Source organism: Melanotaenia boesemani, chromosome 1, assembly GCF_017639745.1.
Source record: "Melanotaenia boesemani isolate fMelBoe1 chromosome 1, fMelBoe1.pri, whole genome shotgun sequence".
NCBI classification, from domain to species: Eukaryota; Metazoa; Chordata; class Actinopteri; order Atheriniformes; family Melanotaeniidae; genus Melanotaenia; species Melanotaenia boesemani.
In genome coordinates, this window is record NC_055682.1 from 29,897,722 (window position 1) to 30,137,631 (window position 239,910).

Sequence of the window (239,910 nt, forward strand, 5' to 3'; positions counted from 1 at the left end):
GCTTATGGCAGCACCAAACAGAAATAGGTGCTCTGGCATGCAGCAAAAACACAACTCCATTAAGGGGAAACAAGTTAGTAGTTTACTTTAACTTTAATATTAAGTATTTTCTTTGATTTGTGATCCTTTTATTTACTTAGTCTTGTGTTTGATTACTTTAACTTTTCAGTAACTGTTGCACTAAAAATCTATTTTTGTATGACGGGTCTGATCAGCCAGTATTTAAGGGTTCATTTACAACAAGACAGTCAGGAAGACTCAAATCAAATTCACATTTTGATTTGGTTTGGTTTACTGTCACACTGCACTTACTCAGGTAGGCCAAACTGCCTTGGCTAAGTCATGCAGTTAAAACAACCACTTGTCATGGGCAGTATTGCCAGAAATGGCCAGTGACCAACAAGAAAGAAGAAGAAAATCTGGCTCATTGATCGGCCAAGATTGAAAACAGCTTGTTTACTACTGATAAATAGTGGAGCAACACCAAGTTTCTGCAGTCTTGTGATTTCTGTTTTCACTTTGGTGGTCAAACCTAATACAGCGTTCACAAGAATCAGTCCAGTATGAGCAGCAGCAGAGGCAGCGAGCTATCTGACATGTTGCATTACTACTGGTCCACACCAGAATGCAAATGCACATTCAGAATGCTGCACGTGAAATGTACTATCTGTGGAAGAAGACCAGGATGCATTTAAAGCAGGCCAAACAGTGCCAGTGTGAATGCACCCTGAATGCATCATTAAGGACCCTGTTAATTTTTGTTTAGTGTCTATTTGAGCATTTTTGGAGGGTGAATAACCACCATTTTGTCATGTCTTATCAACAAGTAACCCCCTCCCTCCCCCACCTTTTTTTTTTTTTTTTTGCAGATTATAATAATTTTGTATATAAGTTTGTTTAGTGTCCTTTTAAACTCCTACAGCTGGGTAAGGGTATTTTTTTCTCTATGTGTTGATAGAGTTTACTTGACATTGTGCTTTACCATATCATCATTTATTTTGCATCTTATCTGCAGAATATGTAGAATTGAACACAAATACTTGAGTTAAGTCAATCTAAATTGCAGTAAAAATATTTTTTAAGCTGTTTGTGACTTTGGTCTCCGGTTATTCTTTAGTGTCTCAAATTTTTAGTTTTGACTCAAAGTGTTTGTTTAACCTTGCAAGATTATAAAATACACACCCGCAACTGAAACAGTCTTACTGTAGCTATACACAATTATGGCCTCCTCATCCAGATGAAGTCACACACAGACAAGTCAAAAACTCTCAGCTGCATTCACAGACTATCATAACTTATATATCCCTCATTAACCAGTGAGATGGGCTGATCATCCTGCAGGCAATGGGACAGTACAGTAGGTGATCAATATCTACACATGAGCTTTAGACCCTGGTGCAGGCGCCAAGCACTTCAGGTAATGAACTGCCTGCTTGATATATATCCCTCACAGGGTGGGATTGCAGTGGTGCAACATGGTACTGCAACAGCAGCAATTCTTTGATTAGCCATTTCTCTTCCATCACGCTTTCTTGGCACACAGATCTCTCACACACATTTACAAACTGGCTGATGGTGCCACCATACCCAATGTTCAACTTGTGGCTCCTGCAGATGCTCACAGAGCTCATAGCTCATTTTATGTCTAATCTGTGCAGACAACTTTGCAAGTTATGCTGCTTTTATATAGACAAAGCCTTACATGTTTCCCATCTGTCTTAAAGCTTTGTCCCATTATCATCCAACTGGTCACTTAAATATTGTTATGTTAGGCTAGCTAGGCTTGCATACAGTGTTTTAGATACTTAGACATGTGAGCAAAGAACTGTTAAGGCTGGCGTTTTAGAACACAACAGCTTCTCTGCATAAGTGAGCATAAAACATCTGCCATACTGACATGCAGTAACTGTGAACTTCTATTTGGCTGCTAATCATACTGTTAGTTAATATAAGCAGATCTGTATTGAAATATTAAATATAATACTGTAACCGGTTTCTTATTTTCAGAGCTGTTATTGTAATAATACTACTCATAAGTGGTTCTTTTGACGTATTTACAGTTTGCACTCCACAATCCCACAGGTTTTAATTCACTGTCTTTAGTGTCACAATCTTACAATAACTTATCTTTTTGTATATTCTTGGTTTGGCATGCAGTTATTAAGTACAATGAAACAGCAGAAACTTAAGCTGATGATAGGTGAAATTTCATGTCATAAAGTAGATTTTTGGTCACAATGTTTGATGTAATCCTGGTGCAAGATTAAATATCTGCAGCAAGTTTCCTGGCAAGCTATCACATCATAAGGAAGCTGAGTTAAAAATGCAAGTGACAGAAAAAGATGACTACTCCTGAACAACCTCAGCATTTCAAGTCATTAAATTGCTTTTTGTGACAACAAAGCTGTTGTGTATGTTTATGTATGTTGCTGTACCTACATAACTCAAAAAGACCAGAGAGAAATTTTCCCCAGGGCCTCATCGCTGAAGTTAATGAAACAAGAGAGCTGCCAGCGTCCCTCCAGATATATACAAATAGATTGTTTGCCCGCTGTATAAAGTGAAATATGAATATATTTGATCATTTAGATTATGTTACCAGGGCGTAAAGCAGGATTATATTGCATTATATCTTTTTTTGTCTGGCATTTGTTCACATAAGTAACTACAACATACTGGCCAGTTATTCTGGGTCTTAAATTCAGTTCACTCCTTCTTTGTAAACCAGATTATGTTCTTCATGAGTTAGGATGTTAAATTGAAGAGGTTGCGATGGTGTTAAAGTCCCCCTTTTTGAAAGGAAGAGCAAATTAATTAATCTGTCTATCAGTTAAAACATACTGGATAGGATCCTTTACTGATCCTGGGCTGGAATCCAGGGTGGAGACAAACGTCCTGCTTTCCAATCAGTAACTGTACTGGAGATGTTGAGCATTTCACAGCATGTCTCTGTAAACTGTCACCACTAATATAATGAAGCGAACAGCCATTTAGAAAATGAACTGGCCCATGGCTCATTGAGCAGACATGTTTTACCACTTATGACAGAACTGTAGTTCAACATCTGCAATCAAGTCTGTTGAATCAGTTCAAATTTTATGTGCATGCAAATTCCTAAGTAATGAAAGGAGGATGTAACAAAACAAACACACAGATGAGGTGACGTTACTTAAATTAATCTGCTGCTTAACCTCATTACTATTCATGGAAAAGATAATAATGCAGTTTTAAGCATCATGCTGTGCAGATGTTTATTGTGTGAACATTATGGTAAAAAAAATCACATCCAGTTTTAGTTTTTACTCTGATTTGCTTTTGCTTTTGTTAATTCCATATGAAGGACAAAACAAAACAAAACAAAAAAACAGAACAGAACAAACTGACAAAACTTGAGAGGTTTGCGATTAATAAACTGTGTATTTTCTTCACTGGTCTTGTTAACTCTAGCCTGATAAAAAACAATAATGGGTGAAAACCTGATCAGAGTATATTGATCCGCTTCCAATGATCCGGAGCAGAGGTCTTTGGGATTCAAATTTACAACCCCAGGAGAGTCCTTGTGCCTGGTCTCCATGCCTGATACAGGCCCTTAACTGGTCAGTATAATGATGTTTTAAACAGCTTGGTGACTGTAAATCTGCTTTGCTAAGATTACTCTCGCTCTCCTGACTGGACCCCACCTCAGTAAATCTCCCATGCTGGAGCAGAGAATTATTTATTGTCCTCTAAGAAATGAGAAGTCAGAAAATGATCTCAAGTCACCAAGACCATCAAGTGCTGGCTGGAGGAGATCTGAGTCCATATGAAATGACAAACATCAGTACTTGGATAATGTTACAGAAGATGCTGATTAACTAAATTTATGAGGCTACTAGTCTCATGCTATGTCAAGAAGCCCTGGAAGTACAGGAAAATTTGTCTTTATGCAAATTCTGATGTGAGAGTGTAAAAATATTTCTTGGTGTGCATTTGTTTTTCTGTTAGCAGCCTATGACATGATCACTCTTTGTCACTGGAATGTGGGGCAACATAGGTCAGATAAATAAATGTGGATTATGAAGCTACTAGAATAGGATTACTTCTTCATTTTCTTGTCTCAAAATGGAAAGTACAACCTCTTATAGAAAGAGGCACCCATCATGTAAGACAGCAGCTGCGCTGGTGTAAACTTGCTGTAACTGATCACAGACCGGCTACAGGTCCTGCAGGACTCGCAGGGAGCAGAGAGAGCAGCGCGCCACGGGCAGGGTGCTGCGCGTTAGCAGAATCCCGTGAGGCTAGTGGAGGCTCGGTAGATTTTTATAAGGTGGATGGTTGTGAAGTAAGCTCGTGATGGGGCAACAGGAATCAGCACAGTGTTGCTGAACTTACCAAAGCAGCATGTCCGATAGGAAGAGCGCTGTACACCGCACCCTTGGAGCTTCACCACAGTCAACTCCCGCAGACCAGATGGTGCTGTCAAAATGACTCGGGCTCTCTTCATCCTCGCATGCTACTTTTTCGCTTTGATTCATTGTAAGTGTGTCTTTTTTCATTTTGTGTTAACCAATTAATGGAGACAGTATAGCACGCACCTCAGGTTGTACGCGCGCGCGTCAGACTCACTTTTTTTGAGTCAGTGTTTCTGCAGAGAAATAATTTTCTCTCAGTGTTTTGAAGCTGAATTGCAGATTGTTAATATGACATACGTTTTCAGTACACTGGCTTTAGTGCTTGGAGAGAATTATAAAAGTTGCAGCTATTTCGGAAGTTTTAGCAAAATATTTTAATAAAAATAACATAATATGATGGGAAGCGATTTTGACACTGCCTCATTTAGAGGCAATTTTCTAAGTCTGTCATTCAAATGTAGCAGGCATTGACCAAAATCAAGGTATCACTTCCCATCTGAGGTTTTTGAAAAAGTGTGATTATTGGAACAAATACAAATAAACGTACTAACATAGTTTCTTTAGTGTATTCTTTAGGATCTTACATGTCCAAAAAGGGGTGTAGGCCTACTTGATAAAATGCATGTGGTTCACACTTTGCCTCAAAGGATATTCATGAAATTAAAATGCTCCTAATGCAAAAATAAATTGTCAGTTAAGTAGCCTTTAACATATGCGCAATGAGTCCTCATTAGCAAAGAAAAACGGTCTTTGTACTTCTGCTTTGTTCTACATATAAAGTCTACAGAGGAACAGATAAATTCCATGGTTCATTAATGTAGGTTATTATAAGAAATGGATTATAAAAGAGTAAAAAAAAAAAAAAAAACCTTCATTCTCTAACATTTTTTGTGGAGTAATGGTTTTTCAGAGTGTTGTAGGGAATGACCTTATCAACTTCAAAACAACTTACTATTGTTGGATTGTATTAACACGCTTGACTTCACTCTCAATCAGCGAATGTCAATCTAACACTTGCAAGAGGCTGCTCATTTTGCACATTAAACCTGCACACTCATACAGTTTATGTATTGGGGTCCACAAACAGCAATCCTCCACAGCAAGACTGACTGATTTGCAAGTGGACTTCACCTCTGGGGAAGGAAGTGCTTGTTTGACCCTGTTTTCCAAGAGCTTTGACAACATGCCATCTGTCAAATAATGCTGTTGAAGTCCCCATGGGTGGGACCTAAGCCAAGTGACTGACAAAGGCACAGTCATGGCAGCATACGCTGACCTGTGGGGGGCTAGACTGTCGCTACACCACACCCTGCAAAGCTGCAGGAGTCCACAGGCTGGTAATGACACACACAGTTTGATTCTTAGTAAGACTGGTAATAAAACCACAACAGTACAAAGCTTTATGGAAGGCCCATTTTAAGAACCTTTGTTCCCAAAATGCATTGCTATACATTGATAACATGGGTTGTTTGTCTTCAGTGGGGCCATTAGTGAGAGTCTCGCCTCATTTGAGTGTTCCCATGAGTTTGTCTACTCAGCTCCTTCCCTCTGTTTGGATACATCTGCATGTCTAGAAGATGGAAAAGATAGTTTTACATACATCAGTTCTGCTCTAGGTGAGAAGAACCAGTCAACTGTTTTAATCAGGCTTGTCTTGGGTTTCATTTATCAGCAATGGGGCTTTAGGTGTGTTTTTCTGTTTTCTCATTTAAAAGACATTGTGGTTTTGCAATTATACAGTACAAAAGCAGTTTTATTAAAATATCTACCCTTGTCCAAAATTTGATTACATTATATTACGTTTGGGGTCTTAATAAGATTTCAGTATAATTTCCATTAAAAAATGAATCCATAACTTTTTTAAAGGAACAGCTGCTGCTTATCTGAAGCAAGCAATACATGTGACTTATTTGTGATTTTATGTACACATATTTGTTTGTACTGATGGAGTATTTTTTTAAAACAAAACTCTGATGCAAAACCCCAAAAGACTCATGAGTGTAGGAGGCCATTTTGTGAGGACCTAGTCACTTGTTCAAAGGTAATTTATGAAGGTTGTGGTTATTTTATGTATTTCAGTGGATCCAGGTTGGTCTTTTTTATATCTGATTTGTGAAATTAAACTCAATAAACTCTGAATTGTATAAAAAAATGTAGCTATTTAAAAACATAAAGTGTTTTATGTAAGTACATCTGGAGCCCATTACAGTGCACCCAGTCATTTATCCACTGTTTTATAACAGATTAAAGGTTTGATGTAGCAAACGTTTGTCTGGAAACATTTGCTTTAGATGTGCATGCACAGGTTCCTCATGAAAATAATCTTTAAACTAAATTGTGTCACCAGGTAGCACTAGTGCTGAGTCAGAGGAACGTTTAATGAACTGGCTGCTGGGAAAAAACCGCTACAACCCGCTTATTCGTCCAGCCGTCAACAGGACCGAAAGAGTCACAGTGAAGCTGCAAGTGTCTCTAGCCCAGCTCATCAGTGTGGTAAGGCAGCATATATTTAACCCATGAAGATGTGAGCAAATTTATTTATGCACGTGCATGAGAAATGATTGGGGGCGGGGCGGTGGGGGTGGGGGTGGGGGTGGGGGGTCTGTGGAGACGATGAAGGAAAACAGAAAAAGAAAGACAAGATGAAAGAAAGAGGATGATGGAAAAGACCAAGCGAGAACCTTTGAGAATGCTGTTAATTACAACGCAGCCTCTCCTTCAGGGCCATAGCTCTAAATGGATGGATGAAGTGGAAAATAGATCTGGTCAGCTGTGATCTCTGCCTCTGTCATACCCAGATTGAAACTTCAGCACATTGGATTAAAAGAGGCCATAAAGCTGTTTTAGCCACAGCGTTCCAGGCTTCTTGCTGATTTACAGGGGAGGTTCCTTCCAGTTGCAGACCACGACAGGGGACTCATTTACAGCCTCAGTTTATGAGTTTGCATTGTGCCCCTTGGGGTAATTGCCATTTGGTATTACTCTATTGGAAGTGTATGTTATAGCGTTGACAAGGCAATCAACAAATATGTTAACATGTATGCTGAATGGAAAATATGAACCCATTGTCTTCCCATTGTAAAGTCTCAGGTTTTGTATTTTTGCTGTTGCCATCTTCCTCACTTGAGTGGTGAAATCATAATAAACAAAATAAACAGCTTCAAGAAAAAGTGAAACAAGTTCTAGAGACTATAAGATCACGGGGAATATGTTGTCAGAGGCAACAAATCAAATGAACAGGGATTTCTTTTTTAATTCAGAAGAGTCACAAGTGACTTCTGTGCAGCTGGACATTTTATAATAAAACCCATAATGACTTTGCCAAGTCAGGTGAAGGTTTTGTTTGTATCTACCTCATACTTTTTTTTTTAATCTTTATCAGCTCTCATCAACTGACAAGGAAGACAAAAGAGAAATTAAACATGTGGTAAATGTTGTGTCTTTTTTAAGGCAACCCTAAATAAAGCAATTTCTAATGGCTAAATCTTAGTTTGGGTAACAAATCATACCAAACATAACAAAACAGAATTATGTGTAAAAGAAGCACTAGGACAGGTGGTAAACTTGGATGTCATAAATACTAATAAAGTCATCACTACCTTTAACTCTCAAATTATAGAATTTTTTGGATGACAAAACTAGCAAATTGTGGCAGTCTACGTTTAATAATGACATACTATTAAAAGGAAACTAATGGCACAACTTTGTTATTCTGTCAGGGTAGATGATTGTATTCATGCTTGAAACCTTTCCTTATCTACCAATTCGTGCTTTTTCAGAATGAAAGAGAACAGATCATGACCACTAATGTTTGGCTCACTCAGGTAAGTGTTACAAAGCTCAGCATCACATTCTCTAAGAAGCCCTGTATCTTTGTAAATGTCCTTACCCCCGAACTTGAATTACACCATGCCCATTCTTCTCTCAATGTGGAACAAACTGCTTTGATAATTGTGCTTCAAACATATTTCACTGATAATGAGGCATGTAATTAGAAATTAGCTGGGATTGAGGAAGTGCAGTGAAATCAGAGCGAAGACTTGATGACCATGCCCCTTTGTCTCTCCAGCACTGGGTTGATTACAGGTTATCATGGGACCCTGCAAAATATGACGGTATCGACAAGCTGCGTATTCCTTGCAGACACATTTGGCTCCCAGACATCGTCCTTTACAACAAGTAAGCATCTTTGCAGTGATTTATTTATGAATTGAAAGAAAGTGAAAAGAATACTGAAGCAATTTCTATACTCTATCATTGCAAGACATCTGACATTTAAAGTGAAGTGCCATCTGAAAAAGTCATTATGCTAAAACTGGTAGTTAGCAATCTCTCTTCATAATCATTCCTCTGGCATCTGCCGATTCAATATGGTTCCCAAAAAATTTACGCAAGCTTCTGCAGTTTAATAAAGATGGAGCTTTCAGTTACTGCCATATGCATTTTGGTTTCAATGAATGAAGTGTTGCTAGCTGCAGAACCTAACCAGTGATAGTAATGTAGACAGTCCGTTAAGGCAACCTGACAACTCTTAAGTTTTTGTTGTGTTTTCTCTTCATGCAGTGCTGATGGAACCTATGAGGTAACAGTCTTCACCAATGCCATTGTCCTTTTCAATGGCAGCATCAGCTGGCTTCCTCCAGCCATCTATAAAAGCGCCTGCAAGATTGAGGTCAAGCATTTCCCCTTTGACCAGCAGAACTGCACCCTCAAGTTTCGCTCTTGGACATATGACCACACAGAGATTGACTTGATTTTGAAGTCTGAGGTGGCTAGTATGGATGACTTTACTCCCAGTGGGGAGTGGGATATCTTGGCACTTCCAGGCAGACGGACCATCAACCCTCTAGATCCCACTTATGTAGACCTCACATATGACTTTATAATCAAGAGGAAGCCCCTTTTTTACACCATAAACCTCATCATTCCTTGTGTTTTGATCACCTCTTTGGCCATTCTGGTCTTTTATCTTCCTTCAGACTGTGGCGAGAAGATGACCCTCTGCATTTCTGTCCTCCTGGCTCTCACTGTGTTTCTGCTTTTAATCTCAAAGATTGTTCCTCCAACCTCACTGGATGTACCTCTAATCGGCAAGTACCTGATGTTCACCATGGTGCTGGTGACCTTCTCCATTATTACCAGTGTGTGTGTGCTCAACGTGCATCACCGATCTCCAAGCACCCATACTATGCCTTCCTGGGTCAAGTTGGTATTCCTTGTGAAACTGCCAGCCTTACTCTTCATGAAACGCCCTCACAACTACTCTGCACGTCAAAGACTACGTCAACAGCGGTGCCTACGGGCCAGGAGAGCAATTTTGGGTCTGGGTTACCCAGTTGTTCCCAAAACAAGTTTTATTTTGTCATCCTCTGCATTACTGTCCTCTGACTCTGCCTTCTCCACTCCAGGACATAAAAATGTAACTCCTCCGATGGGATACAGCCACAGCAGCAGGAAAGGGGACTTACGCTCCACTGATTATCTTCACAGTGGTTTCATTTCTACCCAAGACCTCCATCAAAGAAGCAACTCAGACTGGGCTGCTGATGTCCAGGAGGCAGTGAACGGCGTGCGCTTTGTGGCTGAGCACATGATGGGAGATGATGATGATCAGAGTGTACGTATACACACATTCAAACTAAACACTTGACTTAATCTATGGGCTGCTGTGTAAAAGGTCATTTTATCTTATCACAAAATCGTTTATACATTTTACATGCTCAAAAGTTTTGCTGATAACAGAAAAAAGGAAGGTAGCAATTAGTCTTTTAAAAACGCAAAACAGAAAAAAAGAAACCATAATATTCTCATTATAGCTACAGCTTGAACATATACTGATTTTTAAAATGTATTACTGTAACAATTCAGTTGTTTTCCTTTGGTTAAAAAGACAATTAGACAGTGGTTATTGATCTCAATCGACTTGTAATTTTCTATCAGACGCTCTTTCTGAGCATTAAAGCAGAAGTAAGAGCAAGATGAGAGGCACTTAACTATAACTGTCATCTCTACTGCTGTCTTCATTTCACTTTCTAAAACTGTAACGCACACACAAAAAACAAGAACAAACACACAAACAAGCAAAAGATAACATGCAAGTACTACCATTGGGAATGGAGCCTTGAAAATTGGCTGAAAATAAAATAAATAAGATTTGTGTAGAAGGCAATGTCAAAAATTAGAGCCATTGCCTTCTTTCAGCTAGGTGATAACCCTAGCTTAGCACAAAACTTGGCATCAGAGGTAAACAGCTTGTTTGACCATTTCAAAAGTTCAAACATCGAACTAACAACAACGAAACTGATTTTTTTTTAATTAAAATTTTCTCCTTACTCTAAGAAACAGTAATTGTATATTATTGTTTCTTCTACCTCCAGTCTTCATGTTAAGCTACGCTAATAGGTTCATAGTTTTAAAACTGTAAACCAAACATTTTGGCATCAACGCTAACATGACACTCACAAATGTTTGACATCCAGGCTTAACTGTCAGTGGCATCCTCTTTCTCATGTGGGTCATTTACTCATGCAGTAACATTTATTGTACACTTTGTGACCCTCAAGGTGCAGGAGGGAATACCACTAATCTCAAATAGTGGTTACGACCAACGAGGGCAGACTTTAGTCTGTCGATTGCTTTGATAAGTAATCAATCAAATAGGGAGGGAGCCAGGAATGAGAAATTAGTTGTCTCACAATCTTAGGAAATAAATGACAGTGGGGTGAAAGGGTCAACAGCTTTTTCAATGTAGATCTCAGCAGTATGAAAATCTCTAGATGTTTACATCATGCCTATTCTGGTCTACGCTAATGTTTAATGATATATATATATATATATATATATAATTTTTGTGTCTTTGCAGGTGATAGAAGATTGGAAGTATGTGGCCATGGTGGTGGATCGTATGTTCCTGTGGATATTTGTGACAGTGTGTGTGGTGGGTACCCTGGGCCTTTTTCTACAGCCTGTCTTCCAGAGGCAGATTGTTCCCAACCAGCAGCCCAGCTCAGAGACCCCTCGCATGTGATGAGCATCAAGGGAGACAGAATGCCTTCAGGGCTTTCATTACATGCTGTTAGGATAAACAGTTATAAGGGCATCTAATTCAGCAAAAGTTTCCTTAATGTTTGCTTACTGCTGTGTGTGAACCAGATGCAGTGACATAATGTTCTCTGTATCAAACCCTTTCAAACTAGAGTTGGTAAACAGCTAATATGCACATCAGTTGACTAAAGATATGTTTTAAAATGGATAAAGATGCTCTTATTATTTAAACGATTCAGGATTTAGGAGAAAATGGTACATTGGGAGTGGATTTACTGCACCACACAGAGATCCTGATAATGTTACAAAAGACAACAGCAAAACTGGACTGAATGTAGCTCTCACTGCACTTCAGTATGCTAACCTCTTGCAGATATATACCTCACATGACAAAGATGTGTCTGCTGTTGTTGATGTTGTTTAACTTCTGATTTGTGTTACCATGTCACTGAAATATAATAAAGATAAATTTGTGTCCTCTTGTAGTCTGATTAAAAATGTAAAATGGCTACAAAAGTCTTAAAATTGTCCCAGTCTTGCCAAAGTGCTTGGTTAATCTGTTTTGCTGGTGATAAAATCTGAACTCTTTGCCATTATGCTTATTGAAGATGTGCCAGGTAGAACATTTTATCATATAGTGGAGACAACCATGCACTTTAAATATGAGAATGTGCGACTAGGCAAAAAGAAAGTTATTGATACTACAAGATTGCTGAAGCTAGCCTTGATTATAATTTCTTAAGGTCCAAGTACTTTTAGGGACTCCATAAGCCTGATGCAGTAATACTGTCTAAAGAAAAATACAAAGGTTTTACTTTTTGAAAATGTGTTAATAGCCACTATTTTGGCTTTTTACATCTGGGCTGATTTTTAATGACCAGTTTTAAAGACGATTACAAGCACACATGGAGCTGGACAAAGTGGACAAACCTACATACAGCCACGACTCAATAAGCCGTGCTGTGCTGGCTCATTAGGGATTCTATAGAATGTTCTTTTGTGAGATTTTCCTTTAAATCAACAGATGGCAGTCAGCACTCGTGTCAGTGAACAGCCTTGCTGCACTTTAGCCCTGCAGTTTACAGTTTTTTTGGTTTTAATCGTTTTCTGTTTTTCTCTTTTTTTTAATTAAAGCAGGACATTATGGTGTTACTGGATGCATCTTCAGCAAAAACATCACAATACCGACAAAGAGCTCCAACGAGGAATGATTTAAATTAATGTGTTATACCGGATTATCTTTGCATCTTTGTTCTTTGAAAGTTGCTTGTCAATAAACACTGTTTTGTAGAATGACATGACCCTCAGCCAGGTGTAGATGTACAAACAAGCCAGGTCTCACAGAAAAAAATAATTTGACTAACAGAAAAATTTTCTGTAGGTTAAATTAGCTACATGTCGTTCTCTTTTTTTAAATTAATGTACAATGTAGATCTTTACGAATCCCCATGTAGCAGCTCTCTTTTTAACGGCTCTGTTTAAAAGAGTTCCAGTACAGCTTCCTTGGAAAAGATGTATTTATCATCTGAGGACTTTTCAGTGGGCTTTTTATCAGAACAGCACTTGGACTCCCCCTTTATTCAGCCGAGGGACAAAATACTGGATCACATTACTGTCCAAAAATGCCCAAAATACAATTCTAGACTAAGAAAGATAGAAAAGAGGAAAGCATCAAAAACATAACTAGATCCTTACTGATGCATCTTTTTTTAAAGCAAAACACACATAGACAAAAATGAATAAATAAAGAAAAATCTGTTATGCTGAGGGCCTTTCAAGCCCCAAGCCAGTGGCACAGAAGCACATGATCTTGTCTATGCCTTAATTTTATATGAACGTTTGCAAGTGGAAAACACAAACGAATACCACCTGGGTCCACTGTCAACCCAGTGAAAACTGAACATTTAATGTCATGGCTTCTATCCGTCAAACAGCTCACTCCATCTCATTTTTTCTCTAATCCTGTTAGTGCCAAAGAAAGCAAATTTCATTTGAATCTACTGCATTTTTTCCTCTCTCTTTCTAATTTTCCCTCTTTTGTGACACTATTTTAATATATCTCATTGGATTTTCAGATTGGAAGTATTGGGAAAATCAAAGTTAAAAGGCTTGTTATAGAGCAAATCCTCACCTGTGAACTGTTTCTCTTTCTTTGATTTGATGAGGTGAACATAGTTTTTTTTTTTTTTTTTTTTTTTGCATTGTGTGACTCTCAGCCAGTGAGTGGTTGCACGCCTCAGTGTAGCTCTGCCTCCCTCCCCCTACTCTCTGGTTCTGTCTGCAGCTGCAGACGCTCTTTCCCTCTTTCTACTTTCTCCCGTGTGTGCTTCACGGAGCTCTGCTGCTGCTGTTGCTGACCCCAGATTCATTTGGCATCTGTATGCTGAAACAGGATGAATGCCAGATTTTGCTTCATAGTTTCCTGCTGCTGGTTTCTTTTGCATCTTCTATCAGGTAAGTAATGTCTTTTTTTGTTTTTTAACATGGAATCTTACTTACTTGTTGCTTTACATATCATACTTATATTGTTATTTATTATAGAAACCTAATAGTGGTGTTTGTGGTAGTTTACCTCTGTAGAATTCAGCACATCTAATTTAATGCATTAACGAAATTAGCATAAATTTTAACCTTTTCATTTGAATCAACAGAAGAATGCTTTCCTATAGCTTTGGGTTGCAATTCATCAGCGAGACTTCTTGTATCCACAATAGTGCCAGATGTTAATTTTAGCACAAAACTTAAGAAAACAGCACCAATTCCAGAAAAAAAGGTCAAATCTGGAGTTCTGCCATCTGAACAATAGAGCAGTGAATGATGCATGTCTGACATTTTGCTTTGGTGCAGGGGGCACATGTTCAGAAGCAGAGCATAAGCTCTTCTCTGTGATATTCTCCAACTACAATCAGTACATACGACCAGTGGAAAATGTATCTGATCCAGTCATTGTGCAGTTTGAGGTGTCCATGTCACAGCTGGTCAAAGTGGTAAGTGGCCAAAAGGTTTTTCTCTGTATCCTGTGCTGACATTTATAATGTCTGTTATTCACGGTGCACCACAGTCAAACATAAATGGTTGTTCAAATGAGCAGTACCTGGAAAAATTAAGTTTAATTTAAGTTTAATGAAAGATTCAGGATGTTTTGATTTAGCACCTTAGAAGAATAGTTTGTGTGTCAATTTGTTAACTTTTGTGGACGATGAAGTTTTATAAAGGGACAGAATTGGGATGCAATCCAAGACACCTGCAACACTCCTTGCCAATGCCCAGCAGCCCCTGTTTTATAATCCTGAGGAGGGAACTAGACATAAAACAGGGGCAGAGAGGCTGTCTGTCTGGCTAAGACAAGATGGGAAATGTCAGCTGTCTGTGTAGCTCTCAGGTTAGGCAGCCTCTATGACTTGATCACTGACACGTCTGATAAACAGCCTGATTTTAATACTGGGTTTTGCTAGAGTTTGTTGATTGCAGATTGGTGGACCAGACAGAAACCACTCGGTGCTCTCTTGCTTGACTCAGACAGATCCAGGGAGAGCGATAATCTCCTTCATTCACAAATGCACAGCCTCAGATGTATTATACTGCTATTCAGCCTTTTCCCCAAATCAGTTTTTATAAGTTTATAAGATAAATGCTTATTATCACACTCGAAGTGTTTTACGCTGAAAGAACACCAACATATTTTGTGTAATTAACTTATGTGATTTAATGCCTGGCTGAAGAAATCAAAATACTGAATTATTTCCTAAACAATCAGCTAACATGTCATGTAATATTGTTCTCTTCTAAGGAAAAATGTCAAGCAATCCTTTGCTATTACAATAGCAGTAATATTTCACCACCTTTAATTGGATCCATGTGTGTTTTTTTCCCACACAATTTCAGATGTTGATGTGTAATTATACACTATAGAGCTCCTCCCTCATCAGCCTTTCTGTACCTCTATAGAATAAATATGAATTGTCTTTTCAAGCAACTTAGAGATCTATTAAGAACCTGTCTGGTTCAAGACAAGAAAAAATAAAAAATAAAAAAGATATTCTATTATAGCTTCCCAGACTCTGGAAAGACCACTGATTATGTGTCCCAGTACATTAAGATGATATACACATATATATATATATATATATATATATATATATATATATATATATATATATATATATATAAAAAGCTTAGTGTAGCAGGCCACTGAGCTCCCACAGCTGATGGATGACTATTTCCTTTCAGCAACACCTGGTGCTCCTAACTCAGATGCAATTGGTATTGGTTTGCCTACACCAATTACAACGTGACTATATGAGGTCATTAAGACCATCAATAGCTCGTTGGCTGGGCTGCTTCAGTCATCATTCCAATATCAGGGATCAGACTCCCGGAGCATTGGCAGTATGTGGTTTGTTACTAAAGGAGGAGATTTTGCAGAAAACAAGAAAAAATTGGCATTTTGGAAATAAGTTTATTGATTTTCTTTTCTTTAGGTAGATGAAAACATTTATACTGTTCATATGTTTCTTTAATAGATATGAAACCAAAGTCTTGTTAGGTTAGTTTACAATTTGGACCATTGGTAACTTCAAACTGCTTTTTTGTCACATTATAAAATGTTTTGTAGTAAAACTTTATATAAGTAGAAAAAAACAAACAAACAAAACAGACCCTTTAATTGGACTTCCTGTTAAATACTAAAATATGCCAGAGAATCAGTTGATGTGATTCTATATATTGTGATAGATTTGGAAGCCATATGAGATGTTTGTTAGTATAAAAAGCTCGATTAAACTTCTGGTCTCCCAAATAGAACCAATATACGTTATACTGGGGCTGTCAGTCCACCTGTGTTTCCGATAGAGCCTATGCTCTCCTGGATAGCAAATGATCACATGAATGGTTAATGTTATGCACTGGGTCATGAGATTGGTTCATTCACGGTCTAACTCACGCATAAACCTGTTTGTTTGTTTAAATGTCTTCATAATCAAACATGTCATGTTTTCAGGACGAAGTCAATCAGATCATGGAGACCAATCTGTGGCTCAGACATGTAAGTTTATTGTGCATGACTGTGAAAACAGACCTTGAGCAAGGGCATCAAATATGGATCCAGACTGCTGTCATATATAATTTTTGGAGCTAGACTGACAGGATGAATTATGCATAAGTAAGCTGTTTAAATACACTGATCACTGTGATCATATTTTAAAAGGGGGAAAATGCATTTAGATTTCATAGTCATTTTAATGTTTTGAAATCATAGTTTACAGACTATGGACAGGAAAAAATAACGTTTTAATTCTGTGCCAAAAATGTGCTTTTGCATCAGAATGAACTTCAAAGTTTAAACTTAGCTTAAAGTTATTTTTTTGTACAGAACAAGGGTACTATACAGTTACAGCAAGTGTACACAAAAACTGAACAGCCTAATGCTTTTTTACCACATGGTGTCTCTGCACCAGTGCTTAGTTCGCTGAATTGAACCCGATCTGAACCTGGTCTGAGGGAAATGGGGCAGGGTAGGTCTGCACATCTGATTTTTATTTATTTATTTATTTATTTTTTTTGTAAGTCTTCAGCAAATTCTCTTCTGATGTATTTCTGCTGAAGATCTGAGCTGTAATTGCTAGTTGGTGTTAAGGGTAGAAGCATTGTTCCTCATACTTTAAAATGATCTCATTAGTTGTATTTGTATTTTTTTCCATGTGTGTGTTTGAAGAATGCAAAAAGTACCACGATAGTGAATACTGCATTTCCCTTGCTGCCCACCCCAATTTGACATAACACTCTAGATATATACAGTTCTGTAACTGAGTAAATTATTTACAGTACCCTCAGGTTGCCTTAATTTTGCAGCTTGATGAGTCTCACAAGGATCACTGGCTTTCCTGAGGAGAGGATCAAATCCAGTGACCCAAAGATCTTTAAAACAGTCATGGTGTGAGATGAGATCTCATCCATCTCACCACACATGTTACAGAATAAGCTATGTTGATATTTCACATTAGGAAATGGTGGATTGTAATTACTTTTATGAAGAGCACTATACAGAAAACACATTTAAATTCAATCAAGAGTAGATACAAGTGACTTTATTTTTCTTTTACACAGTTACATGACATTTGCACTGACTACTTATGGTCTTTTGAGGATGCTTCCTAGGAACTGTTTCCTGTGCTGCCAGTTATTTGTCAAATTTAACACAAGTTGATGAAAATCAATTCTTTCTTTAACCACATTGCGAGATAGCTAGTTGGTGTGCATGAGTGAAATATTTCTGAAACAGCTATACCAAAATTTGATGCACATATTCAAGTTCTCTTTGAATGAATTGAAGAACTTGGTGAACCTTTAACCTTTTATCTAGCATCACATTAAAGTCAAACTTTTCATTAGACTGAAACTCATAAATTGGTATCACAGGCATGCTAACATGCTAACTGTGAGTTAACATATTCTCAAAGCACAAATAGCAATTTCATATGGCTGTAGCCTGTATTATTTGTTATGTTATGGACTACAGCTTCTAAATTTAAGTTTAGTTTAGATTGATTTACTCACATATTTATGGCAAAGTGATAAAAATAAAGTGTGATCATTTAATTGACTGATCTTTCTTATTTCTCAAATCAATTTGAAAAATGTTAACTTACAATTAGCATGCTACTGTACAAATAATACTGCATATATGAGTTATTGTAATTTCTTTCTTAGATTTGGAATGACTATAAACTCAAATGGAACCCCAAAGATTTTGGAGGCGTTGAGTTTATCCGAGTACCATCCAACAGGATATGGAAACCAGACATCGTCTTGTACAACAAGTGAGTAAAGACATAATATAAATTTCTGGTGGGGTATCTTTAATTATTCTTGATGTATTTATATGAAAAGAAGCTTGCACAGTGATATGGTACATTAGTCTACATGGGTCTTTTTGGTTGCTTTTGGTTTTGTAGATTCCTCAAAAAGGACATACACACTTATTTTTTTCTGATTTTCATCTCAATAATACAATTGTCATTTGTTTTATGTCTTTTACACACTCTTTCTCATCGTCTCACTGTGCAGTGCAGTGGGAGATTTCCAGGTTGATGATAAAACAAAGGCTCTGCTCCGCTACAATGGTGATGTTACTTGGATTCCTCCTGCAATATTCAAGAGTTCCTGCAAGATTGATGTCACATACTTTCCCTTTGACTACCAGAACTGTACAATGAAGTTTGGATCCTGGACCTATGATAAGGCCAAGATTGATCTCGTTCTTATTGGCTCAACTATCAACCTCAAGGACTTCTGGGAGAGCGGCGAGTGGATGATAATCGATGCTCCTGGCTACAAACACGACATTAAGTACAACTGCTGCGAGGAGATCTACACAGATATCACATACTCATTGTACATCCGCCGTCTGCCTCTTTTCTACACTATCAACATGATCATCCCCTGCCTCCTCATCTCCTTCCTCACAGTGCTGGTCTTCTATCTGCCCTCTGACTGTGGTGAAAAAGTCACTTTGTGCATCTCTGTGCTGCTGTCCTTGACTGTCTTCCTCCTCGTCATAACAGAGACCATCCCTTCTACCTCTCTAGTCATTCCATTGATAGGTGAATACCTGCTCTTCACCATGATTTTTGTCACGCTCTCTATTGTCATTACTGTCTTTGTGTTGAATGTCCACTACCGCACACCAAAGACACACACCATGCCCTGCTGGGTGCGGAGTGTGTTCCTGGGACTGCTGCCCAGAGTGATGTTCATGACCAGACCAGAAAAGGACCCAGAAAACGCAAATGTGGCTGGCAGTATTCAAACGATGCATTCAAGACCCTGCGCTGTTCATTCGTCAGGTACTTTGCAAAAGCATCACAAGCCGCAGGCTCTGCCCTCCAGCGTTGTCTCAAGCCTCACAAACCGGCAGCACCTTTTTAACAACACAGAGCTCTCCAATCTTAATAATTTGAGTGGAGAGTCAAACAAAGGTGCTGGCTCTGGGTTCCTGTGCTGCGAAGGCCGTTGCAACTGCTGCTGGCAAAAGAGATCCGGCAAACTGCCTTCAGACTCCGGAGGAGGGAGTGGTGGACTGGGCAGCCTGGGGACCCTGACGGGAGGCAGTGCTGTTGGGGTAGGAGGGGACAGTCAGTGCTCCAGCTCAGAGTCTCTGGATGGAGGAATTCTATCCCTTTTACCACTATCCCCGGAGGTCAGGGAGGCCATTGAGAGTGTTAAATACATAGCAGAAAACATGAGACTCCAGAATGAAGCAAAGGAGGTGAGGATACGTTCAAGTAACTACTGTATTTATTGCAATTTATTGGATATTTCTGGGTATTTTTAGGTCAAGGAAACAATTACAATGACAATCTAACACTGAAAATGTTTTACTGTGGTCCTCTTGCAGGTTCAGGATGACTGGAAGTACGTTGCTATGGTTATTGACAGGATCTTCCTGTGGGTTTTTGTCCTCGTGTGTATCCTGGGAACAGCTGGCCTCTTCCTGCAGCCGCTGTTACTCGGGGAGGATATTTGAACCGTTTCATAAAATCATACTGCAGAGTGCTAAAATGCACTTTACCAGTTAAATAAAGCTTCTGGGTATGGTTCAGAGAAAATGGATTCTGAGAATATAAAGTCAAGAAGAAAAAAGTGACCATTGTTTAATGTTTTCTTTTTTAAAATACTTTGTTTGTTTGTTGTAATTGTTTTAAAGACTCCAGAGAAAAGAGAATAAAGCTGACAAAAACTGAAAATTGTTTGCTTCCTTTCCACCTGCTCTCCAACCTACCAGAGAATCAGGTGATTGGATCATTCAGATGGGAAGCCTCTACCACCAGGAAGCATTAGTAAGTCAAACTGGACATGTAGCATCAGAGGTGTTTGACAGGATATGACAGGCGCGATGTAAGATAAACTGTGTTTTAGTCTCTTAAAACAACTCTTTGACCTTTTGTATGTATCCACTTAAGCTCTACCAGTGTTGTTCAAGTTTATACATGTCAGCTGTTAGAAAACACAGCCGTGTTGATTGTTTACATTTGGTGCTGTGAGTTGGGAAAAGCTACAGTCTCCAAATTTTCATCTTGAAAGTTTGATGTTTTGCTTGAAGGCAGTATTACTCATGCCTGTGTATACAGTTCATCTCTAAATTGTAATGAAATAAACATCAATGATCTGTAAACTTTATTTGGATGAATGACTGAATGGATAAAGTGATTCAGTTATTGAATTTGAAGATCGTGTTTTCATTCGAAGTAAGGTTGAATATAAATTTATAACCACACGTTATAAAGTACAGCTTTTGATTTACCATTAAAATTTACAGTCTACATAGTGTCATGCTACTGTACATAGTTGTTTCTTATTGCTTATTTGAATTGAATATAGATTTATTATTCCACAACAGGAAAATTTTACTATTGTAGTGTATATTGCAAACAATAATCACTATTTGCAGCTACTGTGGTGGTGTGGTGTTTTACAGAAAAGGTGAAGAAGCCTCTGACTGAAGATACTCCTTTGTTTGGTCACTGCTTAGTGAAGGATTTTCAGTTTGTGTGTGTGTGTTTTTTTATTTTATTTTATTTTTTAATATATATATATGTATTGTCCTCTTGGTCTTTGAGGTTAAAATTTTCTCTTTTCATTACTCTGGATTTCAGTCTCATCTGAGGTCGGATTTTTTTGTGTTTGCTCCAGCTAATCACTACAAAAGGTTAATATTATTCTCTTAAAATCTTGACAGCTTTGGCCCAGATTCTCCTGATGTTTTCTTCTTGATGACTATCCTGACAAGGTTGTAGGTCACTGCTTAACTGTGAAGATGGTCTTTTTGAGGGCAGAATACTTTTCCTTTCTTCTATGTTCTGTTACCCAAACAGCTCATTATTTGTCTGACCTTACCAGACTTGAAGACCTGAAGCTTTCTTCCTTTGACAGGTGATTTTTCTACTAGTTTTTCCTGCATTGAGATGCTGTTACCAGAATTGCTGACTACATATACCTTGCTGTTAATCCTTTAATATTTCTCAGCTTTTAGCATGGAAACTCCTGCTACTGAAGGAACTATTTTACCTCCTCAATCCACTGAGATTTTTTTTTTTTCCTGTTAATTGGCACCTGAAAATATGGGTAAAGATTAATTGCCCTTCTCCTTCTTGTTAGCTGCCACAATGTGAAATTGGACGCCCTCACCTCTTTGTGACCTTACCTCTTTATGAAGACATCCTTCTCTTCCTTGGTTTTATTCACGATAAACTAATATTAATCTACTGCATCAGTCCAAATCTTTTAAAAGTCCTGAAAATTGAAAGAAAAAATATCAAGATCATTTTGAAAAATACAGAACTTTGTCAAATATTTAAATATTAGCTATTTAATTAGCTATAATATATATATATATATATATATATATATATATATATATATATATATATATATATATAATAGCTATTTAAAGTGATGTGACTAACTTTTAAAAATTTAATTTACAGTTGAATTTTAAAAAGGGAGAAAGAAAATAAAAGGAAGCTAAAATATTTACAAACATCAATTATGTCATTGCCAGCCATACAAAATCCATCTTTAAAATAAAAACCATTTAAAACTCTATATCTGCAACAGGTGTGAATGATTTCAGATTTAACATAATGCTTCAAAAATTTACAATCACATACAGTATCAGTCAAACATTTGGACATACCTACTCATTTAAAGTTAATGAATACGAGTATTTAAAAGTTGACTACTACTACTACTACATTGACTGGTACTGTATAACCCATAAAATGACATAGAGAAGACATCTTAGATCTTAAATCTTCTTAACCAAGCCAAATATTAAGCAAGAATGGATGAAAAACAGATTTTTCTTATATTCACATATACTACAACAATCCTTTTTTTTTTTTACAAAGGATGGCCTTTCCAATTTTTTACTGCAAAACAAATCTACCTTCGGGTATTAATAAAGTAACTTTGACCTTGAACACTGCAAACCTTTACTGTTATTTGCCACATAGAAGAAAACCCAACAACTATAGACTGTTGACACAGTGACGCTTTGTGGCAATCTTTGGTACTACAGGTGACTTAAAAGGACGACCCAGTTGGTCCTAACAGGTATTGTTACATAGTCTTATTAGTAAAATAATAAAAAATTGTGAAAAGATAAAGACTTCTGACTGCTGACCGACTTCAGAAAACATCATTAGAACCAAACACAAAAGGTGGTGCAAAAGCCTAATTGAAACACCAGTGTTGATTATTCTTTTTTTTTAAAGATATATTTATAGATTAACCCATTCAGACCCAATACTTCAGTGAAAACGGCCTAAAACATGATGTGGTTGTTTTTTGTTGTTGTTTTGTTTTAGTCAACTTAAAACATTCATTGAGTCATTCATTCATTTTTAATACCACTTATTCCAAATAATGGGTCACAGAAACTTAAGACATTTTTTTTTAACAATTAATTTCTTAGCCTCTGAAGAAATTAGAAACAGGAAATTAAGATAATTTAAAAAGTCAGATTTAATGTGAATCGCTGACCTTACCCTCATATTTATCTTTTTGTTACTTATTTTAATTTATTTATTTAACATAGTTTGCATCTTGAAAATGTTCATTTAAGATCTGCGACTCATCAGGCTTGATATGTAAAAAAGATCATTTTGTTACTTCTGGTCAGTGAGTAAAGCACTGGTTTTGTAAAGAAAGAAAAGACACATAATAATGGATTAGATTATGTAGCACTCTGCAAGGCACTTCATATTGAATCTATTATTTATTCACTCCGCAGTTACACACTGGTAGTGATAAGCTACATGTGTAGCTACAGCTGCCCTGTGGCAGGCTGACCAAAATGTGGCCAGTGGCCTCTTCAACCACCACCTAATATAAGAAACAGAAAGCACTGAAAATTAGGCTTTTGCACATCCCATGCATCCACCACATGCCTGTTCAACTTATTGCATCACGACTATGTAAAGACAGGTTTAAGGACCAATATCACTTTTTTTTCTATTTTTTTCTATCTTACTTCTAAAACAATAGAAAAAAAACAGGAAAAAAATATACAGAAAAAAAATAGTGAAAAAGGACCAACACTACTTATATGAATAAATAAATTATGCTCCCACTGGTTGGTTTGCTCCTGTGAAAATCTTTCAGTGATAATGCAATCAGAAACCGTAGTTCATCAGTTAAAGACAATGAATAACTTTCCTCCACAACAGCCGTATTATGTGAAAGAAAAAAATAGTAGCCATTGTGATCTCAGCAATTGCTAATACACAAGGCTGAGTGTGTGAGTGAGATACATTTTGAAAGAGTGAAAATGTCCTCTGTGGGGTCTGAGCATGAGCATGCAGTCATTGAACTTAATGTACAAACAAGAAATTGGAGCAGATGGTGAGCTCTGCAGTTACAGCCCATACTAATGGAATCCTTGCAGGGAGGCGCAGATAGACACTGTTTTAACTTGAAGTCTCAGCTGATGAGGATCCCCCGGCTAATAAATGTAATTATAGCTCCCTTAGAACGCATGTGGCTACTCTGAAAGAGACCTCCCACACAGATACTCTCAAATATATTAAATAAATGGAGTTCAAAAGGAATCAGACTATTCTTTGAAAGGTTTGCTACGAGTTCGAAGAGGAAAATGCATTAAAAGAAGCCAATGTGCTAGCTATAGCTTTAAAAGGTCAAAGATCATCTATTTTCAAATTTACTTTCTTTTTTAACACATTATGTTTAATAATCGAGCAGAAGTATTGAAAGAATAAGATACTTTCGCTGCAAACTCACTGGCCCAGCAGAAAACAGAGAATAGCCACCTTCAACCTGCAGCACATTTGGGATAAAGAAACACTCAATTGACTTTGTTCATTTATGCATAAAAAGAGTTGGATTCAAGAAGATAATGCAAAATCAAGACTAATGTCACCTTCCAAATACCCTATTGACAGTGTGTTTATTCCTTTCAAAATGACACACTTTCTGCAGTCATCAAGAAGGGAAACATCATTCAGATTCTGGTTATAGGTAAGTATTTTCATTTATATGACATTTTTACTGTGGGTGTTATTTCTCTACTGCTCATTTTCTCCCTCTGCCATGCAGCCAGTTTTCTTCTAGCGGATGTTTCAGTAGTTGGGCAGCCAGCTGCACATGTGGGAGACCATGTTGAATTCAAATGTATGCTTTCTTATGCCCTGCACACACTCAATGAATTTTAGCTTGTACAATCTTATATGTGGAAAAATAAGACCGCCATCCAAATGCATGCATTTAACATCACTCAAGTGGAGGTCTTTTTCACTATTGAAAATGTAGTGATGAGGGATTCAGGTCATTACAGCTATGTTTTTCCTCTGGTGAGTTCTGGTTCAGTCTCACTCGTGTTTCTTATGTTTATTGATGCAACAATTTACAAGTAAGAAAATGCAGTAGAATGATTAAGAGCTTGCTTATTTCTTGAATTGTATTTCTTACAATGCAAAGAGACATGTTAGAGCAGACAGTGGAAGTGGATGGGGAAGCATGAAATGATGTGTGTTTACAGTGGAATCAGAGTAAATCATCTACAGATGATTCTTTTGTTTGCATATAAAAGATACTTACCACTCTGAAAATGGCCATCTTGTTATATTAATGTAACTATACAAACTCTTCAAATTTTCATTTTAATTCCATTTTGTAAAGCAACAAACAAGAAGAGTGGGCGGTTAGGCAGGGACTGAGAGCCCTGAGGAAATGAAATATGAGTTAACCCTGTGTACAACTAAATTGTTAGATACTCTGGTGGCATTGTGGTGGAAAGTACAAAATATCTGAATAGTTTGAAATGTCCATTCAATTAGTTCAAATAGGAAAATAAAGACAAATATAAAGTACATCAAAATCTACTGCAGTAAATCTACTAGAGATGAGTAAAATGCAGAGACAATTTCCCAATTGTTATCCCCCTAAATGTCTCCTTATGAAATCAACAAAAAAACTTAGAAACTCTAAAATTGTAACATTGCATTTTAAATTTAACATTTTACATAATGTAAATACCTTGAATAATTAGTCTCGTTTTACCTTCTTTTTACAGACTGCTCTGCACAAACACCTTATAAAGATGACAGCAGTTAGAAGCATGAGCAGCACAGCTCCAGTCAGGAACAGAAATACATCTACAGAGTGGTAGGAATACCAGGACATTTTGTAGGACTGAGCTTTCAGGTGAGCGGCACCTTTGTGTCTCATGACAAACTCTATCCAGAAGAGGGCGTTATCCATGGGTGTCATTGGCTGATCTTTGTGCAGCCTGGAGAGTCTCTGCATGTTCATGCTGTAGGACGGCTCGTTCAGGACTTCTTTGATGGCCTTCAGGAAGTTGTCATCTTTGTCCACTGTGGCTATTGAGAGGATCTTAGCTCCTCCTCTTGCTTGCAGACGGAGCAGGTTATCATATTGGTCAAAAAACAAGGGCAGACCCACAACTGGGACTCCGTGATACATGGCCTCTTGGACTCCATTTGTTCCTCCATGAGCCACAAACAGTTTTATCTTAGGATGTCCTAACAGGTCATTCTGTGGCATCCAGTCAACAAGTAAAGTGTTGTTACCCAGAGTGGTTGGTCTGCTACCTTTATACCTCCAGATGACTTTGTGTGGCAATTTTGCAAAGGCTGCAGCAATTTTATTTGCCAGGTCATCAGGAAGTTCATTCACAAAAGTTCCCAGAGACATGATGATGAATCCATGATCTCCAGAACTCTGCACAAACTCCTCCAAATGTTTGGGAAGCGGTTTAGAGGGTTTACACTGAAAACCTCCAATATAGATGACATTCGGCATAGTGGGACGAGGAAACTCAAACACATAGTCCACTCTCATGAGCCACAAGTCTGCTCCCTGTAATAAATCACTGTATCTGACACCTGGGCCCAAAAATTTATCACAGACAGCTTGATACTGGGGCTGGATCAGAAATGTGTTCTGGGCTTCCCATATGGCAAAGAAAAGAAGATTTTTAACTCTCTGTATGAAAGTCATTTTGTCTGTAAATCCTGAACCAGTCATTGGGATGTAGGATAAAGGAGAAGGTGCAATGGCTAAATGCCCCTCACCACTGGTAATCCATCGCACATTATAGACAAGAGGCAGTTTAAGAGCATGTGCCAACAATATCCCTGCCCCCCATGCTGGATCAGTTAGGACAAGGTCATAGTTCTTTGCCTTTAAACTATTCATTAACTTTTCATCCTCAAACATGGTGGTAGCCATTTTGCACATCATTCCATGGACGTCAAACATTACATTGAACATTTCAATCTGCAAACTCACAAAGCTCATCAAAGGGCTTTTGCCCCTCTCTATTGCAATTAATTTTTTAAGGATGGGGTTGATGAAATCATGATTAAAACCTGTAGCAACAGGAATGGTGATAGCCTTGTAATGCAGAGAATCGTCCTTGATGTACCAGCTTTTATCAGTTCGTATCACATCAACAGCATGTCCCTGCGAGTGAAGAGCCTTAATCATGATGTCCATGTTCACCCAATGGCTTCCCTCTAAAGGAATGACTAAAATCCGGCCTCCGTGGCACACTCCCCATGACAAGAACACTGCAGTCAATAAGAGGAGAAATGCTGATGCACTTCCACCGAAGGTCATTTTTATCCTTGAAGGAAAAAAGTAAAATAAACACTCAGAATAAGAAAAAACTTCTCATTAAAAATAACTTTACTGTAGTCTTTTTCTTTTTTTTGTTTTACACTTTTCTGTGAGAAAGATAAATTATTAAAAAACTAAAAAAACTGATCTTTAACATACCTGCTTCACATCAAATAGCTCCAGGCGTGCACACTCTTGGTCCTCAGATGGCCATGTGAAATATTTGAGGTACAGCACCAGTAAATCTGTAACTACAGAGTCTGAAAAAGCTTGCGCAAGCAGATTATGGATTTGCTTTTCTATGTGTGTGTGTTTTTTTTTTTTTTTTTTTTTCAGGAATGGTGAAATAAAGCGACCTCTTTGTTTAAACTGTTGTACAGGTCGGTGCTAATTCCATTTGAGATTAGCACACATCCCTAGTGGTTTACACTCATAGTGTGGTACCACGTTACAAGCTGAAATTGTACACTTAACAAACATCTACAAAGTTTGGTTTATTTTTTTTCCTTTCATTTACTGATTTTTACAGTCTTCCAATGTAAATATTTGACAGCCTATATGGCCTGAGAGAGTCATCCTGCAAGGCCTTTTAGTTTCACTAATAACCTCCGTCAATAATTGCCATGAAAATGTTTAAAGTCTATATTTTAGCACATTAACCCTTTAAGCCTGATTAGCCCTTACAAGGGCTGAAAATATTAAGACTTAATCGCCTACTATAAAAAACATGAAATAAAACAGGACTGTATGATCAATGACATTTGTGTGCATGGAATTATTTTTTTTTTTAGCATTAGCATGGTGTCATCTTTTTTGTCAAACAGGGGAAATAAACAGGCAAGGATATAAATGTCCCATTTTTCTTTTATTGCAATTTACTCAGGCTTAGTAATAGACACAAATATTTTGACATTGGAAATATAATCTTGCAGGTCCCTGGATGTCCCTAAATACCAAGAACATGCATATTAACTTAAAACTGTGTAGCAATTCTTCATTTTTAGACGGCAGTGGCTCAGGCGGTCAACAGCTCAAACCTCTCTTCATCCAAGTCATTCTGTCTTTTTTTTTCCCAGCTTGCCTCCAGTGCTGGCCTCCAGTACAATGGCATGGTACTGTAAATGAATGTTGTAGATTGGCTGCCACGTCTCTGTCTATCTGCCCCAGGGCAGCTGTTTCTACACGTTACTTACCACCAGTTTGTGAATTCAGTTCAGTTCAGCTTTATCAGTGTGGCACCAACTCATAACAGAGACATCTCAAAGCACTTTTAAAAACACAGTCCTATTTAATACAATGCATCATAGTCCTATAATCCTCTTAAAATAAATCCATTATATAATTTACATTTGCCCAATTTATGATAACTGTGCTCCTGAAAGCCAATTCATTAAAATAATTGTCTAGATTGGGAAACCAACTAATTGTACTGAATCTTCTTTTTGGTTCAATCCCCTATCCCCCTAAGCATGAAAGGAGTGGGGGGGGTGATGGTGGAAGAGAAAACTCCCTTTTAACAGAAGAGAAAACCTCCATCAGAACCAGGTTCAGAATGAGTGTCCATCTGCCTCGACTGGGGGTGGAGCGGCCAAGACAGAAAAGCATCATTCTTAGCCAGGGATATCTGCTATGAAGGAATAAGCGAGGCAATAAATGTCATATATTTTATACATGGAGAATAAAAAGGAAGAGAGAGAAATATAGGGAGGTGCTCAGTGCATCATGGGATGTCCCCCAGTAGTCGAACCCTATAGCTGCATGACTAAAGGGAAGGTTAAGGGTCAACAAAGACAGCTCTAACAATTAAGTATAATCAAAAAGGAAAGTTCTTAACCTAATTAAAGGTGGAGAGAATGTCCCAGACTGGGAGCTGGTTGCACAGAAAACACTCTGACGCATTTAAAACTAAACGTTTTATCTCCCATTCTGTCAGAAACTCTAGGAACCACTAGTAAATCTGCAGTCTGAGAGCAAAGGGTTGTGCTGGGAAAGTATGGAACTAAGATCCAATGGAGAGTGTTCATGAAAAGCTGTATATGTGAGTGGAAGAATTTTCAATTCTTATATATACATATATATGACTAGATTTAAGTGGCCTTTAATTGCATTTAAAAAGGGAGCATAAATGAACCTTTAAACTTCTCTGATGTATACTGTTTACCTTCAGTGATCTGATGTCTTGAGGCTATTGTCTTTAAATGTTTTCTCCTTCTCAGAAGGGTTTCAGATAGCAATCTCTCTTCTGGAGTCATGGTTTTCCTTGGATTTGCCTTCCCAGTTCCATTCGATTTCAGGTTTTTGGACCCTTCCCACATTTCATAGGCAACCTCAGTCATGATAATTCACACTAACACAGGTGGTTATAAAGACCTACTCTTGAAGGAAACCAGTACATATAGATTGGTGACATACATCAAAGAAAATTTTTAGAAAGACTTTAAGAGATTTTGAGGCATTTGAGGTGCAAGATTCATATTCACTGGACCACAAATAAAGCTTTAAATTCCATCTTTTTCCATGATTGTGTTGATCAGGTTTGCTTGTAGCATCAGCACTTGGCATTGTAGGTGCTGGAATACCTGATTTAAACAGTAAATATAAGCTGATAAAGCTTACAAAGTCTTGATTTTTTTATGTGTAATTTGAAAATGTGGCCACACAGAGGCAGTGCATGTTCCCTCACAGACTGAAGGGCTGATATAATCTTCATTGGGTGGGGTGAACAGAAGATCTTTTCCCCAAATGAGATCATTTTGTGCTATGCCAGGGTGAACTGAAAACACCCTGGAGCATGTCTGTACTCGGCTATTACCATAGATCATCTTACAGTCCGTCCGGAAAATGCAGCATGTGTCCTCAGGCTGAAGATGAGTGCTGAGAATTTCAAGTCCTGACAAGAAAGTCTGTCAGGAGTCTGAATAGGAACTCCTGCCAGGCTTTGTGCCAATAAAATTTCATTAATATTTCACACATTACCACAGCTTTTTATTTTTTTTTTTTAAGAAAGTCCATCAACATTTTCAAACCTTTCTTGAAAAAACAGGGTTGGAATTAAAATTTTGTTCTACATTGATCATCCTACCAGAGATGATTCTGTACATAATGTATATGCACACAAAACATGAAAGAAATGAGATTAACATAATTAGGCAAATCTTAGCACATTAACTGGCTGTTTTTCTTCTTCTTAAAATATTGTTGCAGAAATAATAATACTGTAAATTTCTACTATATAATGCCAGTAAGAACACAAGGCCAAATGAATGTGTTTTGTTATACTGAAGTTTATTTCAGTGGAATAGGGACAGAGTGAAAAGGATATTCTTTAAAATCATCTGTACTCTCATAAAAAGAATATTTGGCACCCCATGCTCTGGTACAATTTGTATTTTCTAAACATACTGTACAAACGGTCATGACGTTGTTCTCTATGAGATTTCCACAATAATTTTGTGTTTTATCACAATTAAAATGTATTTCTTCAAGCTTTGAGCAGCTCCTCTTTTTGCACATTTTTGGAAGAATGCTGTGCATCGAGAGCACTGTTACAAATACATTGTGTTTTGCATGCACGTGTCCTCTTTAAAAATCCTTTAATTTATGGCATTTCCAGCTTAATTCGAGACACGATGTGTGTATCTCCATGATCTCTGACACAGCTGCAGCTTACAGATTAGCTGCAGAGTAAGACTGTTATCTGAATGTTTTCTCAGTGTCTTTCAAACAAGAGCTGTTAATGTGATGTCCTTCCTTTTGTGGTAAAATGAACTGTTGGTTTTTCAGAGAGTACTTCCAACATGGATAGGGACAATGATGCTGGCCCATTTGTAAATAACTGGAATAAAGAGGAGAGCAGAGCCAAAGACTGACACCAGGAGGAAGGCCCACAAAAACATTCGATCCAGAACCTGGGCTACAAACTTCCAGTCCTGAACCACCTGAAGCAAAGAAGAAACACCATTCAAATATTGAATGTAATAATTCATTTTTTTCTATTTAATCATCATTTCATTAAGCCTATTTTGTTTTTCATAATTGGTTGTTTTGTTTAAAATCATGAAAAAAGAGGTCAAACTCACCTCTCTGGCCTGATTTTCTTTTACAACATGCATGGTTATATAGCGAATAGACTCCAAAGCTGCTTTGAAGTTGTGACGTGAATAACGGAGAGGAGTGAGTTCAGACGCAGAGTCCTTTAATGATCCTGGTCCTGCAGCTCCTCCCACTCCAGCAGGGGCATAACGGTCCACATGGCTGCGCATGCACAGCAGTTTAGGCAGACGATGAAGGAAAATCCTCCTCACCCAAGGTGCCATGCCATGATGTGTAGAGGAAGAGCGATGGTGGATGTTGATAGCAAACACAGTGATGATGATAGAAAGTGTGACAAAGATCATGGTGAAAACCAGGTATTCTCCAATGAGAGGGATTGCCTTCGAAGAAGACGGGATGATCTCCTCAATGACCAATAAGAAGACGGTGAGTGACACTAGTACAGAGGTGCAGAGACAAATCTTCTCGCCACCATTTGAGGGAAGATAAAAGACAAGAATGGTGAGGAAGGACAGGCCAATGCAGGGGATGATGAGGAAGAGGGTGTAGAAAAGAGGCAACCTGCGAATAATAAAGAAGTAGGTGATGGTGGGATAGGTGCTGCTGTCATCAGTCCTCAGACCGCGGCTGCCTGTGGCTTTTACTATCTCCCACTCTCCATTGTCAAAATAGTCTTGCTTGTCAACATGGAAATCCTCCAGAATGATGTCCACCTGTTTTGATATGGGCATGAAATCTCATGTCAGCCACTGGTCATGACTTGTGAAAATTATGTGCAGATACCATGAAGAAGAAACTCACCTGGGAGCCATCATAGGTCCAAGATCCAAACTTCATTGAACAGTTCTGGAGATCAAAAGGGAAGAAGGTGACGTCAATGGTGCAGGCGGACTTGTAATTTGCTGGTGGAGTCCAAGATATGGTTCCATCATACTTAACAACAGCCTTAGTGACAGTTCCTTCAAACCGTCCATCTGAACTGTTGGGAGAAATTTACCAAAGTTTCAGCAGAAAGGAACAACTATCTTCAAATATTAAGACAACTGCTTCTTTAATGTCTCCTCTGATAAAGAAACTCCCACACAAGATGTTTTAGACCCTAACAAGATCTAAGATATGATCCTGCATCCTTTAAGAATAAGAACAAGGTTAAAAAGGTTAAATGGACATCAACACATGTATGAGGACGACAGTGAGCCACATGCCACAAATAAGACCTGGATGTGTTTTTTGACACACACAAAGAATTTAATAATGCGTTCAGCTATTAGTCTTTCAAATGATTTTAATATGCTTACCCAAGGAAAAATTTGTTAGTTTTTCTCACCTTCCTTTAGAAGAGGCCACAGATGATAATAATTATTGCTGTATAAATGGTCATAAGGACAATTTGGGGGGTAATTTCTTTCTAACAGATAGATGATTCAGTAAAGGCAAAGTTGGTCAAGTAAACTGTTGGTGAATGGGAATAATAAATAGTTCTATACAGCTGTCAGTTCTTGAAAAAAAAAAGAAAAACTGTTTTTTTAAATAGAAAACTGAAGATCAAAAGGAATTTTATGTTTCACCCTGAAAACAGCCTAAAATACCAAAGATAATCAAAGTTTTCAGCCAGATCCCAAAACCTAAATCCAGTCAGAAATCTAAGGAATGTCCCAGAGTGGAAAATATTGCCATTTCAATCAAACAGTGTTAAAGTCAAATACTAGTTCAGAGGTGTGTATATTTATACACACAACTGTTTTAGGTTTTTCATTTTCCTCAAATGTTTCAGATTTGTTTTCACTTTCTTACAATCAACCAGTTCTGAAATTATATCTTTTGCCTGCCAAGTATTTTTATTCTATATAGAATAACACATACTTATCATACAGTACAACATCAGGGATCCAGATTCTGTCAGATGGGATGCGAATGGTTGTGATGCCCTGATAGTCCTCAGGGTTCCATCGAAGTTTCATATCAATCCATTCCTACATGAAATAAGAAAAGCTGAATTCAGTACAAAAATATTCTATTTCTTTCTGCAAATAAAAAAAGATTTCTATTAAATGTTTTAAATTGTGAAAAGTAAAACTCATTTGCTGTCTTGACATTTTATGAAGGCCATTATCCTTCTGTCCACTTATACTCAATTTAATTCAGGGTTGTGAGGTGAAGGCACTTTTACATTATTTAACAATATATAACACTATTACATCTGTATGTGGCAGCCAGCAGCTAACTGACTTGGCTTCAGACATTGAAATAAGTAGGAAACAGCTAGCCTGGGTTTAAGTAAAGGATAGAAAAACAAAATGACCCATTAGCACTAATTAAGCTAATTGCTAACAGCAGCACTTTATAATAAGGTACTGACCCTTTTGCAAAGTGACTGAGGAACAAATGAGGCGCCAGTGAAGAACTGCTTGATAGTTACATAATGCTTTGTTCAGAAGTATTTCCCTGACTACTCTCAACCCAGGAGCAAATAGTAGATCATTATTTACAACTAAACTAGCAGGAAAATACTGTATTTGTAAATAATACAAGCATTGTTCATGATTATCTGCAAATAAATCATACTCAGTTTTCATCATGAGCAGTCACTGATTCATTTACATCTAAACACAGAGCAGCTCATAATAATTACTTTATTAAACAAATCATTCTTTTCTCCTTGAAGTAAAATCAAGCATCATTCTGATTAATTACTCCATAATTTCTTATTACTTTACTGTTGTTTTATTGTGTATTATTAGACCATATATGCATCGATGTGCACACTTGGATCACTGTCTCATTAAAGATGAAGGCAGATGGAATGACATGAACAGTGTCTTTCCCCACTGAAATAAGCTTAACAAGACAACAAACCAAATTCCCAACGTTGGAGAGATTAGTAAAGATTGAGGAGTTATTGTTCTGAGCTGTTGGAAATTATAAGCTAGAAATGACTCGTGAAAGAAGTTCAGGTATAGTCAGTTGCAGATAAATATGAACTAATGATTCACTCGTTATGAAACAAGTCACTAATGATAGTGCCTCCCAGCTAGTTCTAAAGTATGTAACAATTATCTAGAATTGAATGTTATTTGGAAAGGACTTATAAAGTTTTAACAATTGGCCAGTATCTCATTCAGTAATTGGTATCTACCTTATTGTGTTGCTGTTATTAAATAAACAAGTCTATTTAAATTTGCAGCTAAATTGTGGCAAAGCAGATGATAAACCTAACTCTTTCTAAAAAATAAAGACAATTTAAGAAAAGGACGGTAATAAGATAAGATTACTAAATATAACACCTTCCTCTCTTTGCACATAACATCTATGATTGGTATACATCCCTTCCATTTCCTGCTTTGTACAATGTAATTTATCAACGGGAATGTTGGTAACTGACCAGAATGACAGAGCCTGATCTGGGGTAATAATTCATAAGATGCATGACAGACAAGACACTCGAGACCATGAACAAGGTTGACAGGAGCAGGAAGGGAGAGGAGGGGGCACGTGGAAGCAGGTGTGTGGGCTGCAAACCGACTCAGCTCATATGGATGAGAACTGTCAGCGAAATGCCACCAAAGTAGATTAACAAGCCCTGCACCAGGGCAGACTGCTTGTCTCTTCATGTCATGTGCATCAGAGGCTCCTTTAAATTACCTCTCCAACCATAAAGTAGCACAGGCACCCATACAAGTTTACCTGAAATGTAATTAGAAGCTTAGCTGTACTTACCTGTTTCATCCAAACATTTGTTGTCATTAGTTGTTTTTTCTCATCCTAAAATGATAAATCAACATGTTAATGATATGAAAGTAATTTCAAATTGTGAATCAGCTAAGCCATTTTTACATATTTGATGCCAACTACCGTATATTCTTTACATTGTACATTATTTACTGAAGAATTTTTTATCAATGATTAAATCCTCTTTATTCTCACCACATCAACTAGCTGGGAGATAGCCAGCCCAAACTTCACACAGATCGTCTGGTTTAGATATTCCACAGGACGGACCCATTTCTGGTAGTTTCCAAAGAGATATTTAAACAGCTTGTCCTCTGCTTTTGCATAGGATGACAGTTTTGGTACACCTGAAAGGTGTGAAAAAAATGTAAATTAAAAAATATGATAAGTTCATTCAATAAATACCACAGTACTTTAGACTTGTTGAGAGACCACTTAATGGTCAAAAGTGGTTTTGTTCTGGTACTGGTTTAAACAGTAGTAAATTCTCCGATCTGATTTTTAACAATGATTTTAGGAGGCAAAGAAAGAACGGCAAAAGACACAAACACAGGCTGAAAATAATAATGCATCTTCTGTTTGGGAGAAACTATCCTGGCTCCTAGAAGAAAAAACAAAATAGAAAAAGTCTTGATCATTTGGAGTTGCAACAGGTTTGTGTAAGATGGCAAACTCCCTGGAATAAGATCAGCGACATCTTTGAACATGACTTGATGAAAGAAAAAAAACTCAGATATTCTGATTTTCATGAGATTTAGCAGGTGAATAACATGTTGTCAAGTGTCTGTACTGGATTTATCAATCAGACGGATAATAATAAGAAACAATAAAACAGTTGTAAGTTGAGCATATCTGCTGCTTATCTTGTACTGCCCCTCATATAATTTGGCAACATGGCTGTCATTCAAACCAAACACAGTATTTCAACAAAAAGTATTTTTAACAAAAATACTTTTAATTTGTCAGCATGTTGTCATTCAGAAGATGAAGTGAGTCTAGTGCTACACTGTGAACTTAGACCTTTATATCCGGTTCAAGCCTTGCAGTGAGTTTGCTCCCTTCCTGTCTGTGAATCAAATGCATTACTGTTTAAAAGTCATGAAGGGCCAATTAATTCAAGTTGCTTGAAACAATGTATGATGTATATAGATTATTTTGACATGATCTTTGCAATTGTAACTACAGGAAGCATTCAGAAAAAACTGTCCTCTGTCAAGGTCAATGCCCTATCTTACGGTTTTATGGCACTCTTCTACATTTCTTAAATTCAGCCTGGTACTTTTTGTGTTATGTTGCTGAAAGTCAAGTCTAAAGCACTAAAAACATGCATTTAGAATTAAGGTTGGTCAATGGATACTGTAAATGGGATAGTGGAAAGAGTCTTTGTTTACAAGGTCAAGAGCTACACATGAAAATGTGACTTGGTCATGGACAGAGAAAGTATTGTATCTTTGCCCTCAAATTGTGTGAATGTGATTATTAGACTGACATGTAGAATACAGCGTACAGTACCAACACACATTCAGTGCCAAACATCCAAAAGTGTGACATGTAGTCTGGCATGTATGCATATTCACTGGCATGTATACATGTCAATGAATGTGCATCACAAAATGGGTGCAGTTGCTTTGAAATAGTCCCATTTCTTGAGTTAGATAAACTGCTAAAGCAGGCCTTTACTGCAGTGCAGAAGATACTGATCACATTAAAAGAAATTTTAATCAAATTTTAAAGAACTGGACATAATTTTGCAGTTCACAAAACAGTGTTTATAGATAATGAATGTTGGTGGAAATGTTTCCTCGGGAACAGCCTCTAATTTATGTGGCATTCTCCCTCACGCTCTCTTTCAGTGGATCAATAAAGACAGAGCAGCAACACATTCAAACAATGGCTGTGTGATCAGCACATTCATCACTGCTTTATCTCCTCCGACACTGTCATCAGCATCCTGCTTGACTGGAAAGACAGCACCCCAGTCTGCTAGAGTCCACCTTAATCCCTACTGGAACATGTGTTGATCAATCAAATGGAAAGGTGAAATCTGTAGAGATGATGCTGATGTTATCAACATGATTTTGAGTAAAATAAATATTTGATGTCAACTTTTTCACTCAAGGGTGCTGTTTGGCAGGTGCAGGAGGAAGCTTTGTAAAAAGAAAAGCACTAATATCAAATGGATATGGAATACAAAATTAATATGACTATCATGCAGATGCTGAGGATTACAGTGAGAATAGATTAAATGTGATACTTTGCTACAAGCAGTGTAATGTAAATCACCAGTAATTAACAAGCAGGGTGTTTCAGATCAGGCTATGAGTCCAGCATCAGTTACCATGGTGATTAAAAGGTTCAAATACAGCTGACTTCATGGAAACTGGCGATTAGCCTCTGATCTTGCATACAGTCCTTGTGGTAGTGTGATAAATTGGATTGAAAGATCATATATCATATAGCCTACTGGAGTAAAATAGTAGACTCTGCAGCAGACACCCAAAGGTGGTGTAAATTAATGGCCAACCATAAAGTTGTCTAGACAACAGGTGGAAAGAAATTTTCTTAAACGCATAAAACTGTTTTTTTTAATGCAACAAATGTATAAAATATTACATTTTTGTGTATTTATCAAGAGAATTCAATAGATTCAACACAAACTAAATAGGAAAAACAAGTCAGGTTTTCTACATTTTTTTTTTTTCACTTTGTTTTCAAATGGGGGAAAAAATGCCTGAAAGTACAGAGACCATCCATCTCGTGCATCTTTGTACATTTACATTTTTACCTACTCGATTTAAGAGATATTGCATTTATTTAGCCCAATAAACATTTTACATATTTCTATTGTCTGGCTTTAATGAGAATTTGCTTAATGGCGGTTTTAAGTAACTTCTCACTTACGACCTTTCATGAAATGTTAACTCATCTGTTAACAACTTTGCTGATAACTAGCTAGTAGCTAATAGCTAATTTGCGTAATTTTGCTTATAAATGGAAGTAAAATTATCAGCCCTCTTTAGCCCTCTCATTCACAATCTTAATTCCCATAACCAGTTTCTGTTGTTTATCAGCTATCATTTAGCTTATATTTGACTAATACATTTTCAACATTAAACCTACTACATATCAATAAAGTAACTTCATGAGGCAGTTCTTGTCCGCAAAACACTCACGTAGTGAGTGGCACAGGTGGCTCCAGCTCAGCAACGGCAGCAGCAGCAGTATGAGAGAGGTAGACGCCCCTCGTGCTCTCAGCGTCATATCAGAGCTGGCACCACATACACACAGCTGGTCCTTTGGGCATCTCAGGGCTGTAAAATATCAAAAACTGTAATTGTTTTAAAAGGTAGCTTTTGTGTACACCGATAAAACACCTGAGCTGTCAGAGTAGCCTTAACAATGCCGTGGGTTTTAAGATTTAGTTTCCAAGGTCCCTCTGCATCATCTTCACTCAGAAACATCCTACTCTGATAATAAGGCTTTGATACACAGAACAACACCCTGCACACGCTAAGAATGCCCTCTACCTTCACCTTGCTAACAAGACACTCTCAAAGGTAATATATAGCCTATATTCCACAAATGCTGTACACCTACCTGTTATGACTCTCTACCATTAACACGGAATCCAGCGTGATAATGGCTGTGGTGGGAGTCTTGACAATACCGACAGAGTAGCTCTATCGCTCTTCCATTCCGTACAGGTTCTTTTTTTCCCTCTCACAGACGCTGCTGCACTCCCTGCTGCTTCCACTGTGCACAAGCAATGCATCCTTATTCCCACCTCCTCCTTCCCCTACAGTCCACCTAAAGCAGCAAGCTGTCCTTCTCATTGCACCCCTCCCACCACCAAACGCCAGTTTATAGATGATTACCTGCAGCCATATGTCAAGCTTCGCGCTGCAGAATACAATAAGTATATGAGCATGCAGCGCAAAGCTGCATGGAATTGGAAAAATTGAATATCAACTTCTTTAGAACCAAACTGATTCAACATTCACAGTTATGCTTGCGCTCTACCTTGATTTGTAAAGATTACATTTTTATGTTGAGAGGTATTTTCCAGCACACTCACACACATCAAGTTATATACAACAGCTTTTTATCTCAAGGTTGCTGCTCACTGATATCTAACACTTCAATATTTTTCCAATATGCTTTTGCAAAAGCACTTTAATGCATTACTAACCTGTATGAGGCAAATATAAAAATTTCTGTCAAGTTCAGTTAGGCCAAATCATACTCCATGGAGATTTTTTAAAAAGAGTCAGTCATTAAAGCAAGATTCAGCTTGTATGAAATTCACACAATTTGATTTAAAGTAGACATACAAGCACAGTCTAAAATTATACAGTATTGTGCATAAGTCTTGTACTAGCTGTGGCCTGTTTCTTAAAACAATATACTACCAGTAAAAAGATGTCTGGCAACTTATTGGAAAATGTTCAAATAAATGACAGTTAAGTCAAAACTGAGTTTCTAGATATCTAATACCAACATTGGCTATGACCATCTTAATTCTTACAATTCTTACATAGACTCAAACCGGGACAAGGGAGGATGAAACCATGACTGAACACCAACTGGGGGAATTTCACCTCCAGTAAATATGTGGAACCATGGGTTCATGCATGTCCCTGGACAACAGATTTTTTTGGTCTAAAAAAAAAACATTCAAGTTTTTTAAAGTTTAAATTCACAATAAAACCCAGATGTATAAAAAGCCACTGGTGGTCCCTTCCAGCTACCAGAGGCAGGGGTCCCTGAACACCAACAAAAACAACCTGTTAACAAAAGGAAATTAATACGTGCTAAAAAAAAAAATAAATAAATAAAAACAATAATAATGTCAAAAACACAACAATTTAAAAACATGCAAGTCCATTAAAACAAAGTTTGTAGTCTGGAAGACTCAGCAGGAACCTAGCCGTGCACTGGTCCAGATGATGGGGTAGTCCAGTAGGGAGGACGTCTCGGTGATGGGTCACACCTGATGAGTGCAAAGAGGAAATAGCTTTCCAGACTTCCTTAGGACATGCAAAAGCTCTTATTTGATGGGGGCTGAAAGTAAATCTACTATATGTGGCATGGAATTTCATTCTTTAAAACAACGCATTTTGTTTTGCAATGACACAAAAATTTGTAACATTTGGTTTCTGTCAGTTTACTGTCAGTTTGATACATTTGATTTTTTTTCCTCTACATTTTCAGATTTCAATTAACTGAATGGTGATAACATGACTGACCTCATTGTAATCATTTATTATTTTCCTGGTTATTGAATCCATGCACCTTCTGTGTTTAGTTTGTGTTTTGTGTTATGAAATATTTTAAAGTGCTCCTGCCTTTGTGTATTACAGTAATGCATTTTCAAAGACAACACTTGAAACAGATAATGGGAAGTTAAAGACAAAACTATATACAATTATTTAAGCAATTTATTCATTTGAACTTATCATTTTTAATATGCTAAAGTTGCCAAAACCCAGGCAAATGAAATATATTTCATATATAAACAGTTATATATTCTTATAAATGTTTTTCAACATCTTTTTATGTGAGCACATTTGAGGCAACAGGTTTTCCATTCTGCTGCTCTAAAGCTGACCGCCTTTCAACCCCTACACTTTCATCCTGCTGGAACATCAGGCGGGTATTGAAAGCTGTAAACGCCAACAACTCTGCAGGAGAAGGTGGGGTGCTAGGGAAAGTACAAAGATCAGCGATCTTTAACACCTCCCTGAAACAATTTTGCCTGAAAGCAGCCACTATCATCCGTGTTCCAAAGACATCCGCCATATGCTCCCTCAGTGATTACAGACCGGATACACTGATCTCTGTAGTCATGAAGACCTTTGAAAGACTTGTCCTTCACCACCTTAAGTCTTCCGCCAAACTTCAACCAGCATCTGTTTGATTTTAATGCAAAATGGAAAATGTCATTACCACTGCTTTGAGTCACCTGGATAAACCTGAGAACTATGTCAGGATGCTTTTGATTAACTACACTTCAGCATTCAATATCATTCTTCTGGATACACCATTCAGAAAGATGAAGGACTTGAACTTTCCACCCTGAGCCTGAGCCTGAATAAAGAATTTTCTGATGGACTGATGATGCACAAACCACGAGGTTCAGGTCTCATAGACCCTGATGCTCCGTACAGGCTCTCTGTAGGTTTGTGTACTAACCCCCTTCCCATATGCACTGTATATTTAGGCTATTGTTAGACTGTGTCCCCTTTCACTCCTCTAATATTGTCGCCAAATTTGTAGAAAACACAGTGATGGTGAGTCTGAGACTGTTACAAGAACTCATGCAAAGAGGAAGTCCAGACTCTTACTGCTTTGTGCTCAACAAACTCTTTTCAGGAGAGAGCAGAAAATCTGGTCCACTACAGATAAATAGGGCCTGTGTGGAGAGTCTTCTTTTTCAGCTTGCTTGCAGTGCACTTTGCCTGATGTTGACCTCCAACAAGTCAGCAGTCCTCAGAAAGGCTTAACAGAAGCTCCATTTCATTATACAGCTGAGGAAAAACCATTTTGAGGTTAGATTGCTGATGATTTTCTATCACACCACATCAACTTGTCATTAATATGACTATGTTAATCTGCCTTTATTGGTTGCTTTCTGAGGGTATAACATTTGGACTGTGCACACATGTCTTCTTGACACGTGGAGCATCAGGTGGGCACATGAGTACATTTTTTATCTGTCTTTTGTACATTTAGTACTTTCTTTAATACTTTCTCTGTTTCAGTGTGTTTTGTATTTATTTGATTTTATGATGTAAAGCAGTTTGGTCAACCTGAGCGTTGTTATTAGTTATTAGTTATTAGTTATCGTTGCTATAGAAATAAACTTTGGCTCATTGACTGATTGATCATACTTGAAACAAACTTTTAACAACAAGTTTAAATGAACCATCAGAGAGCCACTTACAAGGTGTCAGTGCAAAGATCACACATTCAGCAGCTACAAGCACTTTCCTTTGTAACGTGCATAAAACAGCATTCTTATCATTGTTTAATATTTAGTTTTCAAAGAAGAACATAGAACTATTCTGTCACTTTTCTAGTAAGTGATATTTTTTCATCACAATCATCTAAACACATCAACATAATATGTGCATTTCTGACTTGCTAATTTTGATCTCTGACCATAATTCTACAAAACTGCAAAAAATTCATGTTCTGCAGCAATGCAAATGCATAATTACTAATGTAGCATCATGGTCACTAACTGAGCATGCTGTTTGAAGTACTTTTCCTGGAATATCTAAGCTAAAAGGACATTTTAAATTAAATGTTAATAAATAGTGTGCTGGTCGCTGTCGCTGCTCTTTGTACAGATATTACTTTGTTACCCTGACTCATTTTACTATCATCACAAGGTTCACTGGGCTATAGGGCATACTAAAGCATGGTTCACTTGTTTACTTCTAGTTCTTATATATCTGGACTTTGGACGCTGGCATTACATTCAGCAGTCAGTGTAACTAGATTTTTCCTGTGTGGGGACACAAGGCAGAACACAGTAAGTAGAATCTTGTGTTAAAAGAAGCTGTTTTTATGTCCTGATATAAAACATGTTTGTATATTTTAAGGTAATTTGTCTGTTCAGTCAACAGAATGGTGATGAAGGCATAGGGCAATTATTATTTTTTATATATATTTTTTTAGATTGTAAAGATATCAGAAAGTATATGTGCTTGTTATATGTGCAGATCTATCATAAAAATATGGGCTTATGACCAATCAATCATGATCAGGGCATAATTAGTATTGCATGAGTATTGAGGATTTCTACAAGAATACATAAACGGCTGTGGGCCAACCCAGCTGTAATATCAGCTATGTATGGACTCACACCCGCCCCCTGCCCCTTTCCACACACACAGACACAAATGAATGCCAAGAAAGTAACTTCTTCTTTTCTTCTGAGCTGATCTGTTTTAGTAAAAACAGTAAAAAATCTGAACATGACAGTTACATTTACCATGTTATTAAATGCTGAGAGATGTAAACAAAATTAAAATAACATTTATTATGATTAAACCAAGCCAACTTTATTTATAAAGCACTTTATGTAGGTACTGACCAAAGTGCTGAACAGTAAGAATACACAAATACATTTAATAGTCATAAAATATTTCCAAGAATATATACATAATAAAACAATGTATAATAATACCCAAACTAAAATGATAAAAACAACATCTAAAAAACAAAATTAACTTTAAAGTAAATTTAAAAAAAAATTCAACTCTCAAGCAAAGGCCAATGAGAGGATGTGGGTTTTAAGCAGAGATTTAAAAATGGACAGTGAAGAGGTCTAACATGCAGTTCCACAACCGTGTAGTTGCCACAGCAAAAGCTCTGCCCCTTCTGAGCTTTTATCACATCCTCGGCATATCCAAGAGCAGCTGATCAGCTGACCTGCACGACCAGGAAGGGTAGGCGATTAATATTAATGATTACATCTTGTGCCAACCTCAACCAAAATCATCAAGTGGCCTGGTTTACTCCATTATTCCTTAAACTCAATATGAGACACTTATTTGCTCTTTGAGAAGGCACATTATCATTTTTTTAAAAAGTTGTCATTAAACCTTCCCTCATTTAATGGAATAAGAGAAATGTCCAAAATGTTCACATACATGTCCTGTAGAGGTAATGACTGCCATCTCCCCTGACTCTTTTTCTGACATCAACCCCATACTTTTACTGATTGTGGAAATGTGTTTTCCTCTGGTAGTCACCTTGATATATTATTTTAAGTCTGCAACAAATAAAAGTTTGGGCCGATTCTCTTTAGCCCACTGTAAACTGGCTTAATTCTGGGCATGTCCTAGTCGGAAACCTCAGGAAGAAAACCTCCCCAGGGAGGGAAGGAAACATCCAGAAAACATCCAAACTTGATGGCCACGGCATCTCATCTAGCTTCTCTTTATGTGGAGGAGCAGCGATTACACCACAAACCCCTCCCAGAGGATTGAACTTCTTACCCTAAGTCTGAGGGAGACCCCAACCATTCTGCAAAGAACACTACCAACAGTTCATGTCCATACGTGAGGGTAGAAAGAATGACCAGTACATTAGCATCCCCATGACAGAATGATATGGGGCGGCATGGCTCAGCGGTTAGAGTGGTTGTCCTGTAGCCCAAGGTTGCCGGTTCGATTCCGGCCCGGAGAGCTCATGTCGAGGTGTACCTGAGCAAGACACTGAACCCCTACTTGCTCCTGATGGGTCATGGTTGAGCGCCTTGCATTGTAGTTTCCGCCATCAGTGTGTAAATGTATGGGTGAATGTGATGTAAAGCGCTTTGGATAAAAGTGCTATATAAGTACAGACCATTTACCATTTATGAAGCAATCAGCATCACTGATGATGATAGATATATTAGATATTAAGATCAATACATGATGTAATGAGAAAAATTTTAAACTTAATGAAGTCTCAGATCACATGTAACCCAGTTTAGGTGAAAATGTATCCTTACTAAGTTTACTTGTTTTATTGCATTTAATTTGATATGATCATTACATATATACTGATCTATATTTACAGAAACATTTTTATTTCTGTCAACTGATACTGTTTATTTAATCAATTTCAGATGAAACTTGTCATTTGCTGCAGCACCTTGCTGCTGTTCCTCATCCTTCCCAGAGCCAGCCAAGGTGGCAACATCTTGGTTTTTCCAACTGAAGGCAGCCACTGGATAAACATGGACATTCTGCTTAAAGAGTTGCACTCCAGAGGACACAATATAACAATTGTGCGCTCCAGCAAAAGCTGGTACATCAAGGCTAACTCTTCTTATTATCATAGCTACACTGTTCCTGTTGAGAGAACCTTAGATCAACAGTTTCTTAAAAAGATAATATCTGAAGCAATACAGTTTGAACGAGGGGCTATTCCTTTGACAAGTTTTCTTCAGTGGACTATAGGCGCACTTGACATATTTGTTGATGTTCATGCAGCTATTGGTGAATTTGTCTCAGCTATGCTAGATGATACACAATTGATGAGAACCTTGAATGAGAGTAAGTTTGACCTGGTGCTCACTGACCCCTGCTGGGGTGGTGGAGTTATTTTGGCCAAATATTTGAACCTTCCTTTGGTCTATAATGTTCGCTGGCTCATACCTGAAGAGGCTCATTTTGCTATTGCTCCTTCACCCATATCCTATATTCCTATAACAGGATCTGGCAGCACAGATAAGATGACATTTTTTCAGAGAGTGAAAAACATGATTTTATATTTGATAACCCAAATGCAAAGCAGCCTTGCAGTTAAACAAGTATATCAGCAAGTTTGTGACAAATATCTTGGTCCTGGTCATGACTTTGATCAGATGAAGATTGATGCAGATATTTGGTTGATGAGAGTGGACTTTGTGTTTGACTTTCCACGCCCCACCATGCCTAATGTTGTTTACATGGGAGGCTTCCAGTGTAAACCTGCAAACCCACTTCCTGAACATCTGGAGGAGTTTGTGCAGAGTTCTGGAGATCATGGATTCATCATCATGTCTCTGGGAACTTTTGTGGATGAACTTCCTGATGACCTGGCAAATTACATTGCTGCAGCTTTTGCTGAATTACCCCAGAAAGTCATCTGGAAGTATAAAGGCAGCAGACCAACCACTCTGGGGAACAACACTTTACTTGTTGACTGGATGCCACAGAATGACCTGTTAGGACATCCTAAGATAAAACTGTTTGTGGCTCATGGAGGAACAAATGGAGTCCAAGAGGCCATGTATCACGGAGTCCCAGTTGTGGGTCTGCCCTTGTTTTTTGACCAATATGATAACCTGCTCCGTCTGCAAGCAAGAGGTGGAGCTAAGATCCTCTCAATAGCCACAGTGGACAAAGATGACAACTTCCTGAAGGCCATCAAAGAAGTCCTGAACGAGCCGTCCTACAGCATGAACATGCAGAGACTTTCCAGGCTGCACAGAGATCAGCCAATGACACCCATGGATAACGCCCTCTTCTGGATAGAGTTTGTCATGAGACACAAAGGTGCAGCTCACCTGAAAGCCCAGTCCTACAAAATGTCCTGGTATTCCTACCACTCTGTAGATGTATTTCTGTTCCTGACCGGAGCTGTGCTGCTCATGCTTCTAACTGCTGTCATCTTTATAAGGTGTTTATGCAGAGCAGTCTGTAAAAAGAAGGTAAAACGAGACTAATCATTCAAGGTATTTACATTATGTAAAATATTAAATTTATAATGTAATGTTACAATTTTAGAGTTTCTAAGTTTTTTTGTTGATTTCATAAGGGGACATTTAGGGGGATAACAATTGGGAAATTGTCTGCATTTTACTCATCTCTAGTAGATTTACTACAGTAGATTTTGATGTACTTTATATTTGTCTTTATTTGAACTAATTTAATGGCTATTTCAATCAATTCAGATATTTTGTACTCTTCTTGTTTGTTGCCTTACAAAATGGAATTAAAATGAAAATTTGAAGAGTTTGTATCATTACATTAATATAACAATAATATGCCATTTTCAGAGTGGTAGGTATTTTTTATATGTAAACAAAAGAATCATCTGTAGATGGTGAATTTGTTTTTCAATGCCTGAGAAATCTTTGTGCTGAGTCAATGTGAAAACCTTTACTTGTGTGATTCTGACATTCACTGTATGAGAATTAAAGACTTGTGTGATATCCTCTGATGTGTTTGATATTTACATGTGTTTTTTTCTCTAACACCCTCCATCTGCAACTCTATGGCTACTCAAGTTAATTTAACAATTTTTTTAATTTGCTAACATGTTATCATGATCATACCCTTGCCACATCTAACACACCTTCCTAAGAAGTCAGATCAGTCTATATATCAATTTTCACGGGTAACTAGTTTTAATGGTCTGGTATGTTTCCTACGAGTGTAAATAATATTCTTTGTTTATCCCCCATTTTATCCCTTTTAGATTTGTTTTGTTTTCCATTATTTAACCTCAGCTGCTGTCCTCAAAAATCACACTCATATTCAACTTGCTCACTGTCCACAAATATTTTTAAACCGACCCTCTCTCGTTTCTTTAGCGTACAGAGCTTTTCCTCGTCCTCAAGCTTTGGCAATTTCGATGTGAAGTTTTTTTCAGTTATGAGCACACGCGACCCATTAAATTAGTATTACTTTAAATTCTCAGTTTTCAGCCCGCACCTCGCCACTTTCTTCGTTCAGAAGAACCAATACTACAATGTCCGATTTTCATGCCCTCCATCTGGGTCTGAAAACAAATAGAAAAAAAAACGTTCCTCTTTTGCTTCCTGAATAGCTCTACTGCTCCTCCCCTCCTCGGTAGTTACCTAATCAAGTGTTGATAGACTTGGCGCAGACAGCGTAGAAGAAGAAGAAGTAGAAGAAAGAAGAAGAAGAAGAAAAAAAAAGCAGAAGAAGAAAACAAAGGGGGAAGAAGGTAATTTTCTAATATGAAAGAAACTGTTGTGTTGTGTGTGTGACTGAGTGTGCATAATGCACCGAATATTGAAGAAATATATTGAAGAAATCAACTGGTCGCTTTGATAAGGCGGAAGTGAAAGTAAACTATGTAAATCTCATTTAAACTTGCAACAGAGTACAATGTAGTTTGCAATGCCAAAGTAAAGAATAGAAAACATCATTATTGGCTTTTTTTTTTTTTTTTTTTTTTGTTTTTTTTTTGTTTTTTTTTACAACCCTGCATGTCAGAATCGTCTTTCTTCTCATTAATCTTGTGATGCCACCCTATCAGTTACCGTAAACCTCTGCAGGTACGTGATCCGCAGTGGCGGCGCAAAAACATTTTTATCGGGTGTCCATGACCTAAACAGTAACATTCACCAGTTTGGCACATAAACAGATGTTTGTTTGTCTACTTACATTTTTATTTTTATAAGTGGCACAGCTTTAGGGTATGGAAATGTATTGCTGCAACCCAGAAGGAAACTTGTGATTTTTTTTAACATGATAGTTGTCTCCATATTGGTTTAGCAGCTGTAATTTGCATTATAATTAAATCACAAATACATACATACACACACACACACACATATGTATGTGTATATATATATATATATATATATATATATACGTGTTTTGACAGTTAGCAAAAACAAATTGCCACCAAGTGGTCTGGAGTGTGGAAGAGAAGGATTCCAAGAGCCCGGTTGTACTCCACAATCACTTTTTTCTTGTTCTTGATGCCACAGATGTGAATAGGGACAGTTCCCAACACATCGGCAGAGCAGATCTTTCTTCTCGTCGGGCTCAGGAAAGGATTTTGTGATTGGTCAGACATTTGAGGGGAGCATTGTTAAAGTGGAAATGAATGAAGCAGAAAGTTTTGGCTTCCGCATTTCCCCTGATGAGCAGTTGAATGGATAGTTTTGATGAACAGCTGATCGAGGTTGTGAGAGAGTACATAAATGTTAACAACACATGTGGGATTTAAAGACAAGGACACTGCCGCATTCACAACCCCATCCTGCCATGGACTAAGTTTCTCGTTAATAAATAACCCAGCTGTTTATTGCACATAAAAACACAGACATCCTCCTGCAATATTTGCGGAAAGAAGGGAGAGTGCAGCACAACCAAGGCTTTTAGCCGGGTAACAGCGTGCCGTAGCTTTACCTCACCTACCTCCGTTAGCTAGTTAGCTACCTTTGCTCGGGGTTAGCTCTTAGCTACAGGCAGCTCGGAGTTTGATGGGAGTCAATCATCCACCCTTACCTTCACAGTCCCCCTCTCAGCTCGACCTCTTTGCCCATTTTTGTTTTTTTTCCGGGACTAATGACACACGGGAGAATATGGCGACGGTGGGAACGTCCAGCGAGTTCCACTTTTGCTCTTCAGAAACCTATGGGTGACGTCACGGAGGCGCCGTCCATCTTTTATATACTGTCTATGGGTTTGGCAGGAAAAAAAGAATTATGATTCAGTTTCTATTGTATCGGACGGTGTTTAGACAAAAATACTCGCTGATTGCAATCCGCTGACTTTTGGATGGGGTTAGGGAGTATTTTCAGCATTAAATTCAGTATTGGCCCAACTTTAACTGCTCCACAAACAGACTGAAAAGGTCTTTTGTCTCCTCGGCAATAAGACTGTAAAACTATCTGGAGGGGCAGGGAGGGGTCAGGATTATTATTAATTAGTGGGAAAATGGCAAAGTAAGGTGCATCTCTAGACTGAAATAGATTTAGGCAGACTGAAAATGTGTTTTTTTTCTACATGTTTTTATCTTTAGTGACATTTTTAATCCCTTTATTTAGCAGTTTTATTTAATCTATTTATTATTTTATTATATTATTATTATTATTTGTGTGAAGGTTTAATGGTGTATCTGAGCACCCAGTGTGACAAATTTCCCTCTGGATTTAGAAAGTTCTTCTTATCTATGGTATCTATCTTATCTTAAATGAACATGTTTTTATATATAAAGGTAGTTCTGTCAACTGACTGTCTCCTGCTTCCATTTCAGATGAAACTTGACATTTGCTGCAGCACCTTGCTGCTGTTCCTCATCCTTCCCAGAGCCAGTCAAGTTTGAAACATCTTGGTTTTTCCAACTGAAGGCAGCCACTGGATAAACATGGACATTCTGCTTAAAGCGTTGCACTCCAGAGGACACAATATAACAATTGTGCGCTCCAGCAAAAGCTGGTACATCAAGGCTAACTCTTCTTATTATCATAGCTACACTGTTCCTGTTGAGAGAGCCACAGATGAGAAGTACATGAAAAAAATTATAGTTGAGGGCATACAGTTTGAACGAGGGGCTATTCCTTTGACAAGTTTTTTTCAGTGGACTATAGGAATACTTGGCATATTTGTTGATGTTCATGCAGCTATTGGTGAATTTGTCTCAGCTATGCTAGATGATACAGAATTGATGAGAACCTTGAATGAGAGTAAGTTTGACCTGGTGCTCACTGACCCCTGCTGGGGTGGTGGAGTTATTTTGGCCAAATATTTGAACCTTCCTTTGGTCTATAATGTTCGCTGGCTCATACCTGAAGAGGCTCATTTTGCTATTGCTCCTTCACCCATATCCTATATTCCTATAACAGGATCTGGCAGCACAGATAAGATGACATTTTTTCAGAGAGTGAAAAACATGATTTTATATTTGATAACCCAAATGCAAAGCAGCCTTGCAGTTAAACAAGTATATCAGCAAATTTGTGACAAATATCTTGGTCCTGGTCATGACTTTGATCAGATAAAGATTGATGCAGATATTTGGTTGATGAGAGTGGACTTTGTGTTTGACTTTCCACGCCCCACCATGCCTAATGTTGTGTATGTGGGAGGCTTCCAGTGTAAACCTGCAAACCCACTTCCTGAACATCTGGAGGAGTTTGTGCAGAGTTCTGGAGATCATGGATTCATCATCATGTCTCTGGGAACTTTTGTGAATGAAATTCCTGATGACCTGGCAAATTACATTGCTGCAGCTTTTGCTGAATTACCCCAGAAAGTCATCTGGAAGTATAAAGGCAGCAGACCAACCACTCTGGGGAACAACACTTTAGTAGTTGACTGGATGCCACAGAATGACCTGTTAGGACATCCTAAGATAAAACTGTTTGTGGCTCATGGAGGAACAAATGGAGTCCAAGAGGCCATGTATTACGGAGTCCCTGTTGTAGGTCTGCCCTTGTTTTTTGACCAATATGACAACCTGCTCCGTCTGCAGATAAGAGGAGGAGCTAAGATCCTCTCAATAGCCACAGTGGACAAAGATGACAACTTCCTGAAGGCCATCAAAGAAGTCCTGAACGAGCCGTCCTACAGCATGAACATGCAGAGACTTTCCAGGCTGCACAGAGATCAGCCAATGACACCCATGGATAACGCCCTCTTCTGGATAGAGTTTGTCATGAGACACAAAGGTGCAGCTCACCTGAAAGCTCAGTCCTACAAAATGTCCTGGTATTCCTACCACTCTGTAGATGTATTTCTGTTCCTGACTGGAGCTGTGCTGCTCATGCTTCTAACTGCTGTCATCTTTATAAGGTGTTTATGCAGAGCAGTCTGTAAAAAGAAGGTAAAACGAGACTAATCATTCAAGGTATTTGTTTTTTTTTTTTGTTGATTTAATAAGGGGACGTTTAGGGAGATAACAATTGGGAAATTGTCTGCATTTTACTCATCTCTAGAAGATTTACTACAGTAGATTTTGATGTACTATATATGTCTCATATATATATATATATATATATATATATATTCCCATTTGAATGAACTGAATGGATTTCAAACTATTCAGATATTTTGTACTTTCCACCACAATCCCACCAGAGTATCTAACAATTCAGTTGTACACAGGGTTAATTCATATCTCATTTCCTCAGCGCTCTCAGTCCCTGCCCAATCGCCCACTCTTCCCGTTTGTTGCCTTACAAAATGGAATTAAAATGAACATTCGAAGAGTTTCTGTCATTATATTACAAGGTGGCCATTTTCAGAGTGGTAGGTATTTTTTATAGGCAAACAAAAGAATCATCTGTAGATGGTGAATTTGTTTTTCAATGCCTGAGAAATCTTTGTGCTGAGTCAATGTGAAAACCATTACTTGTGTGATTCTGACATTCACTATATGAGAATTAAAGACTTGTGATGTGTTTGATATTTACGTGTGTTTCTTTTCTTTTCTAACACCCTCTATCTGCAACTCTATGGCAACTCCAAGTTAATTTAACATTCTTTTTTAATTTGCTATCATGATCATACCTTTGCCACATCTAACACAACTTCTCTAAGAAGTCAGATCAGTTTATACATCCATTTTAACAGGTGGTCTGGTATGTTTCCTCGGGGTGTAAATAATGTTCTTTGTGCATCCTCTAGTTTAAATTCACTGTTCCCTACCCGCACCTCGACAATTCTTTTTATTAAAAACCAATGCTGAAATGTCCGACTTTCATGCCCTCCAGAAAAAAAAAAAAGTTCCTCTTTTGCATCTGAATAGCTCTACTGCTCCTCCCCTCCTCGGTAGTTACCTAATCAAGTGTTAGTAGACTTGACGCAGACAGCCGCTTTCTGTAAAAGGAAGGAAAGGGAAAAAATAATAAGTAAAAAAGGAGAAGAAGAAGAAAACGAAGGGGAAAAGGTCATTTTCCAGTGTGGAGAGACGCTTCATACCACAGTAAGGGAAAGCAATATTCGTGTGTCTGTGTGTGTGATTGTATGTTCATAATGCACCGAATGCTTAAGAAATGTCATCTGGTCTCATTGATAAGGCGGAAGTGAAAGCAAACGATGTAAAACTCACTTAAACTTGCTGCAACCGTATACAGTGTAGTTTGCAATGCCAATGTAAGGACAGATGAACACCATAGTTTGCCTTTTCTTTTACAACCCTGCATATCGCGATCGTCGACTCACAAATCTTGTGATGCCGATTGCGTAAACCTCTGCAGGGACGTGGTGCTCACGTTTTTATGGGTGGCCCAGACCGATACAGTAACTTTCACTGGTTTGGCACAGAAACAGATGTTTGTTTACTATTTATATTCATGAATTGCACAGCTGTAGATTCTGGAAGCAAATTGCTGCAACCCAAAAGGAAATTAAAGGGACCGTATTGCTTTAGAACGTTATAGTTTTATAGTAAAAACATAAACACGAACATTTTCTTATTTAAATGAGGAAACTGTGCAGGTAGCAGATCTGAGAAATGTATAATTTACTAAACATGATTAAGTTGTTCTTCATGTTGGGTTTTGACATGGCAAAATTCTACATGAAACTAATACAGAACCCCCATCGCCATTATCATCATTCTCCACACTTACTGCCTGTCTGAAGGAGATAAAAGATGTCGATGAGTCAAACATTTCCTACAGCTCAATATCTTGAAAACTGAAACAGTATTCTTTGGCACCCCAGCCGCCCACCACCAAATTCGAACATGTACTATAACCAACATTACTTCCTCTGGCCAGGAAATCCCTTTCATCAGCGATCTCTTAAAAAAATTTAAAAACGGCTAAAATGCATCTTTTTTCCCTCAATGCAACTTTTTTTTTTTTTTTTTTACATCTCCTGTGGTTATTGTTAGATACTTTGGGATTTTTATCTTAAAAGGCGCTATATATAAAAAAAAGATTTATCAGTAGTCACCAACCTGGGTGTTAAGTATCACCCTCATCTCACCTTAGAGGCTCACTTCAAAAACCTTTGTAAGACAGACTTTTTCTACCTCAGAAATATTTCCAAACTCTGTCCTACTCTCACCCTCCCTGATGCCGAGAGGCTTGTCCACGCCTTCGTCTCCTCCAGTCTGGACTGCTGCAATGCACTTTATGTTGGGGTCCCCAGCACAGCTATGCAAAAGCTGCATCACATTCAGAAAAGTGCTGCTTGGACCCTGATGAGAGTGCAGAAATATGGGCATATCACCCCCATCCTCCACTCACTACACTGGCTCCCCGTTTCCGCTCAGATCGAATTTAAGTTCTGCCTCCTCACCTTCCAAAGCATCCATGGCAATGTCCCCCCTCGATACCAATACTAAAGATGTTGCTAGATATTATATGGATACTTTAAAGGGGGGAAAATGTATTTATTTTTTTATCAGTCAGAACACCACAAAAATAACAACACAATCCAAACAATAGAACAACAATGTATTAATAAATATAAGACAAGGCATTAATGTAAAATAAATGCATTATTTTAAAATATTAGTTTGTACAGAGATACCATCTCAAACAATGTTCTCAGACTGTTTGCTCACTGTGGTGAAAAAGAAAAAAAAAATTCAACCACTAATTAAGTGTACTTATTTACACAAGTGCTTTAAGGCCGTTTCTCAATATGCGTACTTGTCTGTACTTCTGTTCTTGTGTAAGTCATTAGTTAAGAGCCTAGTACTGCTGCAATTTAAAGAACATATTCAGGCAAGTACGCTACAAATTCCTGTATGTGTACTTGCCACACTCATTTATCGAGGATGCATCAGAGGTGACTTGTGTGGACTTCAAGCAGCCTACTTTCCCAGAATGCACAGCGGCACAAACAGAAAGGTGGCGGAGGAAAAAGCTCATAACTGTAAGTTCTTTTGAAAATATTACTCTCTATTTCAGGTAACGTGGGCTTTAATAAGTTTTACACAACAAAATACATTATTAACTTTAACTTTGTGGTTGTGATTGCTCTGTGAAGTTTAAACTGTTTTTAAAAGTGGCTTCAGCGTTAGCTGAACAGCTAACAGTCGGCCAGCTGGTGTTCAGATAAACTGCCTCGTTCACAACCTCATCTCAGCAGATCCTTTTGCAGCTGTAGTCATAGTAACTAACTGTAATTGTCAAGATGGCCTTTATTGGGCTAATGTTAGATTTATGTTAGATTTACATACTACACTTTAACAATATTTTTCTTGTGAACTTTAAATTGGACACATTATTTTACTTAAGGGTAAAATGAAGAAACCCAGGCCCTCATGAGTGGCATGCAGCCAGTGAGTCTTTTCACCGACCACCATAAATTATGTAAAAGCAGCTTGGAGTGAGTATTAACTTGTTATCTTTCAGTGGGTTTGGAAGGACTGAAATTGTTGTTAGATTATATTTTTGTCTTCCAGGGATTTTGTTGTTAGCACTAGCCTGGCAATAACACTCTGTTTTTGTTTTTTTTTAAATCAATCTTGAAGACAAATACAAGGTAATCTGGTTGATTATATTAGCTTTTTCTGTTTTACAGATTCTTCATATTATTTTTTCCAGCCAGTATATGAAAGCTGTGTTCGTAAGCTCAGTCATTTACAAGTTGAAATAATTTTTCAGGAAATTAAGGGGTAGAGGCTGGTGGTGTGACCGCTGCCACTAGCTGGCAGTGGTATTCTTATGGATGCTGCACTCCAGGGGCAGCACTCAGTCAGTTGCCCCTCTGTGGCTGAGATACCAGGCAGGACACCGGGCAGAAAGAGATCCAGGGAGAGTTGCATCCTGGATTTCTGGAAGGAGAAGAGAGAGGATAAGAGAAGCCCTGGCAAGGCGAGAGCAGCTGCAGAGAGATACTTGTTATTGTTTCAAACACTTATAAAAAATGTTAATAACAATTTGTAAATGCACATCTTCGTGTGGAGGTTGTGTATACGTATAGAAATTTAATAAATTGTCTTATCAAGTTAAATATATTTTTCTGTTATATTGTTATATATATGTATATATCTGTTATATTGATTGACAGTATTTTACAAATTCAGTCCACAGGATATATGTATATATATATATATATATATATATATATACACACATTTTAGTAAACAAAGAGGTCAGACTACTCTTATTTACTATGTGAAACCATAAACTACTAAAACAATATAACAATATGATAGAAGCAATATGTTATTGATTCTTAAGGTAAATGCTTATTATTTGGCAGGACGACTGCATGGCTAAATCAACATGAAATATGCAGGCAGCTCTGCAGGAGCAGAGATTTAGGCTGCTAGCCTGGCTCGGAAGCAATTGCCTGAAAACTGGGGCAGCCAGCATCTTCATCGAGATCCTCCCCTCCAACATCATCACCTGCCTCCTCCTCTTCCTCCGCTAGTGCATCAAAGATGTCACCTGCTGCCACACAGACATGCAACAGGCTCCTACAACTACACCTCCAGTGGTGGAAGGAAAATGGATTGTCAGTGTGTCTTAAGCCAAAGGTACACTCGATGATGCTTCTGGCCTTTTCATGGTACCTGTTAAATCTCTCCTCCACTTGGCCTGAATGTAAAAAATGAAGCTGAATATATGAGTCACAGTAATTATTAAAACAGGATCTAGTATGTGATTGTAGGTAAGATGACCACTTACTGGCAACAGGGTGATGGTATGGGGTGATTACACAGACAGGATAATGCAAGCAGGGGTATTCACTGTCTCCCAGCAGAAAAAAAACCCAGGTAGAGGATAAAGGGCCTGCTTGTACAAGTGCGATCGTCGTAGGACAAGTACATCATGCACCAAGCCTGGGTTGCCAATGTAAACATCCAGGAAGGCTCCCTCGGCATCACACACACCCTGCATTATGATTTAGGGAAAATGTTTTCTGTTTATGTAAAAAAAATTTTTGTGGCTCTGCAGGAGGAAGAATTCAGGTGTGACATCAAGAGCAGGGGGAACCCCTCATGTCCAGCGAGGCCTGCAAATCCTGCTCCCACCTCTTCCAGCTCTTCCGCCTCAAAAAAATGAATGACTCTGTGGAGGATGGTCATCATTTCCTCCACAACACTGTGGACCTGCAGACAGTGGCAGTCGTCATAGCAAAAATATCTGCAGTTGCCCTGTTGGTGGCCCCACAGGCAAGCCAGTAAATGGTGACCAGGGGCCTCATTTATCAAGCTTGCGTAGGAACAAAAACCAGCATATGGCAAATATAGTCAGCTTTTGGGATTTATGAAAACAAAATTTGACGGGGAATGTTCCTATCTCCCCGCAAACTCTGACCCAGGTGTATGCACAAAATCTAGCAAAACGGGAAACAGGTGTAGGACGTTCGTGCGCAAGCTTTGATAAATCTGAAAGTAGAAGCGCCCAGCATTTCCTTTTTGCGCTGCAAACACCACCTGTACTTTGCTTTGCTACGCACAGTTTGATAAATGAGGACCCTGGACCTCAGTCTCATGGCTCCATCCATGTAGTTTTTTTTCTGGGGCAACATTTGGACCAACATATTAAAGCTGATCCTAGTAGTATCAAAACCGGTTTTAGATTAGCTCCAGAAAAAAAAACAGGTCCAGCACTGGCACATTGGTGTTCAGTTGGCAGTACCTCTGTGCAGGATCTTGCTCCTATAGGAAGGAAAAAAATGGGATTGGAGAAACTTAGAATTAAACTTAAAGATAAATGTATTTAATCTCATTTTTACACACTGCAATGTAACCTAAAAGTTGTAACTAACCCTGAATATTTTCTTCTTAAGATGTGTATTCATGCTTGTGTATTAAATTATTTAATTAAAATGTCCATTACTACATCAAGTTGATTTTTTGTTAAATCAAACAGCTCTAATTCTGAGATGTAGTTTTCAGTCATGTACAGTGAGTCATGTGCTTAACTGTGCAGAGCAGGAAAGGGTGGTGTAAACTTATGAATATAGTCCTGTTTGACCACAAGGTTATACCCACAGACAGGAATATGAAATGTCTTTTAAACTGACAATTTTTCAGTTTATTTTTAAATATACTTGCAGTAATTATCAGAAGATATTTAAAATATATATTTAACATATACTTTATATATTGACAGTATACAAACACTAATAACTTTTCAATGTTTAACCAAATGTTGTACCAAAGTTAAGAGGTATGCCACCAGGAGAAGCTGTCTGCTCCACATCCTGTCTCGCTGCTCCTGTATCTCCCTCGTCAGCCTCGCCGTTTCCTCTTCTGCTTGCCAACGGCAACTGCGAGCATTACTCGGTCCATTTTTAACGTTATCAGCATTCTAAGCATACCTACTTGATATTGAGAAACAGACTAAGTGTTTTCACGGCAGTTTCAAAGTCTCCAGTTAACACCAGAAAAAGTCGCTAAATTTGTCGCTTGTTGCTTTAAAAAAAAAGGGTAGCTAGAGAGGACCTAAAATGTGCTAATTATGTTGACAAGTTGGTACGTCTGCAACACTGTAAACAACTGGTCCTCCAGGGAGATGCTTGAGGGTGGGCTGCCCGTTGCAGTGCCTGTTTCTAATGGGTAGAGACGGTTTTTTCTAAGTAAATACAAAATTTTAGAATTGATTTTTATCTGAGAATCGATTTTTTTACAACCCTAGTAAGAAGATGAAAATCAAAAGTAGTGTTTTACATTTTCATTTTAAGTGAGGAAACTGCAGGAAGCAGATCAGAGAAACGTATAATTTACAAAACCTGATTAAGTTGTTCTTCATGCTGGGTTTTGACATTTTCTGCTACTTATTCTTACTAATTTACTGATTCTGCTGTTGCATTTTAAATGACACTTATAATCCTGCATTCTTGAGGCAGACAGGATTTCAGCAACTTTATTCTCCCCACTGTGTATATTGCTAAAAATTTTATTTGAGTTTTCTGAAGGCAGCAAGGACATATAATGTAAACACTAATAGGTTGTTACACCTTGGATAACATTGTGATAATGTTGACTTTAGACCTTAGGTCTGACAGGACTTCTTGTCCTGGCAAATCTATTCTCCCCACAATGTATGTAGATAAATTTTATTTCAGTTTTCTGAAGGCAGCTAGGACATATAGCGTTAAACACCAGTACATGTAAACCAAGAACAACACACATACATGTACCGTTTAACTGTGTGCAGGCAGATGGCGTAGACCGCCATGCCGCTAGTGACTTTCACACTTTCCTACTGCAGAATAGAATAATTGTCAAATTACTTTAAGAAATGGCTTAAATTACAAAAATAATTAAATTTAAAAGTGTAAATGATGAGCTGTAGTATTTTAGTTAATTAGCACAAACAAAATAAAGTTGGATCATTCAATCAATTCCACCACTCTGGGACAAAGCATCTGTTTTCCTGCTCCCATTAATTCTCATGTAAACTTGCCGTCACCAATCACAGTTCCCCGAAAACAAACGTCAGCTCCACTAATGATGCTTTATAAATAAGATGAACACAACTACGTAAAACCTTGACAAAAATAGCTGAAATAATTCTCCTTGAAGTGAATATCATTCTCATTTCCATAAAACTTATTGTGTCTCAATATATCCAACAACACGCTGATTACATTATGATGAATCATAAAAATAAAACATCAGGTTATAATATGATACAGTCCCATTTTTTTCCCTTGACTGGCAGCATCATATGCTTCTGCTGTAGCGTAAATAGGCTACTCCCATTTTTATTAATTCTTGCTACAAACACAGGCAAGACTGCCATGTCTGCCAAAGAACAACTTTGAGCTGAACAAGTTTATAAAGATGAAGAAGAAAAGGGAGCAGGGGAGTCAAGCCTAGGCTTCCGGAAACAGTCCTCTTCTCCACAGCCTGTCTGTATTGGGGAGTGGCTGTTGAGACAGTCATGTCCTACAAGTATCTAATCTCAACTTGGACAATAAACTGGACCAGACTTTGAACACTGCTGGGGGAGCAGTACAAACAAGAGGAACACAAACCGACTGAATAAAATGGTAAAAACGGAAGACTCGATTGTGGGGCTGAAACTGGACCCTGTAGAGGTAATAAGCAAGAAGAAAGCTCTGTCCAAGTTTTGGTCCATGATGGACACCACCACCTTCCTACTGTACTCTATCTTCTCAGAGAGGAGGGTTACATTAGTAACAGACTTCTGTCTCTGAACTGCTCCACAGACAGACTGAGAAGGTCTTTTGTTGCCTCAGTAATAAGTCTGCACAACTCTTTGGAGGTAGGAGAGGGAAGAGGGCAGAGGAGGTGTAGATGGGGGGTTAGTGTGAAAGTGTGAAAGTAGCTAAGTAAGATGCATCTCTAGACTGAATTAGACTAAGGCAGACTGATAATCAAATGTACTTTTTTCTACATTTTTAGTGACATTTTTAATCCCTTCTTTTAACAGTTTTATTTAATCCATTATTTTATTATATTATTATTATTTATTGTGTGAAGGTTTTATGATGTATCTGAGCACCCAGTGTCATCCACGGCGCCACACCGGGGCTAGGGGGTGCTACAGCCCCGTGATAAATCTGTGTAGCCCCATTAAGCCCCCCCAAGAAATTAGATTATAAAAAATATAATTATGAATTTATATATAATATTATAATAAAGGAATGTATTAGTTTAAAAACAGTTTGCGCAGATTCTCCGCTTGCATGTTTCTTCTGTGCACTGATTAAGAGGGGACAGAGGGCGGGCGGAAACTTTTTGTTGAAACTCACGCTAGGCTGAGTTGTGTGTGCCTAATTAACAGGTACGGAGTGTTGCACTTCTCGCTGTGGCTTTGGTATTATTATCTCCATTTTTTACCATGTTGTGGTCCGAATCATTAGATACAAATTGTTTGCACTTCTCGTTGCGCCTGCACTGTGTAGTATGTTAAATTTATCTCGCAATCAGTTTAATTTCTTAAGTTATGTTGTGATCCGAGGCAATAAAAGCAATGCATAGTTGATTTCATTAATTATGCATGTAGAATAAATGCGTTTGTTGCATTCTATATGTGTTGCTTGTTTATCACATGGTCACTGTCTGGTGCTGAATCTTGCACCTTTCCACGTGAAAACATTTTTGCCGTTGCTTTGTGGCTCGTTGTAGGCCTGGTTATTTTGCTGAATGTTCTTTGGCTAATTCAGTTAAATTGCTGTGTATCTTAGCCACTTTTATTGAAAAAATCGATAACCTATGTATAAAGTTACCTAAGTCATGGAAATCTGTTATTTTCTTAGCACCCCCACGTATTGGTCAAGTCCCTCATTAGCACCAGGAGAAAAAAAATCCTGGCGCCGTGCCTGCCCAGTGTCACAAATTTCCCTCTGGGCTGATAAAATTCATTAATCTATCTTATCTATCTTATCCTTCTTATCTATGTTTCTTAAAATAAAGGTAGTTCATTCTCAACTGACTGTCTCCTGCTTCCATTTCAGATGAAACTGATCATTTGCTGCAGCACCTTGCTGCTGCTCCTCATCCTTCCCAGAGCCAGTCAAGGTGGAAACATCTTGGTTTTTCCAACCGAAGGCAGCCACTGGATAAACATGGACATTCTGCTTAAAGCATTGCACTCCAGAGGACACAATATAACAATTGTGCGCTCCAGCAAAAGCTGGTACATCAAGGCTAACTCTTCTTATTATCATAGCTACACTGTTCCTGTTGAGAGAGCCACAGATGAGAAGTTCATGCAAAGAATAATATCTGAGGGCATGCAGTTTGTACGAGGGACTATTTCCTTGACAAGTTTTCTTCAGTCAGGTCTTGACATATTAGGTATTATTGCTGATGTTAACAGTATTGTGAGTGAACTTGTCTCAGCCATCCTGGATGACAAAGAATTGATAAGAACTTTGAATGAGAGTAAGTTTGACCTGGTGCTCACTGACCCCTGCTGGGGTGGTGGAGTTATTTTGGCCAAATATTTGAACCTTCCTTTGGTCTATAATGCTCGCTGGCTAATTGTAGAAGAGGCTCATTTTGCTATTGCTCCTTCACCCATATCCTATATTCCTATAACAGGATCTGGCAGCACAGATAAGATGACATTTTCCCAGAGAGTGAAAAACATGATTTTCTATCTAATTTCCCAACTACAAAACAATGTGGTGGCTAAACATGCATACCAGCAAGTTTGTGACAAATATCTTGGTCCTGGTCATGACTTTGATCAGATAAAGATTGATGCAGATATTTGGTTGATGAGAGTGGACTTTGTGTTTGACTTTCCACGCCCCACCATGCCTAATGTTGTGTACGTGGGAGGCTTCCAGTGTAAACCTGCAAACCCACTTCCTGAACATCTGGAGGAGTTTGTGCAGAGTTCTGGAGATCATGGATTCATCATCATGTCTCTGGGAACTTTTGTGAATGAAATTCCTGATGACCTGGCAAATTACATTGCTGCAGCTTTTGCTGAATTACCCCAGAAAGTCATCTGGAAGTATAAAGGCAGCAGACCAACCACTCTGGGGAACAACACTTTACTTGTTGACTGGATGCCACAGAATGACCTGTTAGGACATCCTAAGATAAAACTGTTTGTGGCTCATGGAGGAACAAATGGAGTCCAAGAGGCCATGTATCACGGAGTCCCAGTTGTGGGTCTGCCCTTGTTTTTTGACCAATATGATAATCTGCTCCGTCTGCAGATAAGAGGAGGAGCTAAGATCCTCTCGGTAGCTGCAATGGACAAAGATGACAATTTCTTGAAGGCCATCAAAGAAGTCCTGAACGAGCCGTCCTACAGCATGAACATGCAGAGACTCTCCAGGCTGCACAGAGATCAGCCAATGACGCCCATGGATAACGCCCTCTTCTGGATAGAGTTTGTCATGAGACACAAAGGTGCAGCTCACCTGAAAGCTCAGTCCTACAAAATGCCCTGGTATTCCTACCACTCTGTAGATGTATTTCTGTTCCTGACTGGAGCTGTGCTGCTCATGCTTCTAACATCTGTCATCTTTATAAGGTGTTTGTGCAGAGCAGTCTGTAAAAAGAAGGTAAAACGAGACTAATGATATAGTCTTTGTTCATGTACATAATTACACTTTGCCATTTCATGCAACATTTTTTTTTATTTTATTGTGGAATAATTCATCTGTATTTTTTCTTTTTTTCTCTCATGATTGCTTGATTTGATAAGTGAAGATATAATTATATTAGTTTATTTGTTAAGATTATGCTGAATCTACCAGACTGAATGTCATGGCAAAAATATCTTTTCTAAAAACTTTTATCTTTTGTCAAAGTTGCTTAATACTTCATTGACCTTAGTCAAGGATGTGCAACCTCAGCATTTTTGTATTAACATTTTTAGAGTTGTAAGAATTGAGAGGATGTCAACACACTAGAGTATAAATAAAACACAAGAATCTAATTAATTGTAAATATTTATACTTTAACCTGCCATTTATACTAACCTTCCTTGGGGGCTAGAGCCCAGGAACTACCAGGCAAGAGGCAGAGAGGTCAAGCGAGGTCGCCAGTCCATCAGGTCAACAAAAAAGAGAGACAGACAACCACTTACAATCTCTTCTGGGTGGAAATTACAGTGACAGTGACATGCATGTCTTTTGACTGTGGGAGAAACCCTGCTCAAACCAGGAACCTTCTTGCAGTGAGGCATTAGTGCTAACCAGTACAACACCATGCAGCCATACATGGGCATTTTGCTGTTAAATACACTTTGAAGTCTTTTTGTTTGAGATTCGGTATATTTAGTTTTGTAAAGTGTGGCAAATGTAATGAAACATTGACACAGTTAATATGTTCTGACACTGATATGGCTGTGACTGAATGTATGTAGATACATAGAGGTGGGATAAAGGTGAGTGACAGTTGGTGCAAGATAAGCAGGTAAAATGTTAGACAGAAACTGCTTATGTACTGAGATGTTGACAGCCACCTCAAGGGTTTGCGGAAATAATAAAAATGAAGTGAGCAGAAGCCTCTGGGTAAAAATAACTTGTCAAGTTTTGCAGAAGTTAGAAAAAAAATGCCATACAGGCTCAAGCTGATAGAAAGGCTACAACAACAAGTGTTAATTTCTGCAATAAATCCGGAAGAGCATCAACACACTGAGCTTTGAAGCAGATGGGCCACAGCAGCAGCAGACTGCTCAGGGTGCAAATGTTCACAGCTAATAACAGATCACTGACACTTAGATGGAACACAGTTTCATCAAAACTGGATACTGGAAACAAGATGTTGGCTGGTGTTATGAGTGCCAATTTGTGCCACAGACAACCGGTCAGAATATATAATAGAGGAGCCATCCTGTCTTTAGGCTGCTAAGCTGATGGTGATGTATTATAATTTCAGACTTCTTCAGTGTACTCTGATGGCCTTCATGGTCAACAGATTGTAATTCAACATGCCACGTTCGGAATGTGGTGAGCTACAGGTTGGTATTAAAAAGGTGCTACTCTTGGAATTAGATAATCCTAGTTTTAATCCTTCCTTGTGTTTACACCTCCAACCACTAGCAGGACCATTCTGTGGACCATCCTGTTGAGGCTTCAGGTGCTGCCTCTTTTGTGCATGAGAAATTGTTGTGTCACGTTATTTATTTAGTATGTTTGACATTTAAAAGGATGCTGGAACTGGAAGATGTGAAGGATTGTACAATAAATCTGGAGGCATAATACAAAGTAAATAAGTAAAGACCCTGTAAAAGAACAAGCACATACCTGCTGGAATAGATCAGTGATTCTTAACCAAGGGGCCGCAGCCCATGCTTGGACCTTACGCACTGTCTAGAGGGCCTCAAAAAAACTCAGCTTTGCACCTGTGGGCTGTGAGGACTGTGTAACTTATCAATTGAAGACACAAGATATATTAGTTATCCATGAGATGCTCAATTGCAATGCAGCTTTGCACCACATTGTACTGGTAATGTGTTGTTTAGTTGTTCAACCAACTCCAATACTCTAAAGATCAAGCATTGAACACTCGCATCATTTTATTTACCAAATTTCCATCAGTTTTTTTCAAGTCCTGCTTATTTATTTATTTATTGCTGTAGTAAAATCTAATATTAGTAGATTTTGTGTTTAGACATGACATGAGCTTTTAAATTTGTTCTTGCAGGAGCCTGATTTTATTTCATGAATTATGAGCCTAGTGAGTGTATTGTTGTATGCACAGTTTCACACAGACCTGAAATAAACTTTTTGTGATGATTTCATTGTATGATTTTTTTTTTAAAGATTTTTTTACGATGTCATATTTTACAAGGTTTTAGCTTGTTAAACTGCAAATGAATTTGGTTTAGTTATTGAATACAAATTAAAGCAAGAGTTAGATCAATTAAACCAATACAGTTTTAATATCTGAATGGGCCCCAGACCACTATGTACTGGAAAAGTTGGGCCCCAGTGTAAAAAAAAGGTTAAGAACCCCTGCGATAGATGATAGTAGATTTCGTAAAACAAATGTTTAAGATTACTTCACAGGTACCTAATAAAGTATGCTCAAATTGTCTCAATATCTTATTAGACAATGCACTAAGTGTAGGTGCAGTTCAAGCAGCTTGTATCAGTCGAAATGTCAAATATGACTCATTTAAACAGAATCAACACCAGGGGTGGAGTTTCCACTCCAGGGGTGTGCTCTGGTCGATGCATGCACTATCACTGTAGAAGCTCGATGAATGCCAGTCCTTTAATACCACACCAAAATCCTAAAACAGTCATTTTAGATCTGCGAGTGGAGCATGTCATTATTTGATTCCCTCACTCTTTGAGCACATTTGTATTTAATATTTGTATTTTATTTTTGTTAATCTGCTTTTCATAGTTGAGCTGTAATAACACAAATTTCCCTGTTGTGGGATTAATCAAGTTTTATCTTAACTTCTTATCTTATTTGTTAGTGTTGCTTTGTAGTTAGAGATAACTTCAGATGCTGTATGTGTGACCATGCAAAAGAAACGGCTCCTGGAGATGTTTTCATTTTGCAATGTGAGGGAAGTCAATGGAAATCTAATGTTATTCCAGAAACACTCCCATCTCGCAGTATAAATAAGGGTGTCTTTTTATTTTAAGATATTTTATCATTAGGCTTAATACACATGTAGTTGACAGACAGTATGCAGGGTAAATGCATGATGTAGATGTATAATCTGTGTAATGATTATTGTACATTTTTCTTATTAACTCTTATTAGTTTTTTTGCTTACTGTAACACCGGGACTAAACCTCTCATAGTAAATGTCAGGATGCAGCACACTAAATAATAAGGAAGTGTTTTATAATCATGCTGGTTTGGCCTGGTTTTACTTTGTTTCTGTACTGCCCAGATAGTCTGTAAGTTTCTAGCAAGGCCATGTTTTGACCAGCAAAAAAATTTTTACAGTATTGGCATTTAAAGCTAATGTTTGCTGTTAAGTGCTGATAAAGAATAATCTCCCTTGCTGTTTTCAGTTATGTTGAAAAGGGAATATATTCTGTGATGAATCAACTCTGCCACTGACCTATGAGACACATTTGGTTAATAAGAAATTAGGTGGATTGATTATGTGTTTCAGTACAGATGAACTCTCAATTAGCTTCTTCTTGGAGCAAATTTAACTCTTGTCGAGATAAAATCGTTTCTGCTCAAGAAAACCAGTTTAACACACAAAACATACGGGTCTCTTGGCAACAGTCAATGTTTTAATTTCCAGAGAAAAGGGCTCCATGAGTCATATAAATACATGACACATAGATACATGGAACCCTGTCAGAGGAAACATTACTACACAAATAAAGAGACACTTCACTGAAATACTACTGCATCTCTTTCTTGGAAAAGGCAAAGACTGCTATTTGATTCTTCTGTTTTGTTTTTTGTTCTTCTTTTTTCAGACTGGACCATGTGGAAAGATCTGAAGATGGTTTTGTCAACAGCTTCCATTATCTTTCTTTTGTCTGCCATCATTCCAGCCACCCTTTGTGCGAAAGTTCTGATTTTTCCACATGATGGCAGCCACTGGGTGAACATGAGGGTCCTTGCTAAGGAGCTGCATTTCAGAGGACACTCTGTGACAGTCATTCGTGCTGCAGACAGCTGGTACATCGATGAAGTATCTCTGTATTACAGTGCAATCACAGTTGATGTTGCTGTTGGTGGAAATGAGGACTTTTTCCATCTCTTTGTCTCCGAGGTTATTAAAATCAAACGAAGCAAGGGGTCTGCATGGGCTCGCTTTGCTTTAGACATGGAGTTAAAAAATAAGTTCTTTGAATTACACAAAAATATTTGTGAAATGGTCGTGTACATGTTTGAAAATAAAGAGATGATGAAGTCCCTTCAAGAAGCCAAATATGATGCCGTTTTGACAGACCCTGCTAATGGAGGCGGTGTTTTCTTGGCTCACTACCTTGGCTTGCCATTAGTGTTAAATACTCGCTGGACTATTCATGGGGAGGGACATTTTGCAATTGCACCCTCCCCTCTTTCCTACGTCCCACTTCCACCTTCAGAACTAACAGATCAAATGACATTCTTTGAGCGAGTGAGAAACTTAATTTTTTACGCCATGAGGATGCATCTGTACAAGCAGATAGTTGGGCCACATTACTCTGCACTGTCCAGCCGCTACTTTGGCTCAGATGTGGACTACTTCTCTCTGTTTCAAGCTGCAGACCTGTGGCTCATGAGGGTGGATTTTGTGTTTGAGTTTCCTCGACCCACAATGCCTAATGTTGTGTATATGGGAGGGTTCCAGTGCAAACCTGCAAAACCTCTGCCCCAGCATTTGGAAGACTTTGTGAATAGTTCTGGAGAGCATGGATTTATAATCATGTCTCTGGGGACTTTGATTGGAGAGCTGCCTTATGAATTAGCAGATGAATTTGCTGCTGCTTTTGCAAAATTACCCCAAAAGGTAATTTGGAAGTATAAAGGAGACAAGCCTGCCTCCCTTGGCAACAACACTTTAGTGGTTGATTGGATACCACAGAACGACCTTCTAGGCCATCCAAACATTAAGTTATTTATAAGTCATGGAGGAACAAATGGGATTTATGAAGCTATTTATCATGGAGTTCCAATTGTGGGTATTCCCTTTGTATTCGATCAAGTCGACAACCTCTACAGACTGAGAGCTAAAGGTGTTGCACAAGTTTTGGATGTTTCAGATATAGACAGAAAAATGTTTCAGAGGGCCATAGAGGAAGTCCTGAAACAGCCTTCTTATAGGATGAACATGCAAAGACTCTCAAAGCTGCACAAAGATCAGCCAATGAAGCCACTGGATCGAGCCCTCTTCTGGATAGAGTTTGTCATGAGACATAAAGGTGCGGCTCACCTTAGAACTGAGTCTTTCAGAATGCCCTGGTATTCCTACCACTCTGTAGATGTCATAATGTTTTTAGTAACAGTTGCTGTACTTCTGGTTATGTTTTTCACTGGGTTGGCATGGTTCTGTTTTAGCTTGTGTTTGAAAAGAAAAAAAAAATCTGACTAGCAAGACAAATATTTTTCATATTTGTAGATACTGATACACCAAAGCAAACATTTTAAAGGTATTTATTGTTGTGGTTCCTTGCTGGTTTTATATATGTATTGTATTTTCTTTTTTTTACTGTATGCTAAATTATGAGTTGTTAAACCTCAGATAATAAGACTTGTTCCATCTAGCCTACACTCTGGTACAATACAATTAAACTTTCCCATGAACTCTGTCCTTTAAAATGTCATTTCAAATGTCTAATAAAACAGTAGTTACCATTATAAAGGTTGGGTTTACTGTAGGATTGTGTTGTTAGAAATCATTGTTCCAAATAAGGTGTCAAGTGAGTGGAACAGTGGAGCCCAAATAGGTGGCTGATATCTTCACCAGACAGAAGGTGAAGCTGTTTGTACATGTTAGTCCTCTGAGTCATCAAATATAAAAAATAAAAAATAATAAAAAAAATATGTTCTTCAAATAATACACACTTGAGCACTATAGGCCACAGTATACTAGTTTTGAGATAAGCCATGTCTGTCGTATCATATCATACTATAAGAAGTGTTTAACTTTGCAGGACACTGAATTAAATAATTGCAAAATATTAACAACAATTACTGACATCGTATTACTTTTAACTTATGTGATGACGCATGTGTAGCATAGGTGAACAACCCTGCTGATTTCTGTATGCTTGTTTTCCAGTTATTTAAGTCTGTTACTTATTTGCATGAGAGCTATGTCTCTCTGTCAACTTTGTACTGCCTTATCACCAGTGCATTTAAGAACCTGCAATTGCAAAAGCAAAGTCCTGTGCAAGGTGAAACCTGAAAAGACCAAGACATTTTCCTCTCTCAGGTATTGGAGAATAACTGGGAAAAGCAAAACATACTGACTGGTAGGAAAATAGAGGTATCTTTAAATATATATTTAAATATTGTCAAGAGAAAGTTTTGATAGCAACATAGGGCTCTGGAGTTTTCCCATGCTAAGATAATCTCAAGTGAACTGCATGACCTTGTTGTTCCAGTTATATATATATATATATATATATATATATATATATATATATATATATATATATATATATATGCAGAGAGATTGAGAGAGGGCTGTTATGTTTTTAATATCTTTTTATTGGATTAACTGCAATTATTATTAAAAGCTAAATATTATTACTTGTTAAAAATCTTTACAGATAAAGAAAGAAAGGGATTTTCATGGATAAATCAGTATTTTAAAATTTATTTAGCTAGAAATATGCACTCTTTAATGTAAAGGATATTTTTAACTTTCTTCCCAGCTTCAGAGTAAAAATGCACCTGACCTGGATCTGGATATGCCTCTGCTGGCTCTGTTCGGCAGTGGTGTATGGTGGGAAAGTGCTCGTTTTCCCAGTTGATGGAAGCCACTGGGTGAACATGAAAGTCATTATTGAAGAGCTGCATTCAAGGGGCCACCAGGTGTCTGTGGTGCGACAGACAGACAGCTGGTACATCAAAGAAACCTCCCCATTCTATTCTTCAATTACAATCGATGGCAAGTCTGGTTTTGATGAGGACTTCATCAGTTCATTTGTAGCCCAGCTGCTGGAAATCCAGCGTGAAGGAAAGTCTGCTTGGATGCGTTTTAAACTGGAAATGGAACAAGCACAGAAGGCCTCTGAATTCCACGTTAAATCATGCAAAATTCTTGAAAAAATTTTTGAAACTAAAGAGCTTATACAGCCAATGCAGGAAGCCAAATATGACCTTGTGTTGACAGACCCTGTGATTCCAGTGGGTATTATAATTGCTCACTACCTTAAGTTGCCTCTTGTTTTTAATGTCAGATGGACCAGTCATGGTGAGGGCCATTTCTCAATCGCACCTTCACCTCTCTCTTATGTGCCAGTAACAGGAACGGAGCTAACTGATAAAATGACGTTTTTTGAGAGAGTCTTTAATGTAGTTGTTTTTGCCTTCAACAAATACCAAATTGCAGTGAATATATTACCCCATTATACTAGCTTAACTAAGAAATATCTTGGTGAAAATACTGACTACATATCCATGTTTCAAGCTGCAGACCTTTGGCTCATGAGAGTGGACTTTGTGTTTGAGTTCCCTCGTCCCACCATGCCTAATGTTGTTTACATGGGAGGCTTCCAGTGTAAACCTGCAAAACCACTTCCTCAACACCTGGAGGAGTTTGTGCAGAGTTCTGGAGATCATGGATTCATCATCATGTCTCTGGGGACTTTGATTGGAGAGCTTCCATGTGACTTAGCTGATGGGATTGCAGCAGCTTTTGCTAAATTGCCCCAAAAAGTAATTTGGAGGTATAAAGGCAGCAGACCAACCACGCTTGGTAACAACACTTTACTTGTTGACTGGATGCCACAGAATGACCTGTTAGGACATCCTAAGATAAAACTATTTGTGGCTCATGGAGGAACAAATGGAGTCCAAGAGGCCATGTATCACGGAGTTCCTATACTAGGTCTTCCACTGATATTTGACCAGCGTGATAATCTGCTTAGAATTGAAGCAAGAGGAGCTGGAAAGAATCTAGACATTTTTTCTATGAATGAGGACATTTTCTTCCAAGGTATTCATGAAATCCTCTCTGAACCTTCCTACAGAATGAACATGCAGAGACTCTCCAGGCTGCACAGAGATCAGCCTTTGAAGCCATTAGATAACGCCCTCTTCTGGATAGAGTTTGTCATGAGACACAAAGGTGCAGCTCACTTAAGAACTGAGTCCTACAGGCTTCCCTGGTATTCCTACCACTCTGTAGATGTGATGCTCTTCTTAGCTGGTATTATTCTGGTTATTTTGGGAACCTCAACTTTTATGATAAAATGTCTGTGTTCACTGTGTCTAAGAAAAAAAACTAAACGTGACTGAAAAGAGACAACTCATTTTTTATGAACTAGAAAGAATGAACTTGTAGAGGGATGGTTGTATTTGATGGAGTGTATTGTACATCATTTTAATTTACGGAAATTGGAGGTGTATTATTGAGTACAATTTGGATGTGGGGCTATTTGTCATCTGTATCCTTCGATCAAATCTTTAACATACTGCAGAGTGATTTTGCTGCTATGAAACTCCATTCTGACCCCAACCATAAAAAAGCATTTATTAAAACTGGTGGTACAATTTATGAACTTGTTATCCCTTGCATGATTTTGCTCTTTGTTGCCTTTGTTTCACTGATTTTTATGACTTCTTAAATTCACTTATGCACTTTGGCAGAAGGCACTTGTATATTTCTGAATGGTTACATCTTTTTCCAGATGTGGTACAAAATTGAGAATTCGGCCTTCTTATCTTGTCCAAACCAAGCACCTTGTGAGGATTTGAACATATCCATTCACACACAAAGATTAGAGCAACAGGCCAGGTGTTATGCTAGACCATAAAGCTTAAATCCTTGCTTTCTCTAAGCCCTTATTTGTCTTTTTACAAGTTATATATTTAACAGCTGATCCTTAGTTTTTTGCAAGACACAAAACTACATAATTTAGTGCAGTCATCTGCATTAGAGCTTTGATCTTAATGGAAATTTTCCACATTTTTCAAATAAACTGTTAATAAATGTTAAGATGCTGATAATGTAATTTCCTCCATATGTGTTCAGGAATGGCACAGACACAATGTTTGTTACTAAAAGATTTATGACCAGCAGTAAGAGTCAGGGGTGTAAATGACATGCACATATTTACTTGACCACTACAAGGTCTAGGCTGGATGATTATAATGCATGATGCTATTGGGACATACATACAGCTCTAAGTTCTTACAAAAAAAGTAAAAGTACCATAAAACTTTGCAAAATGAAACAGCAAAAAAGTATTTCAACATGTTGGTGAGCCACATTTGTTGGTCAACATTTACTCAACAATGGCTGACACACCCTGCTGTGTCTAAAGGTGACGGGACCTGAATGGATAAAGAAAACGTCCTCGGGGCAATACAGGAAGTCTCTATTAAGCACTCCTAAAGGATGAACATGCAAAGTCAGCTCTAGTTCCAGCACTATGTGGATTTATGCAGCATGTGGTCAGTGTTTCAAATAACAAGTAACACAAGTCAGAGCAAAACAAATTCTTTGAAAGCTTTTTTTTTTTTTTTTTTTTTTTTTTGGCCAGTCGACACAGAGGTATCCCCCCTTTATGATAGTAGCTCTCCTAGAAGAGACTACAGCTTTGGTATTCCATGGTAGACATCATGTCATTTGTAGCATGTTCTCCACTGATTATTCTGTTGTATTTTCCCACCTTTCAAAGAGTGATTGATGTAACAGCTGTATTAAAATACTGAGTGACATCTAATTTCAGCTCACCAAAAGCACTGGTGATAATCCTAATATTACTTTTCTTTCTGCCATTGTCATTACAGCATTTATAATTCAGCTTACTTTGTTTTATTTCTACTAATGTATAAATATGTGGAAAGTTTCCATGTCAGCTAGAGGATCAAATTAGCTTTAAATCCAAGCAGATCACACTTATAGAGAAATTTAAATAACTCAGATGGGAGGTTTTTGAGAACTGTGATAACTAATGTGTTTTTGTGTCATGACTATACATAAATTCCAAGGATTTAACTCAAATAAATAAATTCTTTTATTATAAAACAATAGAAAAAAACATACTGCAAGTAGTGTTTCAGAATTTGTGTCAATATGTTACCACTAGCAGTTTAAAGTTACAAAAGAAATTGTCATGGTTTTACATCTCAAATTACCAAACATGGACAACAACAGAAATTACAAGCCAGTCTGAATTAAAATTATTTTCTGGGATGATGGGACTGTAATACCACAAGTCCTCAGACATTCACAACTCAAAAGGAAGGCAGAAATTTTACTTTGTTTGAACATTTTCTTTCTTTCTTTTTTGGCACAACATACACATCAAACAATATCACAAGTCAACTAATATTAGTTAGACAATATTAGCTGCCTGGTGGATTCCACTTGAGTAAATATAGTGAACACAAAACACACACACACAAAAAAAATCCAGGTTAAAAAAACAAACAATCAAAGAAAGAAAAAAAAATCCTTGGCATTTCACAACACAGGGCAAAGTGAATAATCATTTTAAGGAAGCAGTCTGACATTTTGGGAAATGGGCTTAATTGTTTTCTTACTGTAATCTAAATAAAAAAAACTTCCAGTTTCATGCTGAGGTCAGCAAGTAGTTGTCTTTGCTTATGACAAAACAGGTAAAAAAAAAGTCATTCACAGTGAGCTGAATGCTTAATAATGCCGTGCAGTAACTCTCAGGAGTCTCCACATGTGATATCATCTGACAAAACAGATGTACCGGTAATTCATAGATGTACTGGTAGGTAAATGTTATTCATTTTGGACAGACTCGACTATATCCCACTGTTCCCAATCTTTATGACATGATATTACAGAAAACTACTATATATGGGTTTTACTAGACAAACATAAGGATGGCTTGACTTTCTCATCTATTTTAGGTTATAATAGCCAAAAAAATAAAAGAAAACAAATATAACAGGATAATCATGAATCCTAAAAGTTCAACCCATACTTTTAATAACTTAAATTAGATGAATGCTGGCACAATACTGTATGTATAATCAACAAAAATACAATGAAAAGAATGGCTTATTTCAATAATATCTATATTCATCGCAGGCTCCACATGGCAGCATGGGTGACATTTAAAAGGCAGAGTGCATCCAAATTTCTCAAGGGGGGAACAGTAGTTACAAAAACTGATATTCAAGTTGGTTTATGGTATTTACAAAGTGTCTGTGCCAGCAGGGCAGGTGTGATGGGCGGTGTAGGTCCTCTCATGATGTCCTGGTCCGTAGAGAGCTCATCCTTACCACGGTGAGCTCAGCTACATCTGCATCATGCATTTCCACTTCTTGGTGGCAGCTTTCTCTGATCACATACACTACGAGACCCACACAGATGAAAATAAGGAGGACTATGCCTATAACCTGGGTACAAGAGAATAAAACCAGCTTAATACCAAATTATAAGACATTTTTGAGACAACAAAATCTATTAGCAGAGTAATATACATAGCTTCTAACAAATATTGGCAATGGGTACATGCTGTAGATACCATAATCTGCGGGGGAGGTGTTTTCACAACACTCATCCTACACAATCATCTGCAAGCTAGAAAATATTCAACTTACCTGAGAAAACACAAACAGCTGCTGTGAGCGGAGCATTAGCTCTTGAGGGCTGACAGCTCCTTCACTTATTGGCTCACACCACTTCTGCGGAGCCGCCTTGTCAACTAGTACAAATCTACCCTCCCAGTCTGTCATTGCACAAGCAAAGTATTGGCCATCGAGGAACAACAAAATGAGCCACACGATAGCAGGAACGAAACTGGAGAGGGAAACAGTTTTCCTGCACCATGTATGACATCTGCATCCTTGAATGATCAGCATCAAGGTGAAGGCCATAACGGCAGGAATGATGAAGAATGCTGATGAAAACACTCCGTTCCATGTAGGGTTGCAAGGACACTCAAATTCCAGCTCCACAAGCTTCTCTAGTCCCATGAGAATAAAGCCAAAAGCCACATTTGATACCAGAGGACTGTTGCTAAGTTCATTTTTTAGCCTGGTAAGCCATTGTTGTCTACTTTCCATACTAGATTGACTGAGGAATGAAGACAATCGTTGTAAAAAGCCCAAAAGAGGGTCTACCGTTGTGAACACATTGGCAACAGCTAAGTGATGCGTAATTAACTCATCCAGGGGTAAGTTTTCCCCTCAGGCAAATAGCCACACTTCCACTCTGATTGGTTTTGAACCAATGGGGGTGTGCTGTGCACTCTGACATTTCTCGAGCTGATTGGTCTGGTTGAGGTTTCAGGTGGGGTTACATTTTAAATGTGGACTTCCGTGGACAAACTGGAGGGAGGGCTGTGAAGTGGAGGGAAGTTTGTTCGGCTACTGCGGAACAAACTGGCTTTTTACAACAGTTCTGCAAAAAACAAAAAAAGAAAAGAAAAACATGCATGGAGGTGTATCCATTTAACAAAGGGCAAGCTTTCACTCTGAAGGATCAAGTTACAATCCCACATTTAGAGAGGAACTGAAAAGAACTGAAAGGAGAGGGGAAAGGTTACAACTCAGTCTATATTTACCCACAGAGACTATTTTTAGGTCAAACTAAAAGAAAGCTAAAGAAAACATGTAGGCTTTTATATATATATATATATATATATATATATATATATATATATATATATGCTTATTTATTACAGAGGAATCTTGCATTTACTTTAAAAGAAAAAAAGCTCTGTATAATATATATATATATATAAGCCTCCACCATTATATATTGGGAGTATGTGCAGTACCAGAAACTGCTGCTTCACTGCACAGGCTATGAGGACCTTAATTTTTCACAACAGCTAATAGGAGGAAAAGTAATAAAAAGTTAACTTTGTACAGCAAGAGAATAGGCTACCAACCCTGTCCTGTACTTTTACCCTAACCTTTACTAATCTGCTATGTTAACAGCTTGAAATTACACACAAAAAAATGACAATGTGCATGAATGGTAGTGAAAAAAGGCTGGATGTGACGTTAAAAATGAAGATCCTGAGAGTCTGCTGCAGTCTTTAAACTGTAGCCTCCAGTAGAAACTTGGGTAGTGGTCTAACTGAGTTTTAGGTGTATGGTAAAAGGATAAAGATAATCCAATGTAGCTGATGGATGTCCTGTAAGATATTAAATGACATTCTTTTAGTTTATTATTCTTTCTTTAGTTCTTGCAGTTGAGAGCAGAGCTAATGCTTCTCGGGAACTTGGGAGTACCTCCTAAAAAAAAAACAAAAAAAAAAAAAACAAGAATAAATCTGATTAATTATGAGAAACTGAATAGATATTTTGTATAGTGATTAATTTAGTGATTTAGAAATATAGTGGTCTAATTAATTCAGATATTATTATTATTATTATTATTATTATTATTATTACAGAAAATCTGCTTTTTCCACTAAGTGAATGCAAAACGCTTTTGTAATTTCATAAAATTTTCTGCAATAAAAAGAAATTTAAACACATTAATTTAGCCCAACTGGCCACATGAGGTCGCCCACGCAGCAGCACAGATTAAGGATAGAAGAGGATTACAGGAGGCCATATTGAACTTTCAAGGGATGTGACATATACAGCTTGAGAGCACACAGGCCACTGATGTGATGACAGAATTTATAAATGACCTCAGTGAGCTCAAGAGCATCACCAAAATCTCCTCACATAAAAACCAATGAGTGAAACAGTTGGAAAGTGAAACAGACCTGTGACTGAACCGGGGCTGAATTGCTTCAATCAATAACCTTTGATATATTTTTTAAAAATATATAAGTGACTATTCAAATGCCTCTATCTAACAGATTCTATGTACCCTAGCTTGTGTGCAATCTGATCGGAATACTGGGGAAAACTGAGCTGTTATAATGCTAGAGTTAGTAAATTACATTATAGCTGGGATGCAGTTAAAGCAGGACCCACATATTAAAATGGCAGCAGATTAAAACGCGCACCTGTCATCTACGAGTAGCAATGAGAAATAATATTAATCGTACGATTTCACGAACATTATCTGCATTTATTGTATGCGTGCGTGTGTGTGTTTAGGCAATATTCATCCACTGTCGTGAGCACACTGGGCACGCGCGGCTTGTCGTTGCTGCCGTTGGTGTCCTACCAGCATCTGTTCCTCCTTTGGTATTAAAAATAGCCCGGTGCTGATAACAGACTTATGTTTCGGCTTCATCACTTGCCGTCAGGAATTATTTGTGCGCTACTTTGATTTTAATCAACGAGCCGTGACCGTGGAAGCGCAAATGCGCATCGGTCTGCGCATCTCTGAATCTTTGGAACCTCACTGTGGACAATCTCCCTGACATCCGAAGACCTCTCCTCCGCAATCCGAAGAGGCTTCTTCGCTGCCTATGGCCGCAGATCGGCTTCCCTGAGCCGCTGGCCTCGACCCGGACTTTTTAGCCGCTGCTGCCCTCAAAGAGTCTTTGAATCGGGGAGACATTTGTTCGGACTTTTTTTTCCTTTTTTTTTTTTTTCTTTTCTTTTTTTTTCAATCATTGTCGGTTAATGGTTTTTAAACAACCCGGTGCTATGCTGGGCCCGTCTTTCTAGACCTTGTGATCAATAGCTTACACGATCTCTCCTCCCACATTCGTCCGACCGAGACCCTGGTCCTCTTATCGAGCCCCGACGATGCATCCTAACGCAGTGATGCTGGCGGTGGTCCTTTTGGGGAACTTGATGCTGCCATTCATATCGGCTCAGAACGGTAAGCAGACATATGTGACCACGGTGTATTTGTTAACGTTGCACTGAGGGAAAGTGACTTGACTTGTGTGAGGACGCCCGAATGGAACGTTTCTGAATAGGATTTAGAGAACGACTGCATTAAACTACAACTCCAATATCACGCATCTCGACAACAAGGCCAGAGTGACCAAATTCGAGTTTAGACCTGACAACAAAGTGTGAAAACGACACGACTCTGTAGAGATTTTCCCTCCTCTGGTTAGTTATTTATTGCTTGAGTTGTGTAGGCTGTCAGAGAAATTAACTGTCACTTTTAGGCAAGTTGAAAATGTTAGAGATATAGAAGGTGTTGCTTGGAACAGTTCTGTAAGTTGTGCACCTTTATGGATTTAACTGAAATATTTACACTGTTACCCTTTATGGCCACACAAGGCAGTAGGCTATGAGGAGAATATAAGGGCTGCTAGTGTGTCATTGTTCAGGGGGCTGGGTAGCTAGAGTGAGTCAAACAGGACTAACCGTGCAGCTAGGGATAAAATAACCAAAGGTTAAAGACCACCCAACAACCACCTCTGCTTTTTTATTTTTTTTATTTTTCTGTCAGTTTTAAGTGGATTTTTTCCCCCAACATCTTTCTGTCTGTAGTTTTAGTAATACTGAAATCCATACTCAAATATTATGTTTGAAGTCAGGACAAGCTGGAGATGTTTCATCTTCCAGTATTATTGGAAAAAGGAAATGAAATGTTTGGTTGAGAGAATTCAAGATGTAAACAGTGTGCATCTGTGAATATCAAAAGTCCACAATCCCTAATAAGGTCTGGCAGGATTTGGTTCAAGGAAATGTCAGCAACATGCTGTTGGGTTGCTCCCACTGTCCTCCAGCTTGTCCTGACTTCAAATTCTGTTGAATCACACCAGCCGCTGGGCCATGCAAATCAACAGCCATTCATGAAATGAGAGTGGAAATCCTTGGAATTTTATGTCTTTAGTCTGAGTATTGGTTCTCTAAACAGGCTAATAATTGACTGACTGTGAAGGGGCTGCTGTGCCCACATGTCAAGGCCCACATGTTGACAAAACAGGGTTACTGATGAATTCTAATCCCCTTTCAGAAAAAAAGAAGGAAGAGAATTACTCTAGATAGTTAATCATTTTAATGCTTCATGCACACATTTTGCACTGTGAGATAAATGGACACCCACAATTTAAGCCCCTGTAAGATATGTATTTTGATGGTGGGTTGAAAATCTCACTCCAGCACCTTGTGAGGATGTCATATTTTTTCCTTATCAACATAACCACTGACACATTGCACTGTGTTGACTTACCTCTTGTAAAATGAAGTGACATACACACCATTTTTGCAAGTAAACAGCCGCCATCTCTGTCTAGTGGGGACTAAACTAGAATTTCTTAGCTGTTATATAACACAATGTAACCGCTTGAAGTCTTTTCTGTCTTCATTGTTAATTTCTTTGAAGTGCTTGAAGTGTGCATGTGCAAAGTGAGGTGTTCTCTCATCTTGCTATCTGGAAAATTAAAAACCTAATAAACCCTCTATTGTTTGTCGTAACTCAAGCAAAGGCATTCCAAGCACTTCCTGTGTTCCTTGCCCAGTATGAGTGCCCACTCACTGAGGCCCAGTTCACACCACTTGAACATGGACATACAAATAATACACTGATGGTCAGTAGGAGGCCATCTAGTGTCACCTAGTTAAAAAAAGTATATATATACATATATATATATATATGTATATATATATATATATATATATATATATAGTGTATGCAGAGGTGCTATACGTTCAGTAAATACACTCTTCATGCACGACAGCTTTTATAAGAGTAGTAATACAGTTAGCATTTAGAGTTAAAGGTAATTTTCTGATATTTGTTCACATTGCATGCAAAAACCATTTCTTCTCTCTCTCGGTTCAGATTAAGGGTAATCGGAGCATTGGCTTCTTATGCAATGCTAGATTTTCCTGTGATATGACAGCATTCAGGCAGTGATGTGGGGACAATAATAATTATAAGTGCATGAGATTTAATCACTGTGTCTGGGAAGCAGAGGGAATTCGTGTCATTGCTTCCTCGTGTTCAGGGAAAGTAGGCCTACTAGGGGAGGCCAAGTTGTGTGACAGATATTTGGAGGGCTGTGAATTGCATCCGTCCGTTCTGCAGCATTTCTATTTTTACCACCGAGACAGAGTACAGAGAACTGTGGCTTTAAGGTCTTTTTGTGAAAGTCAATCCATTAATTCTAAATGGATGGCCTCCTTGTGCACAGCTGTACAGCCCTCTGAAGACTCATTTGGTGGCTGTTAACTGTTTAAGATAAGAAATGATGCAATGTTTATGCAAAGCAAATAAAGGCTCTCAAGGAAGTGGTTGGGGCTATCCTGAAGAAATACCTTTGGGTCTTACATAATTTTATCCCAATGAAGCATGTGACCAACTCCTACATATTTTTGTGTTGTAATTGACTGTGAAATTGAAATATTAAGGTCATGTTAAATAAATACTTTGTAATTTTTCATCCCAGGTCTTAGTTCCCTTTGTATTTGGGTTTAAAATATTTATAGGCAGGAAAGATATCTGCAGTCTCGCTCATATTAATCAAGAAAGGCATGACTGACAACTGCAGTACAATATTACAGAGCAGAGAAAACATGGCAAAAAGTGCTTGCATTTTCAAATGACTGCTCACATTATTATCTTTTCTGTCTGACATTACAGAAAGGATGCCTACATGGACAGAGCTTTTTGTTTACATTCTGCTTCTCAGTTCATCTCAGTTGGGTCATCCCTCTCTGTGCCTGTTTGTGTAGTGAGTGTGTTATGTGATGATTAAAGGGATATTTCTTTTTGTAATGAAGTGGGTTTTTGTGAAGTACTTTTGAGCAGTCAACGTCTTGCCTGCAGCAGACAGTGTGAAAGCACTCTCAGTTTGAGGAAGTCTCACAAGAACTACGCAGAGTGAAGCTGATAAAGAGTTTTGACTGTGTAATGCAGGGGTGTCCAAAGTCAGTCCATGAGGGCCAATGTCTCCTGCTGCAGCACACCTGAATCAGATTAATGGGTCAACATGCTTGGGCAGCATTTGACAACAAGCTGTTGAGGACAGCCATTTAATTTGAATCAGGTGCGTTGGAGCAGGGAGACATCTAAAACCTGTGGCCCTTGAGGACCGGAGTTGGACATCCCTGGTCTAATGCAATCCAAACTCATCAGAGGTTCCAACAAACTTGGAACTTTACATAATGTTTGCATTAGACAAGCATTTTCTTTTTTTCTCAGTCTGATCATGGTTGCTGGATAGCTTACTGCTGGGTACTTCAGGTTTTCCATTAATCTTTACTGTCTCATAGTTGGTTTTGAGATCAGTCTCATGTGACAGCTGATCAGTGGCAAGATATATTGGACAGCTTGCATGCACATGGTGACATGGATGCTCCTCGATTGTTTGGAGAGTAACAAAACAAGCAAGTAGCTCATGCAAAAGTGATATGCTCCAACTGCAATGACATTTTTTCTTTTTTATTTTGACTTGGTTCAGATGGTGAAAATTTGCTCCTCAGGACCCCCTTTTCCTAGTAGTCCCCCTGTCCTGACAGTAATGACTCATAAATACTTCATACAACCCCACTTAAAGAAACCAAACAAAAAAATTGGGTTTTAGCTCATTTTAGTTCAGTTTCACTTGTACAGTGCAAAATTCCATCTCAAGGCATCCCCATTTTAATCAGCCACAACCATTTATTTACACCAACATAACCTCGGACATAAAAGAACTATTGGCAACTCAACAGACACACAATCAGCTGTAAATTCAAACTTTTTAAACTTTTCTATAGTTAAATATCCTCTTTTATAATCTTTCAAATCTTTTGTGCCTGTCAATACTTTACCCCCATATAGAAAGGAAATTGATCCAAGGTTAAAGAAAATGCCAGAGATTTTCTTCAGGATGTTTTTTTTTTTTTTAATTAGTTATAATCACTCATATATCCTAAATTGAGTTGTTTATTTTATAAATTAAATGGCTATAGCATCGGACATGTACATGTTGTAAATGCCTGGTCTTAAGTGGCATATATAACGGCACATACTATATGAGCTGTTCCTGAGGTTTCACAAAGGAAATGTAAAGGCACCATCTGATAAAAAAGCTACAGCCAGTTGTATTGCAATGTGCACTATGCTACAACTTACAGCATCTATAAGCACCCACAGAGGCCAACATCACAATGTAAGACAAGCATTTCACAGCCATATACCATCCAACCATTAGATCTGTATACTGCAGCAGAATGTCTATTATCATATTTCATGCAGGCTTTGGACAAAGGTTCATCTGTGAGGAAAATAAACTATAGAACCCGAGCCAAATTCTTACACTGAGTCACGCTTGCCCACTGTGAAATCTGATATGGCCTGCACTGATTAGGAGCAGCATCTCACTGCATAAAACTCACTGCAGGGATATTGTATACCGATGCAAAACTGTAATCTGAGTGATAATCATTTCTTTAGTAGTGATTTATTTTCGAGAGGTTTCATTGTCCTTTTTTTTGCAGCACCAACCTTCTTCACATTCATAGAACTAAATATGTTCGTAGCCACAACCTTGTGCTACTGGCTGCTCCACAGGAACAGCTCAGATTTAGTGAACTGAATAAGCAAGAATTCTTACAAAGCCAAAATCTCATTTTTACACTGCCTGTTTTCCCCATGGTCTTAGATATTTGCGCTATTTCAGAAGTAATGGGACCCCTCTAAGACAAGACACTATATCTCAGTATTCCCTAATTTCCTCTAGGTTGCATGGCAGAGAGAGGGGGGTGCCTTTTTATTTTCAACCCACAAGCTTATCTGAATATAACGGCTTCCACTAATTTAACTTGACAAATAATAAGTGCAGATACTAGGAGATAAGGGAGTAACATTCATTCCAACCCTGCAGTAACTGCAGAATACTGTCTTAGAGGTATGAATACTCAAATTTTTTAAAATACATTTGTGGGAATCTTATATAATGGATGGGAATGAATGCTCCATGATGCACTCATCCCAGTGCCTCTCAGGTTTTTTAGTAAATTGCTTGAATTCCATTACTTTGACCTATAAAAGAGTAATAGGAAGTATTTGCTAGTTGTGATTAAGAGGATGGGATTAGAAGCTTTCTAACCTGCACAGGGGTTACTGGGATTTAAATCTCATTAAACTGTTGCTACTCCTCTCTGATCTCAATGATGAGTAAAAATATTAGCAGAAAACAAATCTAGTAAGTGTCACTGTTCACTTTTTCAGGGAAATTTACCTTTGCAAGCAGGAATATTTTTTTCTGAAGCTGCAAGCAATTTGAAGAATCAGGCTGTTCACATCCCAGAGCCATGAAATAAATACAACTTCATATTATATAGAATCTATATGACAAGTGGATTAATATGTCATTTGTTTATTTATTATTTATTTATTTGGCAGATAAGACATTTTTAAAAACCAATTATATTTTGTTCAGAATAGCATTTAATATGAACAGGTTTTTAGAGACTGTATTACAGCACATTGCTGCAAAGTACAATTACTTTTATTTTTTTGGAAGATCAGTGCATGTAATACTGCTTTGGTAATATTCTGCAAAATTATGCATTGCTGTAACATAGGCTGTTTTAACACAAGTAGTTACGTAGTAATGTCTTTAATGTATTTAATAATTTACTTTTACATGATATAGCTCAAATATTTTAGAGAAAATGTAGATATTTGCTGAACAGCTACATGCATAAATCAAGTACTGGAGTAAACAGAACGTCGACACAGCAGTAAGACAAGGCAAATTTATTTGTATAGCACATTTCATGTACAAGACAATTCAAAGTGCTTTACCATCCATCCATCCATCCATTTTCTGCCACTTATCTGGAGTCGGGTCGCGGGGGTAGTTGCCTAAGACTTCCCTCTCCCCGGCCACATTCACCAGCTCATCTGGAGGGATCCCGAGGTGTTCCCAGGCCAGCCGAGAGATGTAGTCCATCCAGTGTGTCCTGGGTCTTCCTCGGGGCCTCTTTGCGGTGGGACGTGCCCAGAACACTTCACCAGGGAGACGTCAAGGAGGTATCCTAACCAGATGCCCGTGCCACCTCGTCTGGCTCCTCTCGATGTGGAGGAGTAGCGGCTCTACTCTGAGCCCCTCCCAGATCACCGAGCTTCTCACCCTATCTCTGTAAGGGAGAGCCCGGCCACCCTGCGGAGAAAATTCATTTCGGTCGCTTGTATTCGCGATCTTGTTCTTTTGGTCACTACCCACAGCTCGTGACCATAGGAACATAGATCGACCGGTAAATCGAGAGCTTTGCCTTTTGGCTCAGCTCCTTCTTCACCACGACAGACCGATGCAGAGTCCGCATCACTGCAGATGCCGCACCGATCCACCTGTCAATCTCCCGCTCTATCCTTCCCTCACTCGTGAACAAGACCCAGAGATATGTGAACTCCTCCACTTGGGAAAGGACCCTATTGCAGACCCGGAGAGAGCACTCCACCCTTTTCCGGCTGAGGACCATGGTCTCGGACTTGGAGGTGCTGATTCTTATCCCAGCCTCTTCACACTCGGCTGCGAATCGCTCCAGTGAGAGCTGAAGATCACGGCCCAATGAAGCCAACAGAACCACATCATCCGCAAAGAGCAGAGACCCAATCCTTAGGCCACCGAACCAGATCCCCTCAACACCTCGGCTGCACCTAGAACTTCTGTCCATAAAAGTTATGAACAGAATCGGTGACAAAGGGCAGCCTTGGCGGAGTCCAACCCGCACTGGAAACGATTCTGATTTACTGCCGGCAATGTGGACCAAGCTCTGACACCGGTCGTACAGGGACCAGACAGCTCGTACAAGCGGGTCCGGCACTCCATACTCCCAGAGTACTCCCCACAAGAGTCCCCCAGGGACACAGTCGAATGCCTTCTCCAAGTCCACAAAGCACATGTAGATTGTTTGGGCAAACTCCCATGCCCCCTCAAAGACCCTGAAGAGGGTGTAGATAGATAGATAGATAGATAGATAGATAGATAGATAGATAGATAGAAGTACTTTATTCATCCCAAGTTGGGAAATTTAGGTGTTGCAGCGGTACAGTCATTTAGCAGTTGTGCTTCTAAAGGTAGCAAAATAAAAAACAGTATAAAAAATTTCAATATCTACAAATACTTATACAAGGAGGTATTTAGCTATACACAGTAAGAAGTGAGAATAGCCAGCAAATAATATAGTCCAGTGCAATGATTAGTAGTGTGGTGTGCGAAATTGAGCTTGTCTGTGCAACATTAACCAGTTACACACAAAATTACCCAATTACATACTTGACAGTTGTTTTCAATGACACAAGATGAGGAGTTTAACTGTGCAAGATTGATCCAGTCAGTGCAAAAATTCACCAGTTACAACAGTCACTCATATTGTTATCTCTGACACAATGATGATGAGTTAAACAGTCTTATTGCGTTTGGCAGGAAAGATTTCCTGAAGCGGTCCTTGAGACAGCGAAGCTGTCTGAGCCTTTTGGAAAAGGAGCTCCGCTGTCTGTCCAGCACAGGGTGGAGAGGGTGGTCCGGGTTATCCAAGATAGATTAACAGTTTGTTCAGTGTCCTCCTCTCCACCACTGCTTCTAAAGTGTCCTGTCTGCAGCCTTCCTGATCAGTTTGTTCAGTCTGTTGGTGTCACTGGCTGCAGTGCTGCCCCCCCAGCAGACCACAGATGAAAACAGGGCACCTGCCACAACAGAATGGTAAAAGCTTTCCAGCATCTTGCTGCACACGTTGAACGACCCCAGCTTCCTCAGGAAGTAGAGTCTGCTGCAGGCCTTCTTGTACACAGCTGTGCTGTACAGAGCTGGTCCACTGTTCCACGATCGGGACGAAAACCACACTGCTTCTCCTCAATCTGAGGTTTGACTATCCGACGGACCCTCCTCTCCAGCACCCCTGAATAGACCTTACCGGGGAGGCTGAGGAGTGTGATCCTCCTGTAGTTGGAGCACACCCTCCGGTCCCCCTTTTTGAAGAGGGGGACCACCACCCCAGTCTGCCAGTCCAGGGGAACTGTCCCCGATGTCCACGCAATGCTGCAGAGGCATGCCAGCCAAGACAGCCCTAGAGCATCTAGAGCCCTAAGGAACTCTGGGCGGACCTCATCCACCCCCGGGGCCTTGCCACCGAGGAGCTTTTTAACCACCTCAGCAACCTCAGCCCCAGAGATGGGAGAGCCAGCACCAGCTACCCCAGACTCTGTTTCCTCATTGGAAGACGTGTTGGTGGGATATAGAGAAGGTCTTCAAAGTTTTCCCTCCACCACCTCACAACATTCCAAGTCGAGGTCAGCAGCCCCCCATCCCCACTGTACACAGTGTTAATGGAGCATTGCTTTCCCCTCCTGAGCCGCCGGATGATGGACCAGAATCTCCTTGAAGCCGTCCGGAAGTCATTCTCCATGGCCTCTCCAAACTCCTCCCATGCCTGAGTTTTTGCCTTAGCGATTGACGAAGCTGCACTCCGCTTTTTCCGCCGATACCCATCAGCTGCCTCTGGAGTCCCACAGGCCAAAAAGGTCCGATAGGACTCCTTCTTCAGCTTGACGTCATCCCTTACTGTCGGTGTCCACAAACGAGTTCAAGGGTTACCGCCACGACAGGCACCGATGACCTTACGGCCATGGCTGCGGCTGGCTGCCTCGACAATAGAGGCACGGAATACAGCCCATTCGGACTCAATGTCCCCCGCCTCACCCGGGACATGGCTGAAGCTCTGCTGGAGATGGGAGTTGAAACTTTGACAGGGGACTCTGCCAGACGTTCCCAGCAGACCCTCACAACACGCTTGGGTCTGCCAGGCCTGACCAGCATCCTTCCCCACCATCTGAGCCAACTCACCACCAGGTGGTGATCAGTTGACAGCTCCGCCCCTCTCTTCACCCGAGTATCCAGAACACGCGGCCGCAAGTCCGACGACATGACTACAAAGTCGATCATCGAACTGCGGCCTAGAGTGCCCTGGTGCCAAGTGCACATGTGGGCACTCTTATGTCTGAACAAGGGGTTTGTTATGGACAGTCCATGACGAGCACAGAAATCCAACAACAAAACACCACTCGGATTTAGATTAGGGGGACCGTTCCTCCCAGTCATGCCCCTCCAGGTCTCGCTGTCATTGCCCACGTGAGCATTGAAGTCCCCCAGCAGATGCAAAACTGTAGTTAGTCACTTATATATCCTTCATATATATATATATATATATATATATATATATATATATATATATATATATATATATATATATATATATATATATATATATATAAGGTTGCTTCATTTTTTGATGGCTGCTGGCATTTGTTTATGCAGCTCTCTTGAGGTCTCACCACAACATTCAGTCAGGTTGAGATCTGAACTAACTGGGTCTTTGCAACAGTGATTTTTTTTTTTTCCATCAAATTTTTGTGTGATTTGCTGGTGTGGGTCATTTTGCTGTCACATGACCCAGATTTGGCCAGGCTTTAGCTGTTGACTCTAGAATACTTAGAAGAGTTCATGGCTGATTAAATTATTGCAAGGTGCCCAGGGTCTATGGCTGTAAATCAAATCATTACCTCTCCACCACTGTACTTGATAACAGGTATGAAATGTTTGGTTTTTGCCAAATGTAGTGATTTGCAGTATGGCCAGACATCTCCACTTTGGTCTTGTGTATACAAAGGACATTGTTGCAAAAGTCACAGGGCTTGCTTTAAGTTAGAAGTAACTTTGCAAACATAAGCCTTGCTGCTATTTTCAGCAAAGCTTATGTACTTTGGCTTTCTTCTAATAACCCTTTCAAACAGACTATATTTGTGGAGTCTTTTCCTAATCCTACTGTCATGAATTATTATTTTAACACACCAGCTGTAGAGTCTGAGGTGTTGCAGGCCTCAGTTAGCTTGTTAAATAAGGTCTATAGACTTTGAGGCCTTACTTAACATGCATAATAAAGCCTGTAGAGTAATTTATTTTAAATTTTGAGAACATTGCACAGCAAGACCTTGCAATGAACTTGCAGAACTGCCCACTCCCAGGGAAATTGACATTTTAAAATGTTTAAATAAATAATCTTTCTCACCGCAGAATGATGGGCCTCAAGTTGTTTAGAAATGACCGTATCGCCCTTCCCAGATTGATAGGCAGCAACAGTTGTTTCTCTAAGAGCTATGCTGATGTCTTTCCTCACACACTTAAATCCAAACCAACAAACTGCCAAAACACCTGCTTTTACAAATGTGGCACTGCTTTCTAATGATCGGTTTACAATGTGTATTTGATATGCAACACCTAACTGCTACTTAAGTGACTGAGAGTTTTGTGGGAATAACTGCTGCAATGGACAAACCCATAATTTCTGTGCTTTTGTGACTTTCATCCACATGAAACCACAATTATTGAGCACTGAAGCAGACTTAAGAAAACTCCCCCCAAAGGGAATAGTTTCACATTCTTTGAATCTGATGTTTATGTATGGATAGGATAATCAGTTATTGGCTTGTGACATGATATGGATGACACTTACCAGCTATCTAAACAATTCTGCAGACCAGTTACACCTTCCCTAGTACGGTAACAGTCTTACAGAAGCAGTCTCCCACAGCAGGACAGCTCTGTATTTTACAAAAACTGTTTAGGAAGGAATCAACAATTATAGCAAAAAGTCTGAGGTGTTTATTTAGCCTCCAAATTCTTCATATACCAGTCGGATGGAATCTATAGGCAGCAAGACTAATCCATGTAGGCCCAGTGCCAAACTTAAATGATCTATAGCTAACATACTGGTAAAAGACAACCTGGGACACAGTAACATGTTCTTTATCTACACCCTGACTGGTCAGAACTGTGCAGCAATAGGAAGAACAACTCAATAGTGTTTTAGTTGTGTTTTGTGTTTCCATATGGATGGAGGTTTTTGTAAATTGTGTGCAGATGTGATTTTTTTTTCCTTCTAAATAAGAGAGAAGTAAAAAATTTGTCAAACTACCCTTTTACATGGAGCACTTTTAACAGTGAGAGGATTGTTAAGGTGAAACATGACGTCTGACTTTAACAAGATCTGCCATAGCTATATTTTACTACTAGAAGTGGCTTCATGTGTCTTGTCTTCAAATGCTATTTGATATGCTTAACATTTTCTTTCAATGTTCTATTACAACTTATAACACATATTAGTTATAGTTTACACATTTATGAACTGTATCAGTGGCTCTGGTAATGTACAAAATAAGTGTCACTGTCATAGAAACAAGTCAAAAATGCTAATTTTTAAGGGCACAAAGTTGCATAATGCTACTTTAAAGGAAGATTAAATACTAGATTAAGGTCACCTCCAACATAGCGTTGTCAGGTTGCCCACCTAAGCCACACATTTTGTGTTTTAGGTATTTAAGTACCAGTGATCTTAACACATTCCCAGGACTGTAGCATTGTTCTGCTGGACTTCAACACATATATGATCTTAGCCATCCAGAACAAGATGGAATGCCTATGGCCTTTAAATTCAAACAAAACGTAGAAATATTACAAAAACATGAACACATCATTGCTTAGAAAAAACAACAACCAAAAGAAAGCTTTTCTCAGGTCTACAAACATCAGTTTTCCTTGATATTTTGCTTTCAGGTTGTGACAGATAGCAACATTAAGTTGAAGTGGGTCGAGTACATATGATGACTACGACTACAATTTACCGAAAATAACCCACAAGGGAACATATATTTGCCACAGCACCATGCAGGTAAAACAGAGATACCCCCACATCCACACAGATAGGACCAAAGACATGCACACACACATCTTAGCACATTACTAGTTCATTGACCCTTGGGGGTTTCCTACCCTCTGCTTTCTCTGTCTGTGTTGTGGGACTGTGGATGGGGATCCAGGTTGTAAGCAGGCAGCTGACTCACTCTGAGCTTCATGGTGATGGTGTGTGGCTTGTTGTCAGTCCTCAGGGGAGTTCTCCTATCTACCTACATGAGTGGAATATGTAGTCTTTAATGTCTATGACTTTCATATAGCTTTTGACCGACCTTATTAAAGAAACCACATGTTATTTTAAAACTTAAACCACTCATTTATACATTTCTTGGTTAAATTAAATCATACCATCACTGTATATCAACTAGACAGTGCACATAAAATAGTCAAAGTTCGACCTATTGTGAATTATAATTGTTAAATTGTCTTTTAATTCAGCAAGACTCTTGGTTCATTGGGAAGGATTTAATAAAATGAAATACATGAAGGCTAGCTCTGCTACCATTAGCAAGCCACTTATGACAGCTAAACAAATTACAATGAGCTGCTTGTCATATAATGATGCAATTATATGCACAATTGGAAAAACTGATTTCAGAGCTATATTTAAAACTAACAGACAGCAAGTAGGAGTAAACAGTGGACAGAGTGCTGATATACATTTCTGCAGATCCTGCAAAATTTCTAAGTCACTGAAACATAAGCAGAGGCCTTTTTTCAAATAGCTGGCAGTTGCTAATGAAGTACTTACAGTATGAGTACTGTCACTGGTAGCACCCGGAGCTCCCCCATACAGGTACAAGTCTACCTCTACTTAGACTTACTTTGATGTTCTATTTATCATTTCTTTCATCAACCTGTAATAAAAAGGCTTTTTATCTCCCCTGTTTTGACTGATCATTTTCATGAACTATACTCCAGTTAACAAAAAGAGAATCTCTCTGATAAGTTTCAAGTCTCAAGTAGTCACCATTGTTGCTGTCAGCAATTAGATCAATAAGTCACCTCATGTGTACCTACTGAAAAGGTAGAAGAGAGCAACACCTCTTTTAAAGTTGTTTGGAAAAAAAACAAAAAACAAAAAAAACAATCATAACTTAAGTCAACAAATCTGTTTTCAGCTGACTGCATCCCTCTCCAAAACAGACTGGAATCATTTCTCATCTGTCACTAATTTCCTGAGATTTGCCCAAATTCTCCATCATACAGCTCTCTGTCACTTCTTGTCTCCCAAAACGACTTTGAAATGAGTACGCACCGGATGGCTGCTTTGCGTTTTGTTTTCACTGTCTGTGTAAAGTTCTTTGTTCAAACAACACAGAAACTGGTCTGCTCATAGGCCTGGTGAATATTTGTAGTTTGCTCAGTGCACATTTCTCCAGAGTCTCCCTGAGCCTGAATTTGAATTAAGTCATCTGTTCATCTAATTTGCTGTCATCTTGGAGGAAATTCCTGACCTTTTTCAAGTGGCTTCTATACTGTGATTATGAGCTCTTTAGCATGGATGGCATTAGCTATATGTGCTAAGTGCCACGTCAACTTTTGTTACAATCATAAAAGAGAGTAAATGCTCTGCCATACTGAAATATTGCTCTAACTATGTAGGCGGGTAGGCTTGGATTTGCCCTCAGGGATAGTGTGGTGGGCTTGATAGGCCCAGATGTTTCCAGAGAAAAGAAACATGCTAATTACTCTGCATAACTCCAGGCATCGCACATAGAAACACAAATATAAGCACCCAATATCCTTCTATGCATCTCCTAGCAGGAGGACAACATTTCCTCACAGTTTGTATTTCCTATCATCTAATTTATTTTTACGTGACTGTAGGTCACAAACTGGGGCTAGGCTGGAAAACCTGTAACTTCTTCCTCAAAGTGAAAAATTTGTGTACCTACAAAGACAAAATAACTTACTTGTAATTCTTAAATTTGAATTTTACAATATTAGTCTGAAGCTCTGGAGATCCTGTGCATTGTAGAGTTGTGGGAAAGCACTATTTAATTTTTTAACATGGCAATTACTAACAATAATTTGAATGAAATTAAAATTTTACCACCACTGGGTGTATTATGGTATGAGCTGAACACACACACACTCCTTGCTCATGAGTCTACAGGCTTATATTTTTGTGTGCTTAATGCTTATGATACATTACTTTGAGTAAGACTGACAGATCTAGGAGGGCCTGTAAGCTGTTGTATTTAGACACAGCACACAGTCCAGCACTCAAGAGACCACAGGCTCTTTGTTCCCATTTCCATTTCCGTTGATTTTGGGTCAGTTAAGGCAGTGGATTTTTCTGATTTACTTAAGCACATGCAGTTACAGCTGAGAGCCGGCAGAGAACAGTGTCTGTAGGCCAGGTGATTTTTCATTCGATGAGGTTCATTAAGGCTGGTGGTGTATTGTTGGGCGAACTATCGATGTGGAACAGGGGCATTAATCAGGCACAGATGCAGAATGGTTGTGGTAATAATGGTAATAATGCTTATGGATTCCATGGATGGGATGTGGATTTTATTATTAAATTCCGAGCATTTCACAATTAATCATGTTTCTCATTTCAAACAAGGTGAGTCAGGTAGTACCAGAGTGAAGAGAGCAAGGTAGATTAAACCCAAGTAATTTGGGTTGTATCGGGCGTTTTCAAATTTCACAATATGGTCATGAATGAAATTTTATGAATTTTTTTTTTTAAATAAATAAATATTTATTTATTATGTGCGAAACCTGATTGAACTTAAACTATCCTACACCACAAAGGCCATATGTGAGTTTTGAAAGCCCACTCTTAAAGTCCAGCTTATCCAAAATGTAAGCTGGTTGACCTAATTTCTGGTGTTACCAGCACAAGCTGATATGGATAAAAAGAGATTACAGAGCACACATACAGTTAGATTTAGTTGAAGCAATATCTGTGAACAGCTTTTAATAAACATTTCAAGCTTTGAAAAAGAAAAAAAAATATTTGTTTAAATATTCATGTGCACTTACAACATAAAGTATGAACTTTTAGAAGTCTGTTTCTTTAAAATGAAAAAAAAAAAAAAAGATTAGATTCACATTAGACATTAGAAAAAGAAGACCATGGGTATGAATTTAAGTCTGCAGGCACTTTTTTCAGCAAGTCCAGTTTCTTCCCACAGTTCAATGACATGCATGTTATGTGAATCGGTGACTATAAATTGCCTGTAGGCGTGAAAGTGGGTGTGAATGTGTTTGTCCGTCTGTATGTATTAGCCCTGTGACAGACTGGCAACATGTCCACGCTTCTCCTCACCTCTCACCCAGCATTCTGTGGGATAGACTCCACCAATGCGTGATCCTATAAAGGATAAATAAGTAGAGATTAGAGGTAGATTGTAGGAGACCAGCGTTGCAAATGAAAAATACATACAAGCTAATATGTATTATTGTACATACCACATTAGGAGCAGAGAAAGTTAGCTGTGAGAAACAACCTGTTCAACAGTGAATGTCTTTGCTAAAGGTTGAAGCAATAAACACCACACAGTTCTTCTAGCTAACCCTGAAGCTAGCTGCAGCTTCACCCAGGTGGAATCGCTTCACCTCACCCACAGAGTTTTTACCAATAGTGGAGGCAATAGACCAGAGCAGCACGGTTACTAAACCGTCACAGAAATGTTGCACTTCAGGAGCAAAAACACCAGACGTAAAGATGAGGAATATTAGTAGGTTTGTTGTTGCTGAAATCGCCTGTGGGCGTGATGTTTAGTCCCCTTTAAACACAGCCAGCCCAGGTTCAATCCCGATGTCTCCTTATACCACTTTCTCATTTGCCTGCTGAATAATAAAGGATACCAGAGTAAAGTAAGAAACACTCCTGTATTGAACACACGCATTATACAAATAACATCTCACATATGTTTTACAATTTCCTTTTGGAGATAAAGTATTTTTTCATGTTATTATTGGTGATGTCATAATGATGTCACAACTAATGGACTAATTGATTTTGAAAGGCCTGAATAGTCGACTTCAAACATGAGCTAAAATTCCCATCCCTGTTAAAAAGTAAGGCTTAACTTTTACTGATGAGATATTCTTGTAACCAACACACTTATCAATACCTGCTTAAGGTAATAACTTTTTACAGCTGTTTAAGTTTTTTTTTTTTTTAATTATTATTATTATTGTTATTTTTTAATGAAGAGAGGTTGTGCAAAAGGGGTTGTGGATGAGTAATCATGTCTTCACTAGAAAGCACTCAGCACTTCGAATTTCTATACCAGATTGCTTTTGCATTAGACTTACATGAGACTGGGTCAGAATACCACACTTGATGTTAGCACATGGTGCTGCGACCTGACTAGTGTTTTAACAGACTGCAAACCATGTTGGTACACAGACAATCTGTGGTTAAGAAAATGTAGTGACAAGGGACACAACTGTCTGATACAGAAGTGGTGCAGTGTGAAAATCCACAGTACAGCTTTTGCTCAATGCACAATCTCAGTAACTAACTTTTACTTCCCATAACCACATAGCACATACATATATATGTATATATATATATATATATATATATGTATATAAGGACAAATAAATGTACATAAGAGTAAAAGTGTTTCAAGTGGTACCAGAGGCTGATACGACACAAGTAAACACAGAAAATTGTTGGTTGATTGTTCATCTACTTGATTAAACAAATCATTAAGAATCCATCTGAGATAAAATTCTGTGTGAATGCTCAAAAAGTAATTCCTCTCACTATATAATCTATTTACCTATTGAAACTTATGTTTATATGTTTGTTTAATCTTAAAAATTAGGAGGAGGAAAAGGAAAGAAACACATACGGTAAGAACTACTTGCTGCTATGGATTTGGGGCTGATTGACTACGAGTTTGTCTGACAGTTTGCCTTAAGTGGGCCAGGGTACCCTGACGTTCAATGGACTGGACTTAAACACTTACTAACCCTTTCTTTATCTTTATTTCTATCAAAAACATTTCAGGCTTGCTTCTTTTTATTTTGCCTTTAATCATCCTCTGTTCCGTTTATCTGTTCTCTGACCCTATTAAAATTTTTCTCTGTCTCTTGGCCTTTCCATGCCTTCCTGCTGCTCTCACCCTCTTCAACCCTTTCCTTCCCTGCCATCCCCGATACAATTCTCCTCTCCAGCTGGGTTTGTGAAATCGCCACTCTCTGAGACTAAGCTTACGGGGGACACCTTTGAGCTGTACTGCGAAGTGGTCGGTAACCCAACTCCAGAGATCCAGTGGTGGTATGCTGAGGTCAACCGAGCCGACTCCTTCAAGCAGCTGTGGGACGGAGCCCGCAAGCGTCGGGTGTCCATCAACACGGCCTACGGCACCAATGGGGTCAGTGTGCTCGGGATCACACGCCTCACACTGGAGGACTCTGGGACCTATGAGTGCCGGGCAAGCAACGACCCTAGGCGCAATGACCTCCGACAAAACCCTGCCATCACCTGGATCCGCGCCCAGGCCACCATTTCAGTGCTACAGAGTGAGTGGTCTATGTGCTGTAGTACCTAGATGGTGAACAAACTACAAATCCCCTCTCTATTACCTGTCCCTCAAGAGTCAACCTACATCACAGTGGTTACTGGCCAGACAAAAAAAAAAATTTATACATATTAAACTTTTTAAGTTTTCTTTATTAAGAAAGGAGATATTTAAATTGTCCAAATCATTAATGCCAGTGGTTGCCTTTTGTGTTGTTTTTCAATGTTTTATGTTCACTACTAGTTACCTGAGTCAATTCCCTGTCTCCAAAAGTTCCCAAGCAACAGGTTATAAATGACCACAAACCCAGGATCTTTACCCAGTTTCTCTACATTTCTGTCTTCTTCCCTACACTACACATTTGTTCTTACTCTGTTGTGTGTCCTTTTAAAAGTTCTTAACCATGTTCTCTTTCTCTGTATCCTTATTTCATCATATTTCCTATTCTAAGCTTTATTTGTGATCTTTATTACTTTATCATCATGTTGTGTCTCTTGCTTTGCACTGATTGTCTTTTTTTTTTTACTTCAAAGCTCTGCCTGCCAGCTAAATGTAGTGGAAACATAGTGGTGCTTTGAAGTAATGGCCCTTTTGATTTAACTTTCTCACTGAGGGCACAGTGTAAACGGGACTGCAAGAAGACACAAGGAGGAATCCGTTCAGGTGTAAAACAATGATTCCTGCTTTCAAGTCCTTCCTGATAAAAGGAAACATTTGCTGCTTTCAAATTTATGTGTGGTAATCCAATGAAGGATAAGACCACACGGTGGGCCGGAATGTCTCATGTCTTGAAACCTCGAATGAGGTTTCATTTCTACACAAGGGTCTCTCTGGACCTGCCTGTGCAATTTGTTACCTTGTGCCTTCTCCGCCATTAAGTGTGTGACTGTGAATCAGTAATGACATTATATCCTTTAACCTTCAGCTCTGTGTGCACAAACATTCAGATAAACTGAACTTCAGCTGGACCCTCCTAATCTGTACATGCTTCAGTGCTCTGCCCACTGGAGCACAGGGAATGTGGAATGTTGTTAGTCATAGTGAAGCTTTGACAAGTTTTGGGGAATCTGGTCTTTGCTGACTCGTCTGATTGGACTGACAAATCTAGATTTATGTGAGGATACTGTTTTGTTTGATGTAGGGCAAATGCAAATTTCACTTTTAGAAAAATTCGTAGGGACAGCAGTTCATATGTTATCTATTCCCCTACTTCACCTAGTTAAACCTTGACAAAATATACTGTCATTACTGATATATAAATGTTTCTTCAATATACATGCAATACATGCAAATTATTCCATGTATATTACAGGCTATACATAACAGCCCTTTGATATGGATGTATAGTTTGTAGCTTTGTAGATATGTTGAAGTCTGTCTTGTTTTTAGAAAGTTTTAATAATTTTAATTTTTGTGAATGTGCAAAAATAAGTATATGAATATATATATATTTGCATTACAAAACCTATATCTGTTTGACCTTTTGATTTTCAAGTAAAATGCAAACAAAAAAAAAATCATGCATGGATCAAATTCACAGGAAATGTACCTAAAATCCATGAAAACTATCAAGAAATGGTCATTGACAAATAAAGACATAGTGTGACATTTTGGGAAACACTCATACTACTCTCATGTGACTAAGTGAATGCCACAGCTAGCAGCCAGTTAACCAAGCATTACACAAGGCAGCAGAGAGGCAGAAACTACCACTATGTTTCTGTCTTGATTTTCTGCTTTGTTAAAAAGAAATAAAACAGTCTTCTCTAAAACTAATCAAATAGCATGGTTGTTAAATCTCTAGAAAAACTTGGCTTCATGTGACAGACATTTGTTTCTTTGCATTTAGCTGTGAGTGTAGCGGGCTGTAGTGTCATTTATTGCTTACAAACATGATGGTGGTGTTGGTGTTTGCATTTGCTTCTCCAAAATAGAGCAAATGGAAGTGTTTCCAAAAATGTTCCTCTATTACTTTAACACAGAACCGCAGCTGTTGACAGCTTTAAATCGTGTCATTTACAAGTTACTCTAATGTAGGTAAGTTTCATATTTGACAAATAGTCTGTAGAGGCCACTTCTGCATGAATTGACTGTTACATTGGAGTATAAATACACTGCTTCTGCATACATGTCATCCTTAAACCTTTGCACAAATGGTTAACAAAAACATAATTATTTGTAGTGCAGGGATGGCTTTTGAGATTTTTTGTTTATATTCCTCAAATTTACACATTATTCTGGCAAATCACTGCTGATTTCTCTGTTTGAAAATGAAATTTCCAGTCACTTTTCAAGTGACGAGTGTTACATATTTTATGTGAATATGCAAACATTTTTCATTGAGTGTCACTTATGGAAATGACCTACAACAGTTATTTAGGAATTCAGATATGTACCGCTGAAAGCAGTGACTTAAGCTAAAGTGATAATACTACTAAATATCAGAAATGTACCACTTCTTATTTTATTAAAAAATATCTTATTTATTAATAAAAAAATTGAAGAAATTCCATGAAGAAAAGGAAGAAACCAGTCAATTCTTTGTAAGTTTATGGGAAATAGTACTGATCTCCGTGCTTAACAGCAGGAGCACAAAGAATGAGGATGCACACGATCAGGTTTATGACATCTTGACTCATGTAGATCAACATTTTACCTTTAGTTTCACTTTGAAATGGTAATACATCCACATCAAGCACACACTCATTTTAAGTGCAACAAGACGTCCTACAAACAACCTTCTAGTTACATTGCCAGTGGACCACTGTGCCGTGTTTGCTAAATGTTAATTTATGTACCCCATGTTGAGTGTGTACGCATATCTCGAAGATACTATTAATAGTACATGTTTTCTCTCTGCTTTGTCAGAGAGAAAAAAAAAGAGTTGTGAGGGGGTGGGGGAATTTATCCCCTTAGCTATTCAGTATCCAGATTTACAGGAAGAGGGTGAAGTAAATGCTAAAAGAAGTTAACTGTCAGTCTCCATCGCCCCTCTCACCTCCTTTGCTTTACTAATGGCTCTGCAGCAGCAGACAGTAGTAGGATTATGATGCTTCTCCTCTCCGCTCCTCCCCTCGGGGGCTCCGTTGTTGCCATGGTTGGCCCGCCCTGAAGGAGGGGGAGGGGCATTGTGGAGAAAGCTTCCTGCTTGCTTCTCAAGGCAGAGAAAAGGGCACCTTGGTTTCAAATGACACCCTCCGCTTCTGTGATTGTCCTTGAGAAATTGACCCTGGTATTCTTTCATAACCAGTGTGCTTAATCATGTAGATGTTTAGGCATTGATATGGTGATACTTCAAAATGTCCGTGGGTCTATTCAGTGATATATCAGCCCTCTTCAGCCAAGAAACCTAATTTATACAACTGTGTGTAAATCACATTTAGCTAAAACACGTGAGGCTGAAAGTCCACCCACAGCACTCCCACATTAAGTATAAACAGTTAATTCTAACAAAGATTATGCAGAAATTGTTAAATGGGGGCAGCATTACAAGCACAAGGGAAGTAATACAATTTACTAATTTATTTCACAAGTTAATGCAGTTGAGCTGAAGAGAAATCAGGACATTCAGCGATACTGTCGGGCAAAGGCAAGCAGTAATTTCATAAAATCCACCACAAAATGGGATGTAACGACACAGTCCTAAATCTCTTTGTGGGTGTATGTAAGTAATTATTTGCTGCAATGAAGTTATGTATTTATTTATTTATTTCATTTTTACATTGTGAGTGGTATACTCGAAACTCATTTTACATTTACACAATGATTATAAATTATTACCCTCTCTCCATAGTCTGATGGTTTTATGGGTAAATTTATAGATCATCTTGAAGAACCTAACCAGCTTCCTAATAACAATATTAATATTACTGCAAATATGACCAACAGGAAATTTATTTTTTAGGTCCTAGGAGAAAGATAACAGGCATAAATTAATATTTAATTATGGTAGAACAATGTGGAAATAAAGGGCTCATGACATGTTTTTCAATGTTTTCTGACTCATCTGCAGTGATAAAACTATGTGTCATCACATTAAACACCCCTTTAAAGGAAAGTAAAAGCAGAAAAAAGAGCCATAAGTTTTAGTATTTTTATGTAGAAGGCACTCAATTATTATTATTTATTTATAAAGTTTTTTTTCTGCAACCTGGCCACTATGACATAACATAGTAGTCCCAAACCTGGGGTCCGGGACCCCCCAAAGGAAACTAAGACCACTTTGACCATTCAGAGCTATTGTGATTAAAAATTGAGAACATATCCACTAAAGTGTCCACTTATTTAATTATTCTTTTTAATCTGGGCATTTCGTTCACATGAAACTGCCTGAACTTTTTAAACCTGATCCCAAAGTGGATAAACGGAGGTCATCAAAATCTGCTATTTAATATTTTAACACATATATCCTTAGTCCAAATAAATAAATAAAAATAAGAAAACGCCACTCGTAGGGCTACAACTTGTGCATCCAATCAATCATCGTCTATTTATTGGGGTTTAGTGAGGTCAGTGAGTAGGTGGCGCTACAGCAGTGGAGCACTTCATCTCTATCCTGGAAACCTTGATTTTTCCTTCAACATTTAATCAATGACACATGTCTGAGAAACACCACAAAGCAGACGATTTGTCCCTATTTAAAAAAAAGTAAGGCTATATGTTATAAAGATACTCTACTTAACTTTTGCAATTTTCTTTGGCAAAATTCAGCATCCATCGTGCATCCTACTGTACTCCAGACAGTAAAAAACAGTCTTGTGTGTTTTTTGTTTCGTCTCTCCCTCCAATGTCTTCTAACTTTTGCTAAATCAACCACGGTGCGCATTCAAACTGACCATTTTATTTACACCTTCTTGCTAGCGTGAGACGTGTGCAAAGCGAAACTCAGCTGCAACATCACGCAGCGTCCTGGATGAAAATGTTGCATAGTGTAATTTTTCAGCCACGGGACACTGCTGGGCACTGACGGCTTCAGAAATGCACATAATAGATGTCACTGTGCCATCAAACGAGTCCAGAATGTGGAGTTTTAAGGTCTAAAAGTTATGGAATGGGTCTTTAAATATGACTCCATCGAAGGACAGGAATCAGCCAGGATAGAGCGTTTATAGTTGCATTTAGCAAGCATAAAATCAAACATATTATTAGCATGCGGTGGGGCAGAGGGTCCACAGTTTTTTAGTATTTGCATGAAGTGGGCCCTCACGAAAAATATTTCCTTGTTTGGTCTAATTCTCCATGAAGTGCATCCCAGCTAGCACATGCACACTATATTTTGGTGCAGAAGTTTGAAAAGCAGAAGCTTTTGCTCTGCAAATAATGAACACCTTATTATTGTAATATATAACTGCAGCTTTTCATCATGCCTTGTGAGGAATGGCTGAAATGTAAAGCTTGTAGAAGTCACAACAAGACATCAGCTGGTGGACAGCAAGTAAACATGTTAGCCACCAGGACTGTATCTTCTTAGCAGACTGATGGGCAAGACACACGTGAGGCGACGTCGCTCCTTCTCCATTGTTATCTTATATAACTTGCACAATGAGGTGAAAATCGATGCCCTCCTCAAGCCAAGTGACAGGCGACATTCGTACATGTGAAATATTGCGCTCGTTCACATAGACGTGCAAACGGGGGCTCACAACGCAACACAAGAAAATAGAAAAAGGTTCAGTTTTTATCGTTGGAACTGCAACCAACCAGCTAGGGCTTCATTGACTGACCAATGAGATGAGAGCAGGCCATACAGCGCAGTCTGCAAATACTTTCAACATGGAGAAGCAGATCATTTTAGCTGTATCTGATCCGCCATTAAATGGTGATATTCACCATGCTGTTTCCTTGTTTGTAAAATAGGATGATCCCAGGGTTGTTTTTTTTTTTTTCTTTTGTACAGTAGAGTCAACAGAAAGGTTTCTGTCAGTTTGAGCAAAATCTTCTGACTCTTCAATCTTCATGTCTTTTCTATTACAGACTGCTTTGAAAATGTCAAAATTCCCTCCAAGAACATAACCAATCAAATTTCTTGGAGAAAAGCAATCCGAGAGCGATTCTGCCGCTGTCCCTGCTGTTTGTCGCGTCCCCTGTGTTCGGTCTCACCTGGGTTGGCGATGAGTTTCGCCTGTCGCCGTCGGTGGTCCCCCTCTGTGTGTTGAGCCCATAACTGCCATTCATCTAGACAGGTCCAAACAAGCAATCCGGCATTCAGGCTAATTCCTGGCTACCATCAGACACTCACTCACTAGGCGCTGTCTAGCTGAATGCTAAACCGTCGGGAGACCGGCTCTCAGAACCTCGGTGCAAAACAGTCTGTGTTTACACCAGTTAAACTAGAAGTAGGCAGACTTTACTCGGCGGAAATCAACATCAACATTAATTTGGAGATTTGGTCTTGAAAGTTGATGGTTAAGTTGTCAGACTCCATTGTAACCTTTTCCAAAATAAACAATAGGCTATATTCCCATGACTGAGTGAACTTCAGAAGATGTTAAGGATGCAAAGCAAATGTAGAGGTTTCCAGTATTTAAAATTAAATAACTGGAAATGATTGTGTCAGGCGCAACTTAATGTGCACCACTGCAGTTCATCCAACAATGAAAAATAACAGGTATTATCTTAAGATGAATACCAGTAGATACATACAGTTATGTTTTTTTTTGTTTGTTTATTTGTTGTGTTAACTTCACAGACTTCCTCCCACACAGATCATTTAAAAACAGCACACAGCCTGCAGCTACCACATTACAGCTAGAGAGGAAGCATTAAAACAGCTTTCAGCCTTAGTTCAGGGATAAGATTTGACTGTCTCTGTCTTTCAGAACCAAAGATCAATGCATCTGATCATACCATCCTGTCACCGGACACCTCTAGCAAACCAGTTACCCTGAAGTGTAACCTCACAACTGCCCACACACCACACAAGGAAAGCTTTTGGATGAAGAATGGACGTGAGATCCCTAATACACGAATAGAGCGGAAGACCACTGACTACAGGTGACAAAAAGCTTTAAGAGGACAACTCATTTTCTATTGTTTACAGCAGTGGGATGATAAACAGAATCCATCAACAGTTAATGTGATACTTTTACACAAGCAAAAATAGTGAAGTTGTAATCTTGCATAGTCACATCGGTCTCAGTGGGGTCTGGAAAAATTCTTAGAGCACCTCACATAGACAAAAGCATTACTGATTAGCTGCAGCAGGAAGTGGGCGAGCTGAACACAACTGTGTACATGGAAACTGAGGTTTGTATTTCTGCTTGGTTGACTGATGGTAGGTACTTTCTTGTAAGTGGGACAGAGGCGATAAACCAGTGTACAGACATTTCCTCTTCTACCATATTTGGTATACCCAATTTGGGTATGCCCATTTTTTTTTTTTATTTATTTTTTTTTATATCCTATCCTATTAAAGCTATGTTCTTGTGGCCCAAAGGACAATGAAAAAAGTTCTTGCTTCTCGTGGAGTATGTAACAGCCTTAAACATGACATTGTTTGTCCTTGGGATGAACTTGATGCAACATATACTCCTGGAAACTGCTTTTAATGTTTTCCATTTGTTAATAATCTTTCTAAATGTAGAATGATGAACTCCCAGTGATTTGGAAATGGCATTATAATCCTTCCCAAACTGATTGGCAACAATTATTTTGTTGAGACAACTGCTGGTTTCTTTCCTCCTTGGCATTGTGGTAACACACATGATGACATAATGGTTTAATATGTTTATTTCTGTTCTTCTGAGGTTAAATTTCACTTCACAGTGATGTCAATTTCCAGTCCTCGAGAGTCACTGTCCTGCAAGTTTTAGATGTTTCTCTGCTTCAACACATCTGACACAAATTAATGGTTCATTGTGCAGAACCTGACAACAAGCTTTTAAATCAATTTGATTTGGAGGGAGAAAAAAAAATACAACATTATAATTTCCCTTTTAGATTGATAAAGAAATATTTTAATTTTAATTTAATTTAATTTGAATCAGGTGTGTTGGAGCAGCAAAGCATGAAAAACCTGCAGGACAGTGGCCCTCCACGACATCCCTGCTGTATGTTATGACTCTTTTCTAAATGTTCGTGGAAAATTCTTATATATGACATGTAACATGTTCTTATGGCTGGCAGAGTGCAATTAGTTAACCAAATTAGTTTGTATAATGAACATTTCTCCTGGCATAACTGCTCGTTCACAAGTGAACCACTCTAAATAACAATACACAACCATTTAAAAATCAAACAGCACACCCTGTTCAGCACAGTTCTGTTTAAATTTCAACTTTATTTCTTTACTTTTTTTTAAATATACAGGTTTACCTGTTTTTTGAACTACTTTTGTTATAATATAATTTTTGTATTGTATTTATTATTGCAGTTAAGGTAAATTGTCAAGCTTATGGCAGAGCTGCTAAACCCATTTTGTTGCCCTGTACTGTTGTATTTTGCAATGACAATAAACGATATGCTATACTATTCTAAGTACTAAATAAATATATGTAATCCAGAGTTTGTCACGACCACTGTATTTGATCCCCTCATTTAATAATCAAATTTTAAGTTTTAGGTACAGATTAAGTTTGGTGGTGAAGTAACTAGACTTTATCACAAATTAAATTTCAATGCAGTGATTTAAACTATCACAGCCAAAAATCAGAGCTTGATTTAGTCTTATTTATCTGTCGTGAAAGAAAAAAATAAGTCTATTACAGCCTAAAGTACCCACTAGTTGTTAATTCTTGCTGTCACACAGTATAATCATTGGAGCACAACGCTTGTGTCACCCCCATAGACACATCACATACTCTGTCTAGCCACAAGATAAGACCAACTGGTCACTTTCTTGTCACACTACATCAGTGATAGTTTGAACATTACAGCTAAAATGACTGTGGTGCTATTCCCTGAAGAAATGATTGCTGCAGTTTTGTAATATAAGAACTTAATACCACATTTAGTCTCCCTTGGCTTTGTAAGTCCTTCAGGCTGACACTGGAAAGTAATTACTTAGATTAAACTGATATTAGATGCCTCAGCCAGCTTGACTCTTTGCAGTGCAATTTACTGGTATGTGAAAGTTCTGGAATAAGTCAATGTTTTGTATTTTGTTGCAGAATCAATAAACCACGGGCAGATGACTCTGGGGAATACATGTGTGTTTATACATTTGACATGGCACCGAATGCAAATGCCACAATTGAAGTAAAAGGTAAGTTTACCATTGTATGATAACTTTAACTTACTCCGGCTGAATGAGAAATCTGGATCTGACATTCTGGATTTAAATTCCTCTATTGTGGATTTAAAGAAAGCTCTGCTTAAATTTAAGTTAATTTGTGATGATATGATAACGTCATTTGTGATTTACCACCGAGAAATAGAGAAAATGTTTGAGGAAACTTGACCTCCTAAAGCTGTGCTAAGAGAGTCCTTGTTGACAAAGATGTTTAAAGCCATGCAGTGCAGTGGTGATGACAGGGAGCATTCCTGAGGCTGTTGTCACTCTTGGCTTCCACTGAGTCTAGCAAAATGGACAGGCACTCCACATGCTCTACAAAACATGCAAAGCACAAGTCTCACCCGGAGGCATGCTTAAGCAGTCATTAAAAACAGGAGTTAGAGTTTTGTAAGTAAAATATAGCTTTTTATTTAATAGAATAACAGCAAAAGCAGTAAAAATTTAAGAAGCGAAGTTAATAAAATAGCAGGAAAGCTAACCAGAGAACTACTGTGCTGGTTTCATTCAAGCTGACAGTGAAGCAATCATCTTGAATAAGGAGTCTTCTTTGAGAAAGGGCAAGTCAAACTCTCTTCAAGAGAAACTTCCCTGTGTGTAGTGCTTAAGCCAATTTGCTGTGGCATGGCGATGGTGCATACTGAGCATGCCTCTGCCTCTTACTCCGCGGCTGTCTTGCAGCACTGCCTGATTGCATAACATGGGTAACGACCGTGTGTGTTCTGCTTTCACTGGATTGTGAGATGACGGCATTTGTCGCCATTCAAACTGAAGAACTCAAGCCATCACTAGGCTAGGCTGCAAGACGGCAGGTGTGTTGAGGCTTACTATCTGCCCTCTGAAGGAAAAGTCCGTAACTGAACTGATGATGCATGATTTTCACAATGACATCCACGATCAAAAAATATTAAAACAACAGCATCTCAGTTTCATGAGCCAGTACAGTTACTGGATATAAAAAAAGAATTACCTTCAGTCCTTTAATGCTTTTGTGATTCTGTAGAGGTGTTTGAGATCTTTTGTGACCTAGGTAGCAAGCCCACTGTTAAGCAAGCCAGCTTTTTACTGCGCTTCTGGCAGCAGTTCACTGAGATCCCTCGCCTACAGTGTCCTTGGCACACTCATCCTTGCAGGACTCAGCTCAGAGGCAACAGATGGAGGGTTCTGTGATGTTGTAGGATTAAGGCTCTGAATCCAGTCCCAGCCATCTCTGTGGCAGGAGAGGAGTTTATTGTCTGTGATACAAAGCTTACTACAGATACATATTTTTTAACATACATCCCAGAATTTACCTTTTTAAATAACAAATGTCATATAACAAGCTGATCATATTAAATTATAACTGTGGAGAGCTGATTTCATTTAGCAACTTCTTCAGATTATGTCCTAATCCCCTTTGAATTAAACTATGACCTTGCCCTATCTCACTCATCAATGTCCCATTCACATGCCACTTTACCTCTGTCTAGCGCACAGATTAATCAGTCAGGAGTGTGAAATGGAGGTTTCTGCCAGTTTTAGCACCACTCCTAGGGCTCTCTGTGTGCTGTCAGTCACTGACATAATACAGTCAGGATAAGGCACGAATGAGCTTGGCCACTCCCCTGCTCAGGGAGCACGTGTGCACCATAATTTCAGTGGAGTGATGTCACCAAAGAGCTCAGACCCCTCCTACTCTGTTATCCATGCTCCAGGCCTTCCCCTTGTTCTGCTCAGTTGCATGAAAGAAATAATTGTAATGTTGAGAATTAGTGGAAAAGCAAGACTAGTTCTTTTTTTTCTATATAGGTAGTTGTCAGCATTAAATAGGAACTGTAAGTTTCATATTGGACAAAGCCTGTTCTATTAATGGATCATTATGGCTTGGCAGTGATCCCAGATATATGCCTGAATTCAATTCTATAACCTTAGAGCTGGATTTTCAATATGACTTTATTCATTAATCAGAGCCATTTTATACCATTATGCTTTGGCTCCACATCTCTTTTGAGGAATTCACTGTAGAATTACTCTGAATGGGAACATCTGGAGTTTCTCATATCTTACCCCCCCCACCCCCCCTCCATGACCTCATTATGAATTGTAGTGAAATGCTTATAAATCTCATCCAGTGATATTCCTGCCTGCATGTGTTAGATGGGGTATGTAAACTATACATGTCCATATAATAACTGCAGCAAAAAAATCATGCTTTTTAGTTCAAGCTAATTCTGTTCAAAACAGATTTTTGCATGTAGTGATTATTCATTTCCTGTACAATGAGCTAAAAAGTCATATGTGTCTTAAGTTGATGTGGCATTTACTACCATAGAACTAGTATCTGAAACAAATCATTGTCTTTTTAGGCATTCACTTAAAAATCAGAGCCATGACAGACATATGTTCTGGTTTGTTCAGGTTTGAAAAGGAATATTCTTTTATTGCACCTACCACATGAGGTCACATCAGAAGACCATATTTACACAAAAGTGGTGAAGCTTTCTAAAATGTAACAGAAACATTCATCTTTACTCATCTTCACAGCCGCTCTTCCATGGAGACCATTTCAGGTGATGCTTTAGGGCCAGATGCATCTCATAAGTCTTGTGTAAAGTCATGGCTGAATTTTTTTCTATCTACTGCTAGGTGCATCTGCTGTAGATAATTTATTTGGACTTATTTAATCCTTGACCAGTTTCCCCAAAATTTAAAGGTCACACTGCATATCAGCAAACAGCACGTAAGAATCACCTTGTTGGTAAAACTGTGTTATCCTTAGCATTTTTCCCAAGTATGCATGTACCTGAAGACTCACAAGGCTGTAGCTGTTAAATGAACCTAAAATAGTCAATGTGATGAATTTGTTATTGTTTTGCTTCTCTTTTTTAATAAAATAAATGGCAACAAATTATGTGACTTTACAATGGGGTGCTAATAATTAGAGTTATGGAAGTCCATGCTTCTCATGAACTAGTTCAAAGTTCACCTCCCACAGGTTAGAATTAATTGTTCACCATTACACTTTTGAAATAGTTTAAAGTTTAGTTCATTTCTGTTTTTTAGGTTAGAAGTGAGAATGAAACTCTGAACCTGAAACACTAAACATGTCTCTAGTTAATCTTTCAGTACACTTATATGTATATTCTATAAACTTGTGATTTTATTTACTTTCTGAGTGTACTGCAAACAGTAAATCAAGACTCTGAAAAGTATTTCCTTTTTGCTTGTGTCTGTAATAAATTACAGAGTTCTAGTTTCACTTAAAATTTTTTCCTGAAAATGGGATTTGTAGTAGTTTGTAAGTGAGATCTATGTGAGATCCCCCCAAAACAAAAAAAAACAAAAACAAAAAACAAAGAAAAAACCAAACAAATGAACCACTTAAGTGAATCAATCCGATTTAGAGCCTCCTGATTACACTCTTCTGTCTTAGACATCCTAATAACAGATGCTTATATGACCTGACTTATTGTCATAGTCTAATAGGTAATCATTCATTTTTCATTAATTTCATCTGGCCATAGTTTAAAATGTTTCTTTGCCTCTGCAAGCTGAGCTATTGACAACTTTATTTACCTATTTTATTTTTGCAGCAAAACCTGACATCATTGGCCACAAACGAAGTGAAAATAAAAACGAGGGGGAAAATGCAACGCTTTACTGCAGGTCTGTCGGCTACCCACATCCCACTTGGACATGGCGAAAAGTGGATGGAACATCTTACAAGGTATATTTACATGTACCGAATATAGATAGAACCAAGAGATAAAACGAGAAACAAACAAACATATATGTGTTTATAGGGACAAGAAATGCATTTGCACTAAGAATTTTCTTATGTTTTCAATACCACTGACTGAGAAATGTCTATTGTGTTTCAGGATATTGATAATTCCACTGGACGTTTCTTCATTACAAACAGAGACAACTACACAGAGCTCAACATACTAAACCTGGATATAAACGCAGATCCTGGAATATACGAATGCAATGCCACTAATGTCATTGGAAACACTACTGAGACCACTATACTACGAGTGCGCAGCCATCTTGCACCACTTTGGCCTTTCCTGGGAGTACTGGCAGAAATTATTATCCTAGTAGTCATCATCGTTGTGTATGAGAAACGAAAGAGGCCAGATGACATCATTGACGGTAAGCACATTTGTTTCCGTTGAAAGCAGAAGAGACTCGCAAACAATCAACTTTTTTTTTTATCTATCAGATAAAAAAATATTGTATGCACAGAAATTACTTGATTTTTTTAAATTAACAATCTGAGAAGATTACATGTGAATGCATAAGATTCTCAGTTACAGGGATGGATAAAGATGTAAGTAAACTTTGAATCACAAGGATGCATCAGCTATCAGAGAAGACGGGGAGCGGAGGATTTGCTTCCTGCTATTGACAGGTTTAACAAAAGGAGAAGAAAGGGACATGGTCACCTATAAGTCGCATATTAGATGCATGCAAATATGACCTTTACAGATGCACATTAGGGGACGGGGGGGCCAGAGCTCACCCTTCAAAGAGTTGGCTATTTGTGTACTGAACTGGCAACTGATAACAGGACATTTGCTTGTGATATCAGAATGAGAGTGTTTCTAAATAAGAAGGGTTATCAGTCTCTACAGAAGCTTTCAGAAGATTTTTAATCCCACTATATAACTTAATTGGTTACCATTCTTTTCCCTCCCTTCTTTCCAAATGGAAACATAATCTAAATGGGTGGTAAGTGCGAGATCCTGCATGGTTATGGAGATTTCTTTTTTTTAAATTTTATTTTATTTCTGTCATTTTGTATGTTTTTACAAACCTACAGCCCATCCAGACCACTATGATCTTTAATGAGAAATGAGTTCAGTCAGCTACATGAAAACCTGGATAATTGTTTTAATTTCCATAAGCTTAAACTGTAAAATCTGGCATGCTTTCAGAAGCAGAGCAAAAGAATTTGTAATCAGTTTTGTTTTTCCCTTACGTTAAAATCCCAGCCTGAACCTAAAACTGTGCGATTTACAGCTTTTTATAGATATATAATTGAGTTAGAGTTGTATGTGAAAAAAAAAAAGTGTGTTGTCTTAACTAAAAAATCAAAATGAAAAACATAGGCCATTACAATCTCCAAATTGATCAAGTGAGCAGAACATGTGAACAAAGCTGTTCTAAAGCTTTTCAGACTTCCTCTTTGGGATATTTGTTTCTTATCTGCTTCTTATTTAAACTCAAACCACCATGCACTGATTAATGTTAGGTTGTGGTATGCCCTGCTTTGGCTAAAACACTGTTATGATTTAGATTGGTGTTCTCATTTATTCATTTTGATAACTAACTTAACATATGCAAGTACCAAAGTAACATCTCATCCATTCCGTATTTCTGCATCAACAAATTGTGCTTATGGGTCAGCAAATAATCCCATCGAGCAATATTAAGGTCATTAATCATGACTGCATTTTTTATCACAGTTGTATTCATACTGATATATCTTTTAAAATAACGTATGCAATGAAAACGCTGTTAGTACTGACAGAGTTTGATGTCAAGGAGATAATGTCCTTCCTGTGTTAAGCTTGACCTGTGATTGTACCGCTCATCTGACCAACACAGCACAGCCCTGCCCCCCCTTTCTCTCTAAAGCTCAGCAGACTCACTCACGACTTCTCATTGTTGCAGACTTAGCATTTTTTTTTGTCCTTTCACAAAGCATATTGCAAGAAATCTTGACACTTTTTTTTTTTAGGGAAACTTAAGTTGCTTCCTGCTGGAGAAAGTCCCCAAAACAGCTTTAGCAGCATGATGATTTCATTTTTAGCAACACCTCTCTGTCTTTCCTGCTCAGTCAGTGGCAACAGCATATTCAGATGGATGTTAACAGCTTAGGCTGGCTTACAGTAAAAAAAAAAGAAGCATTGAATAATCAATATTATAACTCTAAAATATAGTAGAAAGTGCATACAGAAATAGTGGGTATTACAATTTCCTCTAAAAGTACTAAGAAACCAATGTTAATCTGTGATCACCCAACTCTACTTTGAATCGCCAATAACTCTTTCTTAATCTAACAGTCATGTCATGTAAGACATTTTATCTTCTCCTACTGATAGCATTTAATATTATGGCATAAATGCTTAAATATCTATGCCAGGAAACCCTGATAATGTTTCATAGTATGTACAGATTCTCCCTCATTCAGGCCAGTAAAGTAGAGGTATTATTGAGCACTTGACTGAAAAGTACTGCTTAAACTGCTGTATATGTGACAAGTGGCCATGTCCAGAAAGACTAAAGGCATCTCTAGTTATAAAAGAGTCTCTTGGACCTCCACGCCCCTCATCTAATGTGAATCACTGCAGCTGGACAACAGCTGTGAGGCACACTCTAACACAGACTACACAAGTACATCCTCTTATCTATGCAGTCCAAGCAAAAGAGGATCCACTCATTTTCTCTGCCTTCATAATCCTGCTCAGGTGGGGCTGGAGCCTAACCTAGCTGCAGTCGGATCAGAGTATGGGTACACCTTGGACAGGTTGCCAGCCCATCACAGGACCAAGAGAGACACACACAACCATGCATGCTCACATTTGATCCTGTGGTTGCAAAATAATATTTAAATGAGAAATATTAAGCTAAATCAGCCTGCTATAAACTCAATAATCCTTCTGATGAGATGTTTCTTCTGTTTGTTCCTGTACATGGACACAAAGCACAAAATCACTCAGCATGAGCTAGAGTGACAGAAAAGAAATATATTATATATATATCTTATATTAGTTCATAATCCATGATAGTAGTTTAAGATGCTTCACAGTCAATATGATAATCCCTTACTTAGGATAAATGTCAACTTTAGTGTTAAGTGATGTTTTATATTATGTGATAATATATTTTATAAAAACTACCAGAAAAGCATTGTACTGTAATATTATTTCAATATTATTATTATTATTATTGTACTCCTTCTGCCTAACAAATTAGTCAGCTTGGATATTTCCATCCAAGAAACATCCATCTATACAATTAATAAAAGGAGTTAGATTGATAATTCTTCAAAAAGCAAGTAAAATGTTTTACTACATGTGCTTAAAATGCACACATTTAAACACACAGACTTACACAACAGTAAGGCTTGAGGTAAGCTTTTTGCATGGCCTCGAGTTTGGTTTCATCTACCAAAAAATAAAGCGATTATGGTAGATTACATTTGCTATGTTTATGCCATTCAAATCAGGATTGAGGACTCCTAGCTCATGATGCACAGCCTTTCTGAAATCTCCTTTCAGCATCCTCCTGTTCCCAGAGGTTTTGGCCCCTGTCTGTGTGTGTTATAAATTCTGGTCTCTTGATGGCTTAGCTGTGTTGGAACACTTTTTAACTCCACAGCCAAAGGCTCTGATGCAGAGGCTGTCATTTCTACCCTGTGTCTCAAAACTAAAATGACAGACTTTGCTGTGTGGTGACTAGTTAAATAAAAGCTAAATGTTATGTAATTTGACCAAAATATATGATTCTTTTTGTCATAGTGTACATTTCTTTAGCTGTAAATCACATTTAATGTGCTACATCGTTATAAAAAATCTCACACAGTAGAAATCTGTTTTATGTTATTGTGCGTCAGTCACGATACTAAACTTGTGATCATATGTGAGGTGTGAAAACAGTTTTATATGCTGACAGATGTACCTCTCTTCCTCAATGAACCACATTTTTTTGTCTAACATTATACCTGCCATGAGTTGCTCCATTTTAATGCCATGGAATGCTGATGATGATGCTTATCCCAGACTAATGATTGCATGGAAAATATCTCACTGTGAATGGTTTCTTACCTGTTGACACATTTCATCTGTTTGCAAAACACCAATCACCTTTTTGACTCCAAGGCTGCTTGGTTTAAAACTAACTTTTGACTAATGCAACAATACCAACCAGTTACTCACCCTATATTTTAATTATTGCATTGTGTCTGTGATGTTTATTGCACTGCCCTGTAGTGACAATTTTATATATTTGGCCCGCTGAGATAATTATGTACAACTGTAGGACACGTTAAGCTGAGAAAGCAATGAGGAGAAACATATTTTAATGCCAAGTCAGTCACTTCATCACATTCATGTAATAGCCCCTTTCAGAATCACCGTGAAACTGCAGATTGTAATTAAAAGATGGCTGTAAGTGAGCCATCTGTAACCCTCCTACACATATGCTTATTTGAAATAAATAGGAACCCCATGAGATACAGGTGAAATATTAGATTAAATTTACAATGTTCGGCTTTAAATCTGCTCTTTAAGGGACAATTGTTGTCATGTTTCAGCACCGTCAATGTCCACAAACTTTTAAAGATTATAGTTGTAAGAAGCCTCCAGTTCCACACCCCTGTAATTGCCAGGGTTCTGAAAGTAGGATGTCACATCCTAGACAAATCATATCTGACAGAAAATGACAAGACAGTGGTGAAAACAGCAAAACACAAGTTATTTGCAGTAGATGTGCTGAAACATGCAACACAAGCATTTTCCTGATATTTGACTTGTGTGCTATTTTTATCTTGTTTCTCCCCATGTCAAAGATGATGAGCCAGTTGGACCCATGTAAGTAACTAAGTATTACTATATAACTTACATGAAAACAGAGGGTGCTGTGATTTAAATTGTACCTGTTAATTGTACCTTGTAGTTACTATCACAACTGCTTTTTTTCGTAGGAAGACAAATTCAACAAACAACCACAAGGACAAAAACATTCGCCAGAGGAATACAAAATAAGCAATTTACTCAAGTAAGACACTGTTGCAGGGGATGGGGGACTAAATATAGAACTCACTGTGAGAATAATCCATAGTCACGCCTTTTCTTGATTTTCTCTCCACAGATGAGAAGGCTAAACTGCGTTTTTTGACTACATGAAAGTATCAGAGGTTGATAGAGCTCCAGGCAGTTTTGAGAGAAAAAAAAGCATATCCTGTCTCATTTTATGAGAAACAATAACAGCATAACACTGGCAACAAAAAGAACATAATGGCTGTCTTAAGCATGCCTTATTCAGTCTTACGTGGAGATTTCAGGATGACGAATAATGACTAAACCACCATGAATCGAAAGTGTACACATTTTCAATGTGCTGTTGATGTCTTCTTTAATAATTTTATCATGTCCTCAAATGAGGTGATCCCTTTTGTATTACATATCATGTACAATGCATGCAAGATAATTACGCAATAGGATACTCAGAATAGACATTTTCTGTTGTTATCCCTGGTGTGGCTTTTTTTGCATCCAAAATTACCTATGTTTTTTATGGAGTCATCCTTGTGTATATATACATATATATATATACATATATATATATATATATGTATATATATATATAGTTTTTATCGTTAAAACTTTGTACAGCATATCATTGTCATTTAACTATTTGATTTGTGACAAGAAGTCTACTTTTAAGAGAAATTTTATTGTGAAGCAAGGGCTTCAATGACTGGCAGTATTTAAATTTAATTGAGTGCTTACAGAAAATGACTACTGTGTGTTTAACTATCTGAAAAAGGATATGTGTATTATTTATATTTTCTTTCCAGAGTAACTTAGGTGTCTTGTATATGTTGAAGTATGAGTGTTTAAATGATAGGAAATCTGTAAAAAATATTTTTTTTATATCTCCCGATTTCTTTAATTGATTTTTATTTTCTATTTTTCTCTCTTTAACTGTATAGCATGGCTATAATCCTATGCAATATGTATTCTTAAATAGATATATGGAGGGCAGTTTGTTTTACTCAGTGAAGCTTTAATATTGTGGGATCACTTGGAAGCTGGCATAGCAAAATTCACTGCTGTAGCTGCATGACTCCTCTTTCAATAAAATGTATCCATGTGTGTTGCGGTGGAAATGGACCTGAATTAAGTTTAGGAACAGAGGGACCAGAGTATATAGCCACGATCAAACATATGAGTGAGACCAATATTTTTTTTCTGAATAAAAAATCTGAAAACTCCAGATGTCAGTGTGTGTATTTATTTATGAATTTATACAAAGGGAAATTTATTCAATTTTAGCCATATATCAGATCAACTCATAGGAGATAGCACTACAAAAAGCACTGCAAGAACAGTCAGAAAAACTGCAAACACTCCTACACCAACAGGCATTGGCTACACAAACTGTACAACAACAAAGAACAATATCTTATTTTACTGACTGGACCTTGCTGCCTTCAACTGGTCATTCTTCAAGCAGTTTCCTCAGCTCCACCTCTACCCTCTCTACAAATGCATGGAAGCTGGGATCCAGCAGACAAGCACGCAGGATGGGCTCCAAGTCACCTTGTGCCAATGAGCTGTCATGATATATTTGAGGAAGAGTCACAGCAGTCTCCCCCAGGAAGTGCTGTAGGCACATCAAGAGAACATTTAAGAAAATTAAAAAAAAAGAAAAACTATTTAGGTGACCTGGCACTTCTAGTTTCACTAAATGCAAATGAAAGCCATAAAAATAAAGCGAAACAAAACTGCTTTCTTGATAAAATTGACACAAAGATGTATGCTACATATATAGTAATATTAATTGTATTACAAGTTGGCTTTAGATGACATGGTGACCAATGTATCACAGTTTAAACAACCATACTTGGGTAAGATGCTTAATGGATATGAATCCTTGGACAGGCTCATGCTCAGTTCCCACAGTCTTTTCCTGACATGTCAGCTGCAACAGGATGACAAAAAAAAGGAGGGGAGATATTTGAAAGACATGGCATGAAACTGAGAGACCAATCAATGGCCTCATTACTAATTGAAAATTTTCTACCCCTCAAAGTCCTTTTATCTTCACCGTGAACTTCTTCAGTGTATGTTCCCTAAAGGTCAAATTCAGTCCACTCCTTTCTCAGTCCTTCATGGTTTACGCTCCGAAGGCCCACAACAGATGGGTGTGCACTTTGCTCAGATTTCAATTTGTAATTAATCACTAGCTCTGAGCATTTTTTCTTTTAAATAGTAACTACTGTCATGCAGCAGAAGCCTCTTTTTCCTAGAGTTCATTATGTTACACATGTTGTGGTATATTTAGCTTGGTTTTAAATTATAGGAAATGATTTTTTAATGTAATCAACAATTTGATAAAATATTAATTATATAAAGCATGTATAAAGACTGTGGCTGTTTAATTACTACATATTCATACAGATATTATATAATTGCTATGTGTTCCCTTCCACGAATAAGTGTTTTTGATGTCGGACATACCTTGTTGTGGGATTGGCTATTGATTCATGTCCATTATATATTCTATCTCAGTCTTCCTACAGTAGTTGTAATGTCACCTCTAAGAATACGACAGTGTTGTAAATAGCACCATCTAGTGAGGAAATACAGCCACTGCTGATAAGGTTAACCACTGCATGGAGACAATAAGTATTAAGATTGAAGATAGTTAAACTTATCTTCTTCTTTAGACATTTACATAACGGTTTTTAAATTTATCTGAAAAAAATCAGCTCCATAAATGGCTAGAAAGATTGTTCTTATCAAATTTCAACAGATTAAAATTGAAGAAAGAACAAAAAGTGAGTCTGATATTGTGAATTTACACACGAGTGTTAATCTGTTCTCACCTTTAAGTTGCCACCTTTGTCATATGACAGTGTAACTTACTGAATACACAAAAAAACCTGATGGATTTGTCAGGGCCATTTCTGATACAGATATATTTAATGAGATGTACGCTTAGCAACCTGTGTTGCTGGTGCAGGAACATCAGTGGGGGGCTGATTCAGATGTAGTGAAGCATCATCCAGAGTGGTGACAGGAATGTACTCCCTGAGTTTTTCCACAGCATTTGAACACTCATTTATGGCTTCTGCCCTGCTCCTTCCATCAAACTGCATTCTTATCATGCGGTTCTCTCCCTGCAGAAATCCATAAAACCACAAACAATCTGTATCTGTCAATCAACCGTACCGGTGAAAACACAACTGGTGGTTTGTATGTCTACTTTGTCCAATTAACATCTCTGCAAAAAAAAAAAAAAAAAAATATGTATATATATATATATATATATATATATATATATAAAAGAAAAAAAAAAGCAATAACAAATATGATAACAAAAAAAAGGATTTGTATACAACCACTGACATGTAATATTCTAAGCAGTGTATAAGGCAGGTTAATTTGTTATGGCATAGTAAAAAAAAGGTACCATTGATTTTTCAAGGAATTTAACATATTTGGTTGGACTCTGAAATAGAAACAAGCCATCAAAGGATAAAATGTACAAATCATGACTCACCTTGACAGTAAATCGAAGCATCAGGTTATCAGATTTCTGTTGCACTTTAAGAGAATGTGATAGCAAAGTGATCGCATCCTGAAAAAGATAAACTGTTAGACATCTTTGGCAAACCAGGACTCTGAACACTGGATTTGTTAAGACGCTTTAAGATATTGTGGAAGAAAATCAAAAACACTTCTCAGAATTTTTGTTCATGTGGACACTCCACTTTTTGAATGTGCTCAATCAAAGATGCTTGATATGCATTCATTCACTTGTGAAAATGAAAAATTAAGTTAGGAAAAACCCTTGTGAAATTATAAGGGTAAAAAAAAGTTACCCAAAACTGTCTGCAGGGGTCTCCATTTACTCAGTAACTCAGTAAGTTTAGCTTAAGAGTTACATGATAAGCTTTTCTACAAAAGCAGATAAACACAATGGGCAAAAAAGAAGAAAAAAAACTGTGCGTGTGTTTTAATTAACTTTGCTGAAATTGGATAAAATGTTTAGGCTTTCTAAATAATGTGTCTCTCACATCAAAACAAATTTTCTGCACCATCTACCATACTTTAGCATCCTCTTTCCATGCTAAGTGTTTATAATACACATTTTCAAAACAGATTGAAGCAATATTACGAGTACAGCATCTTCCTCAAATAGTGCACAAAATGTTTGCTAAAAAGTGTACTGTAAAAGACTGTTTTCTCTGAAAAATACGATTTCTTCAGACACATTCTGAAAGTATTCTTAGATATAATATTTAACTAAAACCTAAAATGACTAAAATGACCTAAAACTGCAGGGCATGTAAGTACATTTGCACAAAAGAAATTTAACAAATGCAGCTCTCATTGTGCAGGATGTAAAGAAACAGTTTGATGAACATGAAAAATGTGTGAATCATTTTATCTGAGTTGTTTCCTTCCAACTTGACCCTTAATAAGGTAAATACAACCTAAAATAAACCATAACACATTACATACCACACTATGCCATTATTTATTTAACAGAATCTAGACCTAAACGCCTGAAGAGTGTAAAAAAATGAAGCACATAAACACTGCTTGCATAGCAATTGAGAAGGAAGTAGCTCCCAGGCAATAAGTCACCTGCTATTGTTCATTTGAAGATGTGCAAATGTCCCAGCCTGTAATATGTTTTATATCTACTTTATGGGACAATGAGGGAAGTATGGTGGGTGGGGGTTAAATAGAGTAGACCAAAGCTTACTTTTATAACCTCTATTAGTAATGTTTATTTATGTTTTTTGTTTTTATTTTATTTTCTCTACCATTTCGCTGTATTTTACTATTATCTATGTATTCTTTTTACTATTATCTGTACATGTGATTTGTATTTTGTATGTGTAATTATTTCTGTGTGTTTTAGGGACTGCTGATGGAAATGAGCTCAGAGAACCATAATCTGGTATAAAGAGCATCGCTGCTATACATGGTCCCTGTTCAATAAACTAAATAAACTAAACTAACATCTGTTTGCCTAATTTTAAGACATGGTAAGGACTAGATGATTTTTAATACTATGTCTTGATATATAATAAACTTAAGGATTAAAAGCTTTCTTTGTAGACCAACATAAAGATTTCTCTCAATATTGTGGAAAAAAAATCTTTGTGTTTTGCTATAATGCTGTTTGTTAATTTAAACTGTATTTGTTGCATGTTCTGGATGACTATCCCAATTAGTCAGGCATATTAACATTCTGACAAGACCTTTCCTCAGTAACCTTTTAATTCTTTCTAATTTATCACATATGCTATTGCCAGACAATTTGTAAAGTTTGTTTTAGACCTTCTCAAAGCTGATAGGTTTAATATCTCTGTATTAAAAATTACTAGGCATTCACTGCACCAGACTATAATAAACCAGTCCATCACCCTCAGTGAAAGCTGTCATCAGTTTGAACTGAATATATGTCTGACTTGTTAGCTTGGCACAGCGCGATAGCTGTGTCTCCTGCCAGAACACTATTAATCAGACATAGAGTGGCCTCTCAAATTTCTGTTGTCTGCAGGTCTGAGGAAACTTTTTTTTTTTTTTTTGAGTGCCACAACAACTACTACAAATCAGGAAGATATGGCTGTGGTCAAGGAAGACGGGCTACTTGACAAAGCTTAAAACACTAGTAGTCTAAAATATTTGGGGTTGACTTTAGTATTTTTTTACCCTGTCAATGGTATTGGGATCATGGAGCTAGAAAGCTCAAGTCATTTTAATGTTACACAGCTGTCAAGAAACCCATGTGATTAATAGGAAATCAGTTATCAAGTCCATATTCTATGAGTCACATAAAGTAGAAATGCAATCAATTTATTAATTTTGTTTGATTTATGTTGTCTGAGCCTAACAAATTTCTTTGTAACATTCTTAAACTCAAGCAGATCTAAGGAATATTTAGCTTGACCCATCCATAAACAATGCAGTCAAATTCTACTGGATTTAAACGGAAATGTCAAGCTCTTCAGCAGAATACCTTATACAGCCTCCTTCTAAGTCTTTGATCAGAGGCAGAGACTTCAGTTTTTTATACGCTATCAGAAAGATCTGTCGATAATTTTGCACATTTCTTGATACTTTATGTAATGGGCAAAATAAAGAAAAAAAAATCATTAAAATACTAATACATTGAAATTTAAGTGAAACTCTTTACCTTCACATAATATTGCAGCTAGCATAAAACGTCTAATGTTACAATGGTCCTATAAAGAATATATATTTCTACTGACAGTGTTAATCAACCAAACTCAGGTTGAATACTTCTGTAGGGAAAGGGAAAACAATAACTTTTATTTAATGTAAACTGCCAGTGTCAGAGCAGGACGATCACAGCAGCAGCTTAAAATGAGCTCCAACATCATTCCCCCTGTAGCCTTAATCTGATCTTTGTGCACCAGAAATTTATTTATTTACTTACAAAAAAGGTAGACTACAATGCCTTTGAAATAAAGTCTTTGAATGCACTTAAAATTGTTTCAGTCTAAAGTTGAAATGTCAAGTGCTTGTGAAATTTAAAATAAGCTTCTGTCTCCTGCTGAGCAGGTACAACAGATTTAAACTGGTAGTTTCTCTGTATTTATGCTACCTATAAAAATAGATCACATCTCCAACATCAGAACAACAGAAAGGACAATCCTTTGGAAACACAGATAACATGACAAAAAAGTCAATCTAACCAAATAGTCTTCTTACCAGGCTGTCTTCCCCTTGACATACCAGTAAGTATCCAGACTCCAGTATTGTAAGGACAATTTCTGGCTTATTGCCCTTTGCCTCGAAAACCTGATGAGAAAATAAATAAATATTTCCTGAAAATTGAATATTTCAGTGTGAGGCATTCTGATATAAAATAATATGGGCAATCTTTACATATAAAGATTAACATGATAATAATGACTATCTTAATAGTGTAGAATTATAAATTTTAGCATTCTGTGAGCTAAAGAGCTGTTTTAAAGCCTAGAAAAAGAGGTGTTGTGATTTGGATTAATTTTCAGATTCAAGATGTCCTTTAAAACGTGTATTTACCAACACAAATCATGAGCACCTGGAATGATTATTATTTTTATTAAAATGCAGTCTGGTATAATCTTGTAATTTCACACACACAAACTGCCATTAATTCTATATTATAGCGTGAAATGTAAGTTTTTATAGTTAGATTGTGATTAGACTTTACCTTATTTTACATAAATTGCATAACTGATGATTATTATTGTCAGAGTGGTAATGCTAATATCATGCAATGTAGCTATGCTGATTTTAGTTATGCATACCTGCTACTAAGACCAGGTTTTTGGGTCCTGAAAAATTAAATCATGAAAATATACATATTTGAACACAGGACAGAAGATATATTTCCTAGAACACTTTTAAATACTGGTTGCTTTGATCAGTTTCAATTTACAATTCAATACTATGGACATCAAAAAGCAATAAAAGAACATAAAATAATTATAATTAAGAACACACAAAATAAATATACATATATAGAAGTCTTTACTCAAACAACATGACCAGTAAGACAATACGTAAAAGAAATATCAGTTTGGGTAATGAGCTTCAGTCTTCCTGTTTGATGAATGAACAATAACTAATAAGAATGAGCGATAAGGAGAAATTAACACAAGCTAAAAGTTAAAGGTTACACCAGGAGTGGGCAACTTTTATCCCTAAGAACTGCAATCCTTCAAGTTTTAGCTGTTCCTTGTTTCAACACACCTCATATTATTGAGTCCCTTAACAAAACTTGATAAGCCGTTGGATCCATTTAATTTGAATCAGGTTACAACAGGGAAACATCTAAAACCACAGGACCGCAGCTCAAAAAACCACAGGTGCCTACCCCTGGTTAAGTAGATACACAACTGCCTTCTTTGGTTTTGTCAGGCTTCATAAGGTGAAAAAAATGACCTGGACACAAAAACCGGTAAGTCGTGGTTAAAGGGTGGCTGTTAGCTAGCGGCTAAACGATGATAATAATAATAATTAAAAAAGAAGAAGACGAAAAAAAAGCAAGCTGAAGTTTAGCTAGTTAGCATTAGCATGCTGCTTTTCTTACAACTGAGTAATATTCTAATTACCTTCCACGGCTTTCCTCCTTTCTGCCCAGAACAAGGGGTGAAACGCCCATAACGTATTAACGTCCAAGTTTGACTGGTAGCCATTTCCAGGAGAAAGTTCGCCAATAGTCGTTTGCCAACACCTGATTTACTAACGTCCCTCAAAAGCTTGTTTCCCCTGTTCGTGCGCTTAAAGGTGATTAGCCTCAGTTATGTACCAGGAACTAATAAACAGCAAGCCCGGTCAAGAGTAGAACCTGATTTGTTTATTGTCTTATTTATTTTTTACCTCTGTCGATTTGTATTTCTGAGGTCATGTTGCATATTATTGTGATATTACAACTGCATTGTAATATTTCAGTAAGTTTATGTATTGTATTATATAGCCTGTCTCTTTATAGTATTTTTATATATATTTTTTAAGTATAACATATATACATATAAATACCAATCAACTGTCTTCTGTCCCATAATAAAAAATAATGCTCATATTTAATCTAGAGACCAAATACACTTTTGAATATCCCCAGTAAATTTCTTATTTTGCTGATAATACGTTACTATGAAGAATGTGAAATGGGTCCCTAAGGACTCTGTCTCTGACAATGGTTATTTTTAAATCGTTTTGTGTTTATATTATTAACATTTGCCGTTTTGTGGTTGTTTATGAAAATAGTACATTATTATTCACTTGGCATCAGCAGAAATTAAAGTTCTTAATGAAAGACAAATGTGAATAAAAGACAGAACCACATACAACTGTAGACAACCAGACAAAAACTTATACAAGACAAAAGAAAGACTCATAAAAGCAAATTAAACATAAATGAGTCTTAAGAAATGGGTCATGAGCTGCTTTTATTTTAGAAAAAATCTCCATAGGGTGCATATATCTTTAGTAAAATTAGAGCGCATTTAAAAGCTATGACCTTTAAAGCAATGTCTTTTTCATGTTTAGCCTGGAGTTAAGAACAACAAACCCTGGTCAGATGACTTCAGATCCAGCTGCATAAGTTATTTAGGCAGGTGCATGACCAAGTAAGGCTCTAACAAGAATATTCAACATTCGTCAGAATTCATGCGAGGTCATTACAAAATCAATCAGTAGAGCTCAGAAATCGAACTGGAATTGTGCAGACAGCATAACTCTAATGTTTAACTGGGATACACTCTGAACATAAATTAGAATACTTTTTTTTAGGGCTTATATGAGGGGATATGCAAAGATGTTTCTGTTTTTGAACCTTCATAATCTCAGGAGTCAACTAATAGTCTCACTTCATGTGCAGAAAAATCTATTGTGTTTCTAAAATATGTAAGATATGAGGAACACACAGCTAATTTTTTCATTATTTTCCCTTTTTGACTATTTTTCTTCCATTGTTTTGTTAAGCAGATTTGTTTCAGTCCGACTAAAATGTACAGATATAGATAATTATATGATGTAGGTTAACTGGCACTGTAATAATTAATTTTATTACTTTTTGATTATTTTTCTGATGAACATTTATATGACTGGACTATGCTGAAAAGTCTTCTGTAGACTGTAGATGTTTTCTCTTGTTCAACGCTGATAATTTTTCTAAATAGTCAAAAGTTTAATAGTGCCAGTCTGGCAGACAAACAAATTTTAAGAATTTAAAGGCTGAAAGGTATTCAGGTGATGGCCCAATGCCTTGATGTGATTGGCTCATTGTGGCATGCCAGACTGATTTGACTGGCAGACCATAAGATGTGAAGATTTCAGAAAGGAACTGATCAAAAACAGTGCTCAAATTCTGAATGTTTCTTTTTTTGTTGTCAGTTTGTTTTGTTTATGAATTATACCTGCCTATTGAGACAGCTCTTTGTGAAATGTACTATCTATAGTATCAGTATGGCCACATTGCTGACCTGCATTGTCCAGAGATTTGCCAGGCATTCCTGAACAGCAAAAAGACTCAAAGCAACATAATGAATGATATATTTCACAAATATGCTTTTCATTTAAAAGAACACTTTCTGATGTAACAAATATCTGTATTTTTCACTAGTTGCTGTAACTCAATCTAAACAGAATCACAGTTTTTATATTGACAATGATCTCTGGCATTTTAAGCTACGCAAGCAAACTACATTGCGGGGATCTCTGCAGATTAGAACTGAGTTGTGTTTTGCAATTCATAGTGCATATCTCACCTAAACCTGCAACATCTCTGTATAGTGCGTTTGTTACTAATAGGCTAGTCTACTCTGTACAGAGGCTATCCTGAAAAAATGTGTATTAATAGTTAATTATGTTTTCTGTGCCAACAGTTTTAATTTTTTTAAATAATTCTTTAGTAGTTACAGCATATACAGCACAGAAAAAATGCATTTACAAGATTTTTGAGCCTTCTCTATTCACTGTAAAAGAAAGAAGAAAATTATTTAAAAAAAAAATGAAAATTAATTTATAATGTGTAAAAGAAATCGACCTGCAGGACTACTATAATGTGAACCTGTTGGCAACAACCTTTTATTTGGGTTTTATTCTTTTATCAGTGCATTCTTCATTTCTTCACATACAATGCATTAGTTGGGTTAAACTTTCATGGACAGTTGTTTTCCTTATGTCCTTTTTTTCTTTATAAAACTGTTTTTATGCCCATAAAATCATATAATCAATAGCTGCAACTATAACTTTATTTAACGGTTAAAAAAAAACAAACGTTATAGGTTTATCTTTGGAAATCTAGGCTATGCGTAATCCTGAAACTAAGAGGAAGCGAGAGAAGACAATTCCGCGTGCAGTTTATTTCACGCTCTTGCAAGATTGAATGACGTAAATTCTCAGAATTCCGGACACCTTGAATACGCTTGTGTTGACAATGCAAAATAGTGTCCATTTAAGCCATAAACTAGAAAGAAATTAGACTACCAAATACATTTTCAGGATATTTGCAGAAAATGCACAGTTGTTTCATTTAGTACACAACCTACTTTTTTTTTTATTTATTTGAAAATGGCTCACATTTGTTCAGGTATGGAACTATTGGGTTTGACATCAGACGGAAAAAATGGCATTAGCATGTTAGAGGACAAACATGCTAATCAATAAATGGGACGTATTAATATCTATAATCACCATTTGTCAAGTCCCTACCATGACATCAGATAATGAGCCAGTGATCCTCGTGGCTTCAACGGGCATCGTGTGCGCAAATTACGCAGTAAATTAGAGCTATAAAAATGATATGAAGCGAGATGCTTGGTTCTCAAAGTGAAGCCCACAGCAGGATTTAACAATGGGCTTGCGTATAGCTACCTGTAGCCTTAACTTGAAGAAACCGGGTAGCGTTTTAAGAATGGGAAGAGCATTCCCCTTTAAACAAGGTGGGCTGAGCTTATTTGCAGTTCTCGCTCCTATGGCAACCCAATAGATCAGCATCATGAATATTCACTATTCGCCAAAACGCACCCTGACTATGGATCAGTGATGTCAGCGGTCCCTGGAATGCTCAACTGTATTTTTGCGTGATTTTGTCGCGTTGTTTGAAGGCAGTTGGCAAGAGATCTAGTGAAAAGAACATTCCTCGTCGTGCGTGACCTTTCCCTGGTCTCCGTATTACCATCTGTCGGCACGTCTCTCACATGTCACGCTAAGGTGACTTTCAAGCAGTTTTTTCCACTTTTGCGCACAATGTCGGAGCGGCACAAAGATGCACATCGAGGATGCAGTGGCCAAGCGGACCGCCCAGGCTGTGCGTGAAGACATATGCAAACTGTCAAGGAGACTAATTATGAGAACGAGTGTCTCTCATCTGTTCCAGCGGAGCCACGGCCGTTCATGTCATGTTTAGCAGGGTTTCAGGGATTCAGATTAGCTCCAGACTGATCGCTCTCACAAACAGATACGGAGCGCAGGGCTGGTTGCAATAATCATTACCACACAGCTTACCGCTCTGGATTTATTTAATTTTCTCTCCTGTGTCTCAATGTCATAATGGACAGGTTGCACTCCTCCATGCGTAAAAGGCTCTACAGTTTGCCACAGCATATTGGACAGAAAACATCTATAATGGGTGAAGGAGAAGACGCAGACAAGGACACCCGGAGGAAGAGTATAAGGATGAAGCCTCTGCCGTCACCGACCTCTGGAGGAAGCTGCAAAGGCATCGGTGAAACTAAAAGTGGGGAGTCTGTGATCATGGAGACGGACATCGGGAGACCTATGAAGACTAGCTCAAATGGAGATTGCCGGAGATTTCGAGGCAGCCTCTCGTCTATTACCAGTCGGCATGTACACGACTCTGACTCGGCCGAGGAGAGACGCCTCATCACCGAGGGGGATGTCACCCCGAGCGAAGAGAGCCCCCCTGGAGCCATCAGTGATGAGCAGCCGGATCAAGGTGCGCAGGGTGCCAGCGGTGGCGCCCAAAACGATTCTCCAGAGAGGCAGTCAGGGTTTATAAAGTTAGATGGCATTGATCAAATTCTGCCGGACGACGAAAGATTATATCAGGCTGGTTTCATACACAGACAGTTGGGAGCAATGCTTCAACCGGGGGTCAACAAGTTCTCCCTGAGGATGTTTGGGAGTGAGAAGGCGGTTGAACGGGAACAAGAGCGAGTAAAATCCGCCGGGTTTTGGATAATTCACCCCTACAGTGATTTCAGGTAAATTTTAACAAGCGGTTTGCTCCTCTTTAGACTCATTTTAACGCTGATGCTATGCTCAGGCCCAGATGTTTGTTTCTCTTTCAGTCTAATGAGGCATTTGTCAGTGCAGTAGTTTGATTCATTCTTCTAATTCTTTTTTTTTTTTTTGTTTGTTTTACCACATTCACCATCTTATTCAGTACAGAAATGTGATTTTTTACAAAAGCTTAATAGCAAACAGTTAATTGGCTTTTGTGTTTTAGAATAGCAAATAGGTAAGAAATAATTTAATGCTCTAAGACGTTAATTACACTAACATATTTCTGTGTGTCAGTATATGCACATATTAACAGGGAGGCCTATGTTGAAGAACAACCCACACATATCACATTGTGGTCATTAGAAATAAGCATAATTATCTTTGGCAGATAGAGCCCAAATCAATGAATTATTGAATCTTTTTGATGGGTTCTTTACTTAATATTGAAAAATCTGAGCTCAGTGGACACCATTTACCAGTGATAAGGATAAAGATGAGGCCTTTGCTTCACATACACTTTACAGGTTCACATGTTTTTCTCATTAGCCTATTTTCATATTAATTGCTTTAAAAAGCAATCGGATTACAAAATTTCAATTAACATTGAAAGATAAAACAATCAGCATCTTTATTTGCATTACACATTGTTGTCTTCTGTAACAACGAAATATGAAGCACACCTGAAGAGAGAAGTCATAGAAAAGCTCTGCCGATTTGTCTTTGTTGTTAGTGTCCTTGAGTTTGTTATTGGCCTAATGCTTCTTATTTATGGTCATATGGAGGCTTGTAACTGACAAGCAAGACAAGCTTTAAAGTCCTTCACCCTCTCCTTTTGGGTTTTACATAGACTTTTATTAAACTACATAGGTTTACATTATATGTTCTTTACTTAAGTATATGCTGATGTATAGCTACATGTTCTCATTATCACTGCATAGGCCTCTTTAAATAATCTGCCTTTTCCTGACATGTGCTCACAGCATTCATTTCCCTCAACTTATCGTGCTAAACACACACACACACACACACACACACACACACACACACACACACACACACGTATATATATATATATATATATATATATATATATATATATATATATATATATTATTTATTTATTTTTATTTATTTATTTATTTTTTAGCATTTCCAAGCTCTAATGGTAAGGTAATGAACCTTAGCTGTTTTAATTGAATCCTCTAATTTAATAATTCAAGAAAACCAAATGCATACAGGCTGTGTCAGCCTTGGCATTTCGCTTGCCAGTGTTTACTACACATCATTTAAATTGCAAAGACATCATGGAAGTACTGCCAGAGGATTCAGACTTAAACTGTCATTGTTATGCATGCTGTAATATTTCTCCTTCTTTGTGACACTGAATGTTATATACACTGCCATGTATTTGTTTGGCTATGAGGGTGTGATGGTATATAATGCAGAAAGTTTATATCAAAAGCTTGTTTTTTTTAACTTAAAAGCAAGATGTCTGGCTTAGAAAGCCATCTAAGTTGTAGTCTTAGTTGCTCACAGGCCTGAGGAGTAGGTGGAAAAGGACAATGTAGATAAAACACTTCATCAGGTGCAAAGGACACGCATTTTTCAGACTCCACAATTTGTTTTCTGGTGTTCCAGATAGAGATTATTTAGCTATTCCAAGCTAAAAAAATATATATATATATTTTTGTTTGTTTTGTTTTTCAATTGAACATGATGGATGTAAGTGTGAAGGCTGAAGGATACAGCAATTCGCTGTCCACAACTAAAACAGCACATTAAGGTCAAGGTTTACATTTGATTGAAGCATGTGGAGAATGACTGAATAACTGGAGCTCCTTTAAAGGTTCCAGTCTCTAATTGGTTTATTTTCCATAAACAGTTTACCTCTTTTAAGAGTAATTTCACTGTGTCTCCTTAGTAAACATCTTCAAGCCTTTCAAGGACATATGTGACAACTATTTTGAGAACTACACTGCTTACTGATTACCATTTCCAAATCCACACAGTTTGGACATGCCACCGTGAGTAGGCAAGATATGTAGCCATTACACATTTGCTTTTTTTCATTACGCTTCTCCCAGCTGGTTGTGTTTCCTCTGACCCCATCTGTTCTCTTACTCACTGTGTTAAATGTCATGAGGAAGGGTGATTTGGGGCTTGGGGAGACTGTCCTGTTACAGAAAGGTCAGAGATTTGGCACTGGCCAATGGATTTGAAGTGTCTTTGAGCAATATTCAGAAAAAGGGACTCTGCTCAACCCCTGCACTTAGTGAAACTGATGCTTGTGCATCTTTCTCAGTAAGCTGAACCAAAATGAAAAGATAAATCTAAATGCATTGTGAGAGGAAAAGTTGTTTAAAGCGTAAGGGCGGCCCTCCACTCGTTCGTGATCTTAGGGTAGATATTGTTTATAACCATTATTAACATTTTTGCAATTGAAGTAGTTTGCTTGTGGTGTCAGCGCTCAACTATATATTTTGTAATCATGTGGCTGTACAATTCAAATCACAGATTTTATCTCATTGACCATGTAAGCAACTAAAAATAGCACGCATAAGCATTTCTTTGCGTATGATTTCAGTAAAGTATGGTGACCTAACAGAAGGAATTATTGACAAATTAAAAATGGAGATGGAGAAAAAAATAGCACATCATGTCAGTGTGTTATAGCTTATATTATATTTCTGACAATGTTAAGGAAACACATGATACTCAGGCTCTTACATCCTCCTAAATCAGGATAAGAAACAGGACAAGATGACTGTAATTAAAGTATGCAAGAAGATGAGTGGGACCTTTTGATGGACCCAGAGAGAAAAGGGGTCTCCGTGACTGGGTTTTATTCCCATGTCTGCATTAAAGCTTTGCCACTATAAGCTCAAATTAGAGTGTCACAAGGAATCACAGAGTCATCACTGTGCCGGAATTCAGCAAAATCTCCTCTTGTCAAGTTTTGTATTACGCTAAGAAGCAGGGGAGGGGCAATATCTTGCAAGGGGAAAAGGCAGATTAAAAACGGCATCATAATCCAATCTACAGCCTCATTTCCAGATCCAAAGCTGAACATCCTCCTCCAATTCTGAGCAAGCAGCTCCCTGTGAGCACATGCGGTCACTTAACCAAAGGGATAATTTCTACAACACCCCTTAAAAAGAAAAGAAGCACAAAATAACTGGCTGACAGATAAATGCTTGGATTATTTTGAAGTGGTGCTATTCTTAGTGTCCTGAAGGTGCAGATGAGGAGGGGATTGTTGAACAATATAAATGATTGATATTAAGATTACTGCTCTCTTTGTCCTTTTCACATGATATGCTTTTGTTAGGTACCTGCATTGTGACTTTACTTGTCTCAGACTTAAAAATATGACATTTTGTTATTTAAAAGCTCTCGTGTGATAAGTCACGCTGAGAACCATTAATGCTGCATATCTGTCCTTTAAACTGATAATGCCCATGAATAGGCTATTCCAATGCATGATTGGCAGAATGAAACACCTTACGCAGAATGGATTCTACATCTTCACACGATGAAGACCAGATGATTATTATTTTCCTACCTGTTTACACAAAGCCATTTGAGTGGAATATGTCAAAGCAACAGCATTGTGCAGAGTTCTAGACAAATGATGAGGTGCAATATTAGGATACATGCCTCTGATCGTGAAGAGCCTTTTAATTATCTTGTGATTCAGAGCCCGGAGGACACATCTGTTTGAAAGTCCTCCGAATTTCCCTGGAGAGATACAAGAGAAGATGTTGCACATTAAAACTTTTTTTTCCCGTCTTTCCAGTAAAGGCTCTATTAAGCTTTACAACTGTGTTGCCACCGCTATCAGAGAGGGGTCAGCTGTCCTGCTGTATCTGTCAATCAGTTAAATCCCTTCACAACAGTCAGATGAATCCTCTCATCCCCTCTATAAAGTCCACTTTTGCAACAGTCTTTTTTATCGCTTCTACACTTCCAGTTCTGTTGCAGAAGCCATTTAATGTTTTTGTTAGTGTAATCAGTTTCTGATATGTTTTCACACTGTTGCCAAGGCAAGTCACAGCATTTTAATATTTTCCAGTTTTTGAACAATTGCACACAGTATTATCTGTTGAGTCTTCTGTGATGGAAAATCTTAGTGTTTTTGAGAATGTTAATTGAGCTACCTGTACCTGTGTTTTATGTGAGACATTATTACCATTGTTGCTGCTTCCTTGATAAATAATGAGATATTTGAACCTGAACCTTGACTCAACAGTCCCTAAGTATTAGCAGCCACCAAAAACTATATGTTATTAGTAAATGTGTTGTACTTATACGTAACTACAATGTTAAAGTGTATCAGTTTGTATTATGTTTGTGAGCCAGTGGGATCAGCATTTTCTATTTCAGGCAGGTTAATTACAGTTGATTTGAGAGTACATCTTGCTATTGATTTGTTTAGTTCTAAAGGGTATCTAGCTTTCCACTGATGGAGCAACATACACAGCTGCATCAAGAATGATTCCTTTTCTTATGATGGGTTGGAAGGAGTTGGAGTCTGAGTGAATTAGGCAAACGGTCAGCTTGCAGTTATGAAGAAACAGTCTTGGATGCATCAGCTAAATAGCATTTATTGTTCATAAATGTTAAAAATGTTTTATGAATCCATTTTAGAAGGCAGAATCTAGCAGTGAAGCATATTTTCTTGTGATATGGTGCTAATTGGGAACATAAAGAAAAGGCTTCTTGAAACTATATAGGATGAATGACACTCCCTTCTATCCAGTCTCCATTAAATAATTCCTTCTTTAATGTAGTGAGGGTAAAACATGGGGATTACAGATGATTCTGGCTACAGAAAGTGGGGTAATCAAAATAGGCTGCTGTGCTCATCCACCAATATTAGAAGCCAAGAGATTATTATGGCACAATTTATTTAATGGAGGGAGCCCAGGGAGGATGTGCATGGCTGAAGGGTAGAAGGTTGCCTGTCCCAGGGGCATAACGAGTGAACAGTAGCATGTGACCTCATTTGGCACACTTCTGTGGAAGTGTGAAATCAGCATATGTGATCACAACTTAAAACATATATACTGTATATGTATTTATTTTCCCTTGTTTTCCTTTTTTAGTGGCTCTGTTTGATTCAATTTTTGTTATGTGTACAAGGAGCTGAGTTTAACCTTTTCAAAGTAATCGTAATCTCGAGGTAAGATTAATTTAAGTGATTAGATATCATATATATTTTGAAAATGGGAAAGCCTGCTTTAAACATGTTCTCTTAAGCTTTTTTTTTTTTTTTTTTTTTTTTAATGTGGGTCACCTCACAAATGTGATGTTGTCTGTCTGCCGCTACACAGTCCTCTACAGAGCAACAAAGTTTCTAATCTGTATAGGTGGATATGCCATGTACCATAATAGCTTTCCAAGACCCAGTTTTAGCTTTTTGAACACGTTTTAGTGTCATATTTAGGTGTTCTTAGTTGCTGCACAGGTGTCAATATTGTTTCACTAACCAGAGGTAAATATGTCTGGTTTATCTCATCTCAGGTTGGTTGAAGGTTTAAACATTTTTAATCATATATTTTGTTTTTGTTTTTTTCTTTTTTTCTTTCCATCATCCTATATCAGGCTACATCTGAAATGCCCTGTGGATGACCAAACCTAGAGGCCTTGGAGTTTGATGGTTTTACACAGTATTTTGCAAGTTACAGTTCGTTGATCACCACAATGTCCACTAAGCAGCCAACACTAGTTAGTATCTTATCACTTTGTCATTGTCCACCACCTTTTTGGGTGTCTCCCCTTTTGACTCAGTCAATCAGGATTCCTTTTAAGGTTCTACTCAGTTTAAATTATGAGCCCTCATGGACCCTGAAGTCCTCTGGCACTGGTCTTTTAGTTGTTACCAAATGTAGAACCAAAACTTATGGCAAGGCCTCGTTCCATCACTACGGCCCTTGTCTATGTTACAGTCTGCCAGAGAGCCTCAGGGCTGCAGAAAAACTATTGAGTATTTTAAAAAGAGGGGGTCATGGTTGCTTTGTGCATGTAGATGTGTGTGTGTGTGTGTGTGTCAGAGAGAGTAGGATCAGGTGTGTGTTAAGTTGTAATGTTCTTTTTGATGTGCAAACTTTGTTTTTATTATATAAAGCACTTTGTGTTGATCCCTGTAAAAGTACTGAAAAGTACTTTAAAAATAAAATTTTATTTGATTTGACTTTGGTACTTCCAACACACAGTCGGCACAGATGCTCCTGAACACCAGTGGTTCCCAACTTAGGGTCCCGGACCCCCAAGGGGTTCTCCCAAAGGGCACAGGGGGTGCCTGAGGTTTTGTACATTCAGACCTATTGTGATCAATGTCTGCACTTTGTCCTTATTTTAAGAAGTAAAGCTAAATGTTGTTAATTTATCTGTGGTATTATTGAAGGACAGGACTCAGCCAGAATACAGTATTTATGGTAAGAATCTTATGTAATAATAATATCTTATGAGTATGGTTTCGGCACGGGTGGTGCAGGTGGTCCATGGCTTTTTAGTATTAGCATGAATGGGGTCCCCGAGGAAAATAGGTTGGGAACCATTGCTGTACACTGTTAGCATCTGGTTCATTTGCACTACCAAGTATTCTTAAAGTGCAGTTAGTTTCTGTAGCCAGTAGGCATGGATCATGTTAGAACTTGGTGCAGTATAACTCTAATCTTTATAAGGTGGTTATTGTGATGGTCACTGGCTCTTGTTCTAAGTGATTGCTGTGGTCAACTCTCAGATCCACTTACCACAGAGCATTGGTTTGATGTTTAGCCTCTTTCACTCTGGGTAAGTCTATTTGCATCTTTTGATAGTACACTTTGGATGGTTTGGTGGATAACATCCTGTTTATTGTTCTGGCTTCTGTTTATTTAGCCTACCTTTCCAGGCAAGTACCCAGAGGTATGAGTCTGTAGGTGTGTTTTCATTACCCCTAGAATTCTGAAAACCTAAATATTGCAATAAAAACCTGGTTATGGAAAAACCCACATTTTGAAAATGTAGGTCGAAAATGTAGGTCTATAAACGGTAATGGAAACACAGCTATTGTTTACTAGTCTTAAGTTCCTCGGGTATGGACAGATTGTTTAATTTCTGAGGAAGCTTAATTATATTTTCAACTTTCTTATGTCATTACTGACAGTTAACTCCACTTAGTGTGGTCTTAATTCTGTTTTTCTGCTGCTCTTAATGGTATATACTGCTCCTTATGGCTTTGTTTATTGGCCTCTGTGATGACCCTAGTAGGTAATATATGGAGTGCCCTTACAGTTTGCGCACTCTAAGAAGGTACTTTATCACTTACCCTTACTAAAGGACCTCTAAGGCTTCAGGTATCCAGCTATGGTATAATCTTAACTTTTGACAAAATACTGCAAAACTAATGATCACAATTGGTAGAGAATTATAAGTTCATTTCTTTCCTAAATGAAGTAAATTATTTGAATCATAATGAGAATTTGCTCCACATAGCAAAGTAAAAAGCAAGAAGAAAGAAGTCTGAACTTTTCAATTTTAAGGTGCAGTATTGCAGCACAATTTGAAGTTGAAGTTGAAAGGAAATAAAGACAAGGACAATGGACAACAATACTTTGCCCTTTGAGTGTGATGTACTTTTCCTCTGCAAATCTGAACAGCTCAACTAAAAAAAATATTTTCAGACCAAAGGCAGTTTTTCAGACAATCAAATGTGTATTCACAAGCTGGAAAAAGTAATTATTTAATAATGTCGCCAAACCCATGAGCCTTTTCGCAACTTAAAAAAAAAGAAATAAAAGAAAAAATAAATAATTAAATAACATTTACAAATTAATACATCACCGCAGTGGTTCACCACTCCTTTCCATGACAGCTGATTTAGGATTTTTCACTACAACATTGTTTGCCAACCACTTTACAAATCAGGCAGAAGTTATTTCTCTTTCATTTTTTAATTAGGTGGTTATTAGATATCAGTGGAATACAACAGGCTGACAAATTCACATTCCAGTTAAAGCATAAATAAATAAATAAATAAATAAATGTCATAGCCATAATGGCATTCTTTACTTTGATAGTTGGTACTGATTCAGCCTACTGCATTCTCACCTATTTGATGATGAGACTAAATATTTCTTAAAGTATTTTACTTACCTGTATGTGTAATAAGTAAAGATTATGCTGAAGGTGAACAATGAAAAAATTAAACCAAGAAATCACTCAGCTTCCAGCAACGAATTAATCACAGCTCATTGAATTTGATATTTATCAGCATGGTTGGAATAAATCATTAAGATATTTTGGGCCACAATGCCTCGTGTTGGCTATCATTTCCCTCTGATGTTTCTCATTCATGGTTCAAGTACGCTATTCACAAAGGCTTAAGCAAAATACTGCTAGAAAAAGAACTTTGTTTTGTCCATTTTGAAGCAGCTTGATTAGAAGTTAGAAGATTAACAATGGAGTAAGGACTCAAAACAAAAGCAGGCCATCCCTCTGAACCTCATTCAGGTTTAAAAAAACATTAACTGTGACTGTATTTTGCCCATGATTTGGCCTTCAGCCAGAGAAAAATGGGATGTGTTGAGACTTTATGTGTTTAATTTTCCAAAATGACAATGCAAAAGCTTCTATTAATTCTATAAAAGAATTATAATCAAAGAACAGTTTCTCCTCTGTTGCCTCTGAATGTACGTTAAACCCTTACGCCTGTCATTCCCTCACACAGATATTCTGCTCCATCTATTACATACTGGTTGACCTTCTCAGCCCTGCCTGTGTCCCAGGTGGATTCTCACACCCATTGTCCTTTTGAAATTGGATTGTTCTTTTCCTTATCAGCCCAGATGAGAGAATGGCCAAGATGTAAAACTGGCACCAATAAGTGGCTCCGAGGCTTTGACCATGTCATGAGAAGCATTATATTAAAAGGAATTGAAATTTAATGTAAGACATTCACCATTACAAAGTCAATACCACAAGCTATTTCTGTTAAGTTCAGAGCCAATTAGAAGAATGTGCCAAAAGCAGTGTGTGTAGATAAATCAGTTTGATGTTCATGTGTCATGTAAGAGTGGCCGTTACATTGGACGGTCATATTTTATTTCCTAACCCTTTATAATCTTTTTGTCTCTTCTTTAAACGTTAAAGTAATGTATTACATTCAGATATGCAAATAATTAACAAAACTTTTTAGTTTTGTTTTTTAGTTTTTTATTGTATAAACACAGGTACAGTATTATTTTAGCTGGTACATCTCTACTAATGTAATGTTAGTAATTGATAACCTTCAACATTGTTCAGCCAGCCAGGTGTTTTTCCTCATTTACTGTCGTTCTTTTAAAACATTCTGGCCTTCTCTTGAAGCCTGAGTACTAGAGAGGACACAGTTTTCTCAGCATACACAGAGAGCCATTTTACAGTAACAAAGAAGGAAACTAAACCTTATGTTAGCTAGCAGAACCCACCCTCAAAGACATTTGTTCAATATGGGGACTGTAAAAACATTTCTGGTGTTTTTAGACTTCCCAAGCAGGGGATGGGAATCACAAAGTGGCTTTGAATTATCAAGCAACTGAGCAGATTCTTGCCTATATACACTTAAGACTATGGGACATATTCACTTAAACTTTGAATCTGCTGCAAACCTGCTTTTTGATGTAAAAAAACTTAACTTGTGAATGCAGTTATCTTTGCTCCTGGCCTTGTTGCATGTATTTCTGGTTTTCTCTGCAGACCATAAATTTTAGGTAGGGGAATATTTAAATTAGTCATTGTGACTTATTTACTATGCTTTGCGCCTCTCAGTTCACAGCTGTTTTAGCCTTCATTTACAACTTAAAAAGCATGTATTTTTTGTGCCTGACATGGTTGTGGTTGTTTCAGGAAATGGTGTTGCAGAACACCAATGGGAGCAGACAGTAGGTGGGAGGCAAACAAAGAGAGTCTTCATTTGTATACATTTGGAATTCCAGGGGAAGATGTCATCATAACATGTCAGTAATTGCCAGTATATCTTACTTTGAACTGAGTTGAGGAAGTCCAGTCCAACCCATTGGCTCTAACAACAGGGAACATGAAGCAACTGCAACTGCAACTGCACCAATATGTTTTTCAGCTCTTCATGTCTTGTTCTTTGCTATATTCATCTTTAATTTTGTGTTACACAATACATTTTGTAAAAAAATCAACCTTCACATTTTTACCAGCATTATCCCTGAGTGCAGAGAAATACAGATGGTTTACAACGTTACCAAATGGTGGTGCATTTGTTTTTGTAAACAGTCCTGTATACATATCTGAGTGGCACCTAACTGATAGACAGTCATATTGGAATGAGACTGTAATCATGTGATAGTGTTATTATCCAATCCACCAAGCAACTCAAAACAAGTCGAGTTGCTTGTGGATAGGATGATTATACTCTCCCATAGTAATAATAATATTAATAAATAATAAAACACACATTGGTAATTTTTACACTCTGTTCGATTTACACAGTCACAGATTTCAGTAGCGTGTGGACGATCCATACACAGCCACAACAGCTTGGCATCTTCTCCTTATGCTGGTCACCAGCCTGGTGAAATTTTGCTGTGGAATTTTATTTATTTATGATCACACATGTTTATTTAACAGGAACAAATGCATAAAACATTGCTTCATAAAATCATACAAAGTAAATGCCATGCATGCAGGTTTCTGGCAGAGGCAAATTTGCAACCCCTGTCCCTTGTTAGACTTACAGAATAAAAAACATAGAATTAAAACAGTACTGAATAAAAATCACTACAACCGTTAAAAAAAGCATACAATAAAATCAGTGTTTACAATAAAATGTAAAATGTCAAAAGTAGAAAGGAGCACAAGTATATAAAAAGGGAGATAAATAATAGAAATAAAGAATAGATGTAGAATTAAAGTTTGAGATCTTTGTGTTTGTGTGTATGTGGATGTGTGTGCAGGCATATATGCTTGTGTGTGTGCTAGTGTACAGGTCAATGTGTACATGCATCTTTACATGTTTGGATGGCATCCCATTCTCGAGCTAGGAGTTGTTGAAGGTCAATCAGTGTGTGTTGGTCAGTCTAGAATGCATATGCCCAAGCTAATCTCACAAGTGTTTAGTTGTGTCAAGGTCTGGATTCTTGGCTTGGCAGTCTATCTTTTCCACTCCTGAATTAAATTAAATTACTCTGTGATGCCTGGATCCTTGGGGGAGAACATTTTCATCCTAAAAGATGGAGTTAGGTCCCAAATATGGAGATATGGGATCACCGCTGGCTCCAGGATCTCATTCCAATATATCTATTAAGTAAGTGCCACTCAGATGCCAGTCATGCATCTGTGAATGGAACACATCTGGCAGTACTTGAATCTGAAAACAAGGGTAAATACCAACAGGAGATAATTCCAGGGGATTTTGGGACATTTTTGGGGGATGCTACCCACATGTTTAACAGCGTTGCTCTTTCCACAGAAGCACAGACCATATAAGTTATACCTTGTTTTAAAGGTGATTAATCAGACAACACCAGTTTGTATTATTAAAGGGGATAAATAGTTGACAAAACACAAATGTTCTTACTTTTTGTGCTAACATTGGTTTACTTTGGCTACAAGAAATAGAAACCCTCTTCTTCACACGTTGTAAACAAAGGGGCATTTTCTTTAGGAGACCTTATTGTAGTTTACTCGTCATAAATATATAGTGACCTAGAGTGCTTGGGAAGCAAAGCAAATAAATTCATACATCACTGTTTCGGCCTGGCTCCTCCCACACGCTGAGTGTCTAGGAGACTTAGACAAATGGCTGGATTACGAGACATGCAGTGGTGAGAGACAGATTTTGTGCTTCTTTGCAGTGTGGTGGCACTCCTGATTTATCTGCTCAATCTCTGTAGTCGATAGCATGTCCTCTTTTTCTCCACACAGGTGTTGTTAAAAAATGTTGCTCAGTTTTTAGTTCGGTTTGAAAGGCTGCCATAAAGTTGACTGATAATGACCTAAATCCTGGCATTTGTTGCCGTGCTTACTCTATAAATTTGTAGAGATCTTGTATTATATATATATAAAAACATATATATATATATATATATATATATATGGGCTTTGTAGGGCTAAATGTAAATGGTCTGTATTTATATGGCGCTTTTCTGTACCTGGAGTGATACTGAAAAGACTTTATTATACATCACATTCACCCATTCACACACACATTCACACACCGATGGCGGAAGCTGCCATGCAAGGCACTCAACCACAACCTATCAGGAGCAATTTGGGGTTCAGTGTCTTGCTCAGGGACACCTTGTCATGAGCTCGATAGGCTGAGGATCGAACCCTCAGGCTACAAGACGACCACTCTACCCACTGAGCTACACGTTGTTATCATGTTAACGCATTAATTAATTAACGGCGGTAGTTATTTTATTGCGCGTTTGTCTGTGTTCATGCAGCCGGGTGGACACGGGGAGCCATAATTTGTTATTTATTTATTTTTTTTACTTTTTGTACCTGGTCTTCTAATTATTTTTTGTATTAACTGTGTTTGGTGGTCATAGAAATGGTTTTATGGATCTGTTAGCTGAGATTTTGGACTCTCTGTGGATGCCACACATGTTTATAGTTACATCTGCTGACGTGATGTTAGATCCATAAAACCAGATGTTAACCCCTTAACTCCCAGTAGCGGAGGGTGCAGGCACAGGAGGTTAAGCTAAACAGTGAAGCTAAGAATGCAAAGTTAGTGAATTTTTAGGCAAAACATCTGGATTATGAAGCACTAAAGGTGCATGGATGGAAGTTATTGTGCATATTGTGAATATTTCTCTCTCCTTACCATCTAGAATCTGTGAGATTCCAATCCTGCTTTCTGTCTGTTCACCTGATGCTAATATTCATCACAAATTGTTCCTTCTGTGTTTAGATGGAAGCAGCTTCACAGCTTAAAATTCATCCTGCTGACTGTTTATCTTTTAGCTATTAAATCCTGAAAATTCCATCCTTCTTTGTCATAAATATTTGATTTTATATATATATTAAGAAATATTTTAACTGTTGCTGTTTAAAGAGAAAACTGCTGCTAAATCTGTTTATGTGTTTAGTGCAGGGGTCTGCAGCGACATTTTTCCCTCAGCCCAGCTAAATAAAACGTAGTTAGAACCACAAATGTTACGAGATGTTTTAGAAAAAGACAACTTGTAATTTTTGATAAATTTCTACTATAGGAAATTCAGTCAGTTTTGAAGAACCATATTTTTATTTCTGTTTTTTGGGATCTGGGATGTAGATTTTTGTGGAAAATAATGTTTAAAAAAAAAAAAAAAAAAAAAAAAGACCATAGTTTCCAACCTAATGACAAGAAAAATAGATTAAAAAACATATATTACTGGTGGTTTTAGTGCCATTATGTTGTGGAAATTCAATGCAATTATTCCATTAAAACAAGAAAAATAGCTAAAAACCTGCATTTGTTATTATATCTATATTTATAACCATTAGTTAGTTTCTTTTAGAATTTTTAGCCATGCGTTAAGAGCCATTGTGGAAGGTCCAGAGAATCATTTGCTGCTCCAGAGCTGCTGGTTGGAGATCCTCGGTTTAGTGTTTGAAAACCAAAATCTACTGCATTTTATTCATAGCAGTAGTCCCTCATTTATAGGAAAAGAACATTTTTTGCATTACAATGCGATTGATTGCAACATTTCATATATATGTATATGTATGTATATATGTTTTTATATATATATATATGTTTGTGTTTGTGTGTGTGTGCGTGTGTGCATATATGTGTATATGTATATGTCATTGTTTGGCTTTACAGCATTGTTTTTGATCAAAAGGGGGCCCTCCAGAAAAAGTTTGGGAACCACTGAGTTATTGTAAGGAAATCCACCAGAAAACCAATAAGTTTTGTCCAGATAAATGGCCTAAAGGGCAACAAGCAAAGGTGATCAAAGATGAGTTTGGCAGAATTAATTTACACAATAAATAACTAGTATATTTTTGTCCTATTTGTTTAACTGGATACTTTAATTTTAAGCTTTTAGACAATAATCATGTAGAAATAATAATAATAATAAAAAAAATGTTTGAAACCAATCATGCAGGGCTCAATGCGCATAGCTTAACATTTAATAGGGATTTTTTTTCCTCACCAGATAACTAGCAACATGTTATAGTAATAGTATAGTATAGTATGTTATAGCTGAGAATGTTTTGAGGCTAAAGCACTAGCGGAGTCAGCGTTGTTGTGGAGTTTGGTTAACCTGCAGGTTCTTCCTCAAATCTGAAGACACACTTAATCTTGAGACACAGACCAGGTTGGAATATTTTTTGTGTGTGTGTTTGTTTTGTGGCAACAAATTCCACAAACTCACATGTTATCATCTTAACAGTAGCAGAATGCTTATTTGACTAATAACTCTAAATGCATTACTTGAATCACAAAACTAATGTGCAACATTACTGGTTACCACGAGAAAATAATCTGTCACTAATGAAGAACTTCAGGCTACTTCAGATTTAAAGAAGTGTTTGTAGGCTGAGTTCAGCTCCAGAACACCAGAGATGCTGCACCTCCAGCTGCTAGTTTTTGACTCAGGTGCCATTCAAAGGATTATTTATGAAGATGCTGCTGATTATTTAGTAGTTAATATACCACCAATATCATGATAGAGCTCTTTTTCCTTAAGATCATTAATGAACATCCCCACAAGTTGTTGTGCTTTATCTATTGAAGCTTAATTCTTGATTTGATGTTTGTTTGAAAATTCACAGTTAACGAAGGGCATTGAACAGGGTGATCGTTCTGTCTGTTATTGTATTAGCTTGGTCGTTCTTTTTATTCTCCTGTTCTTTGTTTGACTCTTGCTTGTAATATGTTAACCAAAGTTGAATTTTTTCTTAATGTTCACACACTTCTGCTTTATTGACCTTTTTCATATGTTTTTTTTTCATGTTTTTTTCTCTCGCTCACACCCTTTGACCTCAGTTAACTACTTTTGAAATGGATAGAAAAGGCTTTCATTGTGGTTGCTCCATCTGCTGATCTGCAGTGCCAGATGTGGTGCAAAGTAATATGGTATTTGTGCACACTGTGACCAACAGTAGGTATTATATACAGTACATTATCTTAGCTCTCCATCTGTGATGAGGGAAGGCCCATTGCTCCATCTCTGCCTGTCTCACACCTCTGCTGAACTGAGTCACATACTGGAGTGGGAAGGTGTTTTTTTTTTTTTTTTTTTTTCCCATTTTGGGGTTGTTGGGGACCTGGCCAATGTGTCCTCTGCCACACTCTGTTTCTAGCTGTCAGGGGACCCGATTTAACATGACCATAAGGACCTTGAGAGAGATAACAAGCCAACATAATATGGCAGAAATGCAATTAGTCAATAAGATGATAGGCAACAAAGCAGATACTGGCACATGTTTGTACGATAAGGCACCACCTGTTCTCTCATCTTCTACAGTGCTGTTACTTTCTCTATGTCTGTTTTTCTCACTGAAGTCTGTTAGCTGACTTTAGTCAACCCATGATAAGTAGTTCTTGTTCCACGTAGCAGAAAGGTAGAGTTTGTGCTCCATGAAGCTGTAAAGGAATTTGTGGAGCTGTAGAGTTTATACTGAAGCAGCTGAGAAGAGAGGCCAGGAAATATAGATTTGGCTACTTCATGCACACTTCTGATCTTTCAAGCATCAAAGCAAATTTCTTCTGAACTTACTTAAATGAGTGGACCAGTGCAATATCCTTAAATATGTGGGACTGACAGCAGCATTAGAGAGCATCCCCGATGTGGCTAGCAAGGTTACAGTCTTAGGAATCACGCCCAGTCATAGCAATAAAAAGAATTTTAATTAAATGATTATTACACTACTGGTTTAATAAATCCACTTGTATTGCTTTTCTGGTGCTCTTCTTTAAAACCCTCAAAAGCTGAACAGAAATATGGGAAAATGTCACTGTACAGGACCCATATTTTTCTTTTAGATTGCCTCCATATGCATATATATATATATATATATATATATATATATATATATATATATATATATATATATATGCCAAAAAATGTTTCAGGCCAAGCAGCTTTTGTGCTTACCTTTATCAGATACTTATCTTTAATAAGCATTTTCCACTGCAACAGTTAATGCCTCTTTAACATAATGTTGAATAACAGTCCCAGATAAAGCTGTAGAGCCGAATGAAAACTCAAGCCTGTGCTCTTTAGATATGAAACGGTATACTGTTGTAGTAACTATTGGAAAAAGACAACAAATTCTGACCCAAAACCCAATACTACAGATATGTCACTTAACCATATTACAGATACACATACTAGACACATTACACAACCATGATTATTTTATTTATTTATTTTTACCTTGATGCTCACCTAGCACAGCTAGTTGTAATCTTATTGATGGATCTCTTTTAACATTGTTAGGTAAGGTTGACTCCTTTCAGTTGATTTTGCTTCTCGTCTGCCCTCTGTGGGTATTTAGTAAATCCCTCCTGTTTTCTCCTAGCCTAAGGTTGGGGAGATTTTCCTCTACCCTTCTCTACCTCTGATGAAATCTTCTTAGCCTAGGTTTGATAAAACAGCGCACCTCACCTAAATATAGCCACCTGTGACTGCACAGCCCCAGTGTCACTGATTTGCTTGCAGTGTGCCTACTGGCTGTGCCTTGCAAAGACAGCGCTGTTATGACAGTTCATTGGAGCGGGTGACAACAAAAATAGGATTAACCCTTTTTAACCTGATTTTTTTTTTTTTTTTTTCTTCTTCTATACTCTACAAATCTTGCTGCATTTGCCTTGTTTTAAACCATTGGGCTTCTTTATGGACAGTACAGAGGCTGTCTTTCTGTCTTTCTTTCTTTCTTTCTTTCTTTCTTTCTTTGGGATAGAGATGTCCTCACGGTGCGTGTGGCAGGTTTATCACAGATTGCCTCTCTCTGTAGCTTAAGTGCAGCTTATGTATATGAAGTGTTTTATGAATTGTTTTTTTTCTCTCTCTTTCTCCCAAGAGCCTTTTATGCTTAATTTTCATTCATTCCTTAGTATTCATTCATTGGAATATATTTGTGGGCTTAATGAAGCTTTTTCTATGACCATTTCAGTTTAACTGCAATTTAAAGCTGATTCTGTTAAATTGATGGCAACAGTTCACAGATAAAATACAGCTTTACTGACATTTAAATCAGACACAATATAGTAGGTAAATTTTCCTATATAATATTTCACTGCTTTACCTTGCTAGACGTATTAGCCCAACATTTTTACATTCTGAGTAAAAAACTGTGCAGTGCAAACCCTTTCTAACCTATAAGAAGCCGAGGTGACATATTTGTCACATACAGTTAATAAATGGTAGATATACCCCCCCTATCACTCTAAATGTTAATGGGAGTTAAAGATATTTAGGTAAAGAGTTATAGAAACTATACAGAAAATGTTATGCAACAGCTCACTGGCATTATATGTCAAAGTATCTGGGTTTACATTTGTACCCACAACACACCCTAGATGAATACACTTTGTAGTACAGAAATGGATTCATGCCAAATGTAATGGAACCTAATATTTGTGTCCTGTAGACTGGAGTGGTTTTAATTCCAGTTCAGATGGTGACATACAATGAATTCAGTGAAAAATACTTACATAAACACAAACAAACTGATATTTACACACTGCTGCAGTTTGTGCAATGTAAGTGGTTTATTCCAAGCAGTCCTGCGGTGATTAAACTTAGATCATCGGTTTGTGCTGTTAAAATTTAATCCAACTTGAACTAGAATTATCAGGCTCATGGTGAGGCCGTACTTCTGAGCAGGACCCCTGAAAACCAAACCAAGTCTTCAAAGAGAAAATTGAAGCAAACATGTTCAAACACATGCAAACACACAAGCTTGTAATGCACAAAGGAATCATTCAAAAGGGAAACTTATTTTTTTATGCAAAGGCAGTTAAATTGCTATCCTTTAATCACTTTTACAGAGCTTGTGTGTTCATGAATCCTCCCATTCCCATTAAGTCACTGTGGTGCAAAATTAAAGGTGTAGACACTGTTAAATGCTGTTTACCATTGACACCTGACATAAGAGATTACCTGCTTGATATTATTCCATTAGTCTCCCGGTGTGATAGCTTTTGAATAAACTTATCTACAAGTTAAAGGTAAAAAGTGTGCAAACACATGCATGAACAAATACAAACATATCATATGCTCCCAGTTTATACCCTTTATATGCATACCTGCATAGTGTTGTATCCCTTCTGCCTCCTCAATTTAAATATAGGCTACTCTGAAAGGTAAGTGTTTGTCCATCTCAGGATGTTTGTGGAAGCTCTTACAATCCCTCTCAGGTAGCCTGACTCGCAGGGTGAGGAGAATGAGAGAGGCTTATCGTGTAGTCAGATGCACTCTGAGGGTGACAACATGTTCTTGCTGTCCCTGGTCGCCCCACCGGAGAGCAGAGTGGGCTGTAGCGCCATCCCTCTAGGCAGTGAAATGCCAGGGTTTCCTTCATCTGTACAGTGAACTCGCCACTTCATAGCAAGTTAGGTGTGAGCTTGCCTGCTGCTTCTCTTTTTTCCATACGTCCTTGATTTACCTTTTTATATAGGCCTCATTTTCTTAAAGCTGGGCTTTTACACATATTTCTTATACTCTTGTATAAACAAACAAAAAGAGATACCATCAGCGCCATTAATGTCATAGCTGATGAACTTAAAGATATTAGTGCTGTGATATGCAACATAGTGACAATTATGTGTGACATATCTAATATATTAAAAAATCTTAAAAATAAATCAACCTTTGCATTGTTTGCATCTCAAATGCCACATTACATCGTCACATATCCTTGCTCCCATGTGAATTCTTCTTGTTGGGAGGAGGCTGTGGGATGTGGTCCTCATACTGAGCAGGGGTAGGCCAGGAGGGAGACTGTTTGCTTCCCACCTTGGCAAAATGATTGTGTCAGTCAGTGGCATAGCCTACAACCATGATGATAATTTCCCCTATTAGTTGCCACACAGACCGGCCCTTTTCTCTGCACTTTGAGATTAGAGTTGTAAAGATAACAAAATGTCCGTACTCATGGGCCAGAGTTTACCTACAGGTCCGCACATTTTCCCATCACATTTGTTTTTTTATACCCTAACTTTTTCGGGAGTGGCAAACGCCACTTTCTGGCACCGTTTTTTGCATATGCAGCGGTTATAAATGAGACCCCAGAATTATTTACTATATTGTATTTTACCCACAAGAGCCCTACGTGACATATATGTTACATACAGTTTCTGAGACATTTTGCTTCAATTTATGGTATAAACTTTGCTCAAAATCCTGTTGAACACAATCTGATACTTGTCTTCTGCCTCCTAATAGATACCCAGAGGCAGAAAACGATATAATATTTTTAATATATCACATGGTATTAAATGGCAGATATACCCTCCAAAAATGTTAATTTTTTTGTTAATTTTTGTTAAAGGGCCGAATAAAGACTTTATATTTAAAAAATTTGACTTTTCTTACCATTTTTTAATGGGTCGAGTCTTAATGGGTTAAGACAGGTGGTGTCCCCCCCACTGACTCTGTGATTATGGATGCACACAGAAATATGGGATTGTTAAATGTCTTTGAAACGTCCAGTGAGCATCCCATACTCGGCCAGCTGTATTTATAGAACAGCGTTCCTCTATGTCAGGGTTCCACTGCATAATAAAACACAGTAAATGGATCCCTGCTATGTTTAGGTGGTCTGACCTCCATTAGGAGGCGACTACAAGAGTGAAAAGAAGAAATCATGAGGATTTCACTCTACTCATGCATGGGCACACAAAGCATGCTGACACATGAACACAGACATTTATATGTGAGTTAGCAGGTACTCACACACACAAAAACACACCGTCTGCACAAAATACACCATAATTTATATTAATTTAAAGTTTATTACATTTCTGAATTCTTTGATTGGAGTTTCCAATTTGTTACAACCCACTGTAGGGGTATGAGAGGGTGTAACAAAAGAACGTACAAATGGTGGGCAGGTAGTAAAGATAAGTAAAAGGCTGTTTATTATTTTGAACAAAAATGCAGAATAATGGCTCAAGTGGCAACACAAGTGGTGTTGGGGTTAGTGAGACTGCTAAAAGAAATGCAAAACATATAGTTCTAAACAAAAGAAAAAAGAAAAAATCCCACCAGATAAACAAAACACAAAGATACTAGAAAAAAGGTGAACTTAAACTGGCGTATTACTCTTAGCTAACAAACAGTGCAGCAGTTCCAATAAACTAAGAAAGGTATTCTAAACCCAAAACAAATCAGTTTACACATTCTAACTTTACTCTAATCAACACAAAAGCTCAGTCAAAACCGGAAAACAAAAAGAACTTAAAGAGCAGCCAAACGAGCTGAGAACAATCAAAACCAAAATCAAAACCGAGACTGCTTCTTAATCCTAGAACACAAAACACTGTCAGGTTTAACCCTGCTGGAAACACTAATCGTATCCAAAGTTTTACTAACTACAAAAGTTGCCACAAAATAGTCACACAAAATCACACATTCGCCAAGCCACCACTAAACCACCAAGCTGAGGGGGAAACGGTCTTGAAACACACAGCTTCTCCCCCCAGACTGAACACAGCAGTAGTCTTTTATTTCCTGGTGGAGGGTAGCTTGAGTCATGATTCGTTAAATGGCGAGCCAACCAGAGGGAAGGAGGCGAAGGTGTGTAGGGTTTAGTGACTTGGAAATAGGGAACAGGAACTGGCATTTGCGTCCAGGATGAACCTCAGGTGGCAGCAATGAGCGGCTTCCGTAACACAGTTGCTCAATATTGTAATTTATGACCAGATATCAAAAAGACTTGACTGAAATTCTCATCATCAATAACAGAACCTGCTTAACATCTTTGTTTATGCGTGTTAGCAGTGCCATTGTAAATATTTTTCCAATATAATACCTGTTTTGGGGTAGAAAGTACACTGCACAGGGATGTGTCATGAGTCTCCCAGACAGTGTTAAGTAGTGTTGCATTACTAGTAACGCAATACTGTAACGCTGTCACTTTTTTGTCAGTAACCAATACTCTAATGCAGGGGTAGCCAACGTTGGTCCTCGAGGGCACCAATCCGGCAGGTTTTCCAGATTTCCCTGCTCCAGCACACCTGACTCAAATGAAGTAGATCCAACAGCCTATAAGGATCTCCACAATGACTCGTTAGTTTAAGTCAGGTGTGTTGGGGCACGGAATTTGGAAAACCTGCCGGATTGGTGCCCTCGAGGACCAACGTTGGCTACCCCTGCTCTAATGCATTACTCGTTTTAGCAACTCAGTTACCATTACCCTATGGTGTGTTTGTCCATTACTATCTAAATTTAAAAAATCCATTTTGGCCAGTATCAGTAAGCTTCTTCCTGTTTACAGCTGTGATGCAGCACAACATGGGCAGTGTTGCGAAGTCTGCTTGTTGGGTGTATTTTTCTGTGAAGTTGCTCATAAATATCCTCACTCGCAGGTTGAGGCTTGCTCTTCTCTCTTTGTAAAACCCTCCTGATTCACAGCTGTCCACACAGCAATAACCCCTGGATGGGGAACGGAAAAGTGAAAGCAGCAGCCCCTTTTTTCAGGAACTAGTGTCCACATCCCTGTTTCCTTGGTTACGGGGGGCATCAGAGCAAGCACGCCCCTACCTACACACACGCACACAACTTTACTTGACAGAGAGAAAGTGACAACTCCCGTAAATAACTACGGAAATATGTAAATAAAAATATATAATAAAAAATAGGAGAAAGATTGGAGTGCATCTTACTTTGTGTTTGAGTTTGCATCATATTTAGTAAAACACTGTATTTAAGTTATAAGGATATTAATGGGAGCATTTTTAAGAATGTTCTTTTAAAACAGTAACTAAAATGTTACTTTTAACATTAATGCATTGCTTTTGGTTTATTAATAGTAGCTTACACCAGGAAACTAGCGCACCACAAAAATAGTTGGTTTGATTGACTTTTGGGTTGACATTGGTCTTAGGGCAAGAAAATACCTTGTGTTTGCATAGGCAACTGGCTTCATTTAAATGTGTTTTTATTCACATACTTGCTTGTGTATTATGTTTTTTTCCTCTTTTTTTTACATTTATTACACTTGTTGCACTTTAGTCAGGGTTAAAAACTTTTCTATTTGCTGACTATTATCAAAACTACTGTTTAATTCCTCACACTGGAACTTTATTTCTTGTATTTGATCTATTTTATTTTAGATTTTTTCTTTCTGTTTTTATTTAATTTCTTTAATTTCTTTTAAATTTTGTTTTTAATGCACTTGTTATTGCTTTCTGCACCCAGCTGTAATGCTTTTAATGTTTTATGTAAAGCACTTTGAACTGTCTTGTACATTAAATGTGCTATACAAATACATTTGGCTTGCCTTAGTCAGCCGTTATGTTGTTTTTATAGTTCTTTGGAAATAACATTCTATGGTGTGTTTCATTTGATCCAGTTTAACCAAAGATCATTTTGTGTTAATATTACGGTTTTTCAGGTCTGATTCGTTAATCTTTTCAGATGTGTAGGATAGGTAACTGAGTTGAAACAGCTGGTGTAGGTGTGAACTAAACTATTGTGCACTGTTTTAAAGGGGTGGAAGAGGCATCAGAAAACATCCATAATTATTCTAACTCGATAAATCAGCGTAAAATTAAGCTTTTTTTCCATGACCCTCACAGCTGGCAGGTTAACACTTGAGATTATACCGGGGCTGACAGATAATGCCTATGGTGTCCGCCAGTAACTTCTGGGATTACCGCCACAACAGGTACCAACCACTTTACAGACACATCTCCAGTCAGTTGCCTTAATAATAGAGGTGTGGAACACAGCCCACTGGAACACAGGTGACTGTCAGAAAGAGCTTCACAACATGTTTGGGCCTGTCAGACCTGAAGAGCGTCCACCTCCATCATCTGAGCCAACTCACCATCAGGTGGTGATCAGTTGACAGCTCCATCCCTCTCTTCACCTGAGTGTCCAAAACATTTTATTTATTTTATAATAAATTTAAATTTGAGTAAAATGTCAAGTAAAAATATTGAGAAACAAATACCTATTTTAAAACAATTTATAATAAACTGTGAACATTTTATGTAACTCTTTAAGACCCACAGAAGTGCCCCTGACAGGATCATTGTAATGTAATCATGTAATAAACAATGGTGTACGATACAAAGCTTTAGAATACCTTTATACGTGATCCACAAATTTGTCAAATAATGTCCCATACTAGACCTTGTTAACTTGCTAAGAGGTGAACCATCTAGCATTAATAGTATTAAGAAGAATAGCAATATAAAGAGTTTGACATGACATGTGTTTGCATTTCTTACTTTGAAGTTGTACTTGTCCTCTTGGGTTTTCAATGCTACTGTGAACAAGCACAGTGTTGGCAAGGTCTGTCTAAATATAACTACACTTGACATCATGCTGGAACAGTAGATACCCTTTCACTTTGAACAATTCCAATTACTGTCTCTATTTCATCTTTGTGTGTGTGGTATAAACATGAGACTGAGATGACTGTCAATGTATAATGTACGTTTACATTTGCATGAGTATGTGTGAGGTTTCCTTTTAAACTGTAACCCAAACATATTAAAACCCTACTTCATGCACACAACTAAAACAGAAAGAAACAGTAATCCATGACGTGAATCATTAGTGGCTAACGTGTACAGTGTATGTGAAAGTTCTGGTAGTTGAAGATTACTGATTGTATGTCGTGAAGAAATAATAAAAATTGACGAACAAAACAGACATGTAAAAACTGTAGAAGAATAAAGAAAAAGAAAAATCAATAATAAAAACATATTTGACCAGAAATCTTTGTGGAACCGGCTTCATGACTCCATGTATCTGCAGATAAATGCAAACATATAAGTTATTTACTTCAACACCGGGAATGAACCATAAAATCAATACACATCAGTCATACAACACGGACGTGGAACAGCAGTAATTGCTTGCTGTAGTCTAGCGACCATGCAGTGAAAATTGACCTTCTACTTTTCTCCTGGTTGTGTATGTGGTAACATTTTTTTTCTTATGGTCCACTCTTGATATGTGTTTTATACAGAGAACAGATGTTTATGGCCCAGTTAAAGATGAATGGGTAAATCACTCAGGATCACTAGACCAGTGCACAATGTAGAGCTCTGCATAGTGGAGTCTGTGTAGTGTCCAAGATATATCACAAAAAAAGCCAATCTGGATTTGATTACCAAGCCAACAGCGGGTGCAATTTATATCCAAACTCTCAGGCTTGGAAGACAGAGGAGGTCACAGTCTAGTTTGTAATTAACAGTTAACCCTCAATGACCTGTGAGTTGTGATTTCACAGACCAAGCTCAAATTTTGTCAGCTCACATTTCTTCACAGTGGGGTGGATAAGTTATATACTGTACGTTCGTAGATTCTTTATCCTTACTTAACATCATTCACACACTACACTTGCCTCTACGATGCTAAGCAAACAGGAAAGCTTTGGTGAATGAATGAATGAATGTAGCACTCATATACTTCATAACTTCATAAAACTTGAATAATTTTACATAAAAAGTCTGAAAGTCAAGTATGTAATTTAGAAATGGTTACAACAGAATATAATAAATTATGTTCTCCACCACATATTTCCTGCTGTTAAACTACTCAACTGATAGATTAGTAGTTTCATTCATACTAATCTTATCTTGTCTGCATTAGCTTAAGTTTGTATGATGACTATGTTTAAGACAAAGTTGATACAGTTTTTATCCACTGTGGTTTTAAATCATTGAATAGAATGAAAACACATTGTTGCAGGGTGTAAACATTTATACCCTGTCTTAACAGATATATGCATTCATTGGGTATATTGTACATGAATCCATTTGCAGTGAGATCCTTTAGAGAGCACTCCCAAAAATCTGTCTCAGACCAAGAATAATAATTGACAGTCCTGTTGAACTTTGCTGAGCCTTGACTTTAGTATTCATCCTATCTTTATTTTTGTCACGTCTCATTTAATCTAGGTTTTACTGGGATTTGACCATGCTGCTTCTGATGGTTGGCAACCTCATCATCATTCCCGTGGGCATCACGTTCTTCAAAGATGAGCACACGCCTCCTTGGATCGTCTTCAATGTGGTTTCTGACACATTCTTCCTCATGGACCTGGTCCTCAACTTCAGGACAGGTATTGTCAAGGAGGACAACACGGAGATCATCCTCGATCCACAGCAGATAAAGATTAAGTACTTGAGGAGCTGGTTTGTGGTGGACTTCATATCCTCCATCCCTGTGGACTACATCTTCCTCATCGTGGAGACACGTATTGACTCAGATTTCTACAAGACAGCACGAGCTTTGCGAATTGTCCGCTTCACAAAGATCCTCAGCTTGCTGCGACTGCTGCGCCTTTCTAGACTAATTCGCTATATCCACCAGTGGGAAGAGGTAGGAAATATTATCTCAGTTTGTTAAACTTTAGAGCTGTATTGACTGTTGCCGTGGTTCCTGTTTGATGTGTATGTTGTAAACTGTGTTAAGTTGAAACTGAGAAACTGGATTATCATGGTGCAGGTTGGATTTGTATTGAGAGAACAAAAAGAGAAACAACCTAGAAAATCAGTGAGTGCCAATCATGCAGGCATAGTAATTAAACAAGACAATGCATAGGGTTTTCTTCCTAAATATAATAACAATCCAAATGGTATTCCCATCCCGGTGTGCTACTGAAAATATGTTTTCTGTGTACCCTTCTCTTTCCCATCAGGAGGGAAATATGGATAGATGCTGTTTCTGATTGCATCCACTCTTAAAAAGAGTGAAGAGGCGCTTTTGCTGCACAGAAGTCACCAATAGGTTGATGAAACTGGGACGTTGATTAGCATTTTCTCTCTGTATGCCCATTCAGAGAGCAGTGGGACCACAGTGCCCAGGGAGGCAAAGCTGCAGTACAAGCATGATTATAATTACAGCAATAATTAGAAATGTTCCTATTGCTCTCACTGGATTGGTCTGGTTATTTATTTTCAGAGGTAAAAAGGTGCAAAATGAGGCATCACAATTGCTGCTTGGAGTAAAAAAGGAAGACTGTCTACTAGAAGATTATATGTGACATAGAAGGCAATAAAGTGAGGTCATACTCACTGAGGTCATTTTTCAAGGCTGAGTGATGCAAACAATTATAGAGTTGAGAGATTTGTCACCTGCATTTGCCAGTCATAAAGCAAAGAAAATTAAAGCCACAAAAAGTGATGAAGCCCCTCGCCCCTCTGGCACCGGTTCAGTCTATGTCGGCACCACGTCCCCTGGTGACCTCTCTGCCACAGTCTTTTAGCTCCCACCTGCATCCACACATGTGCTCATGCAGGTGCATGCTGCATTACCTGCCATAGCCAATGCATTACCTCAGTTTTTGTGTAGGCCATTGTGTAGGGTAGGGGGGGGGGGGGGGGGGGGGGGGGGGGGGGGGTTCAGGATGGAATTGGACTGTGTGTAAGAGTTAGTGGATACCATGGTTGATGGCAAAACATCCATCTTTCACCAATGATGGATGCACACTCCTTTGAGAAAGTTTTTTTAAAAAAAAATTTGATCATACATGCCTCTAGAGTGTATGGACCAATTTTGAGATCAGTACAATAAAATCTGTAGGAGGAGTTCACTAAAATGCCCAAACACCAAAAAATCATGACAAATGTGCTTGAGCCTAAATTGAAAATAAGTTATTTTTGTTTTGTTGTAATATTTTCACAACATTTATTGAGCTCCGGTTTTACTCATGGCCTTCCTCAGGTCATTTTTTTTATTGAAACAAGCTAAGGGAAACAAAACAAAAATTTCAGCTTGAGTCAGTGGTTTTGCATTTTTTCTTTGGAACATCACTGATTACAATACATTTATTTTATTAACAGAAAAAAACACAAGTACCCTCTGTAATTTTTTAACTTCTTATTCTTCCCATACAATGCATCATGTTCCTATTTATGTAATCAATCTTTGGTAAATTATAGAGGTGTGGGTAACAGCAAAGTTTTTCTTTTTTGCTGTAGTTTTGCATAAAGGTAATTTAGGCACATACATAGCACACTATGTGGTAAAAAAAAACAGTCTACAGTTAGTGGGACCTGGTTAAACTGGTCAGTCCAACAGATACACAAACCATGAATTATCTGATAAATTAACTTGATTAAATGATCATCAGCAAGTGTTCTATATAAGCAGAGGTTTGTGATAGTTTGTCACTCCGGAGGACACACAAGACGGCTACGCAAACAGACGGATAGTTTCATTCGTCTTCTGCGTCGGTTATTCACGTAATTTGGTTTGCTTTCAAGAGGCTTAGTGTTCCGTTGCTCGATGCAGAAGACGTTGCAATACCACCGGAAATTGCGGGGGTAGTGCTGAGCAGAATATCTGACATGCGACCAGCGAAAGAAACAAACCAAAGAAGAAGAGGATCAAAGAGGAAACAAATAAGCAGAAGAAGAATGAAGACGACCTCAACTGTAGAAATTGCATGAGCTTTTGAATAAGGACTTTGGGTTAGGAACAACTTCATGACGGTGCATTACCACTGCTAAACGCTGTCTGAAACTGACGTCGGATAGCAGGAGTGAACTCTAAACTGAGCACTGCTCACTCATGGAAAAATTGACTCAACAACCATTGCAATGCAGAAGACGTATAAGGATGGTGAGGTATAACAATGCTTATTTTTTTATTTTTTTTTTTAACTTGTCCTGCAAAAGCAAAATGATAATCTGGTTGCTGTATCGTGCTGAACAAATTTGCTCTGCCAAGGGGAGGCCTATGGGTAAGGCTCCTCTTGATAATGTGATTAATTTATTTATTTATTTACTTTGAATCACGGAATCTATGTAATCTTGCTGGACCTGACCGGAGGGGACAGAAAAAGATGGAAAATAGCAAAAAAAAGAGCAAAAGGGAAAGAAGAAAGGAGACAAAAAGATCACAGACAGAAGGAAAACGACCCTACAATCCACACCATCACCAGACAACAAACTGTTACACCTGTACATGAACACACCAGAAAATTTCCTACAACTTTTACAAAAGCAGAAACACACACACAGAAAAAAACAAAAAAAAAACAACAAAAAAAAAAAACAAACAAAAAACAGGGCTGCCAGTCATTAAGAGTTTTTAAATAATAACCAAATCAAATCAAAAAGACATAACAGCAACCAGATACTAACTCACAGGAAAAATACAATTTTTTTTTCTTTTTTTTTTTCTCCTCTTTTTCCTCTTTTTAATAATTATCGCTTAATATTAAAAACCCACTAGACAACTCAGTGACTGTGTCAGCATGCAGAGCAAGAGAAACAAGGAGTGATCAGTGATGAAGAGTGGTGAGTGAGATCATGCAAATGCGACCTCGCCTCCACGGCCAAGATCAGCAGCCGCCGGCCCCGCCAGGGACCGGCCCACCCAGGGCAGCCCAAGCGAAGGGCCCAGGACCCCGGGAGCCCAGAGGCGGCCGCCCCACCCCCCAAAGGCAGAGGGCCCGCAACATGCCTAGGAGGACCAGGCCCCCCCAGACAGCCACCCGGCGTAGGCCAGCACACACCCCGATGTTCCAGCCACACACCCCGGGAACCAGGGTGCTATCGGCCCCCTCCCCCCACTCCCCATCTACTTCAACCTGCACCCCATATAACCCCACACTCACACCCTCCCCCGTGCCGCACCCACAATCGCTCACCACCACACAATCACGCCACACACAACCCTCCCACCATGCCCCGTGGGGGACACCCCAGGTGGACCAGCGGACAGCGGGCCCCAACCCTCATAGAGCCAGCAGCTCATTCTGAAACTCAAACTCAAACTTTATTTATTTATAAAGCCCTTTTCATGCCAAAGGCAATACAAAGTGCTTTACAAAAAAAAAAATAAAAGGACAATTCAATTCATGCATATTAAAACCAAAATAAGCCTTTACACATCAAAAAAATTACCCCCCCCCCCCACACACACACACACACCCTTAACTTCTGTCTCCAAGCTGAAAGCAGGTATAAAATATTAAAAGTAATAAATAAATACCTGGCTTGATGCTGATGTTATTATGGGGATCCATCCACACCAGGAGCCAGTTGCCCTACATGGGCTGCCGCCGCGGCAGCCTCCCCGAACAGGGCAGACCAGGGCCCACACCACAGCCAACCAGAAAAGGGCGATCAATGCAGCAACAACCCAGACCGAGCAGGTAAAACCCCAGGCGTGGAGGATCCCCATGAGGAAAACACTGGAGTTAAAACAAAAATTAAATTACCTTAAGAAAGAGTAAGAACAGCTAAGATTGAATAAATAAATAAATGTATAAATTAATTAATAAATAAATAAATAAGAAGCGATACAGTTGAGTAAAATTAAAAGAAATTAATGTGAACTAAAATTATGTAAAAAAATTAAGATCAAATAAAATGTAGTTAAAAGCCAAGCTAAAAAGGTGGGTCCTAAACCTCTTTTTAAGAACATCAACGGTCTCTGCAGCCCTGAGGTTCTCTGGCAGACTGTTCCACAGTCGAGGGCCATAACAATTGAAAGAGGCCTCGCCATATGTCTTGGTCCTCACCCTTGGAACAACTAATAGACCGCTACCAGAGGACCTCAGGGTCCCCGAGGGTTCATAATTTTAAAGCAAGTCGGATAAATAAGAGGGCCCAAGACCACTAAGACATTTATAAACTACTAAAAGAACCTTAAAATCAATCCTGAAATGCACGGGGAGTCAATGCAGCGATTGTAAGACTGGTGTAATGTGTTCCTGCCCTCTGGTCCTCGTCAGAACTCGTGCCGCCGAGTTCTGAAGTAGCTGTAGGTTCGAAATGGACTTTTTGGGAAGACCAGAGAGCAGGTCATTACAGTAATCTAAGCTACTAGAAATAAAAGCATACATCAGCACCTCTGTGCTGGCAAGAGAGAGAAATGGGCGGACTCTGGCGATGTTCTTAAGATGATAAAATCCAGTTTTTGTTATACATTTGATGTGTGGAGTAAAATCCAGCTCAGAGTTAAAAAGAACACCCACGTTTCTTACACACAGAGAAGGATTAAAATGATGTAGTTTTGATAAAATGATCTCTCTCTTGCCCTCAGGACCAATAATTAAAACTTCTGTTTTGTCCTGATTGAGCTGTAAGAAGTTCTCTGCCATCCATGACTTTATATCTAAAATACAGTTTAAAAGGACGTTAACTGGCTCCAGGTCATCAGGAGACATGGCGATGTAAAGTTGCGTATCATCAGCATAGCTGTGAAAATCAATGCCGTGTCTCCTGATGACATCCCCAAGCAGCAACATATACAAATTAAAAAGTATTGGGCCTAAAATTGATCCTTGGGGAACCCCACATTAGATTTTATGGATTCTTGAGGAGCATGTATTCATACTTACATAAAATTGGAGATCTGTGAGATAGAAGTAAAACCATTTAAGAACAGTACCTGATAGGCCCACCAGACTTCTGAGTCTGCCTAGTAAAATCTCGTGATCAACTGTATCAAAGGCGGCACTAAGATCCAGTAGAATCAGGACAGAAAGTTTCTGTTAGTCTAAGTTAGATCTAAGATCATTAACAATTTTAAAAGGGCCGTCTCAGTACTGTGGCTTGTCCTAAAACCAGACTGATATTTTTCTAAAATCTTGTGTTTATTCAAAAACTCATGCAGTTGAATAAAAACAGTTTTTTCTGTCATTTTACTTAAAAAAGGTAAGTTGGCTAGTTATCAAGATTGTCTATCTCTAAATTACTCTTCTTCAGAAGGGGCCTCACCATTGCTGTTTTAAAGGCAGCAGGGAAGACACCCGTCTGAAGAGTGTAATTTACTATGTTTAAAAGCTCAGGCTCAAAGAAACCATAAAATGTGGGAATTGGGTCTAAAAGGCAGGTTGTTGGGTTTAGTTGGGAGAAAACTCGACCGAGCATCTTTGCATCAACCAGGACAAAACTCTCCAGTGTTTCCTCAGGTAAAAGCAAAGCTTCAGTTCTGTTTAAATCAAAATGTCATTGAGATAAAAGGCTGGATCTAATAGTATTGATCTTACTTGTGAAGTGGTCTGCAAAGTCCTCGCATGCAGTGTCTGATGGAGGCATGGGGGACTTGTTAAAATCTGTGTTTATTAAAAGATCAATGGTTTTAAAAAAGGAATTTTGGGTTATTTTTGTTATCTGTAATGAGGTTTGAATAGTAGAGTTTTCTTGCCTGTTTTACTGAATTATTGTAGATTTTGAGTTGTTCCTTTAAAATTTCATAGTGGACTGTTAATTTTGTTTTTCTACATTTCCTCTCTGCTCTCCTGCAGCTTCTTTTTAAGTAATTAATTTCCTGGCTTCTCCACGGTGTTTTTGATTTAACTCCTAATGTTTTTGTTTTAAATGGGGCTGCTGAGTCAATGGCTGATTTTAGTTTGTTGTTAAAATGGTCAACAATAAAATCACACGATGCAGGTAAAATCTGAGCAGGAGTTTGGTTTAAAATTTCAGTAAAATTTGCAGCCACTTCAGAAGTAATATATCGTTTCCTCACAGTTCTAACCGAGGTCTCCCTTTGGCTAAAACTGGTGATGTTAAAAAACACAGTAGTGGTCTGACACAGCCAAGTCAACAACAGAGGACACGCCAGCGGACAGGCCATAAGTTATGACCAGGTCCAGGGCATGTCCTCTGTTGCAAATAGGCTGTGTGACATGCTGATGAAAACCCATACTATTTAAAATGTTTAAAAACTCGTTGGCATAGGGATCATTACTGTTATCAATGTGAAGGTTAAAATCACCAGTTATTAAAATCTTATTTTATTTAATATGTATGGTTGATAAAAACTCTGAAAATTCTTTAATAAAACAGGAAGAAGGGTTAGGTGGTCTGTAAGTTGTACTGGATAAAACAGCCGGGTTGTTAAAAATAAATAAATGATGCTCAAATGAATTGTAGTTTTTCAATTAAATTATTTGTGCTGATATGAACTGTTGAGCAGTCGAAGCTGTTCCACCGCCTTTTTTACCTCCCCTGATAGAAAATAAAAAATTAAAATTTAGGGGAGATGCTTCGGTGAGAATTACTGATGCATCAGTACCAAGCTAGGTTTCCATTAAAAAGAGACAGTCAATGTTATTATCTAAAGTCAGATCATTAACAATAAAAGATTTGTTTGATAGTAATCTGATGTTTAAAAGACTCATGTTTAGTGTTGCAGGAAAGTTCCATTGTAAAGTTGTGGATATGGGTTCTGTACTGGAAGCAGTATGTATGGGACGTATACACCTGATGGTAGACATATGTGGATGTGAACAGACATGTCTGTACTGTCTACTGGTGGTGTGTACTGGTATGTGATGTGTCTGAGAGGAAGTTTTAACTGGGGGAGGTGTGTACTGGCAGGACCGTCAATCTGAGAAAGCTTTGCAGGACTGGAGGGTGAGATCAATGTTCATGGTGAGGAGAGGAGAACCTATGTGATTTGGATGTATGCCATCTGATTTGAAAAGGTGAGGTCTATTGTAGAATGTGGTGAAGTTGTCGATGTATGGAATACTAATGGAGTGACAGTAACCTTTTAACCAAATATGAAGTTGGCGGATGCGGCTGAACTTGACGTCACTGTAGCGAGGTGAAGGAAGTGGACCAGAGATGATGCAGTGTTTATTTACCTGTTTGATGCTGTTGATGATGTTAGTAAAATCCTTTTTTAGAGTCTGACTCTTGGAACTTGAGATCATTTGTACCTGCATGTATTACAACAGTAGAAGCTGAGAGGTGTTGATGGAATAGATGGTGGGCGGAGTTAGTGATGTTTGTAACAGTTGCACCTGAATGAAAAGATGTGGTGCACCTGTTCATGTGGACATGCTGAACAATGGAGTCTCCCACGATGAGCACGTGGGGGTCAGCTCCAGGCACCAAGAGCGTCCGTTTTTTCATGTCCATAAAACCACAGGGTGAGGTGGAGGGCTTTGCAGGAGCGGCAGTGGTGGAGGCGGTCTTCGTCGGATTGACGGTGGGAGTGGAGGCCGAGGACCCTGCATGAGTGACTGCTGGAATGGAAGTGGTGTTCCTTGTCGGTGCAATGGCTGAGTTTCCTGCTGCTCGGGTGGAGGTGATGTTCTCCGTTGTACTGACAACGGGACTGGAGGTAGAAATCTCCACTGCAGCAACGGCAGGTGGAAATGCGGCGGTTCCAGCCCCCGCAGGAGCACGCTCTTTGTCCGAACGGCGACGGGACCTGGTGTGACCACTCACTGTGTCTTTCAGGAGCTGCCGGCACTTTGCTGAAGATGAGCGCCGGGATTCTCCATCATTACGGGTGCTAACAGAAGCAGTTGCCTGTCGAACGCCACCCTGCTTCGCGTCCCCATTCCCGGCTTTCACTGAATCACAGCTGGGTGGAGGAGCGATCAGCCCTTCCTCCGATGTGAGTGCCGACAGAGCGTCAAAGCGGTTGGAGAGAGCAAGTCCACCTCTGTTCTTCTTTCTGCGACAGACCACCTCAGACCAAAGGTGTTGTTTTGGTGTGGAGCTCAAAGAGGGACGTGGTGATGTGTTTGGGTCCCATTGCACTGTATCATGGAGAGCCGCCTTTAATGAGGCAATATGTATGGAGCGCTGTTGGTGGGCCAGGTTTAGTAGACTATCAAGTAGCTCATTTTTTGATCGAAGTTCATCAGTGAGCTTGCGAATATCTTCTTTGAGATAAGTAATTTGCTTGTCAGTGTTTGTAGATTCCAGGTCATGATGAACAGGCGCTGACGCAGCCATTTCAGATCAATCCAGGACTTGAACCAGATAAAACTTTTTTTCTGAATTAAAATCGCATTTAAAAGTAATCCATACTTAAAATGCAATGTTTTAAAAGGCACTAGTGCTGGTAAAATCAAGTAAAAGATCTGTAAAAATCCATAAGAACATTAAAAACGGTCAGGTTCGTCAGAACTTCTCACCGGTATAGGAGCAAAACGCCACGCATGCGCCTACTGTTTGGTCTCCTTTCAACCGACCGCGGTCTTTTGAAAACGATTTGTTTGGTGCAGTGTGAACGGCACTCTGATGCAGACCAAAGAAGCCGCCCTCCTCCCACAGTCCAAAGACATGTTAGGTTAATTGGTAACTCTGAAGTCTCCCTAGGAGCTAGTGTAAGTGGTTGTTTGTCTCTCTGTGTTGGCCGCGCAATAGACTGGTGACCTGTCCACTGTGTACCCTGCTTCTCGTCTGCTAATTGCTGGGATAGGTTCCAGCGTCCCCTCAACCACTATGCGGTTCTAATCGGTACTAAGCGGTATAGAAAATAAATGGATAATATTATACTCTATATCATATGTTGTTTGTTAATCTTTATGTGTTTCTCTAATGTTTTTTTTTTGTTTTGTTTTGTTTTGTTTTTTTTTTAGATTTTAAGATTTTGTTGGAACTAGTGGCCTTCTTTGAGTAGTAGCTAGACAGGCAAGAGGGTAGCAGAGGGGGGAGTGACATGCAGCAAAGGCCCTCAGGTCGTGATTCGAACCGGGTCAGCTGTGCTGAGGACTTGTGGACTCTATACATGGGTTGGCAGCTTTACCAAGTGAGTTAAACACCACCCCATATTTACTTGAGTTTAAGTGCAACTAACAATCAGGTGATTTTTTTGTTTTGTTTCCACTTGGTTGTAGGTTGTTAAATGTTAGAAAAAGAAAAAGACTGCCCAGGTATGGCTTGTTTGGAAGGGTTGCCAAGACAAACCTTGTCTCTATAAAGTACATGGCTGCACAGCACTCAGCTGTCTGTCAGAGTAAATGTTCACTGGATTACTCAGATTAAAAAAAAAAAAAACATCTTTTAGTTCAGAGTGGAATTTTGTTATTTTATTAAAATTCATTAAAAACATTTTCAACACTGTTGCTTTACATTGATTAGCCTTCTTAAACGATTCTGTCAAAATGCAATGTTGCTCGATATGGGTGTGTTTGCCTCTATAAGGGTCCAACGTTACAATAACGATACAATAACTACAATAAGTTGCTAACCGATTGCCAATCATTCCAAATATATGCAGACATTCCCACCGACGCTCAGTATGCTGCAGGTTTTCATATATTCAGATCACATTCTGGATAGAACATAGAATTTGGTGACATTAATCGTGCAGGTTCGCTGTGATGCCATTTCAAAGAGAGGAAAAATTCAAATGAATCACTGGGGAGAGTCCCTTTGTCGCTGTGTGTTTCTGTGCATACCTGCTGCTTTACCTCTGAACCCAGAATCAAGGCAGAAATGCATAGGGTCGGGCTAAAACAGTATTTGAATACAGCAGACTCACTGACTGGCTTTCACATGTTCATTGTGAAAAGGGGTAAGGGTAGTAGGTAGGGAGGAAGTATAAAGGGGGGGAAATAAAGGGAGAAATAAGGAAAATGCTGTCATAAAGCCTGCCTAAGCTTATTGTCATGTCCATTTGTTTTTAAAGAGCGCATGAGAATTGAATGCAAACTAATTTATTTAAGTACATACTATAACAAAAAACAAAACAAAACAAAAAAAAACATAAAAGAAAACTAATGAACAAAGACATTGTAGGACAGTAATAACTACTTTTAAAACTGAAACAATATCACAGTCAAAGGGGGCTTAATGCTCATGGAGCCAGTGCCATTGCCTTATTTTGGCCATGAATGTCATATGTGTGAAACTGTGTGTGTCAAGGTTTTCTGATGAATTCTAGTTAGGCAGCCATAGTGAAAGGCCAGCTTTGCTTCAACGCAGCAATGCTCGACGTCACAGAAATGTCATCTGTCACTGCTGTATGACTTGTTGTCAAGTTATCTCACCACTGGCTTTTTGACTTTTCCTATTAAAGCTACGCCATATGCAAGCTGTATTTCATCACAATTCTATTGTTTTGGCACAGTTAAGACACAAGCCTCTTCTCCCATTAATGTCTATGTTGACAAAAAAAAAAAGAAAAAAAAAAAAAGAAAGAAAAATCAGAAAATCTGTCTTCTGATTGGCATTCTCTAATTTTTTACTGGTTGGAACTGAGAATTCCCAATTTCCAGTTCATCACAGGTGCATCATTAGTACAGCACTGATAATTTTGTACAAAAACAAACATTGGTTGGACATATAAGCAGAAGAGGAAGACCAGGAGGAAAAGAGGGGTGGAGTGGAGTCAAGTGGGTCCTAAAATGATTGCCATATATGTATATTGATGCAAAAAAAAAAAGGTTTTGGAGTGTCAGTTTTTTTTTTTTTTTCCAAAGCATGTTGCAAACATTTTACTAAGACATCATTACATCATGTTAGCCAGTGATAAAAGGCATATTATTGTTCCTTTAATGTATCCATGTTCTAATCCATGTTTAACCCATAAGAACCCGATGTGACATATTTGTCACATACAGTTTCTGAGACATTTTGCTTCAATTTATGGTACAAACTTTGCTTAAAATCCTGTTGAACACAATCTGATACTCGTCTTCTGTCCCCTAATAGATACCCAGAAGCAGAAAACCACATTATAATATTTTTAAGCTATCACATGGTAATAAATGGAAGATATCCTCCCCAAAGAAATGTAAATTTTTTTGTTACATTTTTTTAAAGGGCCAAATAAAGGACTTGAACCAGATAAAACTTTTTTTCTGAATTAAAATTGCATTTAAAAGTAATCCAAACTTAAAATGCAATGTTTTAAAAGGCATTAGTGCTGGTAAAAACAAGTAAAAGATCTGTAAAAATCCATAAGAACATTAAAAAAGGTCAGATTTGTCAGAACGTCTCACCGCTACTTAAAAACATATAAAAGTCCACTTTTTTGTAAAAACTATAGACCAATTTCGCTTTTAAATGTTGACTTCAAGATGTTTTCCAAAATTCTAGCTAAATAGAATAGAACTTTTATTTGTCACTGCAACAAGTGTAGCAAAATTACAAACTTTATTTATAATTAATTAATTATAATTAAAAAAAAAACTAGTATAGACTTGCTTGCTTGATACACGTTTAATTCTATTCTATTCTACAGTCATTTTGCAGATGGTTTTATCCAAAGCGACTTACATTTGAGAGTAAGAACAACACATGCATGAATTCAAACAAGATGGGTCATCATAATTAAGTGATAGTCAGACTGCTTTGAGTCCAGTTGGACCCAGTTGCTGTCATGTAGTGCTAGAGGTAGGGCTGGGCAATTAATTGAATTTTAATCGCAATTACGATCTGGGTTTTCAACAATCATAAAAAATGAAATGGTCCGATTATTTTTTGTCCTTAGATTTGTGCTGTTTTCAAATCGAGCGCAGCTGTCATTGCAGTTCTTTGCTGCAGACTCCTCCCACAGCCCCGACCGCTTTAGTTTTATTCAGAACGAGTTGCAGACACCTGGACACACAGAAGGCGGCGTCACTTCTTCTCCATCATTTTCTAAGTAAACTTGCGCGAGGAAGCGAAAATCGTTGCCCTCCTCCAGCCAGGCGACAGGCGTGCATGTAAAATGTTGCGTTCGTGCACACAGACGTGCACACGGGGGCTTGCAACGCAACACAAAAAAATAGAAAAATGTTCAGTTTTTGTGAGTCGCAACTAAATAATCCACCAGCTCCCAGAGTCACAGAGAGACAAACGTTATAAATAAACAGAACTTTTCTCATTTAACACAGTGAACAATCCGGGATTTAAGAAACTCATCAACACTTTGGACAAACGGCATCACTGCCATCTCAACACCATTTTAGTGGACTGTCTCTTTCTTCCCTGTACGATGAGTGTAGTGAGGGTGTTGTGAAAGACGTGGTGACAGTCCAATGTTCCGCCACCGCAACGGACCTGTGGTAAAGCCGCACCAGAGCCGTATAGAAATGTCACGCTACATTTTATTGACGCGGATTTCAACGTGAAAACAAAATGTCTCCAGACTATTTTTTTCCAGATCACACCAGGCGGAACATAGCTGCTGGTATGAGACAAACAATAGCTATGGGGACCTGGTGGAAAGAAACTAGTCTGTATTACCACAGTAAGCACTCCAAATGTCACCCCCCCCCCCCCCCCCCCCCCCCGTGATTATTATTTTTCCCATAATCGAGCAGCCCTAGCTAGAGGCAGTGCATATTATATTATTATTTTTTTTTTTTTTTTTGTAGTTTTTTTTGTAGTTTTTGGAAGTCATTTTGTTTAAATACAAACATCACAATTTCATCAAACAGTATCAGCTTGGGCATAAGTGCATGATTTCATCACACAACATCATCTTGGGCATAAGCCCAATGGTTGAGCCATAGAGCTGGACAAATCTTTCTAACTCATTCTGTTGAGTTAAGCTAAGTGCAGAAATGCTCCTTGAACAACTGAGTCTTTAGCTTGCTTTTAAAAGTGGATAAGGACTCTGCAGATCGGACGGAGTTTGGTAGATCGTTCCACCACTGGGGGACAACAGAGGAGAAGAGTTTTTTGCTGGCAGAGCCTAACTGTCGAGAGGAAGTGTAGCTCTGGATTAAGGAGTGAAGGTAGACAGGAGCCGTTTGGGTTATTGTTTTGTAAGCCAGAAGCAGAGCTTTGAATTTGATGCGTGCTGCAACTGGAAGCCAGTGAAGAGAGATTAGCAACAGAGTGACAGCACAGTGTTGGGCTGGTTGAAGACCAGACATGCTGCTGCGTTCTGGATCATCTGCAGAGGTTTAACTGAGCATGCAGGCAGGCCAGCCAGTAAGGAGTTGCAGTAGTCAGTGCGTGAAATGACCAGAGCCTGGACCAGGAGCTGTGCCGTGTGTTCAGTCAGGTAGGGTCTGATCCTCCTGATGTTGTAGAGAGCAAATCGGCAAGACCGGGCAACCGAGGCAACATGGTCCTTAAAGGTCAGCTGGTTGTCTACCATGACACCAATATTGCTGGTAGAAGATTTAGGCACAAGTGTGATAGAGTCAAGCTGCACGCTTATCTGTGGCGGTAAGGAAGGATTGGCTGGAAAGACAATAAGCTCAGTCTTGGACAGATTTAGCTGAAGGTGGTGATCCTTCATCCATGCGGAGATATCAGCAAGGCATGCTGATATTCGCATTGAGACGGTTGTGTCGTCAGGTGGGAAAGAAAGGAAAAGCTCAACTCTCTACTAAGCTCTACTCAAGTGATGAGCAGTTAGCAATAGGACAGAGAGAGGTAAAGTTTCACTTTTTAGAAATAAGAATGCCCGTTCCACCTCCTCGTCCAGCTGAGCGATGTGTTTGGGTAAATTCTGCATTGACAGAAAGGGCAGCTGGCGTAGCTGTGTTTTCTGTATGGATCCAGGTTTCAGTCAGGGCTAGGACCTGAATGTCTGAGAGATTTATCAATGAATTGATGAATTCTGTTTTGTTCACTGCAGACTGACAGTTCCAGAGACCAAAGGTAACAAAGGGTGTGGCAGACGTGTTTGCCATTGGAAAGGACAGGTTTTGTGGATTGCGGTGTCTATGGGTGACACGTCTTGGTCTATACCCATGTCTGACAGGGATGGGTTTGAAACACATTGTGCGTTGATATAGTTGTGAGGATGTTTAAGCTCGTGCCCTTGCTCGGTGGACTCGCGCAGGTAGACTCGCAGGTCTTTACCCTTTGTGGTCTTAACCCGACGTGGGCTGACACAATGGCTGACGCCTCGCTGACGCTGTAACGCACCCTGTATGGTAAAGTACCTGGAGCTGACACAGCTGATCCCACTTTGCTTGATTGCAACCGGCTGAAACTGCCTTTATCTGCTTTGCCCTAAGCAGTACACAGCGTCACGGCCTCAACTGGTTGTAGAGAGAAGGTGCTAATGACAGAACCGCACACCAGCAATGTAAACAATAACCCGAAACCAAGACAGAAACTCAAGCAGTAAACTCACCTAACTGACTGTACCAACCCTGACTGAAATCAGTGCTTGTAATGATCAGACTGAATGGTGGATAATATTTCTTGCAATAAAAACAATGTAGGAAACGATCTGTGACTAAAACAAAATGTTGCATCATCCTCTGGACACACACAAGCTGTAAGAACTGCACCTGTCCTCTGAAATGATACTTTGTGTCACGTAATATAATTGCCGCCGACTGAGCTGCAGGTTCTGTGTCAGAGCCAGTTACCTTAGCAACGCGTCGCAACGAATTAGTGCACTCAACCACTTCTTGTGAAAAACTTACCATTTTAATGGTAAAAAAAAATTTTTTAACGCATTAATAATTTATTTAATATTTTTCTTTCGTAAGTGACCATGGTAATAAGCGGGATAATGCCCTTTGAGGTGTCCATTATCATAAATCAATTTATGATAATGGACACCTCATCGGGCACTATCCCTTACGTATACGGGCCCAACTGCGTCATTATCACCAAAGGAATAAAATTAAACTAATTTTCTCTCTATAGGGGTAGGGCTAGGCAGGGTTGCCCACTGTTGCCCCTATTGTTTGCAAGAGCAGTTGAGCACCTGGCAATATGGCTGCGGGAAAGGACGGGCTTGAGGGTGTGGTGCATTACCGCATGACCCATAAGACATGCTGAAGATCTCCTCTTGTATATCTCTGACCCTGTGGACAGCATGCCAGTAATCTTAAATATGTTGGATGAATTTGGAAAATACTGGCTATAAAATTAATCATAGCAAGAGCGATTAAATTCCCATCAACTCTGCTGCCAGTATGCTATCCCAGGATTCCTTCCCCTTTAGAAAAGCCATGAAGGTCTTTAAATATCTAAAGACATACATGTGACAAACACATTTTCTAAACTGTTCTCTAAAATATTTCACTCACGGTATGAGCAATGTAAATCTGAACTCACCAGAAGGTCTTCCCTCCCACTTTCTCTAATGGGTCTTACCAACCTGAAAAGATGATAATGCTCCTCCAATGTCTCTATCTATTCCAACACATTCCAACCTTAATATGCAAATCGTTTTTTACTAAACTTGACCAATTCATAGGCTCTTTTTTATGAGGTAACAAACAGGCACAAATTAGTTGAGCAACACTTTGTCTTCCATGATCAAGGGGCGGGGCTTTCTAAATTTCTCCATTGCTACTGGGCCTGCAACATCACCAAACTCCTCTATCGGTCTACGTATTACAGTGAAGATGAGCGCCCACATTGGGTCTGTCTTGAGACCTCCTCCTTAAGCCTCTTCCTCTGGTTGGCGGTCTGCTCCCAACTGCCCATCACCACTAAACAATTTAGTCCTAACCCTGTCATCAAAAATACAATTATAATTTGGAACCAGTTCAGAAAAGCCTTTGGGCTACGCTCGCTTTCCGACCTCTCAACGATTTACAACAACTACCACTTTTCTCTTTCCCTTTCTGATCCAGCCTTTGGGTACTGGTCTGAAAAAGGTCTCCATTACATTAAAGATTCTATATGCGTAAGACATGGTCTACTGCAGTGCAAAATCTTACATAGAGCCCACCTCATCAATGCCAGACTTACCAAAATCTAGCCTGATAAAACAGACATATGCAACAGATGTAAGGGTTCCCCTGCCAATCATGTCCATATGTTCTTATCGTGTCTCATGATATTCGAGATGATCAATGATAGGCCAAACTATACACCCGGAACCACTGGTGGCCCTGTTTGGCATCCCTCCCACACCTAACATGCCTAAATCGTCACAACATATAATCACATTTTCTTCCCATCTGGCATGGAGGCTCATTATTCTGAAATGGACCCACACTTCACAGTCTACCCACAATAAATGGATCCATGAAATATTGCAGTGTATCACCCTAGAGAAGATTAGATTTGCCCTCAAGGGTTTCCTAGACAAATTCAGCAACATGTGGCAGCCCTTTCTAAGCCATGTAGACTCCCTAGCTGTCGATGCTTAAAACGGCTGACTGAGCTTTAACCCCCCCCATCTTTAGTACCCCCCCCCCCTTTTTTTTCCTCCTTCGCCCCTTTATTTTCCAACTGTCTAGCCTTGCCTTCAACACATGAGTGATCATACATTGAACCGAGCGCTTCCCGATGAACTACACTCACTGAAAAATCAAGTCTGTATGTTTCTTGGTGCGCATGGATGTGAACGAGTTGTCTTGTCCTGGGGCTTATTTCTTTTTGGGTGGGCGGGTGAGATGTCTTGATGGGTTGGGTACTAAGCTGGGGCCATTCTCGGTCACTCTGTAACTTACTCTGTGTACCATGCCTACGCACTTAAATGTATGTCCCAGTGAAAAAGTCAATAAAGAAATTCTTGAAAAAAAAGGACTTATTTTTTTGTGTTTTTGTGAAATAGAGGACACTTTGGTGGACAAATATTTCTTCAGTTCTTATATTGCTTACCTGGGAAGAGCAGCTGCAGACGCTTTCCTGCTCTGCTGTACTAAGAACTGCATGTCTATCACAGAAATATGCAAAGATGAACAATTTCATCTCCATTGTAGTCATTTTAAAGTTGTATTACAATTTAAAAGTGACATCTCACATTCAGCTTCCATCGCTTAATGCTCGTAAACTAGTTTGATGCCTGTACTTGTGCTGTCTCCATGCCTCTTTCTGTTTTCTGGATGGGTGGGGGAGTGTGCTGCCTGTCTGCTGTTAGAAAAGTGTGAGAAAAGCCAAGCTATGAAGAAAATCACATAAACAGTGGATGGCTTAAAACACCGCCATGACAATTTGCACTCAGTGTTCGCACTATAGCCATTTTATATATCACACGTAAAATGTCTCATGATACATTGAGTATATTCGATATATTGCCCACTCTTAGTTTAATTTCATGTCTTTCCATGCTTCCTAAATTATTTTCTAACAAATTTGTTTAAATTTACTCCAAAGATGGCTAACTTAATTATTGTTTGATCCACATCCCCACTCAGGAACAAATTGGGCCAGTACGACTTACACTTTGTCTCATAAATCTTTTTCACGGCCCCATGGTTGCTGTTGGTTAATTCACACAGTGCAGTCAGTGACAGATTCAGTTTCAATAAAGAAGTGTTTCTGAGTTTTGCCAAATCTAAGTGCTGTCTGTAAAAGGTGAAAAGCAGAATGTTGTTTTTGGAGGTCAACTTAAATGCTTAATTCTTGGCAGGCCAAAGAAGAATTTATGATATGCACTGATATTGGTGGAATGCCATGCAACAACTCCATATGTTCACGTAGTGTGATTGCAATGCATGTATGCATGTTAGTTGTGTTTTTCTGTGACGCATGTATGTGCTGGCTTAGTTGACGCAGGTTGTAATTGTTTGTCATATGGAGAATATATGGCTCTAGTACCTAGAGGCTTAGATGTGTTGGCACATAAACACAATCTTTTGAAGTGTCCTTGAGCATGATTCTTGACCACTAAACTGCTCCTCTGAGCTTTCTGTGAAAAATTACAGAGAAGTCTGCAGTTCAAGGCTGAGCTGCATACTTTTAGAATTTATCATCATGTAAACTTAAGTTCAGTAAAAGATGGTTCTGATTAGTATGAGTAGTTGTCCCATAATTCCTGTGTTTGGGCTGGAACAAATAGAAATCAAGTAAAGCCATTTTCTGTCAAGGGATCTTACAACCTGTAACAGATGTGACATTTCACAGATGTAACTGTTATTAGGGCATTAATTTAGATTAAGCAAGTTCCCCAAATAAACCCTTTGACATAAAAAGTGCAAACCTTTACCATTGCAATGGAGCGAGAAGCCCTATTTTTAGGACTGACAAAAAGATCCAATACATAGAAGCCAAAAGTGGAACATTAAAATTAATTTCAACCTACTCAAATCAAGTGTACTACAATCTCTATGATACAATAAAATACTATTTCAAAGCCTGGCACAAATGAGACTCAAGGGTGAATTTATGCCCTCATCACTGTCTACAGGAAATTGACAAGCTCATATTTTATAATACAGTAGCATTTTAATCAGTACATTTATTTACACAGTTAATTCGAGCTACGGTTACAGCTTGACTTGGACATTTAATTGTGTTATTCTCCTTGTCTCAGTATACAAGCAAAGGAGCTTGTATACCATTTATTGATCATTTATTTATCAAACTATGCAAGATTCCAAAAAAACAGGGGAAATGTGTACCCTTTAACCCATTAAGGCCTGACCCATGAAAAAATGGTAAGTCCAATTTTTTTAAATATGAGATCTTTATTTGACCCCTTACCAAAATGTAACAAAAAAATTAAATTTTTTTTTTTTGGGGGGGGGGGGATATCTACCATTTATTACCATGTGATATATTAAAAATATTATAATATGGTTTTCTGCTTCTGGGTATCTATTAGGGGACAGAAGACAAGTATCAGATTGTGTTCAACAGGATTTTGAGCAAAGTTTATACCATAAATTGAAGCAAAATGTCTCAGAAACTGTATGTAACATATATGTCACGTAGGGCTCTTATGGGTTACGCTTTCCCGTCTTTTTTTTTTTTTTTTTAATTCCAACTACACCCAAACTAAGTGAAAAAGAACTTGGCAGTACCAAATAGCTTTGTAAGCGCTCTTTTTTTCTTTTTTTTTTCTTTTTTTCTAAACAAGATGTGTACCATCCATTTCAGTGATTATTGTTACCAGCATCTTCTTCTTTTGTGAACTACTTCAAAAATGACTTGTGTACAAGCCTACAATGTGAACAGTAAATGTTCACATGTGTATATACATATGTGAGAGGTAATTTGACTCTTAAACACATTATTTGGGTGTATTAGTCAAATTGTGAAATCCGATTTAGTATTCCAGGTGATTTGAAATGACACGTGTGGTTTAGGACCTTGTTTCAAAGAAAGGATCCTCACAACATATTTGTATGAACAAAAGAGATGCAGGGAACCTGTAAAAAAATTTATTGACGCTTATTAGGTCAGAAAAGGTTACAGCACAGCTTCTAACAAATTTGAACTTCACAATTCAACAGTAAGGCTCTGTTTACAGCACAACAGTGAAACAAAAATGCAAAAGTTTTGTAGTTTTCTGCTCTCTTGTTTACACAGTAACAGAATTCTTTCACATCATCTTGCACTCGTGCACTCCGCACATTGTTAACCTGCGAAAGCACAAGAACAATGCTGGGCCTCTGTGTCATGTTTGTCATTTTATTTGGATTGCTGAAGCAAAACCTGTTTCTGGTAGAACATTTATGCCATGAATGAAGCCACATAGGTTACATGTGCCAGATAACTAGCAGTTGTCTTGCAATGCTTCTGTTGTGTTGTGTATCCTGGTCTTATGAGGATGTTTTGCACATCTGGGTGTCATTGCAAAGTTTCACTGCCTACTAGGGGCCTGGCATGCATACTACATTTTTTCCTGTCCTGTTTTGCCCTGCACAGAGATAGTCATTTTGCTGTTGTGAATTTGTTTGTTTGTTTTTTTTTTTTGTTTGTTTGTTTGTTTGTTGGTTTGTTTTTTTAATATGCGAAGGGAAAAGTTTTGCATTTTGCATGGAAACCTTGTGGTGCAAACAGTGCCTAAGACAGATTGTGTACACATACTGGAAATAAAGGGGCATTGTGACTCTCCCTAGGAGTGGTCAACAAACAAGAATCATTTTATTTTAGTGATCACAACAGGAAAGTAGAGCAATGTGTTATATGTTTTAGTGAATCTGTGAAACACTGTGATGTAAGTATCATGGTATGAGCCTGTTACTTATGATGGAACACTGTTGAATCAGGACTACAAGAGGGTACAATAATTAATGGACCAATTAAACTAAATTCTAAATTATACCAAAAGAACTGTTAAATTTCTGAACATCTGCTCATAACACTGACACAAGTCTGCAAAGAATTGTTGAAGACTTATCAATGTTTTGGGCTGAAAGTTTAAAAAAAAAAAAAAAGGACAAGACAAAAAGGAGCAGTACATGTGAAGAGAACCTAATTTAAAGTGGTTTTGTTTGAAGGAATGGGCTGAAATTTCACATGCTGGTGTGCCAGCCTAGGGCATCTAAACTGTAATTGCTGTACACACTTAGGCTGCATTCTCAGCACCCTTTTTGAGTTGAATCCTTGTCCGTTTGCTTGGAAAGTTCACTTTATTTGTGGAATTGTGAATGCACGAAGAAACTCTAAGTCAGATCAAAGAAGTGATCTCCTGCGCCTACAAATGCAGGTCTCGGTCCTCGGTTTGGGGGACCAAATACAGGAAGTGGACTACAAAACAAAGTGCATTATGGGTTTGGTGCACGACATTGTCAATAAACACAACCAAAACACATGCATGTGTGGGATGTGTGTGGGATGGGAAAGATGATTCGCAATTGGACGTGGAAGAAAAGTTCTCGTAGAAATATGGTCAACTCAAGACCGCTAGGATCTGGTGCAGCTCCATCTTTTGCTGTTATGTGGTAGAAACAAAAATTGTTCTCCTTTAACTAAAAGATGAACAAGTTTTCGTCTTCCTTGTGTGTCCCGTCTTCTACTTTAGTAATAATTGAGGAAGCGCCGCCTCTAGCGGTCCAGTTTGTTTTAGTAGTGTAGCGGGAATGCAAACTTGGTCCGGAAGAATGTTGCACCTCCCAACCGAACCAAGTCCCTAGTGGTACTGAGTTTGGATTATTCTGTTGTGGATTCACCCTTAGTTCCCGGTATTGCTTCACAAGAAGGTCACACCACATTCTGAAAACCAAAGATCACATACTTTTGCCATTGAGCGATTTTTCGCAATGGATCTTTTTTTTCTTAATGTCTTGAATAACTGACCAACTATAATATGTACATTATTTGTTCATTGTATTTATTTTTTGAGATTGTGTAAAAATACTTCCAAAGATGTGATCAACATCTCAATATGCGTACAGAAAAAATACGAAAATACAAATTGCAAAATAGTATGTTTAAGCAAGTAAAATGGCATGTGAAACTGCCGTTATTGCAAATCAATCATCATCTTTACTCCCTCAAAAACTTTAATCCGATCACCACTAACACCATCAGTATATATTTGTTTTGCATAACTAAAGCAATGCCCTGATTCCCTGCCAGCTCATGAAATCTTCTTACATGTGCTGTTTTTTTTCATTACAGCTATCATAAATTAGCTTTGATTGCTTCCATTCCCTTCCAAACTCTCCAGATGTGAGCTTGTTTTTACACCCAGCATGTTGACAGAATGTTGTTTACAAACAAGGAGGTTTTAGTGGTGGTGGCTTCATGCCAGTGATAACACTGTCATGCATAATGGCGTTCAGCATGGAGGGCAGATATTATCACAGTCCTACACACACATAGAGGCAAAGCAGACTGTCATTATGTGTTTTCCCATCTCTGTCTTGTCAGTTTCCTCTTGTCACTCTTCATTGGGATAAAAATAAGGCTGTGACCGGATATTCTCCTCATTGGAGTTGTCTCTTTTTGATGAACCACTGACTTGGGTGAGATTACTCATCCTGTTAAATCAGATTCAAGGCAGTGCACTAATGACTAAGCTCAGAGGGGGGTTCCTCTCTCCATGCCTGATGCCCACAGCATATCTGTCTGAACTGGCCAGCTCAGTAAATGTTGCCGTTAGCAGAGATAAGTTTGTGAGACTAAAGCTGGGGATTTTTCAATTTGTATATATCACAAATTATAAGACATGAGACATAGTTGATGATGACAGACATGCATGGATATTCTGACACCAAGATAGACCAGCAAAACAGTTTCTGGCAACAACCAGTGTTTTTATTTTCAGGCTGCTACATATTAAGTTTATTCCAACAGCAACACAGTTAATTTAATCAAATGCAGCATTAATTGTTGCGATTTGTCACTAAGATAATTATGCATGTGTGTGAATACAAGGGGCAAGACAAAGTTACAAAAGAGAAAAAATTTTTTTTTTAAGAAGACAGGAGCAGGACCTTAACTGAATGAAAGGGCATTTAAAAGACAAAAAAGAGGATAGTTCATGGTACACTGTGCTTTGAAATGACTTAAAGTGCCATGCTACTTGTGTTTATTTATAACAAGAGGGAATGTCCATCTCCATTAATATTGGCATCTCGAATTGTAGAGATTTATTGACCGGTCTGCCCCAGGTGGCTTTGCGCTTCAGTTATGGAGAAACAAAATGATACGTCAAGAGCTGTTATAGAAGTCAGTCGCATGACTGCCCCACCCGTCCAGCGAGGCAGTGAAGCCCCTTTCATTTCCACCCAGTAAATCCATACAAAATTATTTAAATAAGGTAAATCAGCTAATCAGCACCCTACTCAATGATCCATTACCTAAGCCAAGGACTGGTCTTTTAAAGATAAGAAAAGCAGGAATAATAGACCTAATGGGCTATTATTGAGTTCACAATAAGGCTTGCCAGCAACAGTGACAGGTCTTCAACACTTTGAATGAGTCTTGTGAGATATGAAAACCCACATAGGAATTGTTTAAAAAGAAACTATTACACTCAAATATGTTATCCATCGCTAATGCAATGGTGCATCTTGGTTGGGAGTAGAGTCAGAGTGGCTTTTGTGATCTGAGCCCTCCAGGTCTGTTTAGACAGATGATTGAAGGGTGTTCCCTGTGGTCCACCCTCAGGGCTACTTCTCATTCTCACATGCGCCTCGTCCACCATGACAGCATGCATGAGCATGACATTTCGGTCGAGGCCTTTACAGTGAGAAATTTAACCCCCTGCCCAAAGCCTGCTCCTCATATCTGCCATAATGCCCAATGATTAAAACAGTACTGAAGCATCCAGTACATGGGTTGATATAGTTGATAAACTTTATTAGACATTACTCAGTGAAGTAATTTTCACTTAAGCACTAGGTACAGCTTGCCTCAATGAAAATGAAAAATTTGTTTTAAACACTTATTACACCACCTGAAGAGAGAAGACAGATTGTGTTTAGCATATCAATTAAAACAACAGTTTATATATATATATATATATATATATATATATATATATAGATAGATAGATAGATATTGCTAAAACTCAGTAACAGTTGTTTAATGTCTATTTTACAATTTGGATATCAACACTCATTTTGAGAATCTATTTGATTCACAACAGCCAAATTTGATTTTAATTAAATCTGATTCAGTCTAATATTGATTCATTTACAGATATTTATGTAAAAACTAAGGACGTCTCTATGATTTAAAGACAAGGGGGGACTTCATCAGATTACATACAATGTTGCTCCTATCAGCCAATCAGTGGTGAAATGATGACAACAGTGTAAATTGCAATGTTGAAGAGCAGTTATTGTAATGATAACCAGTTACTGTAATGTTATTTTAGACACAAAGTTGTGTGGGACATGGGAAAAGTTACCATGATTGCTTGCTCTTGCTGAGTTCTGCTGAACACAGTGATAAAAATGACAAAAGTTTGGCCCTGTGGATTTGTTACCTAAGTCAGACCCACCAGTGGAAGGAGTTGCTTGTTCTATCTCTGAATCTCTTTTGTCTCTTTCTTCATACATCTGCTTCACCTTCTTTGTCTCTGGATCTTCATGCCCTCTCTAATGGACAGGTTAACATCATTTTAGCTCTTTAAATTACTTGAATATAATAACATAACCCCATATTTTTCTTTGCTGTGCTGTGTGTATGCTCCAGACATTACTGAACACAGTTCAATCACCAATTTTTTTTTTAATGTTAAAGACATTGTCAAATAACTATTTTTATAAAACACTGAGCTATTTTACATGATCATAAAAATCATATGGCTGGGAGTCATCATAGTACTGTAATAATTTGATATGACGCATCTACATGCACTTCTGAAATGCAATATTTAAAAGATTGTTTTCTTCACTTACTAGTTCATAACTGGATTTATTTCAGAGAACGTACATTGTGACACCGCTGCCTGTTATTTTCAAAACATTCAGTGTTTGTTGAACATGGCACTAATGTGAGAGACAATACACTTCTGAACTGTTTACAGGTGAATTTGATCCAGTGGTGAATGAAACAAATCTGATTTTGGCATTTTCTTTCCAGGAGAGGCGAATTTTGGGCATGTAGATGCTTTATTACAGCTGTAAACATAATCCAATGAAAAATCATTTATCCTCCTTATTTATAAAGACAACAAATCTGTTGTTTGTGCAGAGCTGTAAATGCTTCATAAACACCCAAACAACAAATTTTTCACATTTTCATAACCAGTAGTATTATTTTTGTGTGAAATTCTTATTTAATATAGTACTGTTGTATTACAAACAAATGATAAAGAATTAAGATTATAACTTGAAGCAAATTATGTATTAATGTAATTATTAAAGATGAATCAAACAATAATGTGGCCTGTCACTGATGACTTTTGAATTATAGCACAAGCAGTCTGCATGGATATAAAACAGCTAAATAAATAATTATTAAGTAACTGCAGCAGAAATGTAAAGGTCCAGCATATAGGAAGTCTTAAAGTCAAACAGCAAACTTTGCATCTATTTGAATTACTCCACTAGCCAACTTTGTATTGCATTTAAACTGCACTTAATGTTGCACACTGGAACTTCCAAGTAATCTGGTTTAGCAGATCAAATTGTGCACAACAGGAATATTTAAATGAAAACTGGTTGCAGGCAGACGTCTGCGGGAGGGAGGACATATGGTAAAGGGACTTGTATTTATATAGCACTTCTCCAGCCAGCTTGACCACTCAAAGCACTTTAGACTACCTGTCACATTCGCCCATTCACACAAACACTCACACCCTGATAGGCATATCGGGGTATGAGTGTGTGTGTGGGGTTAGTGTCTTGCCCGAGGACACTTAACCTGTAGTCAGGGAAAGCTTGTAATCAATCCACCAACCTTCCGGGTGGAAGACGACTGCTCTTCCTCCTGAGTTACAGCCGCCCAAATGCTGAAATTCAGTCTGCAAAACAGCATCAGAAAACCAAAAACTTTGTTTTCCTGAGTTGAGACACTGTCAAGTCAAACATTCATCATCATCAGCAAGGTAAGCAGCAAACAGCAGATGCTGTGGTATAGTGCCACATTAACTACGTCTGCACAACCACCATCAGCACCCTGAGACATATGCAACAATTCTCTCACCTGGATCATGCTTTTCTCACTCCATCTGTTGGAGATGACTTGGCAGCTGCCTTCATCCAGTCCTTGCCTGTCTGAGCCAGGATGCAGGTCCACAAGGATACAGTTTAGTTTGTGACTTGATCATTCAATCCCATGTTTTTTTTTTTTTTTTTTTTGTTGCAAGAGCTGCTCTTTAATTATTGATTTTATTTGAAAGTTATTGCAATAATAGTGATATAATAGTAGTGATGTAATAATAATTAAAAAAAGTGTTTAAAATGAGTTCATCTGCTTTTTGTGTATGTGTTGGCTGTATGCAAGATTTTTCTTATCAGCAGCATCTTAAAGCATTAACAAGCATATTATTGCTGTTTTATTAGGTGTACTTTTTAGTTGATATACATGTTTTGTGATCTAACTCGAGTGCCCTTTTTAAAAAAATAGAAATAAACAAAGACAAAAAGAAAAAGGAAAACAGTAAGGGAAGCACATATCTTCCTAACCTGTCCTACTGAGAGCCCTAATAGGGGACATGAGCGTACAACAACCTCCCCACTCCGTTAGAAACTGTTGACTTGTGTCTCAGCATCCCCATCAATCAAAGCTTTCCTGTTTATGCTGATGCTAATGCTGCCAGGCTCACTCACTGTGTTCCTATCAATTAAAAGGAAGTAGTCAGCAATCCATCCCTCAGATAACACCAGGATTTGCATTGCCGTGCAGGGAGTCTTGTTTTGCACTACATGCACAGCATTGTAGTGTTAATGTACAGTACAAGTTGATGTTGTTGTAACTAAATCCGAGAGAACATAGATGCCCTTCTATGTGTAGCTTTAGTTTTCCATGTACAAGAGCCAGTAGTAGTGAAATGTGAAGGAAAAAGGGACACACAGAACTCACTCGTTTGCCTCAAAGAAACAAACTTGGGCATATTTTTTGGAAGCCGAAAGTCTTTTCCTGCTTGGCACGGCAGTATTTGAATTGATTACAGCTGTGAAGGGAGATAGGGGAATCACCTTCCTACACTGACAGTACAGTTGGGGTTACAAACTGGAGATTTGCATGGCATTACCTATCACTGTTTTCATAGGCTTTATTCTCCACACAGTGGTTCAGTGCTGGAGGTCTTTTGAGGGTACCGCTGTGGTAGGAAGTGCAGCAGCAGTTATTGTTAAACAGAAATGAGTCATTCAGGCTCTGTGCTGGATACAAAAAGAAAATTTTCCTGCTTCAAAAATATGTTGGGTCTTGTAGCTTTGTAGTACTCAGTATGAAGGCAGGTTCAGGGCCAACCCATATAATACGAAGTGGTGTCACCTGTTTGTTTGTTGAGAGGAAAACTAACATACTTATTTAAAATTTATATAAACATGAGCTGTAGTATTTTGTGTTTTTCTAATTTACTCACTTTAATTTTTTTTTTTTTTCCCAAAATTCTGAGGAAGTGGTAAATGACATTTGTGAGACTGTGAGAAGACATAGCAAGCTCTGATTTTAAATTATGTTATTTGCCTGGGTATTTTTATGAAATATGAAGAGTAAGATATTACTTTACTATTTATTGTAACTATTAAAATAGTTGTATTGATACTTTATTATATTATTATTATTTGCTTTATTGGAAACAACACTATGGATATAAGCGATACAGATGCACAAGAGAGTGCAACTCAATTCAGTTCAATTCAGCTTTATTTGAATAGCTCCATTTCACAACAATGGCATCACAGTACAGTGGCCGAGAAGTGCAAAACACATTTACATGAAAAAAAAAAAAGAAAACACTAACAAATTTGTTAATGTAATAGTTGTACGTAAAACTGTAATTTCTCTTTGGAATTTGTTAATGTGATTTTTGAAATGTAATTTTTTTTTCCACTTCTCAGCCACTATATCTTAGGGCACTCTACAGACCAAATAATTTGAGCCAATTCATTGTGATAGAATCAGTTTTCATAGAAGCCATTTAATAAAAAAATAACAGCCTGGTTAAAGAAATCAACGAATTGCACTGAATCTTGACTTCGATTCAGTCCTCCATCCTGAGCATTAACAGGGCAGCAGGCGACAGTGGAAAGAAAAAAAACTCCCTTTTTTACAGGAAGGACAAACTTCCAGTAGAACCCGGCATAGGGAGGGCAGCCATTTGCCAAGGCCAACAGAGAAGAGAGAAGATGAGAAAAAACAGTTAACGATGCCAATAGTGTCATAAGTTTATACATGAAAACATGAAGACCAGAGACACGAAAAAGTAAGGAAGTGCTCAGTGCATCATGGGACGTCCCTCAGCAGTTTAAGCCTATGGCAGCATGACTAAGGGATGGTTAGTGCAGTAACAGAAAAATTTTATAGTTATCAGCTTTGAACACTGGTAGCTGGTTTACACTCTGATGGTGTGTAAGCTAGAAGGATGTGTCACCTCGATGTGCACAAGCACACAGCTTGTGAACGCCCATTACAACCAAATGTGCCATCCCATCCTTTTAACTGAACCTTGACGAGTAAGCTACTACTCTCACTTAAACAAAACCAGCTAGAGCTACAGAAATGTTTGGTTTGTCCACACTGGGCTAATGTAGAAAATGGGTTTGCAATTAAGAACAGCCTCCACAATATCTGTGCTGTATTTATAAAAAGTTTGTTCCTTTGTTTGCAAAAAACACAAATCCAATTTTATCACAATGCTACACTCTCAGGTTGTGTTGTTATCATTATCATATTGCATTTCTTCTAATAAATACCCCTAAATATAACACAGTAGAACTTTAAAAAAAAAAAAAAAAAATCTACTCAGGAGATATAGCTCATTGGTATCAGTGTGACCAACATGCGTGGTACTACTGTTTTTAAGATTAAAGAACATTAAGTGGTAGGAAAGTAGCAAAAAAAACAAACAAACAAAAAAAAAACTATAATATCATATATAGCTCACTGGTTTGTGACTTGAATTTATTTACCTGGCAAATCCTGAATTATCCTAGATTTTTTCCCTAATGGCAGGTTATTTACACTGCTCAAAAAATAAAGGGAATACTAAAAGAACACATCCTAGATTTTTATGAACGAAATATTCTTTGTTCAACTATGTGATGAACTCTTTGTTCTTCACATAGTTGAATGTGCTATCAACAAAATTACTAGTGCTGGGCAGTGATTAAAATTTTTAAGCGCGATTAATTGCATGACATGCTGCGATTCATCATGAATAATCACATTGTTACGTGCAAAATGTCTCTTTCCTTTAAAAGAAGGCCTACAGCTATATAAAGAAAATGCAGTAAATTTTGGTTTACAAACACTACATCAGTCTGTGGTGCAACGTGGCGTTGGTGGATGGAGTGAGACATGATGTCCCAGATGTGCTCAATTGGATTCAGGTCTGGGGAACGGGCGGGCCAGTCCATAGCATCAATGCCTTCGTCTTGCAGGAACTTCTGACACACTCCAGCCACATGAGGTCTAACATTGTCTTGCATTAGGAGGAACCCAGGGCCAACCGCACCAGCATATGGTCACACAAGGGGTCCGAGGATCTCATCTCCATACCTAATGGCAGTCAGGCTACCTCTGGCGAGCACATGGAGGGCTGTGCGGCCCCCTAAAGAAATGCCACCCCACACCATTACTTAACCACTGCCAAACCGGTCATGCTGGAGGACGTTGCAGGCAGCAGAACTTTCTCCAAGGCATCACCAGACTCTGTCATGTCTGTCACATGTGCTCAGTATGAACCTGCTTTCATCTGTGAAGAACACAGGGTGCCAGTGTGGCAAATGCCAAACGTTCTGCACGGTGTTGGGCTGTAAACACAACCCCCACCTGTGGACGTCGGGCCCTCATACCACCCTCATGGAGTCTGTTTCTGACCGTTTGAGCAGACACATGCACATTTGTGGCCTGCTGGAGGTAATGTTGCAGGGCTCTGGCAGTGCTCCCCCTGTTCCTCCTTGCACAAAGGTGGAATTAGCGGTCCTGCCGCTGGGTTGTTGCCCTCCTACGGCATCCTCCACGTCTCCTGATGAAGTGGCTTGTAGCACCTCCATGCTCTGGACACTACGCTGACAGACACAGCAAACCTTCTTGCCACAGCTCGCATTGATGTGCCATCCTGGATGAGCTGCGCTACCTGAGCCACTTGTGTGGGTTGTAAATTCTGTCTCATGCTACCATTAGAGTGAAAGCACTGCCAGCATTCAAAAGTGATCAAAACATCAGCCAGAAAGCATAGGAAAGATTCAGTTAACCATCAGTCAAAATAAACTAGACTCATTGATGTTATTCTCCATTTTATCTATTAAATATTTTTTAGTAACTTTTTTTCTTAGTCACAGTGGGCTATTTTATTCCCAGTACTGAAATAGTTTAATGACACCTGGTGTAAGTAAACCTAATGATCTACGCTGCAGGTAGTCTCATCCGACTAAATCTACGCCTGTTGAATTAAGGTGGGGTGATCTCAGGGACATATTACTCCAGGGAATGCATGTGTAACCCAGTGCTACCAATCGTAATTAAAATCTCAGTGGGAATAAATATGGTTAATTATTAAAATGTGCATTCATAATATATTTTAAGTATGCTACAAGGAAAAGCTAAATAGCTGTAAAAGGACGATAAATATGTATTCTGTTAAACACACTAAGCAACTGATAACAATTTTGTCTGACGATAAAGCTGTATCCTGATAGGCGCACCGAACAGTCAATATCAGTTAATCTGATGCGGTGTTAGCCAATAAGGTCAAGGTTGAGCCCCTGGGTAGTGCGCAGCCTGCGTCTTACTCAGTCTCTAACCGGACGTTGACCAGAGAACCCGCTGGTCGTGTTTTACTCGTGCGATAAGAAAACTAAAGTGTGGAAATCTACGTTCTTCTAGTGATTCAGCTGGTTATTGGTAAGCACAAACCAATATTAAAATGTCTGAACCGCCATTACGTTTCAATTGGTGATGATCCTTTTGTTAAAACGTTAAGATACCGGAGTGCCGAGTGCCACAGAAGCCCTGAGAAACCCCGTAGCCTTGTTAGCACGTTGCCCAGCAGCGGTGAGTCTCATATGCAATGTACAGTATTGTGTTAGCATCGATGTTAATTCCCGCTAGCTTTATTACTGTTAAAACGGCCTTTTGTGGGCCAAACGATTATCTGTGGGTGGTTTGTTCATTCACTCATGTCACTTAAAGGTCTTGTATGTTATGTTTGGTACAGATTATTAGATCTAAATGCCAGTGTGTGTTTATAATGCTTGTTAAAGGTATTCTATTTTATTTTTGGTACAGATTACTAGATGTAAAGACCAGTGTGTGTTTATAATGCTTGTTAAAGGTATTCTATTTTATTTTTGGTACAGATTATTAGATGTAAAGACCAGTGTGTAGTTATTATGCACTTTAAAGGTATTCTGTTATTTTTTTCATATGGATTATTAGATTTAAATGCCAGGGTGTGTGTTCATAATGCACTTTAAAGGTGTTTTGTGTTATTTCAAAGGTGTATTTACTATGCATCTTAAAGAGATTGAATTAGTACGATCACTTTATTACCGCATTCCAACTATTTTAATTGGTTTGTCATCGGGTAATTTTGTAATTGTAAAATCTTTGGAGCTATATTGTTGTACAACATGTTTTTATTTTTTTTAGAACTTGAATCTGAACAGTAGCAAGAGTATTATAGTAAAAAGTACTTATTTTAAGCTACTTCATTCTGACCTCACCTCTTAGGTCAGGTTTTTCTGTTCGGATCGGAGTTGTGGACTGCAGACGTGCAGGAGAGTGAACCCTTTTCCAGTACTGGATGGCGAGCCCAGCCCAAGAAGTCGAACAAACCGGTAGCTTGTAGCCCGACTGGCTACAAACACACTGAACACTGAACGAACACTTGAAGAGCATTGCTCAGACTATAAGGGACAAGACCCGGGTCTATTTCATTTATATTTTATTTTATTATTTTTTGGGGTGAAGAGAGCTCTCTAATTTTTCATTGTTACATTTAATCTTATTGTCAACTCTGCTCAATATATGGTTCTTCTCTAAATCAAAACTGTTGCCTGTGTCCTGTGTTGATTGCACCCCTAGGCTCCTTCGTGCTTAGAATCTGTCTGAACTGGCCTACTCTTCCTCTTCCTCTGGTACATAGAATAAAAGTAACTACAGTACTTTGCCATAACCAAACATCATAGGGGAGGTACAGAAAGAGCGCTGCAAGCGTTACACATGCAGCTATTTATTGCAAAAGTTACTTATTTCATTACTTAGTGTATAACCATATTTATTACTGCACATTTGAAGAAAACAGGATGTCTTAGTTTTAAGATTGCAGGGAACTCCTGTTGTTTAAAGATCTGCACAATAACTTATATTTAGCAGCAGACAGTTACTCTGTCCATGTTTTGCATATGCCCATGGCAGGCGGAAGAAGAAGTAGTTCCTACCTATCCTGAAAGTTAAGTTATATAAATTTTGGTAAAGGAGGAATAGACATTTCAGTAGTGATCCGCACTTCACTAATAATTACTGTCACAGATAATCACTTAGATCAAAACATGGGTTTGTTCTTACTTACCCACTTATTTTTTATTTTTTTAAATTTTTTAACAGCCCAACAGTCATGCGGCCCACCAAGAATCTTCACAATAAATCACAATAGAAAAAGGTACCTTATCATGTTATAATATGATTATAATATGTATTATTGTAAAAACGTAAAAATTATTATATTATGATGTGATACATTTTGTGGTGAAAATGTAGACTATAAACCATATTTGTCTTTGTATGGGGAAACTGTGGATGCTATGGTCTGAGAAATGTCTAATTTACCAAATGGAATTAACTTGTACTTCATAGGAGGGCACTGCAGTATTGTTGACTTTGCACCCTTAAAGCAGACAAAACTACATTTTTTTGTGTTGGCGCCTTACTTTTCCGAGTCCCAGTGGGGCATATAGCCTTTATAATTGTCATTTTTATTTTCAGAAGACAGCCATAATCACTGGTACATATTATTAACCAAAAGCAGCACACATTCTCTGTGGCAACTCAGATACACTCACCATCTCACTGCATGCAGGCATATGACATACCGTGTTGCTTATAACTGTCCCACATTTCTGTGTGTACAACAATAAATCACAGTAGAACAATGAAGGAGAACTGAAATGTTTCTGCTTGATGAGAATAATTTCCATAAAATGCATTTTGCTCCAATATTTCTGGGTCGCAACAAAATCTGCCTACAGTACAAGCTACCTTGATTCATGTTCTTACAATAAAATTGACCACATTATAACGTGATATGTTTTACATTTTTACAATGAACTTAGCACGTTATGTGATATGTTTCGCGTTTTTTCAATAAAATATCACATAACACGATAAAGTCTCCATTTTTTTGTTATTTGTGTGTCAGCTCTACACTTCCATAGACAGTTCAGGAGTAGTGTTTCTCTGAGAGAGCCCCTGTCTTTGTGAACTTTGTACTTTGTTGCATTGCAGAACATTTGCATGCGCAAACAAACCATACAATACATTTTTACATTTTAGCCTTTTTTAAGACATTTGACATCAAATGCATTCTTCCCCATAAAGTTTCAGTGATAGTCACTAGCTGAAAACAATGCTTTCTTTTGCAGTTAATTATTTTTTTAAAAATATATAAAAAATGTGCTGTTGTATGTCTCCGTCAATCTAAATATCTTGGTATCAACTATGCTTAACTTTGCACATATCTTAGCAGGTTACCGGTATTTATAAATTTAAGCAACCTGTGTTTCATGAGGCTTCCTCAGAGATTTTACACTTTAATGTTATCAAATGCGATTACTGCACCATGAGGAATTTCAACATCACTTATTAACCAATAAAACTTATTTATTGATATGAAGGGACTGTGGAAAATGAGATGATTTGTTTAGTGTAAAGCAAGAAAATGTTCTGCCAGGTAAGTGTTTTCAGCCTAGGTGATGGATACAAATGCCCAAGGCTAAACATTTTGAACAAGAGCTCAGGGAGAAAGAGAACAGAGTTGAAGAGGGACACACTGAGTTTCAGTATCTAAATCTATAAGAGGACAGGCAGCTAAAAAGAACGTGAGTGAGGATGTCTTCTACCATTGTGAGAGGCACGTATTTCCTCAGCATAACTTTGGCTTCATGCTTTCCTGTTGACAGAAATAAATTTGATGTGATTTGATGGTGCAGCAGCCCCCAAACACGACATCAGTCCCTGCCAGCCTTTTTCCTTCACACGAGCACGGAGTAACATCCAAAGAGGCTCACACACTTACAGGCATTCAGTTGGAAACAGAAAAAAAAAAACACATGCAACGATTGGGGAACAAAAAGGAAGATTAAACTTTGGTGACAAGGATGCCTTCCACTCTCTTCATCATCACCTACTGCTGAGTAACATAGTGAAGATGGAATATCCCCTCTCACTCACAAGCCTTTTAATGGCACAGAGCGGATTTTAATAAGAAGCAGAGTGGTTAGCAGTGCACACCGTGGTCTTCAATGGGATTAAAAGCCTTTGAATGGTTGAGGCCATTAAAGTCTACACCAGACTAGGAGTCCTGCAGTGCCTTATGAGCATGTTTATCATAAGGATTAACAAATCCAGTGAACACATTCACCCCAGGAGTGCAGCCACCTCTGCTTGTACCATTATTGTGTTTGGCTGAGTGGCTAATAAGAGTGATTCAGCAGTACTGCAAGATAAAGCTCTGGTCCCAGTTTGCTAACCATCCCCAGTGGATGCGTAACAGCAACATCTGCATCCACCAGCTCATCTCAGCACAACATAACAAGCATTTTCTTTTTTTTCCTGCAGATTAAGTACATGCTGCCTGATTCTAATGCCACAAGCCATGAGCATGACAGGGGCAGAGCATAGACCCAGAGGTCTATGCACAGCTTCTAGACAAAGAAAAATCTCTCTTGAGGAAATCTGTGTATGGCCTTTTGAAGTCTGGAGAGATTTCAGGGATTTGATAGTCAGTGTGTTGAGTCATCACTCTAACCCATTTTCTGATTGTCTGCCTCTTCCACTCTTCAGATCTTCCACATGACCTATGACCTGGCCAGCGCTATGGTGCGGATAGTCAATCTGATTGGCATGATGCTGTTGCTGTGTCACTGGGATGGCTGCCTGCAGTTTTTGGTGCCCATGCTACAGGACTTCCCCGCTGACTGCTGGGTGTCCAAAAATAAGATGGTGGTAAGTGCTTCTCCTGCACAGAGTCCTGCTGCCTATTTGAATCAGATAATGCTCTGTCTTATCTTAGCTTCTATAATTACTGTACTAAAACCCTTAAGCTTCCTGGGAAAGATTGCATTGCATGTCTGTCGTTTTTAAATCCCGAATCAAACATATTTATCTGCTGCATTTGTCCAAATTTATTTAATTTACTGATGATTTTATTTGTTAGGAGTTATGGAAATCTGCCTTTTTTGCCTTTTTTTTGTAAGGAATCAGTTCCTAGAACATTGATTTTCTGAGGAGGGTATACCAGTATTGGTTGAATTTTATTTTCCAGTTTCTAATCTTTATGCATTACTAAAACAGCTGCTGGGGTAGAACATTGAATTCCCATTTTACCCTCATATGATGTGAAAGTCACAGTCCCAGATGAACATGCAGATTTTTTTTCTTTTTTTTAACCAGAAAGAAAAAAAATGATAATTAGGCATAAAAAGCAAAACATTACATTCATTTTTAGGTATACCAGTGTGTGGTTAGCTGTAAGTTGAAATCTTACCAGAGCATATGTCACATGGGTCGTTACATCTTTCAAGATATGATGTTCTTGGTTCATTATGCCTCTCTGCCTCCCTGACAGGCTCACTTGTTTCACTGAATCTGCCTCTTTTATTTTTAAGCACAACAAAAGACAGATGTTGCAAACCGCCATTCCCCTGAGATGCTCCTCTCTTTAGCTAATTTTAGCTTTATTCCCATATCTTTGTGCAGACATATGCACTCAGGTGAGGGGTGCTGTTCAGGGACAACATTGGTATTTTAGATCAAAGTAGCCTTTGGATCAAATCTTGATCATCAAATGATGACGTTATAGTATACACGCTGACTTAGTTGCAAATGTCCCTTTTTATTTTTATTCTTTTTTAACTCATTTGCCGGTGTGAAATAATTATTTATAATAATTATATATATATAAATAATTATAATAATAATTCTTTTTTTTCATCCACTCTTTGATTCTTTAGTCAACTTTCATGGAGATCATTTCTAAGTCTGAACTTTCATCAATAATAATGTTTTTTTGGGGGGGGTTTAAAATGTAAAAAAAAAAATAAATAATAATAAAATAATAACACCCAAATTGTATGTTAAGTTCCTTGTAATAAATACTAGTTAATTAGTAATGAAAACTTTGACAGATCTTTAATATGCATATTGTTTAATTAAGATTATATAAAATATATTACTATAAATGTAAACATAATTGTTGTTAGATTGCTTGGCTGTTTGATTGTTAAACCCTTCATTAAAATCTCCATCACGTTACCAATATTGATATATACTATTTTATACATTTATAAGAATCACTTACTGACAGTTAAATGTGATTTTTTGCAGCTGTTGAATATGTAGTAAGAACCTTGGTCCAATAATTACATTTTTTTGTTATGTTTATAGATTTTAAATTTAAATTTAAATGTATTTTGCTGCTGCTGCTGGTGTTGTTATTTGTGGTTTCAAATTTTTCATCCTATTGGTGCTCCTGATGGTTCTCCAGATGCTGTAAGATGTTTTCTGTTATATTTATTCACAGGTGTAGCAGCTTAATGTTTTGGGTTTGGTTGTACAGTTGTTGCTTTTGTTTTCTTTTTTAATCTTAGTGTCTTTCTCTTCTTCAATTTGCCCCATCTTTTGTTACATCTCTCTGGTCTAACATTTTTATGTAATTCAGCAATAAGCAAATTAAAAAGTAATGATTAAGTATTTTTCTAAGGAGGCTTCTCTTGATGTCTGTAGTAAGTCTCAGATATATAGTCACTTTTTGTTTTGTACAATATGGTGTAATATTTTATAATGTTCTCCTTTATAGGTTCTATACCATGTATGAGAACCATATGGATTCAATTTTTTTCTACATTTCAGCAGGAGAAAATATTCTCAAAATCATACTGAATCTACACATAGACTGCAGATTCTGAAATAAAGCAGCATGATAGACACTGGAATGGCAACACAAAGTGCAGCGGGTTTAATTCGTCCTGCAAAGAGTAAAATTCTCAGAATAATTTTTCCTCTCAACACTTCAATTCCCACAGTAGAAAAAAATGTTTGCATTGCTCATGTGCACTTAATATCCAACAAATATTTTAACAAAAGCTAACCATAACTTATGTTTTCCCTTTTTTAAGAGTGCTTTGTTTCTTTTATTTCCTTTTCTCAAAATACTGTTTTCCATGCCAAGTGCCCTTTAACAAGCTGATTTCATGCATTTCTAATTAGATTTTACTGAGGTTATTTGTTCTTGTCATATTGTTGCAGTGCAGTCACATTTCTGTAACTTCCACTGGCCATTTCCACTGAAAAAGCCCTTGTATTGTGGGCTGTAAAGCATCTTTGAGATGTGATGAAATATAATGTGCTCACTTAACACTTGAGAGGGCTGTAGCCTCACATTAACATTAGAAAGGGAGTTTGTTTTGTTTTACACAGTAAACAGTGTCTAATTAATTGTATTACGTAGAAGAATGACTCTTGGTGTGACAGAATAACAAATATATCACTGAATTTATTCAGGCCTGTAGGGCAGCCACCTGTCTGATGGTAAGCTTCTTCTGTTTTGCTCACACTACCTGGTTGACAAAGAGGTTCTAAGAATTGACAGACTCACTGACAGTTGTTTTGACTCTCATTAAAATAATTATAGGAACTCTTCTACTTGCTTTTTTTCTCAGAGTAGCTGTCCTGCTATCTTGCTGGGTCATTGTCTCTTACCTTTTCAGAAGGGCACTAATAAAATTGCTATCTGTCTCAGCTTTTCTGCTGTGGAAATGAGTTTGAAAGCAATTTGGACATGTCACCCCCAGGAGAGAGTTGATATTGATTTGCCATGAACCACCACTAAGATCTAAAGGAAAAGGAGCAATTTATCTACAAATGAGAAAACTCGCAGAGAAATCACATTTTTCTAAGTAGCTGACCTAGTTTCTGTCATGCAAACCTCTAGTGTCTAATGCTCTGTCTGTCCATTCTCAGGGCTCTGTTTTAGGATTGTGCCCAAATGTCTGCTTGCTCCAAATGTTTGCATAATGAAAAGTATGCCAGCTACTCTGCACTGAACTTACACAGAATGGAATTGGGAACTGCTATTAGTTTTGTCTTAAGTAATTGGATGTACATGTGTGTGTGTGTGTGTGTGTGTGTGTGTGTGTGTGTGTGTGTGTGTGTGTAAGCTGTCAGGCTGCTCATTGACCTTTAATGTATATTCAACACCCATATTTGAGTGAGAGCAAGCCAGAGTGTTCCAGTGTGCTCACCCTAACTCACCCCATCTCCTCTGTTTTATCTAGAATGACACATGGGGACAGCAGTACTCCTACGCACTTTTCAAAGCTATGAGCCACATGCTGTGTATTGGGTATGGTATGTACCCCCCGGTGGGAATGACAGACGTATGGCTGACCATCCTTAGCATGATTGTGGGCGCCACTTGCTATGCCATGTTTGTGGGCCATGCCACCGCGCTAATCCAGTCTCTGGACTCATCTCGACGGCAGTACCAGGAGAAGGTGAGTCAAGAGTGCTGATTTTACTGATGACTGAAGACAGGACAGTGGTGGGGAGGGAGGGTGCAAGCTTGGCCTAAGTATAAAGGGTGGTTTTGCTTGGTCACTTCCAAATTGAATTTCATTGATTTTTGCACAGGCAATGAACTCAGTCACACTTCCAGTTATGGCAATTCTGTTATACCTCTTCTAGAAAGCGAAAACAAGCACCATCAGGGTTTTCTAAATCACTGGTGTTACGTCCTCGTTTGCCTAGGGGTGTGAGGTCGGAACATAAAGTGAGTCGGACACCGGATTGATTAAAATTCTACAATTTATTTGTTTCAATATGACAAATGGGTTCACACAAAACAAATAAATATAATCCAATTCCGACTATGAAACAAACAATCAAAAACCAAACAAAAAGTGTCCCGTAATGGGTTAACAATTACTTTAATACTCGCAAATATAAAGCAGAACTGAAAGTGTCCCTTAAAGGGTTAACAATTACTTTAATACTCGCAAATATAAAACAGAACAGAAAATGCCCCAAATACGGGGTACACGCACACAGCCAGTATATGAAACAAAACCAAACAAAAATGCTGTTTTTAGCCAAAACATCACCTCACTTCAAGCAGGGACGATAGATAGAAACTCAGAATCAATACTCAACTTACTATTACCATACTTTAGCAGAAGACCCACACAGGGAAACTCTGAAACCACCACACAACTCCGAAATCACACCCAGGCTGGCGAACTGTGTCCCACTGTCCACAGTCGCCCTGATTGTGGTCGCTGGTGCAGGTAGGTAGGGGCTCCTCCCTTGGGATTGGTCAGCCATTCTGGAACTGGGGCACAAGTAGACCAATCCTGGTCTAGGGAAGGCGGTTCCTAGGTGAGATCTTATACCAATCACCATCTGGCCCCGCTGTAGTCAATCAGTCCCACAGGCTGGAAGGCTGACAGCCATAACAACTGGTTTGAAAGGTCACATTCTGTCAGCTCTCCCTCAGAGAAAATTAAGATAACTGTGCCCAGTGCACTCCCAGTTTACATGAAGATAGTGATGTATTTGGAAACTGTAAAGCTGCACTAGATCTTAACCCTTTAAGCTTAAGCATTATGGATCTGTGATGCATGAAAACCATTGCTTTATAATAAAAATACTTTCTTGCATGCTTATTTCACCTGTCAGTTTCAAAGCCAACATCTGACACACCACACTCAGCTTTGTTTTGACATGTTTTACTACACAGAACAAGGAATATTACCAATTTGACTGAAAAAACCTCCATAATCTTTGAAACTATTTCTATTTTACTTGTTTCAGCCATTGAATAATGTTTTCTGCACAGTGCCATCCTCCACTGTGTAGATGGCAAAGAAGACATACAACTTGCATAAAGAGCATTTCACATGGGTGGTGACAATTGTGCAAAAATGAGTAAAGTGTATTTATGAAACACCTTTCACAGATAAAAATAGAGAAGTGCTTTACAATACAAAACAATATTATAAGATATAAAATGCATAAAACAACATAAAAAACAGTAACATATTTGAGAACACAGTCATAAAACCCTCATCTGACTAAATGTATGCTTGAATAAAGAAGAGTTTAACTGTTTATTATTAAATCAATAGTCTAAGCACCTTAAAAAGAGTTTAAGGATGGGGTCCTCCACCTGTCCACTGGACCCTCTCCCCACAGCATTGTTGAGACAACATCTCTCGGCCATAAGCCCTCTTATAACTGTGACAGTAAACTCTTCTCTCAAATCTAGTTTGGTTCCATCAACCCTAAAAACAGCTCTTGTTAGGCCATTACTTAAAAAATCAGTTCTAGACCCAAACATCTTGTCAAATTACAGGCCCATTTCTAACTTGCCTTTTCTTTCAAATGTCCTGGAAACTTGAGGCTCACCTGAAGACCAGTGACCTTTAGGAAAAGTTTCAGACTGGTTTTCGTTCATCACATAGCACAGAGACGGCCCTGGTCAGAGTCACAAGTTATCTGCTGATGGCAGCTGACAAGGGGTTCCTGTCTCTTCTGGTCCTCCTCGATCTAACGGTGACTTTTGATGCTTTGGACCACCATATACTCTTTCACTGCCGGCAGCATACCATTGGTCTGGCTGAAACTGTCCTTGAGTGGTTCCAGTCTTTCCTCACAGGTAGGGCTGAGTATGTGGCCCTGAGGGATGCCAGTTCGAGGCCTCACGCTGTCACATTTGGGGTCCCTCAGGGGTCTGTCCTGGGCCCAACTCTCTTTAACATCTGTATGCTCCCCCTGGGTCACATCATCAGCAAGCATGGAATTTCTTTCCATTGTTATACCGTTGATACTCAGCTCTACCTGCGGACTGACCCCACCTCACTGACTGCCACCTTATCCACTCTCTCCTCCTGCCTGGAGGAGATAAGAGCGTGGATGACAGAAAACTTTCTACAGTCCGGCAGCACCAAAACTGAGGCCATCCTCACTGGCACCCCACATCAGGTCAAATCCTCTTCCATCACAACTATTTCATTTTCCAACCACCCCATCCCTCTCTCCACCTCCGTGGTAAACCTTGGGGTCAGGTTTGACCCCAACCTTTCATATGACCACCACCTTCAATATCTCTGTAAAACATCATTTTTTCATCTCCAAAACATTTCCAAACATCACCTCTCCCTTTCCCTCAGTGATGCTGAAAAGCTGCTCCACGCCTTTTTCTCCTCCAGGCTGGATTACTGTAGTGCCCTCCTCGTCAGGATCCTTTGCAGAAGCTTCAGCACATCCAGAACTGCGCTGCCTGCATCCTGACGAGGAGGCGCAAATACGACCATATCACCCCCGTTTTGCAGTCCCTGCACTGGCTCCCTGTCCAGCAGAAGATAGAGTTTAAGATCTGCCTGCTCACCTTCCAGTGTCTGCATGGCCACGCCCCTGGCTATTTAACAGAGCTACTATCTCTACACACCACCACTCGCCATCTCCGGTCCACTGACTCAAACTGCCTTTGCCATCCGAGGACCAAACTTAGCATAATGGGGGTCCTTCCAGGCTGTCACTCCAGAGCTATGGAATGCCCTGCCTGAACACCTGAGGGTGCCACAGACAGTGGAGTCTTTAAAAAAAAAACACCTAAAAACTTTTTTATTCAGAAAGGCTTTTATATAATTTTAGTGTATTTTATTAATTTATGAATTTGTGTGTTTTTATGTTTCTTCTGATTTTTACTTGTCATTTTAACTTGTAGCAATTTGAGATTTAAAATGTAAAGTTCATTATAAATAAACTTTATTATTATTATTATTATTATTATTATTATTATTATTATTTAAACATTTTGAGCTCTGGCAACATTTTAATTTTTACAGGGTACCACATGTGCTTTTTTTCATAAGCTAAGAAAAACATCCTTGTTTCAGGTTTGTGTAAATCTTCTCCTAACCTAACAGCTTTATAAATTATGTACGATTTTGTGTGGAAATGACAAACACTGAAATTATGGTGGCTTAAGTTTAATGCCAATCATGTCAAAGCCAGAATTTCACCCACCATGTTTTTTTATAATTTATTAAGATTATTATTAGAAACAAAAGGTTCTTTCTTTACCACGTGAATATATATGTCGGGGTTTTGTTGCAGTTGCAGGGTTTTGTTGTGTATGTTGAGGTCGTAAGTCCTAGTTCAGGGAAAGGTGAGTTCTGATGGCTGGCTGCAAACCCAGAGTTACGTTCTTTAATGCTGTGGCCTCTGTGGGCCCAGCGTGGGTGATAATGAGCTGAGCTGCTAAGCTGCCACAATGCCCATCGTCTGTAGCAAAGAGCAGACGAGAGTGGACGACCTCCAGAGAATGGAAGCAAAGGCTCAAGAGATCACACCTAAATGAAAGAGAGAAAGTAGGAGTGAAAGAGGGCAGGGAAAAGAGCCAGGCAGACAGGTAGAGGAACAGATTAGCTGATGTAATGGGTGTGTGGTGGTACATCTTCAAAGGAGGCCACTAGATAAATGACCTCACAAATCTAGTAACATAGAACCTACTTTGTTTTTGTCTGCTGTTTGTTTTTACCAAATTTTGAACAGCTATAAAGACACAGTGCTAACAGTAAAGCACTTAAGTAGGTTTGTATTTAATACTTCTGATCTTAGTGGCAGTTTAATGAGATGGGTGTGAACCTGCAGCTTCAGCTCAACTCAAAACATGTCTGCTCTGTGTAGAGAAACCTAGCTGCCAAGTTAACCAGACAGCTGGCCTGTCTCAGCACAACTCAGCATGTGCTAGTGAAGCCTTTGGCTGCAATTTCTGGGATCACCCCCAAAGACACCTTACGATCCCCCAGCCAGCTGAGAGACACCCCTGTGCTTCATTCTCCCAGCGTCTGGCAACAGAAAGGTTATTAACATGCACTGCAATTCATTTTTAAGAATGTGGATTTCTTCGTTTATCGTTCTACAAGGCTCAGCAGTAAAACCCATCACTTAGTCACAGTTAGTTAGCTTGTCTACTGCACTGTACCTCCCACCCTTTGCTCTTCAAGGTCACTTTCTTCTCAGGCGTACACCTTTTTCTGCCTTTTCCCTACTGGCCCTTCCATCAGTTGTGTGACAGTGGGATCTAATTCCTGAAGATTTCCCAGTCTATGTAAGACTAATACCAGTAATCCACATGATCAAGAACTGGACAATCCCTGGTGTTCCTTCGAAGACAGGTGGCTGCTTTTAGATTGTCACTGGGCTGACGTGACAGGGACAGCTGCTCCTGTCTGCAGGGATTCAGCCAGCACAGAAATCTGTCAACTGAGCCACCACAGAGGCCCACAGTTTTTCTGCTACTATATACAAGATTACCATGCAAATCTGTTTGGTAGACTGAGTGAGTCCACACCAACTCATCACCAATAACAACAATAAGCAATGATTGGAATTTGCAGATTGGCATGAAATCATTTGATCTTTCATGAATGATGTGATGATACAACATCAGAATTAAGATAAAGATAAAATACTCACTGTTTTGCCTATGAAAATATTTTATAACTACAGATACTATTTTGTTTAAAAAAAAATGAAATTGTGGATACCTTAAGCGTCGTTTCCACCAACGGGGCAGGTCGGGACCCTTTTTTTTTTTTGCTTTTCCACGTGCAAAAACTGGGAAGGATACCCTAATATTTGACCTGTCCTACTTTTTTGCGACCCTTTTTGTTGAAGTACCAATGAAAGGGTTGCAAGCGGACTTCAGATTATAAAAAAGAAATCAATTTTTGTCCATTATTTCTTGGGTTAGGCATTAAAGGGTTAATAAATTATTTTGCTAGCATTTATCTGTAACCAATCCAACAACAAATTGTGACACATTGCAATCATTTGATTAGCTGAACAGAAAGGTCACTTGCCTGGCATGAAAACAAAGCAGAAATGACTTCTTGTTTAGAGCAACAAACAATTACAATTAAAATTTACAAACTAGATCCATATCCTAAACGTCCCATCACGGCCTGATCCCGTTAGTCAAAATGAGGCTTTTGCTACCCATAATGCATCCTATTTAACACATACAGACTGAATTGCGTCACCACATAGTAGAAACTCTGCTCAATGCAATGTGATACTTGTTTAATACCCCCTGGTGGATAGTTTTTGCACTACAATAATACAATACAAATTGCTTGTTTTTACATTTTGTTAAAGGGCCAAATTAGGACTTCAGATTGTTAAAAAAAATTCAATTTTTGTCCATACTTTCTTGGGTTAAGCATTAAAGGGTTAATAAATTATTTGGTTTGCATTTATCTGTACTCTTCACATGGCAAAATCAATCATAGAACTTTTTATTTAGAGTACTACAGGCACTGCAAATCACGATATAAAATATGAGAACAGAAAAATGATTGTCTAGGTTAAGTACAATAAACTTCATGGAAATTTTGTTACAGCTTTTAAATATGTTGTGACATCTATCTCAGATGATTTTGATGAAGTCATTTTGGATGTTTTTTTTTTCATTATTAATTCATTTACTACTTAAAAAAAATCCTGTAAATTAACATGGATGTTAATTGTTTATTAACATCCATCTTTATCTGTTTCCAAAAATTATTCAGGCACAAAGACATTTTGATGATATCAACCCAGTTTAGCTGCTTTTTCTTTGTTTTGTTTTGGGTAATTTTTTGCTAACAAGTGACTGCATTTCTCAAGTTTCCATGAATTTTTATTTGCATCTATCACACGACCAATATGCCAGTTTGGAAATAAAAAGTCTCTAGAAAGATATTTGATTTAACATTTTAAAATTCTTTGTTTTTTTCAGGTCTTGTTTCAATACTTCTAGTTTTTCTAATTGTACGACTTTAGTTGCTTTCTAACATCACATTATTTTGAATATTTATTGTAGTTGCTTACTGAACACATACATGGCTGATTCTGCCAATTACAAACTGGAAAAGAAAAAGAATTAGATTTTTAAAGAAACAAAAAACATTTTTTTCTGGAGGTTAGTGTTCTTTGTGATTTAAAACTACAAATCATTATTTGGAGTGAAATTAAAGTAAGTTGATAATAGCAAAACTGTATAATGTATGTTTAGGTTTAGATTTTTTCAGTCATCATCCAGAATACAGAGCAAAAATACAAACAATGAGGCTGATTTTTATGTCAACCAGCTATAAATTCTGTTGGGACTGAATAGGCTGAGGTGGCGGTTAAATGCTTAAATATGCCTTGCCTCCTTTCAAATTAAAAACCCCTCAAATCTTAAGAATAAAATTGAAAAATTATTCCAGCTTGTAACCCTAAAATATTTTTACAAACCAGTCTTTTGAAAACCATTAGTGAATTGCACAACTTTAAATGTATACTTATGTCATTCAGTAAACATAGAAACACCTCTAATACCATATATGCTTTCCCATATTAAAAAGGACCTTTGAACAGTCTGTGAGTGACCTTTGCTTGATTTGGAACATTATTTGCACAGTTTTAGAAATAATTAAATTTTATAACATGGGAATTAAGAAACAGTGAAGTCATTTGCACAAAACAGTGAGCTTTATGAATGATTTATATGAGTAGTTTCTGTAGTTCAATTATTGGATTAGTTATTGTTTTGAAGGTGAATCCCCAAAGCTCCACACAGTAGGACAGGTAAGGTTGAAAATAATTAAACAACAAATGATACAGAGGGCTTTATAATTTAGAACTTCACTAATGTTATTAAGAATTTTTATAGATTTACCTAATTTACCTTTAACATAACCAGCATGTTGTCTCCTTATGAGTTTATGGTTAGTCACAACCCTGAGGAATTTTGTCATGTATGCTCTTTCAGCCTCACTATTACAGATTTTTAGTCTAACATCATTAGTTTTTTTTTTGACAACTTCCAAAAACCTTTTTTGTTTTCTTTTTTTTCTTTTTTTTTTTTCATCAAACCAATATTTAGTTGATTCCAACTTCCTTTCAGCTCTGCTAAAAACTTTCTCCAATATATTACCGGAGCAAATTAAATTTGTGTCATCTGCAAAAACCACACACTTAAAGAAGTTTGTCACTTCAAATAAATCATTAATGTACAGTATGAACAACTTTGGACCAATCACAGATCCATGAGGTACTTCTAAGGTAATCTCTCTAAGTCCTGACTCAACATCTTTTATCTGCACACATTGCTGTCTGTTTAAATAACTTGACTACATGAACTACCCCATGCATCCCATAATCCTCCAGTTTCTTCAACAGCTAACTGTGAACTATTGTATCAAAGGCTTTCTGCAAATCAGTATAAATACCAACTTAACATTTATTATGCAAAAAGAAGAAGAAGAAGAAGAAGAAGAAGAAAAAGTGAAGTAGCATGAGTAGCATGAGTTGTGATCAGCAAGGCCCTCCTCAAATTATAAAAGATAGGACTTTAATAAACACTTTTGTAAAGTTGTACATCAAAAAGCTGAAAAAATGCTACAGTATGCAGATTTATTGTACTGTGTACAATATTGGACCTTAACCGTCATGCCGACAACACAAACTAACTTACACTACTCTCACAGTGGGTTGTAGGGTAAATAATGACCAATATTTAGCTAGTGAAAGAAGTGCAATAGTTGAGGCAAGCAGCACCCCTGCAGATTTAACTGCTCCCTGCTGTTTTTGATGTGACACAAGCTATGCATTCATCCACTGTAAATGAGCTGTAAAAAATAGAAAACTTAGCTCTCATGACTATATGGCAAAGATAAGAGGCCATATGTCCAGTTGACATACATAGGTGATAGCCAGGTAACTTTTATGTTTAGATGGGAAACAATTCAGTAAAAAGCCCCTCTGAGGAACTGTCATGGGGAAAATCCTGCCTATGAGGTACTCTCAGAAGTGTACAGATGGGGAAGAGGACAGGAAAGGGGAAAAAAAAAGGTTCTTTTTCAAAGATAGTGGAAATTATCATCAGAAAGCCTGGGTATAATCTTTTCTGAATAGAATTCTATTACAATGTGGCACCATGTGATAAATGCCTGAGCTGTCAGAAGCAAGCAAGCAGACTTAAGTTGGCTCTTTGAAATCAGGCAGTATGTTAGCTATTAAACAAAGCATAGAGCCAAGCAACCACACATTAAAAAGTTTGGAGTGTGGTCCCCACTGAGATGAAAAATAGCTTCATAAGATGTAGTTGTTGTACGTAGTTGTTTAAGGTGTGCAAACAGACCTTGTTGATTGTTGGATTTATAAAACTGTACATTTTTTTCCTGTTTGCAACTCAGTTTATTCCACTTGTATCTGAACAAACAGGTGAAACAGGGTCCACCTTAGGTCTGAATGGTCTAAGTTTTATCTTGAAGGCTGTGCTTAACTTGCCACCATTTTAAGCATGCTAATTTGTTAACTGATCTTTTTAATGAAAATCTGTAAAATTCAGACTGGTTGTTAAAATGAAAAGATGTTTTCATTTTATTTCTCTAAAAACTAAATAACCTAAAAACATAGCCTTAAAACCTCCAAGGACAATGAGTCTGCTGTCCCTCTTAATACTTTGTGAAGAATGTGCATGGTTTATAAAAGATTATACTTCATGCCAAACTATATTTTTGTTAGCATTAACTCTCATTATGGTGCTGTTGCCTAAATCTAGCCAAACTAGGAGAGCGCTTTTACTGCTGCTGTAGCCCCAACTCCCCAAATAAAGGCTTGTTTTTTCAAACATACTGTACATGCTTGTGCATGCTTTTGGAGTGTTTGTGGTTTCATAGATAAAACGTTACCATTTTACTTTCTTCACTGAGTTGCAGAGCTGCAACAGGGATTTTTAGTAATAATCCATATGATCATTTTTTGTCTAATTAAAAAAATAACTATTTCATCTATGAAATTGTGAAACTGTGGATATCAGAATTGGGTCCAATTGCAGCACAATAAACACTGTAAATTTAGATAGAATTATTTTATAATAAGATTGAACAGAGGGAAAATAATCAGTCTGATGCCATGAACTGTTTGGCAGGTGTTTGCTAATCCAATATTGACTGAATGCTACTTTTAGTATCTTGTAAGGATGTACAGCAATGACTTGCCACTTTCTGGACAGAAGAGGCATGTTACTCGTGTAACATGCAACTATAGTATTATTATTAGTATTTTTCCCATATTTCGATTAGCTCACACTTTACAATACTGTGAGCTGTAATGGGTCGAGAATCTGGCAAATTCCCCAAAGAATCCTTTCCTCTTGTCCCAGGCATGTTGAGAACCATTTTCACACAAAGCAAATTACATCTCTCCAGATTGGGGGCACAAGATGGCTGCACATGTGGCTGTGCATACACGGCACCCCAGCCACTCCAGCTCTCTGTAAGCTGCTACTTATCTGTCACTATGGCTCTCTACTGTGGTAAATTATACAGTACACAGAGATGGAGATGTGGACAAAAGAGATAATCCTATTCTGCTCTAGGTGACTTGTGATCCTCGTCTCACTTACTGTACCAAAGCTTTCTGATATTTCGTTGATGATGTTTCATATAAGCATTTCTCTCTCGTCTTTTTTTATATATTCTCATCAGCAAAGGATAAGTGAGTGATGCTCTGTTTGTTGTTGGCAGTTGTTAATGAAATCAAGGATGCCCAAGAGATTGCATGTTGTGACATGCCAGTCCCAAATGGCTTAAGGAATAAATAGCAGTGGGATGCTGCAGGCCCACCCTTTTACATCTTTAATTAACACTTGGCAATTAAGCATGGCTCTTTGGAGAATAGTTAATAAGAGGCCCAAAGCTGATTATTTGGGGGACTTAGAGGCTCTGGAGATCTTTTGTTCTCCTACTTCAGTCCCCCAATAAAGACCTTTAGAAATACAGTAAACAATCTTCAATGGGTGACTATTTTTTACACTTAACTGAGCTGTCTCATAGAGGTGTCCAAAGAGAGAAACAAAATCAGTTAGAGCATTGGTGTTTTTTTTTTTTTTTGTTTGTTTGTTTGTTTTTTAAGGTATTTTGACTAGACATTTACCTGGTCAAGCCATTTTGTTTAATTCTGAAGGCCTTAAAACATCTTTCGTGTGAAGATGAAGATTTCATGCAACTTGGTGGTGCCCTGTGGAAGGTAGCTCAAGATACTGTCAGCCCAAGGACACAGCTGTCAAAAAGTTCAAGTGACTAAGGCTGGTTGTGCCATACAGTAACAGCAGCTCTCATTAGCTGGGACCTGACTCAAAGAATTAATCTAAACCATGTTATATTACTCTTTCTTCTCTGTCTGTCACACAACTTTTACTGCTGATTCAAGAACTGTTGACACTGCCTCAGAGGTACTCTGTAGTACACTTGATAGAGAAAAAAAATCAAGTACAAAACTACACAAACTGAAATTGAAAATATACTTTATTCTTATATATTTATATACTTTATATTTAATGCTACAAGAAACTTTCAGAAGTTGCAAGTGTTAGTCATGGTTGCTGTTTAAAGTGCTACAATTTGGTTTAAACAATAGCAAAGTGTTATTATAAGCAAACAGCAGTGTGTAGAAAATATCTTTTTAATTAAGTTAAATCTCTGTGGTCTTACTATGTCCAATTTTCTATATAACTTATCATTCTTTGCTGTGTTTTCCCTAAAAAAACAAGTCATCTATGTATTTTTAGTGATGCAGAGAGATGATCTGATTCTGAGATGTATTGACGATTATATGGCACTTCTGTAGGACACAAAAGCCATAATGCATAATAATTTAATTCAGGGAAAACAAAGGCCAAGATAAACTGTAGTGACCATTTATAATTACTGGATATGCATCTAATCAACTGCAGCATTATCATTAAGAACTAGGGCTCTTGCTGATTGGCAGATAGCTTCCTTACTGGAACCTGTAAGAAGGTGAATTTGGATTAATCCATCTTTGACCATATGCACATTGTCTATGTTACTTTAAGTCTCATGCCCACTAACCCTTAATATTCCCCTTTACCTTCACCTTTACTGATGGAATTGGATGTGTGCAGTGCTGAATTTAATTGGAGTTGGATTGTCCAATAGTAGGTTGCCACCAGACATCCTTAGACTTGGTATCTCCACCTTGTAGAGCAGAGCCATGGAAGATGGTCTAGCATGTTCAACACAACGTCACACAAATTTTGAAAAGTTAGTCAACTATTCTAAACCACTTTGATCTCATTATTTGCTTATTTATCCCAAATCGTGTAATCATGTTTTCTTTTCCATTATCTTGTGTTTACAACCAAGTGGCACATGGTAACTTGGACAAAAAGGTCCTATTCTGATTGATTTCCCACATCTATAATCCACAACAGCAAGTAGATTATACTACCATCTCAAGGCTGCATACATCTGTAACTTTTGCAGTTTTTATAAACCACAATTATATGTACTTTAAGTCCACAAGGAGGATGGGTTTTATACATACAATCTGGAATCAACATATTTTGCAGAAATTGTAGAAACCTCTGTTTGTGTGCAGATGAAAATAGTCTTTTTGTTTGATCCTGCTACGGTTTAGTATAAAGTGACACATTGAAAACACACATAATTTCATTAAAAATTTGCCATCTTACCCACTTAATCCAAATATAGCTGCTCTCAGGTGAGATGCAGGGTAGAAAGGTTGACAGTCCATCACAGGGCCAACACAGAAAGATAAATGACCACACATGTTCACACTCACTCCTAGGACAGAGTACAGGATCACCAATCAACCTAACATGCACTTTTCAACAGTAGGAGGAAGCCGAAGTACCCAAAGAGATCCCAGAAACAGATGGGGGGAACATACAACCTCCACACACAAAGGCCCCAGTTGAGTTTAGAACCAGAATTCGTCTTGCTTTGAGGTGTAACCATCCCACTACCGTGCAGCCCCATGAAAAATCAGATATAAAAATCTTCTCTCTATCAGAGCTTGTTTTGAACCAGCTCTATTTTCTTTTCTTTTCATTTTTTTTAAACAAGTGATTCTTACACAGAAAATATAAAGGCAACTTCAGGACCTTCTAACTGAATTGTGAAGTTAAAAAAACTTTAGCTTCCCCTATATATTATGGACTACTGTACATAGATATTGGATTTCTGTTTATCTCAGCCAGCCAGTGTTTTTTGTGAGACAATGTAGAACTGTTTGAGCATTCTCTGCAGTTGGATTACCAATTTGGTTATTTCATGCTTACAAAATTAATTGGAAACATTTAAATCTTCAGTGAGTGTTGTTATATGACCCATACCTCCTGACTGTGTATTCGAATGGGAGATAGGGAAGAGTGGGGAAAAGTAAATGTTTAGAAAGTATAATTAAGTGGCTGACATGTCTTTTGGGAAATGAATTATTAATGTTTTATTTGGTCAAAAATTTGCATTTGTTTGGAGATCCGCTTGAGAGGAAAGGGAATTGGGAAAAATATGTATGATAAAAGACTAGAAAGATAGCATAGAAAAGTATGAATGGGAGCACACTTAATAGTGAACATGTGAAAAAATGGCAAACAAAAAAAAAGAAGGAATGAAGAAAAACAGGAATGAAGATGCAGTTCTGTAAGCTCTGGGCAAAGCGTGCTACTATCACAATATTGTCAAGGCTAAAAGCTATATACAGAGAGAAAAATACTTTATTTTTTATAATATTTACTGTAACATTTTTACTATAAGTGGTAATTGTCATTGTTTTATAGAGAGATATGGCTACAGCTTGAGAGTTTGCCAAAAAAGTGCAACCAAGGTTATTAGGGATGCTTTATGCACTTACAAACCTAGATTCAGCCATGTTCCAGCAATAACTGCAAAATATTTAAAGCCCTTTTTAAAAAATATTACAAAGACAAACCAATAAATCTTGACAGCAGAAACAAAAGTCAGGACAGGGGGCATATTTACCCTGTGTTGCATCACCTTTTCTTTTACTTACACTAAATATATACATTTTTAGCAATAAATTATCATTGGCAAATACTGGTCTTCAAATATTCAAAATGCACATATATATGCACACACAACTGCAGCTTTTGAACCCACCCCTTGTGCTAAATTAACAGCAAAAGCTGTTCAACATAATTTCATCTGTTTTCTTTTAAAAATGTCAAATTAAAGAAAGAAAAAAATAATTATTTTTCATTGGCTACCCTCTGGAGCCCCTCTGCTGTCTGAAAGCAGTGAGCAAATCTGATGGTAAAATGATTACCTACTTAATGCTGACTGTGATTTGATTTGGCCAAGTAGAGCAGGGGAGCAGGGATCTTCCTGGTGGCAGCAATAAGATAATTTCCTGTCACAGGGGGTTTTATCAGCCCATCACAGCACTACCCCCCTATGGTTGGTACTCCTTACATCCCTGTTAGCTCTTCCTCTGAGACTCAGCAGCAGTTAATGTATATGAAATGATTTGTTGAGTGTAGGGCTTAGCTACATATACAGTACTGGCAGTACATGGCAATAGGACAGTATCTCTCATTTGTTCACTTGAGTAATATCCTTTCATGCTAGGAAACTTAACCATAATTTGCTGCAAAGCTGTGGATCAATGGATGCATTTTGAATTTTATTAATGTAAAAAAATAGACTGGTAGACATTCTGGAGGAGCTGGTAATCCAGGGCTTTAAAACACAGCACCATACTATGGCGTGTCTAATGTAGAAGGCATAAAATGCATTAAATGACTTTCAGGATGTGGGTAACACCTGTCATCTTCACCCTGCTGTCACATGCAGACAAGCTATCTACAGAACTCTCAGCAATCAGAGGGACTGCAACTAGTCATGTCTGCGTTTGTTTTCTAAAGCATTTCATCTCATGTAGGAGCGGGGTAAAAAAGTTCTTCTCTTTGGAGGGATTATATGTCATCATCAAATGAGAAAATACTCAACGTTCTGCTGAGGGGATTGTGAGGATAAAGACTCTAACCCTTACCCCATGACAGAACTCATTCATCTCCCCCCTATAAACACAGAGACTGGATATCTTAAATCTTTCCACATCTTATTCCTGATTGTGCAAGTATTTAATGTTCCAGGTAATTTTTACCCAATATCAACACATAGAACTATTTATTTATTTGACATTTCTAAAAAATATTAGGTAGAATGTGTACAGTTTCCTGTTGTTAAACATACATTACTACCTGTCTGAATACTTTGTGGAATGCCCCTCACAGCTCATTCAGGGTTTGCATCAGTTTTCTAGCTTACTGGTGGGTGTTGAGATGGCTGTATCATCAATATGCACAGAGGGGCTCCAAATTGTTTTCTCTGTCTGTGTGCAACTCAGAAGCCTCTGGTCAAAGACAGACCCCTTAAATCTAAACAAAATTTGTCAAAGAGGGGAATCAATAGAACACAAGTATTGCTGATAGGTGGTGGGAAAACAGACAGTAACTCATGCAATTTGTCACTGGGTCGGTGTAAAGCTAAGATGCAATTTTGTTTATATGTTTAATATTCCAAGATTCAAAGTCTTTGGTGGCTCTGTGTTTTTTTTCTGATTTTCACAAAGCTTAAAAGATTTCCTGCTTTCACAAAGAGCAATCTGACTTGCATGAGACAGCTGTCCTTGTTTACTGTGCTGTATCTCAGCAAGCCTGGCCTTTTGATGATTTCCTCCAAGATCAGCAGCAGTGACTAGGGTAGTAGTGTCAGACAAGACAGAGGGAGACATCTAAGGTCAACCGCACCATTCAGCGGCTGCTGGCAGTGGAAAAATTGTGATCAAAGAGCATCTCCAGCGTGTCTACATGAATGGTTAATGCATTTTAGTGTTTTTTTCTTTTTTCTTTTTTTTTTTCACTGTAGGTCAAGGATTCTACCTGTTGTTATTCCCAAGATGTCCTCAGTATGCTTTAATCTGTATTTATGTTTCTTATGCTGCAGAATCAAGGAAAAAAACATTTGACACATACTTAATTAGTTTTTTTTACGCAACACTAAGAATAAAGGATACAGGCTTCACTATTAAAGAGAAACGTTTTGATGAGTTTTTATGTATATCTGTGCATGAGTTTTTAAGTAGTTGCAACCTTGGGGTTAGGGATTAGACATATTCCAAACTGTAAACAGTTTTGCCAAAAAGGAAAAAAGTTTCTTTCTTTGTTTTTTTTATGTCAGCCTGACTTCACTGCATACCATAGACCTTTATCTCACTCCTCTCACTTAGACTTTTTCTACAGAGACAGTGCGCTCTGTTTGTATTTGGGACACTTTGACATTTGAGAAAGAAACTGAGACCTGATTAGAAACAAGAAAAGTGCTCTTTTCTTGGGAATAACTTGCACCAGTCTCTATAGACGGGAAGCAATTGTCTCAGTTTCTGTGTACATGTGTTCTACAGCACAGTTGTCTTTGAGTAATCTGATTGTTGTGTCTCTGTGTCCCTGCAGTACAAGCAGGTGGAGCAGTACATGTCCTTCCACAAGCTGCCTGCAGATATGAGGCAGAGAATCCACGACTACTATGAGCATCGTTATCAGGGCAAGATGTTCGATGAGGAGAGTATCCTGGGAGAGCTGAACGAGCCACTCCGAGAGGTGGGACGAGTCTTGTTTTGCATCACCACTGCATGTGACTGTGATACATTAAAAAATGTTTTACAAAGCATGACACTACCCTCAGCTAAGTTTCACATTTCCTGACATCTGCCAAATTCAAACAGGAGTAAAACAGAGAGGAGCTCCAAAATGATTCACAAGCCTGCACAGCTGAAATTTTTCCCTCCTTGTTTGAAAATGTGACAGGCCAATACATTTTTTTCGAACCTCCAGCTCTTTTTTGCTGTTCTCACGAAGTGTTGTTTTTAATCTCTGTTTTCCTTTTCCAACAGGAAATCATCAACTTTAACTGTCGAAAGCTGGTGGCTTCGATGCCTCTGTTTGCAAATGCTGACCCAAACTTTGTCACTTCTATGCTCACCAAGTTGAAGTTTGAAGTGTTCCAACCCGGGGATTACATCATAAGGGAGGGCACAATTGGCAAGAAAATGTTCTTCATACAACATGGGGTTGTCAGCGTACTAACCAAAGGCAATAAAGAGACCAAGCTTTCAGATGGCTCCTACTTTGGGGGTAAGTTTAGCTGATGCTGGAACCAAAAACACAAACTCAAAGGTCATGTATGCTCTTACGCCTCATACTGCGAATCTTGAAGGCATACTTAGCTGCTTTCTGGTTCCTTGTTTACAAACTCAGCATTTAAACTTGCTCCCTCCTTCTTGCCTCAACAAGCAAGAATGACATGTAGAAACAATGATTTCAGGCTGGAGGAAGTGAAACAGACTGCCTTAGTCACAGAACAAAGCAGTTAAAAGTAGCAATCAGAGTAATAAAGGCTTATTTAGGAATGGTTCCAAAGCAGTTTCCACATAAAAGCACCAACATCTTCAAACCTACAGGATTGTGCAGGAAAGCTAAAATTTATGTGAAGATTACAAATTTTCCAAGAAAGACTAAAAGTATTGTTCAGCAAGACAGATAGCGTTGTGAAGAGAAGTGACAGGGATTTCAGCTGATTATGCTTTCATATTCTTCACACTAACGTGCTATTATTGGTCAGGATCTACATATCAAAAATGTCAAGAACATAAAACTTAAAAACAGCTGTTGCTTTTGTGCAAGTTTGTTGTTTTTAGGGAGGAATATTCTGCCCACTCAGCCATCAAAAATGTGCTTTTTTAATATTAATACCGTTGTCCTTTAGCACATTTAGAAGCTAGTGTGGGTTTGAATCTTGATTTGTGAGTGGCTGCATTTAAGATGGGCTACACAGTGGTGTGGTTGTTAGCACCGCGGCCTCCCAGCAAGAAGGTCGCTGGTTCAAGCCTCAGGTGAGGGTAGGTACAAACAATGGCCTTTCTGTGAGTTTGCATGTTCTCCTGTGTATTCTCTCCGGCATCCTCCCACTGTCCTGAATGGTGCAATGGACTGGTGACCTGTCCAGGGCGTACCCTGCCTCTCACCTGCCAAATGCTGGGTTAGGCTCCTGTTCCCCGTGACTCTAAATGGACGAAGTGGTTTAGATAATGAATGAATGCATTTTGGATTACTTTTTTCATTCAGATATTAGCTGTTTTTGAGTTTGAAGTGATATGTTGTGCACTGCTTGACACCTCATTCAAAATCCAGCTTCATGGTTTATGCAGGATTTTTCTCTTAATTCTCATCTTGTAAGTGCAGAGCAAATCCACAATACCAAAACAGCACTTGCTGTTCTGCACTGAAATGTCAAGAGGTCAAAAAGCTTTGAAGTTACACACTATATGAATGCTCAAGACTTGTGTGATAGCGGAGTTGTTACATACTTAACTTGCGCTATGTTCTTAATCAGGGTCAGATAATGCATAGCCCTCTCATGGTCCCACTGAGCCTATGACACATGTTGGAGACAATACTGCCATACTGCCCTCACCAAATACCAATTAATTTGCCCAGTGACAGCATATCATTTAGACTACACTGTTAAGTAATTAGAACTGGTGGCAAAGCATTTAACTGCACATGACCTGCCAGTGGAAGTTTAATTACACTTTGCCTGTCCAAGTCCATTTCCCTGCCATCTCTCTGTGGGGTTCTAGAGAAATAATGAAAAGATGGCAGGCAATCTATCCCTAAACATGGCAAAAATAATCAACACTTTTGACAATAAGGCTTTGGCTCTCTCAAGGGCCATTTCAAATGTCCAAAATGGTCTCTCCTTTTGTCCTTCCTCAGTTCTCCAGTCCATATATTCAGAATAAGGAAAATGTAAGGTCTCTTACAGGCTTGCCTCCTGTACATTTGTGAAAGCAAATGTCAACGGAGCTTCACAAATATACTGTACAGAATGCACTCTAATGGACAAGTGGGCCTCATTCACCTATATATTCTCACAAATCTTCTTAAGTTTGTTCTTACATTGTAAAAGCAAAAGCAAAAGGTCATGATAAAGATGTGCATTGAAGCCAGATTTTCCTGATTTTTAAAGTGTTTACTTGATTATAAATAATCACGTGGTAAACGACAAATAACATAAAAATGGCTTAATATCCAAATAACTTCGTACAGCAGCAGCCTGCAGTCTCATTCCATGAGCACTACATGCACATCCTCACGCTGATGTGACTAAAGGGGAGAAGAATAAAATTACATATCCTACTGTACCCTCCACAGTTTGTAAGTTTGTAAAGCAAATTTCCACCTGCTGTGGCATCATTTTAAGATGCAGTTCACCTACGGAGTGAGTGGTGCATCTGATGAATCCTCTAGGTGAGTCTGATAGGTGTTAATAACAGGGAATAACCTTGATTACTTGGTAAAAGTAATTATTATATTAAAAAGAAACTGTTGTATTAAATCTTAATTATTAAACACCACATTCAGCAGGTGGATCTGAAAATCACAGGTGACTTGGACATTTATGGTGTGAAATTCTTGGTTGAGGGAACAGATCTGGTGTGTGTGCAGTCTTTTACACTGATGGTGTTAAAAAGATCAGCAATAGGCTTAGACCGGTCTTGACTGCGACTTGTTATTGAATGAATGAAATGGATGAAAAATAGTTAATTTTTTCCTTGAGGGAAATTATGTATAGATCTGCAGTATTGGTATTTATCTTGAATAACAAAATGCTTTATAAAAATTATTTAAAAAATCTGACAAAAGCATTATTGTATTGTATTTTAATGAACAAAACAGCAGAAAACAACACAAATGCTGATTTTGTTCGAACATGTCTGCTTTCAGATGTTTGTAAGAGTACTCCTGAGTGTTTGTAGGAATTGTTCTTTGCTAAGAACAAATCCAAGATACAAAGATATCAATGAATGCTGCAATTTTCGTAGGTAGGATTTAAAAATACATTTGCTCACGGTTGGTGAATGAGGCCCAATGGCATCAAAATGTATTAAATTGAATGCATCTGCCTTTACCTTTTTTGTCTTTGAGTAAGCACAAGCAGGGTAACCTACAAAAACATGAAGGCACTGATTCTGGAAAACTCACTTTAATCTTAAGCTTTGGATCTGTAATTATTTCCCCGTGATTTTTCTGCCAGTGCCACTCCTCTGGGGGTATATGGTAGGTGTGTGTGTGTGTGTGTGTGTGTGTGTGTGTGTTTGGTGGGGGGGGTGGAAAGCCTGGAGCCACAGGGATTTTGTTACCAAATATGAGTTAGTCATTCATGAAATTAATTGGTGCAAGATCAGCACAGGGAGTATGTGGCACATGTGGCTGTCAGTATAAGCAGGCAGGAAGTTATAAGCGGCAATTTTTTTTTTTCTACTTTTCTGATTATGTTGAGATAGGAAAATCTACTCTGCATTGATTACAGTGTTTTGTGGATGCATGAGCTTGTGGATGTTGACCAAAAGCTTTCCGTTGATCAAAGAGCTTTTCCTTTTGTCAACTCCAGTTTACCGTACAGCAGATCGCATGTGTATCTTCTCATCAACATCTCAGTAAGCTCATGTACCATTCTGCTCATTCATTCAAAGACGACCTGAATTATTTACACAATTATATACTATGCAGTCTGCTCCAGTTTGTTGGCTGTTGGATTAGCTCGAGCCAGAGAGCCTAAAGTGGACAAGACATGTCCTGGATGGGAGCGTCGACTGGGCACACAGCAATCCAGTGGAGAGGGGAAATGTAATGTGACTGCAGTACTCATGCCAAGGGACACATGGATCGCTGCCAACGCTGCTCTCTGGAAGCTGTTCTCTGGAGGCTGCTCTGGGCTCTGAAAGAAAACATGCACACTCCATCCCCGCCCTCCACTTGCCTTTTTCTCTCCTCATGGTTCAGTATTAAAACACTTATCTGAACAACATCTCCTCTACCCTCTGTGCCCAGACTGGGGAGGTTATTGTGTTGTTACAGTTCATCCATTGTTGCTTGCAGTAATTGATGTGTTGCCAGTGCAGACTGCGGTTCTGGATTGGTTGAAGCAGAGCTCAGTGACCTTGCGGTGGCCCTGCATGCCAGTCAGAGGTGCTTATCAAATGCTGTGTTTGATTGAACCTCTAAGATAGCTCTCTTTGGTTTAAAGTGAGTGGCTTAACTGTAACTGTCTATGAGTGGGGTTGAAAAAAAAAGTATGGCAGTGTCAGATGGAGGGAGAGGATTGAGGAGGAGGCTTGAGTTAAAGGCACAAGTCGCAATCTCCTGTGTTATCTTCTTGGCTCTGCTTATACTGGTTGTCTGTAGATTGTGTTCACAAAATCACTGATCTTGTTAAATCTCTCTCTCTTTTTTTTAAAAACCATACTCCCTGTCTCAAATAAACCAGGCCATAGAGTCACCAAATGGCCACATAGGCTTTATGAGTCAGGATCCGTTTATCCTCTCAGTTGTTAGCCCAGTTACACGTCTTCATGTCTTACTCTGGGAAGCCTTAGCTGACTGGGTGACTGAATGGGGTGTATGATGATGCCTTGCTTTGAGTAAATGCATGGTGTCATAGAAAATAAGACACAGCAAGAGATTGCTTGGATCCAGTGCACATATGTGGGAATGCAAGATGATGCCACATGACTGACAAAAGACAAGTAACCTGTTTTTGTATATTTACTATTTAATTTTTTTTTTTTTTTGCATAAAATCACCCAGTTTCAGCTCAAAAAATGAAAATGCAACAATGAGACATGATTGCGCCTTTGCATTAGCTTCAATGACAAAGTACTTCTGATCTGTCTTCTTTGTCTGCACATGCAGCCAAACAGAAGGTGTGTAATGCAGCTCTGCTTATGCCACGAGGGAACAAACATGACATGTCACAGAGAATCAGCAGCCCACTGCGGTTTTTCAAAGGTTAGAGAGTGTCTGCTCTGTGGGCTGGGGGGCACTTTCGGGGAGGGAGATGGGAGCTGACAGCAGGATTCAGCGTCCAGGTGAGCTTTGCCAAACCAGGCTGCAGGACACACACTTCATCACGGTCCAAGCAGCCCTGCTCATATTCATTAGTTCATGTCCAAGCACACTTGCTAGTATGGAAGAAGACAGGTACATTCACACACACACATGAACACACATACAGCTGGAAGCCCACATTGACATTCAGTCACATTTATCAGCACAATGAAAGTATGCATGCACATTTTTCTTGAAAGCTGCAAAACTGTGGAAAGGCAGTTATGAACAACTGCTTTTAAATTTTACAGAAACATTCAACTCAGTTTGTAGTAAATTATTAGTGGTTATGTAACTAAAGAAGATTGTTCTGGTGTAATTTGTTTGCCCCCGTCTTCATAGCTAAATTGATTCATAAAGTTCTTTGACCTTTGATGCACTGTCTTTCTTAAAAAATTATGAAAATGCATATCTATTGAGTATTATTAATCTTTAGAAAACCAAGTAAATAAATTGCTACAAGCACCAAGCCACATTGCCAGAGAATTTAAACTACTTTCCACCACTAGATGACAGACATGTAAGGGATAATGCCTGATGAGGTGTCCATTATCATAAATTAATGGACGACGCAGAGGCAACTGTCTGATGCGGTTCACGCCTCCGCGTTGTCCATTAATTTATGATAATGGACACTTTGAAGGGCATTACCCCACCTATACCATGGTCACTTACGAAAGACATAAATATTAAATCAATTATTATTAAGTTAATGTTGTTTTTCACCATTAAAATCCTAAGTTGTTGACAAGAAGCGGCTTAGTAGAACATTTTGTTGTGACGCGTTGCCAAGGTAACCGGCACACAGAACCTGCAGCTCATTTGGCAGCTGTTGTATTAGGCCTGATCAGTGGAGGGGAAGAGAGATGATTGCTTAACGTTATATTATGTGACACAAAGTATCATTCCAGATCACGGTTGCAGCTCTTATACCTTGTGTGTATCCAGAGGATGATGCAGCATTTTGTTTCAAACAGTCAAAGTCCACAGATAGTTTCCTACATCATTCAGTAAGCCTGCAGGCTGCTTTCACAGCGATGCCCCGTCACAGACATGATCTGGTGTGTCTCCGGCGGCGACTCTTAAACGTTTTTATAATGTTATCCACCATTCACTCTTTATCAAGCAAGTAAGGTATTCAAGAATAGAAGTCTGAAACTAGCAAACCTACATTATATAAGTTCAGATCCATTCAAATGCGTTGGTGGGCGTGGTTTGCTATGCCAGCAAGGCAAGAACCCGCCTATTTGCATCTAGAGGGAGGGGCTGTGAGGTTTTTTAAAATATTCTCGTGACGTAGAAAGTACAGCTCTATGGCTCTGTGGCAAAAGCAAACAAACAAACAAACAAAAAAAATATTTAGTTTTACCCTGTAATGGGCATTATGAGCCATTTTTGACCCACAAAATCCTTTAAAAAAATTAGACATTTTATCAACAGTTTAGGTGTTTTTCATCACAATTATGTACTATGTTGTTTAGAGCTCAAAAACACATTTTAGGGTGCACTACCCCTTTAAATGTGTTAGTTGTTAATTAATAAAACGTTTAAAACTAAATTAAATTAATAAAACCTACATAAGTAATTTACCTTCCAACTTATGTCTAAGCGCTAAGCGACAAAATAGAAAAATCTGTATCTTTAAAGAAACCTAGTAATAATCACAAATTTAAGATTTCAGTGCATTAAAGGTCATGAATTAGAATGAAGAGAGATAAACATATACTGTGCATTAAAATATTTCTAGAGATACTGCACTTTATATTTCAGCAGTCATTTTCAAAAAAATGTTAACTCATGTTTGTAGAAATGCTTCTTGACTTGTATCATTCAACAGGAGTAGCATATAAATAGCACTTGTTTGGATTTAATCAACCTGGCACAGGTTTGTTTCTGTAAATGAATTTGCAGCCATCGTTTACCTGCAGTACATGTGGATTTGCCTCAGGTTCCTAGAAGAATGCTGCCAAGTCACGTTGTGATATGGCCACAGATGTGAGTCAAAGTATTAGAAGTCAGTTGTTATTCAGAGGAGCTTTATCTGCATCAAATCCTGGCTAATCTTGACTGAAAGTTTTTAACAAGACATTGCATAATATTTCAAAATGCTTTGTAGACAAACTGCAAGTTGTATTGGAATTAATCAGGTGTTACAAAAGTGACTACAGCACAAGAAAGATCATGCTTTGTTCACTGAGGGAGAGAAAAAGCAATGTACACAGAGAAAGCACAAAATAAATAATCAACGTTCACATAAAAAAAAACCTAAAAAACCTCTATAAAGGAGACTTTATAGAGGGGTCTCAGAGGACAGGAAATGCATTTAAACATCCAAGGAAAACAAGGACAAGCACTTTTGAGTGAATTAAGACATACCAGCATTTTACAGTGGGTGGCAAAAAAAATATTTGCCAATGAATTCATGTTTTAGATTTGTGCCAGTGAGGAGATGAGCACTGGAGAGAGTGACACCACACAGTGTATCAGATCCTTAGTGAAACATCACAGTGTTTTTCGCCTCTGAATTTGGATACCTGCAGCCACTCAACCCTACGTTGACCGAGGAGAAGTGGCTCTCCATTCCTCAGAGACATGCTGCACTCTCTGGTGTGGATCTTTGTGGAGAAGCATTAAGAACAGTACAGCAGTATACAGACCCTAATCACGGCTAAAGGATTTGAAAAACTACTTGAACACCCACAAAGACCAAGGAACACTGGCTTTCATGGACTTTCTGCCACAATTCACATTTATGGAGCACTTGAGAATTGAGAGAGGCAAATATCCCTGATGCCATAGAAGCTATTTGAAATGTTGTTGAAAAGCTGTGAAAACATGGGTTTGAACAGATTTGTGGAGTATGTTCAGCTGATGTGGTGCTGTCACTGAGGCAAAAGGATAATGAAAGCAAATTTACAATACTTTATGTACATTTTTATAGATCTTTCTACTCTCATTATTAAACTGACATTCAGATTTCCAGTAAAAATTTGTTTACAAAGCTGAAAACAGCGAGTTACTTACTAAAATGTTTCCAAACCAACGCAAAAGATCAAGCTGGTCCGTTATAGCCTACATGGTGTATGTACGTCACTTGAGGTGCACATTAATCTGTGCAAACTTACACATATTTTTCTTGTATTAGGAGTTACCACTAATGTGAAAAGTCTGCAACCAGCCCACAGTAGCAAACCGCTGAGACCGTTGAGGAAACGGTAACTACCACTACAGAAACGGCAAGTGCCATTGCAGAAACGGTAACTGCCGTTGTAGCAAGGGTGGCTGGCCTGGATCTTAGCATCTCTCTCTCTCTCTCCCCGCCGCCACCCTCCCCTCGCCCTCCCTCTGCTTGTAGCTGTTGAGAACAACTGCACAAAACTGACGTTACTCCATCTCCATCAGATCTGAATTTGTATTTCAGATCTGAATTTGAATGGAGAGAACTGAAACTGAACTATGAAAATGAATTAGGGAATTAATTTTTTCAAATACAAAAGTTTCAACTTTACCAATATACACATTCAATTCAGTTTTTTTAAGCAATTATTCAAACAGGCATATTCAGATTCAAATTGAATGATTCAAATTCAAATATAGAATATAAGAATTCAGATTCGCTCCCCAGTGGCACAAAGCTTATCCCATAAAAGATATGGACACAAAATGTATCTTGTTTAGTCTTTCTTTCTTTCTTTCTTTCTTTCTTTCTTTCTTTCTTTCTTTCTTTCTTTCTTTCTTTCTTTCTTTCTTTCTTTCTTTCTTTCTTTCTTTCTTTCACTTAAATCCACACACTTGCAATTTACTCTCATCTTTGAGAGCTGGTGCAGGGACTCAAGGGAAGCATGTTTCCAGTAAGAGCCCAAAACACGTGGACAGCACCATCCAGCAGGAAACCAGTCATGTGTGCTCTTACCAAGGTCACAGCACATGATGTCTTCGTCCTCCTATCCCAGAGCAACATCCAATTTTAATTGGTGTCATTCAATTTTAATGAATGCATTGTCCCTTAAGTGTAAAAATGAAATACATTATGGCTGATGGTGAAAACATTGTGTCAAAGCAGTGTTTACCTAAACTTAGAAACTTAGTTTTGTTACTTGATCTTAAGATTATGATTCCCGGTCACACCAACACAATGAGAAACACAGGTGAATGTTAAAAAGCACTTTAAACTTCTAGCTTTTAGAAACAAATAAACCCAGTGATACAAGTTACTGTCCAAGCCCCAGACATGGCAGTTACTTCAGTAGCTGGCTTTGGATAGCAGATTGTCCAATCCAGTATGATACTCCCGGATTTGCTTGGCACCTTAATTATCAGCTGGGGGTGGCTCTAGCAGGACTCTATAGATTGTAGTTTGAGTCGTAATTCCAGTGCCAGAACTTTCGCACCGCCAACTGTTGCTTTCAGGGTAAAAGAATAAAATCAGTGCCCGGCCCATCCTGCTACCCGCAAATTCAAAGCCAGACTGGCCTTCAAATTCAGTCACTTCCCTTTAAATGACAATGTGGGAACTCATCAGTTCAACCGCTGCTTTTCTGCTGTCGCCCAGGTTGGATACCCTCAACATACAGGAAAAAATGGAATCAGCACCCACTCTGATCATACGGAGAGACTCACACACACACACACACACCAAGTGGGAAGTGACTACTTTCCTTCCTGTGGGGAATAGTGAGCGTTGATACAATGGAGTCCGCAGATCAGTGCCACCAAGCCAGGGGACGATCAGCGTTGAGGAGGTGAATCCAATCGTGACTCAGGGAAGCAGCAGCAACAGCCGCAGTGACCCATCCACACCGTCCTCTCAATGGGTATCTGGCGTCGTAGTTATAGGGAGAGGGAGGAACAACTGTGATGTGGTTCAGGTGTGTCCGTCTGCAGCGTGTGCCTTTGTTTACAGTTCATGATCACAGATCACTCCCACAGCACACAATGATAATAGCAATGCACAGCAAAAACAATAATGGCCATCACTTTGTAGAGCACAGCAATATAAACCATTTAACAATATGGGGTTATCTAATCATACTGATAAAACTCAAAAGGCAGTGTTTTGCATCCTATGACAGAGACAGCTGTCAGTTTGAAGAAAAAACACACGCCCCTTACAGAATTCATGCCAAGAGACTAAGCCTGTTCTGTAATTTCATGCAGGATTTGGGGGGTATTGCGATGAGTCACAGGAGATGTGAGTAAGCAGCGGAAGTGGAGCATTCATAAATAAATTGAATGTAACTTGTGCTATCCGCAAAAGCACTCTTGAGCTGAGAAGTGCAGTGCCGGCTTTCACGTCACTCAGCAGCAAAAGTTATTTTATGCTTTATACGGTATAGAAAAAGGCTTTAGTGGAGCCACACTTTGGTTAATATTTTGTATATGACAACAAAATATAAGTAGCAAATAGTAACAGCGTTTTACCTACCATTATATTAGGTATGCCAAAAACCTAGGGGAAACATATATGGTAACATGTATGCATCCAGCCATAAGTTGTGAAATGATACACAGTGGTTAGAATCCTTTTGTTGTCAGATTTTTCAGTTGATAACAGGATTATTTTGTGGGAAGGAAGGCGGTACCTGCCAGCATTTTTGGGTTTTATTCTCATCCATTTCTGAGTCAAAGTCTGAGTTAAAAACAGTTACAAAATAAAACAGAAATCTACGATGCTTTTCCAGATTTTCCCAATAAGAGCAAGCATCTTTTTCTTTGTTAAAACACCTGCATGTTGAATGTGTCACAGTTTAAAGCATAGTGCTTGTTTACTACAGCACTATATTAAATTGTATACATGTTTGCAAACACTTTATATTTAGCATTGAGAAAACTTTCAAACTTCAGTTGGAGCTATAGATGCAGCAACTACACAGATTCAAAACTGACATCTGCTGTAATTGGTAGTTATTGGTAATTAAACTATTTCTGATATAAACTGAACAAAGCATGGAGCTGCATATGTAATAGAAACTGTAAATGTTTTAATGTTAAAGAGAAACATAAAACATGTACTTACAAGGATTGCTTGTTGCTAGTTTCTTTTAAGAAAGCTCTGCTGCAGATGCAGTGACTTTATACCAGTAATAAATGCCGTTGACCACTACATTTATTTTTACAACATGTTGCTTGATGACTGGTGACATTTGACACTCAGCGTTCTTCTTCAAAGGGTACCTCAAGTGATCAGTTTGACAGGTAGCCTCCAAAGAAGTGCAGGCCTGGTCATGACTACATATTATTTAATATGATACAGGCACAATAAATGCGTATTACACTCTGAAAATTTATTTCATTCAATTAAATTTAGCTTTATTTTTATAGTACCACTTCACACAAAGTCATCTCAAGGCATTTTACAGGCAAATCAGTTCAAGGCAAGTCACAATAAATAATAGCCTAGTTAAAGAAAACCAACAGATTGCATTTACACTTGACTTCGATCCAATCCACCATCCTGAGCACACAAGGGGAGACAGTGGACAGGAAAAACTCCCTTTTAACAGGAAGAAAATGCCTTAGGTAGAGGCCAGCTCAGGGAAGGCAGCCATCTGCCTCGACTATGACATACTGTCATATGTTTGTACATGGAAGATAAGAAGCAGAGAAATGAAAAGGAAGTGCTCAGTGCATCATGGAATGTCCCTCAGCAGCCTAAGCCTATGGCAGCATAACTAAGGGATGACTAGACCACCACTAACTATAAAATTTGTTCAAAAGGAAGTTTTTAAGCCTGATCTTAAATATAGAGAGGGTGTCTTGTAGCTGGTTCCATAAAACAGGGGACTGATAACTGAAGACTCTGCCTCCCATTGTACTTGCAGGGCATCTGTGTGCGGTTGGCTATGGCGTAGCTGACGCTGGTGAGTTTGCTCTTGCACTCCAGCGTAAGGGGTACACATTGTTTTGGTGTCATGTTGCAGTTTCTCCTCCTAATCTGAAGGTGGCAGCAGTGGGGGGTATCCGCCAGTAAACTCACCAGGTTTGGAGTTCTTTTGATGGTTCACTTCAATTTGGTAGGTATTTTCTGTTTTAAAACAACAATGGTATCCAGTATGGTTCAGTGCCTTTATCAGCTTGTGGAAGAAAATGAAGAAATAATTCGATCAGCCTCTCATCAACTTGATCCACTGGTTATTGTTTTTCAAAATGGTGGTAACCCCACAAATTCAGCAAGAAGATCCAGATACCTGGCAACATGTGATCCCAAACTGACCAATCACAAGGGAGTAGCCTCTGCAGACCTACGCAGTGCCTACGGCGGTGATGCTGATGCCATGCAAGTATTAATCCACCTTTAAAGACTCTGGGAACCACAAGTAAACCTGCAGTCTGAGAGCGAAGTGCTCTGTTGGGAATATATGGAACTATAAGATCTTTGATATACAATGGAGCCTGGTCATGAAAAACTTTATATGTGAGGAGAAGAATTTTAAATCATATCCAAGATTTAACAGGGAGCCAATGAAGAGACGCTAAAACTGCAGAAATATGATCTCTCCTGCTAGTTCTCATCAGAACCCTCGCTGCAACATTTTGGATCATCTGGAGACTTTTCAGGGCAGAATTGGGCCAGCCCGTTAAAAAGGAATTGCAGTAGTCCAATCTGGAAGTAATAAAAACATGGACTAGTTTTTCTCTGAAATAGGATGACCCTAATTTTTGCAATATTATGTAAAAAACTCCAAGGCTCCAAGGTTCCTCACTGTAGTACTGGAAGCCAAATTAATGCTATCCAGATTAAATACATAGCTAGACATTTTTGTCCTGTGTTTCAGGTCCAAAGATTAGTCTTGTTTGAATTTAGAAGGAGAAAATTCAGAGTCATCCAGGTCTTTATGTCTTTAAGATGTCTTTGTAATCTAACAAACTGATTGGTTTCATCAGGCTTCATGGAGAAGTGAATCTGAGTATCTAACGCATAGCAATGAAAGTTTATACCATGTTGTTCAATAATATTACATGTATAACGTGACAGAGTACAGAACCCTGAGGAGCTCCGTGACTTACTCGTGTGTGAGGAAGAGTCATTTTTACATTTGCAAACTGAAATCTATCAGATAAATATTACTTAAACCAGCCTAATGCAGTTTCTTTGATCCGAATAACATGTTCAAGCCTCTGGAACAGAATGTTGTGATCGGTGGTGTAGAATGCAGCACTGAGATCTAACAAGATAAGTACAGGCAGGAGTCCTTTATCTGAGGCCATGAGAAGATCATTGGTAACTTTCACCAGTGTTGTCTCTGTGCTATAATGAGCTCTAAATCCAGGCTGAAATTCTTCAAACAGATCATTTCTGCTTAAATGGGCATTTAATGCAAGAATTTTAGACAATTTTAGGTGGTTGTTAGTAATTAGTAATAGGAGCAACATTACAATACTTGACTTAAATCAAATCCACTTTTAATGTGGACAGTTAATCAATCAAGAAACTGGTACACTGTAATTTTAGGATTAATGATAAACAGACTATATCATATTGCAGACATACAGTACAGTATGATGACTCAGAGGGTTTGGAACAGCAGGAGTGAGGCGAAGTCATCTAGGGAAACATCAGGTTTGGTTGTAAAGAACTAAACCTGGTTTGAACCAGGTAGCTGCTCTTTCTAGATATTTTTAACTCACAAAATTGTTGTTTGAAAAAAAAAGAAGAAAAAATAGTATATTTTAACAAAAGACTAAATGGTTTTCATAAAAACAAGGTCATACAGTGTTGTTTAAAGCACCAAAAACATATTTTGCTGGTCCTGCATCAAAATCTTATTTAACCAGATTTTAATGATAGAATCAGCCCATTAGTCAGTTTATGACACATTAAATTTTCTCAAGAGATGCAGTGACGTTTATTACTTCTCTAAAATGACCTTTTTAATGTTAACACCACTTGTGTAGTGGTGATCTGCTCAAGGTGTAGCCTGCCTCCTGTCCCACCTCATAGCAGCTGGGACAGACTCCAGCACCTGCATTAAAATAAGTGGGTATGGATGGATGGATGGATACATGGATACATGGATACATGGATACATGGATACATGGATACATGGAAGATCCATAGATACATGAATACATGGATCAATACATGGATACATAAATACATGGATGGATAGAGGGATGGAGGGATGCTGTTGCTTGAAAAGCAGTATTTTTTCCTAGTTTTTACTAAAAGCAGAGTGGGCAACATGAGACAATGGACCCACATTTCAATTAGGGAGTAAAGAAGATCACCCCAAATCAAAGTAATATTTCTTGACATATTGGACAGAGCTGAGCTTCAAGGCTGGCACCTGTTTACAGTATGTTGCATCTCAATTGCTCTCTTAGACACTAATCTTTTATTGTTTACCCGGTCCATATAATGCCAAAGATTTTTTTTTTTACTTTGAGTTCAAAATGGCACAGCAAAACGCTTGAGCTTGACTTGCTTTTAGCAAAGACCGTTAGATGAGGCCAGAGGGCTCACTGCAGCTCAGTACCTCATCCTGGCAGAGTTGGCTTCATCCAGAAAGCCACGGGACAAGAGGATTTAATACAGAGCTGCAATGCTCCCCTCCACAGGGGATTACTGGAGCAGTGCTGCGGGAAATGGACCCCCAGCACAGCTATAGCCAGGGCTGCCCCTCCAACACACATTTCTAGTACACTCTCACAATCTATATTCAAACACACATTAGCCTGCACACTCAAGCATGCACACTCAAGCCCACATGGTACTTTTGCTATCTTTTGCATTCATACTGCTCTCTGGTTAAGCAAGCCATTGCCTATTCACCTGTGCTCTCTATCATACACAAATAGTAGCACACTGCATATGAGGTTGTGTTCTCTGCTTGACATATAGTACATATTTTGCACTCTCTGTCCTATCAAATCGTGCATTTTTTCCTTATCAGTTACCTTGTCACTGTTTTCAGACCACTGCACACAATCATTACTACTTCATGCTCACAAAAAAAATAAATAAATAAATAAATCCTTGTTCAGCCTGATGCTGTCCACTGCTGTTGCTCATACATCATCAAAACTGGAAATATTTTAGACTTCTTGGAGGTGGAGTTAAAAGCAAGAAGGATGTAATGTGAACAGTAAAGCTATGGAAATCAGAATACACATCAGTGTTGGCAGACATGGCCATGTTGGGTTGATTGGATGTCTGCTAAAGAAATAGACTTTCTTAGATGCAGCCATTCTGTAAAATGGCATGCAAATGTAAGGGCCATTTCTATCCAAATGTGCAGCATCAAAAACATTTGCTTAAATTTCTTATTTTCTCAGGGGCCATCATCCATTTAAGATACCTCTGTCATTTTTCTAATCACCCCCCCCCCCCCTCTTTTTCTGCTTCACATGTCTGTATCAAACTGCACGGTAATAATTTCTTCATTGTGATTATTTCAGCAATGTCATACTCATGCTTACTACCATGATTACATGTTATTAAAATGTTTTCATGAAGGTTATTTAACTCCCATGGATAGCCAACAGATATTTTTGTATTGTTTGCCTGTTCTATACAGAAAATATTCAATCTGCATTTCGCAACATTTTTTTCTGTATACTGTGAAATTTGACAAACATAAAAAAAGTAAATAAATCTTATAACTCTGTTTTTGAGCATAGGATTGCCAACAACCATCATCATATCTTAAAATTTGCAGTACCAGGGAAATGTTTGGACTCCAGTTTCATTTGAATGACTATGTCTATCCAAAACCTTTGTCTGGTACTGTAGTTTATGCTGTAAATGAACAAAATTGACATGCCCTTGAGCACAATAGAGGTCATCCTATGGTTAATGAACAACATAATGTGGTTGTACTTATTTAGAAGATTTTCTATGTACTATATTAATATAGGTACCACTTTTGAAGTAGTGAGAAGAACTTATGTGAGATAATGTATATAGTTACAAGCTCCTAACCAGCCCTGGATAATATCTACACAATCATGCGTCTGGATACCTCAGTGGGCAGGGCATGCGTGTCCATGCGGGGGACCTGAGTTCGAATCCCACAGTGGATGAATAGTAACACCTTCCAGTTGGATCCTTAGGCAAGACCCTTAACGCTTCTGTCAAACCACCTTCAGATATAAGTTGCTTTGGAGAAAAGCATGTGCTAAATGACTGTAGAATAGAATAAATTATGCAGCCAGACATAAGCTTTGTCTCAATTCAGGGTCTGCACTCTTCCAAGTGCATATTCGTCGGCTACATACATCATTGTTGTGCGCCAAGCACTGTCCGTTTTGGAAGGAGCTTTCGAATCCACCCAACAGATCCGCACTTCATTTGGCCTCAAACGAAGGCTGTCGGTGATGCATCCTTCGCAGCCTCTTTTCTCCCAGAATTCATTGCACACAAGACGGTGGCTAATGAGCAACCAAGCTCAGAAGAGTACTTTTTTTTTAACTACACTCTTGTAGAAACGTGACAAAACCAAGTACATTAAAGACATGTTTGTTAAATGGTGGCATTAAAATTCTGTAATATTTGATATTTGTGGATTTTAAGGGGTTAATGAACTGTCTACTGGCTGGAAAACAACAGAGCCTCATAAATTTTTTTTTTTTTTTTTTTTTTTTTTTTTTTTTTTACATTATTACTCAGTTGGTATTAACGTTCACTAAAGTGTCCTATGACATGCAAATTGTAATTTCAGGTTATTTAAAATAGAGAAAAAAAAGGAAAAAAAATTCTGCACTTAAACTCTTGACATGGGGTAGGAGGACAGGCTGTGGTATAATAGAACAGAGCACAAATACACGCCTACATCTCAGCACACTTCCACATAATCCCATAGGGAGGGTGGTGCATGGGTAGATTTTTATGGGGATGTTGCAGTTTTGCTGAGTGAGCATGTATGCATGTAGCAGAGACATGGACAAAGATGGAGAGTAGAAGAAGGATACAGGGATCTTAGCTGATAGGCAAGTCATTATGGTCCTCCTACCAATGTGATGTTCCCTGCTTGTGTTTATACCCCACTACTCAAAATAAGTAAATAAAAACATCTGTTACACAACAATATAATGTAAGAAGAAACAGGGTTCTCAGTTGAAAAATACACCCATGCACTCTTCTATTGGGCTATAAAATATGAATAAGACTTCTTGTGTTTGACTTGTTCATTTTTTTTAATCCCAGTGGGGAAATCATTTTCATTCATTCATTTTCTTTACCACTTATTCTAATTCACGGTCATGGAGAGCTGAAGCCTATCCCAGCAATTAGCAGGCAAGAGGCAGGGTACACCCTGGACAGTTTGACAGTCCATCACAGGGCCAACACAGAGACAAACAACCACTCACATTCACTCCTAGGGAGAATTTAGAGTGGCCAATTAACCTAGCATGCATCTCTGTGGATGGTGGGAGGAAGGTGGAGTATCTGGAGAGAACTCACACATACACAGGAAGAACATGCAAACTCCACACAGAAGAGCCACAGTTTGAACCTCCCTCCTGCTGAATCTCTAACCAGCAACCTTCTTGCTGTAAGGCTGCAGTGTTAACCGCCACACCACCATGCAGCCCAAAAATGGATAGCTCAGTTGGCAGGGCATCTGTCTCCCATGCGGGAGACCCCAGTTGGAATTCTATAAGGGACATATGACAATGGGGCGAATATTAACACCTTCCAGCCGTAACGCTACTGACTTACTATTAATGATTGCTCATGTAATTTACATTAGTAATAGTGGTAATTCAGTAATTTGCATTGGGGATGTTGCAAAATATTTTGTAAAGTGGGCTTTGAGTTTTACCAAAAGCAAAATGTACAACTTTGCTTGACCCTGAAAAAATCCTCTATGTGTTCACATTCTTTCCTGGATGGTTGTGTATACAGTTAAAGAAGGTAACAATCATAAACATACAGTATGAATAGAATTAGAAGATTTGAAAATGTGTGGTCTCCTTTGTAGTTCTGCAAATAGTAGAGCTGCTGAGCACTGAGTTTTGATGTACCCTGTTCAATGATCACAGGAACACACAGGCATCTCAGATGACTGAACACAGATGGAAATAAACAAACCAGATTGTCGTAATTGGGATAAACACATCCTGTACCAGCCAATTGATCTGATCCAGAATTGACCTCAAAAGGGTTTTCCTGGATAGGAGATAGCTTATATCTTTATTTTTAAAATACACAAAACTTTACTTTGCCTGCACTTTGTTTGAAAGGTGTTTCATTTTTTTCTCAGGCTCGAACTAAAATGATCTTTTTTTTTTTTTTTCAAACCAGGGCGTACTTCTGAATTTCAGGGATGTACACTGATTGTGAATATTTTTCAGATATCTAGCACTATTCTTGCAGAACTCCAATAGCCTTTTGCAGAAAAATGTTGCCTTTCAACATTTCTGTGACTGTGATAAAAGTGATTGTTTTGGGCCACTGATACAGAAATCCATATCTCTAGCCCTACTGTAACTTTTTATTAATCCACGTCAAAGAAAGGTCTGAAATGTAACTCTGTTGTATTTGTTTTGTTGCAGAGATTTGTTTGCTGACACGTGGCAGAAGGACAGCCAGTGTCCGAGCCGACACATACTGCCGTCTGTACTCACTGTCTGTTGACAACTTCAACGAGGTGCTGGAGGAGTATCCTATGATGAGAAGGGCCTTTGAAACTGTTGCCCTGGACAGGCTGGACCGTATTGGTGAGGAAAATAATATTTTATGACTGAGATTGCATGCACTAAAGCCAACAAGCAAACCAAAGAAAAACATTTCAAATTATTAAGCCTAAGTTACATAGTTGTTAGTGCCACTCACACCACCTTAAAGGCTGCATGCTGTTATCTTGAGCTAGAAAACTTAAGAGCCATAGGTGTTCTCATGGATACCCAATGGCTGAAATTACTTTCAAAGTCATCTCCATATAAACATGCAGATAGGGTTTTGGTTTTGAAATCCCTGTATGACTTATGCATAAAATTGATATTCTCTCCATATCCATCACTGTTCCCAGGTTCAGTCTAGGCAGATGAAAAATTCACAATGAAAGGCATGCCTGTATCATCACTTAACCATCGCTGCATGCTCTGTTTTATCCTCAGCTATGTTTAGAATGAGAGATAGAGAAATTGCTTGAGGGGGTCTCTTTGTAGAAAATGGCTGCTTTGAAAAGATGTGGTGGGCTGATAGTAATGTTCCAGTGGAATGGTCTCCAGCGTACATCCTTCTCCTGGGCTTGATGCTCATGTACACACTTCTTCCCTAATAAAGTGACTCACACAGCACTGATCCACAAACTAATTACTGCCTCGATGGACTTTGCACAATCTGATTCGAGGTGCAGGGGATAAAGGGTCAAGTGGTGCCAGGACAGACTAGAGGTTATTGCAGTGCTTCACAGAAATAAATTGCATTTATGATAGACAATGCATAAATCGATCTCGGTCTAAATTAATTTCCAATATCCTCTAATTTCATGACCTTTGTTTACATAAAATTAAAAATGTTACCCACATGAATGAACCCTGTCAGTGCTAGTGTGACCATTCCATACTGATGAGGGTGATTAAGCATTAGTATTGTGACGCAAAAGAACACAGTTTAAACACTTGGGAAATGAAAATTATGAATTTCAGATTTTGTGGTAAATTTTTTCTGCAATTTTCAAAAATCTTATAGATGTGGCACTGTAGAACAATTTAGAACGATTTGAAGTTTTGAAGTGCTTCATATATTTTTCTCTTAATTATTAAGGGCTAATAACAGTATCAAAAATATTATAACAACGAGCTGTAAAATGAATCTCAGATCTGTGCAAGGCTGAAAATGTAGATTGAACTACAATGTTTTCTTTACGTTTTGTCCTTGTTACCTTGGGGAATAAAGAATGTGCCAAGCAAACATACAGGTTGTCCTGCATCTGGGACTTCTGTCTCTCCCACCTCATTTGTTGTTTCTTTGTTTTTGTGCTCAAGTAAACTTTGTATTTCCTCATTCTGCTCAATCTAATATCTCTTGTCAAATCTCTTTTATTACCTTTTCCCAATTGAGTTTTTAAGGTTTCTTTTAAATCACCTCATTCATAGCACTGCCATTCATAGTTGTGTACCAAAAAATGTGGAAGTTCTCTGACCTTTTACTCTCTATGTCTTCATGTTTGTGTGTTTGTTTGGGTTTTTTCTTTTAAAGGCAAGAAAAACTCAATCCTTCAGCACAAGGTACAACACGACCTCAGCTCTGGTGTGCTCAACTACCAAGAGAATGAGATCATTCAGCAGATTGTGCAGCACGACAGAGACATGGCTCACTGCGCTCACCTCATGCAGAATGCCCCACCCCAGACGCCACCCTCACCTACTCCTGTCATCTGGGCCCCCTTAATTCAGGCTCCTCTTCAAGCAGCAGCTGCCACAACTTCAGTTGCCATTGCCCTGACACACCATCCCCACTTACCGCCAACACTCTTCAGACCTCCAGTTTCTGTTCTGGGTTCTCTTAAGGACCCACCCAGCCGACTAAGGAAGTTCCACTCATTTGTTCCGTCCTCCACAACACCTGGTTCTGCCGGGGACTCTCCCTCAAGCACACCCTCTAAACTCCGCACTGGGATAGACATGCCATTGCTGGCCTCTTTTCGGGCCCAGCACATGACATCGGGCTCTGGGACTGCTGGCTCTTCCCAACATGCCTCAGGTAACAGAGGCCAACATGGACCTACTGGGACTGGGTCTGGGTCCACTGAAGGTGGGACGTGTGTCTTCCCCTTTGGTCCTTATCATTCATCTGCCTCACCCTCATCCAGTACAGCCCAGTTACACCCACAGCCACAACATCAGCAGCCCTTTCGATCCAGCACCCCACCGCTTTCAAACATCTTCCACCAAGGATCTATAGGTGGAAGCACTGGATCAGGACTAAGTGGAGGGGTAGCTGGAGCCAGTGGTGGTGCTACAGGGTGGTCATCAGGTGGAGCAGTTGGAGGTTTTGTTGAAGGAGCCACTGGAGGGGACTCTGCTTGGGCTGGGGAAGACTTTACAACTGGGGTGGCAGAAATTATTTCTGGAGGGACTTATGGCTTAAAAGGAGCCAGTGATGGACCACTACATGCAATCTCAGGGGAAACTGTTGGTGGACTATTAGAAGGATCAGTAGATGCTTTGTGTGGCAGGCTCACAGGTGGGGCATCAGGTTTATCAGTGATGGGTGTTAGCTGTGGCTCAATACAAGATAAAACCAGCAAATCAATAGAAGGTACTTCCAGGGGATCAATTGGAAGAGCTTCTCGGGGATCAGAAGGTGGGACCTCTGGGGAACCAGTGGTGGTAACAACTGCTGGAGGATCACTAGGGAGGACCAGTGATGGACCATTGAGAGTAGTTTCTGTTGGGGCTCCTGGGGGAACATTTGGAGGAGTTTTAGGAGATTCTGCTGTAGGGAGTTCTGGAGGATCATTGGGAAGGGTTTCTGGTGGATTAGCAACTAGCCATATAGGAAGAGCCTCGAGTGAGCCAGGAGGAGGAATTATTGGAGGACGTATTAGCAAAAGTGTGGGAGGTGCATTTGGAAGCCAAATAGCAGGATCTACAGCTTGTCTTGGTGGTGCTTCTGAAGGAATTACAGCTGGATTCATTAGTTCCTCACGTTGTCAGAGTCCATTATCTACTGGTTCTTCCAGCCCTATGCCTAGTCAGACTGCTCATAGTCAATCACCACCCAAGCCTCCTCAATTGGCTCCTCTGCAGCAGTTTACTGGAGGAGGCAGGACTACCAGTGGCATAAACCTCTTCCAGTCCCCTCCACAAGGTTCCCCATCCTGTAGTAGAGGACAGCACAGTCAACAGCCTGCTGAGGGTTCCCCATCTTCCCTTGGCCATTTCAGCCTGGCAGGACTCCAGTCTGGCAGCTTACCTCACCAGCTCTCACTGGAAAGGTCTGCATTGGCTTCCTTGGCTCAGTATGGTTCAGCAAATGCCTCCCCCTGCCTTACCCCTGTTGCACCCAGTCCCACTGTTCAAAGTCCAGTGACTGGCAGGACTTTTCACTACAGCGACCCTTCAAGTGCCACAGGATCCCACAGTTCCTTGCTCATGCCTCAGTCTCCTCTTCTTTCTCAGCTTCCCAGCCAGCCACACACAACAGGAAGAGATTCTCCCCTGGGACGCTTTTCAGAGGACCTAAAGCTTTTATCTAGCTCACACCCATCTCTGCCCCAGGAAGTTGCCCAGGCCTTAGGCCACCAAACTCCTCATTCCTCTGTGGAATATTACCCCTCACCATTTTCCTCACCAACTCTTGTGCCCAAGCCCTGTAGCTCAATACCAGGGCACATGACTCCTCCAGTGCAGATGTCTCCGGGGCACCTTCATCAGACTCAATCCCCGGGGGCCTCACCAGCCTTTTCTTCACAGAGGGGCTCTGCTGCCCACTCATCAGATGTAGAACCTCAAACTGTACGTTCAAAACTTCCTTCCAATTTGTGAGGACGGATCACACCCTCCTGAGCTATCCTGAAATGAAACACACAAACTAACTCCATATGTGTTATTCTTTTCCGTCCTCAGACTTCACTGTGTGGCACCTCTCATTTTACCAAGATTTTAAATTTACTGTGATTAGGGGGGAAAAAGCATATAACCAGATAACTCAGAGCTCTAGAATATACCTTGTTTATGCTTTTTCTTTTTTTTTTATTCATACATATTGTATATAGATGGAGATATATTTAAATAAGTTAATCAAGGGACTAGGAGGGTGTGAGAGGGATTTCTTTGACTATGCCAAATTCATCTCGTGACTTTTGGGAAGTTAATCAATGGACAGAATAAAACACTTTTTCTGCAGGAACCTATGCACTAATACCTGCATGTATAAAGTTTTTTTTTTTTCTTTTGTGTGTGTGTTTAAGAATAATTATTTACATTTTTAGCTTCAACAACATGCTTCAACAAAGGATAACTCTTTTACCACCCCACCATGGGTCACATATTGTTGATCCTTAAAATGTATCTATTAGATTGTACTTATCTATTCTCTGTATAAACTTTTGAAAACCTTGAGAGATGGAGATGAGATTTTAGGAAACCAAAAATACTTTTTCCTGTTTAATAGCAATTCACCTCTCTGTGGCCCATTGATCCTTATTTTATAAAACTTTATTGTATTGATACTGTTTTTTGAAGCAAGGGAAGAGGGGTTTGGCGAGCTACCTTCCTTCTCAGTATTTAGAATAACAGTATTTGATGGACTGGCTTTCTGTGGGGTCCTTAACCATATCCTAACAAGCTCACTTTGTCTTCCAAGCTCATGCCGCTAATGATGATGTATGTAGTATGTTTTGTTTTTCTTCCTGACTGTGTGCAACTGTTAATGTGTGAGTGTTCCAATAAGGATGAATAAGTGGAAAAGTTGGATGTAATGCAAATGTTGTCGCCAGACTTGTCAGTAGTAAGTTTGCCTTTTTACACAAAACCGAGGACTTCCATAAACCACAGTTTGTTGTGATGCATTATGTAGTGCTCAGACCGTTCAAAGTCAAAAACTGTCGGACATTATAGTATTATCAAAGCCCAGAGGGGAATTAAAAATGACAATGGAAACTTGAAAATGTAATTTATTTAGCTCCCTTCAGGCTTCCATATAAATGCTCAAAACAAGCAGTGCACATGCTGAAATACCTGAAAGTGCTGTAAACTATAATATGCCACTTAATATTTTATTTGTTCATTAATTCCTCTGCTATAGCTGCTGTATGGTTGGCATAGACACATCTTCTCATTGAAGGCCAGTGATGAGTTTCAGATGTTGAATGTATGTACATTTATTGATGTTTAAAGTAAGTACTGTAGCTATGGTGGATGCGCTGTAGGCACATCCCCAAGAGAGACTGTTCTGTAACTGAAAAGGTCATTGATTCCATATCTTTAAAAAAGGTTATCATCGGCAGCCATTTCTATAGCCAAAGTGTCCTTTAACAAGACACAGAATCACTGACTAAATTGTTCATGAGGTAGTCTGGATTTGCTCTTCGGTAAGTTGTCTACACCAGTCCAATCTTTACTGCAAATTCTCCATAAATTGATGGTGTACAACTGCAATGATCTATTTTGAAACAGCACCCTCTGATAAAGACCACAAACCTAAATATAGCAACAACAAAAATGAGTATTTGTCAACTGCTGATTTCTTCAACAACACCAACAGATTTAATATTACTCTGTGGAAAAAGTTAATATCTTTTTCATCAGAAGTTCTCAAAATTCTCTCAGTTATAAAGCCCCACAATATACCAGCCACATTGAAATTTGGCTTTTGACCATGTTACTCTTTAAGGAAGCCAGAGTACACACAGAGAATATGCAAACTCCACACAGAAAGGCCACCTTTTAAATGCCCCCTCCGCTGCTGAGGTTCAAATCAGTGACCCTCTTGCCACAAGGTCATGTTAACCACCACACCACCGTGCAGCCCATACAGCTGCCTAACTGTACTCTTCTAATATTGCTGATGCACTGTGCATCATTCACTTCAAATGTCAAGACTGTCTGCACCTCATCCAGAGTGCTCAGTTTTAACTTATTTTTTTCAACCTTTCTATATCTTCTGTAAGTGGTGAAGGAAAAACAGTTTGATATTACTAACAGAAGAATAAATAATTCATCTTCCCGAAATTCAACCCTTAATTCCAAAAGAAGTTGGGATGTTGTGTAAACAATACAAACAGAATGCAATGATTTCCAAATCTCATCATCCCATATTTTATTCCCAGTAGAACACAAACAACATATCAGATGTTGAAAAAGACATTTTACCATTTCATGGAAACAATAAAATCTAGATTATTTCTTAAAGATGATATTGGTATAACTGTGTGCATTGTATTTGTGTTTTGATTAAGCACGCTTTTGCAAATATCGACCTCCACACTGTTGTCCCAGTATTTGCCAACCAGGCCCTGCATTTACCCAGTATTGGAGGCTGTGGGTCTCCTAGCCACAGCTAGTAGTAAGAAGGCTCAGCTCTAACAGGTCACTTTTTAAAATAAATATTTGTTGAGGGAAAAATAAAATTAGGTAAAATAAATAAATAAATACAAGGCAAAACAAAATAAATAAATCTTGCATAGAAAAGAATGAATATTTCTGAAGAACTGTTCATTTTCTCTGCCAGAGCTCAGCGTGAGATTAATGAATTAAGTTTAATAGAGGGTGAAAAGGAGAACAGATTGAGATCAGAAAGAGCTGCAAAAGTTAAGGACATTTGAGAATCATTTGAGCCTTTTAGTGTATTTCACTTTTGGAGAAAAAATGATGAGAAAGCAGAGAAATAAGCCATTGACTCATCTTGGTTTCACACAGATCTCACTTTTGTCAAGGAGAAATAATTTAAACATTTTTTAGATCTCTTTTCTAATTTTCCTTTCCTCTGGGCCCCTATTTCTTCTGTTTTAGTTTTTCTACATTATTCTGCCATTCCGAATGCCGTACATGCTCTTCAGGCACTCTGTAATATGATGTAGCTGAATTAATGAGCGATAATTGCTCAATCTTTGAGCCAGCAAAATTGCGTAAGACCAATAACATTTCTATCACAATGCTTCATAACTGCTAAAAAGTTCCCCCAGAAAGATATTTTTGGTCTGAGCCAAGTGTGTCTACCGTTAATGTAATGAGTCATCTCATTTACTTAATTACACTTTGTGTATATAATTGTTTCTGGACTTTCTGGCATATGTTCTTGGCTCCCTGCAGTTTCCTATGATGACACTAAGATTTGAGCTACACTGTACCTATAGCGGCCCAGACCTAAATAGGTCTTTGAGGTGTCCATCATTTGTAGATTATTTTCATAATGGTAGATCTTTTTTAAATGTTTTATTTTTATTTTATTTTAATTTTTTAAGCCCATTCATGCCCAGGGCTGTCAAATGATGACAACATAGAAAATATGAGGGGGTCCGCCTGCCTCTCAGTAAGGATTTTGTAATCATTGATGCCAACTCTGAAATATTCTGTTTTTATACAGGGGCTTGCTAACATATGAACCTCCCTAGTGGTTTTATCGTTCTCTTTTACATTATGACCTGTAAATTAAAGGGATTGTGGAGTGTGGGGATATAAAAAGATAACAAAATTATGATAAAACACTCCAAATTGCTGAAGTGAAATGAAAAAAAAACTGTTGTGAAAAATTATTAACTAAAAAAATTATATCCTGCATATGCATAGGTACGGTCTGGTGGTTCAGAAATCACATAATTATTTAAATAGAGTCCACCAGTGTGCAATCTACATGTTACATTATCTGAGTATATCTTGTTGTAAAACACACCATCCCTGAAAACCAAGGAGCTCTCCAAACAGGTCAGGAAATCCATTACAGGTTGTAGCAAATAGAATAAGAAAAATGCTAAGGAGATGAATACATTTCCAAAAAACTGTAAATTTGAATGTGTGATGACTGTACTTTTGTAAAATAGGCCTTCTTGGTCCATCTATTTAATCTGTTTGCTCTAAAAATTCATCATAAAAATACTGCAGTTATATTTGACCTGTTTCAAGAAGATCGAACATTTGCTTGTCAACTAAGTTCATTGTTCTGACAGGATGTGCTTACTTTATATGTTAGATGGGGTTTAAATGATTTATAAAATTCTCAAAAAACATTTAAGTTGAGTTAGGGCCTTTTAAATTTCTGAATCCAATCACAACCTGTTGAAAGTTTCAGAAAGCTTTGCAGTAGTCAAGACAACTGTACAGAGGAAGGTATCACTAAATTCCCAGCAGAGAGGTGAAGCGATATGATCTTTGTGTTTTTCTGTAGCTCATCAACAAGACAGACCCAGGTACCACTTAGACAGCTGAGTCCCTGGCTCAGTCACAGCTCTCAGCCACAGCAGCCTAATTTAAAAAGACATATTCGTAATCCCTTGACCCTCACAAGCTATCACAGACTTGCACACAGAGGTGACCACACTGTTCCTTCATTACATTTGCGTGAGTTCATTTTAACAAGGTGAATCGAAACATAAAATGACTCACTGCTACACAAAAGCATATTTACTACAGAGTTGCACATAATCACAAAATCACTGTCTGATTCTTGCAAAAAAAATAAAAACAATTTCATTCTCTGCATTTTATGCTGTAGGAACATCCTTAACTAAATTTGCGACAAGCAAATTTATGACGGACTGATTTTCCATTTTCTTGTTGGATCCAGATCGCCAGTTTGTATCGTCTAGTTCTTACCACATACGTTTTATGATTTATGTTGAAGCTATGAATACACACTCTGTAACCCAACACAGACTTACAAGACTCAAACTGCTTTTACAGTGGAAATGGTTACACTTATGTACTTTGTATACTGAGGAAACACTGTCATTAAATTTTAACACTCCTTTACACGGAACCAAGCAAATGTATTTTAAGCGACACTCTGTTAACTTCTAGGATGCATGTCGTGTGTGTTGTTTAACAATGTATTTCCTTTATTTCTCCTGGGATAACTGATTAAATATAAGCGTCATGACATGATGTCAAGATCAAATTCATGCGGATACACATAAAAAACTGTTTTTCTTGGTCTTCCTGCTCTAGTGAGACTGTTTTAGTAATGACTAGAGCAGTGTTTTGGTCACCTCTCCTACATGTAACACCTTGTATACCCCTGTAAGCTATTTGAGATGCTCCAAAACATCACATTTGTCATGCACCTTGTGGTAAATTTTTTTAAGAGGGTCAAAGTGGTAAAAGTGATGGAGCTGTGTGACAGCAAGTAAACAATTGGAGATGTTCCACATCTGGAATACTGATTATCTGCTCACATTACACATTTTAAAATCCTCCATTGTCATATAACTGCGACACAAAAGGACACAAACTGCAATGCCTGAGATCAGGAAAAGCCCCTCCTTTAGTCTCTCTAACTATGACCTTATTAGAAAAGATTGGAGGGGAAGAACAGTTTGAAGCTGGCCTATGAGATAAAGGTGTAGATGTGAGGAGACATTGATGCGCTGAGCGAATGATGTGGGTGGACATTCAGCCACAGGGAGGAAAGTTACACAGGCAGACTCTCTATGAAGTACTCATGCTGATGGGCTTCTTTTGGCTTCCAGCCCCCTACCTTATGATTGTTTCTGAGTACTTGTGGTTGTTTTTTAGTGCGTTATTGATTGGTAGGATATGAGGGAAGGCTTTGAGCGTTGTTGTGTAGTGGGCAGTTAGTGTTTTGGATGTTTATGTGTGCGACTGTGTTTCCCGCTCTACATGCCAGAGTCTTTAGCTGGGGCTGGATGCTCTCTGAGGAGGGAGGAGCCAGGGAGTCAAAGGTCATAGCTTAGGGAGAGATTGGTCAGGGACTGATAAGGTGGCCTGAATATTGTCTAGTCTATTATCAAAAGTACGTACTTTAGGGGAGTAGTAAGTAGATGCAGTATCAGGTGAATCTGTTCCTGTAATTTCAAGACCTGACGCAACCTGCATGATGTCCTGTCTGTTTCGTGTGGGTCAGCCTTGTTGAAAAATCTCCTGTCTTTGGTCTCTTTATGTAAGAAAACTACACATTTTCATGAGATTAAGAAAAAAGCATTTTTGATTGATGACCATGCAGCTTTGAAATTATGTACTGGAAATTATGAAGGAAGTTCTCGCAATCATGAAATATCAGCTCACAGAAGACCATGTATTCCCTCATTCTGAGTAAAAATGTGAAAATAGCAGAAATTGTAGTAACAAGATTTTCACCTGACAGCTATTCTTTAAGCAGATTTTTTTATTTCCATCCTCTCAGCTGCATGTGTAGCATAATGTAGCATAGAGACAGTGTTCTTCAGAGGGAATCAGCTGGGAATTAGATAAGGCAGCTTTGAAACTTTGTGTCTTTTAAGAGGAGTGAATAAAGGAACAACGGTGAATCACTCTAATGCAGCAAACTATTTTCATTGTCTCCCTGTGTCACCGATCTAAACATGCGAAAAGGACTCCTGTGTGAGAGCAATAGAGGCAGAGAAGGGCAGCTAAAAGCTCACAATGACAGTCAGTATTCTGTCCAAAGGCTCCAAGCTCAGTTCTTCAGGCACTGCTTCAGAGGAAACAATGAGAAAGCATCTGCTATGCCTGTTTTGAACCCATATGGTATTTTCATTTGAATGCTATCCATGAATATAGATTTGCTGTTCCAGTTTAAATAAATCAAGTCTAGATTAGGACTCCCAAGTGTTCACATTTTTAAAAAAAATCATGTGAATTAACTGAAAAATATGAATTCTTTCCTTAGTCATGCGAGGCTCTCGTCCTGTTCTTGGCCTTAGGTAACTTGATGTGCTGAGAAGCAGGTTTGTGTTGTGCTGAAGTCCCTCATGGCACTTCTGTACTATTTCCATTTCTGTGATGCAGCAATCTCAGATTCTGTTTGGTGCACTTCCAATTTCGCTGTTTAATCTCAGCCTCCCTCTCCCTTTGTACTGCCACTGCTCGTCCATAAATATAAGTTGGTGAATCAGTGATGCACGCCACTGAAACCATTTGATGCGATTGAGGATTAAATGTAGCAGGAATGAAATCAAACCTGCAATTTGGGTAGCAGTTTTTGTGTTTGTGTTTTGTTTTTTTTTGTTTGTTTTTTTTTTTTTGTTTTTTTCTATAAGACCCTTATTATTCATTCGTGACTAGAAATTCTTCCCACACTTTCATAAGCATTTCTTTTGCACACAAGCACCCCAATCAGGTGTTGATTGGAAATGTTATAAAGATTGAGATATCAAGTGAAAAGATGTTTTTTCTTGCATGTAACTGATTTTTGTTACAGCTGCGCTAGTGCAGACAGTCATGTTAGTTGGACCAAATGATGGGCTGTTGGGCAATGCAATGTAGCCTAAATATGATCCAGTTTAGGACCATCATCCAGCAGTAGTTTGATCCTTTAGGATACCAGCACTATTCAGGAAACTAGCAGAAGTCTTACATTGTAGCTGCCACTTAAAAATGGTTGACACATGTCCTTTCATTATATTAAAAACAATGGGGAAAAAAAGGGGGGAAAAAAGTCTTTGTCTGAGCTAATGAGCTAATCAAAAAAACTTACAGTTGTGAAAAACATGTTGCATGTCTTTTTGGGTTACAGCCGATCAGACAACTCTGTGTTGAAGCCAAAGGTGGTGCTGCTCCTCCCTGGATTATTGTGAGGGCAAATAGAAAGGGCACATTTATATTCTGTTTGGAGAGATGATGGTTTACATAAAAAAAAAAAAAAAAATCTGTCTCTCTGAGCTGTCTTTCATTTGCTGAAGTACATACTATAATTCCACTTAATCTGATGTTGGGAGCATAATGTCAACAAGGTACTCACTTATACAGATTTATATATTTGCATAGGACCTATTTATATTTCTGTTTTTATTTTGAACTCGTATCAACACCATACCAGATAATAAAAGCAATGAACACCAAATTGTGTGTATATACAGAGTTGATAACATGTCCATAATTTTTAAGGACACATCATTTGCATTGTATGTCCCCTTTACCTTGTTATGGCGCCAGAATGGGATGTTTTCAATATGATGCTACAGATGAAGACTTTCTCTTCAAACGTTCAACCTTTTTGTTTCATGAAGGCAATGACTGGTTCAACACTTCTTATGAGGACTCACCCTTTTGAGAAGGACAGTATTTTGACCGCTTTGCTATTGATCAATGGATATCTATTTTTTTCTGCATTTAACATGAAACCTATGGGGGGAAAAAAGCAATAAAGGAAGTGTGCAGATATTGTGTGACTGGATAGGTACCTCTGGGACATTGCGCCGACCCACATAGCAACCACAAACACACTGTAGCCGTGGCTTGTCATTTGTGTGGCGGTGAAAAGGGTAAACTGTCCCTAAGCACACATACTTGATGAAATAACGTGGTATAGAATAAAAATATAAGGAATACCTGTCTGGAGTATTATTTATTTATTGTCTCTTTTTCTGAAATATCCAACATCCTTCCAATTGTGTGTCAAACTCTCTTAAATGCAAGAAAGTGTAATGTATGAACACCTTATATGAGTATTTATTACCTGCATTGTGCAAGAAATTTGTGTGCTTGCTCTTTTGTTCCTCCCAGTTTGTGGCTTTTTTTTAAAGTAAGATTCTATTACATGTCCGCATCCACTCAGATGCAAACAAAGAGCAATCAAAAGACAGGTGAAGTTCCTCAGAATGCTGGAAGTGTTGGCAGACTGTAAAAAGAGGAGGACAGTCTGCATCTGCCCCTGTGAGCACTCAACCATCTGCTTCATTAGAATTCCCCCTTGAGGTAACCTTCCCTTCTCCAAGAGGAACTCATTTTAAGCGAAGGCCTTTGTTTTAGATTGTCTATTGTAATTACACATTATTCCCCTCTTCTGATTCCTGCCTGCTGCTTGAAGAGGAGCTGGCTTCTAGCCACCTGTTTGGCATAAAAATGCATACAAGAGACGGTCATATCAGCCTCCCACATTGGCTACCACCTCTGTGTAGTTTTGTACAGCAAGCCACATCAGTGAAGTCACAGTGACATTCTAGTAGCTGAGGTGGCAGCCATAGATGGACAAGCAGCACTAAAGCTTCCCTCTGCAGCATCTGGGATAATCTGTTCTTCTTGGGTCACACTCAACAGTAATTAATCCTGCCATTACCCTGCAGGCGTCACGGTTAAAGCACTGCATATGCCTGTGTCTCAAGGTTTTTCCCCTTTTTCCAGACAGCCCACTTTTAACCTGACTCTGGTGGTGGAATAGGCTGAAGTGTGGCTTGACTTTTACTTAGATTAGAAAATTGTAATAGTGACGTTTTAGAAGAACATGGAGATTACGGGTGTGCAGAATTTCTGTCGGCCAGAGGGATGAAATTTGAATATGCGAAATTTGCACACTCAGTCCAATCTGCAGAGCAATTGTGGATCAAAAGTAAAGTCGATGTATGAATTCAGAACATAAAACGTGTTATTACCTGGTTCTCAAATCCTTTCCCCCCCAGTCTCATACATCTGTTAATTTAGTTTGACTGCTTTTATATAAAATAATTTTTTCTTTCATATCTTCTGACTTTCATAGCGTGTGGCCTTTGCACCATCATTATTGGCAACCAATGGCCTAAAGCACTTAGAAACACACACACAGTAACTACATCATATCCGTATTAGTGCTTTTCCCTCTCTAAAATCCTGCCATCAAAGCCTTTTGACATCTGCCAGTTTGTTAGCAAATATTGTACAAAAGCCAACTTTGCAATATTTTCTTGTGCCCATGTGTATGCGGGTGGGCATGCACACGAGTTACTCTGTATTAGCGTGTGAGTTTGCATCTCGCAGGATTAAGTTCATGAAAGCGTACGCAAAATGAATAGCCTCAGGTTGCCAACCTGATTTCCCCACTCACGCCTGTTGCTCTGCCAGTTACCCCGCCCCCTCCAAAAGCCTCAATCCTCTGATCAGTCCTTTCCTACCTCTGCTAAAAAGTTATCTTGGTCAAAAATAGGTCATATGTGCCCCAGTTAGAGGAAGAGGAATCTGCTGAGTGACCACTGAATGGGAAAGGCTGTAAAGATGACAAACCACAAGAAAGTCTACAACCAAGATCATGGTGTACATCATCAGGTGAAGGAAAATATGATTTACTCACTGGTGAATCTTTTTGCCAATATATAGAACTTTATTTATTTGAAAAAATAAGTTAAAGACCATTAAAGATTTAGATTTGGAAAAAAAAAATAAAATCTGTAGTATTTAGGATAAAAGTGTTGGACTTTCTAGTTTCTTATTGTGTGGGTGTGTGTGTGGTTTTTCTTTTTTTTTTTTTTTTGTTTGTTTTGTTTTTTGTTTTGTTTTTTTGGTTGTTGTTTGTTTTTTCTTTTTTCTTCTTCCCCCACTTTAGAGGGCAGCTTTATTTTTCTTTATTTATATTTGATGTTAAAGTATTTTGCAAAATGAATGATGATAATAATAATATTGTACTGTAGTCTCTGTAGTGCTACTCATTATTTGTAGCCCACAGAAAAACATTTTATTTATTTTATTTTATTTTATTTATTTAATCAGGTATTAACTAATTTTTATGAAGGGAATAATCACTGGTAACAATTATAAAGGTAAAACTTGGATCAGACTAATTCAGGCTTACACACCCCACCAATATTTATTCTGTTGGTGGGAATTATTCTGACATAATGGTCATGGTATCATTTGGTTTGTGTTTTCATTGCAACCGTTCCATAAGGTGGCTCCATAATATTTGTGTCTGATCATTACTTTCTGCCTATAGATGCAGTCATGTGAATGGAGCGTGTTGGACATCAGACTCCCATGATGACACACACGCGTCACTTGAAGGCAGCGTGGATAATTTATTGGTAAAAAAGAATGGCTCACAAAGGATCAGCTCACAACTGCGACTCGGTTCTGATCTTTCATTTATAAGAGTCGTTCAAAAGAACTGATTAGGTCATGTCTCTAAGCGACAGCTTTAACCACTACACCACCACACAGTCAAACCGCTGACTGGATGGACATCAGCCTTTGGCTGAAATCCAGGGTGTTTACGAAGCACGCTTTATGTAATGTTCATTAACATTCAGTGTCCCTTCCAAATAAACTATAAACTTAACTGACACAAATGTATCATTTGTTGTTCTCTATCTATCTAAGACTTTTCCTTTATTGGGATTTTAGTAGTATTACTTCATTAAAAGATTTGAGTGCTTCCTCTCTTATAACTATACTCACATTGTCATCAAACTATAACCTGAAAGGAAATACATCAGATTGCAGTCGCTCTTTTTAACCTTCTCTGATATTTTCCAGGTCATCTGGTGAGTGTTAATTGAAACTGAGGGAGACAGTGATGATGTGATGTGCTGCCTTGAGCTGTGACGCCACTGTGACATGTCAACACAAGAACCACTAGCTCAAGTTGCTACCCTGCCATCTGCTAATAGTCCATCCTAAATATCTGTTCTGAATTGTCCCCCTCCCGTTAACCCCATTTTTAGAGAAACTTGCAGGGAATGATGTATTCAGCTCCGTAAATTCCATCTTGCATTGCTCATAAAATGTTTAAACACTGTTTATTGAGTCTGGGTTTGAGATTGAATTGCTGAGATTAATTCGAAAATGTGACATCTACTCTGTCCAAAATATGACCTCTATTCTGTAAAACTGATTGTTTGGATGTCAGTATAAAGGATATTTTGGGGTTTTAATTCAAAGTAAAGGGATGTTCAGTGGTGGTTTTTGAAAATATGAACTGCAAGCTGATTTTATTCCCCCTTCCACAACAATTTAGCAAAGAAACCAAATACATCTGAATACATTAACATGCTATAGTTCAGTGGATAATGCCTGCATATTTCATAAAAGCCCTTTCTCTTCTAAAAATAAAATATGAAAAGAAACCCAGAGGAACTCATTTTGAAAGAGAGGAAAATACCATTTTCCTTATATTTAGCAATTATAATCCTCCATGACTGGTGATCCCTGCAATGCCATCCTCCTCCTCTTCCTCCGCCTCCCCCCGAGAGAGCTGATGGGGAGAAAGTCCTCATTTCCTCATATCCATCCTCTTCCCCTTGGCGCCACAAACGGCACATCCCTCACTTTTCTGTAGCTTGCTTTTCACAAACTGAGGGTAAACTGTAGAGAGCAGAAGCACCCACCCTTCTCCCTCTCTTCCCAGCCTGCAGCCATTGTTCCCTCTTTATCATATTAGCCCGTGCCCTTGAACATTTTGCTGCCAGATGCAGCCTTTGAACTATGGAGGAAAAGAAGATCACAGTGGCCATACCATAAATCACATGGGCTTAAATTCTGACGGTAAATGGCCAGGCACTAAACCATTGGCAGGTGTCAGAATGAAGACAGTTGATTGGCTGTTTTTGGTGGGCTTGTACTCAAGGAAAAAAAAAAGAAAAAAAATGCCTTTATGAATCATTTCTGTGTCAATGAAAACCCATTTTAAATTAGCAGCACAATATTTGGTGAAAAAAATGTTGGTGTG

General features: G+C 38.3%; 11 protein-coding genes across 23 annotated transcripts; 8 read left to right on the forward strand and 3 right to left on the reverse strand.

Moving 5' to 3' along the window:
• Positions 1-4,282: 4,282 nt before the first annotated feature.
• chrnb4 (cholinergic receptor, nicotinic, beta 4 (neuronal)) lies at positions 4,283-11,911 on the forward strand. 2 transcript variants are annotated; one of them, XM_041994231.1, is made up of 7 exons: positions 4,283-4,515; positions 6,739-6,884; positions 8,171-8,215; positions 8,461-8,570; positions 8,955-9,712; positions 9,800-10,008; positions 11,254-11,911. In XM_041994231.1, the coding sequence occupies exons 1-7, from the start codon at positions 4,464-4,466 to the stop codon at positions 11,416-11,418; spliced, it is 1,485 nt and encodes a 494-aa protein (XP_041850165.1). In that variant the 5' UTR covers positions 4,283-4,463; the 3' UTR covers positions 11,419-11,911. The 2 variants fall into 2 exon arrangements, with proteins under 2 accessions (XP_041850165.1, XP_041850074.1); XM_041994140.1 differs by having other exon boundaries at positions 8,955-10,008.
• A 2,166-nt stretch (positions 11,912-14,077) lies between these two features.
• Positions 14,078-20,434, forward strand: chrna3 (cholinergic receptor, nicotinic, alpha 3). Its single transcript, XM_041995990.1, has 5 exons — positions 14,078-14,422; positions 16,435-16,479; positions 18,144-18,253; positions 18,501-19,701; positions 19,831-20,434. The coding sequence occupies exons 1-5, from the start codon at positions 14,156-14,158 to the stop codon at positions 19,957-19,959; spliced, it is 1,752 nt and encodes a 583-aa protein (XP_041851924.1). The 5' UTR covers positions 14,078-14,155; the 3' UTR covers positions 19,960-20,434.
• A 5,062-nt stretch (positions 20,435-25,496) lies between these two features.
• LOC121645291 (UDP-glucuronosyltransferase 2A1-like) lies at positions 25,497-27,395 on the reverse strand. Its single transcript, XM_041993764.1, has 2 exons — positions 27,252-27,395; positions 25,497-27,099 (listed from the first exon to the last, which is right to left on the reverse strand). Exon 2 carries the CDS (start codon positions 27,090-27,092, stop codon positions 25,497-25,499), a length of 1,596 nt encoding a protein of 531 aa, XP_041849698.1. The 5' UTR covers positions 27,093-27,099; positions 27,252-27,395.
• A 2,963-nt stretch (positions 27,396-30,358) lies between these two features.
• chrna5 (cholinergic receptor, nicotinic, alpha 5) lies at positions 30,359-38,679 on the reverse strand. Its single transcript, XM_041994702.1, has 8 exons — positions 38,472-38,679; positions 38,048-38,185; positions 35,070-35,221; positions 34,863-34,907; positions 33,009-33,118; positions 31,947-32,124; positions 31,172-31,858; positions 30,359-31,030 (listed from the first exon to the last, which is right to left on the reverse strand). The coding sequence occupies exons 2-8, from the start codon at positions 38,133-38,135 to the stop codon at positions 30,872-30,874; spliced, it is 1,419 nt and encodes a 472-aa protein (XP_041850636.1). The 5' UTR covers positions 38,136-38,185; positions 38,472-38,679; the 3' UTR covers positions 30,359-30,871.
• Positions 38,680-42,340: 3,661 nt separating this feature from the next.
• On the forward strand, positions 42,341-46,261 carry LOC121645459 (UDP-glucuronosyltransferase 2C1-like). 2 transcript variants are annotated; one of them, XM_041994027.1, is made up of 3 exons: positions 42,341-42,411; positions 44,497-46,096; positions 46,150-46,261. In XM_041994027.1, exon 2 carries the CDS (start codon positions 44,497-44,499, stop codon positions 46,078-46,080), a length of 1,584 nt encoding a protein of 527 aa, XP_041849961.1. In that variant the 5' UTR covers positions 42,341-42,411; the 3' UTR covers positions 46,081-46,096; positions 46,150-46,261. The 2 variants fall into 2 exon arrangements, with proteins under 2 accessions (XP_041849961.1, XP_041849894.1); XM_041993960.1 differs by having other exon boundaries at positions 44,497-46,261.
• A 961-nt stretch (positions 46,262-47,222) lies between these two features.
• LOC121644846 (UDP-glucuronosyltransferase 2A1-like) lies at positions 47,223-62,813 on the forward strand. 6 transcript variants are annotated; one of them, XM_041993405.1, is made up of 3 exons: positions 47,223-47,327; positions 49,374-50,654; positions 61,745-62,813. In XM_041993405.1, the coding sequence occupies exons 2-3, from the start codon at positions 49,485-49,487 to the stop codon at positions 62,045-62,047; spliced, it is 1,473 nt and encodes a 490-aa protein (XP_041849339.1). In that variant the 5' UTR covers positions 47,223-47,327; positions 49,374-49,484; the 3' UTR covers positions 62,048-62,813. The 6 variants fall into 6 exon arrangements, with proteins under 6 accessions (XP_041849339.1, XP_041849435.1, XP_041849259.1 ...); XM_041993501.1 differs by having other exon boundaries at positions 49,374-49,913; positions 61,004-62,813; XM_041993118.1 differs by lacking the exons at positions 47,223-47,327; positions 49,374-50,654 and adding exons at positions 51,908-52,043; positions 55,286-55,562 and having other exon boundaries at positions 60,464-62,813.
• On the forward strand, positions 51,906-67,752 carry LOC121645387 (UDP-glucuronosyltransferase 2A2-like). Its single transcript, XM_041993848.1, has 2 exons — positions 51,906-52,043; positions 65,879-67,752. The coding sequence occupies exon 2, from the start codon at positions 65,887-65,889 to the stop codon at positions 67,480-67,482; it is 1,596 nt and encodes a 531-aa protein (XP_041849782.1). The 5' UTR covers positions 51,906-52,043; positions 65,879-65,886; the 3' UTR covers positions 67,483-67,752.
• A 137-nt stretch (positions 67,753-67,889) lies between these two features.
• LOC121644628 (UDP-glucuronosyltransferase 2A1-like) lies at positions 67,890-70,976 on the forward strand. Of its 4 annotated transcripts, none has more exons than XM_041992840.1 (2): positions 67,890-68,379; positions 68,777-70,976. In XM_041992840.1, the coding sequence occupies exon 2, from the start codon at positions 68,784-68,786 to the stop codon at positions 70,356-70,358; it is 1,575 nt and encodes a 524-aa protein (XP_041848774.1). In that variant the 5' UTR covers positions 67,890-68,379; positions 68,777-68,783; the 3' UTR covers positions 70,359-70,976. The 4 variants fall into 4 exon arrangements, with proteins under 4 accessions (XP_041848774.1, XP_041848851.1, XP_041848934.1 ...); XM_041992917.1 differs by having other exon boundaries at positions 67,890-68,365; positions 68,771-70,976; XM_041993000.1 differs by having other exon boundaries at positions 67,890-68,365.
• Positions 70,977-76,125: 5,149 nt separating this feature from the next.
• On the forward strand, positions 76,126-113,318 carry LOC121646039 (neuroplastin-like). Of its 3 annotated transcripts, none has more exons than XM_041994992.1 (9): positions 76,126-76,788; positions 93,758-94,105; positions 100,923-101,097; positions 103,212-103,306; positions 106,906-107,039; positions 107,194-107,467; positions 111,903-111,912; positions 112,026-112,099; positions 112,193-113,318. In XM_041994992.1, the coding sequence occupies exons 1-8, from the start codon at positions 76,713-76,715 to the stop codon at positions 112,084-112,086; spliced, it is 1,173 nt and encodes a 390-aa protein (XP_041850926.1). In that variant the 5' UTR covers positions 76,126-76,712; the 3' UTR covers positions 112,087-112,099; positions 112,193-113,318. The 3 variants fall into 3 exon arrangements, with proteins under 3 accessions (XP_041850926.1, XP_041850878.1, XP_041850997.1); XM_041994944.1 differs by having other exon boundaries at positions 76,128-76,788; positions 111,891-111,912; XM_041995063.1 differs by lacking the exon at positions 93,758-94,105 and having other exon boundaries at positions 76,131-76,788; positions 111,891-111,912.
• Positions 113,317-120,383, reverse strand: rec114 (REC114 meiotic recombination protein). The gene is made up of 6 exons (XM_041995925.1): positions 120,195-120,383; positions 118,804-118,893; positions 115,613-115,690; positions 115,056-115,229; positions 113,951-114,028; positions 113,317-113,710 (listed from the first exon to the last, which is right to left on the reverse strand). Exons 1-6 carry the CDS (start codon positions 120,276-120,278, stop codon positions 113,546-113,548), a joined length of 669 nt encoding a protein of 222 aa, XP_041851859.1. The 5' UTR covers positions 120,279-120,383; the 3' UTR covers positions 113,317-113,545.
• Positions 120,384-124,137: 3,754 nt separating this feature from the next.
• On the forward strand, positions 124,138-228,420 carry hcn4 (hyperpolarization activated cyclic nucleotide-gated potassium channel 4). Its single transcript, XM_041991875.1, has 9 exons — positions 124,138-124,811; positions 149,912-150,335; positions 184,886-185,047; positions 188,377-188,595; positions 204,435-204,581; positions 204,875-205,115; positions 223,428-223,592; positions 225,079-225,870; positions 226,141-228,420. The coding sequence occupies exons 1-9, from the start codon at positions 124,138-124,140 to the stop codon at positions 227,367-227,369; spliced, it is 4,053 nt and encodes a 1,350-aa protein (XP_041847809.1). The 3' UTR covers positions 227,370-228,420.
• The last annotated feature ends 11,490 nt before the right edge of the window (positions 228,421-239,910 follow it).

Coding starts and splice junctions, on each gene's coding strand:
- LOC121645459 (XM_041993960.1), top strand. CDS start 44,497: ATGAAACTTGTCATTTGCTGCAGCACCTTGCTGCTGTTCCTCATCCTT.
- hcn4 (XM_041991875.1), top strand. CDS start 124,138: ATGGACAGGTTGCACTCCTCCATGCGTAAAAGGCTCTACAGTTTGCCA. Junction 150,336..184,885: donor ATATCCACCAGTGGGAAGAG/GTAGGAAATATT, acceptor TCCACTCTTCAG/ATCTTCCACATGACCTATGA. Junction 185,048..188,376: donor TGTCCAAAAATAAGATGGTG/GTAAGTGCTTCT, acceptor TGTTTTATCTAG/AATGACACATGGGGACAGCA.
- LOC121646039 (XM_041994944.1), top strand. CDS start 76,713: ATGCATCCTAACGCAGTGATGCTGGCGGTGGTCCTTTTGGGGAACTTG. Junction 107,468..111,890: donor GCCAGATGACATCATTGACG/GTAAGCACATTT, acceptor CCCATGTCAAAG/ATGATGAGCCAGTTGGACCC. Junction 111,913..112,025: donor GATGAGCCAGTTGGACCCAT/GTAAGTAACTAA, acceptor TTTTTTTCGTAG/GAAGACAAATTCAACAAACA.
- LOC121644628 (XM_041992749.1), top strand. CDS start 68,198: ATGAGAGCTATGTCTCTCTGTCAACTTTGTACTGCCTTATCACCAGTG. Junction 68,326..68,776: donor AAGACATTTTCCTCTCTCAG/GTATTGGAGAAT, acceptor TCCCAGCTTCAG/AGTAAAAATGCACCTGACCT.
- chrna3 (XM_041995990.1), top strand. CDS start 14,156: ATGTTAATTTTAGCACAAAACTTAAGAAAACAGCACCAATTCCAGAAA. Junction 14,423..16,434: donor TGTCACAGCTGGTCAAAGTG/GTAAGTGGCCAA, acceptor TCATGTTTTCAG/GACGAAGTCAATCAGATCAT. Junction 16,480..18,143: donor CCAATCTGTGGCTCAGACAT/GTAAGTTTATTG, acceptor TTTCTTTCTTAG/ATTTGGAATGACTATAAACT.
- LOC121644846 (XM_041993118.1), top strand. CDS start 55,467: ATGTCACCTGCTGCCACACAGACATGCAACAGGCTCCTACAACTACAC. Junction 55,563..60,463: donor CAGTGTGTCTTAAGCCAAAG/GTACACTCGATG, acceptor CTTCCATTTCAG/ATGAAACTGATCATTTGCTG.
- LOC121645291 (XM_041993764.1), bottom strand. CDS start 27,092: ATGACCTTCGGTGGAAGTGCATCAGCATTTCTCCTCTTATTGACTGCA.
- LOC121645387 (XM_041993848.1), top strand. CDS start 65,887: ATGTGGAAAGATCTGAAGATGGTTTTGTCAACAGCTTCCATTATCTTT.
- rec114 (XM_041995925.1), bottom strand. CDS start 120,278: ATGGCTACCAGTCAAACTTGGACGTTAATACGTTATGGGCGTTTCACC. Junction 118,894..120,194: donor AAGGAGGAAAGCCGTGGAAG/GTAATTAGAATA, acceptor TTTTCTCATCAG/GTTTTCGAGGCAAAGGGCAA. Junction 114,029..115,055: donor TTCCTGCACCAGCAACACAG/GTTGCTAAGCGT, acceptor ATCCTGTTGCAG/CTGACATGTCAGGAAAAGAC.
- chrnb4 (XM_041994140.1), top strand. CDS start 4,464: ATGACTCGGGCTCTCTTCATCCTCGCATGCTACTTTTTCGCTTTGATT. Junction 4,516..6,738: donor CTTTTTCGCTTTGATTCATT/GTAAGTGTGTCT, acceptor TTGTGTCACCAG/GTAGCACTAGTGCTGAGTCA. Junction 6,885..8,170: donor TAGCCCAGCTCATCAGTGTG/GTAAGGCAGCAT, acceptor GTGCTTTTTCAG/AATGAAAGAGAACAGATCAT.
- chrna5 (XM_041994702.1), bottom strand. CDS start 38,135: ATGACGCTGAGAGCACGAGGGGCGTCTACCTCTCTCATACTGCTGCTG. Junction 33,119..34,862: donor CAAATGTTTGGATGAAACAG/GTAAGTACAGCT, acceptor TATTTCATGTAG/GAATGGATTGATATGAAACT. Junction 31,031..31,171: donor AAGAAAATCAGGCCAGAGAG/GTGAGTTTGACC, acceptor TCTTTGCTTCAG/GTGGTTCAGGACTGGAAGTT.